Source organism: Asterias amurensis, chromosome 13 (genome assembly GCF_032118995.1).
Source record: "Asterias amurensis chromosome 13, ASM3211899v1".
Classification (NCBI taxonomy): domain Eukaryota; kingdom Metazoa; phylum Echinodermata; class Asteroidea; order Forcipulatida; family Asteriidae; genus Asterias; species Asterias amurensis.
Window position 1 is genome coordinate 5,076,941 of NC_092660.1, and position 235,763 is coordinate 5,312,703.

A 235,763-nucleotide genomic window follows, 5' to 3' on the forward strand; every position below is an offset into this window, starting at 1 on the left:
TATAAATGTAAAGACACAAAGGCACTGGACATTTGGGTAATTGTCAAAGTATTTTATCAATTGGTACCTCGACATGCATAAATTAACAAATCTGTGAAAATTTGACTCAATTTGTCATCAAACTTACACAATGAAAAAAAAACACCCTTACTGCACAATAATTCTGTGTGCTTTTCAGACGCCTAATATTTTATTATTTGAGTAAGAAATTTCCTCTGTCTCAAAAACTACGTTACTTCAGAGGGAGCCGTTTCTCACAATGTTTTATATTAGTAGTAGCTCCCCCTTGCTCGTTGTCAAGTAAGTTTCTATGCTTACAAATGTTGGGAGTACTCCCCAATAGTGTCCGAAAGAACGACCACGAAACAACATAAGAGGACGAAATCGAACATTCTTTTTTCTTTTTTAGAACAGTTGAAACTGTTCTAAAATGGCGGTGCGTGTAGTATCCTGTGACACTAAAAAAGGGTCACAGAGTCCGCGCCGGACATCATGCAGGGACAGTTTCTACACAGCTCAATGGAAGCACACATGACGTACATTTTGTGGAGATTGCACCGTACGATTTTCATAAACTTTTGATGGAACAAAAGGAGCACATCTCAAAATATTTTCAGCTTGGTACAAGCATTGTTATTATTTTGAGGAGCATTTCTTAATTAAAAAACGGTACCCCTCAAATCCTTGATAAAAGATTTTCGGGGGAAAAAATGTCAGACGCAGACTGATAAAACTTGAATGTTATCTCTGCCAATACAATGGTTATTTGATTTCAGCAGCAGTTTTTAAGTGGTTATGTATCGAATAACACAATGGTACAATGGGACTAGATAAGCCGTTTGAATGAAACTATTATAGAAGAGTTTTCACTGGTTGCCGGGCGTCAATGATGGTGTGGCGTGGAACATAAGGCCGTGTCTGAATGAGACACTTCGGCTACGGCTACGGCTACGGCTACGGCAGCCTCTCTAACATAATACCGCGTTAGGCGTGGATTGAGGTGTATTCAGGTCTAGCTAGCGATCCAAGTTTGATCTCTAGATAGACCAGCATGCACCTCATTCAACAGTTAGCGCTCGCGCAGTGGGTATTTGCGAAAAGGTCTTTGTTCCGTTTGGAATCCACGGTTTCGGCTTTAGATTCGGCTTCAGGCTCCGTCCTCTTGTCTGGAGCCCCGAGCACGTACGCAAAGCACGTGTAATTGTAAAAACGATCGCGGGGCCAGACTAGCCGGAGCCGAATCTGGAGCCAAAGCCGTGGTTTCAAAAGGGCCTTATATAGCGCCCCTACGTTTCAAACAGTACACGCTGCTCATCATCACGATGAGAGAGAGAGAGAGAGTGAGAGAGAGAGAGAGAGTACTTACTTTTTCAGTTGGGAGTTTACCTCTTATACGACAATTTACACGACAAAAAACAAACACTTTTCAAGGCTATAATGCACTTTTAAACAGTACTGACTGCAGCAGTTTGTCAATTTATTTCTCAGGTAATTACTTTTTAAGACGTTGCAAGTTTAGGATAGAGGTGAATTGTTTTACAATTTACATGCTTAGAGTATTTAATACCAGTGCACAAATATTTTGATATTTTATCACTACTTATTTTTTTCTTAGACAGTGGTAGGCATATACCTTTTAAAGGTTCATTAAAGACAAAGTACACCATATTATGGTTGAAATAATAAAATGTTTGAGTCTGACCATGCGGGGTTGACAACCAGTCAGTGCCCAATTTCATAGAGCTGCTGGAGCAAAACGAAAAGTACATAAGCACAACAAGAAGCTGATTACCAGAATATGGTTACCAGACCAAACTCATGTTTCGTGTACATAATGACCATAGTAATGCTCATTAAGCAGCGCTAAGAAATTGGGCAAAGGACAAAATTTCATTAAATTCGGGCGTTTTCTACTTACGGGTGGCACTTAAAGGCAGTGGACACTATTGGTAATTACTCAAAATAATTATTAGCATAAAACCTTTCTTGGTGACGATTAATGGGGATAGGTTGATGGTATAAAACATTGTGAGAAACGGCTCCCTCTGAAGTGCCATAGTTTTGGAGAAAGAAGTAATTTTCCACGAATTTGATTTCGAGACCTCAGGTTTAGAACTTGAGGTCTCAAAATCAACCATCTAAACGCACACAACTTCGTGCGATAAGGTTTTTTTCTTTCATTATTATCTCGCAAGTTCGATGACCGATTGAGCAAACATTTTCACAGGTTTGTTATTTTATGCATAATGTTTAGATACACCAACTGTGAATGCTCGTCTTTGACAATTACCAATAGTGTCCACTGCCTTTAAGCAGCACTAAGAAATTGGGCAAAGGACCAAATTTCATTAACTTCGGGCGTTTTCTACTTACGGGCGGCCACTTAACCATTTTTATTTCGTACAACTGCTTATTATAAGCAAATGAAAGGCACGCCGGACCATGTGACCTGTGACATAACACTGTAAACATATGAATAGTCATTGTTTTCTTTCATTTTTTTCACCCGTTTCTCGAAAGACGACCGAACATAGACGGGGGCTGGGGTGGGTAAGCAACCGGACTAAAATCTTTCTCTTTTAAAATACATCATTCCCTTACACTTGAATTAATTTATATTAACAATTCATGTGGTACTTTGAATTTAGACACCAGACTAGTTATTGTTTTACATGTTGACTGTTTACACGGCACAAGGGTAAAAGAAAACCAACCAGACATCAAATAATAGAATGTTCTTTGGATAAATTCTAAGTCTAGACATGAAGTTGGGGCTGATTAACGCATTCAAGTTAACTCCACAGGTGAAGACTGCGAGTCAAGTGACCTACATTATTCATCCAAGTGGTGTAAGTGCATACAAATGGACGGATAAACATGTGTACAGTGATGACAACCCATACAAAACATTTTTTTTTTGAAAGTAAGGCAAAGAAACCACATTCAGAAATGAGCATAAACATTTAAAACGTGGCGGGTCTATGGATGCGTTCGTTTAGCTTCCCTGTGTCGACCCCGTCGTGTGTTTTTTTTTTTCTTTCCAGGACGAACGTGTGCAGATAATTCCCCACGTTCGTCCTGGAAAAAAACCCGCCACACACCGGGGTAGACCCAGGGAAGCTAAACGAACGTACCCAATTTAACCCTTTCACTGACACGTCAGACCTTTGCGTGACGTCACGAAAAGGTCTGATTCTCACATGGACTAAACGCGTGAATAAAACAAATTGTTTGGGATTCAAATTAATTGTATAAAGATGTTGAGCGTTCAAATGCGCCACACGTTGCATAAAATGCGTACTTCAGTATATCGTTATGGAAAACCGACTCCCAAAATGAAACAAACAAAAGTTGTGACGATGACGTCAAGGAATTCGGACAAATATGATTAAGCTACTGCATACACAAGCCCCCCCCCCCCCCCCTAATACCACAAGGTCCCGAATCACGGTCTGAAGTTTGAATGAATGTTATCCTTTTCTTCTAATGGTATACCAATCCCTTCAAAGGGATTTTGGTGCATTAGTTTTCTGGTTAACAACACAATTACGCACTTAATAATTATGGGTTCCAAAACGTTCAAATGCGCGCGGGACATGTGTTTAGTCTATTATTGAGTAATTTACTCATTAACACACAATACATGTAGTTTTACAGTAATTGCATTTTAGTATCTCTATGCACTTAACGGTTACAGGCTTTTAGTTGTCAACGACAACGACACTTGCAATTTGGATTTCTCACTCTGCGTAATAGCACAATTATCTTGATCATATAAATCATGTGTAACTGTTTTAAATAGTTTCACGACAGGTTAAAGAAAAGTACTTATAGCATTGGCTACGGCTTGAACACTAAGCTTTCCTATTCTTCAACATTATGTTTGCATTCAACAGTCATAGCCGCATGTAGCCAAAGTCGCTTGATTCCGACGTTGCATTACATTTGGGGTTGGATTTGATTAAAAACAGACATAACAACGATCTATATTGATGCATTCATTAAAAATGATTTAAAACCTTTTTGTACCTTAATATTTTGTTAAGGACAGAACACATTCTGTTGTGGTCTTTTAAATATTTATGCCGTTGGACTATGAAGACAATTGATAAAACCACGAAACCCAACATCAGGAAAGACAGCATCTTGTACAAAACAGTTTGAATTGTTGAGTCAACATCAAGGGTTTGAAAAAGCCTACCAAATTGGACATTGTTGGGCTCATACAAAATCCAACAAATTGTTCAAATTTTCGCTTCATACAAAATCTAACAAAACTTAAAAGTGTTGGCTTCACACAGAAACCAACACAATTTGAAATTGATGGCTTTACACAAAATCCAACAAAACTTGACATTGGTAGCTTCACCCAAAATTTGACATTATAGCTTTACACAAACTTGGACTTTTTTTGGTTTCATACAAAACCCAAATTTGCTTTGGTTTGGCAAAAAAAGTGTTGTGGACAAAACAAATGATGCCGTCAATCCTTCATGGTTGGGTAATATCAAAGGTAGGGTAAAACGGTGTAGTGCTCTCTGTACCTGAAACCTTTTATAACAGACAGATACTCGTATTGAAATTTATTTGGAATTAAAATAAGTGTCTGTACCTAGCCTGGGCGGCCTTGCACTTTCCTATTATGTGTACAGAGAAAGAGTCCTGAATAAGGCTAAAGGCCCGGTCACACAGGCCACGATAACGAGAACGAAAACGATAACGATAAAAATGCACACCCTCGATTGGTTGAATGAGTGTGGGCGTATTCTGCTTGGAGCAATTCAACCAATCGTGATCATGCATTTTTATCGTTATCGTTTTCGTTCTCGTTATCGTGGCCTGTGTGATCGGGCCAAACAGCCATCCATACCTTTCCTTTAAGAATTTAAAAGTTTTACTTCTAACAATTTAAGGGGTAGGGTGGGGTTTTGAATTTGATGGGGCTGGAGTTCACTGCCCAGGTCAAAATTACAGTTGAACCTAGTTAAACTGGGTTTAACTGGAACTAGTTGAAAACCAGTGGATAAACTAGTTAAACACAGTTAAACCCAGTTGGTTTAATATGGAAAATTGACAGAAACCAACTGGCTTATAATTTCAATCTAGTTGAACACAGTTAAAACTAGTCCAAACCAGTTGGTTAATACGGAAAATGGACGAGTTTGGTCACTATCCAGTTGACACCAGTTAACTAGGTTCAAGTGGAATTTTGACCTGGGTGTGCATAACATTTCATGAGTATGTTTGAACAGCTTTATAAAAAATTAGGCCGTGAAGTTGAGTTTGATACAAACTCAAAACAATTCTCTTGGATATAAGTTGCCACTTTCAGGTATGGAACTACACAGCACCAGACGGCAAGTGCAGTCAATGTCCTAGTAACTGGCCGTGGTGCCCTTGAAAATTTGCCCTGCTCAAAGACCAAAGTGCCTTGCCCTGTAATCCCAGGCCTGGTGCAACTACCATCAACTCTCCCATTGTGAGGCGAACTCATAAGTGCACAGTATCATTCAGAATCGGCAAAAAGTTATCAATTTATAAGATTTTTTTTTTTAAATGAAGCCTTTGTACAAAAGTTTTTTGAATTTACAAACTCTAATGAACACATTCACAGCTGAACACCCTGCAGTTGCAAATCAGATTGCATTCACGCTTTATATACACACGCATAGAGGGCGAACAAAAAAAAAAACGGGAAAACCCCACCACTTCAAGTCATTTACACAGTGATATAATTAAAGGCTGTACATTTTGCTTTTAAGTGTGCTATGTTTTGAAAAGCTTAATTCAGTAATTTACTTCACAAGACCATTAGTTTTGATTTTAAAGCCATTGGATTCTTTCGGTAAACAGTATTGTCCAGGGCCCACACATCGTGTATCACAACTTGTATATCAAACAACAAACCTGTGAAAATTTAGCCTCAATCGGTCATCGGAGTCGGGAGAAAACAACAGAAAAACCCACCCTTGTATCCGCGCGTTTCGCCGTGTTATGACATGTGTTTAAAATAAATCCATAATTCTCGCTAACAAGAATTTCTATTGTTTTACTGTTTTCTCAAAAAGAAAAGCATTTCATGGAATAATATTTCAAGAGAAGTCTTTCACCACTACCTTCTGTAAACCCTGTAAGTTGTTTGTAAATCTGTGAATTTTTTTTTTTTCTGTAACGAAAGGGTCCAACGGCTTTAACGTGTATATTAAACTTACATAGTTCATAGAGCTGCTTAAACAAAACAAGTTGCTAAGCAGAACAACATTGTGCTTACCAGATTAAGGTTACCAGCCAAACTGCTATTTCAAAGCCCCCCCCCCCACCCAACCATCATTGAAACAAACCAAATGTAACTTAAAATACAACATTGGTTGAAAAAAGACCAAGATGGCCTCACCATTACAGAGGCCCACTGTCTTGTACCCAGACTTCATCTTCATAATACACAATGGTGTTGCATAAAGTGTGCCCTTAACATGGTGGGTATAAAATATAATAAATAGATAAACTGTACATAGACTTTGACAACACATCTTAAACTATCATCACACATACCGAAGATATGACCCCTAGGAAGTGATCTCTTGGGATGTTGTGACCTCTAAGAGGTGACCCTTAAGGCCTGTTCATAGGCGGTCGCGCGATTGAAATTTTGACACAGTTTACAGTCATCGCAGAGGCCTAAAAAACTGTGCCTTTTTTTTAATCACATATCAAGATTTCAATACCATCGACGCGCGACCGACTACAACTTCAATACAAACCACACAATATTTTAAGAACCTTGGGGACAGAGGAGCAAGACAGCATGGACATTTTGTTTATGCCGGAAAAATTTGGGTTCAAAGGCTGACGTTAACTTCTGTTTACTTAATCAACAGGCAGAAGCAGGAATGGAGTTTGGGTTAATTTAGTATTTTTGCTCCAAACTTTATGACTCCGTGATTTTCTTTGTACAACTTGTTGTACACCGGCATAAAACCAACATCCTTATTTTTGATCCACCTTTCCTCCTCTTCCTCAAAAATGATTGAAGCCTCATTCATTACATTGCGTCCTTTCTCTTGTCAAGTGTTTCCCCTTGTCAATGAACTGGGCGAGATGGTCACAATACAAATTGATAGTGTGAAGCAAAATTTACCCACCTCGCAAACTGAGAAGAACGCAGCGCTCACGCAAACATGCGATGGTCCCAATGTTTAGCCAAATTGTAATAACAAAAATTGCGATGGCAAATCTTCACCATAAGGTGGTGATATTAATATTGGCTGAAAAAAATTAGCGAGATGGAAACTCCACGTAACAAGGTCCTACGCCTCGCTCTTCACAGGGCAAAGGGAAACATCCAACTCGGCACGAAAAATATTTCCCCAACTACTGAGAAAACAATTTTAACAATGCATTTAGGTGTAGAGCGGCAGTGCAAGTAAAGAAATCTTTCAAATTGCGGAAAGACAGCAAAACAAAATTAACAAAAACGGTTTGTGATGCATCGCGTCCAGATTGAGGGGGGCAAAAAAAAGGGGAGGAGCTACCTTCCCTCAATTCTTCAAGGTCCGGGTGGCCTCATGTTCTTGCTGGCTGTCTCCTCTGCCTGCAGCTGGCCGTGGAAGTTGTTGACTTTGTCTCTGAGTGCGACCATCATGTCGATCTTCTTGGTTAGGATGTCACCCAGCTTAGCTACATAGTCTGCACAAGGGATAGGGACAAATTGGTGTTGTTATTTTAACCTGGCAAGCAGAAATGTTTCACAAGTGTCACAACCGGGATTTGAACCTACACTCTCTTGCTGACAACACCAAAGCATGGGCTTGTTGAACTAGACCTCTATGCAACAACATCTTTTTGGGGGGGAGTTTTGCCTTGCCATGAAGATACATGTGAGTTTATTTATTGATTCACTTATGAATTATAATTCTGTGTAGCGCCCTCTGTTGAGAACTTTTGGTAACTCACCTTCTACATCATAGTCCACTTCGTCAGTCATCTGGATCAGTCGAACTTCTTCAGCTGCAAGTTGCTGCGTCTCCTAATTATTGGGGAAAAAAATAATAAAAATTGGTGATTAAAAGTAGGAGATAAATGTTTCTTTCCTGGTGCCAATCATTATTGATATTGTTTTGTCTTTTGTACTTATTCTTTGGTGGGGTGAGGGGGAAATTATAATTAGAGCACCTATAATGCGCCAGTATCCATAATAATTATATAAATAATAAAAATATTTTACTTTTAACATAGCATCTTACATTAAAAATCTCAACCGTAATGAAGAAATGGATGATCTAAAGCCAGCCTCAGGCCGACTTTGCGCAAAAGAAAAAACGGTTGTCAAATGACTTTTCAGGATCACACTGCGCCTGAGCTTAGACCATTGGGAACTTTTCAGTCAGCGATTATTTACGATCTGAGCATAACTGTGATGATTTCAACTTGTGGTTTAAACCCCCCCAATATAATAATCAGACTCCGCGGTAGTAGAATATAGAAAGACAGTTCTCCAAGAACAAACTCTACCTGGTTAGTAGATACACACACAGGGTGCTACCGCAAATCAAATAGACTGTATTGAATAACCCCTTTTTGCAATGAAAAGTCGACATTGTCAAGAAAATCCTGTTCTATCAGCCCATTTCTGAAACAACTACACTGGCTCCCTATCTCTCAACGAATCATCTTCAAGCCGATGCTCATTGTCCACATAGCTCTTAATGGCAAGGCTCCCCACTATACATCTGAACTAGTTCAAGTTTACACTCCATCAAGGAATCTTCGATCAAGTTCTATGCTTCTCCTCATTGAACCCAAGTCTCGACACTCATGGGGTGACAGGTCTTTTTCTTCAATCGCGCCATGCATCTGGAACTCTCTACCACTTAATCTTCAATCTTGTCTTTGTACCACAAAATTCAAGTCTCTTCTCAAAACTTATCTTATGTCACAGGTTTTCAATGACTAATTTTGTTGTGTCTGCTTTTCTTTGTGTTGTGTTTTGTTTTTGTTTTGTTTTTGGTTGTACTGCGCCTTGAAAACCCAGCAGGGTGGATATGTGCGCATTACAAGTCTTATTATTATTTATTATTATTATTATCTTGTGGGGCAAACCGTATGCGCGTCCAAACGCGTACATCATCGAAGCATGCAGCACGCAACATTCCCGGATTGGTTTCTACGGCACATGCACGCACACACGCACGCACAGACGCCATCTTGTAGGTCAGATATTTAACCTGCGTGATGTCATGTTCAATGCGGTATATACAAACTAATTATGAATTGTGATATTTATCACATAAGGGTTTTCTAAAAAGGACTCATGTTTACCTCTAGGCACACTCGATGGTCGTCAACCACCTGCTCCTCCATCTCCTGGAGTTGATTCATCACTTCATGAAACGTAAACATTTCAGCGGACACCTCCTCTTCCTAACATCGGACAAATTAAGAAAGTTTAAGTTCCCTCTTCAAGCGGAGCTCAAGGATCAACAATCAAAGACTCAATAATATCATGATAACTACTTCTTAAAGGCAGTGGACACTATTGGTAATTACTCAAATATTATTAGCATAAAACCTTACTTGGTAACAAGTAATGGGGAGAGGTTGATAGTATAAAACATTGTGAGAAACGGCTCCCTCTGAAGTGAAGTAGTTTTTCGAGAAAGAAGTATTTTTCCACAAATTTGATTTCGGGACCTCAGATTAAGAGTCTGAGGTCTCAAAATCAAGCATCTGAAAGCAAACAACTTCGTGTGACAAGGGTGTTTTTTCTTTCATTGTTATCTCACAACTTCAATGGCCAATTGAGCTCAGATTTTCACAGGTTTGCTATTTTATGCATATGTTGAGATACAGCAACTGAGAAGACTGGTTTTTGACAATTACCAATAGTGTCCAATGTCATTAAGTTCCCTCTCCAAGCAGAGCTCAAAGATCACAAATCAAAGACTCAATATTATAATGATAACTACTTCACAGTTTACAATAACAGATCAATGCACTTGACATTGGTGCCTAGCTGGTCATTGCCAATAACATTCCTTTCATGTTCCTCAGCTCCCTAGGGAGTGTACAGCCCTGAGTTGCTGTGGCGCTCTGAAGGCTTTTTCAAACACAGTATCAACCTTGACACTCGCAGGTAATAATAATAATGGTCGATATTTATATAGCGCTTTATACACCCTAAGGGCGGCTCAAAGCGCTGAAACATACAGTAATTTATGCAAGGTATGGGACTTAGTTTGAGTTGTGAGATCTACTTCTTCTACTACTTTTTTTATGCAATATGCAGCCAATCAAAACAGGAACACCGGGGCAAACCCCTTCTCATGTCTATAAAGTGCACTGCGTTATTTTTTACGTGCGTTAAGGGACCAACGGCTTAACGTCCCATCCGTAGGACGAAGCAATGGTTAAGTGTCTTGCTTAAAGGCAGTGGACACTATTGGTAATTACTCAAAATAATTATTAGCGTAAAACCTGTATTGGTGGCGAGTAATGGGGAGAGGTTGATGGTACAAAACATTGTGAGAATCGGCTCCCTCTGAAGTGCCATAGTTTTCGAGAAAGAAGTAATTTTTCATGAATTTGATTTCAAGACCTCAAGTTTAGAACTTGAGGTCTCAAAATCAACTATCTAAACGCACACAACTTCGTGTGACAAGGGTATTTTTTCTTTCATTACTATCTCGCAAGTTCGATGACCGATTGAGCTCAAATTTTCACAGGTTTGTTATTTTATGCAAATGTTGAGATACACCAACTGTGAAGGCTAGTCTTTGACAATTACCAATAGTGTCCACTGTCTTTAAATAGCACAGTTTACCACGGCTGGGGACTCTAACCCACATTCTGCTGATCATAAACACCAGAGTTTGAAGTGTCATTACCAGTATTCGAGCCCACACCCCGATGACTTAAAGGAACACGTTGCCTTGGATGGTCTATAAAAAGTGTTTGAAACCGTTTGTTATGAAATGCATATGGTTAGAAAGATGTTTTAAAAGTAGAATATAATGATCCACACAAGTATCACTCAAAATTGCACAGTTTTCCTTTTACGTCACAAACTAACACGGTCGGCCATTACCGACAGTGTTAGTCGACAAGGTAAAAGGAAAACCGTGCAATTTTGAGTGATACTTGTGTGGATCATTATATTCTACTTTTGAAACATCTTTCTAATCATATGCATTTCATAACAAACGGTTTCAAACGCTTTTAAAAGACCAACTCGACCAATCCAAGGCAACGTGTTCCTTTAACCACAAGATCTTGACTACGTACGTTATGAGTACACAGCATGGCCAGGTCACTGTTACTCGGGGATAAACACTCAGGGAGTTTCTCAGGACTCGGTGGTAGGTTGAGATCCAAGGGATAGTCACCTCCTCCTGGGGAGTCGTTAGGGCCGCCTGGACCCAGCTCTTTCACCCTAAAAGATAAAACAGAATGGATATATGTATATTTGGTTTGCGGTAACACCATGTGTGTATCTACTTGCCAGGAAGAGTTGTTCTTAGGGAACTGTCTTGCTTTATTCTACTGCCGCGGAGTAGATAAACGGAGGTTCGGGAGACTTCTCAGTTCTGAAAAGAACTGTCCTGCTTTTTAACTATTACCAGGGCGGATGGTATAGAAATTAGACTGGACTACTACTTAAGCTTATAGGATCGTAATTAACTGTGCTGCCGCGGAGTCAGTTCTGAATTGGTCTCAACGTTTCGACTAGCTTGCTCTAGTCATCGTCAGGAATGGATATAGCTCAAACTTTTGAAATGCAGCCCCAAGCCAGAGATGAATGAGATTAAAAAATTAGTCTTGACTCATAATCTGAACTATTTCTTGCTGTCTCTCTTTAGTCTTACCAGCATGTTTTATTAAGTGTGTTCTTTCTAGGGTCTCGATTGCCCATCAGAATGGCATAGCATATTTAAAATTATGCATAATTAAAATTAAACTTGCGATGCCCCACCCTTGTTAAACACTACATGACTGCCATTGGTTACTGCAGCATGCAATATGTTGGGAAATCTTGTATACTTATTTGCAATGTTGACTGCATACTTTTTTTCATAACGTTCTAGAGATAGATTGGCATACATGTAGTTTAACACTGTGAAACCGCAGTAGTTTTGTGCACAAGCCTATAGAAAGTGTTTGCTAACTGGAAGATTCTCAGTCCATGAGTCATACTGCCTAAAGGGTAATAGACCATGTCAATCGGGCCTGTCTGATGATAGACCTTAAATGGTTTCACCTTTTTTTTGCTAAAGACTAAATGTGTTAGTACCGGTGCACCAGCCAAGGGTTTTCATTAGTGTGCTTTTAAGCATTTCTCTTCACCCTTCTGCACAGCATTGCACATATTAAGTGTGTTTAAAGTGTGTACTTTTTGTCATCTCTCTTACCTGTCTGCATAGCGCAGCGTGTTTAGAGTGTGTTCACAGGAGCTCATACCTGGTGATATCATGGCAATCTAAAGAAGCAAGAATGAAAAACAAAAACAAAAACACCGACATCAACACAATAAGCTTGGGCGGTTCCTTCGGTTCTACCCGGTTCCAAATTGAAAACCGGACCGGCGGTTCCACTCTTCTGTGGAACCGGGTACCCGCTTTTGTCGGTTCCGATTTTAAAAGACCGAGTCCCAATTATAAAAGACTCTGTGGAGCCGATCCTGCGACGAACCGGCTCTAGAAATTGAGGCTTGATGTTGAAAGCCGTGACCGCAGATACAGTGTGCACAGGCTTCAAGCTGACATGAGTATCAACTATCACGTGTGGCTGCATACACAGTGCACAGCCCCCCTAATGCATAGGCATCTACAACCAGCACCTGTAATGTATATCTCATGCATATACATGTACATGTACAGAGTCCAAAGTCCAAATAGACAGCACGTTGTGATTGGCTGCCGATATATCCATATTCATAAAAGCTTGCCCCATGCACAAAACACACAGTACTGTATGCATGTACTGTATGCATGTACAGGCATGTACAGGCATGTACAGGCATGTACAGGCATGTACACTTGTATGTACAGAGATGACACACTGCATGCACTACGGACGTACTGCACTACGGACATACCGCACTACGGACGTACTGCTACACAACGGACGTACTGCCGGCCAAATCAAAGACTTGTTTAAATGCAGGGAGAATAGGTGCTCGGTGGCACGATGTCTGATTGACTAGGGGTGGGTATTCTGGTATTTTCGTTAAAAATAGATCGGCTCCAATTGTGTGTGTGTGTGAGCTCGGGACGGGCGGCTTATGTTTTATATTGAATTGGAACCGGGTATGTCTCAGAACCGAGCTTTTTTTCGGAACCGGAACCGAGCCCCAAATTTCTGGAACCGCCCAAGCTTACAACACAATGGAAAACTACAGGGTTTAGTATCTAGCAGTTGGAACATGTAGTTAAGTAAAACCCAGCCCTCCAAAAGGTTTTAGGCACAAAACAATTTATTAAACTTGGGGTCGATGTTTGATAACATTTGCATGCCTAGCATTATTTCTAAGAATGCTTGACACAGTCCAAAATAATTCATAAAAATTCTCCACTCTATGGTGACTCTAAATGTTTAGTAAACTTTTGATAAGATCGACATGCTTGGCACCATTTCCGGAAAATGGTTAAACCCGGTTCATACTTCCTTAAAATGGAAATGTGAAACAAATTTTAATGTCACAAATTCACAAGGACTTATACGGACGAGTTGAGCTGTGTTCAACTACTGCGAAATATTCGCACCGAAAACAGGGCTGTGACATTATTATTTGCTTCGCATTTGCATGATGTATGAACCAGACTTACTTAAACATCCAAATGTCTTGAATTTTGATAAGATAAGAGTTGTTGGAATCTTCCAAAATAAAGACAAGTTATGGGGATAGATTGTGGTATTGGGTGGAGGTGGGGAGTAGGGGGAGGTACATGTATGGGCTTGAGCCCTGTTCAAACCATGCAAAGTCTTTTTGTTTTCTCCAATGAAGGTATACCCCCAAGTAATTTATCAAAACACTCAAGACTATGGGAAGTCAACACCCAAATGTTTGGACTTTGATAAGATAAGAATCTTCCAAGTTCAAGAAAAACTAAGGCCAGTAGATTTTGGAAGATTTTGGGTGGTGGTGGGGAGGTTTGGAGCAGCTTGAGCCCAGTACATACCATGCAAGTCTTTGTGTTGTCTCCAATGAAGGAATCCCTCAGTACTTGGGTGAGTTTACTGGCTCTGAAGGGAACGTGAGCCCCCTTGTGGGAGAGGGACCGGATGCACTCCTTGAGGGCCAGGAGGCTCTTGTTGATCTCCGCTCCTTCCATCCTTGTCTGGCGGTTGGAGCTCTGCGTGTCCTTCCCTCTCTCGTTACCTGTGGGTCAGAAATCAAGAAAAGGTTACAGGTCAATAAAAGGTCACGGTATTAGAGGTCAAGCAAATGACACAGCTCAGAGGGTCTGAAAGTTTTTTTTCTTCTTTTTTTTCTTTTACTTGTGTGCAGTGATTATGTTTTGGTATGTTCTGTGTTTTGTTGTGTATTTTCTATGTATTTGATAAAATAAAATAACTGAGAGACGATGTCTTGAAATTTCCAGCTTTGGATTTAATAAAGTTGTATCTAAACTAATCGTATCTAATCAACAATTCAAGGAAACTTTGTGAAAACTTGTGTCCTCTATCTTGTGTTTGTGAATGGAGTACACTGCACAAGATTCAATCGGAGGTATTTGCATGGACCCTCAACAGGCATGATAGGTCAATAATTTTTTCGCACAAGGGCTTACCTGCCTGTTAATACAGTGTATTGTTTTTCAGGCTACTAAATCACAATCTTTCTGAGTTTTTCAGGGGCAAACGAATTGGAAATCAGAACATTGTACGAGGAATACATGTATCATGCCTGCCTTATAACAAGCACATTACAATAAGCGCCCCGTTCAGACCAGTTGAGAAACAGCTCCAATGTGACTGCTCGCGTCGTTCCGCTTTTTTGCTTTTGAGCTAAGAATGAACCGGGCAAAAGATGTTTCTAAAGCCGATTCCGTATGTGAAATGTGTTCATGCGTGTTGTGTTGACTTTTGGCCTTCGAGAAAGACTCTAGTAGGATTGAAGCGTCAGGCCATCAAACTTCCATTATAACCAACGAATTCCCACTTCATTTCCAAACAGAAATTATTTTATTCTTCCCGTTTCTAGGTGTGTTTTAAATTCAAATGTTTGCCTCACCTGCAAGATCAATCAGGGAGAATTTGCCATAGAGTCTGTTGGCTTTCTTTGTCCGTAGAATGATCTGGAATACAGCGTGCGATCTCGATGAATGATTATTGGCTGACGTCTGGCCAGATGTCCTGAATGTGGTGTGAGAAGGAATCATTACAAATGTCAGATGACTCAATTGGTAGTTTTTTTGAGTGAAGTTTACACAATTGGTTTCTCATGCAATATTAACAATTATAATAATAGGCAATATTTATATGCGCAAAAGCAGCAGCATCAATGCGCTTATTTACAAACAATAAAATTATTATGCTACACATACAGAAAAACTAATGTAAAAAATACCTTAAGCTACGCAGAAAAATGGTTAAAAGTAGAAAAGTTCTTTTTTACAAAAATGCAGGAACAACACAAGTTAAAAAGTACCAAATTGTTGACACTGTCAAACACAAATTGCTAAAATCACCAAATATATCAAACACGGTGAAGAAAAGTCAATTGCTCGCAGAAACTGAAGTTCAGAGTACAGTAATTCATTACTTGGTTTTAGTAGAGTAACTTCATTCCCATCATTGACAGTCCAAGCACGTCTTGAGCCTATTTCAGTGATTTTCAGGGAAACTTGGATCCCAATTTAGATGTTTTTTACCCGGACACAACCATATGAGATGAAAACAAACTCGAGCACTTGAGTTTAAATCTTAATAGACCAGCACTGTCTGTTCATGCACCATGCGACCCACCAGAGAAAACTTCATTAATTATTAAATCGAATGACGCAACATTTCACTTGAGTAATCATAAATCGAAATTGAATGATCCTCGTCAGCAGCATTCAATTCCGCGGGAAATAGAATAGCTGGGTGGTTAAATTGGCTGCTCAATTGCTGAAATTGACCAAGAAAACCTTTAAAAAAGAAATTGGTTTATGTTTTAGTTGATATTTTGTGCACACTGTGACTTTTATCGGCTATCAGGGACTACTTATGGGTGACTCACCTAACGTTGTTGCCGACTGTGATAAGTCGTAGTACATCATCAACCGAGTTGACTGACTTCTCTTCTAGACCCACCACTTGGACAACCTGCTTACCGTCCTCTAACACTCTTAGCTTGGCTTTCTTATTCAACAAATCAAACACCTGCAAAAATAATTTAAAAATGTATCACAGGCATCAGTGTTGTAGCTAGACCAATTTTAAAGGTGGGCTATAAATCCAGTTAAATAGTCCACATAGGGCGAGCTGTTCAACAAAACTATTCAAGCTTAGATATGCGGCCATCATTGCTGAACATTCCAGAAGACGATCAGAGCATACTGATCGAAACGTCGAGTTGAAACCAACGGTTCTTTTAGTTATGCTAATAATTTTGAGTAGGGAAATCTGTGCTGGGCAGCACAGTGTATTTTGCTAAGAGTGTTTGGTTAAATTTGTATCCGTTGACTAAGCTTGGGCGATATCGATTTATTTTATTCACAATATATCGCCAACAATATATCGCGATATTCGATATAATCGCAATTAATGAAATTTGACATCATCAGTCTTAAAACTCCAAGTGAAAGTTGTAGAAGAGAAAGTCCTAGCATAAGAGAGGTGTTCTAATGACCTATTCTTCTGGTTTTACTCCAAACCTATGGGGTGCAAGATGTCTCAGCTAGCAAATACATCGCGATATTTAATCAATATATCGATATTTCGATTAAAACCAAATCCATCCGATATCAAAATCGTGTCCAAATCAATATCGCGATATTCAATAAGTTCGTGATATCGTTCATTGACCTAGCCCAGCAACGCCCTACATGTCAGTGGCTACAACACTGCAAGCATAAAATTTGGTCTTTTGAAAAAAAAAAAAAAAAAATTGTTTATGTACAAGGACTGACCAACATGTGGAGTGGGCTTTAAAGGCAGTGGACACTATTGGTAATTACTCAAAATAATTATCATCATAAAACCTTTCTTGATTACGTAAAACCTGTATTGGTGGCAAGTAATGGGGAGAGATGGATGGTATAAAACATTGTGAGAAACAGCTCCCTCGCAAGTGACATAGTTTTTGAGAAAGAAGTAATTTTCCACGAATTTGATTTCGAGACCTGAAGTTTAGAATTTGAGGTCTCGAAATCAAGCATCAGAAAGCACACAACTTCGTGTGACAAGGGTGTTTTTTTCTTTCATGATTATCTCGCCAATTCGACGACAGATTGAGCTCAAATTTTCACAGGTTTGTTATTTTATGCATATGTCGAGAAATATTTGATGAGAAATAAATAATCTAATTTCGCGTTTTGAGTTTATCGCTCAGCAAGCGTTTTATTCATTTTTGTTTTGGCATCGATGCAATGCAAAATTTGTAATCGGTTTTTGACTATTCTCTCGTGACCCAGATGGCCGATCGATCCCAAACTTCTACAGGTTTGTCAGTTGATGTATATGGTTGATTACATAGAGTGCTTACACTACCAGCAACTTTTTTTGCTAGCAAAACCAATTCTGTAATGTTCCTTTAAGTCACTACTTTACAGCCCACAAACAATGTGGAAAAAAAAAAAAAAAATCCGCTCACCTTGCCACTGTAAATCTCAAAGAAGCTGCAGCTGACCACTAGATCTTTTTTCCGATTCTCCGCTTTGTGGTAGAGCTTGAATACATCAGTCGCTGCTAAGGCGTAGATTCCTTTGGTCACATCTTGGTTCTTCCCGTTAAAGTTACCTCCCATTGTCTACACAAAGAGAATGAGAGAAAAAAGGTCAGAATTTGATTTCTTTTGGTCGGACATTTGCTCAAATTAAAGTATAAGATGGCCTGCTTGAGAAAAAAATTGGGGGTTGCCAGAAGGGACAGACTTCGCAACACAAGAGTAAGTTAACTGCTTCACTACTTCTTCCAAAGATCTTCCAACTACAATTAGGAAAACAAAACTCATCTTGGGCATGTGAACAGAATGGGCAATGGCCGGTACCCGAAAATTCTCCTAGAAGCGCACATTGCAGGTAGCAGACCCAGAGGAAGACCAGGGAAAACTCTGCGAAGAGGCTGACATACCATCTGTGGCAGCACAGCAGGCCACCTAGCCAGGAAAAGATACCTACATGTACATGTATGGAGACTCACATTTGAGAAGCCATCTCCGGGACCTAAATGTAATGTACCTCGGGAGGACAGCTATGGTGATGATGATGATGATGATGTAACATACATGTAACAACATGATGCTATGGACAATGCTGGCTACATTGCAATCAATGTCCAGCATCGTCTTTGGAGATGAAGTGTAGCGTGGCCGATTGGTCAAGTGAATATATCATGAACACTTCTCTTGTGAAGGGGCGCAGCAGTTTCCCTTTGGTGAGGGGCACTTAAATGGTAAAGATTGAGAGATTTTGGTGTGTCGTGGTCGAGCGGATAAGAGCTTTGAACTCTTGAAAGCTAAGCTTGGGCGATATCGATTTACTTTATTCACGATATATCGCCGACAATATATCGCGATATTCGATATAATCGCGATTCATGAAATTTGACATCATCAGTCTTAAAACACCAATTGAAAGTTGTTCTAATGACCTTTTCTACTTGTTTTACTCCGAACCTAATGGGGTGCAAGATGTCTCAGCTACGAAATACATTGCGATATTTAATCGACTTATCGATATATCGCGATTATCGCGATATATCACGATATATCGCGATATATCGATATTTCGATTAAAACCAAATCCATCCGATATCGAAATCGTTTCCAAATTAATATCACGATATTCGATAATATCGTGATATCGCCCAAGCTTAACTCAAGCTTTGGTGTTTATGGTGTTCGGAGTGTGGGTTCGAGTCCTGGTCTTGAAACTTATGTTCTCCATAATAAGCAAGACACTCAACCAATATTGCTTTGTTTTTTGGATGGGATGTATAGCCGTTGATCTTGTGTGTTGCGTAATGCAGGTAAATGATCCAACTACACTTATCGCTAAGAGAAGGGATTTGCCCCGGTGTTTCTGACAAGGAAAGTTTTCTCATCTAAGTACTAGGCCTGGGCGAATTATTCGAATATCCGGTTAATTTCGGATAGTTGGCCAGCGATATCCGAATAACAAAATTTCACTATTCGCCCAGCACTAACTACTAAGTACTGACCATGGCGGATAGTGCAGGAACCTTTTGCTAATCATGTTGACGTTTTCACTGAGCATTTTTGAGCAAAAAAACTTTACAACACAAACACAAACACAAGTTCAGGCCTATATGCTTCGTTTTTGAAAGGGCAAGTGCACCAAGGCCTTTTCTCCTTGGTAAAGGCCCCCCTACGAGGAAATTATACTTTTCTAGTGTATCATATCAAGAGCACCAAGGCAATAACCAGGTGGCATGGGGGCAATTGCCTTTGTTTTCTTCTTATCAGTACCAGGCCTGTTAGTTTGCTTTGAATTCGAAATGCAATACAATGTTTTGGGGAACGTTGGAAAATGTCAGTTTTAAGGCAGAGAAACACTGCAGCGATACCTCAAACGAAAACGATCAAGACCCAAAGATAATACTTTCTATTGGTTGAATTGCTTCACGCAGAATACGCACACGCTCATTCAACCAATACAATGCGTTCTCTTTGCGTCATGATCGTTATCGTTGCAAACTCAGAAAAATGTATTTTTATGTTTTAGGTACAAAATGGTTATCCAACTTACATGCGTCTTTCCACTCCCTGTCTGTCCATAGGCAAAACAGGTAGCAAAACCCTTGGTGAATATCGTTTCTACCAACTTCTTGGCTGTAAATCTGGGGAGTCAAACAAACCTGAGATTAGCATCTCTCGAGTGTGCACTTCCCCCAGGAAAGATTCATCTAGTGTGAAATGAACATAGGGTGGTGGTGGGGTTAAATATTCCCCAGGAATTTCCTGGGGTTTCATTTCCGATGAAACGGCTCAGTACTCTCGGTGACAATGCCAGCGAGTTGACCAATCCTCCAAAACTATTCAACTTGGTGGCATGGGTAGCCAGTACAAAAAGCACTCCCCCCTCACCAATGTGGCCCTGGTTCGATTCCCAGCTCAGGCCATGTATGTGAGTAGAGTTGTGTGCTGGCTCACTCTAAAGCCACTTGAGTTTTTCTTAGGGCCCTACGAAAAATCAAGCACTTCCGATCTCTGTCTTTGCTAGCTCCATGATCATACATGGTACATGGAGTAATGTAGAAGGGTTGCCAGAGGCGCCCTTATATGCCATCAGCCTGGACTCATTGTAGCCACGCCCTCTACAATTTCGGCTACCCAGCATCATGTAAGGAAGATTAGCCTCCCAAATACTCACTATTATTATCTGCATGAATTTCTACTCACTTGTAAACTAACTCATTGGATGCGTGCTCGTCGAAGCTGTAATCAAACCGGAATACCTGGTTCTCAAGGTACTTGGTCAGGTCCACCTTGAGTTTTGGTTCATGAATAACCGTCATGTCTTTGGAGGGTATCGTAACCACGTCAACGTCTCGCTTGCTATTTTCTGTAAAGAAAAGAAGAGCTTGTTGTCAGCAAAATGACAAAATCAGACTTGAATGATACTTCGATACATAAACTATGCCAGCCTACTATATGATACCATGTGGTGAATGCATCTCCATAGTTAAAGGTTAAAGTTCACCTTTTTTATTGAGTGGCCTCTTCCTGACACAGACAGTGATTTGATGATCGTCTACCTGTAAATTAAAAAAGAGAATACCATTCATGATACTCAGTCTCGACTGCAAAACAAGCCGTCCCCAAAGTCCTTAGAAGAAGTTGAATCTTTGAGGAAACAAGACATTGTCACAAGCTGGGGTCACCTACATACACTCACAGTTAAGCCTTGGTGATTAGGGAAATGAACTTCTTGACTAGTCACGCCTCAAATAGTCAAGAATTCGACTCTAGTCAAGACCAATTTTTAATCCTCAAGATACGATCCTGCATATTGTTTGCCACTGGCGAAATATAGTAAAATATACTGAAAAGATTAAAGGATTGTGTCACTGATGTCTGATTCTGTTTCATAAGTAAATTATGTTGTTGTGACTAGTCGTGAGTGACACAATTGTTTGACGCGCACTTTTTAAAGTGTTCATCAGTATCCTTATTGGGTAGACCGATCCATTAAGCTCTCTGCCCATTGCGTATTGATCAATCACAACCCACTGCGCAACAAAATGTGTGACAAATTCAGTCCGACATGTGTACGTGCATACTCAGCGCGGGCAGCAGAGTTGTGCAGAGTGGCATTGGAGAGAATCACGTGTTCTTGCTCACACGTGGCCATGGGCAGAGCCTAATGGATCGGTCTATTGCAGTGTAAGAGATTGTTCTCCATTCTGGCTACTTACGCTATCGTTGTTTGTGATCGGCCGAAAGTCCAAGTCTTCTTGATATTCCCGTATCATTCGGATGAACTCCCACTGGGGATGGTTCCCGTCTCCCTCCTACAAGAATCAAAAGATTGTTCTAAAGGTTAAGACAACTGAACTCTTATGGGTTATGAAAATTAGAAATTATTGTCAAGGCCCAATATCCACACTTTAAGAGGTCAAACATACGTGAACAAACAAACCTGTGAACATGGTGAAAAGTGTTTAAGCTCAATCAGTCATCAACTTTTTATATAATTGTTGGATTCTGATATGGCGGTATGTTTGATCTCATGCAAAGAATAAAAAGGAATACTAGTGCAGTCCTCAGTCCAACAGAATCAAACAAACTGCAGTTGGAATTGAAGGGTTTGGTGGTTCGAATAAAAATGGTTGGACTCTCTGATTACGGTAGTGTGCTTAAAGCCATTGGACACTTTCGGTAAAAAGTATTGTCCAAGGCCCACACTTTGTGTATCACAACTTCTATATAAAATAACAAACCTGTGAAAATTTAGGCTCAATCGGTCATCGAAGTCGGAACAAATTAATGGGAAAACTCACCCTTGTTTTCGCACGTTTTGCCGTGTCATGACATGTGTTTCAAATAAATCCGTAATTCTCGATATCGAAAACTTTAATTGTTTTAATGTTTTCTCAAAAAGTAAAGCATTTCATAGAACAAAATTTCAAGAGAAGTCTTTCACCATTACCTTCTGTAAACCCTGTAAGTTATTTGTAAATCTGTGAACTTAAAAAAAGGAATTCTGTACCGACAGTGTCCAACGGCTTAACCCACTAATACAACAAAGCATGATCGGTGTACTTGTGCAGTCCTCAGTCAAGCAGAGTACATGTAACTCAACACACAAACTGTTGGATTCCGACTATGGTTTTATGCCAAGGGCAAAGTACAAAAAAAAATCATGCTTACCAGAACAGGGTAACCATCTAAAATACCATGTCACATGTACAATGTGTGACCTTTATCCTACTCATTTCTGCTAATCAGAAAATTGTCAAGCAGTATTTTTTTGCTTCAAAGTCAGCTTTAAGAAATTGGGTCCAGATCCCATGTACACATAAATCTGTTTACTGCTGCAGTCTTAAGTTTGACAGAATCAAACAAAACATGCAGTTGGATTTGGAAGGGTTGGGGATGGTTAGGGTTTCCCAGGAAGTAAACAAACTCTTACGTTGATTCTTTGCATGACTTGCTCCGCTTGCTTTGCTCGCCTGACCTCACGGTTCTTCTTGATTTTGTCCACCTCTTTCACCACGTTGCTGCGCCTGCGGTTAGCTGCTGCTGCAGCAGCTGAGGGGCAAAGGTCAAATCAAAAACATCAGGTCGGGGAACAGGAGGTAGATTTCACAACAGTTAGTCCTAACTTAGGAAAAGTCCTAGGTATTTATTAAAAAAAACTCTAAGGCCGAGTCACACTGCAGCGATTACGAAAATAATAACGATCACGACGCAAAGAGAACACATTCTATTGGTTGAATGAGCATGTGCGTATTCTGCGTGAAGCAATTCAACCAATAGAATGTGTTCTCCTTGCGTCATGATGGTTATTGTTTTCGTTATCGCTGCAGTGTGACTCGACAATTAAAGCGTCTTAGCTCAAGATAACAATAGACTTAACTCTTTTTGATCCTTCCCTGGTTGGCAAACTGACAATCTTTCCCAACACTCACAATGTGTCTGTTGAGACCACTCGGTTTGAATTCCAAGAAGTCTGATTAAGGTCTGAATTGAGATGGGCTTTCTATCCCTACATGTACATGTACATCATCCTTAACTGAACATTTCTGCAATAGACCGATCCAGTAGGCTCCGCCCATGACCCACGTGTGAACAAGAACACGTGAGGCTCTCCAATGCCTTTCTGCACAACTCTGCCGCACGCGCCAAGCATACGTGCATGCATGTCAGACCTTAGTGTCGGACCTTCGGTGCGTCGTGATTGGTCAATACGCAATGGGGCGGACCTTAATGGATCGGTCTATTGGGCAATTGGGTGGTTTTCCTTTTTACAGTTTTACTTTATGAACTACTGTAACATGGTCTGCAATTATGTAGAAGTTGTTGACTTTACAAACTGGTCGACTGTGGTATTTTTCACTTTCTCAAGCAAGATTTATTTGTTGGAAAAACCTACCAGCGGATTGTTTCTGAGCGTTTTGCACTGGTCCTGCTGGTGCCGGGGAATGGTTTGCGTTGCCATTCTCTGCAGCATGTAATGCGTTGGGACGGCCCGCTCTGGCTGACGACACTGCAGGGTTGGGTGAATAAAAATGAGAGAACTAAAGGTTAGGGAATTCGTACAAAATTTAATGCATTAAAACTGCCATAAAGGATTTGGGTACTTTTTGTAACACAAAACATAATGTCCACCGATTAACATTAAACTTACTCAGTTTGAAGATAATGATGGTAGAAAGCTTTCCTTAAAATGTGTTACAAAAAGTACCCAGACCCTTTAAAAAAAAATTCAATATTAAATCATGAACACAAAACACTTACAAATCCAACTCACTTTTATCTGACAGAACTTGTGTTTGCCAACGAAAATGTCCTTGCCCCATCTCTCAACATTTCAATCAAGTATCGCCATTAACATTTTCTATTATAATACTTTTCAATTAAAATGAGTCTTTATGTTTTTCAGGTCTGAACTACGTGTAGTATTACTGCAACCGCTGACTGTAATCCGCCGACCAAGATTGGTATTCTTCGTCCACGTCAAGGCAGGCCAGTTTTTTTCTGGATGAAAATATCTGGGCTGTATGCTTCGTTTTTGAAACGGCAAGGGCACCTAGGCATTTTCTTCTTGGTAAAGGGCACCCTATGATGAAATTGCAAATTTGTACTGGAGCATTTCAAGGGAACTAAGGCAATGACCAGGGGACACGAAGGCAATCGTGGCCTGAACTATGCTTTATACAAGATTGTTTCTTTTAAAGGTACAGTAGGGTCATACATACAGCAGCACAGTACATGTACTACTGTACTTTGATAACATGACTTCATAAAGATGTGTATTTTTTACCAGGAAGCCTTTAGACCTTTTCGCAATATACTGGGGCGCGCGCGTAAAGCTTGGAACTAGGTGCATAGATTTGTTGTGGTCTAGTTGGTGATCAAATTTGGTCCGTATCTATCCGGATCCCACTATGCACCTCATTCAACAGTCTGCGCTTATGCAATGGTAAATATGCCATGTGCGAAAAGGTCTTTGGTAGTAAGCATCTTGCAAATATATTATCCTGAAATGTTCATTGATTTAAAATCATTCAAAAAAATTCTGTGGTGTCCAGTTAGATGCTGCCCTCAATAATGGCCAGAAAACGCTGGTCGCTGATTTCACAGGTTTGCAAGGGACTTGTGCTTCGTGTTAAAGTACCTTATTGTTCCGGTAAAACTACAACCCTTTGAGGCAAACAATTAGTAACACATTTATTGTATACATTGTACGTATGTACATGTACTTCTGCTGCCTGAACATTGGGTCTCAGACTCTCAGATAAATTAGTTCAGAAAACTGAAGTTCACAACAACACACAACAGAACTACATGGCATGCCTTTCAAATCTCTACAACTACAACTACTGTAATGTAACTCTACGTAACTTTGTCTAATTTCATGGCACGGCTGTGACCACAGAAAACCACGGAAAACCACACTTTACATGTACAGCCAACAGAATCGTCACTTTACACGGCAACATCATGTGTAAGTGGTCATTGGTTTTTAAAAGCAGTGCCACGAAATTCTAGACTCTCTACAGCACGTGTACATCACAAATAATGTTTTTGTTTCAAATTAGTCAACAAAAGGCCTTTGAACTACAAAGAAAATGCAAAATAATCATAGCGCAACAAGAACTAGAGGGCGCACTGGCCTAAATACACGCCCCGGCATGCGCGCAGGCGGCCATTTTGTAAGTTGACAAAACAGGCACCCCACAGCGTGTTTGTGCGGCCATTTTGTAAGTTGACACAACAGCATCGCGTATAGCGTTTTATAAACACAAAATCCAACGTGTACTTCATATTCACACGCGTACAGAGTGGCGCGCGTGTCTCCTTACGGTCCCGTCGCGTTTGTGAAAGCAACATCACCAGTGCGCCCTCTAGTTCTTATACATGTGTATATAACTATGAAAATAATAAACTACACTACATGTATGTAGGTACGTAGGTACACATGTACATGTACATTGTACCTACATAGATGCATCTAGCGTAAAGACTAAGACTCATTAAAAAGAAAAAGGAAATATGAAAAATTTGATTTGTTTTACCCTCTTTACATGCCGAAAGTGATAGCAATTCAAAGTGGAAACAGGAAGATTTGTTTATTCTCATATAATGCAAGATAATGACTGCAATGAACAATGTACAAAATATTAATGGTTTGATTGAATGAATGCAGATTGTATCACTTTAAAAAATATGAAAAAAAAGAACGCACTTCAAAATTACCTCAAATTACACTGAATAAAATTGTTTTTGACTAAATTACCAAAAGGCCTACTGTTCAAACTTAAAATATGTAAATTTGTAATGCCTCACTGAATTTGCATCCCATGTATGAAATTTGTAATCCCATTAAAAATGCAAGTAATCTTGTATGCATCAATCAAATACTTAATTCTAATGAATATTCGTATTAACCGCTTTTAAAATGATGGTACCAGCCGTGACCTTGTTGCTAATTAACATTCGTGTGAAATCAAGGATATTAAACCAACTACTGCCATCTGTTCCCCAGTAGACAATCATTCCCAATACATGTAGGTGTCGACACAGCACATGTAAAAAAAAAAAAAAAAAAACGCCTAAAAACAACCCCAAAATGTTTTTCAATTTCTAGGAATTGAAACCAACCAATTCCTAGGAATAGGGAACCTAATTCAAATTGATTACATGTAATTAAGGTTTTTTTCTTCACCCAAACACTAAACAGGTTGAGTGAGCTAAAACAAAGGCAGCCACCATCCCACTGATGTTTGGATGACTCATGAATGTGTTATGTCAACGAACAGGGTGTCCATGATGATGATGGCACCAGCTGACACTGTGACCACCCCCCTCCCCCATAATTAATAATGACGAACCCTTTCACCATCTACTATGTCTACAGTGTATTGTGAGTGAATCATTTAGGTTGAACTGTTCCAATTCTAAGGCCAATAAGTGAATGAACTTACTCTCAACACCCCCCCCCCCCTAATCCCTACCCGAGTACGGTACATGTATGTTAAATACATGTTTAGCTTAATGTGTCATCATGAATAAATCTTTCAGCCAAACCACAAATACTGAGATGATCTGAATAAAATGCAAGTCATTCAAATTTATTCTTAAAATCGTTTGACAGACATTTTGAGTTTGACAATTACAAACTTTGTCGTAACCCAGTGTTATTTTAGGATGGATAACACTACATTGTATTTTTGACACGTAACGATTATAGATAATTAATAATTATTTGTTGCGAGCACATAAATTAAGTAACTGAAAATCAGAATGCTAATTTTATTTTTGTTCCCATTCGCTGAGGAATCAAATGTAATTATGTACGTTTATTTACAGTACATGTATGTAGGATGTGGCAAACTATTGCTGTGCGCTTGAGCAGTATGCTAATTCCAATAACACGGTTGAGCGCAACCATGCTCTAGAGTCACATATTGAATTATTCCTTCATGAACAGTACTTGGAATTCCTAATGAGTTGATAGCTGACAGATCCAAGAACGCTCTAAGGGTGGTAATGTGGTGTTTATGTATACTGTAATGTACTTACATTTGTAGCTTGGACGATACCACAATATTATCGAATGTCGCGATACTAATTTGGAAACGATTTCGTTATCGGATCGAGTTGATTTTTATCGAAATATCGATATATCGCGATATACATGTCTCGAGAGTATCGCAATATCGCGCTGTTTTTCCTAGCTGAGACATCTTACACCCCATAGGGTTGGAGTAAAACCAGAAGAATAGACGATGTGACCTCTGACGTCACACAAAAATCATAACATGATTCGTGCGCATACCGCCGGGCAAAACCTTTGTGTTTTGGCAACCAGCTAGAAAGTGTATGCAATCTTACCATGACTATGACTCTTTTTGCCCGGCGAAACATGACGTATACAGTGTTTTTTCAACAGAGGGCGGTTTGAATGTAAACATAGGTCACATCGTCTATACATAGGTCATTAGAACACCTCTCTCATGCTATGACTGTCTCTTCTAGAACTTTCACTGGGAGTATGAAGACTGATGATGTTAAATTTAATTAATCGCGATTATATCGAATATCACGATATATTGTCGGCGATATATACTGAATAAAATAAATCGATATCGCCCAAGCTTAGGATAATGTACTTGAGTTATTGTTACAGAATCAGAAATATAACAACCCTCCTCCGTGTATGACCATTCAATCTCATCCTCTGTGGTTTTTAATATTGCCAGCCTGCAAAATCTGAAATATCGGTTCACAAAAGAAGCCAGGGATGAGAGTCATTACTAACGAAAAAGTTTTAAAACTTGGATACAAATTCAAAGGTACTGTATGTATGTTGAAATGATGCCATTTCCACCGTTTGGTAACCCCTGGGGTTATACATTCCAGGGGCGGATTGCAATAAAACGGTCTTAGTCAGCAGTCTAAGACCAGTCAGTTATAGCCGGCTATCTGCCTTAGACGGTCTTAGCTTAGTCAGTCATTAAGCCCACCCTTGCAATAAGTCTTTGATAAGTCCGCGAAAGTAATGCAATACGAACAAATGTCCCATAATACTTAGCACATCTACAGCACTAGTTAAACAGCATTGTTCTTAATGCATCGGTTTAAATCATCGAATATCAAGTCTGTGAATATTTGTTTTACTCTTGGGAACATATTTTTTGATACTCTGTGTCATCATCATGATACCCCCTTACCTCTGTTTTGTTCCCTGGCTGGCTTAGCTGCTTGCTGCTGTTGAACGTTGGCTAGAGGCATCCTTGCACTGCTTGGCCTGGCTTTGATACTGGACACAGGGGCAGGGGGCTTGGTGTGGGCTAAGGGAACATCTTGAACCATCTCTGGGCTCAGCTCTGGGTTTAAGGCGTACACCTGGGAAATCTCCACCTGAAATAAGAATTATAGTAACATAGGCTGAACCAACCACCAGAACCATCTCTGTCCTTACAGTAACCAGTAGGCCTGGGCGAATTATTCGAATATCCGGTTAATGGCGAATAGGTTTTCCTATCCGTAACCGCGAATGCCTTTTTTTTCTTAACCGGATATCCGCATATAGGGCGTGAATACCTACTCACAAACCGGATAATTCTGTAATTACAACCGAGTAACCGGATATTCTTTAAAATCCGAATATCCGCGGACGTCGGGCGACAACTGATATGAATGTTTTGTCTGAATCCTTATGAAACTTCTATTAAGACAACATAAAACAGCATATATTAAGTATTTAACTATGCTTACCTCCATGAAGAGTTAAAACAATGACATTTCTGACGTAATTTGTTCAAAGATTACAAAAGTTTTCCTTCACGTAGAGTCAATCACGATCAAAAGAAAAAGCAAATCGCCATCTTTAAATTAGATCCGGTCATTTTTATGAATGAACCGAGCGACACTGTCTGAAACTAATATCAATCCGCCCATAAGATCTCATTCACAAACGAACAGCGCCCTTTTTTTTTTTTTTTTTTTTAAATAGCGCCCTCTAGCGGCGAAAAAAACTATTCGAATATCCGGTTAATTTCGGATAGTTGGCCAGCGGTATCCGAATAACAAAATTTCACTATTCGCCCAGCACTAGTAACCAGGCCTGTATACTTCGTTTTTGAAAGGGCAGGGGCACCAAGGCTTTTTCTCTTTGGCAAAGGGCACCCTATGAGGAAATTGTAAATTTCTACTGGAGCATTTCAAGGGCACCAAGGCAATGGCAAGGGGCAACAGAGGCAATCGCCTGAATGATGAGAAGCAACTAAATTTAAGAGTCTTGCTCATGGACTAAACTGTCATGACCGGGCTGCTAATACTCCCCCCCCCCCTTCTCTCCAACCCTGAATCGAAACAAGAACTTGGGTCCACACACCATTAATACAATCACTGTCAGACCTGATAATTCACGAAGGCAACAAAGGCGATTGCCTCCATGCCCCCTGGTCATTGTCTCATTGCTCTTGAAATGCTTACACTTTATAGTGGAAGTTTCTTTTTGGGTGCCCTTTACCAAGGAGAAAATGCCTTGGTACCCCTGCCCTTAAAAAAATAACAGCATACAGGCCTGCACTATGTTACAGAACCTATGAATTGTCATTTGTACACAACTGCACTCCTACGTGAATAGAAGCAAAGTGCTTTTCTATGAATCAATCTCTGCTGTGACAATCCTGCAGAGATTTCAGACCTCTATTCTTATGAATCTAGGGAGGTAGATGGGATCGGCTGCGACAACCAGGTCTCATTGCCCCCACCTACATGTATTCTCTCATAGTCAAATATAACTGTAAATGTATCAAACTCACATAGTATTAATTTCAAAAATCATGGACACATTTAGAAGGGGACTTAAAGGGGCACTATCATCATAAATAAAGCAGGCCTGCGGCTGTACATGAAACTATGAACTCTCAACCACTTCTGCATGCGCACACTTTCCCTCAATCGATCTACATGGAGAGCGCGCATATTCGCAGGAACTGGGTGAGAGTTCATCAATCTCAATTGCAGCCACAAGGCCTGGCTTTGACTAAGCCAAGACGACTAGTGCGACTAGTGTTGAAGTTGCGACTATTTCAGGTGCGATTAGTCGAGTAGTCAATTTCACTCGTCGCCCAGGCTTATCTTTGATCATTTAAGGATACTGGGTGGCCCCTTTAAGGATACTAAGCTAAGGGCAGTAGAGGTCATGACCTCTGTGTAGTTCTTGTACCTCTTTGCCTTTGGTTTCTCCTCGTTCAAACCACTCCACAGTGACACTGTCTGTAGCTTTGCTGATGCCACTTATACACGCAGAGTGAACTCTCCCTGTGTTAAAAATACAAAAAAAAATCATTAAAATTAGTAAAGTTACAATTTTTTTTCATTCAATTATCTTTTTTAAATTATTGTACTGCCCTTTTTAAGCCATTGGACACTTTCGGTAAACAGTATTGTCCAAAGGCCCACACTTCTGTATCACAACTGATATAAAAAATAACAAACCTGTGGAAATTTAGGCTCAATCGGCCATCGGAGTCGAGAGAAAATAACGGGGAAAACCCACCCTTGTTTCCGCACAGTTCGCCGTGTCATCACATGTGTTTAAAATAAATCCGTAATTTTCGACAACGAGAATTGATAATTGTTTTAATGTTTTCTCGAAAAGTAAAGCATTTCATGGAATAATATTTCAAGAGAAGTCTTTTACCATTACCTTCTGTAAACCCTGTAAGTTATTTGTAAATTTGTAAAACTTTTTTTTTTTCCCTGTGCCCAAAGTGTATAATGGCTTTAATGAAAACTACATACAGTGTATGTACATGTGTACAAGGATCAATTTTATTTTGCATTTTTGCCTTGCAAAACAGTTTGACAGGAAAGTTTTTTTTTAGTGCAATCTGAATACTGTGGCAGTGGATACGTACACCCAAGCTCATCTGAACATCTTTCCTGTTTTTTAGCAAATGTTAATTTCATGGAGCGGCACTAAAAATGCAATAAAAATGACAGTTATGGGGGACTTGAAATATTACTGTGACTACATGTCTGATTAAACGCCAACAAGTGTTTGTAGGTGGCCAAAAAAATGTGTAATTTGTGTTTGCATCAAAGAGGGCGCTATACTGTAAACACCTTTAAAAGAAATACTAAAAGAAGAGATTTAAGCAGTGCTGCATTTACATCAATATCAATTATTATTATTTTGAAAAAGAATATTGTAAAAAAAGGGTAATTTGTGTTTGCATCAAAGAGGGCGCTATACTGTAAACACCTTTAAAAGAAATACTAAAAGAAAAGATTTAAGCAGTGCTGCATTTACATCAATATCAATTATTATTATTTTGAAAAAGAATATTGTTTTAAAGTTCCCAAGTGAACTTTTTTGTGACAGTTTTCTATGATTATGAATATGAGTATGATATCCAAGGAAAATTATTGATTTGTGGATATTTGTGTTTTCAATTTTCAAACGAGACAACAATCACTGATCAGACAATGGAATTTGGGATAACTTTCGAAATGGCGCAACCACTTTTTCACTAATTTTCACTATAAAAAAGAAAAAGGGAAATCTCATTGACTTATATAGTATATACTTAGACCCAGTGACTGGGGCGCTGTACTCCTTTTAAACAATTTTTGACTTCATCTGTCGTACTAGCGCCCCAGGGAATTTTAACAAATACCCTGTTTTTCGCGACACCCAGCCACAAAAAATGCCTCAAAATGACAAAAAGACCAAACAAACTAGCTCAAAAATCGCCTACTCTATTCTCGATACGTCTAGGATGTAACATCAGGCATTTAATTGTACTCACGATCATTTTTTAAACTCCAAATCGATGATTTTTAACTCCGCATCGTGGAGCGATTGACAAGTCTGCGATTTTCGGATGTGTATGGTAACGAAACATTGCGTCGCGGTGTATAGATCAGGTGGTAGTCGCATCACGTGTCTTCGGTTTGCTGGTGCATTCAACCACGTGCATTCAATCATGGGCAACGTAACTTACACGGTGCCGGGTTGTTGGAAAATTATCAGAAAGGGGGTGAAAGGTTCTCAGAAAGGGAATATTGTCTGAAAGAGGGGGTCTGAAAGAGAAGTCTGCTGGTCTGGATTTTTCTGGTCATCGCCCCCCCCCCCAAAAAAAAGGGGAAAAAAGATGATAAATAAATAAAAACCGCTGTACTTCATCTAGGCCTACGATTTTTGTGCGTGGTTAAATTGAGGGTATCGTTCCAGCAAATCCTGGTATGTACTGTATTGAACGCCATTTTTTTCTACAGTGACACTGGCAGCACTAAACATTATAAGAAGCAATTTAACCATGCACAAAAATCGTAGGCCTACATGAAGTACAGTGGTTTTTATTTATTTATCATCTTTTTCCCCCTTTTTTTTCGTTTTTTTCTTTTTTTTTTGGGGGGGGGGGGCGATGACCAGAAAAATCCAGACCAGCAGACTTCATCCCCTCTTTCAGACAATATTCGCTTTCTGAGAACCTTTCACCCCCTTTCTGATAATTTTCTAACAACCCGGCACCGTATAAGTTTCGTTGCCCATGATTGAACCATTTGAACACACGTGGGCACTCGCTAGCTGCAGCGCCTGTACCCATCCCAGTGTACAATGTATAGCATTCGCTGCAACGCCTGTAACAAGTGTAGCATTAAACAGCCGTTGATGGACATCCACCCACACCGCGTCACCAGCAAACCGAAGACACGTGATACGACTACCACCTGATCTATACACCGCGACGCCATGTTTCGTTACCATACACATCCGAAAATCGCAGACTTGTCAATCGCTCCACGATGCGGAGTTAAAAATCATCGATTTGGAGTTTAAAAAATGATCGTGAGTACAATTAAATGCCTGATGTTACATCCTAGACGTATCGAGAATGGAGTAGGCGATTTTTGAGCTAGTTTGTTTGGTCTTTTTGTCATTTTGAGGCATTTTTTGTGGCTGGGTGTCGCGAAGAACAGGGTATTTGTTAAAATTCTGTGCCGTTCCCTGGGGCGCTAGTACGACAGATGAAGTCAAAAATTGTTTAAAAGGAGTACAGCGCCCCAGTCACTGGGTCTAGTATATACTATATTATTTTGTATCAAAGTGGTGGTGCCATACAGAAACTTTTCCAGAATTTGTAATGTCAACTCAGATTCAGACTACACTGTACACATCCATTCCATGGCTATTCATTCAATCAAGTCAAAGTTAGTTATCTTCTCTTAATTATCTTCTCTTGTGTTCAGGACAGTTGGTGTTGTTTTGTATTGACTATTGTTGTAGGCATACAAGTTACAATTGACAAACAAATGTTGATAATTTAGACAATTTAATTTGGATTCGAGACTATAATTATGAAAAAAAACATACACATTGTCAATTGTCATGATTGTAAAATTAAAAACTGTCAATTTGAGCATGTCGAGTTGACTTGTCAGGAAAATCAGAGTCATAGAAAGTTTCCCGGCCTTCTCCACCCCCTTCACAAGCCAACCATTCGTGCCATTCTAAATCATTATAACCGTAGCAAAAACTAATCGTGTTGTCACGGCCACAACTGAAAGTGACAAGACTGCCTGCATTGCCAAGGCGCCTGGCGATGATGACACATCCAGAGACCAATTCTGTATTCAAATACGCACAATAACAAAATGACACACCGGTTTACCAATGTCTACACAACAAAAAGAGGATCAATTTACCATCACTTCGCTGTATATCCACATTCATACCGACATCCAGTGTACTGGCATCCATTTTGAGTGCTTTCCACCTGGGCCAAAGTGTTTTGGAAGTAAATTCTTTGAACTATTTGGAGGAAAACTCGACGATGTCTTGCGATCGAGGATTTCTCCCGTTGAAATTTTGAACAACCTGCTACGCGTGCGCAGACACCGGGCGCCGTCATTCCGTAATTTTGTAAGGGCGCCCTCTTCTGTCAAATAGCATTCTACTTCAAAACTCTTGCTTCAGTTCATTCGAGGGGTGGGTGGGGGCGGGGCGGGGGGGGGGAGCTCGTACCCAAGTCAACTCGTACCGTACAACGTACATTGGGTGCGTTCGTTTAGCTTCCCTGGGTCGACCCCGGTGTGTGGCGGATTTTTTTCCAGGACTAACTTGGGTAATTATCTGCACACGTTCGTCCTGGAAAAAAAAAACTACCACACACCGAAACGGAGAATTTCCGTGCGGCTTGATTTTGTAATTGCGAAAGGAAATAAAATTGATGTTCTACCATCATATGGAGCTCACTTTTATTAATAATAATCTCACGAATCAGTCTAGAAATAATGTCAGTATTTCCCGCCAACTATAGCTTGTACATATTGCATGGATGTCCTACATCTAAGTAAGACCTCTTTTAAAACGAGCGTGTGCCTGAATTAAATGTTTGTGAACAAAGAGAAAAACAGTGCAAGTACTAAAATTGAGAAAGCGTAAGTTTATTTAAACAAAGTCCTAAATCCATGTGATATCTGACCCTCATAAAAAGCATTAAGCAGAATGAACTTCCTTCAAAAAAAATTAAAACACACTGAAAACAGGTTATTCCTCCATGATTTAATAAACTTTTTATTTATTTAGAATAAGATTGACAAATCTTTCCAGCATTGACCATTTTAAATTAAATTTGTGCGAAAAATTCCTTTAGAGGTTATAAAAACATTTACATGACATTTTGCAAGTTAAAAGAAATAATAAGTAATAAATCACTGATGTCATTTGAGACAAGGGCCCAATTTCATAGCGCTGCTAAACGGTAAGCAAATTTGCGTGCTTACTTTAGTAGAATTCACAGGTTAGCAGAAAAATTTGGCGGCCATATTACGTGTTTACCATGGATTTGCATTGTGACGTCATTTATGTTTGGGTGGTAAGCACAGGAAGGTTAGCATGCCTTTTCGTGTGCCTACGGTTAGCAGCGTTATGAAATAGAAATTGCACAGTAAGCACAAAATCGGCCGCTAAGCAGAGCTATGAAATTGGGCCCTGACGTTAAACTATTGGTGTCATTCCTTTTACAGCAATCATCAATCAATCATGATGCATTTGTAGAGTGCAACCACTACTTGCAGTAACACCAACAATCAATATTACTTTTCCAATTGTCGATAATTACCGTGGATTCCTTTGAGGACTTCTGTTGGGTGCAAACTTGAAACCAGCTCAAGTTTAAAGCGGGTCATGGTATTCAACAGGACCCAATTTCATGGCTCTGCTTATCCGCCGAATTCTGCGCTTACAATCACGATTCCCCGCTTACGTGCAAGCGCCGAATTTCTGCGCTAGCCTTGTAAGCATAGAATGCCTATTCACCGCTTACCCGTGAAATAATTATGCTTGCCTTTAAGCACAGAATTCCCTGCTTCTGTAAGCAGCGATTCTGTGCTTATATGGTAAGCAGAGCCATGAAATTGGGTAACTTCACTGTGCTCAATAAACCTATCGACTTTTCACTTTTAGTTTTACAAACTCATTGTTTCTTTGGTTGTTTCGCAGTAACAAACCAACATGTCATACTTTGAGTCACAACTAAATTTCCTTATGTTTTTGTACAAAGGAAAATTTACCAAAGTGGGACACGAACCAACGACCTTCAGGTTAATGGTCCGCGCTCTACCAACAGAGCTATCTAGGCCTAAGCTGGCAGTTTCCCTATTTTGGCCATATCTTTGTTTGGGGGGGGGGGGGGGGGGTACAACCGCTTACTGCAGTGCAGCCAGGGATCACACCCAAATTAACAACAAATTCGGCAGTTAATGGTTGCATGGCTTCTGACCACAACCCCTGAACAAAAATATTGACAAAATAGAGAAACAGCCAAAAATATAAATAGGGTTAGTTAGATAGCTCAGTTGGTTGAGCGCTGGCACGTTAATCTGGAAGTCATTGGTTTGAGTCCCATCCTATCCTAGCCCCACTTGTGTGGCCAAGGAGGATTCAGCTATCCTTGGCCCCACCAGTGGGCCTAATCCTATCCCAGTAAATATTTCTTTGTTCGAACCCCAAATCATTTAAACAGTTTACCCAGTCAGTTTCCCTTGTGGAGTATAGGGTAAAACTCACAAAAAGTCACTCTTTATAGCATTCATTACATGTTTGAGTTTAGCCAAGGCCACCAGCCTTCTATCTTGCCATTGTTGTCTCTCTTGTAGTTGATCAGAGTGAAATCTTGCAGCACTTTCTGCAAAACTTGCATCACTTTTTTTCTACCTTGAAGGTTGGAGATGGTCCAAATGATGAAGTGACTCTGTTGATAGTGGCACCGTGACGTTCCATGTAGTTGGCTGTACCTGAACGAGTTAAACATTATATCAGTGTCAGATTGTTAAACAGAAAGCCTTGATTTATTTAAAGACTTTTGCATATCTTGTTCACGAGGAGGGCCAAAAAAGATGTCTTGTGTTTTTGTTGTTGATAGTTCTTACCCTCGGCGTTGAGATGAATTACTTTAATACATACATTGTACACTGTCTGTACCCCACATATTATGAGGAAACATGCTAAATTAATATCAATAACTGATGCTATTCAAAATCTTGAAAAAGGAATCTTTGGATATCTGCCTGCCGAGTGAGCGCAGCGCAGTGACAGTGTTTGCTTACCTTCCTTGTGATCAATTCTAGTTTGGGATTCCCTCATGAAGGGATGGTAGTTTGTACCCACAGAAATGGCAAAAGTTCCGCCAAAAAAGTGAAGAAATTATGAACAAATTCAAAGTTTCAAAACTAAAGTTGAGCTGAGCTGCTAGCTTAGTTAATAATAGTGGTCTTCTTGACATGCAAAACATGTGGACTGTGTTTTAAATTATTGCACCAACACAAACAAATGAGGGCGCAATGCTGGTTTAACGGTGGTATTTTTGTTAGCAGGTGAAAAATTAACGGTTGTGTTAAATACCGCCCTCTTACGTGTCGACAACTGCTGCTTTATGATTGGTCTGTTACGCGTTGGTTAATAACCAAGCTTTATGATTGGTCTGTTACGCGTAAGTTATTAATCAAGCTTTATGATTGGTCTGTTACGCGTAGATTAATAACCAAGCTTTATGATTGGTCTGTTACGCATAAGTTAATAACCAAGCTTTATGATTGGTCTGTTGCGCGTAAGTTAATAACCGAATAAGACCCGACTGTGTTAAATACCGCCCTCTTTCGTGTGGACAACTGCTACTTTATGATTGGTCTGTTACGCGTAAGTTAATAACCAAGCTTTATGATTGGTCTGTTAAGCGTAAGCTTACGCGCAACAGACCAATCATAAAGCAGCCACACGGGACGTAAGAGGGCGGTATTTAACACTACCGTTAATTGTTCGCCTACAATCACACTTACGCGCAACAGATCAATCATATAGCTTGGTCTATGGCGTGTCAAACGTTGCATTATTCGATAATGTACAATATATGTGCGATGTTTCTCATATATATGCGATAATTGTCACATAATGTGCGATATTCATTTGATGTATGCAATAAATGTAATATATATGCAATAAATGTAATATATATGCAATAAATGTAATATATATGCGATAAATTGTAATATATGTGCGATAAATTGTAATATATGTGCGATAAATTGTAATATATGTGCGATAAATTGTAATATATGTGCGATAAATTGTAATATATGTGCGATAAATTGTAATATATGTGCGATAAATTGTAATATATGTGCGATAAATTGTAATATATGTGCAATAATTTGCAATATATGTGCGATAATTTGCAATATATCCTCTGCTTACCAGTTATCACGCTATTATGCCTTTTTCTTTGAATTGGGAAAAAAAAATGATGCCTTATATCAACTGATGCCCTAACTACCTTCATTTGTTAATACGAAGTATGCAAACATGTATTAAAACTTGATGGACATTGAAATGTTCACACCACACACCGATCTTGGATGACTTCAACTGGCCCCATTTGTTTTGAGTTTTTCCTGTTTTCACGGCAAACGAGAAAGTATGGTTTCCCGGTGAAGCCATACATGGAAGAAACATCTGCAGTAACTACAAGTGTTCTTTGAGACTCTGTGTATGACTGTATAGCCAGCAGTTGCCTTCATTTTATTCAAAATATTTTTTTATTAAATTTTTAAAATTACCATGGTAACTTGCACAAAATAAAAAAAAATAAAAAATATATAAAAAGTGTGAATAATTACTGGCTTCAAAATCTGATTTCTATTTATTTTTGTTCTATTTTTTTTCTTAATATTTATAATAAAGTATATACATAAACAGTGATAATTGAATCAACAAGCTGATGTTTAAATTTTGATATAAATAATAGTATTGATACGAGGGTTACAAAATAAAAATCTCCAAAAATATTAGAAAATGATATAAGGCACATGGGTTCTTTAAGCCTCGGTATTTTTTTTCAAGAATGCTCAGCAAAATATTCTGTCACATGATTTTGATCATCATGAATTGTGAATTGAAATAGCGTTTGATGAAACTTTTTCGGTGGGCAAATATTTTTATATGGCCTCAACATTATGACATATTTTTGTACCTTGTAGAAATGCCTAAAATACCAAACTTTTTGCATTTACAAGTGCAAGTGACCAGTGGAGCCTTTTGTCAAAGAAGAGGAGACTCTTTGCTTGGCATATAAAACCACACAATTTTTATCTTGGGACTGTTTACATCGCGCACAGAAAAGAAAAACACTTCTATTTCCAGGTGACTTTAAATTGTACAACAGTTAAAGTTAGTAAATTACCGAGCTATATCTGAAACACTCATGATTGATTATTTTTGATTGTTGTCAATAAAATTTAAAAGTTCTTGTGCTATAAAAATTCAACTGTGTCTTGTTTGCAAAATCATTTTTCAAATTTTTGGAATCTTAGTCACCACATTTATAGTTATGTCAGCCGCGAGCAAAAGGTGGTGACACCCTTCGATAAGACAAACATTTTCTTTAAACATTTTCTTTTTATTGCAGAATCAATAACAGTTGACCAATTTAGCCAGCTCAAAATTTGATACGTCCAGTCTATTTTCCTTCAAGATTCTGGAACAAGAAAGCAACTTTTTGTCTTAACGAAGGGTTCAAATTCTTTTCAAATTGTGTTTAAGTCCACCGTCTATGTAATTGGGCGGAATGTACATTGACAATGGCGTCAGAATAACTGTGGTTAATTAACCACTAGATAGTGAACCAAATTTACCCAGCCCCAAAATTTGATACGCCCACTAAATTAGTCTTGAAAGTTCTGGATTACAAATTAAATGTTTTGTTTTAACGAAGGGTATAAATTCTTTTCAAGTTATGGTTTTGTATTTCACAGTGATGTTTTTTTGTGCAAAAAATACGAAATAAAAATTTTTGCCTTTTTGTTTGCGGGTCATCTTTTGACGTTTTGTTAATGTTTTTCACTTTTTATAAATTATTTTTTAATCATGTGAAGCTATGAAATTGACATATTATCAATTAACATATCTAAATTATGCTAATATTGCAGAATTCGTTCGAGTAAAACAGATCTTCACCTTCAGATTTGAGCAAAATGCAACATTTTGTCACCTCCCTGTACTGTATGTGTTCTATTATCCGAATACGCGGCTGGCTGGCTATTTCGGAAATACGCTGCTCGAGTCTCGTACCCTGACAATCACTATAAACCCTACGCCAATCTCATTGAACCATAGGAACCATACTCTACCGTCCAGAGTATAGTCTGGCCCGATCTAAAACATTACGGATACGGGGATCAAGTGGACAGGAAGCCATACTATATCCCACAATTCCGTTTTCGCACATATATAAGAACGAACATCGCACATGTATATTAAATTATCGCATATGTATACCGTCACAAAACATCGCATACAAATGATCGCATATAATATACTACAAAATTATCAAACATATATTAAAAATTATCGCATATATATTGCAAATTATCGCACATATATTACAATTTATCGCACATATATTACAATTTATCGCACATATATTACATTTATCGCACATATATTACAATTTATCGCACATATATTACAATTTATCGCACATATATTACAATTTATCGCACATATATTACAATTTATCGCACATATATTACAATTTATCGCACATATATTACAATTTATCGCACATATATTACAATTTATTGCATATATATTACATTTATTGCATATATATTACATTTATTGCATATATATTACATTTATTGCATACATCAAATGAATATCGCACATATGTGACAATTATCGCATATATATGAGAAACATCGCACATATATTGTACATTATCGAATAATGCAACGTTTGACACGCCATATTGGTCATCAAACAAAATACGACCGTTAAACCAGCATTGCGCCCTCATTTGTTTGTGTTGGTGCAATCATTAAAAACAAAGTCCACATGTCATGCATATCAACACGAAGACCACTAAGCTGGCAGCTCAGCTCAACTTCAGTTCTGGAACTTTGAATTTGTTCATAATTTCTTCACATTTCTGGCAGAACTTTCGCCATTTCTGTGGGTACAAACTACCATCTCATCACGAGGGAACCCCAAACTAGAATTGATCGCAATGAAGGTAAGCAAACACTGTCACTGCGCTGCGCTCACTCGGCAGGCAGATATCCAATAGCAAAAGGCCTATGCTATAATATATGCAATAATAAGCCTATTCTCTATTGCAGCTGCGCATGTCCGTTACTGCTGACAACGCAATTTGTTTATCTTCCGTGACCTTTTGACAATATACCCGGGTATTGTCAAAAGGTCACGGGAGATAAACAAATTGCCCTGTCAGTAGTAACAGACATGCGCAGCTGCAATAGTGAATGGCTTCTTGAAGCTCGAAGGTTTATCTTTTACCGCGATTCAGAACTGCAATGCATTGTGGGTAGGCAGAGGGGTCAAGACATAGAGTTATGCATGCGCTCATGCGGCCATTTTGTAAATTGTCAAAACAGCATCGCATAGCTTGTGCACATGTCCTGTGTGTGGCCATTTTGCAAGTTGACAAAAACAGCATCGCGTAGTGTTATCAACACACACTCTCCCAAGAGTCCCAAGTGTTCTTAATTAATTCAAACGCTCATATAAAATGGTGCGCATGTCTCCTTGTGACATTGTGTGGTCCTGTCTCGTTTGTATGTGCAAGCTGCTCACCAGTGCGCCCTCTAGCTATAGTTCATAATTTTATAAACTATGGGTCTTAATTAGACCATGTAACTGGGGGGCTAGATTCCTTTTTCGAAATGTTGAATAGCATCAGGTATTGATATTAATTTAGCATGTTTCCTCATAATATGTGGGGTACAGTGTATGTGTTTTTGGACCATCTTAAAGGAACACGTTGCCTTGGATCGAGTCGAGTTGGTCTTCGAAAAGCGTTTGTAACCGTTTGTTATAAAATGCATTATGGTTAGAAAGATGATTTAAAAGTAGAATACAATGATCCACACAAATTTGCCTCGAAATTGCATGGTGTTCTGTTTACTTTACAAACTAACACGGTCGGCCATTTTATGGGAGTCAAAAATTTGACTCCCATAAACGGCCGACCGTGTTAGTCGACGAGGGAAAATGAAAACCACGCAATTCCGAGTGATACTTGTGTGGATCATTTTAATCTACTTTTAAAATATCTTTCTAATATAATAATGCATTTTATAACAAACGGTTTTAAAAACGCCAACGCCAACAATACCAACTCCACCGATCCAAGGCAACGTGTTCCTTTAATTAATTCATCTCAACGCCGAGGGTAAGAACTATCAACAACAAAAACACAAGACATACTTTTGGGCCCTCCTTGTGAACAAGATATGCAAAAGTCTTTAAAAAAATCAAGGCTTTCTGGTTAACAATATGACACTGATAAAGTCATGTTTAACTCGTTCAGGTACAGCCAACTACATGGAACGTCACGGTGCCACTATCAACAGAGTCACTTCATCATTTGGACCATCTCCAACCTTCAAGGTAGAAAAAAGTGATGCAAGTTTTGCAGAAAGTGTTGCAAGATTTCACTTTGATCAACTAGGAGAGAGACGACAAAGGCAAGATAGAAGGCTGGTGGCCTTGGCTTAACTCAAACATTTAGGCCTAATGAAGGCTATAAAGAGTGACTCTTTGTGAGTTTTACCCTATACTCCACAAGCGCAGCTGACTGGGTAAACTGTTTAAATGATTTGAGGTTCGAACAAAGAAATATTTACTGGGATAGGATTGGACTCAAACCAATGACTTCTGGATTAACGCGCCAGCGCTCAACCAACTGAGCTATCTAACCCTATTTTGGCTGTTTCTCTCTGTTGTCAATATCTTTGTTCGGGGTTGCTGGTCAGAAACCATGCAACCATTAACTTCCATTGTGTATCCAGGGATTACACCGAAGTTACGATACCTGGGAAGGGGCAGCTAGGGGATCGTCACTATAGGCTTAGATAGCTCAGTTGGTAGAGCGCCGGCATGTTAATCCGGAGGTCGTTGGTTCGAGTCCCACTCTAGTAAAATTTTACTGCGAAACAACCAAAGAAACAATAAGTTTGTTAAACTGAAAAGTCGATAGGGAAAAGTCGATAGAGTTTGTTGAGCACAGTGAAGTTACCTGGGCCCAATTTCATGGTCTGCTTACCGTAAGCACAGAATCGCCGCTTACGGAAGCAGTGAATTCTGTGCTTATGACAAGCATATGTCATGGGTAAGTGGCAAATTTTTGGTTCTGCGCGTGCGTACTCCGCGTTAATAGGCATTCTATGCTTACAAGGCTATTGTAGAAATTGGGCGCTTGCTGATAAGCGGGGAATCGTGATCGTAAGCGCAGAATTTGGCAGATAAGCAGAGCCATGAAATTGGGTCCTGTTGAACACCATGACCCGCTTTGAACTTGAGCTGGTTTCAAGTTTGCACCTAACAGAAGTCCTCAAAGGAATCCACGGTAATTATCGACAATTGGAAAAGTAATATTGATTGTTGGTGTTACTGCAAGAGACTAGTGGTTGCACTCCACAAATGCATAATGATTGATTGATTGATGATTGCTGTAAAAGGAATGGCACCAATAGTTTAACGTCAGGGCCACATTTCATAGCTCTGCTTAGCGGCAGATATTGTGCTAACTGTGCAAATTCTATTTCATAGCGCTGCTAATCGTAGGCACACGAAAAGGCATGCTAACCTTCCGGTGCTTATCGACAAAAATAAATGACGTCACAATGCAAATCCACGGTAAACGCATAATATGGCCGCCCAATTTTTCTGCTAACCTGTGAAATACACTAATGTTTCTGCTACAGTAAGCACGCAAATTTGCTTACCACTAAGCAGCGCTATGAAATTTGGCCCTTGTCTCAAATGGCATCAGTAATTTATTACTTGTTATTTCTGTTACCTGCAATCATTAGTTCATACCTTGCAAAATGTCATGTAAATGTTTTTATAACCTCTAAAGGAATTTTTCGCACAAATCTAATTTAAAATGGTCAATGCTGGAAAGATTTGTCAATCTTATTCTAAATAAATAAAAAGTTTATTTAATTAACCTGTTTTCAGTGTGTTATAATTTTTTTTGAAGGAAGTTCATTCTTCTGATAGTCTTCTGAGGACGATCAGAGCATACTGATCGAAACGTCAAGTTGAAACCAATGGTTCTTTCCAGAACCATTCCAACTCATTAAGAGGTAGTCATTACATGGTGTTACCGCAAACCATTCCATGTTATTTTATCGATCGATTCTTATTCATACGATTAATTCACAAGTTTATTTTAGAATCTGTTTGTTATACCCTCCAACAACAAATTTCTAAACGACTAAACCTACGTCCCCCACCTTAAAATGTTAACATTAATATCTAAACATCCCAATGTTTTTGGGGTAACATCCCCTATTGGTTTTGTACACAGTTTTGAAGCGAGGATTTTTACCAAACCAACAGAGATCCCATTGTCCTCTTTTGTTAAATGTCCTCGATGTGCACACTATACCCCCACTACACCCCCCCCCCCCCCCCCCCACACACAGCTCTTTGTTTCAGCCACTCTGTGGACATCACTATTCTTCAGGAATATGAAAACACTGAGTGGACTTGTCCAAGTCCACACGCAAGTCCACACATAATGTCAAATACCAATTGTTATCGTAAACCAAAACTTCATATGAACGTTGAAGCTATACATTCCGGATCGGGTTTAATCGAGTCCTGCCATTGTTTTTCCCTTAACATTACCTTTTCTTAAGAAATCTATTGTAGGGATCAAGACAACCTTATATTGGTGAATGACCGTAGTTATAAACAGGCTCCACATGCGGCCATTAATACTCCCTATAAAAAAAGGTATTACAGTTTAAAATTTAACTTATTTGCTTTTAAAGGCACAACAACAAATGTTAATCCCAAACAATAATTAATTAAAAAGCAACTTTTAATCTCTTTTTCCCCCCAACATAATATCCTCCTTTTTTAGTCTCATTCACTTATTAGCTATTAATTGTTTATTTCTCTTCCTACGTTTGATCATTGATTGAGTAGTTTCCAACTTCTTGTGTTCAACCCAGCACCTAATTCCCTCCGACCACTAAACAAAGTGTTCTAATCGCAAGCAGGGAACGTAAGACGATAATTCTACTAGGAACACCACATTTACCCATAGTTAAAAGTTTACCGATAATTACCAACCAAAAAAGGGTTAAAGATGCTATGTCCGATTTTTGGCCGATTTGACCCAAAAATTCTGATGGGTCGAGAAACTTACTAGCAGTAGCAGTGAAATAAAGTGCTCTAAATTAATTCCGACAATATCACGTGACCAATTTATGTGTTATAAGAAACGTTTTAAATTTTTGTCACGGTTCCTGACCATTAAAAGTAAATATTAAACTTTTTTTCGTTAGAGCGGGTGATACTCTTTGAAATACCATTTCACTCAAAAGTGTATTGTTTAATGTTTGCGGCCAAAAATCGGACATAGCATCTTTAAACCTTCGTGATCTAATTAATTAGTCTTGGTACAAGACTCTCCTGTTATTTATAATCTCCATGGTCCATTCTCGTTTAGATATCAGCCCATGGTGAGAGCGCGCCCTCTTGTGTGGTGACGGATCGTGGAGAGAGATGTAACGGGAGAGTCTTGAACCAATACTAGACCTAGTTGAGCGTGTCAATGATGCATTCGTTTTGCCCAAACCTGAAAACATTAACAAATCCACACCTAGCGAAGTGGTTGCTTGAAGAGTGGGGCCGGCTTCCCCCAGCAGATCCGGCACAGTTCTCCTCTTGAGACACGTCGTTCTCCCATCCTGAGCTGCCGGCGTTCGTCAAGAACCCCTTCATCTCAAACCAGCCTCCTTCCGTCTTAGAACAGTCAACATCAATGTCCACCATCCAGTAGTTGTCTCCCCACTGGTTGAGCGGTGTGTACCCATAACCATTCACAGAAACTTCCGCGCCGTTGCTTGGGTTATTGGTCGTCCAGATCATGGGCGTCCCTCCTGCCTGAACGTCATCGTGTGTGCCCTGTCCTTCTTCAGCTCCGTACCAATCCAGATAGTTGTCACCGGTCTGCCATGCGGTGAAGTATGGGTTATCTCCTTGCGGGTGGTGGTGAATGGGAATGGCACAAGCGCTGGTGTATGCGTCCACTGTGCAACCAGACCTTAGGTCATGGCTGATCCCACCGCGAAGGAACATGAACTGACCAAATTCAGTGTCTTTGTGCAGGAAGATCATCGTACGGTTCATGGGAGTTGGTGGGGCAGTGGTTGTGATTGCAACCGTCTTGGTAGTGGGTGTTTTGGTGACCGCTTCGGGGAGTTTTATCTCTTTGGTTGATGTTGGGACTTTTGGTTGCATGGTGGGCTTTTTTGTCACCGCTTCGGGAAGATCGCTGGACACTGGTTCTGTTGGCACTTTGGTTGATGTTGGCACTTGAGTTGGTTGCATGGTGGTTTTTGTTGTTACCGCTTCAGTAAGGTCCCCAGTCCCTTGCTCTTTGGTAGATGTGGGAACTTGGGTTGTTTTCACGGTTGGTTTTACTGTTGCCGCTTCTATTATGTCAACAGACTCGTCATTTGCTTCTTCTGCAGGGGTAGTTGTAGATGATGGGCTTTGTCCAGAAGTACTAGATGAGGGCTTTGTTGCTCTTTTTAGTGTAGTTGTTGTTGCGGTGGTGCTTACAGGGCCTGGTTCTTTGTTGACGTCCTTGACCAAGGCATTCGTATGGATTGCAACAACTTGAGTGTCTGAGTTGTCGAGCTCGAACAGGGCAAAGCCCGACCCATCCACTGTTATGGTAGGACCAGAACAGGTGCACAACTGTGGGTCAAACTGGCCGTTATAAACGTCGCAATACTTCCCTTCTGGCAGTCCGGTGGGCAGTTTCTGAGAGAGGAGATTCCCTTCGTTGTTGAAGACGATAAACGCCTTATCACCTCGACCAAAAGCAATCTGTTGATTCCCGTTGCTCCAAAAGTTGGCCAGAGGTTGGCCTGCCGATGCGTTTTGGAAGCCAACCAGATTCCTGATACGAGCCCAGCGGTGCTCACAAACCCATCCGTTACCACACGATCCGTCTGTCTCGATGACTGGTGGTAACGTTTTCCCATCTTCATCTGTTGGTGGCCCGTCACTTTCTTCGGTGAATTCGAAGCTGCTCATTACCCTAGTAAGACCGTACGGGTAGGCCAACATGAATGCATTTGCCATCGTGCTGAGACCAGGCTCTCGGAAGTTGATGGAATGATCGGAGGAGGATGAGGAACTTGACCGTTGAAGAAGAGGGGAATCCACGAACACGAGTGCACTTGTACTTGGCATGAGATTGAAGTCAACTTGTAAGTTTTCTAAGCTAGCCATGGTCTTTATGGTTCCTCTGACGGACTCCGAGACAGCTCTACCGTAAGCGAACTCCGTCACCCTACCCGTGCTAAAGTACTCAGACGGCTTGACGGGGAAGCCCTCTGCTGCCCTCACTCGTTGAGATATAAACGGCCTGACTCCAGGCTCAAAGTACTCTTGATTCAGATCTTCCAGAGATCTGAACATCACGTCCAGGTCGTCTGGCCAAATGTTCTCTGCCCTGACCACGAAGAATCCCGCAACACCAACATCGATCAACTTGTTCAGATAATGCACGATGGAGATTCTAACGTGAGCAACAGACGTGTCTAGATCAGGAAAGCCGAATAGATTGCAGTAGCGGACCTGTAGTTCGTCACCGAAGTCTTCGATGTCGCCACTGCTGCTCGGGCATTTGTTGTTGTGAACATTAAAATCGAGTGCTGTGTACGGTACTGCAGGGTAACTGAGTGTTGACTTGTCAAAAGAACTCCCAGCAGAACCTTTGCCAATCGTGGAATAATCTGAAAGAAAGAAACATAATTTATTAAAAAGTATAATCGTTATTTATTGTAATACCAAAAAAACTCATTAAAGACACTGGACACAATTGGTAATTGTCAGAGACCAGTATTCTCATTTTGTTTGTGTATCTCAAAATAATGCATAAAATAACAAACCTGTGAAAATTTGAGCTCAAATTGGTAGTCGAAGTTGCGAGAATCTATGAACGAAAAAACACCCTTGTCACACGAAGTTGTGTTCTTTCAGATGCTTGATTTCGAGACCTTAAAATCTAATTCTGATGTCTTGAAATCAAACTCGTGGAAAATGATAACTTCTTTCTCGAAAACTATTCACTTAAGAGGAAGCCGTTTCTCATAATGTTTTATACTATCCACCTCTCCCCATTACTCGTTACCAAGTAAGGTTTTATGCGAGTAATTATTTTGAGTAATTACCAATAGTGTCCATCTGCCTTTAAAGTCTGGGTATTTTTTGTACGACACAATGTCTACAGATCTACACTAAACTCAGACAGTTTTAAAGATAATGATATTAAAAACCTAAAAATTTTACTTGCTGGCGTGAGGTATATTGAGAAAAAATGTCACGAAAAAAAGAAATTCGTATCATGAGATTTACATAATTTTAGCGTGTATGATGTAAAACGTGTTTACCAGAACTGGTATTTGACGCGACTCTCCTGACAACATCGTCCTGTGATTTCACTTTTTTATCTTTGTTAAAAACTTGACGACAATGAAGCTGCAACTTCTGTATGTAAGTTATGCCTTTATTCACAGTGAAAAAGGATTCATGTCATGGCAAAAAACTTGATCTACAGTAGGGAAATAAAAAAAATTGTACCATTAGGTGCCATGTGATTGATGACGACATCCGCGTAGACTCTCACGCCAACCTCGTTGCATCTTTTCACCATGTCACGAAGCTCATCCTCGCTCCCAGAGGCGCTCTCCAGCTTGTAGCTTACGGGCATGTATCGCTCAGACCACGTTCTCTTGCCTTCAATTACGTCGATTGCGTGTTCATTCGCTGGCATTATCTGTACGCCTCCAAAACCATTGGGACCGAGGTAGCTGTGTGTTTCAAAAAGGGTGTATATAATAATAACGCATACTGTCAACATACTGAATAGAGAATTTAACACATCTCAGATTCAAAACTTTAGAAAAGTACTAATACCTTTTTACATAAACCACATTACTTCGAGGTCAAAATGTTTCTCAAACTGTATACACTATCGATGATGCGCTTCTAAAATTACCAAACGTTTGTTATTGCCGAAAATTTTAGGAGTATAAATTTCCAAACGTGTATTTTATTTTAAATCTTCAGACATAATTCTACCTTCGCTTTAAAGTGTACCTTCACTTTAAAGTGTATACCCGCAACAAGTAACTATGCCTACACAATAGGAAAAGGACTTCCTTAAAACTATAAAATGGCAGCCACGAGAACAATATTTAAAAAGATAGATGCGTATATAGGACGCCCGCTATTGCCTCAAAATCTGGCATCATAGCTTGTTACTGGAATTAAAAACAAAAGAACAGTTCGAAAGGTTGACCAAGTACGTAAGGTGATAGCCGCAACATAACTAAAAACAAACTGTTTCTCTATCGTGTACGTACAGGAAATGTCCATACTTAAAGGGACACACCGGCTCACCGTTTATGCATTTTAGGGGTGTAGAATCATAAATAATGTTTTTATAGATGGTTGCTGTAAAAACAAATCATCGAAATGTCACGTAATTAGCGAAAAATGCTAAAAAATCTCCGAAGGTCACGTTGGTTATCCGAACCAAAAAAGTGGTTCGGATAACCCACGTGACCTTCGTTTGTTGAAAAATGCATTTAAACGGCCAAATTTGATGGTTTCTTTTAGCAACTATTCTTCACCATTCCTGGAAGACCTTTGAAATCATGTTTTAGTGTATTTTGTAGCCTAAATAGCCCAACGAGGCCGGTGTGTCCCTGTAAAGGCACTGAACACCTTTGGTAATTGCCAAAGACCAGTCAAAGACCAGTCTTCTCATCACTGGGCGTTTCTCAACATTATGCATAAATCACAAACCTATATGAACATTGGAACTCAATTGGTCGTCGAGGTTGCGACAGAAAATTATAAGAAAAAACACCATTGTCGCATAAGTTGTGTGCTTCAGATGCTTGAATTTCGAGACGTACTTCTTTCTCAAAAACTGCGTTACTTCAGAGGGAGCAGTTTCTCACAACGTGTTATACTATCAACAGCTCTCATTCATGCTTGTTACCAAAGTGAGTTGTTATGCTTCCTAACAATTATTTTGAGAAGTTACGAATAGTGTCCACTGCATTAAAGGAATACGTTGCCTTGGATCGGACGAGTTGGTCTATAAAAAAGCGTTTGTAACCGTTTGTTATAAAATGCATATGGTTGGAAAGATAATTTAAAAGTAGAATACAATGGTCCACACAAGTTTGCCTCGAAATTGCGTGGTTTTCCTTTTACTGTGCGAACTAACACGGTCGGCCATTTATGGGAGTCAAAAGTTTGACTCCCATAAATGGCCGACCGTGTTAGTCGACGAGGTTTAAGGAAAACCGTGCAATTTCGAGGCATGTTTGTGTGGATCATTGTATTCTACTTTTACAGCATCTTTCTACCCATATGCATATTATAACAAACGCTTTTCAAAGACCAACTCGACCCATCCAAGGCAACGTGTTCCTTTAAGAGAGAAAATAAATGTTTTAATTGATGTGTCGGCAATACGCTTCCTTGGCACAGGAACACATATCTAATTCAGTGTTCAACCGAAAAGCTGGATATAGTCGTGTATAATATATTCAAGTAAGATGATATTCATATCCGTGTGTCAATTTCCTAAAGTCTCATTTCGTGACCTTTCACTTTCCCGCTCCTTTCCTGTGTGGCCGGTTCTTGTAAGAGCCTGTTGTTTTAGTTTTTAGTTTTATTAGACTTTCCACTGGCATAACAATATTTTAAAAAATATACAATACGATACTTAAAGAGACAATGAATCAAATAGGCTTTAAAATACCAAGGGTGGATTTCAGAGTTAAGACTAGTCCTATCTCGACTTAGGACGAGTTACTCATCCTAACTTAAGACTAGCCATACGTTTTTAATATCTCCTAGGACTAGTCCTAAGTTATGACAATCCCTAACTCTTAGTGAAATCGACCCCAAGCCAGTGAGTGGCGAGGAGGAACAGGTGACCAGCACCTCTATATACAAAGCCGTCCTGCCACAAAAATAATGTAAAAAATATGGCTTCGGTTGAAATGATCACATTGTCCCCCGATTAGCTCCTATAGTAAAACCTTATTATAAAGGTGTGAAACGTGACTGGTAAAATGCCAGCAAAAACAAAATAAGTAAAACAAAATGTCTTGCACATTTTTAAGCTTATAATTGTACTGAACCTATTATATTATATTCTTTTCTTGGCGTGATCAGTGTTCGCGATCATCTACACTATCTATTGCACCCTGGCATACCGAAATAATACATAAAACCCCAATCAATATTCGATATTTTATCAAAAATTACACTGTCAATTTTATTTAAAGCCATTATACACTTTCGGTACAGAAAAAAAAAGTTCACAGATTTACAAATAATTTATAGGGTTTACAGAAGGTAATGGTAAAAGACTTCTCTGGGACTATCATTCCATGAAATGCTTTACTTTTTGAGAAAAAATTAAAACAATTAACAATTCGCGATATCGACAATTACGGATTATAGTAAACACATGTCATGACACGGCACGTGCGGAAACAAGGGTGGGTTTTCCTGTTATTTTCTCCCGACTCTGATGACCAATTAAGCCTAAATTTTCACAGGTTTGCTATTTTATATATAAGTTGTGATACACGAAGTGTGGGCCTTGGACAATACTGTTTACCGAAAGTGTATAATGGCTTTAAGGTTTGCGTCTATTGTACGCGAGTAAGTTTCCCACGTTTTCTTTATGTGCTTTGTACATTACGCGACGTTGGTTTAGTTTTGCACCAGTGGAGGTAGTTATACCATTGATAGCCTTTGAGTTTCCCACGTTATCTAAAAACTGTGTTTTGTTTAGTTTCACCAGTGGTGGTAGTTATACCATTATATCCCATTGAATTTTTTTCATACCAGAGATCAATGAGTTTGAGGAATTCCAAATCTTTACACGCATCGTTTGGCTCAGGAACAAAATGGCAAAGTTGACAGTATAATAAGTCAATTGTTCGCGCAAAGATTAAACTCAGACACAAAATGGCAGACAGTGGGTGGACAGTATAGGTCAAGTTCGCGCAAGGATTAAACTCAGAAACAAAATGGCAGACAGTTGGCGGGTATGAGGTCAAGTTCGCGCAAGGATGTAAATGGTTAAAGGAACACGTTGCCTTGGATCGGTCGAGTTGGTATTTAAAAGCGTTTGAGTCCGTTTGTTATGAAATGCAAATGGTTATAAAGATTAAAGATTAAAAACATTTATTGTCATGATAAAAAAAACATGAAATGAGATGATTTAAAAAGTAGAATATAAAGATCCACACAAACATGCCTCGTCCGGTTTTCCTTTTAGCGACTCAAAGAAACACGGTCGGCCTTTTTGTGGAGTCAAAATTCTCACTCCATAAAATGGCAGACCGTGTAAGTTCGCGACGTAAAAGGAAAACCGTGCAATTTCAAGTGCTACTTGTGTGGATCGTTATATATATAATGTAAAATATATTTCTAGCCGTATGCGTTTTATAACAAACGGTTCCAAACGCTTTTTAAAGACCAACTCGTCCGATCCAATGCAACGTGCTCCTTTAAAGGCAATGGACATTATTGGTAACTACTCAAAATAATTATCAGCATAAAACCTTTCTTGATTAGTAATGGGGAAAGGTTGATAATATAAAACATTGTGAGAAACAGCTCCCTCTGAAGTGACGTAGTTTTCGAGAAAGAAGTAATTTGCCACGAATTTGATTTCGAGACCTCAAGTTTAGAATTTGAGGTCTCAAAATCAAGCATAAAACACACAACTTCGTATGAAGGGTGTTTTTTCTTTCCTTATTATCTCGCAACTTCGACGACCGATTGAGCTCAAATTTTTACAGGTTTGTTAGTTTATGTTGAGATACACCAACTGCGAAGACTGGTCTTTGACAATAACCAATAGTGTCCACTGTCTTTAACACTTGTTCCAATACACCGGGCTGCGTGAGTCGAGGCATCTTACCGTTCACACTCCTCGGCGATATCAGCCCAGTTCCAGCCCATCATAAATACGATCGTCTGCCTGTTCTCTAACATGTGTGGATCCAGATAAGACGCACAAGTCCCAACAGACAAGGCGGCTAACACCAACATCAGAGAGGCTGCCATGTTGTTTTCTATAACTACACAACTTGGAATGGTGAAGCCACAACGTCACGATCCGTGTTTGACAGTAAAGTTGCACAATATTCCTGCACGTACATAGGAAGGGTAGGCGGGGCATTGTTGTACACCACCTCCGCAACCATGACCCGCATAGTATGACCTCTGAATTTCATTTAAAAAAAAATTCTTGCTTTGTTGGGGCTTCTATTGGTTACTGTCTTTTGTTCGACCGTGAAGTAATCTGTTACAGCTCAATGAATTTTACCTTGGTCTTTAAAGGAACACGTTGCCTTGGATCGGACGAGTTGGTCTATAAAAAAGCGTGTGTAACCGTTTGTTATAAAATGCATATGGTTGGAAAGATGTTTTAAAAGTAGAATACAATGATCCACAGAAGTTTGCCTCGAAATTGCGTGGTTTTCCTTTTACTGTGCGAACTAACACGGTCGGCCATTTATGGGAGTCAAAAATTTGACTCCCATAAATGGCCGACTGTGTTAGTCGACGAGGTAAAAGGAAAACCGTGCAATTTTGGGGCATGTTTGTGTGGATCATTGTATTCTACTTTTACAGCATCTGTCTCCCCATATGCATTTTATAACAAACGCTTTTCAAAGACCAACTCGACCGATCCAAGGCAACGTGTTCCTTTAATACAATGAAAGTTTAGAACTCGATTTCTGGAATCGGCACTGGGACGGTTCATGGTCATTGCGTTCCAGCGGCCTATTATGAGTCTTTTGAGGTGTCGGTCTCGTTTGTTCTTATTGTATTCTGGTTGCTTTCATTTAAATTCATTCAATCTATTTTTCATCTATTACTTATTTTCCTGTGCTAAATATTTTTGTAAGCGCTGTGATTTAGTTTTCGTAGTAGAGCGTATTTAAAATGCCGTTTATTATTCTTCTTATTCTTTTTTTTTCTTAGGAGAGTTCAATAATATTTGTAGAATTTAAAGTGTATTGGCGAATGAAAGTTTTAAGCACATTATGGTACCCTATATTGGACACTTAAAACGGAGAATTTTTTTCCACGTGGTGATTCGATTATTTGATTTTCGCACAAACCTCCGAATCCTATACGCCTCTCTTGATATTTATGCATGACGTCATATTATTCTTACCCAAAATGAGGCGATGGGCGCAAGTCCCCCATCACTTGCAATGGCTGCGCCCATCGCCTCGTTTTTGGATTAGCATTGTGACGTAGCTCATGCATAAATATTAAGAGAGGCGTATATCCCATGTCAAGAAACTATGGTAGGACAATACCGAAAATCGCCGCGCCCGGGCGGATTACTATTCCGCCCGGGCATTATTACCAAAACATAACAGCACATCCTCATTCCACTGTATAATTCCGCCCGGGAATACTATTAAATCCACATACTCGGGCGGACAGTGGAGCTTTGAACATTTTTGGTCATGTCCTTATACACTTCCGTAGTGCAAACTCATCGAAAATACAGCCGATTTTGAAAAAGTCCAATCGGTACGACGTCTTAAACAGGTATCATCAGACCTCCGTATAGCGGACTTCATTTCCGAATTCCGGCTTCTCCCTTTTTACAAGAATTTCTGGTGGCCTGTACTGCCTGAAGTTATGCCCTCTTCTGTATTAACTGTAAATTATTGACCAACGGCGTTGCTTTTGCCGAGTCTCAGAATTGAAATAAGACTAGTCCCCTGGATAAAGTCAGGCACTAGCTGATTTGTATCATGTATAGTGTTGTTTTATTTGTGAATCGACTATGAGCCTTCGTGTATAAATGAGTGCTAGGTCAAGGGGAGATTGACAATTTCATACTGGTATTTAGCTGTTGTGCTTATCCTAAAAATAACGATGAAATTTGGTTGGAAATTCTGTTTTTCTTAGCTCAAATCCAGTCAATCGTGGAGACGCTAGCGGAACGAACGTCATACTTCTGAGTTCAAAGAGTAATTAATGTATGCATCGTCTTACACTAGACTGTGTTACGTTTGGGTTTACATTTTTTTTCATCATGCACAAAAGTATATCACTACGCTCAAAAACCACATAGTTCACCAAAAGAAAACGCTTAAACCAGGGCTCAAAATCCACATAATGAACAAGTTGAGGACGGGGGGGGGGGTCCCAGTCCCAGTGCCTTTAAGCAGCTCTGGATTGAAGTTGCACTCATGGTCAGGCCATGATCAGACTGGGCAGTTAATTTTTCCTGGGGACTTATGGCGGCAATTCAAGGCAGATCTAAAAAATGTGTTACAAAATACCGCGTATTTATTCCCCTCCCTCAGATCTAAACCGACCAGTTGAGCCTCTGAGAAAAACTTTCAGCAAGATAAACAAACACCGAAACAGAATCGCGCCAAACCGATGTCGTCACTGGTCGGCAGAAGAGTGGTCCAGTCGTTAAAGTGCGTAGGCCCTCTCGCGTTCATTATTTTCCATTCCGAACATAAAAAAATGTATGGCGAGCCGTGCATTTTTTCTCTACAAATTATATAGGTCCTTTGCGTTTGCAAAGCAGCCTTTTATGGGGGCTGTTTACTTCCATATGAAGTAAATTTTGACGTGTTATACGTATCCCTTATCCTATAAATACACCATTTCCCTGTCTGTTATAAATACCGACAACTCTAAAACACACCATTGTTGATTTTACACGAATCATGTTGAGACATTTTTGCCGAGTAATTTTGTGATGTTTACGGCGGGCCATATTTCGTCGGGACCGCCGTGTTAGCTGGGGGATGGTGTAGCGGACCACACACGTCGAGCAGCCGGGGCCGAGTTGGACCGCCCGTGGTGAAATCTCCTGGGTGGGATGGTACTGAACTTATCGTGTAAACATTACAGGGCTAGGGCAATATGAAGAAAATGTGTGGCGTACACATTTAGCAGTGGTTGCTTCTGGATTGGAAATACATACTTGTTCTTCATTTGTTCAAGTCAGGCTTGATACTTAACGGAGGCAATGACGGCGGGTGCCTCCATGGTCCCCTGGTCAGTGCCCTGGTGCCCTTACATTGCTCCGGTAAACATTTACAATGTCCTCTGAGGGTGCCCTTTACATGTCTTGGTGTCCTATCAAAAACGAAGCATTACAGGCTAGGGCATTATGACAAAAAATGTGTGGCGTATATTTAACGGTGGTTGCTTTTTGGAACAGCATATTTTTTCTTTCTTTCTAAAGTCGATATTGGTGGAGGTCCGTAGCTGTACTTGGAAATCGTGTTGTTGTTCTTGTGATAATTTTATTATCTGTCATTCCTGATTCCTCCATGTCTGTAGCAAGGAGGAGGGGTGTGTCATTATTGGTGTAGGCCTAATCTGGGCTGTGATTAACATGGTGCCCAAATGGGTGTACAATGGATGATTAACATAGTGCCAAATTACCGTAACAGATTTACCTATTGGCTCATCTCCATACTAGAATACTGTTTCGATTTCAAACCATAGAGGGAAGGAGGAAGCTGTCCTTCCTCTACGTTCAAACTAACACGGATGTATGAACACTTTACATTGTGCAGTTACAGCCCATCCAGTTGTAGATTCACGTATAAAGCCAACTATAAACCAGTGGAACGTCGGTGAGGTATACTGGCAGTGGCACCGAACCCGTATAGCACCTAGTACTCCTTCAGTTGGGCCAACCATGGAGGGTCAACTGAAGGAAACGGTGCTGGATAATGCACTGTCACTCTGGTCTTTTGATAAACTTGTTGACAAGAAATTAAAACGAGTATATCTCAAAACTCGTCCAGCTCGTCATTTTTTTGTATTAAAAAACCCATAAATGAATGTGCATTGGATTACACAAGTCATGTTCGCCCAGTGCAGTCTTGCCTACCAGAAAGATATCCCATCATGGGACTTTGCCGAGTAGCGAAGTAGAAATAGAAGTAGAAGAAAGGCCTTGGAATGTACAAGTACCAATCTTGTGTAACACTATCACTAGTTTGGTCTACCAAATCATTGTGGACGCACTTTACTTTTGTAAGAGATTGTCAGCGGCTCGATCCTCTAAAAAGTTGTGCCGGTCGAAGTCACCATTTTTGGTTAGGAACTATAGCTCTGGGGAATGCAAGGGACTCGTCAAAACTCTGGCAGAGGCACGCAATCACCAGTCCATTGCAATGCCTGGGATACTTGTGTCCATTTGAAGGAATAATATTTGTAATGAAGCATTTGCAACGGGTTGCATTAAGGAATTCGAAGAAGTAAACCAAGGATGCGATCTGGAGGCGAAGGGGGGAGTGGGTTGAGTATGGAGAGAGGAGAAAAACTGCCAGATGGAGATGATGAATGATGAGGGGGATGTTGGGGCAAGAGGGGGTGGGGTTAGTTGATGGAAGTAGAGAGGCGGAAGAAGGGAGCGAGAGATGATAACTGACTCAAGACGAATTCTACCTCCATGGTAAGACCAACCTCTCCTAGCTCTAGATGGTAATGGTAAGACGTCTAGAATAAACGTATCGGCTCTTCTCAGGCCAAAAACTCTTCCTTGAAAAAAATATCATTAGGCTTACATGACGTAATAAGTTTATTCAGGGTAGACCACTCGAATGTATTGAGCAAACAATGAAACCATATACAAGGCAAGCACAGGTAATCACTTGGCGTACGGATCGTCACCAAAGTTTCTACTTAGCATAACTTGGTTTGGAGTTGGAATCGGAACTGCATGGGACCGAAATTGTGACCCCGAAATATTTGTGTTGAAGCGCCCTCTTGTGAGCTAGAACACCACATGATGTTGATGTCTGTTCGAACAATACACAGTCCAAGTGAAGAGCATGACTTGTGGGGTTGAGCGAGTCTGTTCAAGCTTGCTCCCCATATTTGCGATTTAATGTTTGTTTCTGAGTAAATTCGTCCCCGTCCGATCCCTCCATAGTTTATAGCATGGAGGATGATTATAGCATGGCGTTAACAAATATGCCTCGAAATTGCGTGGTTTTCTTTTTACCCTGTCGACTAACACAGTCGGCCATAAATGGCCGACCGTGATAGTTCGCGACGTAGAAGGAAAACCGTGCAATTTCGAGTCATACTTGTGTGGACCATTATATTCTACTTTTAAAACATCTTTCTAGCCATATGCACTTCATAACAAACTGTTTCAAACGCTTTTAATAGACCAACTCGTCCGATCCAAGGCAACGTGTTCCTTTAAGCAATAATATGTATAATGCCCCTAAATAAATAGCGAAATTGATCGGTTTTGTCATGGTTTTTATCACGAATGAAAGATGTCCCTTCCATCATGCTCATTACAGACACCAACCCTAAAAATTAAATCAATTTGTTACACACGATAAAGCCTTGACCTATTGACTTTTATGTCAAAGTTCAAACTTTATCAACGTTTTTCTACGGTCACTTTTATTTTTTTTATACAAAAATCAGTAATTTTAAAGTTATTTACCCTATACGCCGCTCTGAATACTTATGCATGACGTCATAATTCTTACCCAAAATGAGGCTACGGGCACACTCCCCCCCCCCCATCCCTTGCAGTGGCTGCGCCCATCGCCTCGTTTTGAGTTAGCATTGTGACGTACCTCATGCATGTAGTGGCATCGGTGCAATCACTGCAAAATTTACACGGACATGTTTTCAACCCGAACCCAATCAACCATGTCGGTAAAACTATGACATGGCGTCATTAGTACTTTTAAAGACCACCTTTAAAAAAAAACAGACGCTTGACAACCATTTTGCTCATCCAATTATCCAATTCACACACAACATCCCCCTTCACTGGCAACCGGTTGAATGGAGCGAGATGCACTGAGGATTCTAAAACACGGACCCCCAAAGAAAAGTTTTAGATAGTTGTATTTCGAGACTTTACTTAGCTCTTACGATAATGGGTTAATGAGAGTAGATACGCACGCGTCTGTTGGTGCTAGACGCCAGTGACTCAGGGGTTGTTTATCAAATGTGACGTCGATCTAGTCGGAAGTGGTACCTCAATGCTTTGTTTGAGTCCCAAAGGAATGATAAAAAACCCGCCTATTCTATTCTCCTAGGGAGGTCCGAACGGCGAATTGTCGTCTGCTCTCTCTGCAGAAAAACCGATCGCCAGACAACAGTCATATAGATCGTTTTGCATTTTGATTGGAAACGCAACGGGACGTCCGGGGGACGGGGGGCCCGACTCTGTTCATGTACCGACGCCCCTGATTGGTCGGATTGCTAGTGGTTGCTATGGTTACGCAGGATCGCGTAGTAGGGTCCCATAATTGAGCATTAACACCATGTGTGTATTCCTGATTAGCGAATTTCAGTCTCGTTTATACAGGGGTATGATTTACAACTCAAACGCGTGCTCGATCGGGGAAAGCAAAAAGTAAAAGAAAAAAAAAAACTGAAAAAAGATCATAAACTACGCAGGTCATCTAAAACCTGCTAAAGAAACTCCCTCGTCAACAAAGCTGTGACATATCGAACTCAGCGACGAGTGATTTGAAGGATTCTCCTTAAAAATTGAGTCCGGGCCCAGTCAAACAAATCGCAACCGTTGTTCTGTGAAATTTCTTTAAAACACTCTAAAAACGAAAAGACAGGGACATCTGCAAATTTGTGTTTCTTGCTTTTGTATCATACCGTACCATCTGCTGTTTGTCCTGGTCCTAGTTGTATATAATTCCAGACATTCACTTCCTCGTATGTTTAAATACCACAGAGACTGACACTACAACATTCTTCGTCCAGGACCGCGGTATATAAACATTCAAAAAAGGAACATCTCGGATGAGTCGGTCAGATCCTGGTTAATCTACAACGTGGATATCAGTCTCACTTCATTCTTGTGAAGAAAAAAAAATGAAGTTTGGATCAAGATAAACGAGTGAGATTACCCGGTTGGAGACGGAGAATGTATCATCGCTGATGAGGCTGCTATTGTTTATTCTCTGAGTTATCTTCTTCAATTGTCTCCCTTGTAGCGTTCGCATGGTGTGTGCGAGTATGACTTTCATCTCAAATAAAAGTTACGCTTTTCGTAGATTCTTATCTATAAACGAACTCTAAATAAAGCAGACTTGATTTCCCAGCGCTGTTTTCTACCAGTGTTCCACCTGAGGCACTCTGGTTCGACTCTTTTGGAGTCCACGTCAATCTATATTCATCTTGCTTTGTAGACGTGACCTCGACCGGGCATAGCAGCTAGCCAATTCCGCGGCCACAAACTCCAGAGGACACGGCACAACATTGCTGCGGCTGGCGCGCTACGGTCAGGCCTAGGAAACCCCGCTGCTAGACCCACCAAGTTGCGGACATTTCCGCCTCCTCGGTGGCCTACATCGCAGCTCGGGTTCAACGAGTTGAACTTGGAGGACACCATATTTTGTTTGTTCTTTGACTGATTTCAATTGCGTTTTGAAGAGGTCATCAGACGGTCGACATGAAGCTGAATCTAGCTCAACGGTTGTTTAATGGCTTTCATTTCATTCGACAGGTAGGAACTTATTTTTCTTCTTCTGAGTTTCACTTTGTGTGGTTTAAAAAAAACTTCAATTGAAATAGAAATCTTAGAGGCAGTGGACACTATTGGTAATTACTCAAAATAATTATTGGCATAAAACCTTTCTTGGTGACGAGTAATGGGGAGAGGTTGGTGGTATAAAACATTGTGAGAAACGGCTCCCTCTGAAGTGCCATAGTTTTCGAGAAGGATGCAATTTTCCACGAATTTGATTTCGAGACCTCAGATTTAGAACTTGAGGTCTCGAAATCAACCATCTAAATGCACACAACTTCGTGTGACAAGGGTGTTTTTTCTTTCATTATTATCTTGCAACTTCGATTACCGATTGAGCTCAAATTTTCACAGGTTTGTTATTTTATGCATATGTTGAGATACACCAACTGTGAAGGCTAATCTTTGACAATTACCAGTAGTGTCCACTGCCTTTAAGTTAGGCCTAATGGATAGAATTGTTCAGCTCCGTTTTCCATGCTCACAAAAATACAAACACTTTAAATTTAATTGATCTACCAAATGCATTGTATTTCTCTTATTGTTGTATACCCATTGTTGTGTGATAAGCATTGTATCCATCACACATTCATTGATGAATAGGGATTACCAAATTTAATAATGTGATATATGATTAATTTGATTTACCCATTTTATTCTACAACATCGCCCTATTGTAGAAGGGTTACAACAATGGTATTTTCAAAATAAAGTTTACTTCAAGATTTTATTGCAAAGGGCGTTCACTTTATACCTTTGAATACAACGTATATAGCAATGTCATTATAAATTTAGTTAGGGAGTTAACTTGTTTGGTGCGTTTCGATTTGGTCAATCCAAATGAGAACAAATTTCTTGAGTGTGCAAATAGTTTTTATTTAGACCGAAAGATTTCCTTCTAACGGGCAACTAACTAAAAATAGTAGCATTAGTTGTGTAATCATTGCATAGCTTTTTGTATAAATTTGTTTCCTCATCATGTCCAGTACCTTCAAACATATATCCCAGAACCAATGTGGTAATACATCGTTTCTGTAACTATTTTGCGTTTCTGATACATATCTGACAGATTTGTTGAACTTATACATTTTCTTGTAGGACATGTGTAGATTGACCTGTGAAAAATAAAAAGCTGTTTTAAATTGCTGTCTAACCAAAGTGACATGTGGTGTTTAGGAACAAAGTGGCAAAGGACACACGTTTCGCACAACACCCAAGAGTCTTTCTAATTAATTTAGCCTTTGAGAAAGACTTTGCTATTAGGGGTCGAAACGGCAAGGCCATTGCCACTCGATTTGATCAGGGCCCAATTTCATAGAGCTGCTAAGCACTAAAATTTGCTTAGCATGAAATTTCTTTCTTGATACAAAACAGGATTACCAACAAAATTTCGGTTTGATGGATATTGCCTGTTACTGGTATTCAGCTGTTGTTGGTTTATCCTGAAAACCACGTGGAAATTTGGTTGGAAAAAACTGTTTTTATTTCATGCTTAGCAAATTTGTGTGCTTAGCAGTATGAAATTGGGCCCTGATGCTTAGCTATTCTGAAATCAAGGCAAGGTGAAGTTGCTTTCCTTGATTGTTGCAATTCCCATCGTCTGTCTTTCAAAGTATACATATATATTCGTACTCAAGTTGGCTTTCTGCTCTTGAAAAAGAAATATTCATATTGGTGCCCGATATGTTGCATGGTGTAGGGTACCCCCACAATTATTATTGTGTATCCAATGTGTTCTGTGAATCTCCGTAATTATTTAGAGGATTTTTAGGGGTCACTCTTGTTCAAAAAAAAGGGAGGTGCTAAAGTGTTGAGAACACGGATGGACACAAATTGGTTCCTGAAAAAAAAGGGGAAAAAAAAAAATAATGTTCACGACCAAAGTACTTGCTTTGACTCTTGAATTTTCACCAAGAGAGGGCGTCCGCAATGCTGTGATCCGTGTACACAGTCATAAGGGGCAAATGAGCTCAACTCCTCCATCGATGACGAGGTAGCGTCCCATAAAACAATCGTAGATTTTACTATAATACTTTCCCTTGTGTATATTATGTACAGACAATGATCACGATACGCATGAAGTCCTAAACAACTTAACAATAGGTTTGAAACGGTGTTTCTTGATCTACGGTTAGGCCAATCTCTTTTTGTGTAGTGAGAAGAGCGCCGACTATATTGACAATTTTCTATTACGAGTGCACTATACATGTGGTAATAACAGATTTCGAATTCTGCGAAGAATAGAAAACAGGCCGTGTATATACTTTTCGAACATGGAGCAAGCTTGATGAAGTCTGTGTTTCAAAAAATACAGATGCGGCATATTTCAAGTGTAGAACCAAAAACAGAGTTGTATGACTCGCGTTACCTCACGCAAGAGCACCGCCCTCCGCGGTCTTCTTTTTCTAATTCCGGGCGAGGAGGATAAATATTTTGCCTCGGGTAAGCCCTCTGACGAAGTCCACACTCCTAATAGTTCCGGGCATGGTTCATACCATCGTTACACCTGTTTCCCCATAGCAAGAAAGTGCCTCCAGTTTGTTGATCTAGTTTCTCCCCAAAACTTGTGTTTTTGCTTTGACGCTGTGCCAGTTCCCACGCCCGTAGGCCTACATAGTGGCAGACCAAAAACTACAAACTAAACTACAGGAGCTTAGTATAGTTCTACCATGGTTTAACTCACTGGAGTTTTTAGAAATAAATAGGTTCCAATAAATGTTGGCATAACTTCCACCATGGTTTCTTGGTGACTTGAAGGCACTGCACAGCCGATTTCACGAAATTCTATGAATAATCCTAACTCGAGTTAGGACGAGTAACCCGTCCTATCTTAGGATGGGTTCAATGCGTCCCAAGGTCTATGAATACGGAACTGAACTCGTCCTATCCCTAAGTTTGGTGAAATTGACGGCTGGACACCTTGAGTAATCGTCAAAAGACCAGCATTCCCACTTGGTGTATCCCAACATATGCATACAATTTCAAGTCTGTGAAAATTTTGACTCAATTAGTCGTCGAAGTTGCAAGATAATAATTAAAGAAAAAACACCCGTGTTGCACAAAACTGGGTGCTTTCAGATGCCGAAAGAAGGCTTCATGCCTGAAGTATTTTAATATTTTGAGTGATAAATGACATCTGTTTAAAAAACTACTTTTTTTTTTTACTATAGAAGGAGCCGTTTCTCACAATGTTTTATACTATCAACATCTCTTCATTTCTCGTTGGCAAGTAAATTTTTGTGCTAGCAATTATTTTGAGTAATTACCAAAATAGTGTCCAGTTTCTTTAAGGAAACCTTCAGCTCTCACTACTCCCTTGCCCGCCCAAGGAGCTCCTCCAAAACGTGCAAGATGCCTTCTGCTCGTAAATTTCCCCATTCTGTATATATGCGCTGGCTAAATAATTCCAACTTGGACATTCCTAACTTCCAAGACGTTTGTGTTCACCTCTAAGAAAATAATCATACTGGTGCCCCCCCCCCCCCCGTCCCCCCCCCCCCCCGGTCGACTGGAGTGGTTTGGGGGCGGCCTCTATTGAGGTCTGCCAGTAAAGACAGTTTTATGGAGGATCTTATCCGAACACTGCACAATTATTATTGTAATTATAAACTGAAAAAAAAGGTAAACTCCATCTTTTTTCCTGTGAAGGAAGATTTTTGTCATAATTTACCTGTAGAAGTTTAAAGGCAGTGGACACTTTTGGTAATTACTCAAAATAATTACGCATAAAACCTTACTTGGTGACGAGTAATGGGGAGAGGTTGATGGTATAAATCATTGTGAGAAACGGCTCCCTCTGAAGTGCCATAGTTTTTGAGAAAGAAGTAATTTTCCATGAATTTGATTTCGAGACCTCAGATTTAGAACTTGAGGTCTCGAAATCAACCATCTAAACGTACACAACTTCGTGTGACAAGGGTGTTTTCTTCTTTCATTATTATCTCGCAAGTTTGATGACCGACTGAGCTCAAATTTTCACAGGTTTGTTATTTTATGCAAATGTTGAGATACACCGAGTGAGAAGACTGGTCTTTGACAATAACCAATTCACTAGTCGTCAAGTTTTTTTAAAATAAAGTGAAAATCACAGAGCTATTTTCAGGAGGGTCGCGTAAACCCGTTGTACATGCTAAACAAATAATATTCGCTTGAATGAGATAAAAGTTATTTTCGTGAAATTGTTTTACTCATTTCTCAAATTCAAAAACAGCACCTCAGTAAGAAAAATTTTCAGGAAAACTTTTTACCAGCAATGCATTTTATCCGTGTAAGTTTAAGGTAAATTGTTTAGATGTTGTGTTCTCTTTTTTGGAGGAATCTAACCAAAGAATTGCACTTTTAAATACTTGATATTGTGTCCGGAGTGGACAGAATATTATTGAAATATTGCTATAGAAATGATATAAATGAAGGCCTTTATCCCAAAATGGAAAGTAAATATTTCACCATCACTTCTGACAAGCAAGATACCTCGCATTTTGGCCAACAACTCTCCACCAAGATATATTTATATCGCAGTGTGTGTGTGTGTGTAAATATGTGAGAGAAGTGGAGATGTTTATGCAAGAATTAAATACATTTATACGTCTGTCATTTCAACTCGGCCACCCACAAGGAGTCCAGATTTGTATACACGAATGAAAGTTTAATGGTCCAGCGAATCGTGCACAGGGTATTATTGTATTTTTAATGCCTGAGCTGATCCAGGGTGACACAAATGAGGACCCTGGGGGAAAAGAGGACCATGGAGATCCAGAGGGCGTCTCGTGGACGGTCTCGTGGGAAGGGGAAAGAAAGAACTGACCTCATGAATAGGGAGGGGAAACCCCCCTTGTCGCTCGTTCAACCACAATAATTGTTACAGAACGAGGGAAAGGGTGCGGTTGGATTGTTTTCTCAATTAATGATTGTTTGCTATTTATATTTTACCTAACCATAACATAATTAAAACAAATGAGGGGTGATGAACGCACGTTTAACGCTAATGGGAATCGATCTCATCTCAATTTATTGGTCGAGTCGATCGATCGATTATCAACTGACTATTCAGTTGGTTATCTCTGAAAGCTCATTCAAAAATATTATATGGTCCATCCCAGCCACAATGTTTGGTACCAGACTTCACACTCTGCGGTCTTCTTGCGGCTTGGACGTTCTTGCCCTTCCCTGAAACATTTCTATCAGTGTTTGTTTTCACTTCTTTGGATTCTTTACTTGTGGGTATTAAAAAAAGGTGCGGTCCGACAGACGCAATAACTTTCTGAGTAACAAGAAAACCGAGTTTCAAAAAACAGAAATTGGGCGCCAATCATTCATGAATGAAGTTGCAACAATCGGGTCAGCGCACATGTCAGTAGATTATGCGTCCACTGTACAACCTCTTGCTTCCACGTCCATTTCAGTTAGTTCAACCAAACTATTAGTTTGTGTGAACATAAACGAAGAACAATTCTGTGAGCTGCAACGAGGCGGTAGCCGCCGATTTTGATACGGCCCAAGTTTGAGATAGGTCGTAGAGAGGCAAAATATCGACGGCGCCATCAACGTTGTATTTTGGCCAGTTCGCGTAAGGAGCTCGACCGTTAACTTGCATCAATGGAAGGTGTCAGAAAACGGACCGGATTTTTGTTGTCCTTTTTTTTTGGGGGGGGGGGGGTGCGATCAAAACGATAAACTAGTTTAAGGCGTGCACTGGACACTATAATGACTAAAACACAATTTTTAGCATGAAGAAGCTTACTTGTTAACGAGCAATGGAGAGTTGTTGATATTATACAACATTGTGAGAAAAGACTCCCTCTGAAGTAACGCAGTTTTTGAGAAAGAAGCAATTTCTCACTGAAATGTTAAAAGACTTCATAACTGTAGCCTTTGGCATTTTAAAGCACACACAGATGTGCAAAGGGGGTGGTTTTGTTCCATTATTCTCTTGCAACTTCTATGACCAATTGAAAGAAATTCAGGCCAAATTTTCACAGCTCTGTTATGTTATGCATAATGTTGCGATACACTCAGTGAGAATACTGGTCTTTGACAACATAACCAACGGTGTCCAATGCCTTAACCATCTTCTGGTTTCAGACTTAAAATTTTCTCTATAAAAAACTTATCGTTTTGTGTCATTCAACACAGCCTTTATACCCATAAAGGACTTGATAATGACAGGATGCATTATAACCCCCTCGTTCCCACCTTCCCCGTGGGGCTCAACAATGATTGCGTACCCATGAACCTGTAACAGAGTATACCATGGAGGTATTATTTTGCGTTTACTCGAAAACGCCTGCTTGTCTTCTTTTTTTTTTCCCGATCGAGGGGAAACTTGCACATCAGTCCCCAAGCCGTTTCACCCCATACCATTCCGCCGTTAGGTTCAGTTGAATCGAGTAGACGCCAACATGATTTTGCTGGAGCGAGTCTAAAAGTCGCACCATCTGCCGATCGACTTCGCGAAGGACCTTTTGGTTTTAAACGCTACCAATCAAAAGTTAATTTGTCATCTTACAGTAACATACCTGACACAGCACCTCTGCACAATATTGTTATCAGGAGATTGAGCCCCTCGCGGACCTACAGCAGTGCCGATTTGGCCGCCAATCTCCGGGCTCACTTTAGACTTGCGAACAAGTCGTTAAATAATGTCTGTCGCGGAGATAGCGCTCTCTCTCTCCGCGATTCCCGCGCCACTGGCAGCATTTTGCGAGACTTCTGGCCCCTGCGAGATTATCGACTATGGTTGGGAAGGGGAGGCCTAGTAGCAGCTTCTGACGAGAGCAGTGATCTCGCGAGAGCAGTATTCGATCGCGGAAACCTGGATCATTACGACACCGCACGACTCGACTATCTCACCGCGAAAACATCAACGACCTGTACTCAAGTCTAGACTTAACTCGGAGCGAGAGACCCCCCCCCAAAAAGAGCTAGAAATTTTGAAGGACGTTTTGATGGCTAACATGTCAAAATATTTATATGAACGCCATCAACGCTTGGCCGTCACACGGCGGTCGAAGAGGGCTGTTTTTTCACGGGCCGGTTTCTGGAAATGTTACGGAGGTGGTTTTTTAACCAAAATATTATTTTGGTAAACGGTTTTGCCCTCAGGCCTTGGTGTATCAAGGATACTTCAGTTGAGTTCTGTTTGAATTTTATGAAAGGGACAAGATTTGTTGGTAATTACTCCAGGGACGAATTTATCATTGATTGATTGCGAGGTGATTTGCTGTAAGCATATCATATTGTGATAATAAATCCGGCAGAAAAAGGGTGCAATTTTAGGTGGTGTTTGGTACTTACATGGCGTGGATAAGAACACTAATATATTAGGGTTAACTTGCTGGTGGTACAACCAATGTAGGCACTGCTCTATAATTGCATAGGTCGTGGGTTCGAATCCCAACGAATAATACGCTGTGACTTATTTTCACAAAACTCGGGTATACAGTGCTAACACACATCGGTGTAAATTAATGTAAGACTGTCATTTTGTTTTATGCATGGTTGATTTTTGAAGTTGTGTAGTTTTAAAGGGGTTGTTTACCCCAAAATTTGAATTTGCGAAAGGCTTCATGCGAAAAACTTCTTGCAACCAATTGAGCACAGAATTTCACAGGTTTGTATTTTATGCAAAATTGATGTGGATTACACTTTAAAGCCATTGGTTGGACACTTTCGGTAAACAGTATTGCCCAAATGCCCACACTCCGTGTATCACAACTTCTATATAATAACAAACCTGTGGAAATTTAGGCTCAGTCGATCATCGGAGTCGGGAGAAAATAACGGGAAAATCCCTGTTTTGCACGTTTCGCCGTGTCATGACATGTGTTTAAAATAAATCCGTAATTCTTGCTATCGAGAATTAATAATGTTTTAATGTTTTCTCAAAAAGTAAAGCATTTCATGGAATAATATTTCAAGAGAAGTCTTTCACCATTACCTTCTGTAAACCCTGTAAGTAATTTGTAAATCTGTGAACTTTTTTTCTTCTTTTCTGTACTGGAAGTGTATAATGGCTTTAAGAATGATATGAAATAATATTAATCCCCCTCACTGTCAAGTTTATCAATCGATCAAGCCTTCATGTTCATTTTAAGGAGATGGCTGTTGTTGTGACTCGGACGTCAAAACGGTATGAATTCTTTGATTATTTTGACAATTCGTTCTCACCATGAGACGGGACGAAGCCAACCGTGAGAACACTGCAGAGTATTTTCCTAAATTCGATGAAAATGCCCATCGTAAGCTGTCACTTTTGTCAAAACAAATTCCAGAAATCTTGAAATCTACGTGTGTGGGCGAAAGTAAACACGGCTGAAGTTTAGCGAGTTTGCACGGCGGTTTCGACCGGGGAGTTTGATGTCTGTATACGGCGGGCATCTGTTCCGAGTGACGCCGTTCTAAGCTTAGTTCTCGATAAGTTTTAGTCTTAAGTTTGTGAACCATTTTTTTGACTAGTCAATTTTTTAAACAAGATAAATTTAGCGGAAAAGAAATTTGTTCCCGAATCATGTTTTCAGTTTCTTCTTTTCATGATTCCTTTCCGGTCTCAATGGGGTGACCGGTTTGTTTGCTTGGTTGATAAACGATCATGCAATATTTATATCACACTCAACAATCGATATTTTACTTAAAAGTCTGTGGTAAGATTGTTACACAACTTTGATGTGTGTGTAGTAAAAGCACAAAACTGATAACCAAATACCAAGATTTATCATTTCATTCATCAAAATCGATTAGCTTCAATTAAAATATTCTCTTATTTGTTGGGTTTAGCTTTTTGTCAACATAATCTTCATTAATGTGGTTGTTTGTAATAAATACATACACATTGTGGCTTTCCAATAGTCGATACTCTGATTTTAACACTGATCTACAGCTACTTTTTTAGTTTTTAGGATCTAGGCACATAAATATCGCAACCTCGAATGTTGATAATCGATATCAAGGTAGACTCTACTCAACAATCGATAACCCCTAGATCGATATAAACACCGTCACATGATACCTGGCACATGTGTATGTTCTTCAGCGGTGTGCCACCTCCTCCCACCCCTGACAAATTGGGCAATTTGCTTCATTACAATGATGGACAGAGCCGGGAGGGAGTCAGGGCACCCGCAGCGACGGTTAGACGTAACGGCTAATACAACATGCTATGTTTGATAAGGGGGGTCATGTGAGACCAGACATTGGTCACGCTCTCATGTTCCATCGAGCTAATGTTCGGGACTCATGTCCCCACGGTGATGTCTAAGGTTCGACTGTCAGGAGTAAGCCTGGGCTCGTTAGCTAGAGTTTGACGACGGAAACCAAACTACAGTTTTTTTTCGCTCTTCGTATGGGAGCAAAAATACATTGTTTTGTTCCCCACTCCTTCTGTTGTTTAAAGGCGGTGGACACTGTTGGTAATTACTCAAAATAATTATCAGCATAAAACCTCACTTGGTATAATGAGTAATGGGGAGAGGTTGATAGTATAAAACATTGTGAGAAACGGCTCTCTCTGAAGAAGCGTAGTTTTCGAGAAAGAAGTAATTTTCCACGAGTTTGATTTTGAGACCTCAAGTTTAGAATTTTTTTAGATATCTCGAAATCAAGCATCTGAAAGCGAGCAACTGTGTGTGACAAGGGTGTTTTTTTCTTTCATAGTTATCTCGCAACTTCGACGACCAGTCGAGCTCAAATTTTCACAGGTTTGTTATTTTATGCATAATGTTGAGATACTTCGTAAGGTTTACGAGCAAACAGTACCGTATATTCGGTGCCCTCTCTCCATTAACAACTTGCCGTTACGGTGTAATATTTATGTTTTCCGTAAATATTTACGTTTGGCTCACTATTTCGTTGTCACAGTCACACGTGCTGCCAGCTAAATCAAAACTGGTTGATTTTCGCTTTTATTGATGATGTAGAACACACCGTATAGGAAATCAGAGGATTGGATCGGTCGAGTTGGTCGTGTGTCTTGTACTTGTGTTGTGCTGTATAGTCCTTCAAGTTTACTGTTTCGTCCATGGTATTTATTGTGCCCATTTTGTTTGCACTCCGAGTACAACAACGGAAACATTTGACTTTGCTGTGGTATCCTTCTCCTGAAGACGAACAGAGTATACTAATCGAAACGTCGAGGACACCACGGCTATTTTCAGAGCCAGCACTCGCAAACAAAGAGATTTACACATATGCCCGCAATTGTTTACTATTTATAAATAGTTTCTTCGTATGTGTTATCCTTGCCAAACAAACTGTTTTCTTGCTTTTTCTGTCTATTCGTCTATTTTTGTATAAACACACTTCCTCCAAGAGACGATCAGAGCATACTGATCGAAACGTCGAGTTGAAACCAAAGTCATTACAATTACATGGTGTTTCCGCAAACCTTTCCATTTCGTATTTGCACGCATGCAAAGTTTCAAATCCTATGTATTTTCCTTGTAGGTCGTCAAATAAATCTTAGAAAAGAATTGAATCCAAATTCTTTGCGATGACTAACCCGAAGGTTACGAATACACGTATTTCTTCTCGTCCAGTTGCGTTTACAAGTGCTTTCTAAGAATATTGTCTCGTATATGCACTTTAAGGCCCGCAGTCAAAACAGCCAAAGACATCTAAGACATGGGGGGGGGGGTATGAACAAACTCAGAAAAGGGCCTGCCGTTGTTTTCTCTGCCTTCGAAATAATCCTGGCTGCGGCTTCGTCACCTCTATGTTGTCACACGTCTGGTGGGTATAAAGACGATACCACTTTGTTACTTTGAAAAATGACAAGAAGAAAGACTCGTCAGGTTGTAGAAGCCGAAATGGGCCCGGCTAAACGACCCACCGCCCGGTAGGGTAAAGAATGGACCGGCACGGTGGTCGGGCTAAATGGAGGGGTGCTTTTATAAACGGGGGGGGGGGGGGGGGAGGTGGAAGGCCATTCATGCTTCTGTGTACTTGAGGGTTGTTGACTTGGACAATGAAACTTTGGGCGTCTGTGAATGAGTGGGTTTGGACAATAGAGTGGACCGTAGAGAATGTGCTTAGTGTCCAGCTTTTAGCAATCCAATCATGAAGGATGGTCGTAGAGCTGCCGTGGTACGGTAGTAACTGACCCCTTGACGATCTCCGTATTGGCATGTCTTCTTGCCATGGAGGAGTCGTATCTTAATTAATAACGACCAGCGGTCTGGACTGACGCAATAACATGTGGCAACACTGGACATTTATCACACGAGATGAGAAAGTTTAGATTAAAGAAATCTCAGGATGACTCGACCTAAGGGAGTATCATCATGCAACATGAAATTCGTACTCAATAAAAGCATGGAGCATTCTGTTTCCATGGAGCAAACTAGAAAAAGCCAGTCACTGATGTTGAAGTTGAAGCTGCTTAACAACTACAATAATCTAGTCACAGGCGATGGATTCGTGAAAATTGCAACATTTCCTGGGCATTGGTTTGATGTACAAATTGTTTTAAGAACTTTCCATCGTGGGTTTTAGAAAGACACGGATCTTGAAAGAACCCCCCCCCCCCCTCTACAGAAAAACCTTGAGAAGTGAGAAGAAGTTGGCCTCCCCCGCTTCAGTCCTTTATCACGCCTCCATTTAAGACGAAACATCTGGGCGTTCCACCCGTACAAGGTCTTAGAAGCTAGCAGTTGACAACCATTGCCTTCTTGGATTCCCCGGGACTTACAAGAGTTAAAACTGTTTTCTTAGATCTAGGCAGGAAGGATTTGAGGTGTTCCCCTAATATCGGTGTTCCAGCGATTCTGATTTTTTTTTTCATCTATCCGTTTCTGATCCGCGCTCGGAGCGTCAGCTGGCGCTGTCAGAGGGCTTACCGAAAAAATAACACAATACTCAGCCCAGGGTGACACATGCAGTCCCCACCATCAATTTGGCTAAACGAGCATTTGGGGCCGTTGGAGCATGCGCAGGGTGGGTTTTTTCTTCAATGCGGTGGCAGTGTCTCATCAGCAGAGAGTCTACATTCTTCATCAAGTCAATGCTTGTGCCGGGTCGGTGTGTACACGAACGGTGTTATTCCTTCCTCAATCAATCGCCTGATGGAAAGGAAAACCCGATTTACAATGTTCAGTAAAAGAAACACTCGAAGACTGGAATAACGTCTATCTGATAACGTAAGGAAGGAATTGTTTTGAATGAGGGTGATGAAGACGAACTTGAAGTTGCAGAACAAAAAAAGTTTCTCACAGTGTAGCGAGGCGGGCGAAGGAAGTACTACTACTGGGCACTTGTGCAGTGGCCGCTACACGGATGCTACACGACCGCACAAGAAGGGATCTGTTTTAAACATACTGATTTGGACATGGACCGGATAGCACCACCCCAGATGGAAAATTACCCAGGCGATACCAGAGACCAAATGATGTAGAAACAAAAACCTTGATGTTCGCCTCTTTTCCGGATTCATTTTGGATTATATAACTGGAAGGTTTAGAAATGACGTGGTCAACCAAGACGCTAGGAATAGCTGGTCGCGAAAACCGGTCTTCAATTGTGAAATTGCAAAACGGTGGCGAGTCGGGTTTGGCGAACAAGGAATACCAGGTAAGACCATGGTAAGACGTTATATTGGGGGACACAACTGTTTACACAAACAACGGAGGATGCCGAATGATTTCTGGCTTGCATTTTGTAGACACCACCCAGTGTAATTTCTTTTTGGTAGTTGGGGCTTGGGTCTTGAGGGTAAGTCAATCAGGAATTGTTTTGTCTGCAAGTCCGAGGTGTTATGAAACCGATCCCCTGTTTGATTTTCCTGGGCGTCTTAGGCGCAACCGGCCGGCCCAGATTTCGACCACACGCGCGCTGCTTGCTGACCGTCCTCGGTCGTATGTGTAAATTGGTCTTGGGGGAAAAACAATAAATTGAATGATATCTAACAGGCTGCCACCGGAAATGTACTTCAAAGGTGATTTATTCGTTATCACTTTAGGGATTAAATGTTGATTTCAATTGGATTTCCGGTTATTGTTTATTGACAAACATAATTCTTCAAGGTGCATTATTATTATTGTATATAATTATTGATATCATAATCAAGACCAACTGATGGCTCTTGAATATGGTTTGTTCGTCCGTTTTTTTTTTTTTTACTTAAATAGAATATGAGATTTGTGTGTACAAGGTATCGCTTGGATTTTGGTGACAATGGGGTCTAAATTCCATTTGTTATGAAATAATTTGGGAAAGAAAAAAAAAATTAACACAAAACCGGCATTGGATAGCGAAAATACGAGTAGGCTTACTATAGTTTTTTACGTTTTTTATAGTGGGATCATTACTTGTTTCTGGTTCTTATTTTTCTTTATGGTCACATCAGCTTCTGCAATTTTAGAAGTCCTTCAGCACCAAAAGGACTCCACTAATCCTCACAAAAATATATATATATTTTTTCAACATTGCTTTGGCTTCATTTACAAGTTGTGTGTGTGTGTGTGTGTGTGTGAACAGTTCCTCGTGTAAAAAAAGTCCAGTAAGTTTGGCAGTGGTTTTACACGTGGGGAATGGGTTTGCCAACAGCAGTGCCATTTGTTAGGATTCCTCTGCTATTGTCTGAGAACTTATAGTATACATGAAGCTAACGATTGAGTTGAAAACTATATTGATGTGAGAACACATACTTAAATACAGTGGATACTATTTGTATTTGTCAAAGACCAGTCTTCTCACTTTGTGTATCTCAACATATGCATAAAATAACAAACCTGTGAAAATTTGAGCTCAATCGGTCGTCGAAGTTGTGAGATAATAATGAAAGAAAATTTAAACACCCTTGTCACACGAAGTTGTGTGCGTTTAGATACTTGATTTCAAATTCTAATACTTATGTCTCGAAATCAAACTCGTGGAAGATTACCTCTTTCTCTCACTTCAGAGAAGTGAGCCGTTTCTCACAATGTTTTATACTGTCAACATCTCCCCATAACTAGTTACCAAGTAAGGTTTTATGCTAATAATTATTTGGAGTAATTTAATACCAATAGTGTCCACTGCCTTAAACCTAAATTGTCCATTTTACTTCCATTAATTGGTGTTTCTATGAAACTAGGCCTACTTTTATTTCAAGAGTAAAATAGTCCGCATGTTGTCAGACCAGACGTTGTTGTCCGTTTTGTTCACTCGACTGTCGCGAATGTATACATACACATGATTGTTGAGGTGTGTGTGCATGTTTTTATACACAAACAACGTAAGAACGTCTTGCACCGAGACTAATAATTTTCTCTTAAATTGGCGCTCTTCAAAGTGTTACCAGCCCTTCATCATCCTTAATCCTTTAATCCACTTTAAATCTCATCAAGGAGGCAAGGGGAGAGATAAGTGAACTTGAAGGACTGTTCGTAGTTGTATTGTACCGTGCAGGAACGGATTAAGTGCGGTTTTCTATGGGATACATGCATGTGAATGTCTTGCTATTATAAGGCTAGCCCTGAAAGAACTTTGTTTCGTAATGCAAACAGGTCCACAAAACCTCGGCCCACCCAACATGTATTTATAATTATAGGCCAACGCCAAATGGTGTTTTGTTCAGGTTTTAGAGCAAGGACAGACCATAGACTAAGGACAACTCGTCTACTACTCTGAAATATATGCCACTTGTTCAAGTTTGTTGACTTGCAGCTCGGAGGGATGAGCAACATTTTAGAGTTATAGTTGTCAAGCGGGCAGTGAATCACAGTGTCTTGTATCGAACAAGGTGAAAATGTTCATTCGGTCTGCAGCGAAGTTGGTTGCCACCGAATTGCCTGTATGGCCCGTGTACAATGCACGTGACTGCTCGAAATATTATTGAACTCTTATGTGGTTGCAACGCAAACAAAGTATAGCACTTACAGGAACACGTTTGTAACCGTTTGTTATAAAATGCATACGGCTAAGAAGAGTTGTAAAAGTAGAATACAATGATCCACACAAACATGCCTCGAAATTGCGTGGTTTTCGTTATACATCGTCCACTAAACACGGTCGGCCATTAATATGGAAGTCACATTTTTGACTCTCATAAATGGCCAGCCGTGTTAGTTCGCAAAGTAAAAGGAAAACTCATTTTACTCATTCCAACTCATTGTAACTATACAAACTGGGGCTGGATGAAATAATAGTCTGGTGCAATGTTTGCGCACTGAATGTTAGCATTCATTACTTGAACATGAGCAAGATGGCGAAAGCGTGATAAAGTTCTATATAGGTTGAATGGTTGAATGATCCACTCCTCATAGTTTTTAACTGACAGTTGCAATGTACTTTCGTTGACTTGTGAGTCCAAGGTTACCACCACGGACCCCTGGTCTTTTGTTTTGTTGTTTCAGTCCAAAAAGAGCAGCGCCCTCAGGCGAGATCTTCTAAACAAGAAAATACACGAAGTACCGTCTTGACATTCCAAAGACCGTCGTGTCCTGACAACTGGCGAAGCCCCTTGTCACAATAATTATTCAAAAATAGCAGAGACTCAATGTTTACACACGTTATAAACTGTGGGAGTGTGCCGAGGAAATGAATTACGGTGACGCCCTTCTCATGTTACTGAGTTATCTTTGAGTCAACTCTTTGCTGTTTCATATGATTAATATTAGAGCTTGGCCACACATGAATGTAGTGTATGTTACTCTTTGAAAGGGCAAGGGCACCAAGGCATCTTCTCCTTGGTAAAGGACACCCTATGAGGAAATTGTACATTCTACTGAACATTGCAAGGGCACCAAGGCAATGACATTGCATTGCCTTCATTGCCTCCGTGAAGTATCAGGCCTGGCAATGCAAGATCTTGATCCACGAGTGCTAGTCCGGCATCAGTGTTGGTCACAAAAGCATGACCAGACTAATTCCCAACCGGTCTCGTTTTGGTAGGGTGTCTCATGGAAGTATGTAAACAAAAATATCCTGAAATTGAAGTGAACAACGTGGAATGGAAAGTTTGTTTTATGATCCGATTGTGAAGAAATCGTGGGTGTAGTTTCCGTGTTTGACGTCCCTGATTCACCTATTGAAAAAGAAAATGAAATCCCAGTCCCCAAGCCCCCCTCCAATTTCATAATTGCTGTTATTTCGCTTCCGAGATGGTATCTCTGCCATTGATTGCACCCTGTTGAATTCCCAATGAGGCGCAGTGCTAATATCCACTGGTGGCAGAAATGCAAGGGTCAAATGAGGTCACTCGCCTTGTCTAGTTGAATTCACATCAACGTCGAGTGTTTTTTTTTTCTTCTCTTACTGGCGAGAAACGAACGCTGTCATTACGTGGCGATGGTTGTATGGGGTTTCATGCCAGGGCGAAATCTGAACATCTCTCGAAAGTTCACGTGTGGTTATCGTTTACTGACTTGAGCTGTATTACCACCACGATAGGATGTGCATGTATGTTATCTCAGAAAGTAGAGAACTCTTGACTAGGCTATTACATTTTTGTTGACCTGACAGAAGTTGTTCTCGTTTGTATTTCTTCTGCAAAATGCTGTTTTGATTCGAAATAGTGGGTGCGTTCGTTTAGCCTCCCTGGGTCGACCACGGTGTGTGGCGGTTGTTTTTTCCAGGACGAACTTGTGCAGATAATTACCCACGTTCGTCCTGGGAAAAAAAACCGCCACGCACCGGGGTCGACCCAGGGAAGCTTAACGAACGCACCCAATAAATAGATTTCACTTTTACCATTAAGTTGTAATTTCGTCAATTATAATAATACAGTTTGTCAGAAAGTTGCTTAGCTAGAAAAGTAATTCACTTACCACATTGGAAAGGGGACCATCAATTAGAAATAACACATCATTGAATTTTGATCGGTAACTGATCTCTGCTTTAATTTTGCTATTAGCATTTCACTTGTGTCTATGTAGCGTCTCAATGTAATTCACCCAGTTAAAAAAACTTCCACAAATTGAACCAGTAAAATGCCTGCGCTTTTTCGAAATTTTATTACGAAAATAGAAAATCGACCACACTCCTTTGTAGCAGTGTGAACTGTTTAACTAAATCGCACCCTTTTTAGAGAAATTTTCCTGCATTTAAGCTTTCAGATCGGACAATGTTGGCAACCAGGCCGAAAGTAAAGTTCTTTGAATTTCAAAAAGTATTCATTGCCCATATTACGTTTTACACTGAGGTGTTTTTTGAGTCATGCTTTTAATTACTTCACAGAAGTACTTAAGTAACATTTTCAATTTCATGAAAACTCAATTTTCCTTCCTTTTGATCATCCTGCAAATTTGCCTCAGCCCACTAAAATCATGAAAGCAAACCAATAAAGTATGGAATTGGCTGGCAATTGTACGAGGAAAAATAGCACAACGTTCGTCCATTTTACTCCCGTCACATTGTTGCATTCTCCCCCGTCTGTCCATAATCCCCCACTCCCCCGTTTTCCAGTTCAACGGAGACAGACGTCCACACTCTTGAAATTGTACCCATGGGCGACTTTCATTCATTTAAAAAGCTCTGCTAATCTTCCTGATTTCGTGCTAGGTACTCAATCAGTCTGGCATCGGAATAATCACTGCTTCGGGTTGTATTTATCTCAGAGAGGGTATTTGAATCAGAGTGACAAAAGTCAACATTTTATTGCGGATAGTTGACGGTTGATACAGAGATTGGGTTTGCCAAACTTTGAACCGTGCGTTGGGAGATTTTTGGGCCCAATTAAAGGCAATGGACCCGTTTTGGAACGGTCAAAGACCAGGGCCCAAGTTCATAGAGCTGCTAAGGACAACAATTTGAACAGCATGAAATTTCTCCCTTGATAAAAAACAAGATTACTTACCAAATTTCCGTTTGTTGCATATTGCTTGTTACTGGTATTCAGCTGTTGTTTGATTATCCTGAAAATCATGTGCAAATTCGGTTTGTAATCCTGTTTTTATCAAGGGAAAAATTTCATGCTAAGCAAATTTTTGTGCTTAGCAGCTCTATGAAATTTGGCCCAGGTTTCTCACTTGGTGTTATCCCAACATAATAATGCATAAAAACAAATCTGTGAACATTTAGACTAATTATTGTTATCGAATAATGAAAGAAAACATAACATTGTTGCACAATATTGTGTTCGAGTAGACCTATGTGCAATTTGAGCGACCTGTTTATATTCTTAAAGCACATAGACAACCGATACCTTTGTTTTTATTTTATTTAATATCATTTTTCTTTGGAACTTTTATGCGGTTTGTTTGATAGGACCAGATGGCTATTCCTAAGACACCTTTCTTGTTTTTGACAAGTGGTGGCGCTGTAACAAGTAAATGTCAATCATCCACAGTTACGCCAAGACTTCAGCTACGGCTGTTTTCAGGCCGAGTGGCCTAGCAATTTTTTTTTTTTTTCATTTTGGGGCAAGTTGAAAGAAAGACATAATTGGGGAGAGAGGAGGGGCTGCATAATGTATCGAACCATGGAGGTAGAATTCTATCACCATGATCGAACCATGTATTTTCTTTCTTACGGGTGGGGGCTCCGTTTAAGCCCTCCATCCCCCCTGTTTTGCTTGTTGTTAGGCCATTGCCAAAGCCATTATTTCGGACATGTGTTGAGGTTCGAGAGAAAACTAGGAGTTCCACCGAGGGGTTTACGACTGATGGGTACAACGGCGGGGTATCACATGGGTTGGGGGAGGAGGGGGGATACCACGGATGGGTAGCCTATACGTACCACGGAAGGATACCAGAGGGGCACCACATAGGGACACCACGGAGGGGAAACCATTGAGGGGTACAACGGATTGGCTTCTTCGGAGGGGATGCCGTAAAGGGAGTACCGCGGAGGGTATCATGAAGTAGGCCTACTACGTTCGGGTACAATCCTGTGTAAACTCTTTAGGGGAAAAGTGGTTCTGAAAAAAGCCGTTGTTGACATTATACTCGAGACCATAAAGACACCTCTTTTCAGAGCCAACATTCCTATAAAGAGATTTCCTCTTCGCAGTAACGGTTGAAGCTTTGCATCCTGGTGTAGATCATAAGGAAGACTATGGTTAAAGGCAGTGGACACTATTGGTAATTACTCAAAATAATTATTAGCTTAAAACCTTTCTTGGTGACGAGTAATGGGGAGAGGTTGATGGTATAAAACATTGTGAGAAACGGCTCCCTCTGAAGTGCCATAGTTTTTGAGAAAGAAGTAATTTTCCACGAGTTTGATTTCGAGACCTCAGACTTAGAACTTGAGGTCTCGAAATCAACCATCGAAACGCACACAACTTCGTGTGACAATGGTGTTTTTTCTTTCAATTTCATTGTTATCTCGGAAGTTCGATGACCGATTGAGCTCAAATTTTCACAGGTTTGTTATTTTATGCATATGTTGAGATACACCAACTGTGAAGGCTAGTCTTTGACAATTACCAATAGTGTTCATTCCCTTTACTCGCGGGTACAATCCATGGTACAATGGTAAAACCGTACATAAAACTCGGTTGGGGATGTGTTGCCTCTGTGAAGAACATGTGTGGTCTGTTTTTGAACAGTTGGGTCTATCTCTGCTCGTACAAGATGAGCGTTATTTTACTCAGAATCAACACTTCTCCTGCCCGCAAGTTTACTACTGTTTTCCTTTTTAAGATGAACACATGGTTGTACCCTCAAGTTTACGAGTTACATCCTATTCTCTGTGTTCTACCGGAACTCGTGCAGCTTTTGAAGAATTCCTGAAAACATTTTATGGGCTATAGCCCGAGCACGAATTCTGCTCCGTAGTCAAACAATACGGGCGGTGTGGTGGATATTACCGTCCCATAATGGCACGTCTCTGTGAAGCAATCCTAAATTTTTATTTCCTCTAGTGAACGTGATGAGGGCTTGCTTTTTAGCCTAGTCATTATTGTAATGATGATGGAGAGACATGCATTAAAACATCCAGATGTATGACCTCTTCCATAAAAATAACCTCCCAAAATGACCAGGTGCGATCGAGAGAATTGCGAGTTAAAGGAACACGTTGCCTTGGATCGGACGAGTTGGTCAAAACAAAAGCGTTTGTAACCGTTTTTTATATAATGCATATGGTTGGAAAGATGTTTTAAAAGTAGAATACAATGATCCACACAAGTTTGCCTCAAAATTGCGTGGTTTTCCTTCTACTGTGCGAACTAACACGGTCAGCCATTTATGGGAGTCAAAATTTTGACCCCCATAAATGACCGACGTGTTAGTCGACGAGGTAAAAGGAAAACCACGCAATTTCGAGGCATGTTTGTGTGCATCATTGTATTCTACTTTTACAACATCTTTCCAGCCATATGCATTTTATAAAAAACGGTTACAAACACTTTCCAAAGACCAACTCGACCGATCCAAGGCAATGTGTTCCTTTAAGTGAAGAGGTAGATACGGGAAATATTGCAGGTGACCGACCGCCGGTGTTTGGCGCAAAACAGCCGCTCAGCTGTGCTCGTGGTTCTTGAAATTATCCAGGCATGGTTAGGTGGTTCGTCCGGGCCCCCGGTGAACCGAATTACGGAAAATATATCTTAAAATGGCAAGGACATAAACTCGAGTTATTCTTGCGCAACGTCCGCCCTCTCATTTCCGATTTGAACGGATGAATCGGGATATAAAATATTGGAAATGTGACATTTTACGATCGGCGCCAGCGGATAAATAAACGCGCCCTTGCTGGTCAGACGTCTTGTGTATGTTGTTCTGGAGTGGGATTGTTTAGATCTTTTGGTTGGTTGTGCTTTCCTGATTGTTGGCATCAGCAGCGTGCAGAGTCGATGCGTGCCTTCCCCATGGTCGTTCCGAGCGCGGGTCTGATATGAGATTCCTGGGGACCACTGATCCTCGCAATATACGTAGCAAAATAAGCTATAAATTTGAGCTTTAATTGCATGATGAATATATCAATTTCTGTAGCACTGTGCAATGTGTGTATTTGGAGGTCTGGTTCGCCACCACTGGTTTGCCATAGTCATTTTGTCAAATAACCTTTATATTTTGTAAATTATTGTATACTGTATAAAAATTTCTCTCAATTTTTTTATATGGAGCTGATCTACTGTTGAAATTGCCTGTAGCGGATGAAAGTTTTTTTAATTGAATTTAATGGAATTGCATCGTCCATGGATATCATACAATATTGCACTTGCTCCTGCATGTATTTGATTTTTTTTAACAGCGCCCTCTTTCGTTTGATTTTGTCGATTTGGTTTTAAAGATGTTCATGCTGTACTTTGATGAAGAGGTTTTCCGGCACGCAAGAACTTCCTAAAGAAATGTTCTTTCTTCATCAATTAAAAAGGAAAAAAAGAAAATGGAGAACCATCCAAGCCTCACTTTATCAAAAATTGTAATCGGTACATCTTCTATAGTCCAATTTGCTGGACGGTATCACAGTCATGGTATCAGACTACAGAGATCTTCAAATAACGTCCGTAGCCGTTCAAGACAGTGGACACTATTGGTAACTGTCAAGACCAGTCTTCGCACTTGGTGTATCTCAACATATGCATATAATAACAAACCTGTGCAAATCTGAGCTAGTTTGGTCGTCGGAGTTGCGAGATAACTATGATAGACAAAAACACCCTTGTCACGCGAAGTTGTGTGCTTTCAGATGCTTGACTTCGAGACCTAAGGTTCAAAATCTGAGGTCTCGAAATCAAATTCGTGGAAAACTCGTTCTTTCTCGAAAACTACGTCACTTCAGAGGGAGCTGTTTTTCACAGTGTTTTATACTATCAACCTCACCCCATTACTCGTAATCAAGCAAGATTTTATGATAAAAATTATTTCGAGTATTACCAACAGTGTCCACTGCCTTTAAACAAGTGCGACCTTTCGCACACGGTCGGTAATCGGGCAATATTCATTCATACGTCACGCACCCAAGCAATGGCTGTCCATCATGCCGAGGGTAGTACAATAATCCAAACACTGCTCTCTGACATAAACCAGTTGTCACTCTGCCCATGCTCTGCCCTTGCTGCTATGGGTGGTCCGCCAATCAGAGTCATAAACAACATAACAAAAGCGGGAAAATTACTGTTTGGATTGGCCGAATAGAAGGAAATATTGTTTGGTATAGGGAGCTTGTGGGTTGAGTTTGGGTCTTAGCTCTATAAGGTTTATGGAATAGGTTATTTCCATTCATGGTCATTTGTAGGTTTTCAGTCGATTTTCGAGGTAGAGTAAAAAAAAAAGAAGATCTTTCTTCAAGATGTGGTGTGGCGAGAGTATGTTTTACCATGGCGGTATGGTTTTACCAACGAGAAAGAGTTAAAAAATTTAAGCTGTGATGTGATGTTGATCCGAATATATTTATCCACAACTGACAAATCCAATCAGCTAGGCTTAAGCGTAGAGGAAAGATTAGTAGATTCCTTTCCATTTGTTTTTTGCAACTCACTGTCTGTACCCTGGTGTTTTAAAGATGTTGTCATATTGTTTGTACAAAGTATAGGCCTTTTCTGAAATAAACTAGGCCTATCTGAAACAAAATTTTGGTTAGAAGCCTTAGCCTTGACCTTCTGTCGATAGTATTTAACGTATTTTTAGTAAAACATTTCGATGTCATGTTGTTATGTAAACAGATTTATAAGTTTTATGCCCCAAAATCTGAAAAGCGTTACGCTTCAGTAGCGCTTCCTAGATTGTGGTTTCCTTTTAGGAATTATTTTTGCTGCGTAGATATAATAATTCACCCTGAAATTTTTGGCGATATCTCAAAAACATTTTCTTATTTTCTTGATTTATGTCTGTAGGGGGCCTACATTTACATAAGATTAAAACAATCAAACGGTTCAAGAGAGCATATATTTAATTTGCTTTAAAAGTAGCGTTTATTCTTTTTACCAATTTGTAGCATGTTACTAATATTTTGTTATGCCTTATGTAAGTTATGTATTTTTTAAATTTTTTTTTTTAAACTTAAAACTAGTGTACGATTTTCTCAGTTTGTCCTTTAACATAAGTTGCGTTCAGTTCAGATTTTTCAAACGAGTCCTGGTCCAGGAGTTCGAACACATTGTTTGTTTCCCCCCGTATTTGTTTATACATACCTTGTGTATAGACGTGTTTGTGTGTGATTTCAATGGCTACCTGTTTGGGTAGAAACTTTAAACGCCATTGTTGTCTAATTGCCGACCAGAAAAGTGTCACGAGTTTTCTGCTGTAGATATAACCACCTTTGAAAAAAAGTTAATGACTTACTTCGCCTCGGGTAAAATGACACTTTAGCGGGTTGGATAGAATATTTATCGGGTGGTAAGACCGGCGGCCATGTTTGTCTTTGTCCTTCAATAAATCAAAAAGTCTCGAACACGGGGTCCAGTTTCAGCTTCTTTCGAGCCCAGTAATGTTCTTAGTGCCAAAAATCCCGCTCAGCAAAATCAGCCAAAAATATGTGCATTGTCAAACCACCAAACCTTTGATTTACCAAAGGTTGATAAATAAACGTATATTATTTTGCATGGTCCCTGTCCTAATGATTGAGCTGCGTACAAATTAATAATTGTGACTGCACAAACTACAGGCTGTTTTTGTAACTATGTGACGGCACGAGTAAAACGTTGGTAACATGCAAATTTAAACTAAGACTACATCCTTTTGAAAAAAAAGAAGCTAAAACACACAAAAATGGGATTCAAGACGCTGATGAGTACCGGAATTTTGGTCGCAAATTTTACAGTTACGGAAAATGTGCGAGTGTCGTGATTAAAGTTTACCAATATGCCCTAAATATTATATTATGTAAGATTGGTAGTCATAGAAATACTGAAAGCCTGAAATCTGACTGATTGTGTCCACTGAAATATTCGAGAAAACTGCAGGCCTATCTGAAACTTTTTATGTTTTCAAAGCAAATGTGTTTACATGCCGAAATTGTCCATGGTTGTTTTCCCTAGACTCCCTTTGCAACGGATGAGTCTGAAATAATCAGAGGTCTGTGATTTCATACTATAACTTCCATAAGTCTTATGGTCATAATATGATGAGCACTGTTTGTGGCTATTTTGTTCGCTCAACCAATCCTGTACAAAAATGCAACTTTTTTTCTTGCAAGTTATGTTTTCCACAAAGAGTTTGTAAAATTTGATACTAAATTTGCTAAAAGTAAAACTTTCAGGAGTAACATGTAACATGCCTGTGATATTTGTTCACATGACTCGGGAAAGTACTGAGTAAACAGTGCTAACATCGGTGTATGGGTAAAAACCAAAATTAATATTCTTAATCCCCGATGCAAATTTAACATCTATTATATCATTGCGGTACCCGCTGCCAAAACATAGGATTCGAACTGCCTCTAGCTACCGGGCAACCTCGGTAGTCTAGTTGGTGAGAGTAAGACACTGCTCTAGAAATGCAAGGGTCGTGGGTTCGAATCCCACCCGAGTAACATGCCTGGGATGTTTGTTCACAGGACTTGGGAAAGTACTGAGTATACAGTGCTAACACACATCGGTGTATGGGTAAAAACCAAAATTAATATTCTTAATCCCCGATGCAAATTTAACATCTATTATATCGTTGCGGTACCCGCTGCCAAAACATAGGATTCGAACTGCCTCTAGCTACCGGGCAACCTCGGTAGTCTAGTTGGTAAGACAATGCTGTAGAATTGCAAAGGTCGTAGGCTCGAATCCCACCCGAGTAACATGCCTGGGATATTTGTTCACAGGACTCGGGAAAGTACTGAGTATACAGTGCTAACACACATCGGTGTATGGGTAAAAACCAAAATTAATAAAACTTTCTCATCATACGGAAAGAAAAAAAATCAACGGTGTCCTCAGACAAACCCAGACACTGACAACAAATCTAGAAACCCTTGAGTCTCAATAACACTCCGAGTTGACCTTCCTCTATTCACACGGATAACAATAACCTCCTTTGTCTGTTTCTTTCGGCTGAAAAATAACTTTAATACCATCTTTGTAATTGGAGAGAATCTGTGATGTAATCCGGCAATTCAAAAATGATTGCCAGTAAGCCGAGGGGGATTGAAGTTTGTTGTTTTTCAATCAAAATGTGTGGAAATACTATATTTACTAATCATAGAAAGTATACTGATTAAGCGATTCGAGAAATCACGACACCGTGTATTTAGTTTCGGGCGAATCCTTCATGACGTCATTTTAAAAATTCGCCCACCATTATACAGCGGCCGCAGGCAAGCCTATGCGTGTGTATGGACAGTATAATCTTCCACATAATTTGTGCCCATGATTGTTTTCCCCGAAACTGCTGGCATTCATTATGGCCGCTTCGGCCCCCATTGACTTTTGTTCCCTTTGTCCAGTACATGCTCATCCCCCCCAATTTCGGCAATCTTCCCTCTGCAGCCGAGGGTCGTCTTCACACACAACAAAAAAAGAGCATGGAGATGAATAGTGGTGAGTGACCCTAACAAAATGACCAGTGACACACAGGAATGTTAGCTGACCCGACGACTGTTTCAAGTATCCTTTTTTTTGCAAACAGATCTACGGTCATGTCCAAACATAATTCATTTGAGGTTGTCTTTGAAGACTATAGATTTGAACAGTTAGACCCAATTTAAAAATGAAACATCGGATGCTATAAAGTTTTCATTTTTTCATGACGTCATAGTGCGTGTACAAAAACGTATACATGGAACAGTCTCTTACGAAACTACCGCACTTGTCAAAAGATATCGTGCTCAAGATTCTTTTTACAGAAATAGAAAAATGATCGGTTGGTCAAGGTCCCTCTAACCTCAAGTTATTCACAAGTTGTGGGTAAACTCATTCTTGTTAAAGTGAAAGTTTCTTAAAGAGGAAAGAGCAAACGTGGGGTGTTCCCCCGTGTTCCTGCGGTCGCCTCCAATACGATCGATGGCTAACCGTAAAGCTCTGACCATAGAAGGCTAACTACGGCCCACCCAAGACGGCCGAGCATGGCGCGCAGCAACTGCGCTTGCGCCAGGGTCTCCCCTGCTACTGTAATTAGAGAATTATGGTGAACAAAAATTAATATGGCGTTCTGTAAGTTTGTACTCGTGGGCAATCAGCTGTCACACTGTGACACTGGAGAGGGACAATGTAACTGAATATTTTAACTTATGAACAAAAGACTTTTCTAGTCTAAGGACAGATTAGAGCCGAGAAGGCCGGGGTTGATCTGTGCTATGCTCTCTGCACAGAGCCAGGCTTTGTGATACCATGGAGCAATAAACATGGAACAACCGTGATTGAGCACAATATTGAATTGTAAACTAAACAATTATTACAGGTTCCAGGTTTGCTTCTGCTAGTAACTCTAATATCTCCAATGGAAAATGTATGATACTGTACCATTGCTTAAAACCCTTCATTAACAGAAATACAGGCACATGTGACCAATTACATCATGAAAATGTCAAGGCATGTCCAATCGTATTCTTCTAGTACACCAATTCATATTTAAAGTATAAACAGTAGATAATCTAACCTCTTGAGTTCATTTTGAACACGAACAACCTCGATAAACCGTTTCTCATCTAGAAAAACTGAGACGCACCCATCAGGAATGTACGAGATGGAATCTTTTTTTACATTTTATAATCCACTTGAAAAGTTGTTTAGTTTTGTTGGAAGCGTGTGAAGTATGCTGCACTGGTTTATAAAACCCGGTACATCGCCCTCGTAATAAGAGAAACAAACGGTCGCGAGAATCTATACACAATCTCGCTCATTATTTACGATGCTTTACATTACGTCCAAACAGAAGGATTCTTTGCTGTGGTCTGCTCCGGGGCGTAGAGGTGACAAATTCCACCCAGGGAAGAATAAACAAACTAAGACCAGAATGTTCTCTTACAACCTAAAAACCATAGAGCTAGGATCCTATGCTAAAAACAGAGCTGCCGACTCTCCCTGATTCTGCAGAAAGTTCCCTGAAAATAAACTACTATTCTTTCAATGTTCTGAAGAACAAATTTGACAATCTCCCTGATAATGGACACGTCTTCCCTATTATGATTGAAATTCTACATATTGATCTACCTTGATTGTTGTACAACATCTCCTTAATTGCAAGATGCAAATGTTGGCAGTTTTGCTGAAATATTGCATGGCGCGGGTACCCAGTTCCTTATTCAATAAAGTGTTGATTTTGTGGGACAGCATTCACCGTATTATTATTAACGTCTTGCGTAAGTTTTATTATGATTATGCATACCCCAAGGTCAGTGAGCCGGGCTTTAAAAAGCAACATTTCCAACCAAAGGAAGCACTAGCTTTTTGATAAACAGATTTGTTACAATTTGTTGTGGTGTTTGGTACTTGCTTACGGAAGTCCTAAATCTTAATCCAATTATCGATGAGCAGACATCATTCCTCCGCGATCCAAGTTGGTTGATATCCATCCTCCATGGTTTAAAGGCAGTGGAAACTATTGGTAATCACTCAAAATAATTATTAGCATAAAACCTTTCTTGGTGACGAGTAATGGGGAGAGGTTCATGGTATAAAACATTGTGAGAAATGGCTCCCTTTGAAGTGCCATAGTTTTCGAGAGAGAAGTAATTTTCCACGAATTTGATTTTGAGACCTCAAGTTTAGAACTTGAGGTTTCGAAATCAACTATCTAAACGCACACAACTTCGTGTGACAAGGGTATTTTTTATTTCATTATTATCTCGGAAGTTCGATGACCGATTGAGCTCCAGTTTTCACAGGTTTGTTATTTTATGCATATGTTGAGATGCACTAAGTGAGAAGTCTGGTCTTTGACAATTACCAATAGTGTCCACTGCCTTTAAAATGTAACTTGAGAAAAATTAGATAACTTTTATATTAGAAACGCAAACTGCAGGTCTTTCGCAGGTCTTTCTTAAAAATCTTTCTTGGAAACTAAGATTTGTGTGGTGTTACTTCAGCGATACTATTGTGTAGGAGGAGGATGTATAGGTACTAGTCACGCTAGTAGCATGTTATGAAACTATGGAAAGAATCAATGATCTGACAACTTTAACCGTGGGTTGTGAAAAGGTTTGTAAGTCTCTGGTTATCATGCGAGTTTGGCTTTGGTATCCTTTTTAATGGATGGCGTTTGAGGACAATATAAAACTGATCGACTAGTTATACTATTCAAACTAGAAACCTCGGATCGGGATGCGAGTGGCAATGTCTGTACATAATACAGGGGAGGATGTATGTTTGTTATGAGAAGACACAAGACCTTTTTACATCATCTCCGCCATCTCTCTCCCCTACAGCAGCTCCACAGATCTCCCGCTACCCTCCCAAGATATTTTAATCCACTCCCCAAGTAAATGATGTTTATGCGGTGCGCGCTGAAAGGCCCCTGCCCGATTCTCTCGCATGCAGAGTGCCGCAACTTGTGTGGTCCTGGTGGTTTCTCCGCCAGTTGCGAAGCAACTAATGACACGCTGTATTGCTGGAACAAAACGGACGGTCCTCGGCCCAATCAGACGGCGGGAAGCTGACCCAGTCAGGGCCGCCGTGTGACAGGGAGGGCGGGGCTTGGGGTGCTTAGGCCAGCCGGATCCCAAGTCCCCTTCATCACAGTTATTCAGTTTCTTCAATGTGACGTGATACCTGAGAGCAGTGTGTGTACAACTCTCTGTACATGTACCGTGTGTGCAAGTAACAAGCAGGCCGGTGTGGACAAGGCGTAGTAAATTCATAACGTGTGCTCAAGGACTGTATGTGTGTGTAGTAGTAGTGCCAACGTCTTCGGATACACTCTCAAGACAAACGGGGATTTCTTATTTGATTATGGAAAATAGGAAAAATTCGTCGGCGTTTCCACCGATTCCATGAATGGCCAACGATGGAGCATTGGGCAGCTCCTGCCACGCCGGATTCCCAGGTTAGAGTCTAGAGTTGAAACGCTTCAAAACACCGTTGGAAAGTTACCGTAAAATGAACATCATTCACACAGTGTTCTTATTGCCGGAAATGTATTTGTCTCACTATGCGTGTTGCAATGCGTGTATGTGTAATGTGCGGCGGGGGCAACACACTACTAGTAGGCCAACGGTATTTTAATAGGATTTCGTTTTGTATGCTGGAGATCTCCAGCCAGAAGCATCGCTAACGGCTTTTCTTTTTTTCTGTATCTCTTATATGTTCCAGGATGGAAGAATATCTACACCGGGGCCACCAGAGGATTATGTTTACGAAGAACTCCTTACAAGAACAAGTTGGTGCAATGCCGAGTATGCCAGCAGAGAAATAGAACGGGTATGGATTGGAAATTGAGAAAGGCCGATTGTTGTTCAAACTTTTTTTTGTCCCGAGTTGAGCCCATTATAGGTACGGGGAGGGAACCATGCATTCTGAGTTAATTGCGATGGAGAAATCTCTTCTTGGGTAGCCATTCACTGAGGTTAATGTGGCATGCCCGGCACCGAATGGCTCGAAATAATTCCCCCGTTTCTCTACCTCAAAACACGGGGAGGAATGGGTGGGGAAACATAGATTTCTAAATCGGGCGATTATTTATGTTGCTTTGGCAAGTTGCTTATTGGCTCCCTAGATTTATGAATGAGTGAGCGCGCGAAGAACTATTTTTTTATGAATGATGTTTGGTGCCATGCAGATTTTGATTGGTTGAAAATATTGAAGAGCACAAAAGAGTAACTGGAGTAAAAAGTTAACTTCCCCCCCCCCTGAATGTTAGCTTGAAGTTTGTTTGGTGTTAACTGAGTATAATTTTAGTATTGCTTGATGAATGAAGACGTTTTAAAGGCAATGGACACTATTGGTAATGACTCAAAATTTTAGAATAAAACCTTTATTGGTATTACGAGTAGTTGGGAAAGGTTGATGATAGTATAAAACATTGTGAGAAACGGCTCCCTCTGAAGTGCCATAGTTTTCGAGAAAGAAGTAATTTTTGCACAAGTTTGATTTCGAGACCTCAGATTTAGAACTTGAGGTCTCGAAATCAACCATCTTAACGCACACAACTTCGTGTGACAATTGGGTGGTTTTTCTTTTAACTTCCTGTGACAATTGGGTGGTTTTTCTTTTATTATTATCTCGCAAGTTCGATGACCGATTGAGCTCAAATTTTCACAGGTTTGTTATTTTATGTTTATGTTGAGATACACCAACAGTGAAGGCTAGTCTTTGACAATTACCAATAGTGTCCACTGCTTTTAAAGGGAGGGTATAGAAAAACCTTCTTTGGAAATAACTCAAAAAATCAAAGTTCTTAAAAACTTACTTGGATTGGAAGCACTTGAGCTGTTCTGTATAATATTTTGTGAAACGATTCCCTTTTAAGGAATGTGGTTTTACAGAAAGGGGTTCAAACAACAAATGCATGAAATATTTTTCAGATTGTGTATTCTAATTTTGAATTATTCTTCATGCAAGGACATAAGCACCCTAGATTTTGGGTGATATCTCAAAAACACTGCCATAATATTTTTGAATTGAAATTTACAGGCAATTGTTTTATTGTTAAATTGTATGTATTTACATTTCTAATAGGAATTGAACAGTTCCAAAGGCCGAAGGTGTCCGTTGCCTTTACTTGGTAGAGAATTAAGCTGGACCCAAGTTTTGAATTTTTAGTTGGAATCCCATGTGGTCTTCTTCAAAAGAAAAAGTAAAATGCTACCCTTATTTTAGGCCTACTTGACATAAGCTAAGACCAAACGTTTAGTGTAACCTTATTTTTGGTATAGTATTCTGATAAAGTTTTTATTTATAGACTGATGACAACATTTTTTCTGCAGAGTGCATTCCTAAAGCGAACTTTCTAAATGAAAGTAGGGCAGTGTTAATTTGTAATTGTGGTGAACCCTTATAAATATGTGATTCGAAACTGTAGGTTGCTGAAAAATAAATTGATAAACCGTCTGGTCCAAATTGTGTGAGGCGAACAAGACATAGCTGGGTTGGCATATACATATCACCGTAGATACAGGCAAGGGTCACCATGGTCAAGTTAACCCGTGGTGACATGTTCTCACGCACAAATCTTCGATTATCAAATGCAACCAGCACCAGACATATTGTTGAAAGTTATGAGCATGAAATACATCGCTAAAACGGGACAGTATTGAGTCGAATTCATCCACGATTTCGCCTCTACGAGGCCAAGGAAGCGAAGAGCCTGATGCCGGCCCGACTAACCCATCCTCTCCCCCGTTCGATTCCCAACTACAGGGTCGGGCACAGGGGAACAAGTCTGCACTTTGGCTTCGTGGGAAACTCCAAGCTCTACTCTTTTTTCTCGGCTGCTACATCCAGTTTCACAGTGGGAAAGTACTGTTCTTGGGAGTTATAATAATGGGAGCGTTTGCTGTTGGTCTCAAACAAGCCAGAATCGAAACGGATGTGGAGAAACTTTGGGTAGAAGGTAAGTTTTGGTTGACATAAAAAACAAACTACATCATGTACATCTTGTGTTTTAAAAACTCTTCATTGCTTGTTTTACCCCCGCAGGTTTGCTTTGACGTCACTACTAATTCAAGTTAAATTTCCCTCCAACTTTTAACTGAACATGTAAACCTACTCTATAACAGAAAAAACAGCTAACCAAAAATGGAACTTCACCTAGTTTTAAGCAAATTGAGTGAGTTAAAACAATTGCCCTGTGTTTGACACGTGGAAAAATTCATTGGGTTTGTTATCCACCACCACTAGCACATGCTCAACACGCACGTACGTTGCTCAGGGTCGCCGTGTATTGCATTTCCACTACATTTAAGGCAGCCATGTTTATGCGATGACCCTGGGCCGGCCTCATGCCCGTGTGTGGTCTGCGCCAAGCCAGGCGGAACTCCGGTAAATTCTCAAGGCAACGCATGGACCAAAGCTAAGACCCCACCACCGTGGACCTTAGTTACTACCGGCAACCAGGGCCCAGTATGTAGTTGGAACACGAGTGGAAGGAATCCAATTATTGTTGAGAAAACACTGGAAAGAAATAGTTAGGGGATTACTTGGTAGTTTTTTTTTCTCTTCAGGACTTTGTGGGGGTTTTCTTGTGATGCTTTTTACAGATGGTTTTGTAGTATTTGGTGTCTCTTTGAACTACACGGTGGGCGATAAGTTGTTAACTCCTGTGGAAGAAAGGTCACTTTTAAGGCATTGTGTCTGCTTTTTTCTTGGAATTAAAGCTTTTTGTAAAGAAAGTCAGTGAAAAAGTGTGATTGCAAAATGTCAAAAAGTTGTGCTCATGATTACAGGGGGAAGAGTAATGCTTCAATTTGAAATCTAATTTAAGTTTCTTTGAAATTGGAATTGATGAGTGGAGGAAGTTAAAAGGTTTTGTACTTCTTTATGTTGGATGCCATTTTTAGAGGCAAATAATGAAACGGGCCTGGCTGTTGTTATAAGTACCGCTTACCAACCAAAATAGCCTGCATTGTAAATGCAAAAATGCATGTATCGGCTTCACAATTAGTCATATTGATTTGAATTGAATGTGAAACATTGGGTCTAAAAAAGGACATCAATAAACTTAAGGGGTGTAAATTTAAAGATTAGAAACTCACTGAAATGAGCAAGTTGCTATAAGAATCAAAATAGCCTGATAAAAACTTTTGTTTTTGTTTTTAAAGCCATTATACACTTTCGGTACAGAAAAAAAAAAAAATCACAGATTTACAAATAATTTACAGGGTTTACAGAAGGTAATGGTGAAAGACTTCTCTTGAAATATTGTTCCACGAAATGCTTTACTTTTTGAGAAAACATTAAAACAATATTAATTCTCGTTAGCGAGAACTACGGATTTATTGTAAACACATGTCATGACACGGCGAAACGCGCGAAAACAAGAGTGGATTTTCCCATTATTTTCTCTCGACTCCGATGACCGATTGAGCCTAAATTTTCACAGGTTTATTATTTTATATATAAGTTGTGATACACAAAGTGTGGGACTTGGACAATACTGTTTACCGAAAGTGTGTAATGGCTTTAAATGCACTTTTTTTATGTTTGTCTCAAAGTGCAAAATATTTTTTTAATTTCAAGTCAGGCTTTGGAAGTTCTGGAATTGTGAGACTATTTGTTGTGGTTAACAATGTACTGGGGTGCATTCAGTAACACTAAAACAACCTTAGAACAATGCTGAAAACCGAAAGCATGAGCCCATAAAATGTTTTCTTATAATAAACAGGCACAGATTTTTCTCAGCTTCAACTGATTTCCTAAACCACTCTAAACTTCAGTGCTACAAAAAAAAATCAAAAACACAAACTGTACATAAACGTCTGCATCCCTGACAGTTTGTCTTGTTTGTTTTGCAATAAAAAAGTTGCATGTCTAAAAAAAGCGCTCTGTGAATGTTTCAACCCTTTCTTTTCTCAGGAATTTCTTTTCAATGCACTCTGAATGAACTAAAAAAATACACCCAATCGAAACCCATTACGATAAAGTAATAATTTAATTTTAAGTTAACTCTGTTCAAACCATAAAAAAAATATCGCACAGAAATAACCTCCAATTTGTTATGAACACATCTGGGAATTTTAACTCTGTTAAAACCGTAAAAAAGAAATCGCACAGAAATAACCCTCCAATTCGTTATGAACACTTCTGAGAATTTTAACTTGAAATCTAATCAATAAATAGAATTTGGAATTCAGATGCAAACATACTTCAAGTGGATTGATATAAATCCCATACATGAATGATTCAAAGTTAACATTCCATTGCATGTATATATAATCCCTCACCTCCCGAGTCCTGATATAATTTGGCACCCACGGTTTGTCACGGACGAACGAGAAGGGCCTTAAACCGTTTTAAAGGAAGGTTTGATCAAAAACAGTTTTGTGTTTCGTAGAATTATTGTAGGCCTACCATGGGCCTACATTTCTTAACTGGCCTGGAGTTGATTTCTATTTTTATTTTTTTTTGGGGGGGGGGGGTGGGACTCCAAGTACATTTCAGACATGAAACCTTTGCATTGTGTGCTTTGTACTCTACATATATATTTTTTTATTTTTAACTTGTGTCTTTTCATAAGAAAAAAAACACTTTCAATTATGAATCATTGTTGAGAACATTTTTCAATAATGTACAAAGAAGTAGCGATAATTTTAGATACAATAACAGTAACAGCTACAACCTGTTTGTCCTATGGTCCAAAGTGCCATTATCACTTTTCGTAATTTTGTGTGGCTCGCCTGTTAAACAATTATTTTTTTGTATTTTCCTTTAAAAACAAATCTTAAAATCATTAACCGTAGCACCAAAATGAAATGTAGTGTGATGGTTTCGAACAGGGTTGGAGTACTTTTTGATAGAAAGAAAGTTTCCATTAACGTGTGTTTTTATTTATTTGTAAGATGGGGTGTGTTACCCGTGTGTTTTTTATTTATTTGTAAGATGGGGTGTGTTACCATGGAGTTCTCTGTAACAGGTTTGCGTATGACATCACAACCTGACATATAACCCAACAGGGTGAGGTGAACTTTTTTTGTTGTGGGAAAAATGACCAATTGAAAACTGTGCTTTCGAAAGTAAAGCGAAGCCATTTTCTGACATAAACACTTCAAGAAATGATGTTTGTACAGAAAACAGGCTCTCTTCTCAGGTGTTTAAACAAATTGCGAACCTCCTTTATAGTTTTGTTTGCGAGGGAAAAAGGACAGCTATTTGCTCAAAGGAAACGGGCCACCGTGCTGCGCGGGCTGCGTAAAGGATGTAAAAAAGTACAGGAAAATAAATAAACTTACAAGGAAAAGCCAGTGCCGGTTTGTTGACTCAGCTAAGAGAGAAATGGACTTAAAGACAATCTTTTGAGTTATCTGTTTCTGGATGTGGTGACTTTGAATTGGCGTTAATAATGTCCCATTTAGAATTCATTAGTTTGCATTGCACCTCAATGCAAGTGTTACAACAAATAGATACTAGAAGTGTACAGACTGTGTGTAAACTCATTACATGTGTGAAGAACGGCTTTGTATGTGGGCACTGTGCATACATTGGATTGTATCAAGTGCTCAGGTCAATACACAATCCAGTGAGAAAAAGAAGGCACACCTTAAGCCACCCACTGCCTGCACCAAGCATGCCATGGTCTGGCACTGCCAGAGGCTAAAGATGCTTATCAAGTGGATTTTCTGCTCCCCAAGGCTGTTTATTGAGCCATAATTTTCTCTTTTCATCTGGGTAACTGAATACAATTAGCCTAATTTCATGCACACTTTCGGTGCCTTGATGAATTGTATTAAAAAAAAAGGAAAAAAAACCTACTCAATAATCTGGAGAATTGCTGGACTTGGCTTTCGTGTTTGACTTGACCGTATTATTTCGGAAGTGTTTTCATGCACACTTTTCGTGCTTATTTTGAATAGTGACAAAATAAGTAAACTTTTGCTAATCTTGAAGTACAGGACTTATCTGCAACGTTATATTTATTTGACTTGACGGTAATATTTCGGAAGTATTTCCATGCACATTTTCCGTGCTCATGAATGGTGAAAAATAAGTATCTTGAAGTGCTGGACTTATCTGCAAGAGGTGTTATATTTGTTGAACTTAACTGTAATATTTCCGAAGTGTTTCCATGCACACTTTCCTGTGTCTGTGAATTATATAAATTCAAAAACTAAATATAATTTTGCCCCAACTATGAGTAAGAGTACGTGATCTGTGGATTTCTGTTTTTTTTTTCTCCTCACATTTTGGACTGGAGAGACTTTTCATACGTCTTTTCATGTGTCAGGGCCTTGAGATGGAAGCAATTTAATTTGACGAAGTTGGACAGACAAAAATGGGTTTGAGTTAGCGAAGAGTCCCCCAGCAGCGTTTTGTGTTTTGATTTGGTTATTTGTATAACACCCTTGAGTTGTTTTGTAGTTCCTTTATCATTTTTTCCCTTCTTTTTCTTCTGGTTTTTACAATAAAACAAGGATAATATCTTCACAGGGTCGTAATTGATAAAAACAACACACCAATTCTGCCTGGATTTGTCTTGGTGTCGGATAATTCCACCTTCATCTAGTGTGAAAACAATCGGCGGCCAAACCTGACATTTTCTCCGCTCCCCTTCTTTATAAACCCTACTCGTTCCTCCAGAGAGCCCAACATGGGGTTGGCAAGCAATCTCCGGTTAAACATTTGAGAATGGTAATAGGTTGGGACAGCTCTGGTAGCAGCCAAGGCTCTGGCTGTGAACCCATTAGCCGGCAGCGTATTGTGTTGCAGAGTTGCGCCCCCACTTCCCCCAAACGTAATGAAAAACGGAAAAGTGAAAATAGGAGGAGGTATTTGCAATTCCCTGACTAGAGTCTTTTAAAACCACATTCTGCTGGATGGAAAGAAATTGGTGAGAAGAAAAAAAAACCTAAGACACGCTCAAGGCGTGCTCGAGTTACTTTAATAGTCCATTGTGGAATCTCAATGAATGTGCGCTGCCCTGCTTAACCAGTTTTGTTTTTTACGGAAAGAAAGAAACTGGCTTTCTTGTCGTCTCTTTTGAAAGGGAGAGCATTGAATCAGAAATTTTGAGGCGGAGGAATGAGGATGAAGAAAGCATTTGAATGACTTTGTTTTGGGGTCTTCCTGTAATTAGGGCATCATTTGGAGTCTTTTGTGCTCTATCAGTGTTACTGTTTCCCCTGGGACATGGCCCACTGCCTTGGTAGATAAAAGGATGTCTAAACAGGGTTTCGTCTTCAGTAAACATTTTGGAGATGCTGTCTTCAAATTCGACAGCTTTGTAGGGGGGTTTAAAAACAAACGCCTCTTTCCACAGCTGAGTTGCAGTGAAATAAAAGTTTCTACCAGGCATACCAGGCAGGGTTTGCCCTGATAGTTAGTGAAAAGCAAGCAGGGATCAGTTAGCTTTGCATTTCACTGCTGTGGTCTGTCGGCTTTTTCACTGATCCATATTTCAAATGATCATAGGAAAGCTTTTTAAACTGAACAGCCAGTCAGACTACTTGGAGTGAATTCTGACTTGGCCTCTGTGTATTAACTGGCAATTGGCCAGCGAACCACTATTTAGGGAGAATGCTGTCGCTGAAGGTATGATACCCTTGCAAATGACAAGATAAAACACTTATTTTAAAAATTGACAGAACATTCTGTAAAAAAACTTCTAATGCTGTGTTTATGTAGGTCATCCCTCCTGGTAGAGAATAATTTGTTCCTTTTCCCCAAGGACTAAGTATTATATAATACCTATTAGAGTGTCAGGTAGAGGGATGTCTGGATGTCCTTTGGACACCCTGTTTTAAATTTGGACACCCTGTTTTAAATTTGGACACCCTGTTTTAAATTTGGACACCCTGTTTTTCTGTCATTTACATGTTAATGTACTCAACAGTTTCGACACTCCTTTAAAAATTTCCAGCAACTTTTGATACACTCTTACCCAAATGCTGGCTAAAACCTTGCTGTTCTGTCATGTGTATTTTCACAAAGCAAAAACATAATGTGTTGGTCTTTCACATTCGGGGTTTTTGTCTTTAATTTTGAGAGAATATCTGTAACCATGAAAATGAGACGATTATTGTGTTGCAACTTTTCAGGGTTAAATCACGGTTTGAATTTCAGTCAAATCACATGAAAAACAACCCCAATGGTCTTAGATTTTGAATTTCTATAGTAGTCAAGAAGTTGTGTTTCTTTTCTTTAGACTAAAGTGAGTCATCAAAAAGTGGTCCATTAAATCGTCTTTATGGCACCTGTTTGCTCCAAATTGTAAAGGTGCGCAGGAGAAAGCTCTAAAAGTGTCAAGAAAAAAAAGAAAGCAAAGTTTTAAAAGATTTGATTGCCCAACAAGGATATCTGTTTGGAAACCGGTCCCCAAGAAGCAACCTGCGTCAGCGAAGTCCCTGGCCTGCAAAGAAGAAAAACTGTTGTGTAAATTAGACAGAGAATAGAGACGATTTAAGTACAGTCTTTTTGGCAGTCTTAAGTAAATATAGCGCTTTGTCACTCCTGTCTTGTTCGCTATGTGGAACTACACAGCCTTCAAGACTGTCGTTGTTCGGCCGGCGGACTAATGCTGTTGGTATAAGATGTTTTTCGACATCTTACACAAACACCAATGATTGGTATCCCCCTTTGACTGTAGTGGGATTCCTGCGTGATACCGGCTAAATGGAACTTATCAGCTAATTCACCCCCTAAGCCCCGACAATTAAAATCTCTTTTCCTTGCTCCAACTCTCTTTGTTCATTCTTTAACTCAACTCCGTTTTCCTCACAATTGACCAACAAAAAAGGGATTAGTCAATACCTTTCACAGGTCCTTTTTTCTCTGCATTTTTTCTGGGCTTATTTTCTCTCGCTCTTTCTTGTTATCCATTAAACATTGAACAGAAATATTTCCGACTTCAGTTCAGTAGCTTTTTCCACTGGGCTGGAAAATCTTGCATTATTAGTCGTAGGAACTCTGTGAGAAGTTGAGAGAGGCTTTGCATTTTGCGAGGTTTTACTGAATTATTCACATTATTTTGAGTACAGTATTTTATTTCTATCAAACAAACAAAAATTCGTTTTGGTGAAATAGCAGTTCTGGTAAAAATGAAAGTTTTGATTCATCAACAAAAAGGAAGACTGATGGACCATTTGGGTTTTTAATTTTGTTTAAAAAAATGAGTGACACAAACTTGTTAATGAGACAGATCTTGTTTAGACGCAAAGTGGGGACCCAATTGAAATGCCAGGTGATGCACATTGCTCATAAAACTGGTCCCATTCTGATTACTGCTTAGCAGATCACTTAGCAGCTAAGCATCTTTTCAAGGTGTTACCCTGGCCATTTACCATATTGTATATAGACCCTCCTTGTAGACCTTAATCTAGACCTATGATCAAGAAAAGGAACAGAATTTGTGTTGCCAGCAGTGAATTTGTGTGAGGTCTCCTAAACATCATTCTTAACATTCCTAAGACTTCCCACTACGCAAACTTGCATAACTTGCAAAAGTCCAATATGGCCCCCCAAAAAGTAAACTTGGGTTTATAAACGTTTGTGATATCTCTGCTAAGAAGAGATGGTGTATTGAAATGCAAGTTAAGAAGTTAAAAACCGTTTCCGAATGATCTTCGTACGGTTTATCAGACAGTTCAACACAAAAAAACTCAGTGGGTCAACTGTTAGGCACTCCACTCTCATGGAAATGACCGAAATTCCTGCTCTTGTATTTTCCCCCTAAATCTGAAGTCGTTTTTATTACTGCACACTGAGAAGAGTATGCAGAACTTTGCTGTGGGTCTAAAGCCAACCACAGTGTCTTGTCATAACATAGATTGGCTACAGGGGGAACCACTCCTAGGAAAAAACAGTGAGAGTGTCCAGGCACTCAAAATCCTGTTCTTTCATGAGTCGATGGGGAAATAAATTGGTGGTCTTTGGACACAGTGAAAGTTCAAAATCCACACGTTGTAAGAAATCTCTTAAGCCGGCCTCAGGTTGCCCTACGATTTTCTTGCGCCCGCAACAAATCATCGGCAACGCGCAGACAAAATATGTGCTGGTCACAACAACTGAGAAATTGTGCACCTGTGATTGGTTCCCGACCGTCGGGATCACGTCGTACAAGTTGAAATTGTTCTACTCTTGCAACTGTAATTTTTTTTCGAGCGGCGACTGTTTCAGATTGTCTTAAAATCATCTCAGTTACGCTCAGGTCGTAAATAGTCGCCAACTGAAAAGTTCCCGATGGTCTTAGCTCAAGCGCAATGTGATCCTGAAGAGTCAGTCGCCGACTGTTTTTTGTTGTAATAAGGTCGACCTGAGGCCGGCTGAAGCTACAATATCAGAGGTGCCTTACACCAACTCCATGGTTACACTTGGTAATATCTGTAAAATAAAAACATGAGTAAAATATGAGTAAACTCAATCCAAGCATCTAAGTGTCTAAATCTTGTATTCAATTTCATGATAGTTCAATGGATATTTTGTAGTTGACTCATTTGCTGCTAACGTGGTCTTCTGTTGCTCACTGACAGAGCCTGGGTCCAATTTCATAGAGCTGCTAAGCAATTTGCTTAGCAATAGCATGAAATGTTTGCTTGGAAAAAAAAAGAAGGATTTCCCAACCAAATTTCTATGTGATTTTCAAAATAACCATACAACAGCTGAATACAAGTATCTAGGAAATGCAACAAAATGGAAATTCGGTTGGTAATCCTGTTTTTACCAAGGAAGAAATTTCATGCTAAGCAAATTTTCTATGAAATTGGGCCCTGGTTGGTTGCATGCATTTCTCACGGTGCGGTTTCATAATAGGTAAATGAGCTTCCAATTTATTCGCACGACGATAACTTTGAACTATTCTCAACTCCAGTGCTGTAACAACGTTAAAGATACTGTCTGTTTGTGAAGGAGTAAATTCAGTACCAGCCATCGTCTGCTAGTTGTACACTGAAGTACAGCATACAACAAACCTTTCTTAACTTAAAGGCAGTGGACCCTATTGGTAATTACTCAAAATATTTATTAGCATAAAACCTTACTTGGTAACGATAAATTGGGAGAGGTTGATAGTATAAAACATCGTGAGAAACGGCTCCCTCTGAAGTGATAGTTTCCGAGAAAGAAGTAGTTTTGCACGAATTTGATTTCGAGACCTCAGATTTAGAATTTGAGGTTTCGAAATCAAGCATCTGAAAGCACACAACTTTGTGTGACAAGGGTGTTTTTTCCCTTCATGGTTATCTCGCAACTCCGACGACCAAAGGAGCTTAAATTTTCACAGGTTTGTTATTTAATGCATATGTTGAGATACACCAAGTAAGAAGACTGGTCTTCGACAATAACCAATAGTGTCCATTGTCTTTAATCAAACTTAGGGGCAAGGTGCAAAAATTTTCAAGTTGTAACAAGAGTTATTTGTTTGCATTATGAAGGTTGCATCATTCAAACAACACAATGATGGCTCACCATCAAAGGCTGTTGCCTCAAGTTTGAAAGTATTTCAGATGGATACACATTTCAGTCTGGAGGATTCGTAATTGTAAGACATTTATGGTCAGAGAGTTTTAGTATTGAAAATAGAAAGTTTATTTTTTGTTTATTTTTCATTCAATCATATATGTTGTCTTGTAATGGCAAAGTCCTAGTACATTAGTTTGCAGCATTTCTGATGGGTTTCTGTGGTGATGGTATGATTTGGTATGATGGTATGATTTTTGATGGTTATTAGTCAGCGAGGTTTAGGATAAAAAATTATCAGTCAAATCTTTTTATTCATAATTGCTAAGTCTTTACGACGTCTTGTAACAGGGATATGAAATGTCAGACTTATCTGAATTCAGATTTATTTAAAGCTTAGTAAACCAAACCAGCGGGGTGATTCTCAAAATGAAATAAGTCGTGCTCTTTGATCTATTTCTGAACCACTGAGGATACTGTTCTAAAATGTAAAAAAAAAATACTCCGAAAAGCTCCTTGGAATTTATAACTCAAAGGGTTATCAATCAACAAGTGGAATTGCTATGATTTCAGTGTTTAAATAGATTTTCAGTGTTCCTGTTAAGGTCTGGATCACTGTTTTTTGGTCAGAACTGACTCTCGCTATTTACAAGAAAGAGGGAAAAAATAATATCACCCTCAACTTCCGAGTTTCTTAAGGAGGAACTCTGCTCTACTTCTGATGTTGATTACACCTCTGTGATTACAACCCCCTTGCCCAAATATGGCTAGCAGCTAAAGAGGAAGCAGAGGCTTAAGACTTGTTTAGAGTAACAGGCCACAGTTCCTGCTGTATTTTCTTGTGATTATTTCCCAACTTTAATCACAAGAACCCCTACCGATGAGTGAGCGAGCATTGGACTCAAGCTGTCCTGGAATGTAGCCCCATGCTACATTGTTTACACTCGGAGGCTGTGGGCATGTGGGGACTGAGATTTCCGATTTTAAAGGCGCACCCTTGGACCCAAAACCCTTTACAATCTTGTAGAAGGGAGTAGTTGGTAGTGGAAAGGGGGTTGGGCGGGATCATGGAGGTAGGGTAAGATGGAGAGTATTCATGTTAATATGCACAGTCCAGCCTTAAAGGCAGTGGACACTATTGCGAATTACTCAAAATAATTATTATCATAAAACCTTTCTTTGTTACGAGTTATGGGGAGAGGTTGGTAGTATAAACCATCGTGAGAAACAGCTCCATCTGATGTGATGTAGTTTTTAAGAAAGAAGTAATTTTCCACAACCCATATTGAGACCTCAGATTTAGAATTTGAGGTCTCGAGTTAAAGCATCTGAAAGCACACAACTTTGAACTTCGTGGTGTGACAATGGTGTTTTTTCTTCATTATTATTTCGCAACTTCGACGACCAATTGAGTTCAAATTTTCACAGGTTTGTTATTTTATGCATATGTTAAGATACACCACCAACTGTGAAGACTAGTCTTTGACAACTACCAATAGTGTTCAGTGTCTTTAATAAAATTAGCACTGTTTTGAAGAGGTTCTGCTTGAATTCTGAAGTTCCGAATCTATTTTCTGCTCTGCGTTCCTTTCTTTTGCTCTAACATTGAATAACAATGTTCCTGTAAATAAAGATGCAATGATGGCAAGTTCCAGGGATGTTGTTGTATAAACGAGAGTTACCTGTTATAATTGCATCTTTTCGCAGTTTCCTGAAGCGATGTCAGAAAACCGAACAGAAAGTTTTGTTTTTAGGACTACTTATGAAAAGTGATGAAAAAACACTCGGTTTGCGGGAATAACTGTTGTGTCTCCTTAATGGATTTAACTGAACGACTTTATTTTCTTAAGTTTTCTTAAATCAAGTAGATTGTCTGCATCTGTTTACATGAGCAGTTTTTTGGACGGAATTAAATTCAAATTTTGTTTTGCAATACTTAAATTCTCCATGAAGAATTTTGAGAGTGTTTAAGAATGTAAGAACCAGGTAGAAGGTTACTAAGTTTTCCAGAAACCTTGAGGCTTAAGTCTTCATATGAATAGTGTCTGAAAAAACCCCTGAACAGTTTGGGTTGCTTTTATAGTGGTAAGTGCTCTTACATGTACCATTGACCTAACATGTGTCCTTATTGTGACTGAGGAAAGTTGAATTTTTACACATTTAACCCTGTTCAGTAATTTTGTGCACCTTTAAGGTTTGACCCCCCCCCAATATTTGAATATTTAAATCAGTTGTGCTTGTTTTGAATTAGCCTAGGGGGCGATCTCACACCTTGCCTTCACAAGATTAGGATGTTATATAACCCAATTGATTTCCCTGTCTTCATGTGCTGGCAAATGAGTGTTAGAAATACCTTCTTGCATCCCCTCTTCACTTCTTGTTCATATAATCATGGAGTAAAGATACAATGGACAGTTGTTTGCAACAACTATTTTTATTTTCTCAATGGACAATTGAACACAACTTAATTTTTTGCAAATGAAGTGATGTGGCCCGCTTTTGATACTAGAAAAGGGAACAGAAATTCCTGATTACTTGGATTTCATTGAATTTCTTCAGTATTTCAAGCCTGGTTGCTGCCATTTTTTCCCCTGGATGTAATTAAGCTTGGGCAATATCACGATATTATCGAATATCGCGATATTAATTTGGAAACGATTTCGATATCGGATGGATTTGGTTTTAATCGAAATATCGATATATCGCGATATATCGTATTAATCGCGATATATCGCAATATCGATTAAATATCGTGATGTATTTGCTAGCTGAGACATCTTGCACCCCATAGGTTTGGAGTAAAACCAGAAGAATAGGTCATTAGAACACCTCTCTTATGCTAGGACTGTCTCTTCTACAACTTTCACTTGGAGTTTGAAGACTGATAATGTCAAATTTCATTAATCGCGATTATATCGAATATCGCAATATATTGTCGGCGATATATCGTGAATAAAATAAATCGATATCGCCCAAGCTTAGATGTAATAGAGATGCAGATTTTTTATTTTTACATGTAGTTTCTAGTCGCCAGGGCCAATAGTGGTCTGCCTGCTGGCCAAATACCAGCTATCACACCTGATGATCAGTCAGAATTATTCTCTCCAGGTGGTTCGACCATGGTTGGACCATGGTTGGACTAGCTTAGTCTAAATAATATGGATGATTTAAAGGCAGTGGACACTATAGGTAATTACTCAAAATATTTGTTAGCATAAAACCTTACTTGGTAACAAGTAATTGCGAGAGGTTTGTAGTATAAAACATTGTGAGAAATGGCTCCCTCTGAAGTGGAGTAGTTTTCAAGAAAGAAGTAGTTTTCCCTGAATTTGATTTTGAGACCTCAGATTTAGAATTTGAGGTCTTGAAACCAAGCATCTGAAAGCACACAACTTCAAGTGACAAGGGTGTTTTTTCTTTCATCATTTTCTCACAACTTCGATAACCAATTAAGCTCAAATTTTCACCAGTTTGTTATTTTATGGTTATGTTGAGATACATCAAGTGAGAAGACTGATCTTTGACAATTTACAATAGTGTCCAATGTCTTTAAGACACCTGAGGATCAGTCAGAATTATTCTCTCCAGGTGGTCCAACCATGGTTTGATTAGCTTGTTCTTGGGGCTTTGTATAAGTCTAAAATATGGGCGATTTAAGTCAGTTGTTTAGTTAAAAATGGTCCCATGATGAAGTGAAATAACATTTACTGAAAGATTTTTGGGGAAAAATTAAGAAAACAAAATATATCAGAAACATACTTGGTAATAAGTACATGTAGGCTACAGCAGCTTTTGATTGTGTAATGAATTTTGAGAAACTTTTCATTTTGAATTACTGCAGTTTTGGAAAAAGATATTACTCTTGATTCCCTTAAAAATTGGATCTGAGAAGCGCTACCAGCAGTAATGTTTCCTAGAGTATGTATTCAAATTGCAGATTATTCATTCTGCATGGACAAAACTGCTCCCAGCTTTTCGGCAATATCATCTCAAAAACTAAACAACCTTTTGAAATGAAATTTTTACAGGTTAGTTTCATGGTATAAAAGGCTTATCTGCAAATAGTTCCACACATGTATATAAAGGATTGAAACAATCGAATGGTTCGCATTACCAAACTTACACAATCCCTTTAAACTCCCCCTGTTCAGGTTTATTTTTCCTTTTTGGAAGGAAAGGTCTTGTTTGCAGAAGGGAGGCAGGGAGTTTGGTCTTGGAGGCCAACAGGCAGCAGGTTGTGTCTGCATGCACAAGGTTTGTTTGTAATGGAGAGGTGAAATGTTTATAGTAGGACCCATGATGGATGGGGGCTCTTAACTCCCAGGCAGGAACCTGTCTCCATGGGTGGTGATCAGTGCTGAAAGCTTGCATCATGTTTGCTTGCTGTCTGTGAAGAAACCATCTTGGACAGTACTTTGTTTGTTGTTTGTTTGTTGGTTTGAATGATCTTCCCACAAGGTTTATCGTGATTCAGAAACGCAATGCATTGTGGGAAGGAATATGGGGCGGTTTTCTATGCAGTTTCTACGCCTCAAGCACGCAATGCCTATACCTTTGTGTGGGTTCAACAGCGCCCTCTCTTGATATTTTGCTATTCGCGATAAACCTTACCAAATGAACTCGGCAAACTCCAAAGGGATATAAACACCAAGCTGGCAACAGCCAATCTCTCTCATACAAACATTGGTTTAACGTCTATGATTATAAATTACACAAATCAAGAAATTGTGATTCAGTAACTAGACAACAATCTTGACCCTATAAAGACCCTTTTCACTAGACAGTACTTTGTTTGTATGTTTGTTTGTTTGTTTGAATGATCTTCCCATCAAAGGAACTCGGCAAGCTCCAAAGGGATATAAAAACCAAGCTGGCAACTACTATTTTTGCATAATCCTAAAGTCTGTTGGATACTTTTGAAGGCGCAGCAGGGCGAAGACAAGGGCAACAAATGCCACGTTCTGCCTTGCCTCTTTGTTGGGTCTATGTTTATTTCCAGGCATGCAAACGCAACTAAAAATGATTTAGATGAAAACATAAAAATATTGACTGAGTGAAAAAGCTGACAGACTAGAGAAATGACGAGCTTACTTGTCCAGCTGGCTAGACCCTAAAAATAGCAGGGCAAACCCTGGAGTTATGGAGAACTATTTACAGATTGGTTGAAGGCCTATGGTCTGTGTACTGAAAACTTAAGTATTTGAATTGTTTGTCTCTTCTGATAAACAAGGATACACTTTCCCTGTAATTTGAAGATTTGATCTGCAGTGGTTGAGGAGGAATAGGTGAGGATGTAAGTCGCCGCAATCCATTGTTGATCTGTCTGTTTAAGTAATAGCTACAGAAAGGGACGACGGGACCGAACTGATTGCGGTGTTGAGAAAAAATCATCAGTTGACCAAATAAACCAGGTGTCAGCCTTACTCCGGTAAACACATCACAAGAAAGAAGAATACGAAAAACCAAACAAGATGGCTAAAACGGGACAATGAGACGGCAGAATGATTGTCTAGTCATTGAAGAAACTGCCAGCCTACTTGAAACCTGTGCTTAACCCTCTCCATCCCTCTACCTCTTTCTAACCCCCCCCCCCCCCAATCCAAGCCTGGAATGTGGCATCATGATACTTTACCACCCCCTTTTCATTCAGCGGCTTTTGTGTTTGAAGAATTTGCGGAGTAGCCCATGAAGAAAAGCCTGAAGTCTTGGAGAAGAATGTCGGCCATTGTGAGTGTGTCTGTTGTGTGCTGGAGCTAAAGAGGTCTGAAAGGGCCAGAGGACTCTCTCTTTGGACGGGGGGCTGTTTCTCCCTGCGAAGCCAACCTGTGCTGAATGGGCAGTGACAATTGTTCCCCCGCTGATTTGCTACCCGGGATAAAAACCATGTTTAATTGTGACTGGCGTTTTTTTGCGTGTTAACAATAATTAAGGCTAGGTATGGGGTGTGTAATTTGTACGGTTATACTCGCCCCTTCTCTCTCATTCTTTCCCCCTTTGATGTTTTCTCTTCAGGAGTCCGAATGGCATATACTATGCATTCACTATTCATGGGGTTTGAATCCAAAGAAACTCCGTTCTGACAGTTATATGTATATTTATCTTACTGGAGGAGAACAGGGGGCCCCTCTGTCTAGCTTAATGCCACCATCTTGCCCTGTTTATGTGTGCTTCTTATTATTTATTCTGAACAGAGTTTTTGTTAGGAGAGGGGCTTTCGGATGGTGGAATGGGTGATGAATTTACTCTTGCCAAAACATAAAATCTTGTCGGTGTTATACGTTTCTGCTTTGTTGTCTTTTAAAGCAGTCGCACAACTTCAGTAAACAGTATTTTCCAAAGGCCCACACTTCGTGTATCACAACTAATACATAAAATAAGATCCCCCAGTCCCCTACCACCCTCCAAAAACATAATCTGTAAACTCCTCATCTTGTCTAAGTTAATTTCCTGTTTTGTCTCGACTTTCAACTTTCTTAATTCCGAAACCAACCTTGCAAATTGTTCGTTTGATTTTCATCCTCTTGTCCCGGATCCAGCATTTTGTCACCCTTCCACCTTCTTTGTTTAAAGGCTATTGTGCAGGATTGTTTAAGCTGAAAATAATTACTTCTTTTGTGTGAAATGATACTAAAATGAAGTCTTTTGGAGAAATTTGTATCTGAACAAGTAAAAACTCCCTAACAACAAAAACTGTGAGAGCTAATTTCAGTTATTAAGGACATTGTACATGGTGAAAATGTGCATGGTTTTCCACTATTTTCTGCTAGCTCGCACAACAGATTCAACCCAAATTTTCACAGGTTTTTATTTACATGGTTGATCACACAAAACACGAACACTGTCTGCATCTATTTTGTCAGCTCTATAAATCCTGTGATACCTTTAAAAAAATCATTGCACTTGTTCCATATTATGAATAAAAAGTGGCTTTCCAATAGTGGCGACCATTGTTACCTTTTCTGTAGCATTTTGCAAAAGATGCACTGATGAGCCAGGAGTTATCAAGGCATCTGTCTATTTTCAAATCTGGCATTTTGGGAGGAAAGGAATGCTGTATACAGGTGTGAAAATAAACCTGTTGAACACAGGCATGTATGTCTTAGAGCAATAAAGAAAGGAAAATAGGAACAAGCCTGCTTCACCATCTGTGTTCTAGTATACAGGTGAGTTTCTCAAACAAAGAAGTGCTGTTGTGCCATCTGAAGGATAAAAAACCTTGGGACAAACCAGCCGTTAAAAAAAAGTAACAAAGAAACAATAAAAGCATCTTTCTTCCTGTCATTTTATAGTGATGTATTCTCAAAAACCCTAACCGAAAAAAGGGGGGGTGGGATAATTGCGTTTTGTTGGGGAGGTGTGGGGGGAGGTTAGGAAGAGAATTGACCACCCTGGCTTGGTGCTGAGAGAATAGGAGTAGTGCCTGGAGTCATAGAGCTTGACTCCATGGAAATCAGAAGGTGCTGCTGAAGTCCGAGATGACAAGGGAAGACAAATTCCCCTGTGTCTCTTCTTTGACCTCCTTGGTTAGGGTTTGAACATGTAGGATAACTGGATGTCTCTCGGAATACCTCCAGGGGAATAGTTTCAGTGGGGCTTTTTTTTCAGGGGGGGGGGGCTGTGTGTTCAGATTCCATTAGGAGGCTTTCAATAAACTGGTTTGGTTTTTGGTGATGTTGGACCCTGAGACGAGTTTAGATTATTTTTATTTACAGGGAACTTACTGGTTTTAAGGGATGGTAGATAGTGCTGGTTGATCTAGCATAACTTGGGTACGATTTATAGTAAAGTATGGGCGAGTGGTAAAACCCAGAGGGATTCTTGCAACCAGAACCCTGTGTAATAGGAACACAGTGTGAATATGGGCTGTGGTAACAATGGAGTAAAACAAGTTCTGGGCCCTCTCAAAGGGCTGTACTCAATTGGGATAAGAGGTAGGCCCTATAAGTGATATGTGTGTAATACATCACTGTAAGGATGGCATTGGTTGTGGGTTATAGTACAACACTCAAGTTTTGGTTAGTGTGTTGAGTACAGCACTGGTTATGGTTAGTATACAATACTGGTTGCCACTTAGCATAGTGTACCTTAAGTTCAAATTTGCGCAAAAATCCTGAATAGAGCTTAATAAACATTCACAGGTTTTTATTTTATATGTTGGGGGTCACATCAAGTATTATGGATATTGATCTTTGACAATATATCAATGTTACATGTATAACCTACTTACACACGTGCTACAAAACCAGTGAATAAGTGACTGTGATTTGCTCTTTCCTTGTTTGCCAAATTTCATTGGCCCGACTTTTTTTGATCTTCCAATCCTTTTGACTTTCCCAGCTTAATTTCCCCCCTCCGGGAGAGTCAAACTTCCCCCAATTATCTGTCCTTCACACGCCAGAGACATCCCTCCCTCCCTCCCTCTCCCCCCAAAAAATTCCTCCCCAATCGCATCTTCTGGTTGTTTTTACCAAATGACTACAGAGCTTTTTTGGTCCTTTTGTAGGTAACTCCTGTTATTGTCGGCGCATATTGTAGTTAAGTCTATTGAACACCCAAGTAGGCGGGTAATTGTGCTACCATGTTGTTTTCGTCCCACGGAACTGAAGCGAAGTTGCAAAAGACTTACACTAGAGAAGCCGTATTGGTCTTTTTCAAAAAAGACCCCTCTTTCTTTCCCATTTCTATAGCAAAACAAACCAAATAATTGGTCGGGTGCTAGGTGCTACCATTTTGCATCGCAGGCATGTAATTTGTTTTTATTTTTTCCCCCTGATTTCAGGATATCTCTAATAAATATCATTGAGTCTTTTTATATTTTTTTTGGAAAGAAGTGAAGCAATCATCTAAGTTTTAAGACGGAGACAGTCCACTTTGTGTCCAAACCCGTATGGCATGTGATTTGGTGGGATTTTTCTAGATTTCAGAATTTTCCCAGGATTAAAAAAAAAAAAATTCCTTGGAGCATCTTGTATTTTCTTGAAAGAAGTAAGAAGCAATCACCAAAGGGTAAGACAGAGATAGTCCACATTCTGTCCAATCCCATCATGTGATTTGTTGAAAAGAATTTCTGATTTAATTTCCTGGAATTTCATGAAAATATCCTTGGAGCCTTTTTATATTTTCTTGAAAAATCTTGGAAAAAACATAAAGCAATAACCAAAAGGAGACAGAGATAGTCCACATTATGTCCAACCCATATTTTAACATTTCTGGTGGTGCATGGAGTCTGTCAACCTCCTGCATTTGTATCTGTGTCTGCGAACATAGTCAAGGGTTTGCAATGACCTCAATTTTTTGTTTTATTATTCCCTGTGGTCGTAAAAAAAATGTACACAAACCCCCTGCAAGTTGAAGTACAACTTCGTATCTGGTTGGCAAATGAGTAGGCCTATGAAATAACATTGTTTGCTGGACAATGCATAGCTACTTAAGTAAGAAACTGCATTTTTGTGATCGTGCTCGTTGCAAACTTCTCTAGAAGCCTTGAGTTTTGACCAATTGTTGCCTTGATTTCCCTTTCAACATTTGTCCTGTGACTTGGAAAATGTCATTTCTTTCTAAATTTAGACCAACCTTGCCCTCTTCAGGTGGTACAGGGCTGAATAATGAAAAGTTACAAAAAAGATTGGAATAATATTTGAAAACCATTACTATGAGGGTGGTCCTGTTGGCGAAGTGTTACATTTCCTCTCTTTTAACCTCTAAGATTCCGGTGGTTCGAATCACAGTGTTGGCACTTCTTGGATTTGGTCTTCAGTCCCTACCCGATTGCTTGGGTTTGTTTCCCTGGAATAATTCTTTTGAGTTTTCCTCCCACAGTTTAATGTAAATCTGTGGACATTTTTAAAAAATATCCGATTCCTTTAAATCTAAATAATGTTGGGTTGAACAACAACAACCTAACTAGAGCTTTCTAATTTGGTTTCTGACTGGTACCCCCAACAAAGTTTTTGACAAAATAAGGTTAATTAACCTATTTTTAGAAGCTGCTATGCATCCCCCAGTTATCGTTGGTTGTTTTACAAATGGCGCCCTCGGAAGTTTTGACCCATTTTATGAAGATAAAGGGGAAAAAGTAACTGAAGTAGCCCTTGGACATCTGTGAACACTGTACCATGTAGCCTCACCGCTTTCTGGGTCACTTGGCATGGGGTCAGTTTCTGGTTGTTAGGGCAAGTAATTTCAGAGTTCATGAAAAAAGGGACAATCAGTAGCAGCCCTTTGCCAGATGGACTGCATATGTTTGGAAGGTGTTGAGAAAAGGAAGGGCAGAAGTGCATCGCGTGGTAGATAGATCACTATGACACTAGCAAGCAAGTGTGGCATATTTTTTTGACAAGTTTCAAAAAATGACCAACAATTAAGAAAGATTGGGTTTAGTTTTTGTTAACCACACCAGCCGACCATCCTGTGATTGTGAAAGGTTCGTCGAATAGCTGATTCTATTTGAGTGAAAACCAATGTTCCCTGAAATGCGGTAATGTCCATTGTCCTACTGTTCAAAGTGTTTGTGGTCACAAGAAGACGAGCAGAGAAAATAACCCACGATGGATGAGAATTGTGTCAGTACTACATGTACTTGTTAGGCCTTCTCTGACCTAGTCCCTGTTTCATAGAGTTGCTCAAGCACAACATGTACCTAAGCACAACAAAATTATGCTCACCAGAATAAAAGTAACCAGCCAAAGTGCCATGTAATATGCACCATCTGTGACTGGTATCCAGCTTATATTTGCTTAGCAGACATTTAGTTAGCCTGAAACTGGGCCGTCTGTTTGTCAAACTCTCAGACTCTAGAAACCATTGCGTCACTTCGGGTACTCTGTCTTCATCTTCATGTAGTTTATCCAGGACTATGGTTACATGTATATATCATGGGCCACCTACATTGCCTGTTTTCATTGTGATGGCCATAGTTGAATTGAATGAGGACAATTGGTTGTGGCAATCCCCCTATCCCAATGCCTTTTCAACCCCTGCAACGCCTTTCACCCAAATGGATGGTTGATATAATTGCAGACCCTAATTAACCATGGCTAGGAGTTGAGACCTTCTTTTTACCCTGTGGAGTCGGCTTTGGGGAGTGGGGGTGGTTAGGGGTGGATACTACACTGTTGTATCATGCAAGTTGTATAGTACCTTTGAGCCTCTATTCATCCCCTATTTAAATTTGAAAAAAAGAAGAGGTATAAAGTACAACCTCCGTAACAACATGTTTTCAAAACTGGCAAACTTACAATCTGACTTCAATAGTTCCCTTGTTAAGTGGAGCTTGTTCAAACTTGTTTGTCTCTTTGTAAGTTTCTACTTGAGTGTTGAGATATAGTTAAATTACGTTGATCTAAGACTCATTGTAATGGATCTAAAACTCGAGTCTGAACAAGTTCATGTAAGATATGTAGATACAAAACAAACAGTAGTCCAAAAGATTACAAGTGCTCGAATTAACTGTTACAAAAGTAGTCCTCAAAAGCCGTGCCAACCCAATGCTTTCCTCGATGATGAGAATTGCTCATAACTCATGAAATTGACATGCAGGTGCAATTTCATGCCATCCAAAAAGGGATCTCCGATCTTGTCCCGTTGTCAGCAAACATCATAATCCAAAGGTCCACTCCATTCATCATCAAGATTGGTCTGCTCAAGCGAGCATTATTGTCAAAGGGGGGATGGGGAATTTTTTCTTCTGCACTTCCGAGTTGCCATCCTCATAAATTTTCCTGATTTCTTTTTTTAAGGGTTCCCTTTTTGAATCGGTTTAGAAGAAGAAACAAAAATTCCCCATTCAAAAGCACTATGACAGTCGCAATTTCGTAGTGCAGAAAATAAAATTGCGTTCTGGCCCTCCTCAGCTCCAAGCTTCAACTTCCTCTCCCTAGAGCAGGCAGGTGACAGCATCAGTGGGGGTGGCCTCCCCACTCATGATGGAGGCCTGTGACATAGCTGTCATTCCCAGCGTGCTCTTGACCTATTCACAACTGGGCCCTGGTGTCCCATAAGACTCTTTCTCTTTGCGTTTCTGTCTTCCCCGTTTGCTCTCTCTTCAATTCTTTGAGCTCAGTACTCAATGTATTCACCCTGGGGCAGGGGAGAAAGAAAGAGAGCTTGATGTACAAGCCAAGATGGATTGGAAACTCTCTGCATAAAATGAGTCGGGATCCTGTTTCCTTACTTGACGTTTAAAGTCACATCATGCCAACTGTGTGGAGCTTTGCCAACTTTAAGGAGAAGTTTTGTGCTTCAAGTCTCGGACTTAAAAAATCAAAGTTTTGTCTCTGGAGAAAGGCTCTGTCTCATTTGATATTGGTTCAATTTAAATGAAGATTGTGTAATTTTTACGTTTTTTAAGACATAAATGACATTTTTGCTTGGATGACTCTGCCATATGTTCAACATTAAAATATTTGGATTCTGAGAAAAGTGAATTCCTGTTTTATAACCATTTGTTAATTTGTTGGGTAGTAGGCTACCTTTAAGTACAATTGATGTGCCGCTCCCCCATTTGAAATTATGTACCTTTGAGAGTAAAATTTACATTTTTTAAAATTTTACGTGATAATTTTAATGTTTTAAAAACTTTCCTTTAGGCAGACATGCATGCTGACAATGTATTTGTGTTAAACACTAAAGTCAGATGACACTAAATGGCAATTTAACAAGAGCGCTGAAAAGTGGCTTTTAAGAAAAATGCAAACAGAGGCTACAGCATTCTTCGACCAGGAGTGTCCCTCTCCCTAGTTTTGTATTTACCCTACATGTATCAAAAGCACAGGGATGTGGGACTGTTAAAGTTGTTAAATAGAGATCTGTAACGGAAGGCTGGATCAAATTATAATTTTTTTTAATGTTTCTTCTTCTCCTCAGTCGGCGGAAGGTTGGAACGAGAACTAGATTACACCACCAAGACGTTGGGAGAGGGATGGGGGATCACCAATCAGATCATCATACAGACTCCCAAAGAAGACGGGGGAAACGTTTTAACGCAAGAGGCTCTGCTCCAGCACGTCAGATCCTCGTTCTTAGCAACTCAAGTTCAAGTCAGCATGTATGGCCTGTAAGTACTTATTCTCATTCTTGTTATCTCTTTTGCTCTGATAGGAGTAAGAACAAATATTTTCCTCCCTTTTTTTTTGTAGTTTTTGTTTTTCTTTCTCACATTTTGTTCATGATTCTGTATATGTGCAGGAAGATTGAAACTAAAAAGCAGTGAAGGTTCCTTTGCATGGAACATTCTGCCAGAAAAAAAAGAGAATTTTGCTTGAGACGTTGGCAACGTTCTTCCTTGACAGTTGCATTTGGCCAAATACCACTTAAAACACCAGAGGGCAAGTCAAAAATTCACTCCAAAGGGGTTCGACTGACTTGTTAGAAAGCATCTCCTCTTTCTGGACTAGTGAAAAATTTATGGACACCAGTGAAATGGCAATCTAACTGGTCCTGTTGGCAAATCACTGAAATCATATGGGGAAAATCCTGTTGTAGATTGTACACTAAGCAACCAGGGCCCAATTTCATGATGCAGAAAATAAATTGTCCTTAACAATTGAGCAGAATTAAGCAGGATATGAGTCACAAATTGTACATCTGACATCAGTCGTTGGCTGGTAACAATAATTTAGTCTGTATATAATGCTGTGCTAATGTTTTGAAGCAGCTCTATGAAATTGGGCCCAGTTTGTACATGTACACAAACCACCACATCTTTAAAACCCACACTCAAATTGCCTCTGTGAAACTGAGGACTGTGGTTTCTTATTAAGAAAAAAAAAGCCTCATCAGTTTGCCTGCTTCATCCAACCCCTAGATCAAGTTAATGTTACGTGACCCAGTTAGTTCTTGTAAGGTAACACCAACCGGCTAAACCATAGCCGAGTGGGTCCAGCACTATACACAGTGTACTGCAGCTCTGCACTTGAAAGCAGCTAGCGCTGTTGGTGGCCCCAGCCTACACTGTAATTCTATTACATAGAAAATGCCTACCTTGGGAACCCATGGAAAAGGTCGACGGGGTCAAGGGAGGAGAGAGGAAGAGTCAAAGTTCAAAGGTCACGGAGGGTTAGGGGGAGCTGTGTAAACTTGAGACTGTTTCAAGATATTTGTTTATTAAGAGATGTTTTTGTTTATGGCGAAAGTATTTGATGAATGTATTGGTTTATAACTTCTCGGTAATTGCTTCGGATTTGTAGTATCTGCTCAGTATCGGTTTCCCAAGCTGGTTTGAGTTGAGTAAACTTGTTGGATATTTGACCTGCCCTACATTATATGTGAAATTCTAATTTTACTTGTTTGTTTGCAACATCTTGAAAACAACAAAAACAACAACAATACAAATACAACTTTGACTTTTTGAGTTTCTGAAGAAAAAAAATACAGCAAACTCGACGAGACTTGACAAAATTCTTGCAATACATTTTGACTGGTAACAATTTATGCAAACGAGTAACAAATATTGCCTACTACCAAAGTTCAGCCAGTTAGTGAAAACAATTAGGGAAAGCCTTAAGTTATATGCCTATACTATAATATACTTTGATTTGACTTTTCATTAGAACTTTTTCTTTGATCTTTTGTTTTTTGCAGAGACTGGAGTTTCAAAGATGTTTGTTTTATAACAGAGTTTCCAGCCTTTGAAGATAGTTTCATAGATCCTGTAAGTCTAAAAGTATTACAGTACAATAATTTCTGTAACAAATTTAATTTATGTAATGCTTGTTATCTATGCATGTTTGTTATTGAATATGCCTACATGATTTAAATCTTAAATATTTGTTAATGAAGAACGTTACAACCCTCCATCTCTGAAGAAATTATCAAAACCAAAATTGATAGTCTTCTGAAAACTCACTGAATGGTACTATCAATAAACGATTCTACAATGACCAGTTGAGCCCAAATTCTCAAAAGTATGTTATTTTATGCCTTGCCTTTAATGTTGGGACGCACCAAGTGAGCATACTTGTCTTTGACAAGTACCAACAAAAAAACTTCCATAAAAAACAGGCTTAAAGTGTTTTCTGAACGTCACTAACATCTGATTGTTTTCTTTGTGTTTTGTCAACAGATAATTAGTAAATTAATTCCTTGTACAATAGTAACGCCATTAGATTGTTTTTGGGAGGGATCAAGGCTTCTGGGCCCGGATGAACCAGTCAAAGTTCCGTAAGTAATAATTTTCTCATTTTTCTTGAAAAGTGTAAACAACTATTTCTGTTAAACTTGATATGTACGGGCTTGATTTTGTCGCCCTGAATAATTTGTTTTTATTTAGTACAGTGACTGACCTATGTATGACGTTGTCTTGTGGAAGGGGGGGGGGGGAGTTTAAAAATCAGTTAGAAAGTTGAAGACATGCACTGGGTTAGATAGTAGCTTTTACTCCCTGCCTCTTTGTCTCCTTCATATTTAAGGCCTACCCTATGCCTTTTCTGTGTTCTTTCTGCCCCCCTCTCTGGTCATGTATTTCCAGTTCTGTTGCCCGACAGAATGCACATTTAAATATCTGTTAATGTGTCTTGTTTTGTCATTTAGTATTCAGAAAGACTCTGATAGAGTTGAAATGTCAGGCTGTTAATATTTTTTATCTCTCTTTAAAGAACATCATATAATATAGGCAAGGACATTTACTGACCCCTGACCTACATTCTTGTGTATTTCTGCTCTCAAATTTTCCTAAATGGTGTAGTAGTGATTTTTATGACCCATTTTCAAACCTAAAAGGCATACATTTTTTCTTCTTGCTTGGTCTTTGGAGAGTGGACAGTTATGTAGGATTCCAGGCTTAATGCATAGTGAGAATAGACATAAATTATTTGTTTACAGATACCTGGTGCAATTATCTCTTCTGTGTTTTTCTCTTCTTTGCAATTCTCTCACAAGAGAGAACTGCTGTCAACAAATGTCAAAGAGAGACGGCATTTGTAAGAAAGGTCTGGGGTACAAAATGTCCAGCACCTCCTGTTTTGATTGCAGTGTTCAGTTAAATTATGAGCAACTTAAAGGCATCTGGACATTGGTCAGTGGCCAGACTGCCAGACCTTCCAGATTGTGAGGGCTTGTGGAGTCAGAAAGTCTGTCCAGCTAAAAAGAAGAAAACAAAAGAAGACTGGATAATCGTGGGGTGATTTCTTAAAGAGGGTAACAAGCTGAGGATGTAAAGAGGGTCTGGTGGTGGACTTTTTTTATTGCCGATGCTTCAAAGTGATGAACATTCCTTGTTTTTATGTCCTTTTCTCTTTTTTTGGAGGAGGAGAAGGAGGAAAGATTCAAAGCGAAACTAAAATAACTAAAATTATCCATGGTTGTAAAAAGCTAATGTCATTCTGAAAGGGCAAGGTTGGATGGTTTGTAGACACTGAATCATTATTTTAAACTTGCAACACCCCCACCCCCAAAAACTCACGCACACACATCTGAAGATTCTGAAAACGGAATTCTGGGGCTGTGAAAAGGTCTCGGATCATTATCTAAGTCGAGTCTGCTCTGAGAATGACACATTTGTATCCAGCACTAGAAATCTTGGAATTTCTCTCCCATGGTTTTTTTTGTTTGGCTCTCTGAAATTGACAAGTTGCCTGTCCCCCAAAAATTATTTTGTTTGTATAACTTCACCTACTTCTAGAGATTTCAGACAATTGATGTGCAGGAATCTACGATCATTCCTTTCATATTTACTATGTCAAGTTCTACCATGAGAAGCCAGAAATATACAGACTCGCTGACTCCAAACCACAGTCACATGTTCACTTTCTACCCACATGGTTCAAAAAACAACTGACAACAGTCATATTTTTTCGGACACATCATAGCCTGGGTCCCCAGTTCGGATGAGGCTCTTTTGATATCACCAGTAGCCAGGGAGGCCCTGACCCAGGCTGGCAGGGCCCTCCCTGCCTGGGCCCTGACAGGGGGCCTTGGGTATGGAAGGCCTGGCTTGTGAAGACATCTATGACATAAGCCATTTAGAAGTGGTATTAATGATGACTCTATGCACTCCTGACCTTGCAGATGTGAGTTTGGCAGTAAGTCATCTTGTGATGGCAATAACATTGAGGAGTTGAACATGGGGCTGGCTACGTTTGCTACTGTGGTGGATATGTTTGAATGATCTGTACATGATTTCATGTGGGGATAGAGCAAAGTGGGAGGCGAGGGTGAGGTTGAAGGGGGGGGGGTCTTAGGTATGTAGGACTTAGCATGGGCGACTTAGCATGGGCGTCTAATCTGATCTTGCCTTGTGACAGAAAGGATTTTTAATTCCATGGAATTTTCTCACTCCTGCCTGTCTTGTTCCAAATCTTATGCCAAGTAGTGTATGTAGGTACATGTAGCAATGAAGTGTAAAAATACACTAGAACACATACCGGTAGACTAAAATTATACTCTGTTTTTGTAGCAAGGAATCTTCGCATTTACTCATCCTTAAGTGTTTTTCCTTATATCACAACCTTGAAGTGGCCACCAGCTGGCAATTTGATCATAAAAACATCATTTAAAGACAACGGACACTATTGGTAATTGTCAAAGACCAGTCTTCTCACTTGTTGTATCTCAACATATGCACAAAATAACAAACCTGTGAAAATTTGAGCTCAATTGGTCCTTGAAGTTGCCAGATAACAATGAAAGAACACTCTTGTCACATAAAGTTGTGTGCTTTCAGATGCTTGATTTCGAGACCTCAAATTCTAAATCTGAGGTCTTGAAATCAAATTCTTGGAAAATTACTTATTTCTTTAAAACCACATCACTTCAGAGGGAGCCGTTTCTCAAAATGTTTTTTACTATCAACCTCTCCCCATTACTCTTTGCCAAGTAAGGTTTTATGCTAACAATTATTTTGAGTAATTACCAATAGTGTCCACTGCCTTTAAATAAATCTGCATCTTTGACTCCAACACTTGGCCGTGTGTATGCACAGTTCATAGTTCAAATACTCACAATGTTTGGTGACCCAGTAAATCAATATTATAACAATATTGTTGCCCTTCATGTCCTAAGACGGTCAAATTAGCAGCAAACTAACCCAGTTCTGAACCAAGTGTTATGACCCTTGGCCTTGACTTATTCTTAGATGACCATGACCCTTGCTGTCTGTTAAAGTCATCATGAGGTCGGTCCTAATTAACTTGTCAATCATTTCATTCATAGTGCCAGATGTCAATCATACAGCTGGTGAAGCATTTATTCATAATTAAGTTAATTTCTCCATGGCTCAATGCATTGAACAGGCCATAGTTCTTTCCAATGGCGAGGGATGGGGGTTTGTTCTTTGACATTCTTGATGGACAATCCCTTGCTACTCGCCTGCTTTGATCATGACAAAACAGCCCCTTTAGACCATTGTGATTCAAAGGATTCAGAAACATAAACCTGGAACAGATAATGTATTTAAAAAAATCAAATGATAAGGATTAACTACCCTTTCGGCCAAGTTGTATAGCAGATTAATTTCATTTACTTGCAGGGGTGTTCATAACAAGAGAATTAAGATAGATTGGAAAGGTTTTTGACAAACTGATAAATTTTCAAGTTGGTAGTATGAACAACAGTAGTGCCACAGCGTGAAATCAATATTTACTGAATGGTGTAAATTAAAGGTGATTGAGGGGCCCGAACAAGAAGTACTCTGTACTTTGAAAATGTTGAGACCTTTATTTGACCCCTCAAGTTCCTCTAGATTCCATTGATATCTCGGAGCTCCCTTGATTTGTGACCTTTGACCTGGCAATAAGCAAGGGAGTCAGGTGAACTTTTGTTGACGCACCTCAGGCGCGACGAGGTCCTCCATTTCTGGGGCAGGGCTGTTTGCTTGGTGACAACTTTGCCCTCGTTGGGGGCCTCTTTGTTGGTGGAGAAAATCTTTTCTTAGCAAGAGTCTGTAGTCTCCTGAGTCCCGTGTCGATGGATTTCTTTGGTGAGGAGGTTGGGAACTTAACTATTTTCCTTTGATGTGATTTAGCTTGTTCTCCTAAGTTGAAAACAAATTAAGGCTATTGTTGTTATTTGAATGGGAAAGCAAAGGACATTGTGATAATAATAAGTGATGCTTTTTATATTTTTGTAAGAAGTAGGGATTCATGGGTTATCAAAATGTTGAAGACTCAATCCTCCAACAATTTAAAAAAGTTTGTTCAAAATTTGTTGTAAGCCTTCTTTGTTATGGCTGTTTTTGTAAAAAAAAGGTGTAATTATTAGGGCCCCTAACCATCTGGTTCATAGACAGCATTTTTAGTTAAAGAATTGGGCATGAGATCAAAAACATTGTCTTCATCAGCATTTTGCCTTTGTGCAATTTCACCCACTTCAATGCTATAGGCATAATGAACAAAAGTGTAACCCTTTTTGGTACTGTACATTTTTGTACAAGTTAAGCAAAATGTAAGTCTCACAAATCTAGTTTTTCATTATTCAAATTAATGCTCTGCTTCGAGTCTGCTGTAACCTTTTTTTTGTGGGGGGGGGATGGTAGTTGTGCCTTGTGGAATGCTCTTGAGTTGTGATTTAAATTTAAGATTAAGAAATGAAATCTTACCAAAGTGATTAAGATTTGCCACATGTCTGTCCGATTGTGGAATATCTCCGAAGTGAAATCACTGGCAGGGCCTGTACTCACACAAGGGTCAACGTGTGCGGTATGTTTAGAATACTAGTCCCACACCACACACACTGATTTGGCCAAGGCGAGAGTATGTTCTCCAGCAGAGACTGTTATAAACTGTTATTGAGCACCTTACTCTTCAAGGGCCCACTGGTCTTGGGAGTGAAACTCACACCATCAGGCCAGGCGACTTTAGGTACACTATGTGTGCCTTAAAGAGAAGGTCCTTCTTGAGAAAATTCTTAAAGTTTTCACAGCTTTTGATTCATTCGACACTGATTGAATGTGCACAAAAGGACTTTGTTTGTTTGTAAATTACATGACATAATAGTTAGCAGGCATGCATTTAAGTTTCGGAAAGTCCAGAAAGTTGAACTTCTTTCTGCAGGTTTTGCTAATAATTTCCTTCAAGTCAGATAAAGTTTTTTAAAGCTATTTCCATTTTTTTGATCACCTTAATTTCCAGTGGCCAACATTTTCCTGTAATTTACTGTATGTTTGGTGGGCTGTTGTTATTGTTGTTTTGGGTTATTTTTGTTCCGGGGGGGGGGGGGGGGGGCGGGGGGGAGACCAAGGATGCAAAATACTTGTAAGCTGATGGGGATAAGAAAATTTACCCTTTTTTTGTGTAAATCTGATCGGAATGTCCGTTTTATAATTTCTATTGACATCAAAGTGTCATCACCTTATGTAAATGTCAAGCAAATTTGTTCACTTCTTTTCTAATATTTTTATGGCAATATAACTTAGTTCATAAAAGGCTAGAGGGCAGTTAGTGCATGGTCCGTATATTTGCCCTGGGCACTGGTCCAGATCCAGTTATATTGGCCCCGCAGGTCTGGTCTACTAGTGTAGATCCAGTTATATTGGCCCTGCAGGCTTGGTTGACTAGTCTAAATCCATGCATAGTGGCCAGGGCAGATAGGGTTTCAGTTTTATGCTAAGCGGGGAATACTGGAGCAATCTCTTGGAGGCTGACCTCCCTGTACCCACCCTTTGTCTCCATGGGTTTCGGGTTCACATGCCTTGGAGGGGGGGGGGGGGGCCAAAAGTGAGTCCCATCTGATGATTACAATTATAACATACCGCAACTCTTTCACTCATTGTATGTTTTATTGTTCTCTTTATGCGCTTAGTTAAAGGCTGTAGGTGCTTTACAAATGTTATTAGTGTCATTACTAATGTTTTCTAATATCAATCGATAGGTTCAAATTTGTTTTCCCACCATGGAAAGTAACGCGATTATAAATAACTTGCATATTCATGTTTCAAAGCTAACACTCCCTCAAAGGAGAATTTTTACATAGCCGTAATCGCAAGATTACTATTATTTATAGTTTATTCTTATTCTTAAAGCCATTGTACACTTTCGGTAAACAGTATTGTCCAAGTCCCACACTTCGTGTATCACAACTTATATATAAAATAACAATCCTGTGGAAATTTAGGATCAATCGGACATCGGAGTCGGGAGAAAATAACGGGAAAACCCACTCCTGTTTTCGCGCGTTTCACCGTGTCATGACATGTGTTTATAACAAATCCGTAATTCTTGTCAACGAGAATTTATATTGTTTTACCGTTTTCTCAAAAAGTAAAGCATTTCATGGACTAATATTTCAAGAGAAGTCTTTCACCATTACCTTCTATAAACCCTATAAATTATTTGTAAATCTGTGAACTTTTTTTTTTTTCTGTACCGAAAGGGTCCAATGGCTTTAACACAGGATTTTGCAAATGTGGGAGTCTAGGTTATCTGCCAAACAGGAAGACCTCATTTCAGGAATGCAATTTTTCAGTAGATATCATCTTTTTTCCTCCTTGAGTGGTCAGGGTGACTGGTGGAGGACGAGGGATGAGGGTGCCACAAAAGAGTAACAAATACTGACTGTTCACATGATTGCAAGAAGGCAGTTTCCTAAAACACTGAACAAATTTTAGCATTTAAGGCAGTTTCCGTTTTTTTTTTATTGATGCCTGCCATTACCCACCTGTGGCATACTTTTTCTTTTTATCAGATATTTAGCGATAAGAACATCCCGTGGGCTTGGGTGGTGATTTTCTATAGAATTAGATCCAGTTTGTGCCTCTGATCTCCATGGTTTCACTGATACCATGATGAAAGTTTTTTTGTGATGCAACGGAAATATGTTGCTTAAAAGGGAAGGTAGATGTTTGGTAATTGTCAAGACCAGTCTTCTCACTTGGTGTATCCCATCATAACCATAAAATAACAAGCCTGTGAAAATTTGGGCTCAATAGACCTTATGCACATGACGTCATTTCAGTACGGCGCCCCCGCATTGAGGTCAAAAGGAGGTTGTTCATTGGCCAATCTATGTGCGTTTCGATTGTTTGACCTCAAAGATGGCGGCTGGATGACGTCAATGCATAAGGTCTATTGGTCATCGAAGTTGCTAGGAAATGATGAAAGAAAAGTTAATATTTGTTTTGAGTAACTACCAAACGTGTACCTTCCCTTTAAAGGATTTGGGTACTTTTTCTAATACAAAACCACAATGTCCACAGATTTACATTAACCTTACACAGTTTGAAGATAATGATAATACAAAGCTTCCCTTAAAATATTAGTTGCTGAGGTGCTGTAGTTTTTGAGAAAATAAGGAAAACAATGTTATGAAAATAGGTTTTTACATGCTAAAATAATTTTTGACTCATCACCTAGACGAAAATTATTTTCATGACATTGTTTTACTAATTTCTTAAAAACTACAGCACCTCAGCAGGTAATATTTTCAGGGAAGCTTTCTACTATCATTATCTTCACACTGTGTAAGTTTAATGTAAATTTGTGGGCATTGTTTTTTGTCCTACAAAAAGTACATACATGTAGACCCTTTAAGTTAATTTTGATTGCCAATTGGTCTTAACTTGAATACATTATCTCAATGCTTGGTGTTTTCTTTTTATCGCAACACAGATCTTACAACCAGACCCTGAAATGGAAGACGCTCGACCCCTTAGCCTTGTTAGATGACTTCAATCACATCTTTAGTATTTATGGGGATTTTATATCAGGAGATTCGTTAAAAGATCTCTTCAATAGGGTAAGTGAACTCATCAATTCAACATGTAATAATATCAAAAATGTTTATGCACCCTTCTTTTTTAATAAACGACTGTTGGTGATCAAACTGTTTGACCACTTGTACGTGGAGCAAACGTTTTACACAACAAAAAATCTTTGGTTTAAAGACCAGTTTACAAACTCTTATTACAAAATATGTAATACACAATATCCAATGTCCTTTCATATCAGCAATAATCATTGAAATTGGGGCTGATTTGTCAGAAATTTAACCAAGATGGAAAATGTACTACCAATTTCGATTTGCTTTCTCTGTCAAGTCAATTTCCTCATCTTCTTGCTGTGTTCAATTAACTCTCTACAGACGGGAATCGGCCACGCCTACCAGACTAAGCCTTGTCTCAACCCACTGGACCCCGAATGTCCCAACTCAGCACCCAACAAGCAAAGCGGACAGGTAAGTGTGAGCGGTCACAATTAATTGAACTTAAGGAAGAGAAAAAGAAGAGCCAAAATTCGTTTTGAGCACTGGCCCAAACTTCACGGCCCTGCTCACTGTGGAATTCAACGCTTTAGTATAGTATATATAGTATGCTATATGGGGCACTATAAACGCAGAACCAGATTTTTAACTACAAATGTTTGTTTTTTGATACTTTCACCTGATCATTTTTATTTTTATTTTTTAACCATATGAACTGTCTTTTACCAAGAAAACATATAGGTGGGACTTTTCATTGGGCTTTCAAATGCTTCTCTTCCATATCATTTCAAAATAAAGTACTTGAAAATACACTTTTCAGTTTAAGAAAAATCAGTTTTCTATAAATGATTTTAATTTTCGATTTACTGACAATTTTCCCTTACCATGTCTTATTTCTGCATACAGATACCAGATATTGCTTCTGAACTTACAGGTGGTTGCAAAGGCTTTGCCAGCACATACATGGTCTGGCCAGAAGAACTAATTGTTGGAGGTGTGAACAAGAACTCCACAGGCCACATTCAAAGGTATTTGAATATTTCAATTAACTGATGGAACTTAACTTATAAATATTAAACAAAATGTAATGAATGCCATGGGCCAGTTATTGATTTATGATTTTGTAACTAATTAACTCATTTGTTTCTTAACTTATTAATCATGGATGAACTACGTGTTGTTGTTTGCGACTCTAACAATTATTATGCATAATGTAGCAAATAATTATGAATCTACAGTTCAAATTCATCTCAGTAAAGAATTCAATTTAGTAAATGAACATTATTATTGCCAATTATCTAATTCATTTCATGTCATTAATAAGCATTATTTAACTCCCAGTTTTTTGTTTTTGTTTTCTCCACTAATTGCAACTTAACATTTTATTGATAAGCAGTCCAGGTAAGCAGTTTGGGGAGTGTTTTGTTAGAACCGCTGTCATGAAAACTGCTTGGCTGTACGCATGCATAAATAGTCTTATCTGCGCTCAAATGTTTTTTTTTCTTTCTATTTCTCGCTCTGTTGTATTCTTGAAATGTTTTACGTTGTGAGGTGAAGGCAAGCAGAGCATGTTTTGTTTTGAGTTGAATTTTTTTTGCATTTAATTTATGATTTTCTGGCTCAATTATTTTGAGCTATCTTTGTGGTGAAAGTTAGATCATGCATGTTACACACAATATTTCATGTGTCAGTGACTACAGACTGTTGTTCGCTGAAGAGTTGTTAGGCTTTTTCTTCTGTACAAAGTCAAATGGTCAAACTGAGGTTAAAGACAAAATGGTTGGCTGATTTCTCAAAGAGCTAAGACTGATCTTAGTTTTGTATTAGTCTTAGCTGTTAATCAAAATAATTGTTAGCATTAAAACTTACTTGGTAAAGAGCAATGGAGAGCTGTTGATAGAAACATTGTGAAAATCAGCTGTTGAGCTCCCTCTGAAGTAACATAGTTTTTGAGAAAAAGGTAATTACTCACTCATATAATAAAAGACTGCGGACCTTAAGCCTTTTATTAGGCATCTAAAAACACACAAATTCGGTGTTTTTTTCTCTTTCATTTTTCTCTTGCAACTTCGATGAATAATTGAGTAAAAAAAAATCCAGATTTGTTATCTTTTATGCATAAGTTGAGATACACCAAGTGAGACAATTACTAAAGGTGTCCAGTGTATTTAAGCAAAGTGTGTTGTCACAATATAAATCACTATAGTGATGTGAGCACCCCCCTTGGGTGGATATGTTTTTGTGCATTATAAATGTCTTTGTTATTATTATTATTATTAATATTGGCAACCCAACACCATGTTGATGTTCTTGGTTGATGTTCTCTCCGTAGTGCCGAAGCTATACAGAGTATTGTTCAACTCAAGGGGCAGAAGGAGATGTACAACGCCTGGAAGGGAAACTACAAGGTGGATGAGATCAGATGGACACCAGAGAAGGCTGGAGCGATTGTCGAAGAATGGCAGAGGAAATTTACTGAGGTATTGTTACTTCTTTATCTTGAAATGTGAAGTTGCAAACTGCTTTCCTAGCATAATGGGCTATGGCTGTGGTATAAATGCAAAAATAGTTAATGAGCTGATGTTTCGACTTTAGCAGAGTCTTTCTTGAAGGCTTTGAGTTTGTAATATGTCTCGAATTTCATCTTAGAGAGAGAGCAAGGCCATTTTCATATGAAACAGTTACCTGAGGCAGGCCTGTTGGTCTTGGTCTTGATGTCTTGAATTTCATATTTTGAGATGGCAAGGCCATTTTCATTTTGTAAAGGGCGTTTCTATTTTGAAAAAAAAACTAAAAACTATGGGAAATTTATGAAGGCCTTCTGGCAGAAAACAAAAATGGATTTTGGTAAGACACTGCTCTCAAATGTCAAAGGTCATGGGTTCGAATCCCATCCGAGTAATACGCCTGTGATTTGTTTTCACAGAGCTCAGTGAAAGTATAGAGTATACAGTTCTTACAAACATCGGTGTATATGGGTAAAACCAATGGATTTTTAAAATCAGACTTTGAATTTTCGTCTCTTTTCTTTTTAAAGGTTGTCAGGAACAGTTCGGTAGAGGTCTCCCAAAACGTCAACGCATTCACATCTGCTTCTCTGACAGACTTACTGGATGAGTTTTCCGAGCTGAGCATTGTACGGGTTGCAATGGGATATGTCCTCATGGTAAGAATACACAGGACTCGTTTTGAAATGCTTTTGTTTTATATTGACTGGCATCCCGAACAAAGATATTTACAAAATAGGGAAACTGCCAACATAGGGCTAGATAGCACAGTTGGTAGAGCGCCAGCAAATTTCGACGGTTGTTGGTTCAAATCGTCTTTGTTCTTCCTACATGGAAGACAAATTTCCATCAAACTCCTCTATAGACGTTCAAAATGTCTCATCATTCTTCCTGAAGGCATAAACTGGAAGAACTCATGACCAAAATGAACAGAAGGAGGGGATTTACAACAGGTTGTTTTTAGCATGATGCTGCGACAAATTTTAATTCTTACATTGTAATCGCAGGTGATCTACGCTTTCTTCACGATGATGAAACTAAGCGACGGCGTTCGGTCTCAGGGCGGGATAGGACTCGCTGGAGTTCTTCTCGTTGCTGGCTCGGTGGTGGCTAGCCTCGGCTTCTGCGCATGGATCGGGCTGGTGTTTAATGCATCCACAACTCAGGTAAGCTCCTCGACACTTAATGCTTTCCACCTCGTGAGTAAATTAGCATATTCAGCAAATGACGTTAACTACGTTCAGAATTAATAACAAAATTGACAAAGGACTTTTTAGTCCTGAAATGAAGCGCTTTTATTTGGGGTATTGGTACCTTTTATACTAAAAGCCACTCTAGATAAAGGGCTACAAAGAAGTAAACATAGAAATGCAGAAACTCAGTGGAGCTGAAGGTAGGAACTGATATTTCTCTTCCTCCAGTCCTGCTGATTAGTCGCGAAAAAAAAAGTTCAAGGCATGCTTGTTGCTAGGTTGGCGTAGTGTCTTCATTCCCCACCTTCCACCTCAAGGACCGGGTTCAAATCCCACTGGGGGCACTATGTGGATTTGGGTTTTCAGTCCCTACTTTACTGCGTGGGTTTTCCCTGGAAAAAACTCAGCAGGGGTTTTCCTCCCACACCTTAAACTGAAACTTCCTTCTTAGCTTCTCATCATGGGATTTTTGGTAAGTAGGGTGATTAAGTTCACTTTTCTGAGAATCCTCGACATCACAACTGAAGTTAAGAAGAAAAAAATACGACAAATGTTTTGTGGGAGAAAATATTATAGGCCTGTATCGATTTTTTTTACCCTTGGTATAAAACTCCTTTAATAATTGTCAGATTGTTACTTATGCTTTGCTGTCTTCAAGGGTCAGGTTTGTTTGTATTGGGTAATGCTACTGGTGTGATTTATTGCGCTGTTGATTTACAAATGGTGACATCCATTCAGAAAAAAGAAATATGCCTCTGTTTTAACCATCGTTAAAAGTATGGCAAATTACCAAGATGATAGATTTTGTCCAAGAGTTTGTTCAGGTTTTTTTTCCTTCCGACTGCCAGGGTTTTGTTTTTAAGTTGCATTATTTTGTGTGCTATTCTTATAAAAGTCATCTTTTGTGTTTATAATGGGTATTTATATTGTGTTTTAACAAGATTAAAGGGGTTCGCAGCAGAACCATATTAACAGAAGCTAGACAGAAGACAACAATGTTTTGAGAAGATTTTTGAATGTCTAAATATATACATCTTGCATTTGATGATCTTGAGAAACTGGGTTGTTGTTTAGAAACAATTACTGAAACAAAATGCCATTTTGGATCCTTATATGGTGGTGTTATAAACAAAAACTCTTAAAGAGAAGAGAGCTCTTTCAAATAATGACTTTCGGCGAAAAATAAACTGGCCATGCAACTTTAAGGTGAACATCAGCAGTGAAGTTATGTCACTCAGTAGGCCTAATGGGTTGGGGTGACTAGGGTCACCCCATGATGTACTGGCCTAGTTTTAGTCAGCACACTCCAGTATGGGTCTCATCCACCCACTAAGGGTACAACCCCCCACAGGGAACTACTGGGGGTCATGGGGGTTGCTGACGGGGCTAGGCTACCTGGGTGTTTTTGAGTAAGACTGAAGTAAGGGGGATCAAGGAAATGTTTTATGTCATCCGTGGGAGTCGGGGTGCTGTGTTTGTAAAAGGGTGGAATAAAAAGGGAATGTTAAGTTGAACTTGCTTCTTGAGACCAAATTCAGGTTGTGGTTTGCGGTAAAATTTGCATTTGATCCACCTTGGCTCAGTAGTTCAGATACTATATATTTGGTTTTGCGGTAACACCATGTGTGTATCTACTTGCCGGGTAAACTTTGTTCTTTAGTTAGAGAACTGTCTTACTTAATATTCTACTTAACTGCCGCGGAGTAGCTTTTCAGGGTCATTCTTGAGCTATTTACAAACTCTTTTTTTGAGTGGTACATAAATCAATTTTTAGGAAAAAAGAGAGAAAAGTGTTATCTTTAATTTAATGATTATGGTGTTTTAAAAAGATTTCTTTAAGAGAAAAGCTGCCCAGGAAAGAAATCTTATTTTTTTTTAAAAGCTTTTAGAAAAGGTTCAAATCAAATCAAATCAAATCAATCAACATATATTTCCATACAAACACAATATACAACTACCAACAATAGGATTTTACAAGACTGAAAACTGTATGGAGGCATGGCCCATTAACGGTTGATGGCAATGGTGCACTTGTTTGTTTCTGTGTCTGTGTCACTTGCAGAGGGACACCATGATTTGAAACCTCTAGTGTACAACTTCAAAAAAGTAAAATTTTGTCACGATCCACAATAACTCTGTGAAGGCCCTAATGAAATAAAATAGAAATCCATTGACTGTTGACAGCTACTTGTCAAAGAGTGACTTTGATTTACTTTTGTTGTTCACTCCCATTCCCACACAAAACCGTTTTTTCGCTCAAGGATTGTCGGGATTACCCATTGAGTTCACACTGAAAAAAGCAATCACCATAAATTTGTTGTACATGGTCACATTTTGGTAGCTGTCAAATGAAAAGCTGTAATAGGTGAAATACACAAAGAATTCAGCGCTGAATTATCAGCGTTCATACCTCTCTAACACAAACTGAATCTGCTCTTCCTGTTGGCTAGCCTCACATAAAATCTCTTGCAGGACTTTGTACTTTGGAAGTTGGGAAGATTTTACCTTCGGTAATTTTGATTCCCTGTTCAGTTCCCAAGGCTTTCCATATGTATCTCATCATTATTGGGAGAAAACATATACAAAAGTTCATTTTTTACCCGTGGACAACTTAGCTAATAGTCAAAAGACCAATATCCACAAGTTTTTGTGACCAAACTTTTTATACATAAATACCAAACCTGGGAAAATATAGGCTCAATCATCAAATTCATGAGAGTAATTTCTTTTTTTGTGTGATACATTTCTACTGTTTTCAAACATCCCCAAAATTGTAATCAAATTCCATGATCACATCGAGTATATCGTGTGAAGAGAAAAATTTGAAAAATAAAGAAAATTAAATTATAAAATGATAATTCAAACTTGAGATAATGCGCAATTACCAAAACACTGCTCATTTTGAGACACTTTATGAAACACTGTTTTGTTATATTCTGTCTTACAGGTGCTCCCATTTCTTGCTTTGGGGGTGGGCGTCGACGATATGTTTCTTCTGGCACACTCTTCTACCTCAATACCCAATGAAATTCCACTTGTGGTAAGTCCCTCATGAATATTTATTAAGTAACTTTAAGCATACTTCAGGGCTGTAGATTTTCTGAAATGCTACCATGTTTTAAAAGTTAAAATTTAGCACGTTTTATTGTACATAATTGTATATATCCATTGATATAGTATTAAAGCGATCAAACGGTTCCACAAAGCAAGGGTATACTTCGCCTTTGTGTGTTGACTGCTTTCATTTAGGAAAAAAAACATTAATGAGAGTACAACTGCTCCTTTAATGTATTTTTTTTACCTACATGGTACATTGGCTCAGTGCCACCATAGAGGTGCCACACATATCACTGGTGTGTGGTCTCCCAGATCAGGTCTCCATTGATGACATGCATACTAGTGCCTGTGCTATTCTAAGTTTCCCAGCTTGGAATAGGTGTTCCTATTGTAGAAAGCGTCTTGAGAGGAGGCTAGCCAAGGCTTGGTTTTTGTGGAGGGTCTTGGGATGGGGGGAGAGGAGGCCTTGCTTTGTGAGATTGCTGGCGTGTTGATCTTGTAGATCTTGTTTTCTGGCTGTGCTAGAATAGAGCATGATGTCCTGGGGCTATAAAGGAGAGTGCATGAGGGAGGACATGAAAGTAGGGCTAACACAGAAACTAGACTTATTGGATAAGTTTGGAGAAATTACTGCGAGATTGTATGACCTGAAATCGAGGAAACACAATAGTTTCTAAGGAAGAAACATTTATAAAATAAAATATCAATATTATTCAAATAGGATTTGAAACTTTGCATGGTGGAAATACGATATAGAAAGGTTTGCGGTAACACCATGTAATGACTATCTCTAATGAGTTGGGGTGGTTCTCCAGAAGACGATCAGAGCAACCTGATCGAAACGTTTAGTTCTTTTCAGAAGCAGCCCAACTCATTAGAGATAGTCATTACATGGTGTTACCGCAAACCTTTCTATATTATTCAAATACTCACTCCTCAACGCATCCTAAGACAAAACAAAACTTCTGAAGAAAACAAATTTTAAAGAGATATTTCCCCTGGAACAAGTTTCAGGACATTCAGTCCAATCCTCTAGTTTACAATTAACACATCTTAACCAGCTATCAAGTTCCATCAAGGTAGTCAGAGGACATAAACTTACACAAGGAACAAGGCTTCATTTTGCAGTAAAATTGTGCACTCAAATCTGGCCAACTGTCTTCCGGGACAGCTTTTTTAAACCAAATTTTAAGAAATATTTGTTGTCAAATGGTTGATTTTGTATAACAAAATATGTATTTTGAAATAAAAATAACAAAACTAAAGATGTGCACCTTGGTTAAACATAGCCGAATATTCTGACTTGAGAAATGTCGAAGTTGAAAAGTAATGTCCAAAGGATGAAATTTGTTCCATTTAAATGGTTAGTGGTGTCTCTGTTGTAAAAAAAAAAAGAGAAAATACTCCTACCCAACCCCAGTGAAGAGATTTAGCCAAAGTTGGCACAGGAATTGGCACCAACAATATTGAAATAACCTTTTGACTCTTGAGAAGAAAGGCGCCGACGTCCTCACCCACTAGTTTTTCAGCCGAACTTCAAATCTTAGGATATCGGGACTCGGACGGACAGAGACTGCGATTGTTCCCACAAGGACAGCTGGATCAATAGCAGGGAATCTAGAAACCCCCCTTCCTTAAAAACTGGTGGGACTCTTTAAAGGCACTGGACACTATTGGTAATTACTCAAAATAATTGTTAGCATAAGTGAATATTTAATGATTTCAGCTGAAGCATTTTATTAGGCATCTGGAAACACAAACATTTGTGGTACAAGCGTGTTTTTCTTTCATTTCTCTTGCAACTTCGATGACCAATTGAATCTAAAATTTGTTATTTTATGCATATGTTGGGATACACCAAGTGAGAACACTGGTCTTGACAATTACCAAAAGTGTCCAGTGCCTTTAACATCTTGTCTGATTTAATTTAGAGTTTTTACACTTGTACTTGGAGCATTGCTTGGAGCAAGGTTAGCACTTTCTTGGAAGGTGTTGGATTTGATGGTCTAGTTTGTGTTACTACAGTTGGTGGTTTTGTGTATGTATGTGTCTTCGTTGCTGTTGGTTCAGGGATTATCTTGCGAGGCAAATCCGTGGGATTGTGGTGTTTCCAGCTAGGAGAAAGCTTAACCCCTCTGCGGCTTATCTAAAAGGATTGTCAGATTAAGGACAGTCTGATGTAATTTATGTATTGGTGCCACATTCCTCCCCCCCCAAAAAAAAAAAAAAAAAAGGTTTTTTCAGAACTACTATTCTACAGAACAGGCCCTGAAAATTATCTTTCCATGTCCTGATCAACAAATTCGAAAGTCTGCCTGATAAGGGAAACTTTATCCCTGTTGTGTTAAATGTAGTTTTCTAATAATCTCCCTGATTGCACGAGACAGAGGCCAACTTGTGTGAAATATTTCAGTTTTGTCTCAGTTCAGATGAAGTATTTTTTTAAGTATATGTTAGAAGAGGAGTTTGAAGACGAGTTTTTAGCTGAGTCATAGAATTAGTTGAGTTAAGTAGTTCAGTTTGTTACCTTTATTGCACAAACATCAAGTAAATTATGGTGCAAAGGGAAACACCAAGCATGCTCAAGGCCCACTGAATCACATAAGAGAATAAAAACAGACAGATGGAGACAACAGCAAAAAGTGTAAAAAGAACTGTAGAAAACATGGAACAAAGATGTTGCAATAAAAGAAGAAAAGGATGTTCTGGGTTGACAGTAATCAATGGCATTATGTGTATCTTTGAATCACTCTAGACCACCATCTGGCTGTACAAAGGACCATTCAGTGGTCTGCAGATTAATGTTCAGAAAGGGGGGGTGCAACCCCTGTTATGTAACCCCTCAAACCTTCACCAGATGGGGGTATCTAGCTAAGTGGTGGCTCAAATTACATCCTAATGGCACCACAGGCTGTTAGGGCACTTCCCAGTACCCCCTTTGGATGATGGTAAAGTTATCTAATGGGCTGGAGACCTCTGCACATTTGACATTAATATGCAGGGAGTGTGGTGTAGTAAATCCTTCAAGTGTTCTGGGAGACATTTTTTGCTTGTAGTCTAGTCTGTCCATAGAGCTGGTCTGTCCTTTGCATCTTTTCAAGATGTCCAGGAAGACTGATCATCTCTTGCATTGGTACTATTACATAAGGTGTATCTTGTCATGTTGATGGTGTCCTTGGACCATATGTGCCCAGAGTTATATTCAGGACATCTCACAGATTTCTTGCACAATCTTCAAACTATGGACAGTCTGCCATTGCATCCTATGTAAATTTTGCTGCTGGATTATTTGACTGTACACTGTACTGTGTAGGCCTAGATTGAATGAAGGTCAGCCCTTCAACCCAACAGCATTTTCTTATTTTTTCCCAATGGCTAAATATCATGCCCATTACATGAAAAATCTCTAAAACTTGTGGGTCCCCCCCCTAAAAAAAAGGGATAGTTCTAGTTATGAAAAAAAGTCCATGATCTCTCCTCTGCATCGAGGATTTGTGCTGAAGAAACGAAGCCTGTTGTCCCTCACTTGCGGTTCAGCTGTGATTCTGGAAACATGGAGAGGGAACAAATAGGGTCTAAATTAGGTTAACCTCGCCTCATTTGCCGAGACCTTTGGTGTTGTGCTGGTGTAGGGGAGTCCCACTGTGGCATAGACATCTCTTGTATGGTGTCTGCATTTTTCGGCATGAAAGGATAGACCGCAAAAACGCGGGGAGTGCTAATTCTGCAGATGCTGTCCATATCACTGAAGTATCGGAGCTGGTTGCTGTAGATGCTTCTATGACTGGTGCTATTTGTATGACTGCTGTGATAATGGAAAGAACAGGAAAAATCTAGCCCTTTCTCTCACTCATTTCATATTTTGGGGTTATTTGGACCCTTTGAGTAATGCTCTTTTTGAAAATACACAATTATATTCAGGGATTGCCCAGAATTATTTTAGTGACTGGCCAGGTGGACCAGTTAACCTAACTTCTTTTGTCTTTTCAATGTTTAGCAAAGTTCGTTCATGATCCCCCCCCCCCCCCCCAAAAAAAAAAAAAAAAAAAAAAAAAAAATTGAGTAAACTGGTCAGATTCCATCATGGATAAACGACCATACACTCTTCAACAAAGTAGGGAATTTGTTAACGGAAAGAGTATCTCAAATGCTGTAGGTTGGAAGTTGACAATCCCACGTAACCTTTCACATTCTGAAATCTTTTATTTACAGAAAAAGTTTTGGGTTGAAAAATATTTTGTGAGACTTTTAATTGACACACTCTGTTTGGTGTGGTAAACCTTAACATCGTGGATTAAGAATATGCAGGGTGCAACTGCAAGCTCTATTTTCGACCTCCATGCTCTACAGTGGCAGCAGCACACACTCAAGGAGCAGTCAGACTTCATTCACATATCTACACAGACTATCTTGTTTATACAAGGAGAGGACATAAATATTTGCCTCATCACCCAGTCAGGCTATATTGGTGGTAGTACAAGGGCCCCCAAATGCCATATGGACAGGCAAGCTTTTTTTTCCTGCTAACCAGCTTGGTGGGTTGTTTATTATCGCATACCTACCAGGGTGACAGCTGGTGTGTGTTGTTTTACCTTCCTACCTCCCCCCTTCTCATTCTTGTCAGACTTCAAGAGGAGTATACAGGCAAGGTGTGGGTGAATTACTGCTTGCCAGATCTCTAAGCCTAGTGATAATTTTGTTTTATTCCAAGGTGACCAGGCTCAACCAGTGATGATGAATTTCAGACTTATTCTGAATTCAGACCTTTTAAAGTCTGCCTGGAACAAAAGATGCTGTATTTTTCCCCAAAATAAGTGCGACAGGCTCTTGAATCTACTTCTCTATTTCTGAGGATACATTTCCAGGGGTTATCTCTAGGATTAGTGATGCTTGTTTCACAACCCGTTCATCATTTTGATATTTTTGCTCAGCAGAAAACAGTTCATCAGTTGTATCTGTTGGTAAAACTTTGTCCTAGTCTTTTTAGTGCATAGTTGTAAAATCGTGTGATTTGGTGAGTGAAAAAGGGTCTTTGTTTGAATATTTAAACCATATATAAAAAGAACAAGCTGTACTCGCAGTTTTTGAGCACCAACATGGAGGTCTGTTTCATGTGATTTGGTTAGTGAAAAGGGGTCTTTGTTTGAATATTTAAACCATATATAAAAAGAACAAGCTGTACTCACAGTTTTTGAGCACCAACATGGAGGTCTGTTTCATGTGATTTGGTCAGTGAAAAGGGGCCTTTGTTTGAATATTTAAACCATATATAAAAAGAACAAGCTGTACTCGCAGTTTTTGAGTACCAACATGGAGGTCTGTTTCATGTGATTTGGTCAGTGAAAAGGGGCCTTTGTTTGAATATTTAAACCATATATAAAAAGAACAAGCTGTACTCGCAGTTTTTGAGCACCAACATGGAGGTCTGTTTCATGTGATTTGGTCAGTGAAAAAGGGTCTTTGTTTGAATATTTAAACCATATATAAAAAGAACAAGCTGTACTCGCAGTTTTTGAGCACCAACATGGAGGTCTGTTTCATGTGATTTGGTCAGTGAAAAAGGGTCTTTGTTTGAATATTTAAACCATATATAAAAAGAACAAGCTGTAGTCACAGTTTTTGAGTACCAACATGGAGGTCTGTTTCATGTGATTTGGTCAGTGAAAAGGGGCCTTTGTTTGAATATTTAAACCATATATAAAAAGAACAAGCTGTAGTCACAGTTTTTGAGTACCAACATGGAGGTCTGTTTCATGTGATTTGGTCAGTGAAAAGGGGCCTTTGTTTGAATATTTAAACCATATATATAAAGAACAAGCTGTACTCACAGTTTTTGAGCACCAACATGGAGGTCTGTTTCATGTGATTTGGTCAGTGAAAAGGGGCCTTTGTTTGAATATTTAAACCATATATATAAAAAAAACAAGCTGTACTCACAGTTTTTGAGTACCAACATGGAGGTCTGTTTTTTTCCTCTGAAAAAAAACAAAAAACAAAAACATATTGGGAGAGGGGAAAACTACTCATTAGGTTTGGATTAACCACCCATAAATATCCCACTATTTATGTCTGTAGTTTCTATCAAACCTTGTGGTCCATTTATGGCATGACTTCCGCAGTGCCTTGGGACATTGAAACTGTGTCAAACCCTTCAGCTCACTCCACAAATAACCTCCTCCCCCCCCCCAATACACACTTTAAAGGTATAATAAAACAGAATTGTAAGGATAACAGATACTCAAAGGATAACAATATTTGTATATTAGTCTAAAAGCTTACCGGTTATGGTTCAAACTACATTTTTCATTGAAAAATTCCCCTCTGAAATGAATTAATATTAATAAGGATTGGAAAATGCATCTGAAAACCTTTCAAAATGCAACAGCTGATTTGGGTTGGTACAACCTAAATTAAGAACAATGTGCATTATTTGTTACCTTCACTATTTTTTCCTGATTGCACAATGGTTGACGCCAAGAGGTATACATTTTTGTATTATTTCATGTGTGTGGTTATAGCCACACAAAACATGAACATTTTCTGTGACTATATTTTGTCAGCTCTGCCAATCCAGAACAATACCTTTAAGGAAGAAGTCCGAGGGGAAAATAAGAGTTCAAACCTCAATCAGCAGTAAAGAGAAAGCAGCTTCAGCTGTAAACTAGGTCATGGTGATACCACAGCTAACCTTTTGGGTGGTGGGGATAGTAATGTTGTGGAATCCGAGAGGACTTTCGGCCATGATATTAGCGAGCTGGAAACTGTTGGTGGTCCTTTTCCATGTCACAGGCATTTGCAACTGTAGTGCTGACGAATTGATAGTTTACACGTTCTGCTCTTGAATGTGTGGGTCTTTTTTTGTTCTAAAATGTGCACCAAGATATGTTGGTGTGGTTTTCTGTTGATATCGCTGGCTTATTGCGAGAAACCTCAAAGTGAAATCAATATTTCTTGGGTTTTAAGTTAATTTGTTCTGGATGTGTTTTTGGTTTCATGCGTGGTTTCAGAGCTATAAATAGATAGTTAAATAATGTTTATTTCTGGTTATGCTCTAGAGCCTTTAATATATAGAGCCATTGGTTGATCCTAATCATTTGAATGATATATTTTTATACAAAATTGGAAGATGGTTTTTTAATATAATTTGTTCAATCCACAAAACAAAGTATCCTAATTGTTTTCTTGTATTTATTTTATTAGAAGATACAATATTAGCTTTTGTGTACTTTTTTTTACCAACCTAAAGACCTTTGGTATAAATACAAAATTTTTTATTAATGACTTGTCATTTCGATCGTATCAAAACACACTATTTTCAAATGTTCTTTCTTTTCTACAAACAACCCGATGACAAACCACTCATTTTAACGTAGTTAGAGAATAGTTAACAAAACAAGGTGCCCTTCCAAAAATATTTCATTCTTAAGTTAACCTTAATTCCAGCAAATAGGTATAAAATAACAAATTTGTTTCATTGGGTGTAAAAATGATTCAAAAGACAGTAAGTATTTAATGTGTCCGCTATTTTTAATGCAAACTGAGATTGATTAAAACTCACAAGTTATTTCTCAATTGTCATGGTGATGCATCTGTAGTGATAGTTTGTTCTTTCTCTTGTTTGATCTCTTTGACAGTATAAGACGGGTGAGATTTTACGCCGGTCCGGGGTTAGCGTCCTCCTGACCTCTATCAACAATATTTGTGCCTTTCTTCTAGCAGCTGTTATTCCTATTCCCGCTCTGCGGTCCCTCTCACTTCAAGTAAGTAGCTGGTCTAGGGTTCGAATCTTAATGTTTAGGGAATGGGCTCTGAGGTCCCTCTCACTTCAAGTAAGTAGATGGTCTAGGGTTCAAATCTTGATGTTTAGGGAATGGGCTCTGCGGTCCCTCTCACTTCAAGTAAGTAGCTGGTCTAGGGTTCGAATCTTAATGTTTAGGGAATGGGCTCTGCGGTCCCTCTCACTTCAAGTAAGTAGCTGGTCTAGGGTTCGAATCTTAATGTTTAGGGAATGGGCTCTGCGGTCCCTCTCACTTCAAGTAAGTAGCTGGTCTAGGGTTCGAATCTTAATGTTTAGGGAATGGGCTCTGAGGTCCCTCTCACTTCAAGTAAGTAGCTGGTCTAGGGTTCGAATCTTTATATTTAGGGAATGGGCTCTGCGGTCCCTCTCACTTCAAGTAAGTAGCTGGTCTAGGGTTCGAATCTTAATGTTTAGGGAATGGGCTCTGAGGTCCCTCTCACTTTAAGTAAGTAGATGGTCTAGGGTTTGAATCTTTATATTTAGGGAATGGGCTCTGCGGTCCCTCTCACTTCAAGTAAGTAGCTGGTCTAGGGTTCGAATCTTAATGTTTAGGGAATGGGCTCTGAGGTCCCTCTCACTTCAAGTAAGTAGATGGTCTAGGGTTTGAATCCCTGTCAAAGTTTGTTTGTGTGTAAGAGGTAGGGGTGGGCTTTGGGGTCCCTTTCATGGTCCCTTTTATTTTGGTCAAATCGATGGTCCAGGGTTCGAATCTTAAGGCTCTGAGGTGCCTCTCACTTCAAGTAAGTAGATGGTCTAGGGTTTGAATCCCTGTCAAAGTTTGTTTGTGTGTAAGAGGTAGGGGTTGGCTTTGGGGTCCCTTTCATGGTCCCTTTTATTTTGGTCAAATCGATGGTCCAGGGTTCGAATCTTAAGGCTCTGAGGTGCCTCTCACTTCAAGTAAGTAGATGGTCTATGGTTTGAATCCCTGTCAAAGTTTTTTGTGTGTAATATGACTAGGGGGTGGGCTCTGGGGGGCCCCTTTCATTTTAAGCAAATCAATGGTCCAGGGTTCAAATCTTTGTGTTTAGGGAATGGGCTCTGCAGTGCCTCTTATTTCAAGGAACTCAATGGTTCAGGGTTCAAATCCTTCTCAGGATTTTGTTTAAAAAAATTGTATTAGTGTTAAATTTGTGTTACTATTCTCATGCAGAATTAACCTTCTTGTAAATAAAGGTTTTGTGAATTGAAAACAAAAAAAATCCCCCACAACGATCATACTTTTGCACTCTTCTTAAAACACAATTTTGCACAATCATTGCTAACGCTCTTTTTACCGGTAAAACTATCATTATGTCCTTGCGACAATTAACAGATTGATTGTTGAAACTCCTAGTTGGTAGTCCTTGGTTCAAGTCTTTTTTGTAATGACCCAATTTCTTGTTCTCTTTCTTCTTTCAGTTTGCAATAGTAATAGTATTCAACTTTCTGGCTATAATCCTTGTGTTCCCGGCCATCTTGGCGTTAGATATAGAAAGGCGTGAAGCAAAACGGGTTGACATGTTCTGCTGTATAACAAGTAAAAGGTGAGGCTATCCTATAGACAGTAACAATAGAATACAACAGTGGTATCCCTTAAAATTATGTGGATTCCGTGGAATTTCCTGACACAACAGGGTCTGCTAGTTTTGTAGAACCAAAGTTTTGACCGATTCACAAAATGAGAAATAGAATGAGCTTTTTCAAAACTGCTTACCAACCAAAATGGTCTACGGTATAAATGCAAAAAATAAATTATGGCCGGATGTTTCGACCCTAGCATCTTTCTCGAAGGCTCAATGACAACACAACAAACATGAACAGGTAACAGATTCACAAAATGGCAAAATTGTATGAACTGTAAGGCAAGTTTATGTTTTTTTAATAGTTGGTTACTAGTAACGACACACTGTGTGTATTTTAGTTACAGTGCATGAACAAAGAGGATATAAGGAACAAGGATAAGGAACAACTCCAAAAACTGGATTGTAGAGAAGATCTGAAGCAATTTTTTACTTTAATTTTCTGATATCTGTTGCTTATCTTCAGTTCCTCATCATGCAAGTTGTGTTGTTAAATTTTTACTAATCAATTCTTGAAATATTCATTTTTCCCAGTCCAAGTGCAAATAGGATCATTCGGGTCCAACCCAGGCCTGCCAATACAAGACAGGTACCCCCTCGATGTACGGAAGTCCGGCTGCAATCCAATGTGCAAGCGGTTACAGTCTTACATCCGTCGTCGGCGACGACCACCGCTGGCATAACGCCAGTCGTTGAAACACCGCCCTCAACGGCCGCTTCGACGGCCTCCACCAGAACTCTTATAAGGCAGAGCTCTTTTGAAAGAGACAGACCCAGTTTACGGGAGAGATACAGGAAGGCCAGTTGCTGGAGGTGGAGCTTATCAGGATTTGCGCGTGGATATTATGCGCCGTTCCTGCAGAAGTTACAAGTGAAGGTGAGTTTTACGAGACGCTCTTAAAATTTGAAAATGGTTACCTCCAATTTTTTTTAGATTAAAGTCAGAGCTGTAGCTGCTACTTTGGATACAGCCTAAATCAAGGCTGGTTGGTGTCTTAAGTGAATTGCCCAGATAAAAAGGGAAAGTTGTTTCTTGAACCTAGATACTTTATGAATGAACTAATTTCTTGATTCACTTCACCCACAGATTGTCGTCCTGGTTTTATTCGCATGTTTGCTCGGAGTTGGAATCTACGGGGTAACGCAAATCGAGGATGGATTAGAAATAACGGACATTGTCCCCAGGGGGACCCCTGAAGAGGACTTCCTGGAGACGCAAATGAAATATTTCAGTTTCTACAACATGTACGGCGTGACCCAGGAGGATTTTGATTATGCAAACCGACAGCGACTGCTCCATGCTTATCATTCGGAGTTCCGAAACATCATGCAGGTGATCCGGGATCCTGACGGCTCTTTGCCAACCTTCTGGTTGATCGCCTTCAGGGATTGGCTGCTTGGTAAGGAACTGGCTCATTGATATGCGTAGCTCACTGAATATTCAATTAAAGAGTGTCAATACTCATCAGGAATTGGTTCTTTAAGATGGTGCTAATTTATATCCATAGCTCATTGAGTATTCAAATCAAAGTAGTCGATACTCATCAGGGATTGGTTTTTTAAAAGGTCGCTCTTTGAAATTCATGACTCTTTGAATGTTCAATTAATAAGTGTTGATACTCATTAGGGGTTGGTTATTTAAAACTTAGCTTTTAAAATATTTTGAGAGAGGAAAGATTTGCTGAGAACCCGTGATTTAAAACCTGACACCGTCCAATCTTACAATGCTCTTTTTTCAAATCTTTGACTACAGAAATGCAAAGGGAGTTTGACAAGGATAAGAAAGGCAATGCCATTATTTATAACAACTGGTATAACAATGCCTCAGAGAAAGGAGTCTTGGCCTACAAGATGCTGATTCAGACGGGCAACCCGGTGCAGCCCACTGACTACAACAGGGTATGTTTGAAGTGATTGAAATTTTATTTGCGCTTAGAGTGCTTATGAGAAGGTTGAATTGTTAAATTATTGAATTTTTACTGCTATGAATGTCGGCCCAACATGGCTAAAAGTCAAGCACTTTTCAGGTATGTTTCGCATCTGAATGAACTCTGAATGAAAATAAAATTTACATCACAGTGGTAGATATGCAAAACAAGTTACAAGATCATGTGGTTCTAAGAGTCGTTGGATGTGATCTATATGTAAGAACATTTTAAAGCAGTGATTTAGTTTTATGATTTTCTTTCCCTCTCTGCAGTTCACTTCGGAGCGACTAGTTGACGATCACGGAGTGATCAACCCTGATGGATTTTATCACTATCTGACCGTCTGGTATAACTCTGACACTTTCTCCTACTCCGCCACCCAAGCTATGCTTCATCCTACACCAACCTCGTGGACACCAGGAGGTAAAACCGACCGAGATGTCGAAAGTAAGTTCTCCTCGGCCAAATCCCTTTTAATTTCCTCTACAGCAATAAGATGATCAGGTCAGCGTAGAAGTTTTTAATTTTATTTCATTTATTCTGGTTGTGAAGCCAAGGGCTCTTAGAAAAGTGAACTTAATCACTGTACTAGCCAAGAACTCAATGGAGAGAAGACGAGGAAGACAGTTTCAGTTTTAGGTGTAGAAAGAAAACCAAAGAGAAACATTTCAAGGTAAACCAACACTGTGTGGTATGGACTAAGAATCCTACCTGATTCCATGGAATATTTCTCTCAGGTTTTCCTTTCTACATTTAAAACTGAAACTTTTCCTCGTCTTCTCTTCTTTGGGTTCTTGGCTAGTACAGTGATTAAGTTCTCTTTATTTAGAATTCTCAGCTTCACAACCAGAATTACTTAATGAAATGAAATGAGCATAAAAGAGCAAAACAACTATACTCTTAATGATGGTCGGTAGTGATCGCCAGAGATCACAACCAAGTTTACGATACAATCTGGAAATCCATGGGATCACCTCAAGGGTATACACCTTTCTCATTTCAAATATCAAGTTTAAAGTTATAATCAAAATAGAAAAAGACTCTGGGTAAATTTTAAATAACTTGAAACCAACTCGATTCATACAGTGAGCCTAAATAAACAAATTATAATGTTGTGATGGCCTCTTTTGCTTGTTGTTTTGCCATGGCTTCCTTTAAACACTGTGAAGTCTTATGCTCTTGCTGTTCACTGTAAACGAAAATTTGACTCGTTGCTATAAAAATTAATTTCCTGGACAATCAAGTAATTTCTATTTTGTCTGTCTCCTCAATCAGTACCCCGATCCAGCACCCTCAACTACACCCAGCTCCCGTTCTATCTCAACAATCTTCGGGACACCGACGATTTCATCAACGTGGTACGAGACGTCCGCAATCTCTCGGAGTACTTCAACGATCAGGGTCTTCCCAACTATCCAATGGGGGTGCCCTTCACCTTCTGGGAGCAGTACCTAGAGTTGAGGTTCTATCTCTTCTTGTCGTTGCTGAGCGTCCTCGGAGCAAGCTTCTTTGTGATGACTGTCATGCTGGCTAATCCATGGGCAGCTCTCATTCTGGTATGTTTATAAATTTTGTGGTTGAAAGTTTTGTGGGTTTTTTTGTAGTATGAAAGTTTTTTAAAAGGCAAGCTATTAGATGATAGCCAAGACAGGGGGACACTAGGTGGTGGCAGACTTGGAACTCTGTTGTTTTAGAAATGTGGGAACGAGCGTTAACCTCTTGAATTGAAACGTCTTAGAAGTTCTGGTTCAAACATAATAGGGAAACCAGGCCAGCAAGCGACTTAAAGGAATTTGTTCACAGTTTGCTAATTTCGTTCCTGTTTTTAACTTTCAGGTATCTGTTTTAGGGATGATAACGACAGAGCTCTTTGGTTTCATGGGTTTAATCGGAGTCAAGCTTAGCGCCATCCCAGCGGTTACCCTCATCATATCAGTGGGAATAGGAGTGGAGTTCACGCTTCATACATGCTATGTAAGTACCCTGTAAAATGGGTTTCAATTGAAAAGAGTTTTTTGTTGGAATTCAAGTTTTGAAGTTGGGCTTATTGAACCACACTCATTCAAATAAAAAACAAGGATAAACGAAAATGCTACATTAATACAGGAAAAAGAAAAAGAAAGAATCTAATTTAGGTAATGACTCCAAAAATTATGGACCATATTATTAACTTACTTGAATAAGATTCAATTCAGCTGTTGAATATTTTGAACATTTTGAGAAACAATTGAAAGGAATGTGTTTTTAAAGGGAGATTCAAAAACATTTCAATGTGTTCCAATCACAAATTATACTCCCTGCATAGATATCGCCAGATTTTTCAGAGATATCTCAAAAAAGCTACCACTTTTGAATTTAATTGTTAACAGTTAAGTTTTGTTGTATCTACATTTATACCAGACTAAAACAGCCAAACGGTTACAAAAACCAAAGGTATTATTTGCCTTTTAATCAGTTAACTTTGATTGTCCATCCAGTTGTATTTCTGACCTCTAGTGGCGCGTATTGATAATTTCCCCCTTCGTTTCTTTCATCCAGGCCTACCTGACGGCCATTGGCGACCGTAACAAACGTGTCACCATGGCTCTGGAGCATACGTTCTCTCCCGTTGTTGATGGTGCGTTGTCAACACTGCTGGGTGTCGTCATGCTAGCTGGGTCCGAGTTTGATTTCATCGTGAGGTAAGAAAAAAACTAAATTCTGAAGTTAGAAATCTGTATCAAGGAAGAAATTTCATGCTAAGCAAATTTTCGTGCTTAGCAGCTCTATGAAATTGGGCCCAGATATCTTACATTGTAATGCTCTAGTTTGCCCTGTTTGGTTTCATAATTTGATTTGAGCCTTTAATCATCTATGAACTTTCATAAAACAAACCCACATTTTTAGGTTTTAGTTTAAAACAGAATTTTTCACACTAAAAAGTTGCATTGCCTTTATTTTTCGCCAAAAGAAGTTAGGATGTATTTTTTTCTTTAACAAAACAAATTTTGACAGATAATACTATTTGAAAATGAAAAGCATTAAAAACTTTCTGAAATGCCAGGAACAATGCACAAAACGCATTTAACATGCAAAATTACTCGTACAATGTGAATGGACATGATGATGTCGGGATCTTAAAAAGAACATGTTTTTAGTTTTAAAATAAGTTCCACTTATCATTGGCAGATTTCACTGCAATAAATTCCTAAAATGGAAGCTTATAACTTAGTGGCTTTATATAAAAACAACAATTTCAAATTGGAATCTAAATTTCCGAGTCAAAGTGGTTTTCAATTTAGACATAGCATCTTTAAGTCATTACAGGCCTACATAGTTGTTTTTACAAGTAGTCTTTGCTGGAGGGTAGGTTGTTGAATTAGGCGAGTGTCCTTGTGGAATTACTGCAGGTTTTCTTGTCTAGAAGTACTGGTCTCAAAATGGTCTCTTAAGCCCCTTTCACATGAGAGCAATTAAACAAGGGTCCCCTGCTAAATTGTACCATGGTTGTAAAATGTCACATTGTGTGGAGGGATGTCAATTTTGTTCTGTTAATTCAAGGACCCTTGTAAATTCTCGTCAAAAATTGCTTCATTTTACAACCATAAAGCAAGGGACCAGTGTTGAATTGCTGAAGTGTGAATAGGACTTAAGCTTGCTGGAAGGGATGTTATGCAAGTTTAATGGATGTTAAATTTGTATCGGGGATAAAGAATCATTGGTTTAAAGGTAGTGGACACTATTGGTAATTACTCAAAATAATTATTGGCATAAAACCTTTCTTGGTTTAGGCAATGGCAAAATTTTAGGCAATGGCCAAAGTTAAAAGTGAAATGTTGTCGAAGTAAAAAAGTGAAAACTTGGTTTAAAGTAAAGTGAAAGTTTTCTCAGTTTAAATTTGTACTGTTAACAGGTTAGATTGGAATGTAAATATTTGACAATCAATTAATGCATTGATAAGTTGAGAGCCTATCTATAGGGCTGCCATGTTGGGGCTGTCGTTTTTATTTACAAATTTTGTTCTCAAATTTGAGAAATAGTAATTATTGTGTTTGTGGTCAGAAAGTGGAGTTAAGAATCTTGGGTGGTCAAAACTAGACATACCTGGACTTCATTATTAAAGTAAACTGTTATGTGGGAAATGACAACAGGTTGGTCCCTTCCTCCAAGGTTGGACATGGTTGGCCAAGGGAGAAGTTTAAGATTTTCGAAATGTAAATATTTAAGAGTTTCAAGCTTGATAACAAAAATCGATAGATGGAAATATCAGCCGCCTCTGATATCTATGACAGGTTGGGGAAATTGGCTCCTGAAATTTGATTTATTTGATCGTCTTCTCCCCCTGTGGGAACCATGCGGGATTGGCATGCCCCTTAGTATGCAATGGTACAGTCCAAAAGCAAGTTTGTTTATGCAGCTGTCATTGGCAGTGACCATTGAGAGCAAGTTTGCCAGGGGGTGTCCTCTCTCCCCCAACATTCTCATGTCAGAAAACATTTGGCAGATTGGCCATTTGTTTATCTTGCGCAAATGTACAAAAAGAACTAGGGGCTAAACTTTTCACCTGGTAAAGGTTTTTTACAAAGTGCTTCGAAGATCAAAACTATCGTCTTCCTTTCAGGTTTAAATTAATTTCTTCTGTCGAGTCTTTAAGTCCGAAGTGAACTTGCTGTGCTGACCTTTGTTGACCTCTTTTGTTAATTCTGGGTGGTCCTTGTCATGAGAGTTGGAGTCCACAGAAGGGGTGTGTCGATCTGTAATTCATTCAGTGGGTCTAAAGAAAAATTCTCATGGGAATTTATTTTGCTTTTATTTCATCAACTTGAAAACACTTCTAATTGTTCTCTAGTACATTTTACAAAACTCTTCTTGTATGGAAACTTGATCCATGCAGTGTTCATCAAACCCACAACATTCTCAGAAGTTTTTTTCCTCTTTTGCTACAAAACGAAAAGCTTGATTGGTTACTTCTCCCCATGATTGCAATTGACTGCAAATTATTTGTTAGTGAAAAAATATGCAGCACAGCAATAACTTTATTTTTGCGATGACTGTCTTTAAATTTGGAAGTGTGAAGGAAACATTGTCTTTATGGAGCAATGGAATAAGATCCCCTTTATTAAAGACAGTGGACACAAATGGAAATTACTTAAAGTTATTGTTAGAAGATAAACTTACTTACTCCGTAACAAGCAACGGAGAGCTGTTGACAGTATAAAACATTATGAAAAACGGCTCCCTCTGAAGTAACATAGTTTTCGAGAAAGAAGTAATTTTCCATGAATTTGATTTCGATACCTCAGAATTAGATTTTTGACCTTCCAAAATCAAGCATCTGAAAGCACACAACTTCGTGTGTCAAGGGTGTATATTATTATCTCCGAACTCTGACGACCAATTGAGTTCAAATTTTCACAGGTTTGTTATTTGTGCATGTTGAGATACACCAAGTGAGAAGACTGGTATTTGACAATTACCAATAGTGTCCAGTGTCTTTAAATTTGGAAGTGTGATGTTAACGTTTTCTTTATGGACCTATGGAATAAGATCCCCTTTAACTCAACTAAAAGCCACTTATACTCAGATCAGCAGTTTTGCCAGCCATCCCAAGGCTGCTCTACCAAATACCTGGAGGTAATAGTCCCCCATCATGGAAAGTTAAAAGAGAATTAACGATTGCCCCGAAGAAACAAATCAGTGGCCGGCGAGACTTCAACTTGCCCAACGTCACGTAGAAATGGGCAGTGGTGTAATTCCGTTTGAACTCTGTAAGCCATGGCTCCCATCCACCTGTCTTCATGAGTACAGATTGGGTTACAGGTGCAGCGGAAAGTTCACCTGACCCCAGCCAACCTTTTTTTTCTTCCTTCTTTCGAAGGAGTGAAAATCCTGGGCAGCTCACTGGCCCCTGTCGACACGGGGTCAATTTAGGCGCACTGTAGGGGTTGGAATGGATAGCGAGCCGCCAACACTATGAAGTGAATCCAAGTGATGGAAACGTAAATAAAGACCACTTGATGTGGAATGCCCTGGTTACAGGGGGGTGCCACCCCTATTTACACTGTGTAGTATTGGTCTTAAAAAATAAAGGGAAAAGTGAAGGCCACATCTTCCATTGCTTGGATTACTAAGGGGTTTATAGGTATTTTCCTTCGAATTAAGATGGCAAAGGTTACTGCCTTTATAGTAAAGATAGGGCATAGGGAAATGTCCTCTTTATATAGGTTTTCTTATGTTGGAGGTATGCTAATTTGAGCTGGAAATCCAGTGACTGGCCTCATGATGCAGGTTGCTGCTCCCCTGTCAGGGATGATCCTACTATTGATCAACACCGATAAATATGAGTTATCAATCAATACAAATCTGGAAAGACGGCTCCATATTTCATGTTCTTTATTTTATCATTTCAGTTACTTCTTCTACGTCTTCTCTGCGTTGATCGTCATCGGGATGTTGAATGGCCTCATCCTGCTCCCCGTAATCCTCTCTCTGATCGGCCCCCCAGCCGAGGTACGCCCACTGAACAACGCCACCCGACTCACCACCCCGACCCCACCTCCTACACCGCCGATGGAGAGGAGCAGTGCCTCCATGCAGGGCCGGCAGCGCCCGGGCAGAAGGAGAGGCTGGGAGGACGAATACAACGGGTCGCAGTCGTCTGTTGGCGACAGCGCCATGTATCGTGGATACGGCGGAGAAAGGATCGAGGTTCATCCACCTGAGGTGGTTGTGCAGACGATGTGCCATGAACCAAGAAGACAAGAGGTAGGGAAAAGTTCAGGGCACCCTTCCAAGAAAGTCCAAATGAATTTTAACTGGTTTTTAAAGGCAGATGCATGTAGAAAAAGTCCAGGGCAATCTACCAAGAAAGTCCTAATTCATTGTAACTGGATTTCAAAAGGCATGTGAAAACTAAGATCACAAAACACCCCTCAAATTTAATCAAACTTAATCAGATTTTATGACTAGAGATTTTTAGTTTGTGTAGCTATTTTCAAATCGGATCTGAATTTGAAGACTTATGTGTTTTTAATTAAAAGGGAAATCCCCTCTAAACCCTTATGATAATTTAAGCATTAGTTTAAGATCGATCAATGCATTTGAAGTAAAACTTTAGCTACCTTCTAAAGGTACTTTGAAAAAAGTTACTTCGCATTCCTTATGTTTTAGTTTGAACACTTCGGATTAATGCACAACATTTAATTCTGTATTTTTCCCCCTGCTTTTTCTCACAGGGTAAGCCGCATAAATCACGGCCCCACTGGCCCCACCACCAGTCTCGGGTCCACCATCCTAACATGCCTCACTACACATCCTCCTCCTCCTCTTCGCCAAGCCACTCCCCTCAGATGCCTCACCACCAGATGACGACAACCGTCACAGCCACAGCAATGGTGTCCATCCTTCACCCCATGTGCGGCGGGGGTGGTAGCGCCGGGGAGCGGACGGACAGCTACAAGTACCACAAGAGGCGGAGAGACCAGACGGAGAAGAAGAGCACGAAGATGCGGGAGCTCGAAGGGAGAAGAGAAAAAGATGATGGCAACTCGGACTCACCTGTGTAAATAAAAAAGGTCAGTTGGAGGGCCAGGGAAAAAATGGCAGGCATACAAAAAGAGGTGTAGTCTGGGGGGAATAAACGTCTGGCATGTTGGGGGGAAAAAACCAGCTGGTATGTTGGGGTAAAATTAGCGCTAAGGGGTTCAATTCAATACCTTCTCAGCCCTCTAATATGTTTCCATTTATACACCTGGGTTGAGAGAAGCATTTATGGTTCAGTGCCTTACTGAAGGACACAAGTGTCATGATCTGGAATTGAACCCACACTCTGATGACTTAGCCATCAGAACTCTAGTCCCAAGCAGTAGACCATTAATTGGCCACACACACAAAAGACCATGCCTGTTTGAGGAGAGAGGAAATTATAAAATTGAACTTTCAATAAGTTTGTTAAAAAAAAGCACCAGATTCAAAGCATCCAGCCGAAGATTACTTTACTCTAATTTTATTTGCCACTTTATCTTTTCTTATAGATACTAACGCAGCTGCTATGCTAAGGACTGGCACAAACCAGGTCGTTTCGTGACCTCAAGACCTGACCTTTGACACGTCGACAAGGCACCACGTAAACACTGCCCTGGTATTGAGCAGCAACACTGTACAGATAACGGTTTTACCTACTTGGGAGTGTAAAGATTCTATGAATATTTATTTATGCTAATAGCAAGTTAACCTTAAGTGTATCTTATGAATATTAAACAGTGTTTTTTTTTTTGTATATGAAAAGCAATTTGTTTGTTTGACTGGTATTGATATATTACTCAATGCTTATGCGTCAAAAACACTCTATATATAAATATTAAAATGTATGAATAAAGAAGAGGACATAGGAGGTCATGTATTATAACTATTATATTATTATTAAAAAGACTCAGTAATTTTTTTTTTGCCAAGTTGTAAGTACATGTTTTATAGGTTTATCACTGTATATACTGATTTTAAAAAAAGTGAAAGCTATGGCTGGGATTGTACAGAGTAAAATTTCCCTGGTTTTATTACCAGCGAAAATACTTAAGATATTTTGTCGGCAGGTTTTCCTTGCATGGGGAAACTTTACCTTCCCCACTTTAAATTTTAAGGATGTTTTTTAATAGTTTGTTCACGAAGAAATCCCATTTCACAGAGTTCTGTGTTCTAAGTGTGTCTCTTTTTAGACACGAATGAACATCAGGGCCCAATTTCATAGCGCTGCTTAGCGGCCGATTTTGTGCTTACTGTGCAATTTCGGTTTCATAGCGCTGCTAACCTTAAGCACACAAAAAGGCATGCCAACCTTCCGGTGCTTACCGCACAAAAATAAATGACGTCACAATGCAAATCCATGGTAAACACAGAAGATGGCCGCCCAATTTGTTTGCTAATCTGTGAAATACGCTTAGGCTTAAGCAAATTTTTCTGCTACAGTAAGCATGAAAATTTGCTTACCGTTAACAGCCTATGAAATTGGGCCCGGTAACCTGACTTACGTCACTTTTGTCACACATAATGACAGTAGAAGTGACATCACCTTGATGTTGGTTACCAGTCTTGTTTGGGTTTCACTTGATTGTCTGGAAGTTAAAAACAAAAAACAAAATGCTTCTCTCATTTAATAGCATTAATCTCGATCTGTTCTGATTTTCCTCCCAAATGGAGGATGTTATCTGTTTTGGCCACCAAGTAAATTTTACACGAGAAACTCGCATCAACTTCATTTGAATTTGTCAAAAAAGTTGTTTTTTTGTCGAAACAGTTTTTATTTTTTTTATTTTTTTTAATTACTTTTTTTACAAAACGAGTACAACCATAGACTGTGTCTTCTAAAATCCAAGTTGTTAACTCAACTTTCATTGTTTTTTAAGTTACCTACCTCCTGAACACAGTGGATTACTCTGGCCAACATTTGGCCCAATTATATTGAACCAGCTGTGAGGAATGGATCATTTCTATAATGGGGGTGTTTTATTGATTGCCAAAATAATATTTTAAACAAAAAATGTGTATACTGTGTATAGTCAGTATTATTTTTATTATACATTTTTTAAGTACCATAATTGTGTTGAAATGTCATGATATATTGTCGTACAGTAAGAAGGAGAACAAACAAACAGTTGTATATAATGTAGTACAGTTGTAATTAACAAACATTTTTTTCAATATCAGGTATTTATACTTGATTATATTTTACAGCTCGCAGGTGTGTGTTAATATTTAACCAAATCAGCTGTCGTTTTCAGAAGACAAACCATATTTATTATGACCTCATTGATGTTTTTTTTTCTTTTGCCAAATGAGTGGTGAAACAATTTAACTTTCACATCTGACCGAATCGTTTGTGAAAACCCCTCTGCCAGAGCCCCGCCCCCCATGGATTAACCACAATTATTACATCAATTTATGTTTGTCATTTTCAAACTGAAATTTTGCACGATTCTTTCAGATTTGTCTAAGTTTCATCCAATTCCGCCTTTCTCTAATGTACAGGGCCCAATTACATGTAGCTTCTTAAAGGCAGTGGACACTATTGGTAATTACTCAAAATAGCTATTAGCATAAAACCTTTATTGATTACGATACGAGTAATGGGGAGATGTTGATGGTATAAGACATTGTGAGAAAAGGCTCCCTCTGAAGTGCCATAGTTTTCGTGAAAGAAGAAATTTTCCTCGAATTTGATTTCGAGACCTCAAATTTAGAACTTGAGGTCCCGAAATCAACCATCTAAACGCACACAACTTCGTGTGACAAGGGTGGTTTTTTCTTTCAATATTATCTCGCAAGTTCGATGACCGATTGAGCTCAAATTTTCACAGGTTTGTTATTTTATGCATTTGTTGAGATACACCAACTGTGAAGGCTAGTCTTTGACAATTACCAATAGTGTCCACTGCCTTTAAGTGCGATTAAATATCATCTGAAAAGCAAAGAGGGATGTCACAAACATATTACTATGGTAATAATTATTGACAACTCATCTTAGTCCTTGTGAAATCGAGCTATGGTTGCTGTTTTAAAAAACTACAAGAAGTTCAATAATATTATTTCCCATAAGGTTTGATGTGGTGACCCTTTCTTGTTCCAACTGTCAAACGATGATAAAGAGAAACAATTCTAAACAGCCAAAGTCACAATAATTATTTCTAATGTACATAAACTGTGCAGGTTAACATTTTTAAGTGAAGATATATTTTTTTAGGTATCACAATTTTCAGCATTATTCTATTATATAGAAACAAACAAGTTTTATAATAAAATAAATGTTAAAATGGGCATCTTCTTGTGTCCAGTTCTTTGCTACATTTGTATGATTTAAGTAAACAATTGTAGATTGTTCATACCGTATTTAATTGTAAGTTAAGTATACAAAGTTGTACAACACTATCTGTGGTGAACTTAAAACTTGTACAAATTATTTCGTAACACTGCCAGCAAATCACCCCTTTACCAACGAGGTGCCAATGGCCCTCGTTTAGATTAAATACTTAAACAGATCAGAGGACTAGGAGAGAAGTCTACCAAGGAAGTGTAGTAAACGTTCACCGCGAGGTGATAATTTGTGGAGTTGATATTAATTAGATATATCTCAGGTATTTAAAAAAAATTGTATTCATCCAAGATATTGTGCGCATTGAACCAAAGTAACTTCAAAAAATTACTTGTTCAGTTTTTTGTAATTACATCGATGGGAATGCTACAATAATCTTATTTTAAAATGTGTAGATTTGTTTTCTACTATAGGTTTTCTCGGTCAAATTTGGAAATTCAGCAGTCAATTTCATTTCCATGTGTTCGATTTAAAGCTGTTCTGCCTCTCCAGTTGTTACTGCGTTTCAAAGTTAGAATCCGGCCATTCAATTTCGTTTTGAGTCGAGACAAATGTCTTTAGCACTCTGTTCAATTTAGCGTATCAACATTCTTTTTTCGTGTCACACACGCCTCAAGAACAGGTTGAATGCTGCTTTGATGAATTGCTAAATTGAATGATTATTTTGTTAAATCGAATGACGCAACATTACATTTGACTAATAAAAATACAACGGAATCGAATGACCCTTTTCAGTAGCATTCGATTTCGACTAAAATATATTAGCCTGATGGTTAAATTGGCTGCTCATTTTCCGAAATTGACCGAGAAAACCTATATTTATTGTCATGCCCAACTTGTTCTGGTGTTAACATTTTGGCGGGAAAGGACATTATGGTCGAATTAAAGTATTTTGAAGTTTCAATGGTTCGTGCTATTTTGATTGATCAGCATTTTGTATATTAATAATTTTGTAATTCCCACGCTCGTGTAAAAATGATCGTTTTATTAATAATTTATCATCACTACAAAAGCAAAATTTGGGGAAATCAAAACAATATTGTTATAAAATTGTTTTTTTTATTCAAATAATTATATAAATCATCAACTAATATAGCGACTGTGAGGTTTGTAATCACTGTTGGTTTTCATCAGATATGGTTTTCTAAAATTGTAAAGGTGGGTTTTCGAACATAAATTTTGTGTAACATGTTCGACAATGCAATTGGTTCGGAAAAATATCCTTAATGTCACGTACCAACTCTTGGTGTTTTTTTACATTTATTAAACAAATAAACGAAAAACATGAGAAAATGTTGAAACATTCTTTTGCAAGTTATTTTTGTTTGTGCGTTTTCCTTGAAGCTTATCGAAAAGAAATACCTAAAAAGTGACGTTGATATTCGTCACATTCGACATTATTTTAGACAGCCGTTTTGAGAGTTTATGTTGCCATTTTGTTGTTCATTACGAACATAGGCGCAAGGCATCTGGGTGAAAACAATGCGACTGATTCCTACAAGCTGTATGTACTATGGCATAGAAGGAAGTTGTTTTGTTAAAGGAACACGTTGCCTTGGATCGGACGAGTTGGTCTATAAAAAAGCGTTTGTAACCGTTTGTTATAAAATGCATATGGTTGGAAAGATAATTTAAAAGTAGAATACAATGATCCACACAAGTTTGCCTCGAAATTGCGTGGTTTTCCTTTTACTGTGCGAACTAACACGGTCGGCCATTTATGGGAGTCAAAAATTTGACTCCCATAAATGGCCGACCGTGTTAGCCGACGAGGTAAAAGGAAAACCGTGCAATTTCGAGGCATGTTTGTGTGGATTATTGTATTCTACTTTTACAGCATCTTTCTACCCATATGCATATTATAACAAACGCTTTTCAAAGACCAACTCGACCGATCCAAGGCAATGTGTTCCTTTAAAGGTAGTGGACACTAATGGTAATTACTCAAAATAGTTATTGGCATAAAAACCTTACTTGGTAACGAGTAATGGGGAGAGGTTGATAGTATAAAACATTATGAGAAACGGCTCCCTCTGAAGTGACGTAGTTTTGGAGAAAGAAGTATTTTTCCACGAAATTGATTTCGAGATCTCAAGTTTAGAACTTGAGGTCTCGAAATCAAGCATCCGAAAGCAAACAACTTCGTGTGACAAGGGTGTTTTTTTTTTCTTTCATAGTTATCTCGCAACTCCGACGACCGATCGCGCTCAAATTTTCACAGGTTTGTTATTTTATGCATATGTTGAGATACACCAAGTGAGAAGACTGGTCTTCTTGACAATTACCAATATTGTCCACTGTCTTTAAGATGATTTGTCCCCGTCAAGGGAACTCGGCAAACTCCCACAAGGTGATACACACACAAAGCTGGCAACAGCCATTCTCTTCATAACTAACCTTGATCAATTTTTCATCCGGAACGTCATCATTGTAAATTGCAAAAAAAAAAAAAAAAATAATCAGAAAGAGCTTTGACAAAATAATTTTGATTTTTAAAATATGATCATCCAACTTCAATACCGTATTGTAGTATCCTCCACTAAACTGCCGTTGAGATTAAAGGAACACGTGGCCTGCCGCCGCCTTGGATCGGTCGAGTTGGTCTTTGAAAAGCGTTTGTAACCGTTTGTTGTAAAATGCACATGATTAGAAAGGTATTACGAATATACTGATCCACACAAGTATCACTCGAAATTGCGTGGTTTTCCTTTTACCTCGTCGACCATTGGGAGCCAAGTTTTATGGGAGTCAAATATAAATGGTCGACCGTGTTAGATCGCAAAGTAAAGACCAACTCGACCAATCCAAGGCAACGTGTTCCTTTAAATATTTTTGATAAAAACACACAACGGCTGTTTGAATTCAAAAGCCCAGGCGCGTTAATTTTGTTATAAGTATTGTTTCGTTTCCCTGTTTGTATTATGGAGGTTTTTTTATACGATCTGTGATTTATGTCCCTTTGCGGGAACGTTTAGGAACATTTTCTTTGCCTTCCAAATATATTGGATGAGCTAACATTTTCCATTAAAAAAAACTGTCAAGTTCGGCCGGTTTGATTATCGAAACAATAATTTTTGTAATCGTTTTTAACCGTTAGCTATTGGTATACATAATAGTATGACAGGTATTTAAACAGATTTTTAGTGTCTGGTAAACTTTTGACTATAGATGCAAACTTAATGTTGTTATCTGCAAAACATTTCAGAGTTATTTCAGAGTTATTTAATTACTATGTTGAGATTGTTCTTCTCAATACTAAAAGTAACAATAAAATTCAAAACGAAGTTATGTTTTGTTGTCCAGTGGGACATATTATTGTGGTGTTTCTGTTGAATTTAGACTGGATTTATCACCTGTCATACAAATTAATTATTCATTAAAGATGCTGTCAGATTTTTTACCGATTTGACCCAAACATTTTGATTTAAAATTTTGATAGGGGTCGAGAAAGTTACAAGTTTTCATCTGAGCCATTGCTCGAAAAAGTCCGCCAATTATTAGTCGCAGTGAACTAAAGTGCTCAAAATAGTTTTTGTCGGGATCCCGACAATGTATCACGTGACCAATTCTTATGTGTTTTACAAGAAACGATTTAAATTTTTGTCATGGTTCCTGACCATTAAAAGTAAAAGTTAAACTTTGTTTTCGTTAGAGCGGGTGATACTCTTTGAAATACCATTCACTCAAAGCATCTATTTTTAACGTTTGGGGCCAAAATCTGACATAGCATCTTTAAATCGTCCAGTGTGTAACAATGGAAGTTGTGAGTATTTGAACCAACCAATGGGTAGCACCCTCTGAGCACGTCATTTTGCTCGCAAGGTGCGAGTAGTAGGCATAATGCATTCCTTTTGGTCATAATTTTGAATATTATTTGGGTTACGCACAACCAGTGGAGCATACCAAAGAAAAACTAAAAGCTTCGTGCTCTCCTTCTCAGCCAGTTATAGCGGTTTTGTCCACGCAGGAAGATTAATTTATCATACAAAATCTGAAGAACGTATCTGGCAGAAACGTTTCTCAGATTCAAATTTTAGGGGAGATGAATTGATACTATCGAAATATTTTTATGATTTTTTTTTTAAATTATTGCCTCATAATAATTTTGGCGGTGCCAGTAACTTTTCTTTTAAAAACACTCTGCGGCTCACAAACCTGTGTAAACGGCGGGTAAGGTTCGTTATTCGCTTTTTACATTTTTTTTGCAAGAAATATTTCCTGGTTACCCGGGAAACTCTATTTGTTTATTGAAAACACGCCCTCGTGCAGGTGTGCGCATAGCAGGTGTTTTACACTGTAAAAGATAATTAATTGGTATGAGAGCGCCCTCTATCTGTTGCTAAGCATAATCGATTCTACAGCGTCCATTCAGAATCCGCCATACCATTCCATTGCTCTACCACACACACACACACATTCCTTCTCTCTCTCAACCTCTTCAAAATGGCATCCGAACTCTTGAAACAGAACCGTCTCCGCTGGGATTTAACTCCAGAGGACATCAAAACCAAAGCAGAAGAATTGATAAAACAATGTAAGGCGGTGTACGATGCTGTTGGCTCACTCAACAACGATGCCCTCAACTATGAAAATACTCTGCAGGTAAAGTTTCCGTCGGAGTCCGGCCCTTTAATTTATTTTGCGCTGACATCATTCTCCGTTTATTTCCGACATAGCACAATTCTGTTTACAACAGAATAAGGCTCTATGTTTTCATAGACCTTGTCGCCAATCTTTGTGACTGATTTTGCTGAATGGCCAAACAAAAGGCGTCATCATCCTGGGCAGTACAGAGTGAAGAGAGTCTAATTATTAATTAACCCGTACGGACTACGGGACCGTATAGTATAGTGCATTGCCATGGCATGTTGTCATTTTTCGTAGAATTGTCAGAATTTGTACGCACTGGTCATCGTAGCCCCACTTGTGTGGCCAAGGCTAGCTGAATCCTTAGCCGTATGTCCATACCATTTCCTTATGCAGCTAAGAAACAACCAAAAGTGTAAAACTCTGGGGCCTCCCCTACCATACGAGCCACTCAGCATGCAGTATAATATAAAGTAATATATAAACCGGCTGTATTTGTTCACCTAACTCTTGTTTACTTTGTGTGTACTGAATAGTCAAAAAAGAAAATATTTTAGAAAGAAATTTTTAACGATAACTTTGCTACCTTTCTCCTACTCTAATTTCCTCGATTTGTACACGGCGCAGCCATCTTGGAATATGATATGCCAATCAGCATGACATCATCGGCACAGCTAACATGGACAAAATTATTCCCGAAAATATGTCAAAGTTCTGCACTGGCGATGTCATCAACATATGTACTGATTGATAGTGTGAGCCCCAGCAGTGCGCATGGCTTTGAAGTTTGAGTACAGTGCTGCAATTGGCATTATCTTGCCGTTTTTCGCTGTCAACTGGTTAGTGCCGTCAACTCGCCTTCATTCAACTCCTCAAATATACATTTAAAATCCAGCAGGCATAACACTTTAAAGTATTAAAGTTCAAATAGAATTTTTATCAGTTTCTGGTAAAATTTCGGTAAAGAAATTGAACTTTTTCCCTGCGAAACAAATATTTATAAGCAGCAAGGCCGTCTGCCCCCATCTTGCTTTATTCACAGACTTGAACACTATGGACAACAGAGGGCGCTCTCCAGCATGCATGGAAAATAGTCTAGGCACAAGACGTCAATGCACGGTACCGCATAGTTCCGCGTCGTGTAAATTGCTCGCTGACTAATAAGTGGTTGGTTGACGTGAGTTGACTGTGATTTGGCTGCATTGGTAGACCGCCAGTGATCAATGCAAGGAAGTGTTTACACGGAAGTTAGTGCGCGACGTGGGATGGGAAATGTCAGTTTCAATTTTATTTTCACAAAATATGAACACATTATCATTAATGGCCCACATTAGTGGCAAAGCCCAAGTCTATAATTTATATAATTTACCATTGACAATTTTTTTTTTAAAGTTTCTTCAATTCAATTCAATTTAATTTTATTTGTCCCACCATGTAGGAAATTCTATTTGAATACATGCAAAACCGAAAGAAAAATAAATAACACACGATCATAAATAAACTACTGGAACTATTAATTAATCAGAAAACTACATTACTAATAAACCACAATTTAATTATGCTGAAAACTACATCTAATTTTTAGTTCTTTTTAAGATGTATACAATTTAGGTAATACTTTGTTGTATACCTTAAAGTGACAATTGATTAATTCAAGAAAACAGCCAAACAAATTGTGTGTTTTTTTTCTCTATTATTACCATCCAGGCTCTTGCTAACAATGATTGTGAGTACGGCGTCCATCGTAACATGCTTGATTTCCCTCAGCATACATCTCCGGATAAAGCAATGAGAGAAGCAAGTACTGAAGCCGATAAGAAACTCTCTGACTTTGATGTAGAAATGAGGTAAGGTCGAGACTGGAATCTAGGTGGAAAAACCTTATGACTACAGGGCGTGTAGCTCAGGATAATTATTCGGAAACAATTGTTTGTATAATACTAGAATTGAAATTAGAAGAAAACTTATGGGTGCACAGTTTACAGGCACTGGGCACTATTGGTGTTTACTCAAAATAATTGTCAGCATAAAAAACTTACTTGGTAACGAGAAATGGAGAGCTGTTGATAGTATAAAACATTGCGAGAAATGGCTCCTTCTGAAGTAATGTAATTTTTGAGAAAGAGCTAATTTCTCACTCAAATATCGAAAGACATCACTGCAGGCAAGAAGCCTTTCATTAGGCATCAGAAAGCACACAAATAATGTGCAACAAGGGTGTTTTTTTCTTTCAATATTCTCTGGAAGTTTGACGACCGATTGAGTCAAAATTTTCACAGATTTGTTACTAATGCAAGTTGGGATACACCAAGTGAGAATACTGGTCTTTGACTTGAAATTACTACATCATGCAACAATTTGCTGTAGGCCTATGTAGGCTTCCGCTGCTTTGTCTGCGGCTCAGTTTCCATACATGTGTAGGTTAAAGATGCTATGTCAGATTTTTGGCCAATTTGACCCAAAAATTTTGATTTAAAATTCAATAGGTATTTTGATGGGGGTCGAGAAAGTTACAAGCTTTCATTTGAGCCATTGTTCGAAAAAGTCTGCCAATTATTAGTAGCAGTGAAAAAAAGTGTTAAAAATTAGTTTTTGTCGGGATCCCGACAATATATCACGTGACCAATTCTAATGTGTTTTATGAGAAGCGTTTTACATTTTTGTCATGGTTCCTGACCATTAAAAGTAAAAGTTAGAGTGGGTGATACTCATTGAACTACCATTCACTCAAAAAAATCTATTTTTTGATGTTTGGGGCCAAAAATCTGACATAGCATCTTTAAGTTTTAGCTTCCAGATTCTCATGGCCAAACTAAAAAAAGAATTTGCAAAACTAACATGGTCAGCCATTTTCAAATTGGCGTGGTGTTTTGGTTCATGACGTGTAAGGAAACTGTGCAATTTCGAGGTGTATTTGTGTGGATCATTATGTTATACTTTTAAAACATCTTTCTAACCATACACAGTTTATAAAAAACGGTTACATAGACCAACTTGGTCGATCCAAGGCACTGTGTCCTTTTAATAAGTGAAATTTGAACCTCAAACAAACTTTGTTCTACCCCTTCATAGCATGAGACAGGATGTGTTTGACAATCTCATGGCCTACCAAGAGAAGACCGATGTCAGTAAGCTGAAGCCTGAAGCTAAGCGCTACCTGGAGAAGTTGATTAAGCTAGGACGCAGAAACGGTAAGGTAGCTCACTCTATACTTTAGAGTGTCGTGTTTCAAATGGTAGTCAAAACGCTAGAAAAAGGTTATAAGACACTATTTATTTGATAATTTTGTTCATCATCAAGACACATGTGTGGCCCTTCCATAGACCTTATACTCAGTACGCGCATGTTAGGAGTGGAGTGAGGTGCATGCTGGTCTAGCTAGCAATCAAGTTTGATCTCTAGGTAGACCAGCATGCACCTCATTCAACAGTTATTGCTTGCGCCATGGGTTTTTGCGAAAAGGTCTATTATGGTAAAACAGTCCAACTTGAAAATCTAGGTATTTTATATAAGATACATTGTAAATTGTTGGTTAATTAAGGGCATTTCTCCATTTCAAAATTTCAAAGGCATGGGCCTAATGAATGTGAATATAACTTGCCTATCTTGGCCTCTTCTTGCCATTTCATCTAGGCAAAACACCTTATCCTCTTTACTTGTTTTTTTCTCTTCAAATTGTCAATTTCAATGTTTTGCCATAAAAGGCTGCACGATTCTTGAATAATTTTGGGTCCCCCACGTCAAACTGACCCAGGCCTGATACCTAATTACCTTCATGCCCCTTGGTCAATGCCTTGGTGCCCTTGCCCTTTCAAAAACAAAGCATACAGGCCTGACTGTTCTGTTGCTGTTTTCTTTCTCTGTAGGTTTGCATCTACCCAAGGATGTACAAGACAAGGTGAAGGCCTTGAAGAAGCGTGCTAGCGATATTGCCATTGACTTCAACAAGAATCTTAACGATGAGAACACAATACTGGAGTTTACTGAGGAGGAACTAGGTAAGGATGACTGCGGGGGGTTGCTTTTTGTGGAGTGCCGCTGTAGGAAAGGAGGCAATGTTAGAGAGAGAAGTGTAAAACCCTTGGCACAGCCTCGCGGCTGATCTGGCCTGGGCCCCACCCTAAAAAACTGCCCTCTGTGCGAGATAATCGCGTAAGAATAGAAGCTTGTCCTTTGTTGGCTGTAGAGGATTGTAAAGGCCTCATGGCTCGGGCCTTGCCCGGACCAGGGGCTGATTTCACAAAGATCTAAGATTGATCGTAACTGCAAAGCAATCGTAGTTGCTATGAAAATGGTAATGTCACAATACAAATTACTATGGTTATACTGAAAAATTGTCTTGCGATGAATTTTATTGCTTTGTGAAATCGGCCCCTGGCCCAGCTTATCAGCGGCAGGGCTGTGCCAAGGGTTTTGACCTTCTCCCTTAGCTTTGTTTTCTTTTAATCTGTTCAAGTAGAATTCCTCCAGTTTTTCCATTTTATGAAATTAAGCAAGTGCTACTTACAAGATTAATGACTGATCATCCGGTGACGCGGTTACATTTGTATGCTTCGTATTATATTAAAAACAAATTCACTCAAAAGTGCAGCGAAATGCAGACCACTTTGCTATCATTATTTACACAAAACACAAGCAGTCACATCGTTTCATTCATTCATTCAATTTTGCAGGCTTGCTGTCTTTGTTATTTTATTTCTTTGCGAGCTGCAGTTTAGGCCTGGGTGGCATGGTTGGCTTGTGCGTAAAGCGCTCGCCTCTCACCAAGGTGACCCTGGCTCGACACCCGGCCAGGGCCATACTTACTAAATTTGGCATTTGACATTTCAAATCTCTTTCCTTTTTACAGTGGGTCTTCCAGATGACTTTATCAAGAGACTAGACAAAGTAAGTTACTGAGACAGTTTTGCTCTTCCACTTCTCTTGATTGTGCTTTGATATTAGTGAATGAGTTTCTTTTAAAAATAAACGATGTACCGGGACCAGCAGCTGAAAAGGACTGGGGTTGATTTCACGAAGAGTTAAAACTAGTCTTATCTAGAGTTTGAATGAGTTACTCGTCCTTATTAGAGAGGTTTTGCAAGCGTGCGAATACAGATATGGATATGATAACCGTATCCATTCGGGTCCTCCGTGTGTTGGATTTTGTTTTGCAAACTATAGGTATGTTTCACTTGAGTGCGCTCACGCTCATCATGAGTATTTTTCTGACAAACATGACCGACAGAGACCCACTGTTTTAAACACTGCATTTTCTCATCATTTTGCTTGCAAAAGACTAGCAATATTCTATCTATATCAAGCACAATACCAGTGAAAGCAATTCAGAGTGAAATGTCTTTGATCTGGGACAAAAATACAACTAAAAGTCTGCAAAACAGTATCCGTTTTTCTACGACGTGTATGCGCTCCCGTATCCGTTGCTAACGTGTGTGCAAAATACCATAGTCGCGGATACGCATCACGTGAACACACAAAGTGTTGACTTATTGGTATCTGTGTATTTCCGTACACTTGCGAAACCTCTCTGTTATCTACTAGGACTAGTCCATTTGGCCACGACACGCCACTGTTAATGTCAGCTTGCTTATTACCATTAAGGAGAGAGTCACAATAATCTGTAAGTATTGGGAGAATCGCAAGTACAGGGCCTGAGGTACAATAAAACATTGTCGTCTTTTTGTCGCTTCCATCAACAGACAGCAGAAGGCAAGTGCAAAGTATCACTGAAATATCCCGACTACTTTCCAGCAATGCGTAAAGCACGTAACCCAGAGACTAGACGCAAACTGGAACTTGCCTTCAACTCAAGGTAGTATAAATATTCTAGAGCATACTCTACTAAATACTCAACAGACTACTCTAGAGAACACAACATTTTCTAGCGATTTTTCTAATGAATACCCAACGTAATAATCTTCATATTATTATAGAGAATTCTCTACAGAACATTCTACCAAACACTCAATAGAATATTCCACTAAATACTCAACATGACTCTTTGCAAACTGGTCTAGAAAATAGTCAACTAAATAGTCAACAGAGTGCTCAACAAAATACTCTAAAGAACACTCTTCAAAATATTCTAGATGTTACTCAACTGAATACTCAACATAATACTCTCTAACATTTTCTACAGAATGTTCTACAGAATATTCAACTGAACACTCAACAGAATATTCTACTCAATACTCAACAGAACACACAACAAAACATTCCAGACACTACTTCACTCAATACTTTACTAAAAAATAAAAAATATTGAATTCAAGATTTTACCTTTTTCCTTCTTGTTCTATAGTAGTTGATGTGATTTTAAAAAGTTTTCACGGATTGGTATTTTATTGCAACTTAAGATATGTTGTGTGAGTTGGTGAACATTTTTAACTGTTGAATTGATTTGGTTTCAGATGCAAGGAAGAAAACACGAAAATCATGGAGGAGCTTGTTGAGATTCGTCAAAAGGTAGAAACATAAAATATACAAGAGTTTAAATTTGTAAAAGTTTTTTTAAAACCCTGCTGCACAAGTTAATTTAGCTTAAAGCTTGGACTGCTTGAACTTTGATGCGAATTTACAAAACAAATTGGCATAGTGTACTGGAGCAATTTGACCTCACCCCCAAACAAACAATTAAATGAAAGCAAGTGACATAGGTTCATACAGCTGCTTAAGCAGAACATACTACTGAAGTGTTTCCTGCTTAGTCGAAATAAGCTGGCTACCAGTCATGTGACATGTGACATGGCAAGTTGTTGGTGGAAAACCTTATTCTGGTTAGCATAATTCTGTTGTGCTTAAGCAGGTTTATGACTTTAGACCCTGGACCCAATTTCATAGCGCTGTTTATTCAGAAAATATTGCTTAACAAATTTCTGCTAAGCAACAATAAGCAGGATATCAGTCCCCATAGATGCTACATGTAAAATTGTATCTTAGCTGGTAATCTTTTTCTGGTAAGCATAATTTTGTTGTCCCTTGCTAGTTTTTGTGTTTTAAAAGTAGCTCTATGACATTGAACACTGGCTAGCAGAGAGACTGTTGAATTTGTATTTGTACTTAACGTCTCTGTCTCCTTTTGATTCTAGTTGGCGGATCTTCTTGGCTATCCAACCCATGCTGCTTACATCTTGGAGATGAGGATGGCCAAGACACCTGAGACTGTCGCCAAGTTCCTCAAGGATCTCACTGAGAAACTCAGGGTACTTCAGACTTCCGAACTGGAGACTTTCAAAGCCTACAAGAAAGAGGAGGTACGTAAAAGACAGGCATTGAAATATTTTGACACCCGTTTCATACAGCGACTCTAGGTCGACCCAAGTAAATTTTGGATCACTGCGACCTGGGCCAAATTTCATGGCTCTGCTGAAATTCATCACTTGCACATAAGCAGATAATGTTGATCGTAAGCCAGCATTTGGCGGTTAGCAGAGTCATTTGGCCCAGCAGATGTCTCTATTTCTGACAGCTTACCGTGCGTGAAATGAAGCTGTATTGCCGACGGATGTCCGATGATCCGTTCTCAAAGATTGCCGATGACTTTTGCCGGGTGTTTGCCGTGGATTCAGCTAATTTCTGACACCATGTTCTAAAGACGGCAGGACTCCAGTAGTAGCATTTTCTGCAAGTGGTTTATTCCCAGCCCATGACATCATCATACAGCAAGGCTACGGTGGCCTATTAATGCCACTCCATAACACACATGTGATGATAAATGACCCACTTGGAGTATTTTACATGACTTTTTATTTTGTCCCTCTCTTTGATCAGTGTGAGAAGTACAAGTACCCGTTCAACAACACAATCGATCTATGGGATATGCGTTACTACATGAACATGGCGGAGGAGCGACAGTATTCCATCGATCATAACAAACTCAAGGAGTACTTTCCCCTGGAGGTGGTCACTAAAGGTCTGCTGGAAATATATCAGGTATGAAGGAGAATAGTCAACAGAATTAGAAATACAAAAACGTTTCAACCCTAGTAGAGTCTTTCTGGAAGGCTATTTGCTAGGGTCAAACGTCAGGCCATTAACTTTTTTTTTTTGCATTTATACCATCGGTCCATTTGGTTGGTAAGAGTTTTTTGCAACAGCTACTTCTATTTTCTCAGAAAAGGAAAAAATAATAGACGGTCAGAGCACACTGATCTAAACGTCGAGCAGACAACCGGCTCTTCTAAGAGCCACCACTACTCACAATTAAGAGATTGTTTACATGGTGTCACCGCAAAGCTTTCTTGCCAACTCTCCCTCATTCTGCAGAAAATTCCATGAATATAAACCAATCTTTTCATGCGTTGATGAACGAATTAAACAAGATTCCTGATTATAGAAGCTTTTTTCCCATTTAAAAAACTGTAGTTTATCTATCTGATTGTTGGCACGGAATGACCACACCAGCTTGCTTTGCGCAAGCTGTTACTGTGTAACATGAAAAAGTCTATCAACCTCAAATGGCATGACATCAACATACATGTTATTTATTTTTAATTGTTGTCATTTGTTTTCAGGAACTCCTTGGTCTGAAATTTGAGGAGATTAAGAAAGCGGAAGTATGGAACGATGACGTCACAATGGTAAAGACAATGTCATTCATAATTAACCGTTTCAAGAACTCTTTTCACAGGCAATTTTGGAAGATTTTACGATCTGTTTATAAGGTTCCTGCCAGTAACAATTCTCAAAGTAGAGGAAAAAGCATATGAAAACCCCCAAATCACTTCTGCTTATTGTGATTTGACCATGAACATTTTAGGTAAAAAACACTGGAGAGCTGTTGACATTGTTAAAAAACGACCTATGAAGTATGTAATCTGTTTTAGAGAAGGAGGTAATTTTTCACCTGTTTGAATCTGAGAAAGGTTCAAGGTCAGGTCAAAGTGCCTAATTCTAAGCAACAAGGGTGTTTTTTCTTTCAGCAGTTTCATGCAACTTTAAGCCCAATAATTGAGCCTAAATTTTCACAAGTTTGTTATTTTCTGCAGACGTTGGGATACACTGAGTGAGGAGGATACTGGTCTATGACAATTCACAAAAGTATACCCTGCCCTTGACGCTTTGCATAATGTTTCATCAGTATTAACAATTTGTTGTTTGGTTTGGATCTTTCAGTTCAGTGTGACGGACAAGGAATCAGGTACCTTCATGGGGTTCTTTTACCTGGATCTTTTTCCACGAGAGGGCAAATTTGGTCATGCTGCCTGCTTCGGTTTACAGGTAAGTAATTTTTCTGGACAAATAGTGTCACCCAGTGTCACTATATATTTTTTCAAGCATAATTCATCTATTATTCGCAACCACAGTGGCTGATTATGAATGGTCAGACAGTAGGAGGGTTAACTCAGACTGTGTAGATACACTCACCACTTGATATTATATTGCAGGCTGGCGTATTACATGTATTCAAAACCACAGTTGGACGATATTACATGGTCAGACAGTAGGAGGGTTGACTATGTACTGTTTTGATGCATTCATCACATGATATCATTTTGAAGGCTTGCATAATTTACCTATCATTGAAACCACAGTGGATGATATTGAATGGTTGGACAGTAGGAGGGTTGACTATGTACTGTGTAGTTACACTTATCACTTGATATCATGTAGACGATGTGACCCGTGACATCTCATGTTTACAAAAGATCCACAGAGCCTGGACTTCCTGCAGGCACGATTTGTACACAGCTCAATGGAAAAAAAACATAAAATATTATATTCAAAGGGGGCACATTTCAAAACTTGTCCAGCATTTACTCTCATAACTCTTGGATTAATGTGGAAATTATGTCACAAAATGTCAACTTTCCCACGGGACCAGTGTAGTGTCTTGCCTGCCAGAATACTCAAAGATTGTACAAGCTCACACTTATTGTAAACAGAGTTCACATTGCATGCTTGAATAGTTTATCATTGAAAACCACAGTGGACGATATTGAATGGTTAGGCAGTAAGAGGGTTAACCTTGAGTTGACATAGATAAGGAAATAAAAGAGTTGAGATGGTTTCTGGAATATAGAAGGCCTGTTGAACAGGGGTAATTAAAGTGTCCAGCAGCTGATTTCACGAAACGCTAGGATTAATTCTATTTGAGTTAGGACGAGTTGCTGGTCCTAACTTAGGATGGGTTCAATGCGTCCTGATGTCTGCGGAGACAGAACTAAACTTGTCTTTAGATTGATCCTAAGTTAGAAAGAGTTTGGTGAAATCACGCTTTGGTATTTTGTTTTAAAATACCCTGTAAAGCTTATTTTTTATTATGTATGATTATATTCTGATGTTAAAATTCTTTGTTGACAGCCTGGGTGTTTGGCAGCGGATGGGAGCCGTCAGGTTGCTATAGCAGCCATGGTTGCCAACTTTACTAAACCCACAGCAGACGCTCCGTCACTACTCACTCACGATGAGGTAAATCCCCCATCATCATCATGCCCACCCTCCCTTACACCTTTGACCATCTCACACACCCATGATTAGGTTTGAAAGTCAGAAAATCAAACATGAAATTGAGAGGATTAACAAGAGAGGACTTTCTGTTATTGATAATAGTGGCCTCTTGTGTAGCGATCAATTCTGTCACTCCCTTGCAAAAGGTTTTACATCACATGGGCTATTTTTCAAAACAATGTTTTGCTTCCTTATCTGGAAATTTGTTTAAAAGAACAATACTCGGAAATACGATAATTTTGTCACTGTTCGGAGGATGTCTGGAGCAGGTTACTTGAAAAAACATTGATAAAACTTGTGTAAAATTACCTTTTATAGCATGTTTAGGGCCCAATTTCATAGAGCTGCTTAAGCAGAAAATATTGCTTGACACATTTCTGCTTAGCAGGATACCAATCACAAATTGAACATGTGACATGGTAGTTTAGCTAGTAACCTTATATTTTGGTAAGCATAGAATTTGTAGTGCTTATCTGCTTTTTGTTCTAAAGCAGCTTTATGAAATTTTGCCTAGAGCTTGAGTCCAGTGCTCTTCTCTGCACGGCCACAACACACTACTAAGAAGTTATTTGGCTGCTAACCCTATTCTGATAAGCAAAATTGTTTTGTGCTTAGCTACTTTATAAGCTTAAAGGAACACGTTGCCTTGGATCGGTCGAGTTTGTCTTTGAAAAAGCGTTTGTAACCGTTTGTTATCAAATGCATATGGTTAGAAAGATGTTGTAAAAGTAGAATACAATGATCCACACAAACATGCCTCAAAATTGCATGGTTTTCCTTTTACATCGTCGGATAACACGGTCCGCCATTTATGGGAGTCAAATTATTGACTCCCATAAATGGCCGACCATGTTAGTTTTCAAAGAAAAAGGAAAACCACACAATTTCGAGGCAAATTTGTGTGGATCATTGTATTTTACTTTTAAAACATCTTTCTAACCATATATGCATTTTATAACAAACGGTTACAAATGCTTTTTATATACCAACTCGTTCGATCCAAGGCAACGTGTTCCTTTAAACTAGAGCAGCTCTCCAAAATTGGGCCCAGGTCTGATTCCAGCCTCTCTCTAATTTTGTGTATAAATCTCCCCCAGGTTGAAACCTTCTTCCATGAGTTTGGTCACGTGATGCACCAGCTTTGTGCCCAGGCGGAGTTCAGAATGTTCAGGTACATTTACTCCTCATTAATGTTCCCTTTTTACGTTTTGATTCTTTACATGTCTACGCTAGGTGGAGACATTCTTTCATGAGTTTGGCCATGTCATGCATGACATTTTGGGACAGACTGACTTTTGTTATTTCAGGTCTGTATATCAATTTGTAAATCTTTTTTATATTTTTTTTAAATAACCAATATTTCCATGTTCTGATGAACAAATTTGAAAATCTCCCTGATTCTGGAAATGTGATTTCTAAATGTCTTCCCTGCAAGTCCAAGCTTGGCAGCTCTTCCTGTGTAAAAAACAAGTCCTGGGCCTAATTTCATGGCTCCGATTATTGCCGTTCTTTGCTGATGTGCAAGCACCAAGCTTCTGCGCTAGCTGTGTAAAAAGCGAAGAATGCATAGTAACATGAAGTACACATGCACACAAGCCAAAATTTCACTGCTAACCCTCGAAATACGCTTGCCGTAAGCACATAGTTCTCTGCTTCCATAAGCGTCTATTTTTTGCTCACAGTAAGCAGAGGTCCTGTTTTATAGCTATTTTCTAAGCAAGTGATGTCACAAGTCACATCCATTGATTTGGCCCTCGGGGGAAATAAGATTTTATCATAAATAATATTAACTAATAAATAATACTTACTTTTCCATCACAGTGGCACGCGTGTTGAGCGGGACTTTGTCGAAGCGCCCTCCCAGATGCTTGAGAATTGGTGTTGGCAGGCAGAGTCTCTACGTCGGATGTCAGGTCACCACAAAGAGGGGACGCCCATTCCGGACGAGATGGTAGAGAAGCTAGTCAAGGCTCGCAACGCTAACGCCGGAGTCTTCAATCTTAGACAGATTCTACTGGGGACGTTTGATCAGACCATTCACACCAGCGCTAAGGTTTGTACAGTGAGAGAGGCTCTTAAAGACATTGGACACTATTGGTAATTGTCTAAGACCAGTCTTCTCACTTGGTGTATCTCAACATATGCATAAAATAACTAACCTGTGAAAATTTGAGCTCAATTGGTCGTCGAAGTTGCAAGATAATATATTTTAAGAAAAAACACCCTAGTCACACTAAGTTGTGTGCTTTCAGATGCTTGATTTCAAGACTTTAAATTCTAAATCTGAGGTCTCTAAATCAAATTTGTGGAAAATGAATTCTTTCTAGAAAACTACGTTTCTTCAGAGGGAGCCGTGTCTCACCATCAACCTCTCCCCTTTACTCATTACCATGTTGAAAGGTTTCATGCTAATAATTATTTTGAGTAATTACCAATAGTGTCCAGTGCCTTAAAGGTGAAAAAACAACATCAATTCAAACTGTGCTGCTTGACTCATTTTTGCTGTTGACTACTCTGTCGATGCCACTACTCTCATTGCAAATATTTACTGGTTACCCATTCATCAGCTTATTTCATTTTAAAGTCCTATGGGGAGTATTCAGACTATTCACACCAGCGCTAAGGTATGTACAGACAGAGGCTCTGGAATCAAGGGCAGTCTGTTGGCGTCGTGGTAGCTTGACTTGCCTGGACTTTCTGCAGGCATGTTTTGTACACAGCTTAAGGTCTGACATGCGTGCACGTATGCTTGGCGCGCGCCGCAGAGTTGTGCAGAAAGGCATTGGAGAGCCCCACGTGTTCTTTCTCATATGTGTGTCGTGGGCAGAGCCTACTGGATCGGCCTATTGAAGACAACTTGAAAACTTACATACTGTATCATGGAGAATGAATCGTATGATTGTATCAACTTTTGATATAGCCTTGCTCAATGCAGTCGAATTATTCACTCCGAAAAAAGACCGCCGCTGTATAAAAACCCACCCGTATTCACTGTGCGTAAAACCCACCCGTATTCACTGTGCGTAACATCGCACGACACGATGCCCCCGTACACTATCCGCATGTGGAGGCGTCAGGCCGACAGCCTTGTAGGATCTGTGTTGAAGCCACTGACCTCATTACTATAATAAGCGAAGAGTTCCCACGGTCAGCTCATTACCATAATGCCCGCGAAAGACAAGACATGTTTACCTCACACACCACCACCAATGATAGGGTCCAAAGGTCGTGATAAGGGAAGTGCGTGATTGGACGTCAAAATGAATAATTCATTTGCCTCACATCCTGTGTTGTCTGATAGGTCTGACGAACGATATACATATTCATGAGCTGCATACTAGCATATCCTAGAGCCCCCCCAATTTCGTCCACTATTGGAATTTTTTCAATACAACACATTAAAACGGGAAGATACAGACCCGACAAGGCTGTCGGCCTGACGGCCTCCGCATGCGGTTAGTGGTGTACGAGTGCGATGACTTGTGTGAACAGTATTCGTGCGATGTGACAGTGTGTATACGGGTTGGTCATTCGGTGTGATCGCACACACCATGCACAGGGTATACGGCGGGTGGGTTTACAGCTGCGTCTTTTCGGAGTGAATAATGCGACTGCCTTGAGCAAGGCTACTTTTGATATGAAGAAAGGGGACACATCTCAAAACTTGTTCAGCATTACTTTTATACCTCTTTAAAGGCAGTGGACACTTATGGTAATTACTCAAAATAATTATTAGCAGAAAACCTTACTTGGTGACGAGTAATGGGGAGAGGTTGTTGATATAAATATTGTGAGAAACGGCTCCCTCTGAAGTGACATAGTTTTTGATAAGGAAGTAATTTTCCACGAATTTGATTTCGAGACCTCAGATTTCGAATTTGAGGTCTCAAAATCAACCATCTAAACGCACACAACTTCATGTGACATGGGTGTTTTTCTTTCATTATCATCTCGCAACTTCGATGACCAATTGAGCTCAAATTTTCACAGGTTTGTTATTTTATGCATATGTTGAGATACACCAAGTGAAAAGACTGTTCTTTGACAATTACCAATAGTGTCCAGTGTCTTTAATTTATATGAAATTTATGACACATTATGTAAGATTTTCCGTTTGACCAGTGCAGTATCTTGCCTGCCAGAAAAATTATGGACAATGTCACTCTATTTGTAAACAAAGGTTACATGGCCGAAGCGTGTTCCACATCATCAGTTGAAGAGGCCTTGGACACAGACAAAAATGAACTCTGGCTCAGTTTTTGTAATTGTGCCAACCCGGCAATAATGACAGGGATGTTGTGATATCTTGTTTTATTATTCTAATCTTGCCTTGAAAGATGAAAATTACACATCCATGTCAACTGTGAATTTTCAAATTTTAACGAAACCTTTTTTTTTTTGGGGGGGGGGGGGGGGGGGAGAATCAGGGGCGGGTCCAATCGTTTCCAATTTCCTTGTTTTATTTGTCTGTACTCTTAGGCGGACACCACCTCCATATATGCCAAGATATCTCAGGAAACGCTCGGTATACCAGCTACGCCAGGTACCAACATGTGCGCTTCATTTGGCCATCTAGCTGACGGGTACGATGCCCAGTATTATGGTTACTTGGTGAGTGATGGTTTATGTCAAATGAAAAATCATTTTCTTTTCATGTCACCCTTCCAATAGGCCGACACCAAAGCGGTCTTTGCAAGGCTTTCAAAAGAAATTCTTGGGATACCGTCTACGCCAGGTACCAGCAAGGTTGCCTCATTCGGTCATTTGTCCGATGGCTATGATGCTCAGTACTATGGGTATCTGGTGAGTTTTAAGTTTTGGCTGAATTTTGCGCCTTTTTTTTTTGCTAGACTGGTCTTTGACAGTTATCAATGCTTTATGTGTGCTTTAAAAGTTTTGTCAATATAAAGTCACAAGAAATTCCAATGGCTATGATGCTTACTACTACGGGTATCTGGTGAGTTTAAAATTATCCGATTCGGCTATATTTTGCCTTTTTTTTTTTTTGCTTTGCTAGACTGGTCTTTGACAGTTATCAATGTTGTCTGTGTGCTTTACAGACATGTGAGACTTCCTCTTTTCAGCTGTTTTCCTCTTTTTTTGATTTTGATTTTCCTCTTTTTCCTTAACTTACTTTGTACAAAAGTATAGGAAAATTGTCTTTTCCTCTTTTTTTGCACGCCTGGTTTTCTCTTTTCCTTTTTTTTTCATGGCTAGTTACTCACATGCCTGGCTTTAACAATCACTGTGTCAATGATGAAGGAAAAGTGATTGAGTTTGTAAAATTCAAGATCTGCAAAGAGGTTACTCAATGTTTACCTGTTATTCATTCTCTGTACCAAAAAAATGTACCCAGGATTGTGGCTGGGCACTTTCATACACAGCTTAACCGTAGGCAAATTTTTGTGCTAACTTTAGCAGAAAAAGGTGTTAAATGTAAGGGTATTTCACAGGTTAACAAGAAATTGGGCAACCAGCTTGCGCTATTATGTCATTCATTTTCATGCAGTAGGCACTGGAATTGTTTGCGTGCCTTTTCATGTGCCTATAGTTAGCACCGCTATGTAAAGGAAGTCACACAGTCAGCACAAAATTTAAAGTTAAAGGCAGTGGACACTATTGGTAATAACTCAAAATAATTATTGGCATAAAACCTTACTTGGTAACGAGTAATGGGGAGAGATCGGTAGTATAAAACATTGTGAGAAACGGCTCCCTCTGAAGTGGAGTAGTTTTCGAGAAGGAAGTAATTTTCCACAAATTTGATTTCGAGACCGCAAGTTTAGAATTTGAGGTTTCGAAATCAAGCATCAGAAAGCACACAACTTCGTGTGACAAGGGTGTTTTTTCTTTCTTAGTTATCTTGCAACTCCGACGACCAATTGAGCTCAAATACAGCAAGTGAGAAGACTGGTCTTTGACAATTACAAATAGTGTCCACTGTCTTTAAGCAGCTCTATTTTCATTCTTTGGGCGCTATTTCCAAGATGCAAAAGTTGGCAGCTCTGATGAGCATGCATAGAACTCTGTTCCATGCAGTATTTTTGAGTTCGATTGATGGTTTTTTGTGTTGCAGTGGAGTGAGGTGTACTGTATGGACATGTTCTACTCACGGTTCAAGAAGGAAGGGATCATGAACCCCAAAGTGGGAGCAGACTACCGCAAGTTCATCCTTCAACCAGGGGGTTCCATTGTAAGTTGATCATGCAGCCTTTTTCTTTAAAGGGTTTTGATACCTTTTGTAGATCAAGATTTAGGCCATCACATGAATCCTTACTGTGAATGAAGATGTATGTAAATGTATGTTAAATTTGCATCGGGATAAAAAAATATTTATTTTGGTTTAATCCATAAACAACGATGCATGTTGGCACTGTAAACTTGAGTTTCCCATTTTTATATTTTTTTTCCACAAAACTCTGGGAAAGTACTGAGTAAACAGTGCCAACACACATTGGTTTATACAGGTAAAACCAAAATGATTTTTTTATCCCCTTTGCAAATTTTACATTTATTAATTCATTGCAATACCTGCTGCTAAAACATAGGATTCGAACTGCCTCTAGCTACTGGGCAATCTCAGTGGATTAGTTGGTTCGACAATGCTCCAGAATTGAATTGTTTGAATCCAATCCGAGTAATATGCCTGTGATTTTTTTTCACAACTCTGAAGCCTTTTTAGGGCATCTGAGAGCAGACAAAATTGTGCTACAAGGGAAATTTTTCTTTTCCTAGTTCTCTTGCAACTATGATGACCAACTGAGTAATTTTTTTTACAGATTTTTTATTTTATGCATTTTGAGAAACACCAGGTGAGAATATCAGTCTTTGAGGTGTTCAGTGCCTGTAAGTTTGGTACCATTGCAATCTCTGTCGTCAATCTTGGTGAAGGGAAGCTTTGGGTCAATGCCAAAGCTTTTGTCGGATGTTATTAAGAGATAACAACAACCACCACTCTACTTTTATTCACTTCCTTAATAGGATGCCATTGATATGCTGAAGAACTTCTTGGGACGAGAACCGCAGCAAGAATCTTTCCTGATCAGCAAAGGCTTGAAAGTGTAGACCGACACTGCACTCCGTTCTGAGGTTGAGGGCAGGCTTCACATAGATTATCACTGGTCCCAATGCATCTATAGTTCCTGTTTACTTCTCAATTTGGTAAGAGTAAACAGTTCTGTTCATTTGATATAATAGACCCTTCCCATGAAATATGTAAACTGCACACATTTTGCAAACATTTTGGTTGGCAAAATGAGGGAACATCACACTGTTTTGTTTCAGCAAATGGCTGCGTGACACAGACACATATGTGCATCTGCTCAGTGCACATCTCTATGGCATTTGCCAACCAATAGGGTCTGTACGCATGCGTGAATGTAATTAGCATATTTTAATTGGAAGGGTCTATTGGATTGAGGGCAGGCTTCATGCCACCAACACATGGAGAGAATAACACCGGTTCCCAGGCAACTATTGCCCCAATGCTTTGTTATGCCTGTGTTTTACACACAATGTGTGCAGAATACCGGTGACAAACATCCTGTGGTGATCAAGTTACAATTTATTACCCTGATAGAAATGATGGCCTTGAAATTGTCCTGGTTGTGGGAATGATATATTGAGCCAGTATGACCTCGGGGGAATCACAAACAAATTTCTGAAGTATATTTTTCGATGTGGATGTGTAAGTTGCAAGTGCAAACAAAACGAGACAGACGCCCACAACGAGTGCTGGGCCCAATTTCATAGAGCTGCTTCAAGTAGAAATTAGTGCTTTATAGCTGGGTGTATTTTTTCGCCCCCCCTGCGTTTCTTAAAAAGTAAATGATGATGTTAACCTGGTCTTGTTATAAACAGACAGTGTGTAGTTGTACTGTGCAAAGCAATGTATCATGTTGTGTAAAAGAAGTTAAAGAGGCTGAAAGGGAAGATGTACTTTTGAAGTATACTCCAAAAATGAATGGCCATAAAAACTTAACAGGGATGAGATTGTTCAGACTTTTGGCTGAATTCAGACTTTTTATGTCGGCCTGGTGAAGAAAATCAGACAATATTTGTTCCCACAAATAAAGAAATCCTGCTCATTGGTCTATTTCTCTAGTGCTTTGGATACTGTGTCCAAAAGCTCTACGGAATCTATAACCACAGGGGTTATGAAACGGTAGAAATGGCATCATTTCAACATACCTTCGAATTTGTATCCAAGTTTCAGACTTTTTTGTTAGTAATGACTCTCACCCCTGTGTATAACATTTTGCGAAATGATTCCTTTCCAAGGAATGTGGTTTTAGAGCTAGGGATTCAATCGGAGAAACATTTCATGCAGAAATTTATTTTTAGATTGTGTTATTCAATTATGGATTATTCTTCCTGCATGGACATAACTGCTTCAGACTTTTCGGCATTCTCTAAAAATGCTCACCTTTTGAAATGATATTTTCAAAGGCGAGTTTAATATTATATCAGCATTCATATATACACATACATTGTAGCATTAAAACAATCAAAAGATCAAAAAAACAAATGTGTACTTTGCCTTTTAAAGCCATTGGACACTTTCGGAATAGAATTTTTTTTTTTAAGTTTACAGATTTACAAATGACTTACAGGGTTTACAGAAGGTAATGGTGAAAGATTTCTCTTGAAATATTATTCCATGAGATGCTTTACCTTTTGAGAAAACACTAAAACAATATCAATTCTCGATATTGAGAACAACGGATTTATTTTAAATACATGTCATGACACGGCGAAACGTGCGGAAACAAGGGTGGGTTTTCCCGTTTTTTTCTCCCGACTCCGATGACCGATTGAGCCTAAATGTTCACAGGTTTGTTATTTTATATATAAGGTGTGATACACAAAGTGTGGGCCTTTGGACAATCCTGTTTACTGATGTTGTGCGATTGCTTTAATAAGTGTTCTGGTTTGTTTGTGACATAATAGTTACACTAACAAATTTATCTTTCTCAAAATGTTTAGTGCACATGTACAAGTAGTAACTTGCCTGCCAGAAAATTCCCTGGAACAAAGATATGGTCTGTAAACAGTAATTTTGTATAAAATGGGTCACAATTGTATGAGTATTGCAATATGTTTTCAAACTATATTTCACCTTGGCTCATAAGCTGCTATATTTTTTTTCAAACATTTATACCTCAGTATTTTGGTTGCTAGTTTAGCTTTTCATCAAATTTTTCAGTCTTGAATGTATGCGTATCTTTGATTTGAACACAATTTAGTGACGGCCAAAATAATTTATATGAGTGTTGCAATCAAGTTGCAAATTGAATTTCTCCTTGTTTTTTTTACAAGCTGCTATATATTTTCTGCGAACCATTCATTTATTTTTCAATATTTGTACTCTGTTTTTATTTTTTCTTCAAATTTGGCTATAATTATTGTAATGTATGTGTAGCTTTGTTTTGAATAATATATATCTGCTGATCCTGTGCCTTCAACAAATACATTGTTATAATACAAACGATTAGAAATTAGTAATGAATTCTTTCAATGGTAAATATGACATGTAAGTGCGGTAAAACATTCTATGTTCTTGTACGATTGGAACTGTTTGTAAATTTTGGTTATCAGTAAACTTCTTCTGATGTATTCCTATTAACGGAGAGTATTAAATGTTTCTGTTCTATCTTGTACACAGATACAGAGGCAGTATTAACCGAATCGTACATGACATGAATAAAAGATATGCATAAGAAACAACTTTGGGTCCTTGTCGTCTTTTATTACATCTCAGGTGCTTACAGGATACAGTAAGTTGTGGATAATAGGCAACAAATCTTCACATTATGAATGTTGTATGAATGTTAATTGAACTACTTAAACAGCGGGAAACCAGCCAAAGACTGCAATACATGTTGAATGAGAGTTAGCTGGTCTCAACTCTTACAGCGGGAAAACCAGCCGAACAATGCAATACATGTTGAATGAGAGTTAGCTGGTCTCTATTTTTACAGCGGGAAACCAGCCTAAGATTGCAGTACATGTACTTGTCAAATTTTGCCTAAAATTTTGTTCATATGTTGAAATACACTAAGTGAGGACACTGGTCTTTGACAATTACCAATAGTGTCCAGGGTCTTTAATGTATCCATGTTGCCTTCTGTCAGAAATAGCCACCATAAGCTACCAGAGATGGCTTGTACAAGCGATAGGCTCAGTATGTTCGGACATCCCTATATTCCGATACCCCTATGTTCGGACAACTTGAACCTATGTTCCAACGGTGTCCGCCCGAATGTCCGTTAGTGCGAATGTTCAATAGTCCGAAGGTTCGATAGTCACTCACTCAGTCGACCCAAGTTGTCGCGTTGCAGCATGTTTGAGTCGGGCTCTATGTCTGACGCCACACAACTCTATCCTGCTTACAGCTGATAAGCTCCTCCTTGTTGGCTACTCCTGCGTCTTCAATCAGGGTCTTTAGCATGTTTCTGGTGGGTCTTCCGGGGCCGTTATGCCGATGGTCCTAACGCACAAATTTCCCATAACAGGGGGTTCATTAGTCCAAAAATGAAATAGGGTTCGTTAATCCGAACATTTGATGCGATTGTCTGACGCTTCATTAGTCCGAAGGTTCATTGATCCGAAGGTTCACTGGTCCGAAGGTTTGGTAGTCCGAATCGACGATAAGGTCTGATAGTCCGAATCGACGATCGAACCTTATTGTCAATTCGGACTATCGAACCTTCCGACTATTGAACCTTCGGACAAACGAACCTTCGGACAAATGAACCTTCGGACTAACCAACCTTTGGACCATCGAACCTTCGGACTATTGAGCTGTAACCGTTCCAACACCTCTATATTCCGACACCCCTATGTTCCGACAAGTGATTTTTTTGTAGGCCTATTAGTTTTTCACTCTGATAAGCAGATTGTACTATTTTTTTAAAGTGCTAGAATCAAATTAAGATCATTTAATCGCACATGAATTGGTTCATTGTTTGTTTGATTATTGGTTCCCCGAGTAAGCTGGCAGTATACTCGGCATTTGTTCTTTGTTGGATTTGGTCCGTGTTGATTACACTTCATGAGCCTTCAATTTCTAAATATTCCAACTCTCTTCCGTGTGTCCCTTATGTGCTTATATAATTAGTTTTAACTAATCAATTAAAAATAATAAATAAATAAGTCCTACCCCCCCCCTTTAATCAGCCCTCTTCTTTTTAAACCAAAGTTGCTATTGCAGAATAACTCTTTTCATATAAATTAAACTCCTCTGAGGGACGACATAACAATAGGAAAACATTTAAAATACCATATATAACAACTGGGTACTTGTTCAGTTGAAGGTGCATGCCCATGTTTGGGTCAGTTTTGAGTAAATTAAGACCAGCTAACTCTTATACAATAACAATCTTATATTAATTTTGGTTTTAACCCATACACCGATGTGTGTTAGCACTGTAGCCCAGTACTTTCCCCGAGTCCTATGAAAAAAATATCACAGGCATATTACTTGGGTGGGATTCAAACCCACGACCTTTGCAATTCTAGAGCGGTGTCTTACCAACTAGACTACCGTAAATTGCCCGGTAGCTAGAGGCAGTTGGAATCTTATGTTTTGGCAGCTGGTAGGCCTATCACAACGATATAATAGATGTTAAATTTACATAGGGGATAAAGAATATATTAATTTTTGTTTTTACCCATTCACCGACACCGATGTGTGTTAGCACTGCATATTTTTTCCTGTCCTGTGAAAAAATATCACAGGCATATTACTCGGGTGGGATTCAAACCCTTGACCCTTGACTATCGAGATTGACTGGTAGCCAGAGGCAGTTTGAATCCTATGTTTTGGCAGTGGGTACTGCAACGATAAAAAAGATGTTAAAATTGGGGGATAAAGAGTATATTAATTTTGGTTTCTACCATTTTGGTTTTTACCTATACACCGATGTGGGTTAGCACTGATACTTTATAAATTACAATCTTGCCTTGTTTCTCATTGTAAGACTAGAGACCAGCTCAATTGTCATGATTGCAAACATTGGCTGGTTTCTAATTAATTTATTAGTGGACCGTTTGAGCTTTCTCCAAAATTAAGTTTGCCCAGAGGTCATGGTTTGTCAGATTATGTAATAAATTTTCATCTTTTCTGCAACAAGGGTACATTTACTATTTGAGGTGAGTGCATATACTTTATCAGATGTTAATTGGTCTGGATGACGAGTTCTTAATTATGTTGGCTACTTAGGCCTACTGGTTAATTATGCAACCAATTAACCTAATTATACCTCTTAATTTGCTCACCAATATGTTTCTTTAGAATTGTTTAAAGAAATTACTCTAAATTTATAATACAATTTAAAAAAAAAATAAAATCGTTAAAATAAGAAAGGATTGGAGGCAAAAATTCCACTGCAGGCAGTGGACACTGTTGGTAATTACTAAAAAAAAAATTGTATAGCATAAAACCTTTTATGGTAACGAGTAATGTAATGGGGATAGATCGATAGCATAAAACATTGTGAGAAGTAATTTTCCACGAATTTTTATTTCGAGACCTCACATTTATAATTTAAGGTCTCGAAATCAAGCGTCAAAAAGCACACAACTTCAAGTGAGAAGGGTGTTTTTTCTTTCATTGTTATCTCGCAATTTCGACGACCAATTGACCGAAATTTTCACTGGTTTGTGATTTTGGGTGCGTTCGTTTAACCTCCCTGGGTCATCCGGGTCTGCCCCGGGTCTGCCCCGGTGCGTTCGAATAGCTTTTGACGCAATTCCATGGGCTCACTCATGTCAGCCCCCAGTGCCCTGCTTGGGTGGGTCACTTGGGGGCTGGCCCCAGCTAACGACGGCACTACATACGAGAGCGGTGAGTGATCGTTCGTTTAGCTCTTGTCTGGGGCTCACCCGAGTGAGCACCGCGGGGTAGACCCAGGTCATGTATACACCAACTGTGAAGACAATTACCAATAGTGGCCACTGCTTTAACTGCATGGGTTCTATTTTCCCTAATTTCCGGATACGCGGCCAGCTGGCGGTAGAATCTTGGGCCAGAAACGCGGCTATCTGCAGCTCGGCGAGGGGAGCGAGCGAGTTAATGTGAAGTAACCACATGTTGCACCGAGACTACGGTTTCAGAACGTCCGAGTAGGGACGAGGTTATCAAGTATTTCTTTTTACATGTAGCAGCGTCAAGGCAAGCAGTTTCTTAGTTGTCCTGCAAAAAGCGAAGTGTACTTTGCATGAAAAAGAAGCGTTTGAATTCTCCTTTGGACAACAGTCATGGACAGCAGTGATTTCTTGATGAAATGTTATTTGTCTAGTATTATTAGAGTTTAGGAGTGTTCTGCACTTCTGGTGTTATATCGTCAGTGCCGTAACGGGAGCAGATGAGCCGAACGAACCTCATAGTTCTAGGAGTAGTGAGTGTCTATCTCCTCCATGGTGGTGCTGCATACAGTTGGCCCGCCCCAGCCCCAACATAACAATACTTAACCGTAAGTTTCTTTGACGTGAGCTCTAAGTTGGTTCACAAGTTGATATTGTAATGTCTTGTTTTCGCCACGCATGTTGTGACGGTTACAGCTCGTTAGTCCATAGTCCTAAGGTTCGATAGTCCGAAGGTTAGATAGTCCGAATTGACCGTAAAGGTCCGATAGTCCGAATTGACCACTACAAAGTCGCCCCCTCACTCACAAAGTCGCCCCCTGTCAAAGTCGCCCTGAGTCGTCCCCAAAACAGCCGCCCCCTAAAAAAGTCGCCCAGTGTCTGGTTGAGCGACCTAAAGCCAAATTACTCCAAAACCTTTGTTTTTTATATTTGAAAACAATACTTTTTCCATCTTCAAACTTTGAAAAAAGTTATTTCCGTGTAACTGATGGTTTGTTTTTAGTTGCATTTTTTTTTTTTTTTTTTTTTTTTCATGTAAACTTCAAACCTAATTTGTTTCAGATTTACATAATATTAGAAGGCCAATTCAGGTACAAACAGAAAAAAGCTAATTAGTTATTTAGCGGTAACATTTCAACAAAAGCGGAGTTTTTTGGTAACGACGAAGCATTCGCCAAGCCTGGATTCTCCAATAGTTGAATATAAAAATTTGACAAAGGGCACCCTCACTTTGTGAAATCTTCTTGGGTGACTTTGTTAGGGGGCAACTTTGTTGGGGGCGACTTTGTCAGGGGGCGACTTTGTCAGGGGCGACTTTGACAAGGGGGGACCTTTGTAAGTGAGGGGGCCACTTTGTAGTGGGCTACTTTGCTGGGGGCGAGTTGACTGGTAGCTTTATAAACCCCCTGTTATGAGAAATTTGTGAGTTCACACTATCGAACCTTTGGACTTTCAAGCATTTGGACTATTGAACCTTCGGACGATTGAACCTTCGAACTATCGAACCTAGAAATTTGTTCGGATAACTTTCCGTGTGGTGCCACCACCTTTTCACTCATTTTTACAAAAAGGGATATCTCATTGAGGTAAATTAGATACTATATTATTTCATATCGAATAAAAAAGTGGTGGCGCCATACGGAAACTTTTCCATTTGTTCAACTATCAAACTGTGTCCAAGTGCCGGCCCCACTTTCAAAAGCCAATGTTTACAATACCATTACATTACATTGCACCAAAGCATGTAGCCCACCATCTATCAAAACTTGCTGAATAGTTTTCAATGCTGAAATTCATGTTGTGCTTCTCTCCATTAATTGTCTCTGGGCTTATACTGCACAAATCATTCAGTACCTCAGGATTGTTATTTAACTGTTAAATTGTTCCATGAAGCCAGTTTTGTGAATTGACTCGGAAAAGTTTCCGTATGGCGCCACCACTTTTTCAATCGATATGAAATAATGTAGAATCTAATTTACCTCAATGAGATATCCCTTCTTGTAAAAATGAGTGAAAAAGTGGTGGCGCCATACGGAAAGTTATCCATTGACTTGCACATTTTTTTAAAACACACAGGATTGCAATTTAATTTCTTGTTACTTTTCCATTGTTGATTGTTTTGCTCATTTGTATCCTGTCACTCACAGACTTGCTACTAAGGCCTGCGCTAAACGTCACACTTTGGCCGTGTCGAACTCAAATTATTGGAAATTGGTGTATTAAATTCGACAAAAGAGCGACGTTTAACGCAAACTATTTATTTGAGTTTGACACTGCCGTGTAGCACACCAAGCCTTGCTGTGCTACACAGCAGTTGCACGCCTTGGTGACAGACGTTGCGTTTTGGCCGTGTTGAACCAAATTATTCTCAGTTGGCCATTTTTTAGTGTCACAGCTCAAATTGTCATCATGTCACATGGCTCTTTAGCAACAGTTTTTCCCGCCTCGCCATTTTGAATTTGTTCAAGTGCCGCAAATTAATTCAATAAATTTGACGTTTGTCACTGATTGGTTTTATTGCCGCACTTTTGTCGCGCGAAAATCATTTTGAGTTCGACACGACAAAAGAGCGGCGATTAGCGCAGGCCTTTCAGACCTGGCAGTCTAAAACTTTTAAATTTTCAATTTATCACAAATGTTGTACAATATTAATTTATTTGTTTGTATGTTTTAGGCAATGATGGTATATTTCTTAAAATTTTGCCGATGTACTGATATTTAGTTCCCAAGTTGTTCATAAGTGGATAATGTAATCTTGAATTTTTCCATTGCATAAAGCACGGTTCATACTTCCTGCGAATGCGAATGCAAAGCAAAGTTGTGACATCAACATTCGCTTTGCATTAATGACTCAGTTCTCAATCAAAGACTTGACAACATATTGATATTCTTTGACTTTCAATCTTTTTTCCAAAAGCCAATGTTATACAATCTATTATTCCTTTTCCCAAAACTTTGTTGCTGGTCTCTCAAAACTTCTTAACAAAATGTTTTTTAATCCTTATAAAATGTTCCCAAGTAAATTTTCTATTTTCTGAAAATTCATACTGAGTTGTTCAGTGCCTTTTTTTCCTAGCCATCAAATAACGAAATAGGATTTGCCTACTGTGACGTCACGGCAAGGCACCTTATACCGCATACATTCTACAGTTGCCTTGTAGAAATTGGCTCCGCCGTTTTTTCAGGCTTCATGTTTCGCCGCGTTTTCAGGCTTCACGTGTGACTGTGAGATGCAGCGGCGAACAATCGCTGTGTTGTTTTGTTTCTGCCTGCAATGCAAGTGCACGTCGTTCGGTCGTCCGTTCGTCCGTTCGATTTGTTGGAAACATCGCGATCGCTGCGTGCTATTTGTTTTTGGAATTCAGTGTTTGCAGCTCTGGGGTATTTTAATAAACTGCAGTTTAAAAAACGATGTTTTTTCCGCTCCGAGTTGGAGAAAGTCTCATCTGTAAAATAGCATTAGCTAGGTAAGCAATGACTGCATTCGTACGCTAGGTTCAATTGGTTCATGTTCTTTCTTTTAAAATCTCAAGTCGAGTGAAAACAAAATTAATGTTAAAACGTTATGCGAACATGCAATACATATTACTGGAAAATGGTCAAATACCATGATATTAGTCATTTTAAACTAATCAAACAATTAAATTTTAAGGTAAATAACTCTTGATATTTTGATTGGTTGCAAATTTTGTTGATTGGTTTTAAACACTTGTGTGAATTATGATTTAACACTAATAAAATAATTAAGTTGTTTAAAACAAATAAACAAATATTAGAACTGATCAGATTCATGATCGAATCATTCTGAAATCAAACTGACAAGGGATAGGAAATAAACATGTTTAAGTGATAAGTCTTAATTTCTTCTTATTGAAAATTGCCTTGTTATTTAAATTTTGCTCAGTCTTTAGAGCAAAATCTGTATCAGGAGTAAAAATCAACAGCAAAGTGCCAACAATATTCTGTGGATGAACATGTACTGCATTATTTGTAAATTGTTTTAAATTGTTCTCAAGCTGATTTTGTGTCATTTATTAAGTTTGTGCCATTCTTTTAAAAACATTGGCAATCTTATGATTTGTTTCAACTCTCATTTGTTTCAAATTTAATAAACAGTTCTTTCTTGGAATCCTTCTTTTTAAATTGATTTTTTGTCTTCAAAATTTTCAATATAATTAAGGCCCGATCGATGGTCATGCCTCCCCCAACTCTAAAATAAAAAACAAAAACAAGTGTATTTTAAGGTTGGGAATGTAATTGTTTTGTTAGAAATCAATGCCAATTTGAGAGGTTAACACACTTAATAATCAGACAAGACAACCCTAGATGTAAAAAGCTAATGTTGCCCAGTCCCTTGGACCTTCTTAACCTAATGTTTTTCAGTCCTTAAATATTTTTCAAAGTGTGCTTCTTTCCTTGATTTGCACAATGTACAAGTTGGTACTGTTTTGTTGACTGTCTAAAAACTTTCCCATCTTGTGATTTTTAATGTTGTGGTTGATGATGAATGTAGTTCTTAAATAATTCTGTGTCTGTTGCCATGTTGGTTGTTTCTTTGACAGAGTTGGCTGCTACCTGCATAGAATATGATGAAAGCCTTACAACTTTGAACATGTCTAGAAATTCACTGCAGGCTATCCATGTGACTGTACATGTTGTGCTATCTAGGAACTCAACGCTTCACTCCAACCACTAGGCCTATAGTTCATTCATGTGACGGCAACTATTATCTTAAATGGGAAAGTCTTGAAGTTTTATACATATTTACTAAATTAGAACCTAAATTTGTCTCATCAAACATCGCTGATGAGTCCACCGGTTCTTCTCAGGATACAACGATGTGACCTATGTTTACATTCAAACCGCCCTCTGTTGACAAAACACTGTATACGTCATATTTCGCCGGGCAAAAAGACGCGTAGTCATGGTAAGATTGCATACACTTTCTTGCTGACTGTCAAAACACAAAGGTTTTGTCTGGCGGTATGCGCGCGAATCATGTTATGGTTTTCAAGTGACGTCAGAGGTCACATCATCTATACTGTCTGAAATATTGAGCCCACCGGTTCTTCTCAAGAGACAAAGTACACGTATATCCTGCTTGAAACATTGAGCCCACCGGTTCTTCTCAGAACCAAAAATCACTCACTAGAGATCTATCTACTGAGTTTGGAAATCATTATGTTGCCAAGCTTCGGAGGGTAGGCATTTTGTTGTGCCATCGCAAATTTCTTGTGCTATTCTTCATACTCATTACTGTGTTTTCTCTCGAAGTCAAATCAATTTTATATAGTACTATGCCAATAATTTCTGAGGCCTCGTCCTTAAAAATTGAAGAGCCAAAGCTGATTATTTATAAAGATTTTACAAATTATTAGTCAGAAATATTTTGAAGCTAAAAAATAACAGGCACTTTTGAGAAACTTTCGATTGTTTTAATGCTTTATAAATTTAGTCGAATACATAAAGTTAACTTGTGAAAATTTCCTTTCAAAAGGTGGTCACAGCAAATCTATACAGGAATACACAATCATAGAAGCGTTGTGCAGTCTAGGAACTCCCTGCTTGACTCCAACTGCTGTAGGTCACCCATGTGACTGCAGCTATCTTCATTGGGTAAGTCTTGAAGTTTTATCCCATATGTACTTAACTTGAACTTTATTGTGTCTCATCAAACAAAACTTGTCTTGAGTTCATATCTCTGTGTTTTTCTTCTAACTTGATCCAGTCCTCTGACGATTGAGACTGATAAAAAAAAATCAGTTTTAAATTGTTCCAAAGCTGTCATTCATGAAATATAACTAAAGTTGGTATAAAACATTGTGAGAAACAGCTCCCCCTGACAAAATGTAGCTTTCTTTCGAGAAAGAAGTAATTGTTCACGAATTTGAACTCACTGCTACACTCCAACCACCAGGCTATCCATGTGACATCACAGGCTGTGCTGTCTAGAACTCACGGCTTCACTCCAACCCAACCACTGCAGGCTATCCATGTGACAGCGACAGCACAGGCTGTGCTGTCTATAACTCACGGCTTCACTCCAACCCAACCACTGCAGGCTATCCATGTGACAGCACAGGCTGTGCTGTCTAGAACTCACTGCTACACTCCAACCATGATAGGTCATCCACGTGACAGCACAGGCTGTCTAGAACTCACTGCTACACTCCAACCACCAGGCTATCCATGTGACAGCACAGGCTGTGCTGTCTAGATCTCACTGCTACACTCCAACCACTGCAGGCTATCCATGGTGACTGCACAGGCTGCGCCGGCTAGAACTCACTGCTACACTCCAACCACTGCAGGCTATCCATAAGACAGCACAGGCTGTGCTGTCTAGAACTCACTGCTACACTCCAACCACTGCAGGCTATCCATGGTGACTGCACAGGCTGCGCCGGCTAGAACTCACTGCTACACTCCAACCACTGCAGGCTATCCATGTGACGGCACAGGTTGTGCTGTCTAGAACTCCCTGCTACACTCCAACCACGGCAGGTCATCCATGTGACGGCACAGGTTGTGCTGTCTAGAACTCTCTGCTACACTCCAACCATGGCAGGTCATCCTTGGTGACGGCACAGGTTGTGCTGTCTAGAACTCCCTGCTTCACTCCAACCACTGCAGGTCATCCATGTGACAGTACAGGTTGTGCTGTCTACAACTCACTGCTACACTCCAACCACTGCAGGCTATCCATGTGACGGCACAGGTTGTGCTGTCTAGAACTCACTGCTACACTCCAACCACGGCAGGCTATCCATGGTGACTGCACAGGCTGTCTAGAACTCACTGCTACACTCCAACCACGGCAGGCTATCCATGGTGACTGCACAGGCTGTCTAGAACTCACTGCTACACTCCAACCACTGCAGGCTATGCATGTGACCGCACAGGTTGTGCTGTCTAGAACTCTGCTTCACTCCAACCATGGCAGGTCATCCATGTGACAGCACAGGTTGTGCTGTCTAGAACTCACTGCTACACTCCAACCACGGCAGGCTATCCATGGTAACTGCACAGGCTGTCTAGAACTCACTGCTACACTCCAACCACGGCAGGCTATCCATGGTGACTGCACAGGCTGTCTAGAACTCACTGCTACACTCCAACCACTGCAGGCTATCCATGTGACGGCACAGGTTGTGCTGTCTAGAACTCCCTGCTACACTCCAACCACGGCAGGTCATCCATGTGACGGCACAGGTTGTGCTGTCTAGAACTCTCTGCTACACTCCAACCATGGCAGGTCATCCTTGGTGACGCCACAGGTTGTGCTGTCTAGAACTCATTGCTACACTCCAACTACTGCTGGCTATCCATGTGACGGCACAGGTTGTGCTGTCTAGAACTCACTGCTACACTCCAACCATGGCAGGTCATCCTTGGTGACGGCACAGGTTGTGCTATCAGGGAACTCACTTCAACGCTTCAACTGCTGCAGGCTTTGTACGAGTTGTCAACTAAATTTGATATTGTCATTGGGCAAGTAATGAAGTTTTGACTGTATCTACTTAAATTGAACTATGATTTGTCTCATCAAATAAAAATATTCCCAGATACTGAGGCCATATCTCTCTCCATTTTTTATACCTGATCCAATCCTCGGACACTTCCAACTAAAATCATTATATTTTCACTTATAAATTGTTTTAAGCTGATATTGTGCCATTCTTAAAAAAAAATTGCAAATCTAATGAAAGTTCAAATCCTGTTTGTTTAAAATTTAATAAAATGTTTTTTCTTGGGATCCTGTCTTTCAAAAACTTACCATCTTACCAATCTTGTGACTTTTAAACATGTGTTTGATTATGTCATGTGTTTCTTAATTCTGTCTCAGTTGCCATGAGTTGGCTGCTGCCTGCACAGATGATGAAAGTCTAACTTGGAACATGTCTAGAAACTCACTGCAGGCTATCCATGTAACTGTAAAGGCTGTGCTATCTAGCCCTAATGCTTCACTCCAAACACTTGGCCTATCGTACATTCATGTGACGGCAACTATTTTCTTAAATGGGTAAGTCTTGAAGTTTAATCCCATATCTACTAAATTTGAACCTAAATTTGTCTCATCAAACATCGTTGATGAGCCCACCGGTTCTTCTCAAGATACAAAGTATATCCTTCTTGAAACATAGAGCCCACTGGTTTTTCTCAGAACCAAAAATCACTCAATAGAGATCTATCTACTGAGTTTGGAAATCATTATGTTGCCAAGCTTCGGAGGGTAGGCATTTTGTTGTGCCATTGCAAATATCTTGTGCTATTGTTGCTACTCATAATTGTGTTTTTTCTGGAAGTCAAATTAATTTTATATAGTATTGTGCCAAAAAATTCTGAGGCCTTGTCCTTCAAATTTGAAGAGCCAAAGCTGATTTATAAAGATTTTAAGCTAAAAAGTAACCAGCACTTTTTGAAACTTTCGGTTGTTTTAATCATTTATAAATTTAGTCGTATACAATAAAGATAACCTGTGAAAGTTTCATTTTAAAAATGTGGTCACAGTTAAGAGATATCGCTGAAACTCCAGAGCAAATCTATACAGGAATACACAATCAAAGAAGCGTTACTGCAGGTAATGCTTGTCATATTCAAGTTTCATAAGAAAGAAAATTTAATCTTTTTCCATAATTGCAATGTTTCTCAAAAATGGATTTTACTATCATAAGCTGCTGTACTTCTTAGTTTTTATTTGACTTTGAAAGAATGGTTGGCCTTGGTGTTTCTGGCATATTTGGCAAATGATGCTGTGTATATGGGTCTTGTATTTCAAAAACTTGGCATACTGTGTTAAAGGAACACGTTGCCTTGGATTGGTCGAGCTGGTCTTTGAAAAGCGTTTGTAACCGTTTGTTATGAAATGCATATGGTTAGAAAGATGTTCAAAAAGTACAATACAATGATCTACACAAATTTGCCTCGAAATTGCGTGGTTTTCCTATTACTTTGCGAACTAACACGGTCGGCCATTTATGGGAGTCAAAAATTTGACTCCCATAAATGGCCGACCGTGTTTGTCGATGAGGTAAAAGGGAAACCACGCAATTTCGAGTGATACTTGTGTGGATCATTATATTCTACTTTTAAAATACCTTTCTAATCATATGCATTCTATAACAAACGGTTACATACGCTTTTCAAAGACCAACTCGACCGATCCAAGGCAACGTGTTCCTTTAAACTTGATGCTCTCGGTTGCACTCAGGTGCTCCGTTACAGAAGGCCAGTCCTTCTCTGGATGTCATCCCCATTCATACTGTAGAGTCTTTTATTGTATGATATATTTTGTATTGACCATTATTCATTTTGTATCTGTGTGTATGATTGTATGAATGAAAACAAACAAACACACAAACAAATGGATGACCTTTTATAAATGCTTGATTTTATTATTGTTCAACTACTTCAGATCAAGGCGGCTCTTGGAGAGGGTCAGAACACTCATGCGGACCACTCTGTTTTCAAGATGGTAGAGATTGAACTGAAACAGAGTAACGAGAGCAGCAGTGATGAACATGACGTCTAATTTCCCCATCAAGACAACTGCCTCAACCCATCATGAGAACACTAGTTGGATGCTTCGTACTGCCCTCAACTTTTTGTATCAACCCTTCAATTTTCCAAAAGCACATTCTGGCCAGTCCCTTAAAACTTTTCATCCTACTAGTTTTCAAATACCAAAATATTTATGAGCTGCTTTTGGGTTAAATTCTCTCAAACAAATTGTATACAGACGTTAACATAAGGCTCGACTTTGTTTGGATTGGTCACCCAGTTGGTTGTGATGTGGAAAGCTCCAAATTCATGTAATGTTGCTCCTCAAATACTAAGATGCTGGTGGGCCCTACTTGAATTTAGCGAAAATAATTTGTCAAGTATCTTTCAAAAAGTGGCATTCTTGTGATTGTTATAATGTAATTTATATTGTTATGTATGCTTTGATTTCATTAAGGTTGCCATGCTCGCTGTCCTTAGACAGGTTTAGCTTCTGCTAGCACATGATGAAAGCATGTCAACCTGGAACAAAAGAACATCGCTGAAAGTTCTACAACATAGATTGCCGCGACACTATTGAAGGTATATGCACATTTTATGAACCTTAGTGTTTTCATTACATTTTTATTTAACTTGTATCGTTCCTGAGCCACAACTGTGCCATCTCTGATAAGAAGAATGTTGAGTCCCTCAAAATTTGCTTAGCTGAATAAATGTTAAACTGCTACAAGTTCATGACCCAATTGTGTGCTATCTCTTGAAACTATCAATGTGTTGTCCCAGCCCTTCAAAAAACTTATCAACCAAATGACTTTGCTATTTGTATTCTCGCTAGATTTTGTGATGCCTTTGATATTGTGTCAAAACTCATTTTGTCCAGTTTTGTGGCATCTCGTGAAAACATACCTAGTTCATGTTGAACTGCTCAAGTCATTTTCAAAGCATCCTTGTACAATCTCTCAATACCATTTCATGGTGACATTGTATGGCTGTAATGATTGTTTAATTAAAGCCATACAATGTCTAGCTAAATCACTGTTGATGTAATGCTTAATGTTGTGTGTCTTTTTTTCTTTTTCAGATTATTCACTGATTGCAGAGCCAACCCATTGTTCCAAGCAATACACCAGTCCTCCCCTCGGACCTAGGGTCATTTATACCCGAAGGCAATGTGATTAGAAACCTAGTCTCTTCATCACCAGTCCCCCCTTGGACTTGGGGTCTTCTATGCCCTCAGTCAGTTCGTTAAGGAACATAGACTCCTCACCACGCCCTTCCTGCTCCTAACGCATCATCTTCAGCTACCACTCTCTCGTATAAGCAAGAGTTGGAGTCCAGCAGTCTCCTGACCGGTTCTTCTCAAAACCAAGAATCACTCAACAGAGATCTACCTACTGAGTTCAGAAACCAGTATGTTACCAAGCTTCAGAGGGTAGGCATTTTGTTGAGCCATTCCAAATTTCGTTTGCTATTGTCACTGCTCATTATTGTATTCTCTCTTGGAGTCATGACAACTTTACAAAGTACTGTGCCAATAACTGCTGAGGCCTCATCCTTACAATTTGAAGAGCCAAGGCTGATTCTTTATAAAGATTTCACACATGGTGTTCAGAAAAATTTTGAAGCTTAAAAACACTGGCACTTTTTGAAACTTTTGATCATTGTAATCCTTTATAAACTAAGTGGCAGTTTTGAGATATCACTGAAACTACCGTGCAAATCTATACACTCAGGAATACACAATCTAAGAAGTGTTACTGCAGTGATGCTTCTCATATTCAAATTTCAAGACGAAATAAAATTAAATATGTTTCCATAATCATACTTCTTCACATTGGTGAATGGTTTGCCCTGGTGTTTCTGGCACAAACTTTTTGGCTCTCAGTAACTAAATAGATCATCCTATCTAAATGCTTGATTTTATTATTGTTTAAGGATCAAAGAGGCTCTTGAAGAGGGTCAAAACACTCAAGCAGACCACCTTGTTTTCAAGATGGTAGAGATTGAACAGAAACAGAGTAACGAGAACAGCAGTGATGAACCATACGTCTAGTCTCATCAAGACAACTGCCTCACACCATCATCAGAACACTGGTTGGATGCTTCGTACTGCCCTCAAATAAATGGTTAAGTATACTTTTTGTATCAACCCTTTAATTATCCAAAAGCACATTCTGTCCAGTCCCTCAAAACTTTTAATCCTACTGAATTTCAACAGCACAATGTTCATGCGCTGCTTTTGTGCCTAAATTCTCTCAAACAAATTGTATACAGACGTTAATATTAGGCTCGACTTTGTTTGGATTGTTCACCCTTTTGGTTGTGATGTAGAAAGCTCTAAACTCATGTAATGTTGCCTTCAAATACTAAGATGTTGAGCCATTTTTAAATTTGCAGAAAAATGATTTGTCAAGTATCTTTCATAATGTGGCATTCTTGTACTTGTTATTATTGGAACTATGTTGTCATGTATGCTTTGATTTCAATTAGGTTGCCTAGCTGGCTGTCCTTTGACAGGGTAAGCTTCTGCTAGCACAGATGATGAAAGCATGTCAACCTGGAACAAAAGAACATCGCTGAAGGTTCTACAACATAGATTGCCACGACACTATTGAAGGTTAATGCACATTTTATGAACCTTGTGTCTCTATTACACTTTTATTAAAACTTGTATTCTGCCTAAGCCACAACTGTGTCATCTCTAATGCGCAGAATGTTGTGTCCGCCAAAACATGAATCAATTTTGATATTTGCATTTGATATTTCATCAAAACTCCTGTTGTCCAGTTTTGTTGCATTTCTTTAAACCATACCTAAGTCATGTTGAACTGCGCAAGTCATTTTCAAAGCAAGCTTGTACAATCTCTCGATACCATTTCGTGTTGACATTGTATGACCATAATTGCTGTTAAATTACAGCCATGCAATGTCTTGTTACTAGATACCTTTGATGGAAAGGTTTGCGGTAACACTATGTAATGACTATCTCTAAATGAGTTGGGGTGGTTCTGAAAAGAAGCGTTGGTTTCAACTTGATGTTTCGATCAGTATGCTCTGATCGTCGAGATAGTCATTACATGGTGCTACCGCCAAGCATTACATATCCTATTTCCACCATGCAAAGTTTAAAATCCTACTAAGATGGCTTTTGATGCAATGATTAATGTGCGCCTGTTTTTCTTCTGCAGATTATTCAGTGATTGAAGAACCAGCTCATTGTCTGAAGCAATACACCAGTCCCCCCCTCCTACCTAGGGTTAGTTATACCCGAAGTCAACTTGATAAGGAACCTCTTCATCAGGAAGTCTCTTCATCACCAGTCTCCCCCATCGACTTAGGGTCTTCTATACCCGAAGTCAATTTATTTAGGACCATAGGACCATTCATCACGCCCTTCCTGCTCCTAACGCATCTCCAGCTACCACTCATCCATATAAGCAAGAGTTGGAGTCCAGCAGTCTCCTAACGGACAGAGAATACTGTCTGAAACATAAAGCCCACCGGTTCTTCTCAGAACCAAAAGTCACTCGATAGAGATCTACCTACTGAGTTTGGAAATCATTATGTTGCCAAGCTTCGGAGGGTAGGCTCTTTTTGAGCCATTGCAATTTCTGATGCTGTTTATTACAGCTCAATGTTGTGTTCTCTATTCAAGCCAAACCAACTGTGCCAATAATTTATGAGGTAACCATTCTCCATCTATCATAACGATTCCAAAGTTATGGTCTACTCCTCAAATCATTTCCAAAGAAATTTTGTGCAATTTCTCAAAACCATTGCAAGTTGGTGTTGTATCGCTAAGTTAAATTAAATGGCAATTTTTTCGAAGACATTGCTCCACCCTTTGAGTGGGGCGTAATGCTGGTGAGACAACCCAATTGTATCCATCTTGGACAGAAGGGTTTGCCCTGGTGTTTCTGGCATGTTTGGCAAATGATGTTGGTGATAATGGGTCTTGTTTTTCAACAAGTTAAAATAATTGCTCTCAAGTTAAGTAGTTTTTGAGAAAGAAGACATTTTCCACTGAAATGTTTGAATTTGATTTCAAGACCTCGGAATTTGATTTTGAGGTCTCGAAATCAAGCATCTGAAAGCACACAACTTCGTGTGACAAAGGTGTCTTTTCTTCCATTATTATCTGGCAAGTTCGATGACCAATTGAGTTCAAAGTGTTCACAGGTTTGTTGTATTGTGCATTTGTTGATATATACCAAGTGAATAGAATGGTCTTTGAAAATTACCAAAGGTGTCTTCAAACATTATGGCTCTCACTTTACTAAATGGATGACGCTTTATAAATGCTCGGTTTTATTACTCTTGAACTTCTTCAGATCAAGGAGGCTCTTAAAAAGGGTCAGAAAACTCAAGGGGACCACCTTGCTTCCAGGACGGTAAAGATTGAACAGAAACGGCCCAACAAGAGCAGTGGTGAACAACACGACGTCTAGAGTCCCCATCAAGGCACAGCCTCAACCCATCATGAGAACACTGGTTGGATGCTTCATACTGCCCTCAAGGAGTTCATTAAGTATACTTTTTGTATCAACCTTTCAAATTTCCAAAAGCACTTTCTGTCTACTCCCTCAAAACTTGTTATCCTATACTGATTTTCAAACATCAAACTGTTCATATGTATACAAACCCTTTACCTTTTGGCTTTAAAACTTTGTTTGGATTGGTAACCAAGTTGGTTGTGAAATAGAAAGCTCCAAGCTCATGTTTGTTAATTGTTCCTCAAAAACTAAGATGTTGGACTGTCTTTAAATTTACCGAAGTATTTTCCAAATTGTGGCATTCTTGTGATTTTTATTTTGGGATTCATCTAGAGGCTGGCTGCCCCCCCCCCCCCACCTCTGAAAACAAAAATAATAACAATTATTTCAAATGAAATGTTTTTTGGGGGTCTGAAATAGACACTTTATTGACAGGTTAACAAACCTTTTTTTAATAAGACTTCTCGGCATAATATAATCCAAAAGTTTTCTTTTGCCTCATTAGGGCGTCCCTGCTTTTATTTACTTTTCCCCTGACTGCCATATTGGTATTGTACTTAAATACTTGCATGTAATGTAAGCCGTTCGTCCCATACCATTTATTTGTGGACTAACTGTTCTAACATCAATTTATATCTTGTTTTTCTAAGATTAAGGTTGGTCACTCTGCTAAAAATGCCCCTTCAGGAAAACCTTATCTTACTACTCATATTCAGCCATCGGTTGACGCCCACCTAAGTTTCCAAGAAGAAAATTTTAAGTTGGTTCTGGTACCAGTCATCTTGAGAAATAGTTAGTTTTCAACATTTTGTTCTCAACTTTTTCAATTTTCTTTGACTCTCAAAACGATTTGTTTATTTCTGGATTGTTTTTTTCCAAGTCCTTTTCAACTCTTTCAATTTGTTTGTTCAAGTTTTTCTTAAACTTATTTTTTTTTGCAATTGTTTATTTTAAAGGGAAGGTACAGGTTCAATAATTACTCAAAACAAATATTAACTTAAAAACTGACTTGGTAACTAGCATGGGAGAGCTGATGATAGTACAAAACTCATGGGAAACGACTCCCTCTGAAGTAAAGTAGATTTAGAGAAAGAGGTTATTTCCACTAAAATAAGAAAATACTTCTAGCTAGAAGTCTTTTATTCCTATCTGAAAGCACACAGATTCGTCCAACAAGGGTGTTTTTTCTTTCATAATTTTCTGGCAACTTCGACGACCACTTGAGCTAAAATTTTCACAGGTTTGTTATTTTATGCATATGTTGAGATTTAACAATAGTGTACCTTCCCTTTCCCTTTTAAAAACTTTGTATTTGTTACTCATTGGTTTGGTGCCAGTCATCGTGAGAAATAGTTAATAATAAAACATGCTGAATTCACAAAAACGAAGTCGTTATTTATGTTTTTAATCTCCCTTACCCATTGCAATTATTAGTTAAGCTGGTGTTGGGTATACTAATTTGAACTTAAATCGGCTGAGATCACTTCAGATGGAGCGTCTTTTTGCTGAGGACACTTCAGATGGAACTTAACTCGTAAATTCATTTGAACCTGTGAGTATGAACAAATTTCTTTACTAACTTCGCCACTTCATGGAACAACGACACTTCATCTGCAGCTACATTGGACATGTGAGTATGAAAAAAACTTTCTTGAAAAATCACGCCACACGCACAACATGGAACGGAGCATATGCGGCCCCAGGCCGACGGTCCTGAGTGCAAACCTTTATCACAGCTATACTTTAACTGTCCTATTTCTTGCCCCCAAAACCTCTGACGATGTCTCCTCAAAAAACGCTCCCGGTAAGTACCAAGTGTTCCCCGAAAGCATCTCCAAAGTGTTCTCTGAGTCAAACTGTTTATTTGATTTTTTCCTTCAAATCTATCCACTCATTTAAGTTTTTTTATCAGCCTCTCAAAGTCTTTTTTTCTGCATCAACTCTTCCGGGTTGTTTTATCGACTCTCTTCCAAGTTATTTATGAAATCTTTGGGTTTTTCCTTCAAATCTATCAAGTCTTCCAAGGTTTTGTTATCTAGTTCTTCAAAGTTTGTTTCCCTTCCTCAACTCTTCCAAGGACTTGATCGACTCTTAAAAGTCGTTTTCTCAATTCTCCCAAGTTATTTTCAACTCTTCACAGTTTTCCATCAACTCTTTGGGTTTTCCCTTCAAATCTATTTCAAATTTGTCTCAACTCTTCCAAGTTGTTTTCTCAACTCTTCCTAGTTCTGAATCAACTCTTTACAGTTTTTTTTTTCTAAACTCTTCAAAGTTTTTTCTCAACTCTTCCAATTGTTGTATCACCTCTTCCTAGTTCTTACCAAATCTTCCAAGTTATTTACGAAATCTTTGGGTTTTTCCTTCAAATCTATCAACTCTTCCAGGTTGTTTTATCAACTCTTCTAAGTTATTTATGAAATCTTTGAGTTTTTCCTTCAAATCTATCAAGTCTTCCAAGGTTTTGTTATCTAGTTCTTCAAAGTTTGTTTCCCTTCCTCAACTCTTCCAAGTTCTTAATCGCCTCTTAAAAGTTATTTTTCCAACTCTTCACAGTTTTTTCAACTGTTCCTAGTTCTAAATCAACTCTTCAATTTGTTCTTCCTAGTTCTTACCAAACACTTACAAGTTTTTTATCACCTCTCAAAATTTTCTAAATTTTCCATATAATCAAAGTTGTTTTCTCAACTCTCTCTTCCATGTTGTTTCAGCAACTTATCCATGTTGCTAATCAACGCTTTCAAGTTTGTCCCAACTCTACCAGGCTATTCATCACCTCCAAATTTTCTGAAATTTCCAAGTTTTTGTCCAAAACTTTCAAGTTATTTATGAAATCTTTGGATTTTCCCTTCAAATCTATCAACTCTTTAATTTGTTTTGTTATTTAGCTCTTAAAAGTTATTTTCCCTTCCTCAACTCTTCCAAGTACTTAATCGACTCTTAAAAGGTGTTTTCTCTATTCTCAAAATTTATTTTTCAACGCTTCACAGATTTTTATCAACTCTTTTGGGCTTTCCTTCAAATCTATCAACTCTTTTAAGTTTATTTCAACTCTTCCAATTTTTGTATCACTTTATTTGCTATAAATCAATTTCTTTGTCTTTTTCGATATGCTAATTAGTTGCCTTTGTCGTTTTCGATATGCAAATTAGTTTCCTTTGTCTTTTTCGATATGCAAATTAGTTTCCTTTGTCTTTTTCGATATGCAAATTAGTTTTCTTTGTCTTTTTCGATATGCGAATTAGTTTCTTTTGTCTTTTTCGATATGCTAATTAGTTGCCTTTGTCTTTTTCGATATGCAAACTAGTTTCCTTTGTCTTTTTCGATATGCAAATGAGGTTCTTTTGTTCTTTCGATATGCAAATTAGTATCCTTTGTCTTTTTCGATAAGCAAACTAGTCTCCTTTGTCTTTTTCGATATGCAAATGAGGTTCTTTTGTCGTTTTCGATATGCAAATTAGTTTCCTTTGTCTTCAAATTAGTATCCTTTGTCCTTTCGATATGCAAATTAGTTTTCTTTGTCTTTTTTGATATGCAAATTAGTTTCCTTTGTCTTTTTCGATATGCAAATTAGTTCCCTTTGTCTTTTTCGATATGCAAATTAGTTTCCTTTGTTCTTTCGATATGCAAATTAGTATCCTTTGTCTTTTTCGATATGCAAACTAGTCTCCTTTGTCTTTTTCGATATGCTATTAAGTTGCCTTTGTCTTTTTCGATATGCTAATTAGTTGCCTTTGTCTTTTTCGATATGCTAATTAGTTTTCTTTGTCTTTTTTGATATGCAAATTAGTTTCTTTTGCTTTTTGATATGCTACTAAGTTGCCTTTGTCTTTTTCGATATGCAAATTAGTTTCCTTTGTAGTTTTCGATATGCAAATTAGTATCCTTTGTCCTTTCGCAATGCAAATTAGTTTTCTTTGTCTTTTTTGATATGCAAATTAGTTTCCTTTGTCTTTTTCGATATGCAAATTAGTTTCCTTTGTCTTTTTCGATATGCAAATTAGTTTCCTTTGTAGTTTTCGATATGCAAATTAGTATCCTTTGTCCTTTCGATATGCAAATTAGTTTCCTTTGTCTTTTTCGATATGCAAATTAGTTACCTTTGTAGTTTTCGATATGCAAATTAGTATCCTTTGTCCTTTCGATATGCAAATTAGTTTTCTTTGTCTTTTTTGATATGCAAATTAGTTTCCTTTGTCTTTTTCGATATGCTATTAAGTTGCCTTTGTCTTTTTCGATATGCAAATTAGTATCCTTTGTCGTTTTCGATATGCAAATTAGTTTCCTTTGTCTTTTTCGATATGCAAATTAGTTTCCTTTGTCTTTTTCGATATGCAAATTAGTTTCCTTTGTAGTTTTCGATATGCAAATTAGTTTTCTTTGTCTTTTTCGATATGCAAATTAGTTTCCTTTGTCTTTTTCGATATGCAAATCAGTTTCCTTTGTTCTTTCGATATGCAAATTAGTATCCTTTGTCGTTTTCGATATGCAAATTAGTTTCCTGTCTTTTCAAATTAGTATCCTTTGTCCTTTCGATATGCAAATTAGTTTTCTTTGTCTTTTTCGATATGCAAATTAGTTTCCTTTGTCTTTTTCGATATGCAAATCAGTTTCCTTTGTTCTTTCGATATGCAAATTAGTTTCCTTTGAAACTAATTAGCATATCGAAAACGACAAAGGAAACTAATTTGCATATCGAAAACGACAAAGGAAACTAATTTGCATATCGAAAAAGACAAAGGAAGCTAATAAGAAAATCGAAAACGACAAAGGAAACTAATTTGCATATCGAAAACGACAAAAGAAACTAATTTGCATATCGAAAACGACAAAAGAAACTAATTTGCATATCGAAAACGACAAAAGAAACTAATTTGCATATCGAAAACGACAAAAGAAACTAATTTGCATATCGAAAAAGACAAAGGCAACTTATTAGCATATCGAAAACGACAAAGGCAACTTATTAGCATATCGAAAAATACAAAGGAAACTAATTAGCATATCGAAAACGACAAAAGAAACTAATTTGCATATCGAAAACGACAAAAGAAACTAATTTGCATATCGAAAAAGACAAAGAAAACTAATTAGCATATCGAAAAAGACAAAGGAAACTAATTACCATATCGAAAACGACAAAGGAAACTAATTACCATATCGAAAAAGACAAAGGAAACTAATTTGCATATCGAAAAAGACAAAAGAAACTAATTTGCATATCGAAAACGACAAAAGAAACTAATTTGCACATCGAAAACTACAAAGGAAACTAATTAGCATATCGAAAACGACAAAGGAAACTAATTACCATATCGAAAACGACAAAGGCAACTTATTAGCATATCAAAAACGACCGAGGAAACTAATTTGCATATCGAAAACGACAAAAGAAACTAATTTGCATATCGAAAAAGACAAAGGCAACTTATTAGCATATCGAAAACGACAAAAGAAACTAATTAGCATATCGAAAACGACAAAGGAAACTAATTTGCATATCGAAAACGACAAAAGAAACTAATTTGCATATCGAAAAAGACAAAAGAAACTAATTAGCATATCGAAAACGACAAAAGAAACTAATTTGCATATCGAAAACGACAAAAGAAACTAATTTGCATATCGAAAAAGACAAAAGAAACTAATTAGCATATCGAAAACGACAAAAGAAACTAATTTGCATATCGAAAAAGACAAAAGAAACTAATTTGCATATCGAAAACTACAAAGGAAACTAATTAGCATATCGAAAACGACAAAAGAAACTAATTTGCATATCGAAAACGACAAAAGAAACTAATTTGCATATCGAAAAAGACAAAGAAAACTAATTAGCATATCGAAAAATACAAAGGAAACTAATTACCATATCGAAAACGACAAAGGAAACTAATTACCATATCGAAAAAGACAAAGGAAACTAATTTGCATATCGAAAACGACAAAGGAAACTAATTTGCATATCGAAAAAGACAAAAGAAACTAATTTGCATATCGAAAACGACAAAAGAAACTAATTTGCATATCGAAAAAGACAAAGGAAACTAATTTGCATATCGAAAAAGACAAAGGAAACTAATTACCATATCGAAAACGACAAAGGCAACTTATTAGCATATCAAAAACGACCGAGGAAACTAATTTGCATATCGAAAACGACAAAAGAAACTAATTTGCATATCGAAAAAGACAAAGGCAACTTATTAGCATATCGAAAACGACAAAAGAAACTAATTAGCATATCGAAAACGACAAAGGAAACTAATTTGCATATCGAAAACGACAAAAGAAACTAATTTGCATATCGAAAACTACAAAGGAAACTAATTTGCATATCGAAAACGACAAAAGAAACTAATTTGCATATCGAAAAAGACAAAGGCAACTTATTAGCATATCGAAAACGACAAAAGAAATTAATTAGCATATCGAAAACGACAAAGGAAACTAATTTGCATATCGAAAACGACAAAAGAAGCTAATTTGCATATCGAAAAAGACAAAGGCAACTTGTTAGCATATCGAAAAATACAAAGGAAACTAATTTGCATATCGAAAAAGACAAAGGAAACTAAGTTGCATATCGAAAAAGACAAAAGAAGCTAATTTGCATATCGAAAAAGACAAAGGCAACTTGTTAGCATATCGAAAAAGACAAAGGAAACTAAGTTGCATATCGAAAAAGACAAAAGAAGCTAATTTGCATATCGAAAAAGACAAAGGCAACTTGTTAGCATATCGAAAAATACAAAGGAAACTAATTTGCATATCGAAAAAGACAAAGGAAACTAAGTTGCATATCGAAAAAGACAAAAGAAACTAATTTGCATATCGAAAACGACAAAAGAAACTAATTTGCATATCGAAAACGACAAAAGAAACTAATTTGCATATCGAAAAAGACAAAGGAAACTAAGTAGCATATCGAAAAAGACAAAGGAAACTAATTAGCATATCGAAAACGACAAAAGAAACTAATTTGCATATCGAAAAAGACAAAGGAAACTAATTTGCATATCGAAAAAGACAAAGGAAACTAAGTAGCATATCGAAAAAGACAAAGGAAACTAATTAGCATATCGAAAACGACAAAAGAAACTAATTTGCATATCGAAAAAGACAAAGGAAACTAATTAGCATATCGAAAACGACAAAAGAAACTAATTTGCATATCGAAAAAGACAAAGGAAACTAATTTGCATATCGAAAAAGACAAAGGACACTAATGAGAAAATCGAAAAAGACAAAGGAAACTAATTTGCATATCGAAAACGACAAAAGAAACTAATTTGCATATCGAAAAAGACAAAGGCAACTTATTAGCATATCGAAAACGACAAAAGAAATTAATTAGCATATCGAAAAAGACAAAAGAAACTAATTTGCATATCGAAAACGACAAAAGAAACTAATTTGCATATCGAAAAAGACAAAGGAAACTAATTTGCATATCGAAAAAGACAAAGGAAACTTATTAGCATATCGAAAACGACAAAAGAAATTAATTAGCATATCGAAAACGACAAAGGAAACTAATTTGCATATCGAAAACGACAAAAGAAGCTAATTTGCATATCGAAAAAGACAAAGGCAACTTGTTAGCATATCGAAAAATACAAAGGAAACTAATTTGCATATCGAAAAAGACAAAGGAAACTAAGTTGCATATCGAAAAAGACAAAAGAAACTAATTTGCATATCGAAAACGACAAAAGAAACTAATTTGCAAATCGAAAAAGACAAAGGAAACTAATAAGCATATCGAAAACGACAAAGGAAACTAATTTGCATATCGAAAACGACAAAAGAAACTAACTTGCATATCGAAAAAGACAAAGGAAACTAATAAGAAAATCGAAAACGACAAAGGAAACTAATTAGCATATCGAAAACGACAAAGGAAACTAATTTGCATATCGAAAAAGACAAAGGAAACTAATGAGAAAATCGAAAACGACAAAGGAAACTAATTAGCATATCGAAAACGACAAAGGAAACTAATTTGCATATCGAAAACGACAAAGGAAACTAACTTGCATATCGAAAACGACAAAAGAAACTAACTTGCATATCGAAAACGACAAAAGAAACTAATTAGCATATCGAAAACGACAAAGGAAACTAATTTGCATATCGAAAACGACAAAGGAAACTAATTTGCATATCGAAAACGACAAAAGAAACTAATTTGCATATCGAAAAGACAAAGGAAACTAATTTGCATATCGAAAACGACAAAAGAAACTAATTTGCATATCGAAAACGACAAAGGAAACTAATAAGAAAATCGAAAACGACAAAAGAAACTAATTTGCATATCGAAAAAGACAAAGGAAACTAATTTGCATATCGAAAACGACAAAAGAAACTAATTTGCATATCGAAAAAGACAAAGGAAACTAATTTGCATATCGAAAAAGACAAAGGAAACTAATTTGCATATCGAAAAAGACAAAGGAAACTAATGAGATAATCGAAAACGACAAAGGAAACTAATTTGCATATCGAAAACGACAAAAGAAACTAATTTGCATATCGAAAAAGACAAAGGCAACTTATTAGCATATCGAAAACGACAAAAGAAATTAATTAGCATATCGAAAACGACAAAAGAAACTAATTTGCATATCGAAAAAGACAAAAGAAACTAATAAGAAAATCGAAAACGACAAAGGAAACTAATTAGCATATCGAAAACGACAAAGGAAACTAATTTGCATATCGAAAACGACAAAAGAAACTAACTTGCATATCGAAAACGACAAAAGAAACTAATTAGCATATCGAAAAAGACAAAAGAAACTAATTAGCATATCGAAAACGACAAAGGAAACTAATTTGCATATCGAAAAATACAAAGAAAACTAATTTGCATATCGAAAAAGACAAATGAAACTAATTTGCATATCGAAAAAGACAAAAGAAACTAATTTGCATATCGAAAACGACAAAAGAAACTAATTTGCATATCGAAAAAGACAAAGGAAACTAATAAGAAAATCGAAAACGACAAAGGAAACTAATTTGCATATCGAAAAAGACAAAGGAAACTAATTTGCATATCGAAAAAGACAAAATTGCATATCGAAAACGACAAAGGAAACTAATTTGCATATCGAAAAAGACAAAGGAAACTAATAAGAAAATCGAAAACGACAAAGGAAACTAATTAGCATATCGAACACGACAAAGGAAACTAATAAAAATATCAAAAACAACAAAGGAAACTAATTACCATATCGAAAACGACAAAGAAAACTAATTACCATATCGAAAACGACAAAAGAAACTAATTTGCATATCGAAAACGACAAAGGAAACTTATTAGAAAATCGAAAACGACAAAGGAAACTAATTTGCATATCGAAAAAGACAAAGGCAACTTATTAGCATATCGAAAACGACAAAGGAAACTAATTTGCATATCGAAAACGACAAAAGAAACTAATTTGCATATCAGAAATTGGAGAGTTGATATTTTTTAAGGAAAAAGTTGATATGAAAACTTTGAAGAGATGCGAAAAAACCTTGGAAGAGTAGATTTATAGTAAATTTGACAAAAAACCGTGAAGTGTTGATTGAGAACTAGGTAGAGTTGAGAAAACAACTTGGAAGAGTTGAGAAAAACTAGGAAGAGCTGATAACAAAAACTTGGAAGACTTGATAGATTTGAAGGAAAAACCCAAAGATTTCATAAAAACTTAGAAAATTCAGAAAATATTGAGAGGTGATAAATAGCTTGGAAAAATTGGGGGAAAAATGTGAAGAGTTGAAAAATAACTTGGGAGAATTGAGAAAACAACTTTTAAGAGTCGATAAAGAACTTAGAAGAGCTAACAATTTGAAGGGTCGATAGATTTGAAGGAAATACCCAAACATTTCATAAATAACTTGGAAGATTTGGTCAAAAACTTAGAAAATTCAGAAAATTTTGAGAGGTGATAAATAGCTTGGAAGAGTTGGAAAAAACTAGGATGAGTTGATAAAGAACTAGGAAAAATTGAGAAAACAACTATGAAGAGTTGAAAAATAACTTGGGAGAATTGAGACAAAACCCAAAGATTTAATCTTAGAAGATTTGGGAAAATTTGGTAAGAACTAGGAAGAGGTGATACTTGGAAGAGTTGATAAAACAACCCGGAAGAGTTGATGGAGAAAGGACTTTGAGGGGCTGATAAAAAAACTTGTAAGAGTTGATCGAATTGAAGGAAAAAATCATATATAAAAAGTTTGACTCAGAGCAGCTTTTGGAGGACAACTGGTAGATACTTTCGGAACATTTGGTACTTACCGGGGGCTTTTTGGGGGGAGACATCGTCAGGGATTTTGAGGGCAAGAAATAGGACAGTTAAAGTGTAGCTGTGATAAAGGTTTGCACTCAGGACCGTCGGCCTGGGGCCGCATATGCTCCGTTCCATGTTGTGCGTGTGGCGTGATTTTTCAAGAAAGTTTTTTTCATACTCACATGTCCAAATGTAGCTGCAGATGAAGTGTCCTTGTTCCATAAAGAGGCGAAGTTAGTAAAGAAATTTGTTCATACTCACAGGTTCAAATGAGATTACGAATTAAGTTCCATCTGAAGTGTCCTCAGCAAAAAGCACTCCATCAGAAGTGTCCTCAGCCGATTTAAGTTCAAATTAGTAAACCCAACACCAGCTTTACTAATAATTGGAATGCGTCAGGGAGATTAAAACATTAATAACGATTTTGTTTTTGTGATTTCAGCATGTTTATCATTAACTATTTCTCAAGATGACTGGCACCAAACCAATGAGTAACGAATAAAAAGTTTTAAAGAGTTAAAGGGAAGGTACACTATTGGTAATCTCTATCCCAAAAGCCAATGTTTGACCATCTATTACGTTTTCCAAAACTTTGTTGCCAGTCTCTCAAAACTTTGACACTACTGGTAATTGTAAAAGTCCAGTCTTCTCACTTGGTGTATCTCAACATATGCATACAAAAACAAAACCTTTGAAATTTGAGCTCAATTGGTCGTCGAAGTTGCAAGAAAATTATGAAAGATAAACACCCTTGTTGGACGAATCTGTTTGCTTTCAGATAGGAATAAAAGACTTACTAGCTAGAAGTCTTTTATTATTTTAGTGAGAATTTCCTCTTTTTCTAAATCTACTTAAATTCAGAGAGAGTCGTTTCCCACACTGTTTTGTACTATCATCAGCTCTCCAATGCTAGTTACCAAGTCAGTTTTTAAAGACAGTGGACACTATTGGTAATTGTCAAAGACCAGTCTTCTCACTTGGTGTATATCAACATATGAATAAAATAACAAACCTGTGAAAAGTTGAGCTTGATTGGTCGTCGGAGTTGCAAGATAACTATGAAAGAAAAAACACCCTTGTCACACGAAGTTGTGTGCTTTTAGATGCTTGATTTCGAGACCTCAAATTCTAAACTTGAGGTCTCGAAAAAAAATTCAGAGGGAGCCGTTTCTCACAATGTTTTATACTATAAACCTCTCCCGATTACTTGTTACCAAGTGAGGTTTTACGCTGATAAATATTTACCAATAGTGTCCACTGCCTTTAAGTTAATATTTGTTTTGAGTAATTAACAAACCTGTACCTTCCCTTTAAAATAAATAATTGCAAAAAGAACTTGAACAAAACTTTACAAACAAATTGAGAGTTGAAAAAGAGTTTGAAAAAAAAACCAATTCAGAGACAAAAATCGTTTTGAGAGTCAAAGAAAATTGAAAAAGTTGAGAACAAAATGTTGAATACTAACTATTTCTCAAGATTACTGGCACCCGAACCAACTTGTCTAAAGTCACAGCAAGACAAGGCAAGCCAAAGATTAAAATTTTCCTCTTGGAAACTTAGGTGGGCGTCAACCGATGGCTGAATATGAGTAGTAAAACAAGGTTTTCCTAAAGGGGGCATTATTAGCAGAGTGACCAACCTCAATCTTAGAATAACAAGATAAAATTGATGTTAGAACAGATAGTCCACAAATGGTATGGGACGAACGGGTTACATTACACTTCAGTACCTTGTGACTTTACTTGGACGACCCGTGCCTGTGTGGATGACCTGCTGTGGTTGGTGGTTGGAGTAACTGTGCTGTCACGTGGATTAACTGCAGTGGTAAAAATGTAGCATTGAGTTTACTTATCAGCAAAAGATGAAACATGCATATCGATATAGATTGCAAGTTTTTAAGTACAATACCAATATGGCAGTCAGGGGAAAAAGTAAATAAAAGCAGGGACGCCCTAATGAGGCAAAGGAAAACTTTTGGATTACATGCCAAGATGTCTGACTATTATAAAGGTTGTTAACCTGTCAATCAAGTGCCTATTTCAGACCCCTCAAAAACAATTCATTTGAAATAATTGTTATTATTTTTGTTTTCAGAGTTGGGGAGGGGGGCAGCCAATATGGAAATCTAGATGAAATCCCCCCCCCCCCCAAAAAAAAAAAAAATAAATAAATAAATAAATAAATAAATAAATAAATAAAAATAAATAAATAAATAAATAAATAAATAAACAAATAAATAAAAATAACTCACAAGGTTGCCACATTTTGAAAAATACATGACAAACGATTTTCGGTAAATTTAAAGACAGTCCAAAATCTTAGTTTTTGAGGAACAATTAACATGAGCTTTGAGCTTTCTATGTCACAACCAACTTGGTTACCAAACCAAACAAAGTTTTAAAGCCAAAAGTTAAAGGGTCTATATAACTTTTGTAGGACAAAAAACACCATGTCCACAGATTTACAATAAACTTACACAGTTTGAAGATAATGATAGTAGAAAGCTTCCCTGAAAATATTACGTGCTGAGGTGCTTTGGTTTTGGGGAAATGAGTAAAACAATGTCATGAAATTTCTTTTCGTCTGGGACGAAAATGATTTTTATCATTTACAAACATATTTCCATGACATTGTTTTACTCATTTCTCAAAAACTACAGCACCTCAGTAAGTATTATTTGAAGGGAAGCTTTCCACTATCATCTTCAAACCCTGTAAGTTTAATGTTAATCTATGGACATTTTGAAAAATTACCCAAATCCTTTAAAGGGTATGTATACATATGGTTTGAGAACATTCAAGCAGCTCATGAACAGTTTGATGTTTGAAACTCTGTATGGGATAACAAGTTTTGAGGGAGTGGACAAAAACTGCTTTTTGAAATTTGAAAGGTTGATACAAAAGTATACTTTATGAATTCCTTGAGGGCAGTATGAAGCATCCAACCAGTGTTCTCATGAAAGGTTGAGGCCGTGTCTTGACGGAGAACCTAGACGACGTGTTCATCACTGCTGTTCTTGTTGGGCAGTTTCTGTTCAATCTCTTCCGTCTTGGAAGCAAGGTGGTCCCCTTGAGTTTTCTGACCCTTTTCAAGAGTCTCCTTGATCTGAAGTAGTTAAGAAGCAATAAAATCAAACATTTATAAAAGCATCATCAATTTAGTAAAATGAGAGCCATAATGTTTGAAGACACCTTAGGTTATTTTCAAAGACCATTCTTCTCACATGGTATATCTCAACAAATGCACAAAGTAACAAACCTGTGAACATTTTTAACTCACTTGATCGTCCAAGTTGCGAGATAATAATCAAAGTTGCGAGATAATAATGGAAGAAACAACACCCTTGTCACACAGAGTTGTGTGCTTTCAGATGCTTGATTTCGAGACCTCAAAATCAAATTCTTGAAAGATCTTGAAATCAAATTCAAATAAATTAGTGGCTGCTTTATCAAAAACTACTTTACTTGAGAGACAGTTATGTTAACTTGTTGAAATACAAGACTCATATGTTCAACATTATTTGCCAAACATGCCAGAAACACCAGGGCAAACCCTTCTGTCCAAGAAAGACACAGTTGGGTTGTCTCACCAGCATTACGCCCCACTCAAAGGACGGAGCTACAGTAGTAAAGTGTTTTCGGACAAATTTGCAATTCAATTTAACTTTAGCAATACAACACCAACTTGGAATGGTTTTGAGAACTTGCACAAAATTACTTTGGAAATGATTTGAGGAGTAGAACATAACTTTGGAATTGTTATAATAGATGGAGAATGGTTACCTCATAAATTATTGGCACAATACAATATACAGTTGGTTTGGCTTGAATAGAGAACACAACATTGAGCTGTAAAAATAGCATCAGAAATTGCAATGGCTCAAAAAGAGCCTACCCTCCGAAGCTTGGCAACATAATGATTTCCAAACTCAGTAGGTAGATCTCTATCGAGTGACTTTTGGTTCTGAGAAGAACCGGTGGGCTCTTTGTTTCAGACAGTATACTCTGTCCGTCAGGAGACTGCTGGACTCCAACTTTTGCTTATATGGATGAGTGGTAGCTGAAGATACGTTAGGAGCAGGAAGGGCGTGATGAGGAGTTTATGGTCCTAAATGAATTGACTTCGGGTATAGAAGACCCTAAGTCGAGGGGGAGACTGGTGATGAAGAGACTAGGTTCCTAATTAAGTTGACTTTGGGTATAAATAACCCTAGGTAGGAGGGGGGACTGGTGTATTGCTTCAGACAATGAGCTGGTTCTTCAATCACTGATAAATCTGAAGGAGAAAACAGACGCACATTAATCATTTAATCAAAAGCCATCTTAGTAGGATTTATAACTTTGCATGGAGGAGAAACGGTATGGACAGGTTTGCGGAAACACCATGTAATGACTATCTCGACGATCAGAGCATACTGATCGAAACATCAAGTTGAAACCAACGCATTATTTCAGAACAACCCCAACTCATTTAGAGATAGTCATTACATAGTGTTACCGCAAACCTTTCCATAAAAGTTATCTAGTAACAAGACATTGCATGGCTGTAATTTAACAATAATAAAGGCCATACAATGTCAACATGAAATGGTATCGAGAGACTGTACAAGGGTGCTTTGAAAATGACTTGAGCTGTTCAACATGATTATGGTATGGTTTAAAGAGTTGCAACAAAACTGGACAACAGGAGTTTTTATGAAATATCAACCGCACCACAACATCAAGTGAGAATACAAATTTCATGACTCAGTACCATGAGTCATTTGGTTGGTAGTTTTTTTGAAGTGCTGGACAACACATTGATAGTTTCAAGAGATCGCACACCAATGGGTCTTGAACTTGTATTCAGCTTAGCAAGTTTTGAGGGACACAAACATTCTGCTTATCAGAGATGGCACAGTTGTGGCTTAGGAATAACACTAGTTTAATAAAAGCGTAATAAAGACACAAAGTTCATAAACTGTGCATAATAAATACCTTCAACAGTGTCATGGCAATCTATGTTGTAGAACCTTAAGCGATGTTCTTTAGTTCCAGGTTGACACACTTTCATCATCTGTGCTGGCAGAAACTAACACTGTCTAAGGACAGCCAGCATGGAAACCTTAATGAAATCAAAGCATACATGACAATACAAATCACATAATAAAATTGAATAGGGCCCCAGCATCTTAGTGTTTGAGGAACAACATGGGTACCGTGAGCAGTCTATGGTCCTTAAGGAACTGACTGAGGGTATAGAAGGCCCTTAGTCCGAGGGAGGACTGGTGATGAAGAGACTAGGTTCCTAATCACATTGACTTCGGGTATAAATGACCCTTGGTCCGAGGGGGGACTGGTGTATTGCATGGGACAATGAGTTGGCTCTGCAATCAGTGAATCATCTGAAGAAGAAAAAACAAACAGAAAAAATAAATCATTTCATCTAGCAAGACATTGCATGGCTGTAGTTGAACAATAATTACAGCCATACATAAAAAGGTATTGATAGATTGTACAAGGTTGCTTTGAAAATGACTTGAGCAGTTCAACATGAACTACATGTAGGTAAGGTTTAACGAGATGCTACAAAACTGAACAGGAGATTTGACAAAATTTCAAAGGCATCACAAAATATAGCTAGAATACAAAAGAAAAGTCATTTGGTTTGTAAGTTTTTCGCACACCATTGGGTCTTGAACTTGTAGCGAACTGAAAATGTATTCAGCTTAGCAAGTTTTGAGGCACTCAACATTCTTCTTATCAGAGATGGCACAGTTGTGGCTATGGAATAATACAAGTTTAATAAAAGTGTAATAAAAACACTTAGGTTCATAAAATGTGCATATACCTTCAATAGTGTTGTGGCAAAATCTATGTTGTAGAACCTTCAGCGATGTTATTTTGTTCCAGGTTGACACGCTTTCATCATCTGTGCTAGCAGAAGCTAACCCTGTCTAAGGACAGCCAGCATGGCAACCTAAATGAAATCAAAGCATACATGACATTATAATTCCCATAATAAAAATCACAAGAATGCCACATTTTGAAAGGTACTTGACAAATTATTTTTGGTCAATTTAAATAGGACCCAGCATCTTAGTATTTAAGGAGCAACACAACATGAGCTTAGTGCTTTCCACATCACAACCAACTGGGTGACCAATCCAAACAAAGTCAAGCCTAACAGTAAAGTTTCTGTCTACATTTGATTTGAGAAAATTCGATACTTGAAATTCAGTAGGATTAAAAGTTCTGAGGGATTGGCCAGAATGTGCTTTTGGGAAATTGAAGAGTTAATACAGAACAGTTTACTTAATGATTTCTTTGAGGGCAGTACGAAGCATCCAACCAGTGTTCTCATGATAATGTGAAGCAATCGTCTTGATGGGGAATTCAGACGTCGTGTTCATCACTGCTGTTCTCATTACTCTTGAAGGCAAGGTGGTCTGCTGAAGTGTTTTGACCCTCTTGAACAAAATTGAAATTAAAAAGAAGGATCCCAAGAGAGGAACACTTTAATATTAAAATCGAAAGAAACAACACAAACTCAGCTTTGGAACCAATTAAAACTGAAAACAAATTATTTCAGTTGTAAATGCCTGAGGACTGGATCATGTTAAAAAACAACAAACCTGACTTCATGCATTGGACAAGTTTTGTTTGATGATACAAGTTTAAGCAGGGGTGAGAGTCATTACTAACGAAAAAGTCTGAAACTTTGATACAAATTCAAAGGTATGTTGAAATGTTGGCATTCGTACCGTTTGGTAACCCCTGGGGTTATAGATTCCAAGGAGCTTTTGGAAACAGTATCCAAAGCACCAGAAAAGTAGACAAATGTCTGATTTTCTTTACCAGGCCGACATAAAAAGACTGAATTCAGCCAAAAGACTGAACAATCTCATCCCTGTTTAAGTTCAAATTTAGTAGATATGGGATAAAACCTCAAGACTTACCCATTTAAGATAATAGTTGCAGTCACAATGATGAACTATAGGCCAAGTGGTTGGAGTGAATTCCTAGATAGCACAACCTTAACGGTCACATAGATAGCCTGCAGTGAATTTTCTAGACATGTTCCAAGTTGATAGACTTTCATCATCTGTGCAGGCAGCAGCCAACTCTGTCAAAGAAACAACCAGCATGGCAAACAGACTTAAGACATACATGACATAACCAACCACATTATTCAAAATCACAAGATTGGTAAGTTTGGAAAGACAGTCAACAAAACAGTACCAACTTGTGCAGTGTGCAAATCAAGAACACGGTTATTTGCTATAGGAACAAATATTTAAGAACTGAAAAACACTAGTTTAAGAAGTTTCAAGGGACTGTGCAGCATTAGCTTTTTACATCTAGGGTTGTCTGATTTATTAGGCTTGTTAACCTCTAAAATTTGTGTCAGTTTCTAATAAAAAATGTTACATTCCTACCTGTAAAGAAATATTTGTTTTAAGAGTTGGGGAGGCATGACCCTCGTGGTTGGGCCTTAAAGCAGTATGTTCCAGTCACTCTGTTACAATCCAATCCTTCTTGAAACCAGTAGCTCAGTGCCAAAGGGTAACAACCAACACAGCATCATCGCACACTGCTGAAAGACAACCATCAGAACTGCCAAATCTCTCTTCAGAAGAAGTTGCTGCCTCCCAAAGAGACGATCCTGCCATTGCAAGAGTAATTTTGTTCTTGGAACAGAATAAGAAACCATCCAACCTTGACAGGACGTGTGAGTCAACTGACTTTCTCTTGTATCTCCGTCAATGGAATAAGCTAAATCTCAGGGATGATGTTCTCTTTCGGTCCAGAAATACCGAGTCTGGTGATATCTCATACCAACTAGTGTTACCGAAACAGCACAGAGGAACCGCTCTGACTTGCCTCCATGATGACTTGGGACACCTGGGGTACGATCGAACAGTTGAGATGGTGCGACGACGCTTCTTTTGGCCAAAGATGGCAGACGACGTCAAACATTGGTGTGAACGATGTAAAAGGTGCTGTCTTCGGAAAACACCCCAAACTAAAACCAGAGTGCCACTAGTCAACATTTCATCAAGTGAACCCCTTGAACTAGTTGGTATCGACTTTCTCAAACTCGAGCGATCGAAAGGTGGAATAGAAAACATCTTGGTGGTGACCGATCATTTCACGAAGTACTCCCAAGCATATCCTACCCGAGATCAGAAAGCAACCACAGTCGCGAAAGTTCTCTTCAACAACTTCATCACCCACTATGGTTTCCCGGTCAGGATTCACTCTGACCAAGGTCGGAACTTCGAGGGACAAATCATAAGAGAGCTGTGCAAGTTATGTGGCATAAAGAAATCAAGGACAACCCCCTACCACCCCCAAGGAAACGGATTGACGGAACGGTTCAACCACACGCTTTTAAACATGTTAGGAACTCTTGAAGACAGTCACAAAGAAGATTGGAAACAGTACGTATCAGCGTTGACACATGCATACAACTGTACTCGTCATGATTCAACCGGCCACGCCCCATTTTATCTCATGTTTGGCAGACAGCCTAACTTGCCAGTAGATATCATGTTTGGGCTTAACCAAGACAAAGACAGTGAAGCTGCATCATACGACGAGTTTGTAGAAAAACTCAGAAACAACCTGCAGTCCTCATACAGACTAGCAACCGACCTAGCACTGAAGTCTAAAGCAAAACAGAAACGTCTGTATGACAGAGGTACAAGAGATGCACCTCTTCGTCTGGGAGACCGTGTGCTGGTCCAACATAAGCATATCACTGGGATGCAGAAGTTGGCAGACAGATGGGAAACTCACCCATACGTTGTAGTCTCCAAACACCCAGACGTCCCAGTGTATGTTGTGTGCAATCAGGACACCGGTAAAGAACGCACTCTTCATCGAAACTTGCTTACACCGTGCATGTTCCTCCCATTAGATGACAGTATCTCTGATCCAAATTCTCCTTCAACTTCAAAGGCTAACCCTCCTTCACAAATCGTGTCCGAAGTAGAACCTACCATCAAGTCTCCAAAGACGACTGATGACGAGTCTCCTTCAAACAATTCTCCCGACCGGCTACCAATAAGACCGCAAAGAGTGCGTAAACCACCAGACAGGTTAACATATGAGTGCGTTGGACAAACCAAACAACATAGAGCTTCAGAGAAATCACTGGAAGAGCTCTATGAGTCCAAGCTCAAAATTGGTAAAAGGTTGTGGACGAGGTGGAAAAGCCCTGAGATGGCTGAAGTGAGAATGAAAGTCGGTAGAAGATTTCTCCTCTCACAAATCATGAGTAATTAATTGCATAATGTTGCTGTTTTATTTCTATTGTGTAAAATAAACTGTGTTTAATTTTGTTTACATTGTGTAAGGCTTTCCCAAAAGCACAAGCCAAGTTAATCCCAATGTGTAATTTTTTTTCCACATGTGTCCAAAAAAAAAAAAGACACCACAGTTGAGGTCAGCTTTCAAGCTGTGTTATAGAAAGAATGACAGCTAGAAATTAAAGCTAAAGTCATTAACTAGTTCACAAAGATCTTAAGGTTGCAGAGTGAATTTAGAACGATTTATCTCTGTATGTGTATGTATTTGTTTTCGTAGTTAAAGAATAATATGTTTTTTATTGAAATCTAAATTCGGCTTTGATAAATCAGTAAAATGTCGAGGCCGCCATTTTGTTTTCAACAGAGGGGAGAATGTCACCGGTATGAATAATACCCCCCTCTAAAAATATATTGTAGACTTACGTCATTGGTTAAAAATATTCATATATGCAAATCACCCCCAAATCAAATCAGCTTTCACACCGTTGGCGGCGCACTATACTTCGCCGTCATTCATATTCTTGTAGAAGACGCGTAAACAGCTTTCTTTTCCTTCGTCTTCTACTTTACAGGTAAAGATTTTCTATTTTCATATATTATGCTTATAACTTTATTTTCATTTATTTATACAACATGTGACTAGAGTAAATGTATAATAGAGTTACCTTGTACATATTACTGTGATTTATCGTTAGTTTGTAGATAATTATTGTTTGCGAGATGTTTTCCTGTATATTGAGATATGCAGGAAAAGCAACCAAATTCAGTTTAATCTCGTACTCTCGTTGTAAATAATGTTTAAGTAAATATACAGCACAGGCGTGATTACTTTAACGTCTGTCCATTTTGTTTATTCGGACTTACGACGTCTCTATCGTCGACTGAGTCACATAATTCAAGATGGCGGCCGCCAGCAAGCTTTTGGCGGGAACCGTGCGCCATCTTGTTTTATTTGTTTTCTGCCTTAAGCAATACCTTTACCTTTTAATTTAATTGATTTGTTTATTCAATCTAAATATATCCTAAATATGCATTAGCCTTTATTAATTAAAAGGTCATTCATATTCTTGTAGAAGACGCGTAAACAGCTTTCTTTTCCTTCGTCTTCTACTTTACAGAATAAACATCGTGATAATAAGAACATGAACACAGCCGTGTCCTCTATCCTTTATTTGGCCTGTTAAATACCGTGGGCCACATGTAGACAATTTTGAAAACTAATTAAATTTAAAAAGAAGGATCCAAAGAAAGGACAATTAATTAAATTTGAAACAAATGGGAGTTGAATTTCATTAGATTTGCAATTTGTTTTAAAAGAATGGCACAAAATTAGCTTAGAACAATTTATAAGTGAAAATATAATGATTTTAGTTGCAAGTGTCAGATGATTGGATCAGGTAAAAACAATGGAGATCTGAAATCTGGGAAAAGTTTTATTTGATGAGACAAATCACAGTTCAATTTAAGTAGATACAGGTTACAACTTAAGATAAGACTTACCCAATGAAAATATCAAAATTAGTTGACGTCACAAACAAAGCCTGCAGTGGGGGGAGTGAAGCAGTGAGTTCCTAGATAGTACAACCTGTTGCGTCACATGGATAGCCTGCAGTGGTTGGAGCGAAGCAGTGAGTTCTAGTAGACAGCGCAGCCAGTACTTTCACATGGATAGCCTGCAGTGGTTGGAGCGAAGCAGTGAGTTCTAGTAGACAGCGCAGCCAGTACTTTCACATGGATAGCCTGCAGTGGTTGGAGTGAAGCAGTGAGTTCTAGACAGCACAGCCTGTGCTGTCACATGGATAGCCTGCAGTGGTTGGAGTGAAGCAGTAAGTTCTAGACAGCACAACCTGTGCTGTCACATGGATAGCCTGCAGTGGTTGGAGTGAAGCAGTGAGTTCTAGTAGACAGCGCAGCCAGTACTTTCACATGGATAGCCTGCAGTGGTTGGAGTGAAGCAGTGAGTTCTAGACAGCACAGCCTGTGCCGTCACATGGATAGCCTGCAGTGGTTGGAGTGAAGCAGTAAGTTCTAGACAGCACAACCTGTGCTGTCACATGGATAGCCTGCAGTGGTTGGAGTGAAGCAGTGAGTTCTAGTAGACAGCGCAGCCAGTACTTTCACATGGATAGCCTGCAGTGGTTGGAGTGCAGCAGTGAGTTATAGACAGCACAGCCTGTGCCGTCACATGGATAGCCTGCAGTGGTTGGAGTGAAGCAGTAAGTTCTAGACAGCACAACCTGTGCTGTCACATGGATAGCCTGCAGTGGTTGGAGTGAAGCAGTGAGTTCTAGTCGACAGCGCAGCCAGTACTTTCACATGGATAGCCTGCAGTGGTTGGAGTGCAGCAGTGAGTTATAGACAGCACAGCCTGTGCCGTCACATGGATAGCCTGCAGTGGTTGGAGTGAAGCAGTTGAGTTTACAAAACAGGCAAAACATTTTTTTTTATAAATCTGCTTACAACTGATAAAAGATTAAGCATAATATGAAACATGCAAATCAATATCATTTTCGGATTGCAAGTTTTAAGTACAATATCATTATGGCATCAAAGGGAACACAGTTTTAAATAAAAGCTGGAATGCCCTATTGGGGCAAAGTAAAACACCAGCATTACATGTTCATCCAGGGTTGTCTAATTATTTAGTTTTTAACCTGTCAATATCTCATCTAATTCATACAAAAATGTTGCATTCAAAAGTAATAGAAACAATTTTTTTCTAGTGTAAGGGGGGGGGGGGTGGTAGGCCCTCTTGGCCCCCCTGGATTAGCCCTTGATTATATTGTCTACTTTGAAGGGGAAAAACAATCAGTTTTAAAGAAGAATCCCATGAGATCAATGGATTTGAAATTTGTTTTAAGAATAGCACAAGCTTTTTTAACATTTCATGAATGACACAAATCAGCTTGGGAACAATTTAGAAGTGAAAACAACTTTTCTTTAGTTAGAAGTGTCCAGGGACTTCATAAGGTAACAAAAATAAAACAGAGAGATATGACCTCAGTGTACGGGACAAGTTTTGTTTGATGAGACAAAGTAAAGTTCAAATTCAGTACATATAGGATCAAACTTCAAGACTTGCCCGATAAAGAAATAGTTGTTGTCACATGAATAGCTTACAGTGTGGATAGTGGGGCATCAAGATTGTAGATATCACAACCTTTACGTTCATCATCTGTGCAGGCAGCAGCAAACTCTGTCAAAGAACCAACCATTCTGGCAACAGAGAGACAGTATCAAGAAACACTTTCATTATCAACCATAATTATTATTGAAAGACGGTCAACAGTCAACAAAAGAGTACCAACTAATGTACATTGTGAAATAAAAGAAAGAGCATATTTGCGAGGGAAAAAGCTTCAAGGGACTGGGCAGCATTAGCTTTTAACATCTAGGGTTGTTGTTTTGTTGAACTCTTAATCTGGCATCTATTTCAAACAAAAAATGTTACATGCCTAAGTTATTAGAGTGGGGGGCATGGCTCCCGTGATCGGCCCTTGATTATATTGGCAATTTAAAAGAAATATCAACTTAAAAAGAAGGATCCCAAGAGAGAACAATAAATTACATTTGAAACCAATGGGAGTTGAACTATCATTATTAGATTAGCAATTTCTTTTAAAGAATGGCACAAAATCAGCTTAGAATTTGTTTAAGTGAAAACATAATGATTTAAAAATACAGAGGATTGGATCAGGTATAAACAATGGAGAGAGATATGGCCACGGTATAAGGGAAAAGTTTTGTTTGATGAGACAACTCACAGTTCAATTTTAGTAGATACAGGATAAAACTTCAAGACTTGCCAAATGACGATACCAAATTTAGTTGACATCACGTACAAAGCCTGCAGTGGTTGGAGTGTAGACAGCAAAGCCTGTGCTGTGACATGGATAGCCTACAGAGGTCGGAGTGTAGTATTGAGTTCCTAGATAACACAACCTGTGGCATCACCATGGATGACCTGCCGTGGTTGGAGTGTAGCAGTGAGTTCTAGACAGCCTGTGCTGTCACATGGATAGCCTGCCGTGGTTGGAGTGTAGCAGTGAGTTCTAGACAACCTGTGCTGTCACATGGATAGCCTGCAGTGGTTGGAGTGTAGTCATGAGTTCTAGACAACCTGTGCTGTCACATGGATGACCTGCCGTGGTTGGAGTGTAGCAGTGAGTTCTAGACAGCCTGTGCTGTCACATGGATAGCCTGCAGTGGTTGGAGTGTAGCAGTGAGGTCTAGACAGCCTGTGCTGTCACATGGATAGCCTGCCGTGGTTGGAGTATAGCAGTGAGGTCTAGACAGCCTGTGCTGTCACATGGATAGCCTGCCGTGGTTGGAGTGTAGCAGTGAGGTCTAGACAGCCTGTGCTGTCACATGGATGGCCTGCCGTGGTTGGAGTGTAGCAGTGAGGTCTAGACAGCCTGTGCTGTCACATGGATGGCCTGCCGTGGTTGGAGTGTAGCAGTGAGGTCTAGACAGCCTGTGCTGTCACATGGATAGCCTGCCGTGGTTGGAGTGTAGCAGTGAGTTCTAGACAGCACAGCCTGTGGCGTCACATGGATAGCCTGCAGTGGTTGGAGTATAGCAGTGAGTTCTAGACAGCACAACCTGTGCCGTCACCATGGATGACCTGCCGTGGTTTGAGTGTAGCAGTGATGACCTGTCTATGTCAAAAAAACAACAAGCCTGGCAACAGAGACAGAATCAAGAAATACATGACATTATTTTATCAACCACATTATTGAAAATCACAGGATTGGTAAGTTTTGAAAGACACTCATCAACAAGTCAGTACCAACTTGTACATTGTGAAGTAAAAGCAAGAGCACATTTTCTTGGGAAAAAGATTAAAAATTTGAAAAACACAAAGTTTCAAGGGACTGGGCAGCATTAGCTTTTAACATCAAGGGTTGTCTGGTTATATTGTTGACCTCTCAATCTGGTTTTAAGAGTGGGCGGCATGGCTCCCGTCATCGACCCTCAATTATATTGGCAGTTTAAAAAAAATATCAATTTAAAAAGAACAATTATTAATTCAATTTGAAACCAATGTGAGTTGAACTACCATTAAACGCAGGGGACACTATTGGTAATTGTTAAATTATTAGCATAAAACCTTACTTGGCAACGAGTAATGGGGAGCTGTTGATAGTATAAAACATTGTAAGAAACGGCTCCCTCTAAAGTAACATAATTTTCGAGAAAGAAGTAGTTTTCCACGAATTTTATTTCAAGACCTCATAATTAGATTTTGAGGTCCCGAAATCAAGCGTCTGAAAGCACACAACTTCATGTGAAATGGGGATTTTTTTCTTTCGCAACTTCAATGAACAATTGCGCTCAAATTTTCAGAGGTTTGTTATTTTATGCATATGTTGAGATACACCAAGTGAGAAGACTGGTCTTTGATATTTACCAATAGTGTCCACTGTCTTTAAATTTGCAAATTTCTTTTAATGAATGGCACAAACTTTAGTTGAATTTCATGAATGACAGCTTGGGAACAATTAAAAACTGAAAACAAATTATTCCAGTTGCAAATGTCCGAGGACTGGATCAGGTTAAAAATCAACAGACTGAGAGATATGACCTCAGACATGTTTTGTTTGATGAGACACACTGAAGTTCGAATTTAGTAGATATGTATAAAACTTCAAGACTTACCCATTAGATAAAAGCTGCTGTCACATTGATAGTTTCTACATAGCAGAAGCCTTACAGTCACATGAATAGCCTGCAGTGAGTTTCTAGACATGTTCCAAGTTTATCGACTTCCATCATCTGTGCAGGCAGCAGCCACCTCTGTCAAATAAAACAACCAGCATGACAGACAGAGACAGAATTAAGAAATACATTCATTATCAAGTTTTCAGACAGTCAACAAAACAGTACCAATTTGTACAGTGTACAATCAAGAAAAAGCACATATTATTTTGCTTGGAACCAATATTTAAGCGACTGAAAAACACTAGGTTAAAGGCAGTGAACACTATGGTAATTGTCAAAGACGAGTCTTCTTACTTGCTGTATCTCAACATACATGCATAAAATAACAAACCTATGAAAGTTTGAGCTCGATTGGTCGTTGGAGTTGCGAGATAACTATGAAAGAAAATAACACTCTTGTCACAAGAGGTTCGTGACCTCAAATTCTAAACTTGAGGTCTTGAAATCAAATACAGGGAAAATTACTTCTTTCTCGAAAACTACGTCACTTCAGAGGGAGCCGGTTCTCACAATGTTTTTTACTATCAACCTCTCCCCACTAGTAATTACCAAGTGAGATTTTATGCTGATAATTATTTTGAGTAATTACCAGTAGTGTCCACTGCCTTTAAAGCCATTGGACACTTTCGGTAAACAGTATTACCAGTATTGTGTATCACAACTGGTATAAAAAATAACAAACCTGTGAAAATTTAGGCTCAATCGGTCATCGGAGTCGGGATAAAATAACAGGGGAAAACCTACCCTTGTTTCCGCACGTTTCGCCGTTTCATGACATGTGTTTAAAATAAATCCGTAATTCTCGACAACGAGAATTGATAATTGTTTTAATGTTTTCTCAAAAAGTAAAGCATTTCATGGAATAATGTTTCAAGAGAAGTCTTTCACCATTACCTTCTGTAAACCCTGTAAGTTATTTGTAAATCTGTGAACTTTTATTATTTGTTTTTTTTCTGTTCCGAAAGTGTATAATGGCTTTAAGAAGTTTCAAGGGACTGGGCAGCATTAGCTTAAATGTTACATGGCTAATAATAAAAAACACACTTTTGTTTACAGTTGGGGTTGGCCCTCGTTAGCGGGCCTTAATTATTTTGACAATTTTGAAGGAAACAATTCAATTTAAAACGAAGGACCCCAAGCCAGAACAATTTATTACATTTCAGACAAAAATTGATGAGAGTTGAGCTATCATTAGATAATTAGATTGGCAATTTTTTTTTAAAGAGTGGCACAAACTTTGGTGATACTTCATAAACAACACAAAATCAGCTTGGGAACACTTTTAAAATTTAATAAAATTAATAATAATAATACAGTACATGTTTGTTGGGCACTTTGCTGAGACACTCTTCATACAGATTTTGCTCTTAAGACTGAGCAACATTTAAATAACGAGGGCATTTTCAATAAATAACCTTTTTTGAAGAAATTAAGCCTATCACTTACACATGTTTATTTCCCATTCGTTCTGAATTCGATTCCAGAATTATTCGGTCATGAAGCTGGTATTTTTTTAATTTTTTTTTATTAATTATTAATGTTAAATCATAATTATTTACCATACTACTAATTGTTTGCTCCCTCCATGTTTAAACATAGAGAAAGGTTATCATGGTAATTGACCTTTACATTACTATTTGTATGGTATGTTTGCAAAACGTTTTTATTAATGTTTTAAATTTGTGTTAATATTTTGTATTATGAACCAATTGAACCTAGCGTACGAATGCAATCATTGCTTACCTAGCTATGCTATTTTACAGATGAGTCTCTCCCCAACTTGGAGGGGATTTGCATTAAAACACCCCAGAGCTGCAACAACTGAATTCCGAAAATAAGTAGCCCAACGACTTGCACTTGCATTGCAGGGAACAAATCCACACAGCGAATGATTGCCGCTGCATCCCCACAGTCACACGTGAAGCCTGAAAAAGCGGCAGAACGTGAAGCCTGAAAAAGCGGCGGAACCAATTTCTACAAGGCAACTGTAGAATGTATGCGGTATAAGGTGCCTTGCCGTGACGTCAAAGTATGCGAATCCTATTTCGTTAGAACGCTTAGGCAGTATTAAAGTATGAAATTTAAGAAAATACAACATTTTAAGGAGTAAAACATTTTGTTAAAGGCACTTGACACTATTGGTAACTACTCAAAATAATTATTAGCATAAAACCTTACTTGGTAACGAGTAATGGGGAGAGGTTGATGGTACACAACATTGTGAGAAAGGCTCCTTCTGCAGTATCAGAATTTTCAAAAAAGAAGTATTTTTCCACGAATTTTACTTCACGACCTCAGAGTTAGATTTTGAGGCCTCGAATTGAAGCATCTGAAGGCACATAACTTTGTGTGACAAGGGTGTTTTTTCTTTCAATATTATCTCGGAACTTCGATGACCAATTGAGCTCAAATTTTCACTGATTTGTTATTTTATGCATATGTTGAAACACACTAAGTGAGAAGACTGGTCTTTTACAATTACCAATAGTGTCAAAAGAATTTTTGAGAGACTGGCAACAAAGTTTTGGAAAACATAATAGATGGTCAAACATTGGCTTTTGGGATAGAGATGATATCGCAGTTCACAACAAATAGTTCGCAGCAGTTCAACGCTGCTCAACTCACTTGCGAATATCGCTGCGAAAGGAGAGTTTTGATGTCAAATTCGCTTTGTATTCGCAATCGCAGGAAGTATAAACTGGGCTTTATGCAAGTGAAAAATTAAAGCCATTGGACCCTTTCGGTTCAGAAAAAAAAAAAAAAATTCACAGATTTACAAATAACTTACAGGGTTTACAGAAGGCAATGGTGAAAGACTTCTCTTGAAATATTATTCCATGAAATGCTTTACTTTTTGAGAAAACAGCAAAACAATATAAATTCATTAACGAGAATTGTGGATTCATTTTAAACACATGTCATGACATGGCGAAACGCGCGGAAACAAGGGTGGGTTTTTTCGTTGTTTTCTCCCAACTCCTATGACCGATTGAGCCTAAGTTTTCACAGGTTTATTATTTGATATAGAAGTTGTGGTACACAAAGTGTGGGCCTTGGACAACACTGTTTACCGAAAGGGTCCAATGGCTTTAAAGACTACATTAGAGAGTTTTCGCAAGGGTGCGGACACAGATACAAATATGGATATGATAACCGTATCCGTTCATGACAGCTGTGTGTTAGATTTTGTTTCAGAAACTATAGGTATGTTTCACTCGAGTGCGCTCGCATTCATTCATCATGAGTGTTTTTCTGACATACATGACCGATAGAGACCAAGTGTTTTATACACTGCATTTTCTCATCGTTTTGCTTGCAAATGAGTAACAATTTTCTATCTATATCATGCACGACACCAGTGAAAGCAACTCTGTGGGAAATGTTTTTGATCTGGGACAAAAATACAACTAAGAGTCTGCAAAACAGTATCCGTTTTTCTACCTTGTGTATGAGGTCCCGTATCTGTTCCTACCAGGTATGCAAAATATGATGGTCGCAGATAAGTGTCACATGAACACACAAAGCGACGACGTATCAGTATCTGTATCTGTATCCGTACGCTTGCGAAACCTCTCTATTATACGCTTCTGAACCACTTGGGTACTAAATATAAGTACATCAACAAAATGTTAGAAATTACATCATGCGCCTAAAAACACAAACAAATAAATTAATATAGCACAAATTGATAATAAATTGAACATTCAAAAGTTTTCGATAGGCAGGTTTGCAAATGCTTAAGCAGTATTAGCCCAGAGACAATTAACTGAGAAGGCACAGTATCAATTTTAAAACAATTTCAGCGTTGAAAAACATTCAGGAAGTTTTGATAGATTGTGCGCTACATGCTTTGGTGCAATGTAAATGGTAGTGTAAACATTGGCTTTTGAGAGTTGGGCCGGTGTCATGACAAAAAACTGTCCGCTGGCAATAATTGTCCATTGAGCATGCCCAGTAGACCCCTATTTTGGCATGTATCACAAATCGTGTCCGCCCAACAAATAGTGTCCGGGCGCCATGCTTCTGCATGTTTGCATGCACACACAGACAATATTTGGCAGATTACGGACAGTATTTGGCAGAGATTACTATCAGTATTTGGTCATTTTGAGGCTGTAGAGGAGAGTTAGCTGAGGCTGTTCCTTGCTTGCTCCATGGCTGAGGGGACTGGTATTTGGCAAGAATGAATAACATTTAGCAGTGAATTAGCAGAAATGGACGTGTTAAATTGTTAGCAGTCGTGTGTTTGGCAAGAATAGGCTATTGCAAAGTGGTCAGAGGGGCTTCCATTCTTTCTTTTTTTAACTAAAGGCACGTCCTTAAATATTAGCCTATTACTTAAGCAATTGCCTTCTCTATATTATTTGATTGGGATAATATTCCACAGGAAAGCGTCCACAAATGTACACCCATATATGCTCTAGAATTGCAAGGGTGGGTTCGAATCCCACCCGAGTAATATGCCTGTGATCTCAGGGAAGTACTGAGTATACAGTGCTAACACACATCGGCGTATGGGTAAAAACCAAAGTTAATATATATAAAAGGTTAAAAATAAATAATCTTATCTGTACGACGACTTGACAGCTGAGAAGCAAGGCACGCAATGATGATGCACGCTAACCACGGACACTATTTAGCAAGCTTCCGTAAACAATGTAACGCCATAGACGCATGACCAATCAGAACGCAATATGCTTTTATGAGCAAACACTTATTGCCAGCGAACAGTTTTTTGTCATGACACGGGCACTTGGAAACAGTTTGATAGTTGAAAAATCTTTTAGGGATGCCACGACATATCAAGGCTTGGCGAAATAAAATATTACAACATCCACTTGTGAAAAAACTTAGAGCTCACGTCTCTAAATGCATCTCGGGAACATGTATTTCAATCAAACAATAATATGCTCTGTTTAAAAATGCTCTTTACGATTTGTGGATAAAGGAACTTACGGTTTTAGTATTGTTATGTTGGGGCCGGGGCGCGTCAACTGTAGGCCTATGCAGCAACACCATATGGAGGTAGACACAGTCACACTGACACTGAAGATATTTAACACCAGAACACTGCTAACTCTAATAACACTATAGTAACAAATTACATTGCCTCAAGATATCACTGTGTCCATGAATGTTGTCCAAATGAGAAATTGATAATTCAATCGCTTCTTTTTCATGCAAAGTACACTTTTGCAAGACGACCAAAAGCTGCGTGCATGCTTTGATCATCTACTACAAAGAAATACTTGATAACCTCGTGCTCACCGGACGTTCTGAAAATGTAGCCTCGTCGCAACATGTGGTTACTTCACACTCACTCAGTCGCGATCCCCGCTCGCTCCCCTCGCCGAGCTGAAGCTAGCCGCGTTGCTGGCCCATTTTTCTATCGCCAGCTTACCGCGTATTTTTTTCCCCCAGGACAGATGAGGCCAATTACCATTTGGGCGCATAAAGTGGCCTCATGGAAACAGACCGAAAGAAGGAAAAACACGCCCATTTATGGTAAGTGGCCTCATCTGTCCTGGGAAAAATAAATACGCCAGCTGGCCGCGTAGTCCGGAAATTAGGAAAAATAGAACCCATGCAGTAAAAGGCGGCGGAATTTCGGCCTCAATGCTCTGCACGCATAGGTGTGAGCATGCGCACTACTGTGAAAAAGGGCCGTCTGAAAGTCTCTCATTGGAAAACATGACAAAGTGCACTGTGTAGATAGTAAAATGATTACAAAAAGGCATCAATATAGCTTTCAGCTATGAGGGGTGACAAATGGAAAACTTGACAAAAATACTACCATCCAAGAGTGAAATGAACACAAAAGGCCATACTATAAAATCATTAGGCTGTGAGAGCTGCCACTTGGCAACAATCATGAAGAGTCTATACTCAAATGTGTGCACTATATCGATGGGGGAAATACATTTGACAGACAAATGGGGAAAATACAAATTTTGACAGAAGTATAAGTAGTGCCACCTTGCACCCTTCATGAAGAGTCTACACTCCCATGTACAGAGAGTAAACAGAATACTAAAGGCATACCCTAAAGTCACTTTTGGCTATGAGGGGTGCCAAATGGAAAACTACACAAAAAATCTTCACTCATATGTACAGAGAGTCAAATGATTACAAGAAAATGTCATACCATAAAGTCACTTTGGCTATGAGGGGTGCCAAATGGAAAAAATGACAAAGTGTCTATACTCGTATGTACAGAGAGTAAAATGAGTACAAAAAGGCATAGCATAGAGTCACATTGGCTATGAGAGCGGTGCCAATTGGCAAACTTCACAAAAAGTCTATACTCATATGTACAGAGAGTAAAATGAACACAAAAAGGCATTCCATAAAGTCACTTTGGCTATGAGGGGTGCCAAATGGAAAACATGACAAAGTGTCTATACATGTACTCATATGTACAGAAAGTAAAATGAACACAAGCAGGCATAGCATAGAGTCACATTGACTATGAGAGGGGTGCCAATTGGCAAACTTCACAGAGAGTCTGTACTCATATGTACAGAGAGTCAAATGATTACAAAAAAGGGCATACCATAAAGTCACTTTGGCTATGACAGGTGCAAAATGGAAAACTTGACAAAGTGTCTATACTCATATGTACAGAGAGTAAAATTAATACAAAAAGGCATACCCTAAAGTCACTTTGGCTATAAAGGGTTCCAATTGGCAAACCTCACAAAAAGTCTATACCAAATGGAAAACATGACAAAGTGTCTATACTCACAACAAAATTAACTTACAAAATTTCCTGCAAGGTATGTGGGACTATGTTTGAATTATGAGATCTACTCCTTTTACATAGCACCATGTAATGGTTTACAAGGTGCTGTGGCGCAATACATGTATGCTGCCAATCCAGCCAGGAACACTGCGGCAAACTCCTCGTCTTTTTTATCAGTGCACTGGGTTCTTTTTACATGCTTTACAATACACACAGGACTAACGGCTTTACGTCCCATCCAAAACACAAAGGAATGCTTAAGTGACTTAGGACACAAGTGCCACGACTGGGACTTGAACCCACACTCTGCTGATCAGAATCACCCAAGTTTTAATTCGGTGCTCTTAAGTGCTTGGCCGCGACACTTCCACATGAAGATCAGCCAGTGATTTTTACAGTATACAGTGCTAACACACGATGGTATATTATTTATCCTCGTTCAAATTTCCATCTATAGGATATGGACCATTTCCCTCTCAAGGTTGGCGTCTCAAAGCGCTTCCCTCAAAGCGCTTCCATATTATTACCCCTGGTCACTGGACCTTAAATCATTCCTTAAACCATCTCAGCGTCCCTGGGGAGTATACAGCATGTGCTGCCTAATATGTAGCGCACTCATAAGCTAATCAATCACATGAACCATCTTTGCCCTCGATGGTACCCGATTACACCTAGGTGGAGAGAAACTTATGGTTAAGTGTCTTGCTCAAGGACACAAGTGTCACGACCGGGACTCGGACCCACACTCTGCTGAACAGAACACCAGAGCTTGAGTACGGTGCTCTTATCCGCTCAGCCAAGAGGTCTCAACTCTCAACTGTACTCAGGTCGGTCTGCAGGAGGATGTACAGTTTGGTCATATTTTTTCAATCAAATCATTAGTAAATGTCACTTGAAGATAACAAGCAAATCTTTGGTCACCTTTGAGGCAAATATTAAAAAAAAATTCAGTTATTGTAATAACAAGACCAACACACATCAGTCATTATTTGAGGCAAGTACTGGGTGCATGCAAATATTGCAAGAACACTGACCAATTAAACATCATTTTGGATCATATTTCAGTCACTCACTGAGCACATGTTCAGTGGAAGAGAATATGACCAAAAATGCATCAGTTTGAGTCTGCGTCTAATTTTAAGTAAAAAGTCAATTTAAGTGGACAAGACACTCAAACCTTTAATTTTGGGTCACCTTTGAGGCAATTACTGAGTGCATGCTCAGTTGGAGAGAACATGATCAATTAAACAACAGTTTGGGCCACAACTGAGGCAATTACTGAATGTTCAGTTGAAGAGCACATGACCAAAAATACATCAGTTTGGGTCACAACTGAGGCAATTACTGAATGCATGTTCAGTTGAAAAGAACATGACCAAAAATGCATCAGCTTGGGCCACAACTGAGGCAATTACTGAATACATGTTCAGTTGAAAAGAACATGACCAAAAATACATCAGCTTGGGTCACAACTGAGGCTATTACTGAATACATGTTCAGTTGAAAAGAACATGACCAAAATACATCAGTTTGGGCCACAATTGAGGCAATTACTGAATACATACTCAGTTGAAGAGCACATGCCCAATAATACATCACATCTATACTGAGTACATTATACAATTGTTGCACGCTGTGACGAGTTCCATGGCGTTTTGTACAGTCGAGGGGGGAAATGGCACCCAAGGCGAAGCCGAGGGTGCCAATTCCCCTCGAGAGTGTACAAAACCCATGAACCCCAGTCACAGTGTGCAACAATTGTTTTGTTATACATTTGTATAACTGTTATTCTTCTTCTCAAAGTTCTGTTGTCATCTTCAAACATTATTACAACGATCCATTGTTTAATAAGCAGACGAACAAGAAACAATTCCCTCGAACCCGCGGTTGTTTTGTACACAGCGCTGGAAATTGACCAACGACAGGAACCATCAAGGTGATGTACACCGGTGTACATCACTTTTCATGTTACCCGGCCGTCGAGCCATGTAACATGCGTTTTTGTTGCGCGTCACATGATTGGTTCTCGACCAATCAAACTTCACAGTTTGTTACCGAGGTATAACAATATACAATTGTTGCACGCTGTGACGGGGGTCCATGGCATGTTGTACACTCGAGGGGGAAAATGGCCCCGAGGGTATACAAAACCCATGGACCCCAAATAACAGCGTGCAACAATTGTTATGTTAAACCTTGGTAACATGATTATTCCTCTTCTCAAAGTTCTGTTGTCATCTTCAAACATTAATTACGAAGAGTATGCATAGTTTAATAAGCAGATGAACAGTTGTTCAAACAAGAAATCATTCTTCACTGTTTCCTCGAACCCGCGGCCATTTCGTAGTAAGCGCTGGAAATCGACCAACAGTGGGAATGATCAAGGTGAATGGTACTCGACCAATCAAACTTCACAATTTGTTACCGAGGTATAACAAGCTCCGTTGAAGAGCAAATGACCAATAATACATCAGTTTTCAAAGCAAGAGCAGAATCGAGATCGAGACCAGGACCTCACACTCAAAGACCAAGACCTTACTGTCCAAGATCAAGACCAAAACCTATCAGTCCGAGACCAAGGCCATACAGTCCAAAGACCCAAGACCTTATAGTTAAAGACTGAGACAAGACCTTATACAGTCCGTGATCGAGACCAATACCTTACAGTCCGAGGCCGAGACCAAGACTTAACAGTCCGAGATCAAGACAAAGACCTTTCAGTCCAAGACAAAGACCTTTCAGTTCAAGACAAAGACCTCACAGTCCGAGACAAAGACCTTTCAGTCCAAGACCAAGACCTTACAGTCCAAGACCAAGACCTTTCAGTCCAAGACCAAGACCTTACAGTCCAAGACCGAGACCAAGACCTAACGGTCCATGACCAAGGCCAAACAGTCCAAAGGCCAAGACCTTACAGTTAAAGATCAAGACCAAGACCTCACAGTGATAGACTGAGACCAAGACCCAACAGTTTGAGACTGAGACCAATACCTTACAATCCGAGGCCGAGACCAAGACTTAACAGTCCGAGATCAAGACCAAGACCTTACAGTCCAAGACAAAGACCTTTCAGTCCAAGACAAAGACCTTACAGTCCAAGACAAAGACCTTTCAGTCCAAGACCAAGACCTTACAGTCCAAGACCAAGACCTTTCAGTCCAAGACCAAGACCTTACAGTCCAAGACCGAGACCAAGACCTAACGGTCCATGACCAAGGCCAAACAGTCCAAAGGCCAAGACCTTACAGTTAAAGATCAAGACCAAGACCTCACAGTGATAGACTGAGACCGAGACCCAACAGTTTGAGACTGAGACCACTACCTTACAATCCGAGGCCGAGACCAAGACTTAACAGTCCGAGATCAAGACCAAGACCTTACAGTCCAAGACAAAGACCTTTCAGTCCAAGACAAAGACCTTACAGTCCAAGACAAAGACCTTTCAGTCCAAGACCAAGACCTTACAGTCCAAGACCAAGACCTTACAGTCCAAGACAAAGACCTTTCAGTCCAAGACAAAGACCTTTCAGTCCAAGACCAAGACCTTACAGTCCAAGACAAAGACCTTTCAGTCCAAGACAAAGACCTTACAGTCCAAGACAAAGACCTTTCAGTCCAAGACCAAGACCTTACAGTCCAAGACCAAGACCTTACAGTCCAAGACAAAGACCTTTCAGTCCAAGACCGAGACCAAGACCTAACGGTCCATGACCAAGGCCAAACAGTCCAAAGGCCAAGACCTTACAGTTAAAGATCAAGACCAAGACCTCACAGTGAAAGACTAAGACCAAGACCCAACAGTTTGAGACTAGACCAAGACCTTACAATTTGAAACCAAATCCTGAAGAGCTTACTGTCTGAAATGAGACCAAGACCTTACAGCAAATGTAAGACATTATAAAAAAATATCAGTTTTTATGGAAACTAATTTGAATCTGATAAGCTTTAATGCGATAATGCTCCTCAGATTGTGTAATCCTTTAAAAAGTTATTTTTCCTGCACAGCCATAGGCCTACATGTATTTATCAGAAAAATTTTGAAATCAAATTTTTCAGATATTAGTTTCATTGTATACATCTACATTAATGACAACTGACCTTTACTTCTCATCACCCTGACTTGATTTTTTCCTCTCTGATGTCTCTCTCCAACATAATAAAGATCATCCACAAGATATCTTAGCCCGTTGTTCTCAACTCTCATTATCAGCCCCTCAGATAAAAACAAAAAGGAAAAGAAGTTAATTACAGAGAGTGGCAAACCTCATCATTTGGTAACTGAGAAGTCATAGCCATAAGGCTTCTGACACATCTTATTTCCTAATCAGTCAACCACTTTTTGTTTGGACTTATTATTTTCCTGAACTACTGATGGCAATCTACATGTTGATGGCCTGTGTGTACAGGAAAGCAAATATCTATATCATTGTGTCACATTCTTTTTTAAGAAAACCATTAATCATGGTCTTCAAAGCTACAGGCAGCTTGTTTCTGTGTGGCAAATAATGCAGATTATGAAAGTATCCAACAGCTCAGGGTGCAATGCATAATGGATGTTTTGCTCTTATTTTCTGTCAAACAAGACACTCTACAGTTTTGTTTAGGAACAAGCTTCACACAAATAATTGTTTCTTCATAATGGGAGATTTTCCAATGCTAGGTAGCAGCATACTTACCGGGTAAATTTCCATTGTTTACGTATTCTCAGAACAATGGCTTTAGCCAGTAAGTCTATCGTCCCAGAACTTCTCCTATTGATGACACCAAATGTACACATTTTATAGATTTTATGGAGTAAAATTTAGGGCTGAAGAAGATTGACTAGAGACGGACATGAACATGTGACCTTTTGATTAGCGTGCCTGCGCTCTACCAACTAAGCTACACATGTATCTATAGTCCGTATTGTTTCATCATTATTTTACCTTTTAAGATGGCGGTGCGAAGGGTCAATGAAAGGTCCAGAGCTGCCAACATTTGCAGAGATTTTGTAAAACAATCAGCAGGGAGATATTTAGAATTACAGTCAATATAACAGGAAAAAGGTCTCCATACTCATGGAGATTTTCAAATTTCTCATCAGAACATGGAAATATTGGTTGATTTTCAGGGACTTCCTGCAGAATCAAGCAAAGCCGAGCGGTTAAGAGCACTGAATTCAAACTCTGGTGTTTCTGATCAGCAGAGTGTGAGTTTTCGAATCCCCAGCCGTGACACTTGCTTCGTCCTTCGGCTGGGACGTACAAAGCCGTTGGTTCCATGTGTTGTGTAAACGCATGTAAAAGAACCCAGTGCACTTATCGAAAAGAGAAGGGGTTTGCCCCGGTGTTCCTGGCTGGATTGGCAGCATATTGCGCCATAGCACCTTGTAAACCATTAAATGGTGCTTAAGGATTAGGTCTTATATCTCAAAAATTCTACCCCACTCATTACAGTAATAATACCTGGGGCTTTGTATCCTTTGGCAAAAGGCGCGTTATAAATATGGTTATTATTATTATTATTATTAAAGCAGGAAGTCCGAGAGGTCAAACACCTGCAGCAGCCTCAAACAGCTGCGGACTTCCACTCCAAGTAAAAGTTCCAACATCTTTTACTGAAATTTGTAGTCAAACAAATCAACAACAGATTATACGGAAAGAAATGATTTATTAAGGATTGAATGTGAACATCGGACTCTAAAACATTATTTTGTTTTACACATACATCGATGTGTATGCACCGATTAAACAGTACATACCGAATCTTGTGAAAAACAAAAAACCTCCACAGACATGTTACTCCGATGGGATTCGAACCCACAACCTTCAATGGATAAGTTTGTATGAATGATAAATTCCTGAAAATTTGATAACAATTTCCTCTTGGTGTGGAAATAAAGCTCCATTTTAGAGATTTAACGACTTAAGTTTCTCCATCATTTCAAATAGATAATTAAATTTTTGGTAATAACAAGGGCCAAATCTCTCTCCTGCAAACTTTGGCTTCCTTCTATAATTATGAGTTGCACAAATCAGTAAATTGTTATTCGATAACTAGATGACAATGCTTATTCTAGTCATTGTGAGACCAGCGGTTAACTTGGTAGGATTCGAACCCACAACCATGTGATTGCGAGTCCTGCAGTCTAACCACTGGACCACGGTGACTATTGAGTTTGCAAGGTAGCTAGAGGCACTTTTAGAATATCAGTTAAAAACAAAAAAGATGTCCCCAATAATTTTTTCGTCTGGATGGAGTTATGTAAATATATTATTCAACACATTGCCTTGGATCGGACGAGTTGGTCTATAAAAAGCGTTTGAAACCGTTTGTTATGTAATGCATATGGTTAGAAAGATGTTTTAAAAGTAGAATATAATGATCCACACAAGTATCACTCAAAATTGCAGGGTTTTCCTTTTACGTTGTGAACTAACCCGGTCAGCCATTTGTGGGAGTCAATTGACTCCCATCAATGGCCAACCCTGTTAGTTGTCGAGGTAAAAAGAAAACCACGCAATTTCAAGGCAAATGTGTGTGGATCATTGTATACTACTTTTACAACATCTTTCTACCCATATAACAAACGGTTACAGAACGCTTTTCAAAGACTAGCACGACCGATCCAAGGCAATGTGTTCCTTTAACACCAACAAAGACTTGTAAACATACAGTTCAGTACAAATCGTCAGCAGGGAAAAACCTCTAAAAACACAAAGAAAGAACCATCCAACAGCATTTATTATCAGTAATCAATTAACATATTTAATAACTCTAATACTTTATATATTGTAACATTAATGTTCACCATTATTACATAATATGAAGTTGAAAATGGTGACCATGGAACAGGTTTTTTACGTTTCAAAAGCCTCATCGCCATAGTAACATAACAATTTCTTTCCTTGGTGCATTAGAATATTATAACAAATATACATAGACGTCATGAAAACCAGCTAATCTCTGGCCTCTCTGCCCAATGTCAAAACAGATACAAAACAATCACCCCGCCCCCCCCTCCACAAAAAAAAACCCAAACCCTCATCAACAATTTCAACTAACATAATTAATCAAAAACAATAGTAAATCATGATATACAATGTACTTCAGACTGAAACTGTGTTAGCACTTTCAATTCGGAGAAAATATTGTGAATTATACACAAAACGTTTGTGTAAACTCATCTGTTGTTTTGAGGAAACGCGGTTTAAATTAAAGCACAAGCCATTGTTCTAATTTTCCACAGCACACTTCAGATTACCTAGTATAGACCTGTTGCACAACCCACAGCACACTTAAGCCCGGTTCATACTTCCTGCGAATGCGAATAAGAATCGAACCTTGACGTCACAAATTCGCAACGAACAATTGCACCAGTTGAACTCTGCTCTACTCCCTTGCGAATAATCTCTGCAAAAGGAGGGTGTGACGTCAAATTCACTTCGCATTCTCGTTCGCAGCAAGTATGAACCGGGCTTTACACGCGCCTATCCTGTCAATCAACAATTTGGGAGTTAAATTGGTACACAACAAGCAGAATAAGATTTGACTCCCAGAAGATGGAAATGGTAGACGGGCATTCTTTTCAGGGTACGCTCCACTTGTGTAACAAGTCTATAGAAATCAAAAGACCCTATTGCATATAACGCAAATCGCTGCCAGGTATCATGTGTATCACTGAGGTCACGAGCATGTTTTTACGCACAAAGGACAGCTATCAACCAATGATCTGCCTCCTTTTTGCCTTGGGGACTGCGCTATTTGTGAATGTGATATTATATGCAAGGGGGTCTATAGTAAAGGAAACAAAACCTAGTGAAATCTTAAATTATTATAAAAGTTTTAGTACTTCAAAACTGGACTATGAGTGTACATGCAATAGCAACGTCTAACATTATCAAGTAAAAATTACAAACAAAACAAAACATTCTTCCTCATGTCTGATATTTTGAATATATAGAAAGTTCCAACATACATGTACTTTTTTCATTAAGATTAAGACTGAAACTTGGGACACTAATTAACAAACTGGTGGGTTACACGAGCTTAGCACTCATCACTAAAACCACAGTACTCAATGAACAACTCTTAGTACCATCATGACAAGCATTTAGAAAATAATAAACGATAGAAATATTACGCCCTACAATCACCAGAGGGTTAATTCTTACAGGCAACCAACTTAAGTACAAGCAAAAAGAATCACTTCAAAAGAATAAGAGACGTATTTGCAACAATCTTACAATCCCTAAGAAACGAATGCATGAATTGAAACATAGTTATCATTTCTTCGAGTAACATGCCTGTGATATTTTTTCACAGGACTCGGGAGAGTACTGAGTATACAGTGCTAACACACATCGGTGTATGGGTAAAAACCCAAATTAATATTCTTTATCCCCAATGCAAATTTAACATCTATTATATCTTTTCTTCATTAGAGGTTGACCCAACCTGGTTGCCTGTGAATTGCCTCCTGGGACAGAATCTTTAAACCCTTTTCTACGAACCACTAGAGTAAGAAATACTAGAAATGCTTCAGCTTTTGGAATGCTTGATTCTCAATGTATTTTAAGTGACATTCCATAGGTTCCAGAGCCCATTAGGTTGCAAGGGCCTTGATATATCAGCACGATGCCTTTTTCATCAAACACCAGTCGGACAGAAACAGTGACTCCATCCTTCATAACAGAGCCCTATTCTGCTTAGCAGAAATGAGCAGGATACCAGTCATAGATGGTAAATGTGACATGGTAGTTTGGCTGGTACTTAACCTTATTCTAGCAAGCATAATTTTGTTGTGTTTGTAGCAACTCCATCAAATTGGGCTATGGTCATTTTGGTAAATAACCAGTTTACAGCAGATATTTAATTTCTTCAAGTTAATTTGGTGTCTGTACTGCAGCTGAACATAGTCTGGGTGAAGTTTTGCACCCTGTAAATTGATCTTTATTACCCTGTTTTGGTGTCACGATCTATAACAAAATGCATTCATTCCAAACTGTCTAGTTTAGAAAAGCATTAAAAACA

General features: G+C 38.9%; 4 protein-coding genes and 3 long non-coding RNA genes across 11 annotated transcripts; 4 read left to right on the forward strand and 3 right to left on the reverse strand.

Annotated features, from left to right (window-relative positions):
* Window positions 1-3,418: 3,418 nt before the first annotated feature.
* On the reverse strand, window positions 3,419-34,224 carry LOC139946173 (kinesin-like protein KIF2A). The gene is made up of 18 exons (XM_071943793.1): window positions 34,058-34,224; window positions 30,570-30,664; window positions 28,564-28,753; window positions 23,760-23,873; window positions 22,797-22,915; window positions 21,580-21,675; window positions 20,865-20,919; window positions 20,564-20,726; window positions 19,911-20,001; window positions 17,795-17,950; window positions 16,220-16,362; window positions 15,230-15,351; window positions 14,175-14,374; window positions 12,405-12,472; window positions 11,281-11,428; window positions 9,319-9,420; window positions 7,954-8,026; window positions 3,419-7,686 (listed from the first exon to the last, which is right to left on the reverse strand). The coding sequence occupies exons 1-18, from the start codon at window positions 34,110-34,112 to the stop codon at window positions 7,547-7,549; spliced, it is 2,130 nt and encodes a 709-aa protein (XP_071799894.1). The 5' UTR covers window positions 34,113-34,224; the 3' UTR covers window positions 3,419-7,546.
* A 1,815-nt stretch (window positions 34,225-36,039) lies between these two features.
* On the reverse strand, window positions 36,040-37,183 carry LOC139946130 (uncharacterized). The gene is made up of 2 exons (XR_011787210.1): window positions 36,962-37,183; window positions 36,040-36,649 (listed from the first exon to the last, which is right to left on the reverse strand). It is a non-coding gene; the product is annotated as an uncharacterized lncRNA (long non-coding RNA).
* A 7,173-nt stretch (window positions 37,184-44,356) lies between these two features.
* Window positions 44,357-53,123, reverse strand: LOC139946541 (alpha-amylase-like). The gene is made up of 3 exons (XM_071944238.1): window positions 52,927-53,123; window positions 48,543-48,772; window positions 44,357-47,695 (listed from the first exon to the last, which is right to left on the reverse strand). The coding sequence occupies exons 1-3, from the start codon at window positions 53,070-53,072 to the stop codon at window positions 45,483-45,485; spliced, it is 2,589 nt and encodes an 862-aa protein (XP_071800339.1). The 5' UTR covers window positions 53,073-53,123; the 3' UTR covers window positions 44,357-45,482.
* A 7,276-nt stretch (window positions 53,124-60,399) lies between these two features.
* On the forward strand, window positions 60,400-154,375 carry LOC139945993 (protein patched homolog 1-like). 3 transcript variants are annotated; one of them, XM_071943567.1, is made up of 25 exons: window positions 60,400-60,516; window positions 89,573-89,680; window positions 91,619-91,811; window positions 114,167-114,356; window positions 115,883-115,952; window positions 116,364-116,461; window positions 123,841-123,967; window positions 124,313-124,405; window positions 124,838-124,959; window positions 126,264-126,411; window positions 126,969-127,097; window positions 127,446-127,604; window positions 130,579-130,671; window positions 138,323-138,448; window positions 139,885-140,009; window positions 140,580-140,922; window positions 141,133-141,445; window positions 141,799-141,944; window positions 142,246-142,420; window positions 143,249-143,529; window positions 143,810-143,947; window positions 144,512-144,654; window positions 148,363-148,717; window positions 149,188-149,526; window positions 149,986-154,375. In XM_071943567.1, exons 1-24 carry the CDS (start codon window positions 60,463-60,465, stop codon window positions 149,515-149,517), a joined length of 4,059 nt encoding a protein of 1,352 aa, XP_071799668.1. In that variant the 5' UTR covers window positions 60,400-60,462; the 3' UTR covers window positions 149,518-149,526; window positions 149,986-154,375. The 3 variants fall into 3 exon arrangements, with proteins under 3 accessions (XP_071799668.1, XP_071799667.1, XP_071799669.1); XM_071943566.1 differs by lacking the exon at window positions 60,400-60,516 and adding an exon at window positions 72,557-73,095; XM_071943568.1 differs by lacking the exon at window positions 60,400-60,516 and adding an exon at window positions 89,021-89,306.
* Window positions 154,376-157,209: 2,834 nt separating this feature from the next.
* LOC139946087 (thimet oligopeptidase-like) lies at window positions 157,210-177,589 on the forward strand. 3 transcript variants are annotated; one of them, XM_071943690.1, is made up of 17 exons: window positions 157,210-157,418; window positions 159,111-159,250; window positions 160,476-160,594; window positions 161,270-161,401; window positions 162,253-162,290; window positions 163,103-163,215; window positions 163,814-163,868; window positions 164,492-164,656; window positions 165,174-165,335; window positions 165,917-165,982; window positions 166,518-166,622; window positions 167,706-167,813; window positions 168,950-169,023; window positions 169,674-169,905; window positions 172,332-172,463; window positions 173,929-174,045; window positions 174,834-177,589. In XM_071943690.1, the coding sequence occupies exons 1-17, from the start codon at window positions 157,260-157,262 to the stop codon at window positions 174,915-174,917; spliced, it is 2,001 nt and encodes a 666-aa protein (XP_071799791.1). In that variant the 5' UTR covers window positions 157,210-157,259; the 3' UTR covers window positions 174,918-177,589. The 3 variants fall into 3 exon arrangements, with proteins under 3 accessions (XP_071799791.1, XP_071799792.1, XP_071799793.1); XM_071943691.1 differs by lacking the exon at window positions 172,332-172,463 and adding an exon at window positions 172,524-172,655; XM_071943692.1 differs by lacking the exon at window positions 168,950-169,023 and adding an exon at window positions 169,086-169,159.
* A 3,450-nt stretch (window positions 177,590-181,039) lies between these two features.
* On the forward strand, window positions 181,040-186,890 carry LOC139946582 (uncharacterized). The gene is made up of 3 exons (XR_011787271.1): window positions 181,040-181,327; window positions 186,217-186,335; window positions 186,637-186,890. It is a non-coding gene; the product is annotated as an uncharacterized lncRNA (long non-coding RNA).
* A 1,554-nt stretch (window positions 186,891-188,444) lies between these two features.
* LOC139946172 (uncharacterized) lies at window positions 188,445-193,471 on the forward strand. Its single transcript, XR_011787218.1, has 6 exons — window positions 188,445-188,742; window positions 190,135-190,802; window positions 191,302-191,652; window positions 192,156-192,346; window positions 192,711-192,837; window positions 193,409-193,471. It is a non-coding gene; the product is annotated as an uncharacterized lncRNA (long non-coding RNA).
* The last annotated feature ends 42,292 nt before the right edge of the window (window positions 193,472-235,763 follow it).

Bases quoted from the DNA above. Each gene is read 5' to 3' on its own strand.
- LOC139946173 (XM_071943793.1), bottom strand. From the start codon at position 34,112: ATGGATGCCAGTACACTGGATGTCGGTATGAATGTGGATATACAGCGA. The intron at 23,874-28,563 runs GTAAGGGGGTAT...CCAACCCTGCAG, and splicing joins AGCCAGGGAACAAAACAGAG to TGTCGTCAGCCAGAGCGGGC. The intron at 17,951-19,910 runs GTAAGTTGGATA...CTCTTTGTGTAG, and splicing joins CAGGGAGTGGAAAGACGCAT to ACAATGGGAGGTAACTTTAA.
- LOC139946541 (XM_071944238.1), bottom strand. From the start codon at position 53,072: ATGGCAGCCTCTCTGATGTTGGTGTTAGCCGCCTTGTCTGTTGGGACT. The intron at 48,773-52,926 runs GTAAGATGCCTC...TGAAACACACAG, and splicing joins ATCGCCGAGGAGTGTGAACG to CTACCTCGGTCCCAATGGTT. The intron at 47,696-48,542 runs GTACAATTTTTT...TCTTTCTTTCAG, and splicing joins CAATCACATGGCACCTAATG to ATTATTCCACGATTGGCAAA.
- LOC139945993 (XM_071943566.1), top strand. From the start codon at position 72,988: ATGACGTGGTCAACCAAGACGCTAGGAATAGCTGGTCGCGAAAACCGG. The intron at 89,681-91,618 runs GTATGGATTGGA...TCCCAACTACAG, and splicing joins CCAGCAGAGAAATAGAACGG to GGTCGGGCACAGGGGAACAA. The intron at 142,421-143,248 runs GTAAGTTCTCCT...CTCCTCAATCAG, and splicing joins AACCGACCGAGATGTCGAAA to TACCCCGATCCAGCACCCTC.
- LOC139946087 (XM_071943690.1), top strand. From the start codon at position 157,260: ATGGCATCCGAACTCTTGAAACAGAACCGTCTCCGCTGGGATTTAACT. The intron at 159,251-160,475 runs GTAAGGTCGAGA...ACCCCTTCATAG, and splicing joins GACTTTGATGTAGAAATGAG to CATGAGACAGGATGTGTTTG. The intron at 169,024-169,673 runs GTACATTTACTC...TTTCCATCACAG, and splicing joins GCGGAGTTCAGAATGTTCAG to TGGCACGCGTGTTGAGCGGG.